The 288,358-nt window shown below is 38.5% G+C and overlaps 8 protein-coding genes across 31 annotated transcripts in view; 3 read left to right on the plus strand and 5 right to left on the minus strand.

Moving 5' to 3' along the window:
* Positions 1–15,707: 15,707 nt before the first annotated feature.
* On the minus strand, positions 15,708–117,336 carry gcgrb (glucagon receptor b). Of its 7 annotated transcripts, XM_057843738.1 has the most exons (17): positions 116,701–117,336; positions 45,819–45,922; positions 45,426–45,734; positions 43,640–43,793; positions 43,431–43,572; positions 43,266–43,362; positions 43,068–43,175; positions 37,962–38,050; positions 37,630–37,736; positions 37,019–37,175; positions 32,219–32,378; positions 31,978–32,038; positions 28,439–28,508; positions 26,057–26,145; positions 25,691–25,835; positions 20,743–20,784; positions 15,708–20,450 (listed from the first exon to the last, which is right to left on the minus strand). In XM_057843738.1, the coding sequence occupies exons 5-17, from the start codon at positions 43,482–43,484 to the stop codon at positions 20,031–20,033; spliced, it is 1,599 nt and encodes a 532-aa protein (XP_057699721.1). In that variant the 5' UTR covers positions 43,485–43,572; positions 43,640–43,793; positions 45,426–45,734; positions 45,819–45,922; positions 116,701–117,336; the 3' UTR covers positions 15,708–20,030. The 7 variants fall into 7 exon arrangements, with proteins under 7 accessions (XP_057699721.1, XP_057699723.1, XP_057699724.1 ...); XM_057843740.1 differs by lacking the exons at positions 43,640–43,793; positions 45,426–45,734; positions 45,819–45,922 and having other exon boundaries at positions 116,701–116,743; positions 117,003–117,336; XM_057843741.1 differs by lacking the exons at positions 43,640–43,793; positions 45,426–45,734; positions 45,819–45,922 and having other exon boundaries at positions 37,630–37,733.
* Positions 117,337–117,465: 129 nt separating this feature from the next.
* slc25a10b (solute carrier family 25 member 10b) lies at positions 117,466–162,106 on the minus strand. 2 transcript variants are annotated; one of them, XR_009064269.1, is made up of 11 exons: positions 161,712–162,106; positions 151,634–151,753; positions 148,044–148,158; positions 147,933–147,981; positions 147,812–147,853; positions 147,692–147,735; positions 147,544–147,614; positions 146,158–146,250; positions 145,988–146,065; positions 120,374–120,465; positions 117,466–117,518 (listed from the first exon to the last, which is right to left on the minus strand). XR_009064269.1 is itself a non-coding variant. In XM_057844567.1 (11 exons), exons 1-11 carry the CDS (start codon positions 161,829–161,831, stop codon positions 139,519–139,521), a joined length of 891 nt encoding a protein of 296 aa, XP_057700550.1. In that variant the 5' UTR covers positions 161,832–162,105; the 3' UTR covers positions 135,754–139,518. The 2 variants fall into 2 exon arrangements, 1 of the variants encoding a protein (XP_057700550.1); XM_057844567.1 differs by lacking the exons at positions 117,466–117,518; positions 120,374–120,465 and adding exons at positions 135,754–139,620; positions 139,706–139,762 and having other exon boundaries at positions 161,712–162,105.
* A 6,268-nt stretch (positions 162,107–168,374) lies between these two features.
* On the minus strand, positions 168,375–171,975 carry LOC130920330 (claudin-4-like). The gene is made up of 2 exons (XM_057843450.1): positions 171,241–171,975; positions 168,375–169,812 (listed from the first exon to the last, which is right to left on the minus strand). Exon 2 carries the CDS (start codon positions 169,703–169,705, stop codon positions 169,040–169,042), a length of 666 nt encoding a protein of 221 aa, XP_057699433.1. The 5' UTR covers positions 169,706–169,812; positions 171,241–171,975; the 3' UTR covers positions 168,375–169,039.
* Positions 171,976–177,541: 5,566 nt separating this feature from the next.
* Positions 177,542–185,650, minus strand: LOC130920500 (GTPase IMAP family member 7-like). Its single transcript, XM_057843786.1, has 3 exons — positions 185,367–185,650; positions 185,121–185,192; positions 177,542–179,823 (listed from the first exon to the last, which is right to left on the minus strand). Exons 1-3 carry the CDS (start codon positions 185,374–185,376, stop codon positions 178,892–178,894), a joined length of 1,014 nt encoding a protein of 337 aa, XP_057699769.1. The 5' UTR covers positions 185,377–185,650; the 3' UTR covers positions 177,542–178,891.
* A 3,488-nt stretch (positions 185,651–189,138) lies between these two features.
* rasd2b (RASD family member 2b) lies at positions 189,139–193,144 on the minus strand. The gene is made up of 2 exons (XM_057844146.1): positions 192,511–193,144; positions 189,139–189,747 (listed from the first exon to the last, which is right to left on the minus strand). Exons 1-2 carry the CDS (start codon positions 193,118–193,120, stop codon positions 189,218–189,220), a joined length of 1,140 nt encoding a protein of 379 aa, XP_057700129.1. The 5' UTR covers positions 193,121–193,144; the 3' UTR covers positions 189,139–189,217.
* A 1,320-nt stretch (positions 193,145–194,464) lies between these two features.
* Positions 194,465–229,290, plus strand: mycbpap (mycbp associated protein). Of its 8 annotated transcripts, none has more exons than XR_009064238.1 (16): positions 194,465–194,549; positions 200,778–201,020; positions 201,105–201,235; positions 201,318–201,436; positions 201,585–201,768; positions 203,442–203,557; positions 203,695–203,845; positions 204,243–204,355; positions 212,349–212,470; positions 214,965–215,073; positions 215,154–215,346; positions 215,426–215,476; positions 215,572–215,649; positions 218,628–218,738; positions 221,031–221,126; positions 228,216–229,290. XR_009064238.1 is itself a non-coding variant. In XM_057844401.1 (15 exons), exons 3-15 carry the CDS (start codon positions 201,142–201,144, stop codon positions 228,327–228,329), a joined length of 1,746 nt encoding a protein of 581 aa, XP_057700384.1. In that variant the 5' UTR covers positions 194,465–194,549; positions 200,778–201,020; positions 201,105–201,141; the 3' UTR covers positions 228,330–229,290. The 8 variants fall into 8 exon arrangements, 6 of the variants coding, with proteins under 6 accessions (XP_057700384.1, XP_057700389.1, XP_057700386.1 ...); XR_009064239.1 differs by having other exon boundaries at positions 215,462–215,476; XM_057844401.1 differs by having other exon boundaries at positions 215,426–215,649.
* A 3,218-nt stretch (positions 229,291–232,508) lies between these two features.
* Positions 232,509–264,767, plus strand: epn3b (epsin 3b). Of its 7 annotated transcripts, none has more exons than XM_057844745.1 (12): positions 232,511–232,761; positions 244,452–244,583; positions 244,670–244,828; positions 245,099–245,182; positions 248,924–249,227; positions 249,297–249,418; positions 251,837–251,923; positions 254,343–254,463; positions 254,587–254,709; positions 254,795–254,884; positions 260,763–261,044; positions 261,123–264,766. In XM_057844745.1, exons 1-12 carry the CDS (start codon positions 232,753–232,755, stop codon positions 261,419–261,421), a joined length of 1,812 nt encoding a protein of 603 aa, XP_057700728.1. In that variant the 5' UTR covers positions 232,511–232,752; the 3' UTR covers positions 261,422–264,766. The 7 variants fall into 7 exon arrangements, with proteins under 7 accessions (XP_057700722.1, XP_057700723.1, XP_057700726.1 ...); XM_057844746.1 differs by having other exon boundaries at positions 249,300–249,418; XM_057844739.1 differs by having other exon boundaries at positions 232,509–232,761; positions 249,300–249,418; positions 260,763–264,767.
* An 8,250-nt stretch (positions 264,768–273,017) lies between these two features.
* b3gntl1 (UDP-GlcNAc:betaGal beta-1,3-N-acetylglucosaminyltransferase-like 1) overlaps positions 273,018–288,358 on the plus strand; it is a 25,272-nt gene continuing 9,931 nt past the window's right edge. Inside the window, exons 1-6 of one of the 4 annotated variants that reach the window (XM_057844425.1) lie at positions 273,018–273,329; positions 279,817–279,933; positions 280,147–280,246; positions 283,305–283,369; positions 283,962–284,027; positions 287,817–287,912. In XM_057844425.1, the coding sequence (XP_057700408.1) occupies positions 273,204–273,329; positions 279,817–279,933; positions 280,147–280,246; positions 283,305–283,369; positions 283,962–284,027; positions 287,817–287,912 (570 nt within the window). In that variant the 5' untranslated portion in view covers positions 273,018–273,203. Of the gene's footprint in view, positions 273,330–277,910; positions 278,506–279,816; positions 279,934–280,146; positions 280,247–283,304; positions 283,370–283,961; positions 284,028–287,816; positions 287,913–288,358 lie in introns of those variants that run through there. The other 3 variants (XM_057844428.1, XM_057844426.1, XM_057844427.1) reach the window with 3 other exon arrangements.

A 288,358-nucleotide genomic window follows, 5' to 3' on the forward strand; every position in this document is an offset into this window, starting at 1 on the left:
AAAACCTGTTGGTATCTGCACAAGACCTGAGACTGGGACGGAGATTTATCTTCCAACAGGACAATGATCCAAAACATAAAGCCAAATCTACAATGGAATGGTTCAAAAATAAACGTATCCAGGTGTTAGAATGGCCAAGTCAAAGTCCAGACCTGAATCCAATGGAGAATCTGTGGAAAGAGCTGAAGACTGCTGTTCACAAACACTCTCCATCCAACCTCACTGAGCTCGAGCTGTTTTGCAAGGAAGAATGGGCAAGAATGTCAGTCTCTCGATGTGCAAAACTGATAGAAACACACCCCAAGCGACTTGCAGCTGTAATTGGAGCAAAAGGTGGCGTTACAAAGTATTAACGCAAGGGGGCCGAATAATATTGCCGCCCCACTTTTCAGTTTTTTATTTTTTAAAAAAAAGTTTAAATCATCCAATAAATTTTGTTCCACTTTACGATTGTGTCCCACTTGTTGTTGATTCTTGACAAAAAATTAAAATTTTATATCTTTATGTTTGAAGCCTGAAATGTGGCGAAAGGTTGCAAGGTTCAAGGGGGCCGAATACTTTTGCAAGGCACTGTATATACATTATTGGCCAAAAGTTTGGAGACACCTCAAAGGTGGATACTTTGAAGAATGTAGAACACAAAACCTGTTTTCAGTTATTTCACTTTTTTTTGCCATTCCACATGTGTTCATAGTTTTGATGTCTTCAGTGAGAATATACAATAGTAGTAAAAATATATAAAACGCAAAAATCATGAAGTGTGTCCAAACGTTTGACTTTTGTTTCAGTCTTCAACATGCTTTTCCCCCAGTCCCAGAAATGTAAAACTTCGCCGATGATTACAAACTCTAAGTATAAAATGTACATAATTACACATATTATAAAGGCTGGTTACAAACTGTAGAAGTGCTGGCTGTCTCGTTACCTGCCGGCTTTGATTCGAGTTTTTTCGCGTTGTGCTGTAATTCCAAGTGCTTCCTTGTTGAATTGGATGTCGAGTTTTTAGCGGTCGACAGTCTTTCTGAGCCTAAGCAGAGTTTACAACGCACGGAGATATTTTTATCATCTTTACTGGACAGATATGTGAAGTAATGGCTGTATCTCCAGTGAGCAAATGCAGCCATTTGTTGTACCTCTCCGGCTCCTTTACTGTTACTATCCTGATAGGTAGCCACTAGCCAGGCTATTTTGTTGACTGCTGTGGCAGACGGCGCGCGCACAGGCAGGATGGTAATACACGTGACCCGTTTTTTCCCCCCCGATTAGAAAACGTGAAATGTGATGTCATTCCCAAACGCAAGCGCAGTATTTTCTTTTCAAATGCTCTTCGTACATGACTACAATATTCTTCATTCTACATACAGTATGAGGCAACAACAAAATAGTAACGCACAGGCACCGAGGAAACTAACTTTAATCAGATTACTGGCTTGGAAAAATGAACGCGTTAGATTGCTCGTTACTGAAAGAAAGTAATCAGATTAACTGACAACACTGGTCGTCACATATGTAGTCCCGAGTTTGTTGAGAAAAGTAGTACACTAAACCATGCTCGCGAGTTTTGTGTGGTGTTTTTGTCTGTTTGAGCTGCATATGATAAGGCTCCACATTAACAAATATGTGACAAAGTAATTTCCTTTCATTTTTTGACTCGTTCACCGCATGACTGGAAAGCCAAGTTAGCAACAAGCTCGGTCATGAGCCGGAGGACCAAGTAAGTGAACGGTAAGTGACATAACTCAGTCTTGCCCCCTGCGTGCACGCTGGCTGCTTATTGGCCACACGTGGAAGTGAGTGACAGACGCCCTGATTCTGTTTCCGCTCCCTCCTCTACCTGCAATGAGGCTGGCGTCTGATTGGTCGTGTGCGATGTCAGAAGACGCTGCCGCTTGCTCAACGCCCTCCCACGCAGCTAACAAGCCCCAACTTCAACGAATCAGTGCAGAAGGTGATTAGTTCGGTCTCGTTCACCCAAACAATTCGTTCAAAAAGAACAAATCGTTCACGACAGATACAACACTAATTGTAATAACAATTGTAATTTACAGTGCCTTGCAAAAGTATTCGGCCCCCTTGAACCTTGCAACCTTTCGCCACATTTCAGGCTTCAAACATAAAGATATAAAATTTTAATTTTTTGTCAAGAATCAACAACAAGTGGGACACAATCGTGAAGTGGAACAAAATTTATTGGATAATTTAAACTTTTATAACAAATAAAAAACTGAAAAGTGGGGCGTGCAATATTATTCGGCCCCCTAGCGTTAATACTTTGTAGCGCCACCTTTTGCTCCAATTACAGCTGCAAGTCGCTTGGGGTATGTTTCTATCAGTTTTGCACATCGAGAGACTGACATTTTTGCCCATTCTTCCTTGCAAAACAGCTCGAGCTCAGTGAGGTTGGATGAGAGTGTTTGTGAACAGCAGTCTTCAGCTCTTTCCACAGATTCTCCATTGGATTCAGGTCTGGACTTTGACTTGGCCATTCTAACACCTGGATACGTTTATTTTTGAACCATTCCATTGTAGATTTGGCTTTATGTTTTGGATCATTGTCCTGTTGGAAGATAAATCTCCGTCCCAGTCTCAGGTCTTGTGCAGATACCAACAGGTTTTCTTCCAGAATGTTCCTGTATTTGGCTGCATCCATCTTCCCGTCAATTTTAACCATCTTCCCTGTCCCTGCTGAAGAAAAGCAGGCCCAAACCATGATGCTGCCACCACCATGTTTGACAGTGGGGATGGTGTGTTCAGGGTGATGAGCTGTGTTGCTTTTATGCCAAACATATCGTTTTGCATTGTGGCCAAAAAGTTCAATTTTGGTTTCATCTGACCAGAGCACCTTCTTCCACATGTTTGGTGTGTCTCCCAGGTGGCTTGTGGCAAACTTTAAACGAGACTTTTTATGGATATCTTTGAGAAATGGCTTTCTTCTTGCCACTCTTCCATAAAGGCCAGATTTGTGCAGTGTATGACTGATTGTTGTCCTATGGACAGACTCTCCCACCTCAGCTGTAGATCTCTGCAGTTCATCCAGAGTGATCATGGGCCTCTTGGCTGCATCTCTGATCAGTTTTCTCCTTGTTTGAGAAGAAAGTTTGGAAGGACGGCCGGGTCTTGGTAGATTTGCAAGGGTCTGATGCTCCTTCCATTTCAATATGATGGCTTGCACAGTGCTCCTTGAGATGTTTAAAGCTTGGGAAATCTTTTTGTATCCAAATCCGACTTTAAACTTCTCCACAACAGTATCCCGGACCTGCCTGGTCTGTTCCTTGGTTTTCATAATGCTCTCTGCACTTTAAACAGAACCCTGAGACTATCACAGAGCAGGTGCATTTATACGGAGACTTGATTGCACCCAGGTGGATTCTATTTATCATCATCGGTCATTTAGGACAACATTGGATCATTCAGAGATCCTCACTGAACTTCTGGAGTGAGTTTGCTGCACTGAAAGTAAAGGGGCCGAATAATATTGCACGCCCTACTTTTCAGTTTTTTATTTGTTAAAAAAGTTTAAATTATCCAATAAATGTTGTTCCACTTCACGATTGTGTCCCACTTGTTGTTGATTCTTGAAAAAAAATTAAATTTCATATCTTTATGTTTGAAGCCTGGAATGTGGCGAAAGGTTGCAAGATTCAAGGGGGCCGAATACTTTTGCAAGGCACTGTATTTAATGCATTTGTTTTTGAAGTGTTTTTTATTAGTGTTTTTGAATAGTTATGACAGCATTTTCTTTTAATTTATGCACTTGTTCTTTGTCTTTTTTATATAATAAATTACAAAGAGATAATGTGCTTTTTCAGTGTGAGTGTTTAAATATATGTGGTGAAAAGGGGGGGGGGGGGGGGGGCAACAAATGTGTTGCCTACGGCACCAATTGGTCAGGAATGGCCCTGCATTCATTAGTAACAATGAAGATGTTTACCAGACCATCACCAGGATGAATGATACATACCACCCACTGAATAGCACATTAACGGCATGCTTGAAAATATAGGCAAAAGGCGCTTGTGCAATCTGGCTTGCACCATGCAATTTATAAACGTGGGCTTTTAATCAAGACCTGCTGAATCTATAATAAGCTTGCCTCCTCCCCTTTCCCTTGGAGACCTGAGAAAAAAAAGAGAATAAATTAAAAAATATATATATTTAATGGCCCTTTAATCTGTCAGGAAAAGAAATGTAAGTGGATGTTGTTTGTTCCTACGGTCTTTGTAGCATGGTAGCGGTCCCGAAGATCTCGTCACAGTTACCCGCTAAAATATGTACTATTTTTTTTTTTTCTTGCCTGCATTTTCCTTCCAAGCTGTTCCCATTATTTTTAGTGATGGCACCCCTTCCAGCCTGCAGGAAGAAGCATTTAGTAATTTAAAATAATCATTGTGAAATGTTATTGTGTAGTCAAATCTCCATTCTTCACAACTAGAGTGTTTTCACAATCACTTACAGCAAAAAAAAAGAAACTAAAAATCAGGGGTGAAAAGAAAAGAAAAAGTCATGGTAAGAAGTTACCTTCTTTTCAACAACTTCGTAGCAATGAACTACTTGGCCTTGGTTTGCCATTCGCCAACACGTCAAACAGTTGTAGAATCCTTTCACACATCAAAACAAAAGAACTGATTTTTTGAAAAGTTTTTCATTGTTTGACATAGCTAACCTTGGTTCCATCAAGCCATATTCTGTGGTTTAATGGCACATTCTGCATGTATTATTATTTTTTTGTGAGATTCACTGATTGTGCCATCCTACTTTCAGCAGCCTTTTGTTAAGGCATTGGTTGGAATATGAACAGTATTTTGTGCTTTTATAACCACTGAGAACACGGGTGGGCTGCCATTCTCTTTTTTTGTGTGAGGAAAAGAATGAAGTAAAGGCATATCTTTGAGTCAACAGCTCTAAATGAGTATTATTTAGTTCTAATTTTGACATAAAGTGGGCAATTCTGCTTAGCTGCCAGTGCATCTTCATGTTAATATGACTGAACTTTAATTATCATTGCTTCAGACTATTACACCAAATCTTTAATGGTAGCCATTAGGCTTAAAGTCCTTTTTTCACATCAGGAGGTACATTACTGAATTTGATGGATTGTACTTCACTGGGCCACAACCCAAAGTCCTATTGTTTGTAAAATGAACCCCCCCCCCCAAAAAAAAAGCACGAAACACAATTTTAATCCCATTTAGATGCTGGCCAAGAAGCCAGCGTCAGTAAAAGGAAGAGATGCCATTAAAGGCAGGATTTTTCGTTCGTTGCAGGGGCGTCACTAGACCTAATACAATACTGGGGACATGGGTGCGGGGCCGGATCATAGGCGGCATATCTCCATCAAAGCTGACCGGGTGGAAACAAAGACAAAGAGCTTTTTCCGTTGAAAGTTCTTGTGAATAAATGCTTAAATCCATGAATTCTTGATAGATATGGACGTAAAACAGTCACGATTCTTAATTAAAAGCAAAAAAAAAAAAAAAAAAAATGTGCAGGTAGTATTTATTTTACGTAAATATTGGGAGCTATGAGGCTAGTCAGTAAGGAAATTAGCAGCCGCCATATGTAAACAAAGAGCTTTTTTTGTTGAAAAATTTTGTGAATAAATGCTTACATCTCTGAATTCTTTATAGTTATGGACGTAAAACAGTCTCGATCCTTGGTTAAAAGCAAACAAACAAAAAAAATTGTGCAGGTAGTATTTATTTTACGTAAATATTGCAAACTATGAGGCAGCCAGTAAGGAAATTAGTGGCTGCCATATGTAAACAAAGAGCTTTTTCTGTTGAAAATTCTTGTGAATAAATGCTTAAATCCCTGAGTTCTTTATATATAAGGATGTAAAACATTCTCGATTCTTGGTTAAAAGCAAATTAAAAAAAAAACCTGCAGGTAGCATTTATTTTACATAAATATTGCGAACTATGAGGCTAATCAGTAAGGAAATTAGCAGCCGCCATATGCTATATATGTAATATATAGCATATATATACATAATAAATGCTTACATCCCTGAATTCTTTATAGATATGGACGTAAAACAGTCTCGATCCTTGGTTAAAAGCAAACAAACAAACAAAAATTGTGCAGGTAGTATTTATTTTACGTAAATATTGTGAACTATGAGGCAGCCAGTAAGGAAATTAGTGGCTGCCATATGTAAACAAAGAGCTTTTTCTGTTGAAAATTTTTGTGAATAAATGCTTACATCCCTGAATTCTTTATATATATGGACGTAAAACAGTCTCGATCCTTGGTTAAAAGCAAACAACAACAACAACAAAAAACGTGCAGGTAGTATTTATTTCTCGTTTCTTTTTTTCCATCTTTTTCAGCCCTTGGCACTCAAGTCATCACTTTAACTGAACATTTGTATGTTCTTCTACATCTTTACCAGTGAATTTGGCACCAGGGACATAATTTTTGAACAGAATTGATAGGTTTAGCTCTGTAATCATCTCCTTCGTACACAATTTCCATTCATTTACTATTGGGGCCAAACGGGAACTTGTCCCCTACTTAGCAACAGTAGCTAACGTCATGAATATTAATGAGCGGAAGTGACGTTTAACCTGCGGTACACCATTGCCTTGTGTTGAATTGTGCTATACAAATAAATTTGCCTTGCCTTGCCTTATTTCCTCCTCTGTCCCACTTTCAATTTCGTATTTCGACCTGTTGCAAGATAAAGTCAACGAGTCTCAACTACCATTTAACATCGAGTCCAATGGCATCTGCCGGAATCCTTGCCTTTGTCATCGGTTTCAGCAGTGCAATGGCAAACCGTTACAAAAATTGTTTTTATCGCACAATTTCTATAGTTATGCATCTGTGTGAGTTTTGATAATTGATTTTTGAATATTAATATTGGAAAGTTTAAACTGAAAATAAATCAGAATTTAAATTCAACACATTACAGAGAGGAATATTGTTAAAAAACTTGCCAAATCCGAATGATTAAAAAAATGTATTGTATACATTGTAAGTAGAAAAAAATTAGGTTTATCGATCAAGCTATTTTGTTTTCAACTGCTGTGGTCATGGCCACGAAATGTGTTGAAACGACACCCTACTCAGCTGAAATAAACAAGTTTGTTGGCATTCTTTGAAACGGCAAATTTCAAAGAATGTAGAAGATTCACATAATTATGGTTAAGAGTGCAAATGCACTGAAGATTTATAGTTTGTGGGTGGGATGTATAGGCAGCCAAGATTTATGGAACGACCAGGTCGTATATCAGTTCCTTGTTTGTGTTAAAAATCTAGCTGCTATATTTCGGATAACTTGAAACGATGCAATTGTTTAGGGAAAGAGCATGAAAATGTGTTGAAGAGGATCAAAGTTTTGCACCTGTAGTTCACTACTTATCTATTACATACTGAAGGAAAAGAGTCAATTATTCCTTGTTACAGGTTGTTTTATTCTTATAACGAACAGGAGATGATGACACAGAATTCAGGAATAAAAAGAACAAAGAATTTACACTTAAAAGACAGACAAACAGAAAATACATGACATCCGGTACCGGGACACAAAAAGTGTGTCGCCTCCCAGTGCATAGCCTTTTTACTCCCTTCCAACTCGGGGGAACGGTTTTGCCTGGCACGGCCAGACTGTTCTCCCTGTGTTTTTCAAACACTGAGAGGATAGTCTGGGACCCAGCCCATTAACGGCCTCTCGAGCAAGTACAAAATCAATCGACAAATCAGATTTGTTTATTTGCGTGACGTGTTCTTAACGAGCAACGTCACTCTTCCGCGTCGGAAGTCGTCTCTGCAACAACACTGATGGCGAACAGGAGAGCCGAGAATATGTTCCAATCCACGGTAAAATCAGTTTTAAATTACCAAAAACACATCGACACAAGTCATTGACAACAGTCTGTCTCGCGCTAGCCATGTTGACTAAACTCCGCTCTCCTCGTATGTTTACTTCCGCGCGCAAGTCCCTCGTCCCGCCCGTCGCTGATTGGTCCACTCAGCTGTCTGTTTGCTGTGGCTTGCTCCGCCCTGGAAATTTTATCCACTTAATGGTGGCCAGACTCAATAGCTGGAACAGCGGTGAGTCTGGAGTAGCCAGGCTAGGAACGGTTGACTTCCTCTGTAGAATTGCTTGGAATGTGCAACCCCCAGCCCTGATCAGATTACATACACTAGTAAGAGAACAAAGGGCCTGTGTGAATTTAGTAGAAAGAAATGTTGCATCTTTCACATATGATTATGTGAATAAATGGAAATATAATTCTACAATACGCAACACTCATCCCTTTTGTATTCAGGCAGATGGGGTTTGCAAGCCATGCCATTTCTGCTAAACTCCTCTTGACTTTAGATTCAGACTACCGTAATTTCCGGACGACAAGCCGCTACTTTTTTCCCTCATTTTGGGTCCTGCGGCGTGTGCAGTGATGCGGCAAATTTGTGTATTTTTCTGACGGCCGCCAGGGGCGCTCGAGCATGGAATATGGGAGTGAGACACGTGGAATATATGTGTGGAGGAAGACGCTAGTTTGCACTATTACCAGTAGTTTAACTTTGTGCGTTGTGCATCCGCCTTTGTGCATGAGTAGAATTTGCATACCTGCATCATGGAAAATGCTCGAAGAAATTAAATTGGCCGTCCGAGTTGTATGGGAAGCTTTGATGACGAGCGGCGAGAGATTGTTTGCCTAGACTCGCTGCATGCAAAGAGCAGCTTTTGCACAGGTTTGCCGGGGGAGCCTGGCATGGTGAAGCGCCGTGAAAGAGTCCGCCATCACAAACGGGTTTCGAAGGGGCCATTCTGCTGCGTGACGAGGAGGACAGCACGGGCTAGGAGTGAATATGCCTCAATATGGGAGACATTGAAGGCAACGGCGAGGGAGAGACAGAGTAGGTGCGTGGCGAAGTGCATTTGAGCATCTTCATATCCGACACTGAGGGTGAAGACTTCCATGGTTTGAATGCACAGGAAGAAGATGAAGATTGCTAACAAAGACTTTTATGTTTTTATTAACCAGCACAATTAGTGCTGCACCGCCATGCTGATGCTGTGTAACTGCCGTGTTTGCCGGCGCTGTCTGGAACGAAAAGTTAAGGTGTGTTATTAAAATTTTGAAAACTGTGTATTTCTTTCTCAATGCCTCTTGTTACTAAGTGGGCACACGCGGCTTATAGGCAGGAGAGGCTTATGTATGTACAAAATGTTTTTTCCTTTAAAAATGTACTTGGTGAGGCTTGTAATCAGGGGCGCCCAATAGTCCAGAAATTACGGTACATTAACTGTACAGTATTTTATTTTGTACGTTCACACTATTTTACCATTAACATATGATGGTACTTCATTCATAGTTCTAAATTACTAGAGAATGATTAATACCTCCTAATCACTCCTGGACAACACTCTAAAGTAATTTTATAAAGTAAATCTTTAATATCACAACCAAGTAAAGAAACAAGATGATATACTTAAAATTAATGGTCCCTCTGGGTGCCAGCAAAGTAGTTTAAGTCAGACAAAATTTTGTGCTTAATAGTTTGGATTACAGCTATTGAAAATCCACTTCACATTGAATGTAAATAGGGCTTTGCATATTAACGAGTGGAATTTCCTCTGTGCTCAGTCAGAAATGTGTTGTGTTGATGAGCTCTGTTTCACACGCATGCAAGCACACACACACACCCCACATGCTCGTATACACGCGAACACACTTATTTATGTGTGTATTTGCTTTCCCTCAACTGAACTGTGACCACCATGTCTCAGTTTCAACTCCCCAAAAATGCATCATAATGATAAAAAGGTGAATGGACGCCACAAACTGTTCATTTAATCCTTAAACAAACACAATGCTGAATCTGTTTACACAGTCCCCAACATGAGAGAAGAGATTACAGCAGTGATTTCTCCATAAAGCAATGAGCATGAAAGAAAAGTACATTGGCATTCAATTTTTATGTTCCCAATAATTTTTTATGGATCACCGACACATTCAAGTCGTTTTAGCAATGTCTACTTTTAAAAAATTGGGTATGGTTATTTGATAAATCACAGCACACAGATACAGACTTCGTTAGAATATAGATTAGTTGACTTGAATATTAGCAGTAGCTATATTTGCTCACAAACAAACACTTGAGCTGAAAACTGATGACAGTAATAAGGCTCAAGCAATACTGATAGTAGTTGTGATAATATTATCACTGAGTCTTGGGGGTAGGGATGTACCGAAAGCAAAATTCTTGGCCAAAACCATAAATCAAAATTTTATTATTGGAAACAAAAACGAAACCGAAAGACCAAAAAATGCACATGCATGTAATTCATTCATTTCTTTATTCTTTTCTTTTTTAAATTATTTTTTTCCATTATTTTTCCGATTAATGCCTTTTGCCTTGGCATTGGTTCTGCAACCCCAGAGCTCATCCTGACTTTGTGCTGCGCGTCTACATGGTTCCTTTTTTAACTTTGCTCAAAAGATGTCAACCAGTGCACACAAAAAAGATGGAAAGGGCAATCACATTAAACCAAAAGTTCTGCAGTTTTGAATTGCAGAGATAAATTTTGTTGAAGGAGCCTCGTGAGGATCGAACACCCACCAGTGGAATTGCAGTTCAAATCACACTATTAGCAACACCAGATACAGCAATTACAGACAGTGCACAACAAAAATGACTATATTACTTGCAATAGTTCTAAATGCAGTTGCTTTAATGCATGAATTATGATTAAAAAACATTTTTTAAAAAATGTTTTTTAATTTAAATTCATATAGGACATGGATCAGAAACCTGCAGCCCACGGGTCAATTGCGGCCCACGGGACAATATTTTGTGGCCCCCATTCAGAGGTGGGTAGAGCAGCCAAATATTTTGCTCATGTAAGAAGAGCATTACTGCAAAATAATATTACTCAAGTATAAGTCGTCATCCCAAAAATATACTCAAGTACAAGTAAAAAAATATTTGGTGAAAAAAAAAAAACTCAAGTAATGAGTAACATTGTGAGTAATTGCTTACAATGTTTTAATTTTTTAATTATTTTTTTTAACAAAGGTATTTTTTTTTCTCAGCACAAAGTTTTCTATATGAACTGTTGTTATTATTCTGTACTATAACCTATAACATAACCACATTGAGCCAAAGAAATACAACTACAACAAAAAAATCATTGAATTCTGGCAAGAGAAAAAAATATATCCAGAATTAAAGCATCAATCGTCCAAAGAGTTTGAATGCCCTCTAGTGGAGAAAACATATTTCCTATTATGACATTAAAAGGATCATATTTCAGGACTTACTTGGTCATTCGGTGCCAAATACAAACTGGGAGAAAGGTTAAAATAGGCGCTTTCGAGTCATGTTGACGACAGTGCTCTATGTCAAATACTTGATTTGTCCGGTGTTGTAAAGACGCCACATCATTGAAAAAGCAAGTGTGATAATAGAGTTGCAAGCTTGAGTCTGATTGGTGTAATGGAGTCATATGATTATTGTTGCGAAAAAAAAAAGTAAAATCTAAAATGTAGAATAAAGAGGAAAAATGTAATTACTGTAGCCCGAAGTAGCTGACTAAGAGTAGCATTTCTTCTTCACAAATCTACTCAAGTAAAAGTAAAGTACGGCTAAGTAAAACTACTCTTAAGGCTGAGTTATGCTTCTGCGGCAGACCTACGCCGTCAAGGCAGACCCGATTTACGGCCCTTAGCCGTAGCCTGACATGCAGCTAAACAAAATTCTGACTACGTGTCGCGTCAACGTGTAGTGACGTTACGCAAATTGACTGTAATCGGTCCACTCAGACTGTTGTTTCCGTTTCGGCGCGAAATCACTGCCATTTACAAACATTCTTGCCCTAATGACCACATCCGCAACCGTCTTTTGCGTCGCCCGAGCCTCAACATTTGTATGATCAACATTTGTTGTTCAATGTTGATGAGCTGAAGATCCGCATTCAAGCCTTCCATCTCCGACGACATTATTGTGTAACCGGAAGAAAACTAGAGGAAGTCGGCAAGAGTCCCCCAAACAGTAAAAACACAAGGCCACACCCCTCTAGTGGCTTGGCGGTGAATTACAGAGCACAGATTACAGAGTTCCCTTGCTGCAGAACTATCGAATGCTCATTGATGCCGGAGTAGAAGCATAACTCAGGCTTTAGAAGTACATTTTTCTCAAAATGTTACCCAACTAAATTTAATAGAGTAAATGTAACTCGTTACTACCCACCTCTGCCCCCTAGGGGTGAAAGTGCCTAGAATTTCTTGCCGGAACTCCCTGACGTGAAGGTTTTTTTTTTGTCTTTGTTCTTTTTTTTGGAGGGGGGTGGTCAAACCTTTTAAACTACTGAAATGCAGAGAAAACTGTTTTAGCACAGTTATTTCTATAACATACAAAAACTAATTTTCGTTCAAAATTGTATTTTTTTCAATGAATTGCAAAATAAAAGTTAACAAAAACGGTAATAACCCCAACCTCCATCTCCTAATTTTTTCCCCCTTCATTTCCTCAAATACTAAATGCCAAATCTCAATTTTAACTACTTAAGAACATCATAGGATGTATAGTAAAATTGAAGTTGATGTAAACATTTACTTTTTTTTTTTTTTTTTTTATAATAAAGACATAAGTAACATACGTTCAAAAAAATAAGTACAAATGCTTTACAGTGTATATTATGCAGAGTGAAATGGAAAATATTTTGAAGATCGCGCAAACATTTACTTTTTTAAATCATAAGGAAATGAATAAATAGCCTGACATAAATGAACAAATACTAATATAAGTCCAAAGTGCACATTGAGCGCTAAGACCTCCCCATCAGAGCAAATAAAACTAAATATGATAAATAAGTCTCCTCAACTCTTTCGTTGCTCTGAAAGATTTGATCCATTTTATGTTGCATTGCCCTTTTTTTGTCACATCAATTCAACAACCTTTTTTTTTACTGTTCCAGAAAACATGCACATTTGAACCAATCAGAGCTAATCATCTCTGCTGATCACACATCAGTATGTCAGCCAATTGAACGGATAATGACTCCAGGCGTTTTGCTTTGCTGCGTGCATTCGCACATTGACGTGACTCATCATCGTCAGACTCAGATAACTGCAGCAGCTGGGGAAACCTCCATGCCGTCCGTGGAATAAAATCAATAATGAATATTGGTGGAAACGGATCACGCTACACAAGCCCATTATTATGCTTGTTGTTAACACTTGTGTATGTAAATCTGATGTTGGTAGATTGTTTTCTTCTTGGAGATGAAATGCATGTGTGGCGGCTTAGCATTTTCTTTTACATAGCGTTTTTGACAGTTGCTGTCATATTTTTGGAATCAAAGCATCGTGTACCGGAACAGCATTCCGGCCCTGAATCTTATACCGGGACAGCAGTCCAGCCCTGAATCTTATACCGGAACTGCGTTCTGGCCCTGAATCTTATACCGGAACTGCGTTCCTGACCGTTCTGGCCCACTTTCACCCCTGCTGCCCCCATTTGAGATTTAAATGTAGTATTAGTGTTGCTTGCATGTATTTTGTGATGGGTAATAAAACAATAGATTAGTAACATAAATTAATAACAAGGAAATCTAATTTGAAATACAAATAATTAATTGAATAAACCAGTTTGGAAATAAAATTTTTAAATAGTGATGAATACGGTATATATAATTTAATAAATAACAACATTTTAGAAAAAAATAAATCATTGGAAATAAAAATAAAATTGATAAAACTATTTTTTCTTTTTTTTTTAAATATAGAAATTATTATATGATGTTACAAGCCGCCTTTCCATAGCCTTTTTTATTTTGGTAGGTTACTTTGGTTCACTTAAGTCAGCTTTGTCTTCCTCCCCTAATCACCTGAGTGCCTACACCTGTTCCCCATTAGCTGTACTCCTTAAATACTCCTCTTGTTTGTTGTCCTTTGCCAGTGCGTCTTCAATGTTTTGGAAATCAGTAGGCATCAACTTCACCACCATCCTTCAAGATTTTGCCATTGCCTGTTTTGTGTTGTACTTTGAATCCTGTTTTTACATTTCCTTTTGTGAATTAAATACTTTTTGGACATTGCAATCCTCTCTTCTCGTGCATTTGAGTTCAGCTGTGTGTACCCCGCCGTGACAATATAATACATTTAAAAAACAAATTAAATTACAATTTTTAATAAATTGAGGAGTGGAGGAGGGGAAATAAAGACATAAATTCAAATATGACTCGTGACCTCACATAGCATAACTCTTTTCTTACTCATTTATTTCAACTGGAAGGGACTGGAACCGATCAAATGAAGTTGAAATGGATTGGACGTCTATTGCAGTCAAAGAGTGTTTTCAATATCACTTGCCCTCTTTTACTAACTACCGCAACATGGTTTTTGCACTCAGCATTTCTTTTGGTCATGAATTAAAACGTCGAGTTAGTTTACAGCTAGGGTTGTTCCAATCATGTTTTTTTGCTCCCGATCCGATCCCGATCGTTTTAGTTTGAGTATCTGCCGATCCCGATATTTCCCAATCCGATTGCTTTTTCTTGCTCCCGATTCAATTCCAATCAATCCCGATAATTTTTCCCGATCATATACATTTGGCAATGCATTAATATGCATTGATATAATATATACATTCAAAATAAAGTACATAAGTACTGTATTTGTTTATTATGACAATAAATCCTCATGATGGCATTTACATTATTAACATTCTTTCTGTGAGAAGGATCCACGGATAGAAAGACTTGTGACTTTGTATATTGTGACTAAATATTGCCATCTAGTGTATTTGTTGAGCTTTCAGTAAATGATACTGCAGCCATGCCCAAATGCATGATGGGAAGTGGAACCATGACTGTGCGTAGTGCTACCAATTGATATATCTTCTCTGCGTTGGGAAATAACATAAGGTGTTAAGAAAAAGATCAATTGCTACCTTGCTTCCTCACATTGCTTCCCATGATATTTCTAATTGTAGGGAGAGGGATTGTAAGGCTTTAGCCAATTAAAAAAAGATTCCAAAGGCTGCCAAAATTCACTGTACTCATTTTACGCTGCCTTTTATCTCTCTATAAAGGTAAAACGACGCCATTACAGATTGAGCGCGACAATGCGTGAATGGGTCGTGCAGTGCATGCATTAATTGTGTTAAATATGTTAACGTGATACATTTTTTAAAAACTTAATTACCGCCATTATCGGGATAAATTTGATAACCCTACCTTAAGCCTAAACTAAAAACTCTGGATGAGTGTAACATATTATGTCTGTAACGTTAAATACAATTAGAAAACGATTTAATTAAAAAATATATATATATATTAAAAAAAGGCATGGCCGATATTTTTTTTTGCCGATTCCGATACTTTGAAAATGACGTGATCGGACCCGATCGATCGGCATCTCTATTTACACCTGCAACCCTATCTTGTCTCCCCATATTACTACATTTGGGTCCACATAAACATTTCCCAAAATTTAAACTAAAAAGGGAAACTTCTTTTATGTCGTCATTCGGGAAAGGAAGGACCACTGGTTTAAAAGGGGTGTATAAGAAGCCATCCTAGGTAAAAGCTGTCTCCAAAGAACATTTTGAGACATCACCTTATATCTGCCAAAATCCCAAAATCGCCTTTTTTGACGGGAAGATTACCTCTAATGTGTAGTCTTATGAATACAAATGTTATAACTTGCCGATTCAGAAAAGAGAATACACTAGTTTTATGGACCACAACTCTTTTAATTTAAAAGCTCAGAGACACAATGCAGCACAAAAATTGCCTTCCATGTACTACTTGCCTCCTACTTTTGACATCTGAAGAAAAATAAATACAAACAAAAATACAAGATATCTATATTTACACTTTGTGACCAGCTAAGTGTGGCACTTGTGCGTCAGTGGAAGGAGAAAATATACAAATACACTTATGTAAATATGTGTGTATATGTATAACTGTGCTACTCTTTCAAAATAACTGCTAATGCAGCAACATGATGCATCGCCTCCCCTTACAATAAAGTCATTGTGTAAAGACCTTTGAGGCCATACATGCAATTATGTACATGCATGCTCTCTTTGTATTGACTGTTGAGCTGAAAACGTGAATGATGACGAAATAACGTGATGACAGTTAGCTAAAAATGCGTCGTTGTACAGCAACACAACAATGGGTTACATTGCTTTTCAGCGCTTACAACGGCAGCACATTATCATGCATTTGAGTGAAAATAATATTCTTGCAACTAGAGTTGTCCGATATTATCGGGTAGCCAATAATATTGGCTGATAAAAACATTTTAAAATGATATCGGATATTGTCGACATTGGTTTTGGGCAAATATGCAAACAGTAGTGCTGTCATGTCCACTCATTGTGTTTTTGGTTTCTTTGCCCTCTGCTGGCGCTTAGGTGTAATTAGTTTTGATAGGTTCCAGCTCTTTCTGCTGATGCATTCATATGTCAGTGCAATCTCTTTATAAATAGAGAGAGTTACTTGGACGAGCTAACGTCAGCAGCCAGTGTATCATCGCGGTTCTTGCCATCTCACCACCTTGTTTGTGCCTTATACAAGTATTGCTTGTAAGTTACAGTTTTTATTTGCTTTATACTCAAGAGTGTTGTGTAGTATATTAAAGATGTGTATATTTCGCTTTGTTTGCATTTGCGGTAAAATGTGGTTATATTAATTAATTGGTTGCAAGCTGGACTACCAGTTGCTTTTCAAATTGACACATAATGTTTATACTTAATATTATTTTTGTGACTTTATTTCATATTATTGACACAATGTTTTGTTTTTTACAGTTTTACAAAAAAAATATCAGTGCTCTTGTCAAGAGAAAGATGGCCACAGTAAAGCCAATTCAACTTTACTTCAGAGTCTGACTTTTCAGAGCCTGATTTGTTCGCTGTCTGTCAATTTGTGTACCCACACACACATAGAACAGAATACGTGCCTTATGGACATGTTGAACGATTACGATTCCACCTTTCGATTCCGGTTCCAAACGATTCTCGATTCTGATTCTTTTAATAGGCTGGGTAAACAATAAAATTGCAGTTTATATCAATTTCTTAACGTCTTGATTATTTTTTAAGTTCGCTTTCAATTAACTTTGGTCTTAATTTCTGGCAGGACTATTTTTAACTTGTACAGTATATTAATATCAGTCTTTAAACTTGAATATGATGAAGTTTCTTTCCACAGGAGTGCACTTTCACAAAGATGTTTATTTTTCAAAAGCTCATTTTGCCTATGTTTAGAGTGTCTTATGTTGCAGGCATTTATCGTATTACATTGTTTGTTTTAGGTGGTATTTCTACAAGTTAGGTAAGGGCTGATCATTTCTGTTTGTTTATTCTGTTACTTTGTTGTCATTTATAGGAAGCAACACGTTTTTTTGTGCTAAGCTAAATTAACCACTTCATTTGATTTGCTCATAATGGAGCTAGTCTTCATGTGGCTTGTTCTTCGTGGTGTTCAGCAGCTATTTTTTCCGGTCAGGGCATCAAAATTTGGAATCGAAATTTTAAAAACTCGAATGGTTCCGGGAGATCCGTAGTGTTACTCCCGAATCAAATCGATGCTCGATGCCCAACCCTACACTTGATCCATATAGCTGATGTTTGCACTATTTTGATTTCAACAATAAATATAGTAGTGCAATAAAGGCACATTTTACATAACTTTAGTTGAAATTGTTCTCTTATTTTTCACGGAATGTGTATTTGGAAAACCTTGATGTTGTTACATTTATCATTATGAAAGCATCCAGTGGGGCATAACAATACAATCAGTCATAATATGTTATGTCCATTACCGCATATATCGATTTTATATCAGTATCGGATTTTTTGGAGTTGGGCAATATCGTGATATGAAATAAAAAGTCATTATCGGACAACTCTACTCACAACACATCTAGATGCTGTAGCCTCCAAACACCTTTCATTACATTTCAAACACATTACAACCATATTTCACCACTGTACATTCACCGAAATAGAAATAAAACATGGAAACTCTAATAAGACTCTAGGATATTCATTTGGCTTTGGTCACTTGACAATAAAATCTATTAAACAACATAAACGCCATTATACTTTTGCGAACCAACAAGGAGAAGATGCTTTCAAGTGTTGCATGCTGTAGTTCACATTCAAAAGGCATTGATACTGCAAATGTCATGTATAAAATGTATGGTCCTTCTAAAAAAATTGCATATTGTGATAAAGTTCATTATTTTCTGTAATGTACTGATAACTTTCAGATATTTTAGATGCATTACACACAACTGAAATAGTTTAAGACTTTTACAGTTTTAATAATAATAATAATAATACAGTTTACAGTTTTAATGTTAATGATTTTGGCAAAAAAGAAAAACCAAAAATCCCTATCTCAAAATATTAGCATATCATGAAAAGGTACTCTAAAGAAGCTGCTAACTTCATGATCTGAATCAACAAATGAACTCAAAACCCCTGCGAAAGATTCCTGAGGCTTTTAAAACTCCCAGGCTGGTTCATTACTCAAAACCGCAATCATGTGCAAGACTGCCGACCTGACTGCTGTCCAGAAGGCCATTATTGACACCCTCAAGCAAGAGGCTAAGACACAGAAAGAAATTTCCGAGCGAATAGGCTTTTCCCAGAGTGCTGTATCAAGGCACCTCAGCAGGAAGTCTGTGGGAAGGAAAAAGTGTGGCAGGAAACGCTGCACAACCAGAAGAGGTGACCGCACCCTGAGAAAGATTGTGGAGAAGGGCCGATTCCAGACCTTGGGGGACCTGCAGAAACAGTGGACTGGGTCTGGAGTAGAAACATACAGAGCCACCGTGCACAGGCGTGTGCTGGAAATAGGCTACAGAACCGCATTCCCCAGGTCAAGCAACTTTTGAACCTGAAACAGAGGCAGAAGCGCGTGACCTGGGCTACAGACAAGCAGCACTGGACTGTTGCTCAGTGGTCCAAAGTACTTTTTTCAGATGAAAGCAAATTTAGCATGTCATTCGGAAATCAAGGAGCCAGAGTTTGGAAGACGACTGGGGAGAAAGAAATACCAAAATGCCTGAAGTCCAGTGTCAAGTACCCATAGTCAGTGATGGTCTGGGGTGCCATGTCAGCTGTTGGTGGTGGTCTACTGTGTTTTATCAAGGGCAGGGTCAATGCAACTAGCTATCAGGAGATTTTGGAGCACTTCATGCTTCCATCTGCTGAAAATCTTTATGGAGATGAAGATTTCATTTTTCAGCACGGCCTGGCACTTGCTCACAGTGCCAAAAACACTGGTAAACAGTTTACTGACCAAGGTATTACTGTGCTCAATTGGCCTGCCAACTCTTCTGACCTGAACCCCATAGAGAATCTGTGGGATATTGTGAAAAGGAAGTTGAGAGACACCAGACCCAACACTGTGGATGAGCTTAAGGCTGCTATCGAAGCATCCTGGGCCTCCGTAACACCTCAGCAGTGCCACAGGCTGATTGCCTCCATGCTACGCCGCATTGAAGCAGTCATTTCAGCAAAAGGATTCCCGACCAAGTATTGAGCGCATAGCTGATATAATTAATTGATGGTTGAATTTTTTTGTATTAAAAAACACTTTTTTTGTATTGGTCGGATGAAATATGCTGATTTTTTGGGGGGATAGGGATTTTTGTTTTTTCATTACATTTTTGCCAAAATCATCTTCATTAAAACAATAAAAGGGTTGAACTACTTCAGTTGTGTGTAATGAATCTTAACTATATGAAAGTCTAATGTTTTTCAGTACATTACAGAAAATAATAAACTTTATCACGATATACTAATTTTTTTTACAAGGACTAGTACATCAATTGCAACTAGAAGTCACACAACAGAAGCAGAATATCAACATTAAAAGTACACATCACACGCAAAAATATAGTCAAACATTGCACAGTACATTATTTTTGTTGGATTCGGCTGCCGATTGTAAATCCCGAGTGTATAATATCCCTAAGTTTTGCTTATATGTTTAAATTTGTTCAGTGCTTAAAAGCATCATTCTTGCTTATCTCTTAACATTGGCGCAGGACTTAGACATCAGTTTCTTCCCCTTCCGTCAGGTAAGCGTGGCAATGTATTCTTTCCTCTCGACATGTGTCCTTCAAGCTAGTGCTGCCATAGTTGGAGTCACCTTGTTGTGACACAAAGGAGAGGTGAAAGGCTTGTTTGTTGACATTCCCCATCTCGTTACTGTAGGACACCACCAATTGGCGGTTTTCGTCAGGAGGGGCGTGACTGGAGGAGCTGTTGTCAGCTTTTCTGAGTTGAGGCGTACCCAGTGACCCCCCACTTGGGTCAGTGGTGTTGTTGTCATGGAGATCAGGCAGGTTTCCTGTGGCAATGCTGCCACTTTTGATATGTGGCGTCTGGCTGTGGGTGTTGCGGTACTCCTCGTCAATGTCCTTACCCAGCTTCCACCGCTTCCACTTTTTCAGCATCTCTGACTGCACCTGCGGGGATAATGGGATTGCGGATAGCCGCCGGCAAAGAGCCATGTAAAGATGATGAGGGAGATTAAATAAGACACTCAAGTGGATGGATGTCTCTAGCCAAAGGATACATTTTGAATGTTTAGCCATCAGTAGAATGCCAATATGCTTGTTCATTTTAGTAGAGAAAGAGAAAGCAGAACAAAGCTTTTAGAGATAGAAAAAAACCCCCCAAAAAAAACAAGGACGCTGAAATAACACTGATGTCAATCATATGTACCTCAGGCCCCTGCTTTTGTATCAAACTCCTCACCTCTTTGTTGACAAAGCAGTACAAGATGGCAACAAGCAGTCCCTGTGGAGAAAAGTGGAGTTGATTGTTTAGAGTTGATTTCCCTTTGAATTGTAACAAATTCAACAATGGAAATGGTACATTCTACACTGTACATTCTCTTAACTCAAAGCTGTACTTGCATGTAAACATTTTCTTCCCATCTTTACCAGCTCAACTATAACTAGTGTTGCACCGATATCATTTTTTGGGCCGGATACCGATACAGATACCTGGCTGTGCAGTATAGGCCGATACCGATACCATTCCGATACTACTCTGTTAGCAAAAAAAAAAAAAAAAAAAAAAAATATATATATATATATATATATATATATATATATATATATATATATATATATATATATATATATATGCAACGATACAGTTAAGTCACGGTTCGGTACGATTTTTGATACAATTCAATACATTTAATGCTCTGAAACAGAAAATACAACTGTTATTATTATGTATTTTTTTTATTTGCTAACAAGCAAAAAATAACAGTGCCATCATATAAACAAGCATTTTAGTGCATAATATTTATGTGCTTACTTCTTACTGATTTGAAGAAATGTTGTATATAAGTGCTGAGAACAATCTTTACTGTTTGTAAAGTGGGGCACACTGTTGATTGCTGCAGCTCTCGTAGCAGCTATAGACCCTACCCACCGACGTCACAAAACCACATGCTCGCTGTATGATTCCGCCCACTTGTCCGTCATTTTGTCTCTGTATTAGCATTGGTTTCAATTGATCGAGGAATTTAAAATGCATTTCATGGAAGACCCGGTGCTTTCTGATGCCGTAAACTCACTGGATGTGTTGCATAAAAGGCGTTATGTGGAAAAGCTTCGTTCTATACAGTCGCCAGATCCATATTTGATGCCCAAATCGATGTTTTTCGACCCACTGTCTTCGCCCTGTCTGCCTGACATCTGCTACGCTGATATTTACAATTATCTTGTCCACACAAAATCAGCCTATTCTCACGAAAGTTTGAAAAACTTTAAGAGTTTGGAGGCTTATAAATACTTCGTTGCTGGTTGGGTGAAACAGGTCCTCGTCCACGAAAATTCGGCAGGAATCTATCTTGTGCTTGGAAAGGTGAGTTACGAAATTTTCAATTCAAAATCTTTTGTTCTTGCTAACATCCACTGTCAAGTCTAATGTATTTCATGTCATTTGTCAATGGAGCTAGGGCTTTTAATGTTTATATTGTTTAGCGATAGCACTCTCACTACATACATACGTGTATGTTGTCGGCGATTAGCCTAGCAATGATCTTAATTGTGGTTGTCAGCCCAAAACCCTCTAAATATATATTAAATGCATCTTACCAGATATAAAATGACTTCTACATAATCTGTGGTAATCGTTTGGAGCCCAGTTTTCTCGTCGAATTGCAGCAGCCCATCTCGCTCTCTCCTCTCCGTGTCTCTCGGAATCCGATTGAACTTCAAGTCTCTCCGTCTATCTTCTCTGTTATTGCAACCGACCGCCACACACGCCTTCACCATTTTGATTATTAATGTTAACGAGCAGAAAAACACGCCGTAAATAGGAGGAATGTACGTAGCCGTAACAGGTCAACACGATGTGTTGACGGACAATTGGGCAGCACCAGTCAGGAGAGCGGAGTTTTGACGTCACGTGGGTAGGGTCTATATTTACCATATAAGCAAAACATCCTATTTCTGGTCCGAGTCCATCTGTAACATGTACTGAATTAACAGTATTTGCAGCATTATCTATAGTCACTGGTATGGATTGATTTGGCCTGCTAAACTTCCATTCAGTCATGGCGCTTTCTATTTCATCAATGTAGTATATGGACTACGCGTCGCTCTGGGCTCACGCAACTAATGGCATGGGATCTAATGTAGCACATATAGGTTGCTATTTGATGATATCTAGTGTGTGCGCGCGAGAGTTGGCATGGGATCTAACATAAGACATCTTCGTTGCTATTTGATGATATCTAGTGTGCGCGGTGCGCCGCTCGAGTGTTTTCTGGTCACAGAAGTGACTTCTGCTCATTACTGCACAACACCATCATATGATAGTCGACTTTCATAAACAGGACGAGTTTGAAGTACGGCGCTCTTAATTTGCCACTCATTGTTCATCATGAAACCATGAGTTTGCTTAGTCTCCCACGATCTTAACCTTTCTAATCCTATCGGCGCAACAACAGTTAGCGTTAGCTAACGCATGCTAATCGTTTGTGAATGCCATGTTAGATGAGCAGTGTAACATCGCATACATCCGTAGTATTGAAGATGAAGGTGTAAATTTCGTTTGGTAATTTCGGGACAAAGACATACATATGTCATGAGTTGGGAAGTTAGCTCACATGGGGAGGACAGTATATTTACGTTCAAGTGATGCCAGTAGATGGTATCGGCGCCCTAAATGTTGGTACTCGTCGATACCGATACCACCAATTTGGGCCGGATCGGCGCCCCCTACCGATATTGGTATCGGTATCGGTGCAACTTTAACTATATCATTTCATTATCCAATCCTATGCTGTATATCACAGGTGGAAACTCAAGGCCCGGGGGCCAGATCTGGTCTGCCACATCATTTTGTGAGCCTGCAATGGCAATTCATATGTATCGACTGCGTGTTTCATGCTAAAACACAGTAGCTATTAGGAGTGGGAACCTCTTGGTACCTCACGATACAATACGATTTGCGATACAAAGCTCACGATAACGATGATCTGACGATATAGCGATATAACGATTTTTGATACATTGGCCGGGAAATCATTCTAGGATATTCTACAAAAACTAATAAACAAAAAAACAAGCTCTTGCTGTGAATTGGAATGAGTTTATCACTATTAGACGTCCAATCCATTTGAACTGGGAGGGTGGCAGCGAATGAACGAATGTTCATTTGCTGCCATCCCTCCCACTTCAAACGGATTGAACGTCGATGGCTGTCAGTGGTAGCCAATGCCAGGCAATGAATAATTTTGGGCCATTTAAGGTCATTTACCTGTTGATTTTCAGTTACTTCCTGTTGATTTTGGGGTATTTTGGGTCACTTGCTGTTTATTTTGCGTTACAGAACAGGAAGTGACCTGGGAATCACCCAAATGACTAGGCACTGACTCAAACTCAACAGGAAATTACCTGTAAATGCCCTAAAATGAAAAGCAAGTGACCTGTAAATGCCCCGAAAATCGGACCGAATGACTGTGAATGCTCTGGTTTTGAATGAACCAGAGCATTTTTTTTTTTTTTTTTTTTTTTTTTAAATTGACACCTTTTTAAAACGATATTTCGATTCTTGACAGGAGCATATCAATAACCTTTTGGGGTACAAATCATCACAATATATCACCATTTCGATATTTTGTCACACCCCCAAGTAGCAATATTTAAAATTGCTGTGACTTTTTTTTTTTTTTAAATGGGAATGGTGCATAACCATAATTACGATGGGGCCACAACAAAGAGTTGGACAGGACACCTCTGCTACAGTACGTACTTTTGTTGCACGATCATACATTTTTTAACCAATATCAATAATTTCCTCCCCATTCCAGCCAATAACCGGTAATCGATAGCCGATAATCATGTCAAGCTGATAATTCTATTAAAAGATATATATACAATTTTAAAGTATACACAAGAATAAATGTTATTGTGCAAAAATTGAATTCATCGCTACTTTTTCTACATAAAATGTGAACAAGTAGTAAATTCCAACATCTAAACAATGACAGATTGTATGACAACGTTTAATGGCAAGCTTTTGACAACAATAACTTAGAGTAAATACATAAGGTACACAAAAATGCCTTTAAAAATAGGCCATTGTTAACACATACAATATAATATTACTATGCTGCAAAAACAAACTTCCTTAAAACTAGTTAAATTCCCTTGTTTTCGGTGTAAATCTATTGGAAATGAGTGAAATCATCTGCCAGTGCTTCAAGTAAATTTCACTCGGACTTTTTGAAATAAGAAAAATAGCTAAGTGAAAATAAGCTTAACAACCTTATTTTAAGCAATAAATTATTGCATTTAATCTTAAAAACAGATTTTTTTTTTGTCACAAATGTTCTTTATTCAAGAATAGATATGGTTTAAAATATTATTTGAAAGCAATTTTTTCTTGGTTTAGTTGAAAAATGACCAATTTTTAAATGTATCGGACACATCCGAAAACTAGCGGCAATCGAGATGAGGTAGCGGGGCTCCAATGCGGTAAAATCAGCCGAAACCCCATGTTCTCAACGGCGGTGAACGGCTAGTCAGGCTATAAACTGCATTATGTTTTCATCCAGGTCTTTGGCTCCCTGATCACTTCAGTAAAAACGTCTCTGCTTGTCAAAAGCGTCCCTGATGGTCACAGGCCCCGCATCTTTGCATTTGTTTATTTATTAGGTTTAGCCTTCGTGCTAGCGGAAGCCTCGTATTTGTTCCACAAATCTTTGTGATGCAGCTTTATATGGCTAATCAGGTTAGTGGTGTTGAAAGAGGACACTTTCTTTCCGCTTTGTGGAACTTCTGCTCTGCATATTTTGCAGAAGACGAGCGCGTCATTTGTTGCACACACGGAAACATTAACCAACGCTGGTGACACAGCCGCCATGATATCCAAATTCTTCAACCATGTCGTGTGATGCGTCACTCATGCGACAGAGGCTTTAGAGGGAGGAGGGGTTGAGGCGGCGGTGCAGAACTGGACAAAACTGCGTCGATTGCGCACATTTGGAGGCTATATCAAATATATAATTATCGGATTGCATTATCGGTTAATTTTTTTTATCTGGATTATCTGTGTGAAGTTATAATTGCCATTATTGGCCGATAATCATCGGTAACCGATATTATCCTGCATTTTTAGTACATACTCTGGCATCTGCCTAAGAGACAAGTCAGGGAGCATTTTAATGACTTCTGACCTGAAAGGAGTTGAACAGAAGGTCAACGAAGAGCCGAATCAGGCGCAACATGGAACCTTTTGGGACGGCTTCATCAATGACAAAGGTGAAGAGAATTGCGTGAATCCCCAGCAGAGGGATAAGAGTTAGAGTTGATTTTGCCAATCTGGACCAAAATACAAACATAGACATTGGCAAATGGATTACTACAAGTACTCCAGTGAAAATGATAGTATCAATTGCCGTAGTGACTGCAGTAATATGGTATAGCGTGATAACTTAATACTACCACTTGGTTAAAAACAACAACAACAACAAAAAATCAGCAATATATATAGTCTATTATTGCATGCATGATACAAATAAACTAAAAGAAATAGGTGTAACCTGAACTTGTAGTCAGTGTATCTCATCTGATGAGCTCTGAGTTTAGACATCAAGATTTTGATGATTCGTATGAAAATGAAAAAATTGATCTGTAATGGGAGGAGACATTAATTATAACTAGTTTACATTCCCTTGATTTTATAGTACTTAGTCAAAGCACTCCCTGCCAGATATGGTCAAGTCTCACACACAAGTAAGAACACAAACAAACATTCAAACACACACCCACTAGCACACACAGTGGTGATCAAGTGCAGACCCCTCTCTAATTACAGAGTACATCATATAATACCACGCTCATGATATTACTGTTGTGTTCCACTTGTCTCAAGTGTGTACGTCTGTTGGGGTGTGTAGAGCTGTTTGTATGAATCTAAGCGTGTGAACAATAAATGTTTATCAGTTGTGTTTTTGCATGAATTTGAACTAATAAAAACTACAACATTTTTCCAAAGTATAAACCAAAAAAAATCTCTGTTACAGCCATAGGGTGAGTGTGAGTGCATGTGTTTATACACTCATGCACTCACACTCAAAAATGCACATAAATTTGTTTTTATGTATCACAACCTTATGCAGTACTGTTAAGCATTTGTGGTTTTGCTCGAGAACACAAATTGATCTTAATGAGCATACGATCAATATGTTCAGTATGTTTTTTTTATGCCATTATTTGTCTCAATGAAAACTGTGTATGGGTGAATCTACCCCCCCACACCATTTCTATAGGTAAATTACATTTAAGTAAAAAAAATTATAATCCTGTTCAATAAGTTATTATCTGCATTAGAGCTGAAACGAATACTCGAGCAACTCAAGTAACTCGAGTTTAAAAACTGATCCGAGTAATTTTATTCATCTCCAGTAATCGTTTATTTTGACAGCTCTAAGCATCACGTTTTGCTCGGACTACTTTTAATGCGGGACAACGCGCTGATGTCACGTGCGTAGAGGAAGACAAAAAAAAAAACTTACTGCAGCCGACAGCCGCTACAAACGACGCCGACGTTGCTAAACACTAGCCCGCACGATGCTACGTTGGTAGCAGGTAGCGTCTGATGAGTCTCATAGAGATCACATGTATGTTGAACTAGATGCGAAAGACAGACTCGGCCGCATCTTGGCAGGCTTAGCAAACAGCCGCCATCTTAAAGCAGTAGAGCGCTAAGCGCTAATAAAGAGCGCTAAGCGCTAATAAATAAGATTATCGTTACTGTCACTAGCTCAAGTAACGTTAGCCCTGCGGAGGGTTAAGTTTCTATTAATTATGACCACTTTCGATCCGTGGCTAACGTGTCTTACATACAGGCTTTGACATAACATAGCGTTGTGGAGTGATGAGGGTGTAAAATAAAAACTCAATAATGCTAACTATCAATTTTAGCTCAGTAGTCATTGCTGGATAAAACACCAAGTAGCACTGGTCCCTAATGTGCTCCAATACAGCCTGTATCATACATTTATTTTGAACAATGCAAAAACTCAAAATCCTATCAAGGGCTTACAGTTTAGACTAACTTAAAACTTAACTAGAACTTAAAAATGGCTTGACACAAATAGAAATTCAATTGAAACACGTGGGAAAAAATCCTAACTTTTAAGTAATGTGTTATCAAGTGTAACGGCATTTTTAGGTATATACAGTGGGGAGAACAAGTATTTGACACACTGCCAATGGGAAAACCCTACATATATATATTTTTTAATAAGATCTAAAGGTTTTTTCGAGTGAAAGCAGTGAATTAGTCTTTTTTTATTCTAGTTACATCTGAGATGCAATTGTTGGCTGTTTTCAACAATATACAGTACATCGAAAATAAAGACATTGATTGACTGAAAATGGTTCAAGATTAGATGAAATATCTTGTTTTCTCATGTATATTTATAATTGCTCCCACCTAAAAATATATTTGTTTTATCTGATTACTCGATTAATCAATAGAATTTTCAGTCGATTACTCGATTACTAAAATATTCGATAGCTGCAGCCCTAATCTGCATGCATATTTGATATCATTTGCAAGGTGGCGTCATTTGTGCAAATCTTCAGCTATCCTATATTGACACATGGCTGCAACATCGTAAAAATACAGTTTATTCCTGCACTTGAATGCATAAATTAACTAATAATAAAAATTAATAATTAATAAATCAACTCATATACAGTCATTAGTTTAGAAACTACATCACATGATAATTATAGTAATTGCATTGTAATTTTTTAGAGTAGTTGTGTTCTCTGAAGGCCATTTGCTGGTCCAAACAATTCAATGACATGAATTTAAAAACATATTTACAGTGTTTACTTGCCACATATACTGGATTCACATTTAGAAAAATCACCACACATACACAGACATACAAAGAGGACAATAGACTTACCAAGTAAGAAACAAGTATTGGGCAACGGATTATCCACCAGTATCCCATATTAGTATTTCTCTCCCAGCATCTACACAAACATACAAGCAGTGTTTTAATCTTACTTTAAAAGGGTAATTAGTTAAAGTTACAAAATACTTCTCTCAAAAATTAATTGAGGATACTCAGTTACCTCATTGTAAGAGTAATTAGTCACTAAGCAAAGTAAATGACGTTACTTTTCATGTTCTACACCTTATCTCATTATACGTTCTACAACATCTTTCATATAAAATGTTTATATTAACTGATTGAATTAAACTGATTTTTTTTCATTCCCTCAAAAAATAAAAAACTTAGTTCACACTTTAATTTTTTAAAATTTCACCGATATAAGAGTGTAAGGGTATACAAACTTTAACTTTTAAAAGCCTTTTTGTTTTTGCTGCTGTACTGAATCCGCACCAAACCCTGATCTCCGTACTGAAGGGAAAAGGTACCGTTCTCGCACACACCATATAATTGTTTGCATTAGTATAACAAATTCATTTAACTATAGTTTAGGCAGACTCCACTCAGTGGCCTTGAACACAGTAAAATGAATCACCTTATCGGCGCTCATGAGGGGGAAAAGGAAAAATGGTACCGTTTCTCGTAGGCACCGTCTAACTGTTTGCATTACTCAAACACACATAATATAATCAATCAGGGAATTGTATCATTTCACATATTCACTGTAGGACTGCACCACTCTAACACACGTAATGTAAAATAATTAGCACACCATAGTTTAAAGAAAAAGAATAGATACACAACACCATCTTATTACAGAAGCCTAAAACGTGTGCGCCATGAGCAAGATTGACGCACCAAACTCTGGCAATCAGTCCTCCCGACAAACGAACAAGGACAAAGACCAGCGCGTTTTGTCCTAAAACAAGTAGTGCCAGCCCGGATAATAAAGTTGATAGCAGGCGCTTGTGACGTCAAGACCAGTCGGTCGCTGAGGCAACCACATCCCATCCACGCACGAACCTAAACAGCCCGAAACCAGCCAGAGAGGGATGATCCCAAAGCAACGCCTGGACACACCTCCAGCTGGCCCACGGACTTAAAAAACACTGGACAATGAGATAAGACAGATTTTGCTGCTCAGAAACATGTAGCCTTGTTTTGGATCCAGAATTGTCCCTCCGTCGTCTGTTTTTGCCTTGTTTTTGACCATTGTCGACGAATAAATTGTCAACCTGCTTTCGGCGAGTCTTTTTCAAACTTTTGGAACATGGGTACAAAGGGTTAATATCAGAGATGAACGCGCGAAGTTCCGCCTTCCCGGTTGGCGCACGCGAGGCAGCATCGGCCGAGTGGCACTTGTTTTGGCTGTCGCTGTTTCCGTGCGGCTTGACTGGGGAGGCGAATTTCAACAGTACCGAGGTACGTACCGAACCATGACTTGCGTGTATCGTCACACCCCTAATATACATTCATTCATTCATTCATTTTCCATGCCGCTTTTCCTCACGAGTGTCGCGGAGGTGCTGGAGCCTATCCCAGCTAACTCGGGGCAGTAGGCAGGGGAGACCCTGAACTGGTTGCCAGCCAATTGCAGGGCACAAGGAGACATACAACCATTCACACACACACTCATACCTACGGGCAATTTTAGAGTGTTCAATCAGCCTACCATGCATGTTTTTGGGATTTGGGAGGAAACTGGAGTTCCCGGAGGAAACCCACGCAGGCACGGGGAGAACATGCAAACTCCACACAGGAAGGCCGAAGCCCGGGATTGAACCCTTGATCTTAGAACTGTGAGGCAGACGTGCTAACCACTCAGCCACCGTGCCGCCCCCTAATATACAGTATATAGATAATATTTTTCAATACGCAGGTGAGCCTCTGAATCTCCTGCCTCTTTTGTCTTTGTCCTCATTGTTTTGATTAAATAATATCACACAAAGTTCATGGCTACATCATTCAAGAAAGATTTAGGAAAGGTGACTATTTTTGGTACCATAAAAAAAAACATACAGTTTATAATATTGTACTGTAGCGTCTACAAGGACAATGCCAACTTGTTGATGATAATGCACATTCAGCGGGAAAACAGTACATTATTTTCAATTAATTGCACCCACCTGGACGCCACAAACTGTCTATAAAAAGTTTCCCGAGAGTTTAAATGCCGCTCGCCACGCTAAATGCTAATGCTAACGAGAATGCAAATGCAATGCTAATGCTCCGGGCCACCTAGCCAATCATTGTTGCGTTTGCAACAGCGTCACCACCCCCTTCTACTCTTCCCCCCTCCCGCTCTGCTCTCTCCCAGGCAGCTGTGACAAAATCAGACAACACGCGCTTCCTTTAACCAAATTGTAGTAACGCGCCCCTTAAAATCCTCAGTAACGGTAACAGTGTTGGAAAGATGGGAAAGTTATTGATTAGATTACTCACTACTGAAAAAAAAATAAAAAAAACGCTGTTCGAAACGCCATTATTAACTAGAAACTGCAATTTCAGGAGAAAATTGATGGGGCTTTGCTGTGGTAGATACAGATCTATCAGGTCACTTCCTGTTGATTTGGGAACATTTGGGGGACAATTCCTGTTGATAGCAGGTCACTTCCTATTGATTTTGGGACCTTTCGGGGAACATGTCCTGTTCATATCATAGTTTTTGTTTATTTGGGGACATTTCAGGGACACGTCCTGTTGCATGGCTCTAAATGACATGGACTTACTCTCTATGGCTGTCAGTTGAATGTCAATGGGTTGTAATGGCAGGTTTTTGGTCAAAAATCACAACCACATAGGTTTTTCTGCCATTGAAAATGAATGGCAAATTTGGACATACATGGCCATCAATGGAATGGACGTGCATGGCTGTCAATGGCATCAACTTACTTGGGAACCAGTTGAATCTCAATGGGCTGTCATGCTCCATGGTCACAAATCACAAGGACTTATGTTTACCTTCCATTGAAAATGAATGGAAAATTTGGACTTGCAGTACATGGCTGTCAACGGTTTCCAATTAGAAATGAATGGGACAGTATTTGGCAAATTTTGTGGAACGTTTTTTTCCAAATTCTCTATAAAAAGTTTTATGCCTCTTACTGCCCTGGCATTTTTCATGTCTAAATTATGTGGTCAAAAATTGTAGGAAAGGTAACGTTGAAAAATTTTGAAAAATATTTTTTTTAAAAACCCGTGTTTATGGGCAAAAGTAAACATTTTTAGGGGTCATTCGAAAAACAGCCCGCGACGCATGAAAATTCCGGTCATTTCGATGTTTGAACGGTATCGATCAGCCGAACGGTGTCGATCGGCCAAACGGTTTGGGCTGTGCGGTGTGCCGAAAAAACACGGAGAACATTTTGATCAAATAAAGTTGTAGAATTTTACTATCTGGGCCTTTGCAACGCAAAGCCCCATATAACAACATTGCATACCGGTGTTTCAGTATGACAAGTTCTGCCAAAGTACGCATATGACATTAACGTTCCACCTTAAAGGATATCAATAAAAATTGGTACATCACAGTGAAAATGATCACGTACTCTTCATTCTCAAAGAGGTATTTGACTGCAATCCAGGGAGAAACAAATACGAGCGGTGCACCTGAAAAAGACGAAATGTGATGACTTGAGTGTCAGATTATACGAAAAAAGATAATCATATAGGCAAAATAAGGTAAGACATTATCATTTTGTCCCAAGTGACAAAATGAGTTTTACTACATTATAATACATGATGATGACCTAAGCAGGAGTGCTCATCATTTGAGAAACTCATATTTACCCCAACCGATCGCCAAGTAGATGTAAAAATACTTCTTCTCACTGAACACAGTGATGACGAGCAGGCTGTGCAGGTAGATGCCCTCCACCAACAGCCAGTAGTTGTTGGCCATCACTGTATACTGCATCATCACCATAGCGCCCCGACACCACATGATAGCCTGCATGGCAGTGGACGACAATTACGTAAGCGCTGTGCAGAAATTCATGAATGCAAAGTTTGCAGTGATCCCTAGCTATATCGTGCTTCAAACTTCGCGCCCTCATTCCATGGCAGATTTTTTCAAAAAAAAAAAAATAAATAATAATAATAAATATAGTATTTCATTTAAAAATTTAAGATATATGCATGCATACACGTGCAAATCATTGTTTTACCATATAATAATTTTTACATTTGCAGTGCTTAAAAACTATTTATTAAGGCATACAGATGGCGGAAAACATACACAAGGCTGAAAAAGCAGTTTCTGCTCTTGCACCCCATTTAAAATAAACTGCTGTATTTTTGGCCAAACGAATTGTTGTGTTTGATAGAAAAATATGTCTATATACTGCCATAACAGTTTCATGACGCATTATGCCCCCGGACTACTTTTAATGTGTCCGTTTTACCCTGGAGACCCTCATTTCAGACACTGCGCAACCGCTTTGGTTTCAACTCAGCCATAAAAAGAAGGTAAGTAATTAAATTTGTTATTCGAAAGGTCTATCATATTTAGCTTAGAATCATCAATTGATGTCCAATATTTAGCTTAAAAGAAAGAACGACAAAAAAAAAAAAAAAAAAAAATTCATTCGCATATTTTAAACTTTTAAAGAAATTACGTCAGAATGAAAAAAACAGGTCACGGATATCTACCTCATTCTATTGCTTGATTGTATATATATTTGGGCTGTCAAAATTATCGCGTTAACGGGCGTTAATTAAATTTTTAAATTAATCACGTTAAAATATTTGACGCAATTAACGCAGATGCCCCGCTCAGAGAGATTTAAATGACAGTACAGTGAAACGCTCACTTGTGTTTTATGGAGTTTTGTCGCCCTCTGCTGGCGCTTGGGTGCGACTGATTTTATAGGCTTCAGCACCCATGAGCATTGTGTAAGTAATTATTGACATCAACAATGGCGGGCTACTAGTTTTTTTTTTTGATTGAAAATTTTACAAATTTTATTAAAACGAAAACATTAAGAGGGGTTTTAATATAAAATTTCTATAACTTGTACTAAAAAGTCTGCAAAAGTCTTTCTATCCATGGATCACTTTAACAGAATGTTAATAATGTTAATGCTATCTTGTTGATTTATTGTTATAATAAACAAATACAGTCCTTATGTACCGTATGTTGAATGTATATATCCATCTTGTGTCTTATCTTTCAATTCCAACAATGATTTACAGAAAATTATGGCATATTTTATAGATGGTTTGAATTGCGATTAATGGCGATTAATTACGATTAATTAATTTTTAAGCTGTAATTAACTTGATTAAAAATTTTAATCGTTTGACAGCCCTAATATATATATATATATATATATATATATATTTTAGTAACTGTCACATTTTCCCCAATATTTTTGATGATATTTAATCAATCCAAACAAAGAAAAAAAAATGAAAAAAAAAGTTTAAAAGGATAAATATTTGAAAAAGAAAACCATAACCACTCCTTATTGTCCATGACTTCTGCGTCATGCCCCTTGTTATATTACCGTGTTTCACCCTTAAAATCCCCACAAAGTCCGACTGCGGCCATTTACAGCTGTGTCTTTACACTCGGTGATACATGCTACACGGCGTGTCTTTATTGTTGCTCGCTCATGCTTGCACCTCAAGTTACTGGAAAGCCACAAAAAGACGTACATTGCAGTCAAACGCTAGCGCGAGAATTATGGACACAGCAGGCTAACTGACCAGCTTGCTATCAATTATCTTTTCGACCCTTGTTTACTTTTGGATTACATACTATGGGATGATATTGATGTACAGTGGGGCAAAATAAGTATTTAGTCAACCACCAAGTGTGCAAGTTCTCCTACCTGAAAAGATTAAAGAGGCCTGTCATTGTCAACATGGGTAAATCTCAACCATGAGAGACAGAATGTGGGGAAAAAAAAAAATCACATTGTTTGATTTTTAAAGAATTTATTTCCAAATTAGAGTGGAAAATAAGTATTTGGTCACCTACAAACAAGCAAGATTTCTGGCTGTCAAAGAGGTCTAACTTCTTCTAACGAGGCTCCACTCGTTACCTGTATTAATGACACCCGTTTTAACTCATTATCGGTATAAAAGACACCTGTCCACAAACTCCGTCAGTCACACTCCAAACTCCAATATGGCCAAGACCAAAGAGCTGTCGAAGGACACCAGAGACAAAATTGTAGACCTGCACCAGGCTGGGAAGACTGAATCTGCAATAGGTAAAACGCTTGTTGTAAAGAAATCAACTGTGGAAGCAATTATTAGAAAATGGAAGACATACAAGACCACTGATAATCTCCCTCCATCTGGGGCTCTATGCAAGCGCTCACCCTGTGGCATCAAAATGATAACAAGAACGGTGAGCAAAAATCCCAGAACCACACGGGGGGACCTAGTGAATGACCTACAGAGAGCTGGGACCACAGTAACAAAGGCTACTATCAGTAACACAATGCGCCGCCAGGGACTCAAATTCTGCACTGCCAGACGTGTCCCCCTGCTGAAGCCAGTACACGTCCAGGCCCGTCTGCGTTTTGCTAGAGAGCATTTGGATGATCCAGAAGAGGACTGGGAGAATGTGTTATGGTCAGCTGAAACCAAAATAGAACTTTTTGGTAGAAACACAGGTTCTCGTGTTTGGAGGAGAAAGAATACTGAATTGTATCCAAAGAACACCATACCCACCGTGAAGCATTGGGTTGGAAACATCATGCTTTGGGGATGTTTTTCTGCAAAGGGACCAGGACACCTGATATGTGTAAAGGAAAGAATGAATGGGCCATATATCGAGAGAGTTTGAGTGAAAATCTCCTTCCATCAGCAAGGGCATTTAAGATGAGACATGGCTGGGTCTTTCAGCATGACAATGATCCCAAACACACAGCCAGGGCAACAAAGGACTAGCTTCGTAAAAAGCATTTCAAGGTGCTGAAGTGGCCTAGCCAGTCTCCAGATCTCAACCCCATAGAAAATCTGTGGAGGGAGTTGAAAGTCCGTGTTGCCCAACGACAGCCCCAAAACATCACTGCTCTAGAGGAGATCTGCATGGAGAAATGGGCCAAAATACCAGCAACAGTGTGTGAAAAGCTTGTGAAGAGTTGCAGAAAACGTTTGGCCTCAGTTATTGCCAACAAAGGGTACATAACAAAGTATTGAGATGAACTTTTGGTATTTACTAAATACTCATTTTCCACCATGATTTGCAAATAAATTCTTTAAAAATCAAACAATGTGATTTTCTGTTTTTTTTCCCACATTCTGTCTCTCCCTGTTGAGGTTTACCCATGTTGACAATTACAGGCCTCTCTAATATTTTCAAATGGGAGAACAATTAGTGGTTGACTAAATACTTATTTGCCCCACTGCATTAGATACATTAGATCATGGGTGTCCAAACGTTTTGCAAAGGGGGCCAGATTTGGTGTGATAAAAATGTGGGTGGGCCGACCTTGGCTGACGTCCTTTACATAGAACAATATATTTAAGCAAATTTTAGCAAGCCATTCTGTGTGTCACATTTGCTTTATTATGATTTTTTAATTAATAATTTCAACAATCTTGCAACTAGCCTTTGTGGCGTACTCTTTCGAGTCTCTGGCTCTTGCGAAATGCTACTGCTGTGAAATTAAACTAGTTTCAAGTTGCTTCAGTTTATCGCTACGTATATTCCCTGTAATCTTGTCGTACATGTCAGCATGTCTTGTTTGGTAATATCGCCTCACATTGAACTCTTTAAAACTGTCTCTTTGCAAATGAGGCAGACACAGTTGTTGCGTATTTTAGAGAAGAAATAGTCCAATTTCCACCTATCCTTGAAGCGTCAGCGGTTGCAGTCAAATTTCTTTTTTTTTGTTGATTGTTGCCATTTTAGAAAATTAAGAGTAAAGGGTCACACGGGGTAATGTTGCTTAGAGTGCTGCTGCCTTTTGGTGGGTAAATGAGGAGCAGCATTTAGTGTGTAAGCTACTTCATATGCAGGTAGCAGTGCTGCTGACCAATTTATCAAGTCTGTGTGTAGGCCAGACGTTATTGATTTTATCACAGAGGCAGGGGGCCTAATGAAATTTGTCCACGGGCCGCATTTGGCCCCCGGGCCTGACTTTGGACACGTCTGCATTAGATGTTTAAATCATAAAGCCTACGTCTTAGGCTTCAATGCTATAGGTCTTAGGCTTCAATGCTAAATACAATAAATAGATAGTGATATGTACTCACATTTATATGTTCCCTTTAAGCATATGGAACCTTTTATTCTAGCAGTCGTTAAAGCAGTCGTGCATTCACATTCTTTAATCATAATTAAAAAAAATATTTTAAAAGCTCACTGCAAAAATTAAAATATTTTATAGTATCAGAATTCGGTTCGGGGGCTCCCTATTAACTGGGAAAAACAAGGGATCACGTTACTGCATTACAGAATGACAAAACTTCTTTGTTTTCATATTTTATATCATAAATTCATGTTTCTTTTTACATTCACCACAGTTACTTTCATAAGTGACCTTCTGTGCAATTTTGTTCAATCAAATGTCCATGTATGACAATGCACCAAACTCTTGAAAAAAATAATCATGTTGTGTGTTCTCTAACCGGTATGTTGATCCAGGTTTGAGCCCGAGTTCCACCACTGCTCCTGGGGTCCAGTGTTAGGGTCAACAGGGCATCTTTGACCAGAATGGATACGGCTCTCAGGATAAAGGAGGCAAACAAGTTCATGTGGATGTTGTTCCTCATACAGTGCAGCTTCCTGGTGATGAGGTAACAGGGTCTAATTCAGACTACTAGTATTTACAACCGCAAGGCGTGATGTGCAATTTTAAAAATTTTTGTTGTTTTTGATCATTCAGATTTTCGTGAAGCTGTTCATATTGCTAATAGACTGCTATAAGTCACTTATGACAGAACTGGATCCCCCCAAATATTTATATATATAAAACAGTGTTGTTGTTTTTTTTTTTACTAATATGGATTTTTTTCCTGTTCCCTAACCAACCTCATTCCATCCGACTGAATTTTCTCAAAAATATCAATATCTCCATATAAATAACCCCAGAGTGTATCAAGTTCTGATGTCACAAAGAAAAACACTCAAAATCAGTATGCTGCATTGTGATATTTTCTTGCTTCCAAACTACAATATTGAAGCCTTATTCACAGTGTGATAACATCTCCCTTTGTTTGCCTTTATGATTTATGTTTACCTGAAACTGATGAGGATTCCCAGAGCAAGAAGCAAAGCTCCCAGGGACAGTGAGTATCCCACCGTATACACAATCCGAAATTGACTGAGGATGCGGCCATACTGCTGCTGCACACATAGTAGATGTGGTCTTTTTATCTTCATAAAAGGTTTTTTACACATACACAGACATACAAGATGGAAACAAGCTGTAAGAACAGATGGGGTGATGTTTCAGGAACTGAATATACTGTATATGTAAATATGTCGAGCCATTTCCACATTAGCCACCCATCTGCTGCTTAAGGTGTCCTAAACATGAAAAAGATCAAGAAGTCACACATTAGCACACACCTGGCTAGAGTCATGCTCACATTCACTAGTATTTTTCTGGGCCCATCGACCGTCTTCACCGCAGAATCTGTAGACCAACCCATCTTGGACTGTTAAAATAGGCATACAGTTCAAATAATACAGGTCAAACAAAACCATTCAGTTCAAGATAGCCAAAACTTGCCCTGGTAAAGTAGTTGACTCATTAGAGAGGATATCGATAAACACAGAAATGCAATCCGTGGAACTTTTACTATGATTATTACTGTTTAGAAGTGTTGTTAATAAGCTCTCTGTACAATTACATTAAACAGAGAAAGTGCGAAAAACGGCATGAATTCAAATAGATCGAGTTGGGACTGGATCATTTAAAGCAACACTTGGTAACTTTTCAGTTTTAGTCGATTTTAGCAATGCTGGTGGACATAAGCAGTAGTGTTTTGCCTTAAGGAAGACTGCGTTTCCCATGAGGACCAGTGTCGTTAAATCAGGATGGTCGCCTGCAGATGGATTAAACAACATTTCTGTTTCCAGCGGCTGTACGAAGGATGAAAAGTGTCACACCAGCGAGTGAAAGCCGGGTCAATATTTATTCTGTATATCATGGTAGCCGCTCTTTCTTTTTACTCCTCGGACAAAACTTTTTGTCTCTGTTGCTCTGCCGTCTTTGCGGATTTCGCGCGAAAGCGTTCGCATCGACTTCCATCTTTATAATGAATGGGGAAAGGGGGAGGTGACGTATCTGGAAAGCAGCCGGCACATTTGTAGTTTTTTTGTGTGGAAGGGTTCCTGCCACCCTCCTCAAAGTTAATGAGTGCCGATGAAAGTGATACAGACCCCCTCAAGATATAAAAGAGGTGTCATTCAATGAAAATTATGAAAATATTTTATAAGGTTAAAAAGTTACCCAGTGTTCTTTAAAACAATATGATTAAACTAACTTGACCATGAGGAAATTGACATATAGACATTAGGCTTGTTTTTTGACTAAGTGTATCATTCTTACAATTCACATAAAGTAGAAAAAAAATGCAAAAGTCCATTTTGGATCTTGAAAATTTGAAATCAAACCGCGAATCCAACTTGCCTTGAAACAAGAAATAATAAATATCATTGTGTGAATGAGGGAGAACAATTTGCCCCTAAGAATATGTCTTACATGTAAGGGGTAACATATGTTTGGGTTTCACTAGTTTTGTGTGAGAATGGTTAGAATCCATTACTGTAAAGCAGTCAGTGTTGTTTTTGTCAACAATAACGATAACGAAAATATTTCGTCTATGAACACTTTTTTCATGACGATGATGAAACGATAACGAGCTAAAAACGGGTTTTGGGAGACTAAAACCTAACAAGACATACAGCAGTTTTTGTCTGATGAGACGAGAACAAGACTTCGCAGTAGTTTCCGTCACGTTTACAATGTGTGACATTTTATGTGTAGTTAGCCTACATCATAGCAGTGTCTGGTTGTGTTATTTGTGACCAGTGTTGTTAATAACGGCACTAGAGTATAACAGCGTTACTAACGGCGTTAATTTTTTCAGTAGTGAGGAATCTAATTAATTACTTTTCTCATCTAGGCATCGCCGTTACCGTTACTGAGGATGTAAAGGCGTGCGTTTCTATGCGTTACTACGTTGGTTGAATGACGCGAGAAAAGTCTTTGAGAGACATGGACTCACGGAGACGAGAGAGCTGAGCGGGAGTGGGGAGGAGGCAAAGGTGTTGTGAGGCCGTTGCAAACACTTTACTAGGTGGCTCCAATAATACCTGACTGTAGCCGATAGCCTACAAACTACGCCCAAATGATGCTAAGGTAGATATCATACTGTATGTATATATAACTAGATGCGAATGAGAAACACGGCGGCGTTAGCACATGTATGGAAAACTAGATGCGAAATGATCAACTCACCGGCGTTAGTGAACAGCCGCCATTTTAAAGCAGTAGACTTCTCAGGAAGGCTCTGTTGTAGCGAACTTTCCTAGCGAACCTAAGTAACTTTTAATCTAAAATACTCCTAAATACGCAAAATCTTTGAATGATGAAACAGCTTTAAAACTTTCACATATCGAAAGTAGACAGAAGGGAACTAATGCAATAACGGGAGCAATTGTAACAACTTTATCGGTTCATTCACAGCATTAAATGACTTCCAAACATAGCAAAGGTTACTATGTTTTTTTGGGGGGGGTGAGGGGGTAAAAAAAAAAAAACATGAAAGATAATACCAGATACTTTGACGAGTAACTAATTACTCTTACATTCAGGTAACTGGGTTACTAACTCAATTGCTTTTTGGGAGAATTAATGTGTAACTGTAACTAATTATTTTTTTTAAAGTAAGATTAACAACACTGCTCGTGACGTGCTGCTCCCCGCCCCCTTCCCGACTCACCAGATTTGTTTTCTTGGCCAGAGAAAATATGCAATGTTGCTTGACTTTTAAAGGTAGGTACTAAGTGATAATTACACATTAATGTAACTCGTAGCATTAACATAGCATTCGCGTGAGCATTAGGCTAATGCTAACAGCAAGCGTCCTCTTAAACTCTCACCCAACTTTTTTTTACTTACAGTTTGTGGCATTCAGGCGGGTATAATTAATTGAAAGTAATGTACTGTTTTCCTGCTGAGTGTGTATTATCACCAAGTTGGCGTTGTCCTTGTAGACCAGTGGTTCCTAACCTTGCCAAAGGTACAGAATCCCACAAGTATCACATGTGGATTCACCGAACCCTTCGGAATTAGATAATAAAACTTTTTTTTTTTTTTTTTAATTCAAAACCAATATATCTAAGCTAGCAAGCAAATAATTGAGCAAATTCCCGTTCAAAATTATTCTCCTTTTGACAGCATCTTTTATAAAGAAGACATTTTAAATGCGAGTCAACCTTCCACTGAGCAAACCAGTTCCTCCTTCCATTAGATCAGTACTTCTCAAATAGTGGGGCGCACCCCCCCAGGGGGGCGCAGAGCGATGCCAGGGGTGGCGCGTGTGACCTCGGGGAACAAGTTTTTTTTTTTTTTTTTGCCGTACTAGAATTAAGTGTACTTGCACATCCACTTAGTTGGTGGCAGTGGCGCTCTCATTTTCAAAGTGCGCACAGTATTTTTGAAGTAAGCAAGAGCACACGGAAGAGACTCATGAAGAGCTGGAGAGCTGTGCGCCGTTTTCGAAAGTCGTTTTCCGGCCGGACTCACGCAGCGACCCACTGTCTTCTCGGTGTAGGCGCACTATCCTATTCCCCTCACTATCCACTCGCGGGGGCCTGCGCTTGTCAGTGACGTTCCTTATTCTCGCTATATGATTATACAACTTTAGCATTTGTTAATAATACGCTCTGTGTGTAGTATCATCCATCGCTTTTCCTTTTTAAATGGGCACTTTTAAGCGAACGCAAGAAGTAACAACGGGAACATTTTTAAACAGGCATTTCACGGGAGAGCATTTCGACTCTTCGGCCAATTATATAGCGAGAGCAAGTGGATAGTGAGGGGAAGGGGATAGTGAACCTACACCAGTTCTCACGTGACCGCCGAGAAGTGCCATTTTCGGCTTGGGATCGTCACGACGACCGCCCTCACCTACGGTTCTCCCTCGGCCGCCGAGAATGCGCTTTTTTCGGGCCGTTTGCCTTTTGGCTTCGACATTTAATACAGTGGTAGACGAGGAAAGACCACTGTTTACTGTGTCTAGAAATGATTATAGCGGACAGCCGGAAGCCAAATCAAGAAAGACGCCACTTAAAGACATTAGACCCCAATCTCATTGATAAGCCGCTTGGATGTTTTTCAGCGAAAACGTGCCGAATATTGCCAACAATCGTCCCGCTTTGTCAGTGTTATATCAGTAAACCAGTGAGCACTGTTAGCATGCTCGGTGCAATATAACCCCACATCATTGCAAACTGGAGGTGACACTGGGAGCAGCGAAAATAAAAACTGTTCTTCTGTCCAATGACACTTTATTTTAAATGCCTTCTTCTATTCAGTTTTGTTTTTTCGGTCAAATTTTTTGGCATATTGTCCTCATGAGTTAATGTTTCTAATCAATTTGAATTTGTTATTATTTACTGATTTTATTTTTCAGTATCAAATGGCCAAAAATGTACCTTGAGTGTATTTTTACAGTTTGGATGTGACTTTTTTTTTTTTTTTTTAAATTCAGGCAAATTGATGCGCGTTGTCTTTTCTGTTACAAACAAAACATCGTTAATAAAGTTATACTTTATAAGTTGATCTGTTATTTTCCCTAATAGAAAAAAAGGATACAATGTGAGGCAGAGGCGTACTTATAATAGTAATATTATAGACAAATGATACTATTTACAGTGACGGCAGAGTTTGGGGGGGCGCGAAACATTTACGTCTTCCTGGGGGGGCGTAACAGAAAATAAGTGAGAAGCACTGCATTAGATCGAGGACTAGCAGTTAAAAGAAATGGATTAAGCCTGTAAATTGGGAGCAAACCAGTCCAAAACCTGGTCTAAAAAGCCACTACGCCTAGATTTAATCAGCGTATGAAAATAGGGCTGCGTTGTTTTACATTCGCCGAACCCCTTAGACTTACTCACCGATCAAACCCAGGTTAAGAACCACTGTTGTAGACACTTTCATATGTGCTCGTCCGTCAATGTTCATTTGAAATAGTTGGAAACATTTCTTTTTTTATTTATTTTTGGAGGAAAATGTTTAAATTTTAAAGACGAAAACATTTTTAGAAAACGTCGACTGCAACTAGACAAAATCAGTCTCGTAATTTCGTCTCGAAAAACTAGACGAAGACAAACACATTTTGAGATGACTAAAATGTGACTAAGATTATAAGTATTATCGTCCAAAAGACTAAGACTAAAATGAAAATTAAAAGGGCTATCAAAAAAAACACTGAAAGCAGTCTGAAAGCCAAGCGGTGTGTCAATGCTTCTGTTGATGTTGACAGTTCACTATGTCAAATCCACAAACGCAGGGATTTTGACAACTCAGACAAAGGAGAGCTGGACTCTACAGCTAGTAGAGCTAGCGACTGCTCTAACTCTCTTCATTATTCACCAGCTTAACCTCCTGGCATTTTCTTGCAAATTTCTATGGTTGCCATGCAGGAAGTCATTCAAGCTAACCTTCATAATACCATGGTAGGAACTTAGGGCAAGAGACATTGACCGTGGTTCCAAGGAGTCCATCAGGCCAGCAGGCATACTGGTCAAAGGTCCTGTTACACACCGGCCCTGCATGGGTGGATTGCATATTGGATTTGCAGTATGCACTTGTTATATTTGTTTGCATACTTCCTAAAACTATGTGAAGAACAGTCCAACCTGCTGTGGGGGGAGCGCGGTTCAAAGAGTCTAAACACTCGTTTTTGTAATTTCTCCACTGCTCCTCAACTCGCTGCCAGGCTGTGGTAGAAGAGACCTGTAGTAAGAGCGCATATATTAAGGCTTGCTACCGTAGGAAAGTGGATATTAGAATGGCAGTCTTACCTTTGTGCAGCTGCAGAGCACAAGCAATGCTAAGAGTGGACACACCTGGAACATCCCACTGAAGCTGGGAGGAAGAGGGGAGGTGGGGAAGAGAACACAGCGGAGGAAGCCCCACACATGAGGGGCTCCTGGCCAGATGACACTGTGGGAAACCAGGAATGGAGGGGTAATAACAGTATAACCAAAAAAATGAGTTGTTATATCTGCACCTGCACGTTTTTCTTTTACTTTCACTTCTGTCACTTCAAATATATGTTCTACTCCAACTTTGTCCCCCGATCACTTGAGATCTTGATTAAAGGAGGTCCTGGCAAGGGCGTACGTTTGGTCTCAACATTGGTAGGGACGATATAGCAGGATAAACTGCATGTACACATTAATAAAACCAAATTAATGAGACCAAACAGATTATTGAACCAGGGTCAGGGCTGCATTTCTCACAAATATGAGATAAGAGATGATGATCCATGCAAAATAAATCTGTATTGACTTATATTAACTTTCATGCGTATTGGTTCAGGTGAAACAATGTTCAATTCAACCTTTGTTTTCAAAAACTACTAAAGAACCATTTGAAGTGCAAGTCCCTTTATTGAAAAAACGGGGAACTTTCCAAGAATGGGTCCACTTTTGGGGGCACTGGAGCACCCCAAGACTCAAACTAAAATATTGCAACATAAAAGTGATTTGGGAAAAAAAAAAAATCAATGAAAAAAAATATGAGCTGTCCAATGAACGGTCTACATCTGAGCCATACTAGACTACCCCAAGACTTTAAATAAAGGGACTCACACTCTGAAGCCACCGTCATGCATTACCGTGATGCACATAATGCAAATAATGATCCAAATGAGGGATGGCAAGCTTGACGGCAGTCGTTTTGCAGGTTAGCAAGTTCACACAGTTTAATGTTATGCCAACTCTGATGCAGGTCTGACTTTCAGTACCAGAATTAGTGTTGTGTTCCCCATCTCCACAAGATTGACGTCTTTTGACATTACTTACAGTGGCTGCTGCTGGCTGAAAAAACTTCTAATATCACTCCTCTTTTAAGGGGGCGGAGGAGGCGGCATGTTGTCATTATGAATCTGTCGGGGTTGTGTCGGTGTGCGTGTGTCTGTGAGGCGGGAGGGTGTGTGTGTGTTTGGAGGCGGGGGTCAAGTCATCAGCCAATCAAACGTGCGTTTGAAGGGGGGAAAAATGAACCGGCACATTCAGCAAGTGAAAAGGGATAAAGTTTGAACATAATAATAATTCATTAAATAATGCTAGGGTGTATTCTATCCTTACAACATATGTGAAGATAATCTAAATTTCTATCATATTATATAAATATAATAATTATTATCATACAACTGAATTCATTATGACATGCAAATAAGGTTGCTTAAAAGTTGGTGGGGACAATTTGGACATCCTGAAAAGTTGGTAGTGTTCTGTCCCCACCGTCCCTATTCAAACCTACGCCCTTGGGTCCTGGCGTCAGAGAACATAAACTTTTTCACTGCAATTGACTAATTTCAATTCACAGCAGAAGGATATCAAGAGTCACGTGTGGCTCCGGAGGTGCAGCTTTTAACCCTCTATCATCGTGAATGGCACTGAAAGAATTAACAACATTGACGCACCAGATTTGAAAAGGCCAGATTAAAGCGGTAGTTCAGAATCTTCGAGTTAGCGGGGGTTTAATTAGTTGGTGGAGTTGATTTCAACAAATTACGTGCAGTTATTTGTGAGTTTCAGGGCTCCTGAATTGCTAAGCTAGCGTGAGGAAATGGCGCCTTCCTAGCATGCTAATAAATAAACGATACAGAGCCACGAACAGATCCAACATAGTCAAATAAATTCAAAACACAGATCATTGTTCCAAAACACCCATGCAGCCAAAACAATGTCACACCACACTGACGTAATTCGTTTCATTCTGCAGCACAATTTTTCTGGATGAGTAATACGACCACAATAGTGAGGAGTGCTTCGGCCACTCGTACTCACACTGAGAAAGGTGGGAAGTCGGACTTTTTCCAATCGGAGAGTACCAGTTGCGACCTAAAAGCGTTCCAAGCAAATATAAACAGCAAACACGGCTGATCATGACAAGTTGTTTTTTATTTTGGCCATCATAAGACATTTTGACCTCCAGCACACCTGTCTTCTCGTAAGTGATCAAATAGTGGGGGCATTCCAATGATATTTTACCATATGGGAGGTTGGAAACTCTTGACTTCCCATCTTTCTCGAATGCAGCACCAGTCTGCTGAGTTAACTGACGGCCGGCAACGTGGCGAAATGTGCATTTAGAGGCTGCGGAAAAAGACAGAAGAAATGGGCAAACGAAAGTTTCCACAAATTCTCTATGACGAACGAGGAACAATATAAATTGGTTACTTGCTGCTGGCTACGACGTAGAAAATCAGCGGAGGGGGACGATGTGATCTCACTCCGCCCTGCTCCTCTGCGGAGCTTCTGGATTACAAATGTTGCAGTTCATACTGCAATTATTGACATGCAATGGTAAGTTTTAATAACTTTATCCTGAAAACATAGCCAACACTATTGATTGCGTGGGTCATCGATGATTTACATGTGTGCATACAGTGGGGCAAATAGGTATTTAGTCAACCACCAATTGTGCAAGTTCTCCCACTTGAAAATATTAGAGAGGCCTGTAATTGTCAACATAGGTAAATATCAACCATGAGAGACAGAATGTGGAGAACCCCCCCCCCCCAGAAAATTACATTGTTTGATTTTTAAAGAATTTATTTGCAAATCATAATGGAAAATAACTATATGGTCAATACCAAAAGTTCATCTCAATACTTAGTTATGTACCCTTTGTTGGCAATAACGGAGGCCAAACGTTTTCTGTAACTCTTCACAAGCTTTTCACACACTGTTGCTGGTATTTTGGCCCATTCCTCCATACAGATCTCCTCTAGAGCACTGATGTTTTGGGGCTGTCGTTGGGCAACACGGACTTTCAACTCCCTCCACATATTTTCCATGGGGTTAAGATCTGGAGACTGGCTAGGCCACTCCAAGACCTTAAAATGCTCCTTAAGAAGCCACTCCTTTGTTGCCCTGGCTGTGTGTTTGGGATCATTGTCATGCTGAAGGATGCAGCCACGTCTCATCTTCACTGCCCTTGCTGATGGAAGGAGATTTTCACTCAAAATCTCTTGATACATGGCCCTATTCATTCTTTACTTTACACAGATCAGTCGTCCTGGTCCCTTTGGAGAAAAACAGCCCCAAAGCATGATGTTTCCACCCCCATGCTTCACAGTGGGTATGGTGCAATTCAGTATTCTTTTTCCTCCAAACATGAGAACCTGTGTTTCAACCAAAAAGTTCTATTTTGGTTTCATCTGACCATAACACATTCTCCCAGTCCTCTTCTGGATAATCCAAATGCTCTCTTGCGAACTGCAGACGGGCCTGGACTTGTACTTTCTTCAACAGGGGGACACGTCTGACAGTGCAGGATTTGAGTCCCTGGCGGCGCATTGTATTACTGGATTACTGTATTACCTTTGTTACTGTGGTCCCAGCTCTCTGTAGGTCATTCACTAGGTTCCCCCGTGTGGTTCTGGGATTTTTGCTCACCTTTCTCGTTATCATTTTGATGCCACGAGGTGAGAAGGGAGTTGAAAGTCCGTGTCGCCCAACGACAGCCTCAAAACATCGCTGCTCTAGAGGAGATCTGCATGGAGGAATGGGCCAAAATACCAGCAACAGTGTGTGAAAAGCTTGTGAAGAGTTACAGAAAACGTTATTGCCAACAAAGGGTACATAACAAAGTATTGAGATGAACTTTTGGTGTTGACCAAATACTTATTTTCCACCATGATTTGCAAATAAATTCTTTAAAAATCAAACAATGTGAATTTCTGTTTTTTTTTTTCTCCACATTCTGTCTCTCATAGTTGAGGTTTACCCATGTTGACAATTACAGGCCTCTCTAATATTTTCAAGTGGGAGAACTTGCACAATTAGTGGTTGACTAAATACTTATTTGCCTCACTGTATTTTGTTTTTTATTGGCATGCTAAGATGGCCCAATTGACTCGCGCTAGCTTAGCCACTCCGGAGCCCTGAAACTAACAAATAACTAGCAAACTACACAGAATTTGTCAACTCAACTCCACCTACTAATTAAACCCTGGCTAACTCGAAGATTAAGCCAGATGTAAAAAATCCTGAACTTCCCCTTTAAGAAAGCTTTAAATATCAATTTATACACTCTTGTGGTCACCCAAACCACACCAAGCATGCAAATTTCCTCTGGTTTCTGCAAATTTTCCTCTTTTTTTATTTGGCCAAGCCCAAATGAAAAAAGTTGGCTTGAGTCATTAAGGGCCTGTCACAAATAAACTGCAAACCAAACCACACTCTTTAATAAATGACTTTAATCAGAACTTCTAATAACACTATTTTTTAATGCAAATTCTGCCACGTAAGTGTGTGACTAAATTTGCCACCTCTGTGAGACACTGTGTGTGTAGGTGTTTTTTTTTTTTTTTAACAGTAAACATACACTAAACACCATATCAATCATTATTTAAAATGCCCATAATGTAATTTTCTAGCTATTTGTTGGTCCTTTTTACTTGCCTCTACAAACACTTCAGATTGACGTGTCGGATTAGGTGAATTTGAATATTTAATGTTTAACTATAAACTCGTCGCGCTGAATGAATGTTGGCACGTGGGTGTGTTGTTGTGGGCAAGTGTTTATATTAAGACCTTGTTATTGGAGGTAATAGCGAGTCTGTTTCTGACAACAAAATTCAGAGTAACTATTATTAAAATGTATATCCTCAGATTTCCAAGCAATAACTTGCTGAATGAATAGAAAACACATTTTTGTTCTTTTAATACAGACTCGATTTTCAAAAGGGATTGTCCATTTTGGTATGCTACTGGCAAAGGTTATTGTTGAGTTGTTACATTCCTTCACAAGACCCACTCAGTCAACATTCTCCATCTCCTTGTTCCCTAAAGTACAATTAAGTTAAAGTTTTACAATTACGCAGTAAATCATTTCAGCCGTCAGCCATCCTCCCATACGTAAAAACATGACTTTTTGGTTAACTAAAAACTATGAGTGTGAATGCTTTACGACTAGGAGTGGGAACCTCTTGGTACCTCACGATTTGATTCAATTTGCAATTCAAAGCTCACGATAACAATGATCTTGTGATATGCCGATACAACGATTATTGATACAATGGTCAGGAAATCATCCTAAAATATTGTACAAAACAACTAATCAGGACTGAACTGGAATGGGTTTATCACTAGTAGACGTCATTTGCTGCCACGCTCCCAGTTCAAATGGATTGGATGTCTATGATCGTCGGTAGCAGCCTATGCCAGGATACGAGGTAATTTTGGGGCATTTCTGGGTCATTTCTTGTTGATTTTAGGGCATTTTATGGGTCACTTCTGCTTATTTTGGGTTACAGAACAGGAAGTGACTCAGGAATCTCCAAACTGAATAGGCAGTGACTCAAACTCAACCTGTAAATGTACTAAAATGAACTTAAACCGACCTGTAAATGGCCTGAAAATCAGAAAGAGTGACTGTGAATGCTCATTCGCCCTTCCCAGTCTTAAAGGATTGGGCGTCGAGCGCCGTAAATGGCAGCCATAGAGTTAACTGAGACACTTTTATGGTGGAAGACTTTGGTAGCAACTGGTTGGTTGCCTTTTTTTTTTTTTTTTTAACAGTGACACCTTTTTAAAACGATGCTTCAGTTCTTGGCATGAGCATATCGATAACCTTTCGGGATACAAAGTATCACGATATATCACCATTTCGATATTTTGTCACACCCCTATTTATGACAGTCACTGAAGTCTTGAAACTTGGCATTTTTTTAAGGCATCGGTTGAGAATCTTCACATATGAAGTTGGAGAACAAAACGGAATCTGAAACGTTTCTGCAAAAAACACCTTATGTGTGGAAACATTTTTGGCTAAAACGTTTCAAATTCCATTCAGTTCCAGTCTCTTTGTCTTCAGCTTTGTTTGCCTGTTCTTGACTTTGAAAAACACATTAATACCGTGATTTGTTTGTTGTTGTGTCCCAAGAAAATGAATACTACTAAAACTATAGCAGAGTTGAAGGATTATTTTTGGGGGAATGTTTTTGTTGATTTTGTTTGTCTTCTGTGTTTTCTTTTGATGATTATGTGTGTGTGTGTGTGTGTGTGGGGGGGGGGGGTACATACTGTATTTGGTAGGGGTGTAACGGTACACAAAAATCTTGCTTCAGTACGTATATCGGTTTTGAGGTCACGGTTTGGTTCATTTTCGGTGCAGTAAGAAAACAAAATGCAAAATATAAATGTGCTCGTTGTTTAAAGATAATAATCCAACAACAATTTGCCTTTCAGACCCCGCGTATTGGTCAGCTTTCTTTCTGAAAGAAAGAAGAAAAAAGAAGTCCTGTGCTAAAGAGAAAAGCAATCCCAATGACAGACATTTTAACATGTATTATACAAATGAAATGTCTCAATCATTTTTTTTTCTTATGAACTGTTTTCAAAAGCTTTATTGGTGGATTTTCTCAAGTTAAAGCTCCACACAGAAATTAATAAATTTAATTGTGTAAGCAGGATCTGTGTATAATTATGTATTATTTAATTACAGGTGTTTTGGCTCATTTCAACTTATTTTATTTAATTGGGCTATTATTTATTTTATTATGTGTTTATGTTTTACAAAAGTGATGTAGTATTCATTTATATTGTATATTTTATGTTGTATAACTTTAGTTCCTATGGGAATATTAGTTCCTACTTGTTTTGTTGTGGTAGGAGGGTTTTGTATTGAACACGGGTCCGTGTTGGTTATTATTATAGCAGAGAAGACTGCAGTAAATCAACAAAGACAAGTCAACTGTGCCCCGATCTACCACTCAAGAGATCTGATGGACTCAAAAAGTGGGTTACGATTAGAGCTGGGAATCTTTGGGCACCTAACGATTCGATTACGATTACGATTCAGAGGCTCCGATTCGATTATAAAACGAGTATTGATGCACCCCACTCCTTTTTTTGTTTTTTTTTGTTTAATTTGTTTTGTACATTAGTTCCAAAATTGTTCAAAAATCCTCTCAGGCTAAACCAAACTACTATTTCAGTATCAAGTTAACATATAGCAGTAAACAAATATACAAAAATAACAGTAAATAAAAAACTCCAGTCCCCATTCTATATCAGCAGCTTTAAACTACTTTCAATTAATTTAATGTTGTGAATCAACCGTTAAAGTTGTTAAAATTGCTCCTGTTATTCCATAATTTGTCTTTTGTCTACTTTCAACATGTAAAAGTTTTAAAACTATTTTAAAGATAGATTCAAGTCAATATTTTACCGATTTAGGAGTATTTTAGATAAAAAGTTAATTAGGTTCGCTTGGAAGGTTCGCAACAACAGCCTTGCAGGGAAGTGTACTGCTTTAAGATGGCAGCCGTTACTAACGCCCGCATCTAGTTTTTTGTAGATGTGCTGGTAACGATACCGAAGCTATAATGCATCTAGTCCTATATAAATGATATCTACCGTAACATAATGTGGCTTGTAGCAGCTTTTCGGCAGCAGTCAGGTATGTTGTTGTTTTTTTTTTTTTATCTCGTGGCATGAGTTGAGCTAGAGCCGTGAGTTGAGCATTGGCGTTACCCGAGGGGCCGGGTAATGAGAAGCATGATGTTTAGCTACTCTCGCTCCGTCCCTAACTGCGTACCGAAGACCGCGCGGCGCGCTGAGTGTGTCGTACTTCTGCTTTACTTGGCATATTTCAATAATCGGAATTTGGATGTTTGTGAATCGTTCTCGAATCTTCCACGGCCGAATCGCGAATAATCTAAGAATCGGAAATTTTGCACACCTCTAGTTACGATTGAATATTAGTTTGAAAATCGACCGGAGCCACCGTATTTTTACACGAGTGACTTCCGGTCTGCCCGATCCTAGCTTGTACTATTGACGCAGGAGGGCCGCGTCTCGCGTCAAATAATAAACTCTGCCGTTGTTTTCGCGCGCGTCGCGTTGAGCCCCTTCTGGGACGCGTCTAACACGCGGCCGCACTGTGACTGGTGTGCATTGACTGATTGACTTTAACGCCCACATTTCACTGCGTTCTCGCGGCGGCCACGTTGTCGCGCCGTTGACGATTCTGGGTTATACTTGTCTACCGTGTTGGTCCTCATCATAGTAGAGAAGACTGAGTAAATATAATCTACACAAAGAAACCGTAACCCAATCGACTCACAGCCTCGAAAAGTAAGGGTTACATTACGTCAGAAACTTGTTCGGTATGCCTCCGTTCCGAACCGAGCACCCCATACCGAAATGGTTCAATACAAATACATGTACTGTTACACACTTTGTATTTGGGGTAAAATTCAGAAGCAGAAAATCATAAGGAGCATATCTGTGAAATAGTCATCAAATGTCACGTAGAACTGTGCGCAACAGTAAGCTCTCTGTGTGTCATTGTTTGCAGATCATGCCTTTGTCTTTGAATCATTTCAAGTGCAGCAAATCTGGCACCTGTCACATTTCCTACCCATGGTTAGTACCATTGTAGACGTTGGGCTGTTTGTCCTTGTCTGCATGTCTCTCATGTCACCCTCACGTCTCAATATGCGGGAGTGTCAAACTCATTTTTTTCTCATGGGCCATATCATTGTTATTTTTTTCGTCAGAGGGCCATTATGACTGTTAAGCTACCGTATTTTTCGGACTATAAGTCGCACAAGCCATAAAATGCCCAACAAAGAGGGAAAAAACTTATACAGTGGGGGAAATAAGTATTTAGTCAACCACTAATTGTGCAAGTTCTCCCACTTGAAAATATTAGAGAGGCCTGTAATTGTCAACATGGGTATATCTCAACCATGAGAGACAGAATGTGGAAAAAAAAAACAAAACAAAAAAACAGAAAATCACATTGTTTGATTTTTGAAGAATTTATTTGCAAATCATGGTGGAAAATAAGTATTTGGTCAATACCAAAAGCTCATCTCATTACTTTGTTATGTACCCTTTGTTAGGGATAACGGAGGCCAAACGTTTTCTGTTACTCTTCACAAGCTTTTCACACACTGTTGCTGGTATTTTGACCCAATCCTCCATGCAGATCTCCTCTAGAGCAGTGATGTTTTGAGGCTGTCGTTGGGTAACACGGACTTTCAACTCCTTCCACAGATTTTCTATGGGGTTGAGATCTGGAGACTGGCTAGGCCACTCCAGGACCTGGAAATGCTTCTTACGAAGCCACTCCTTTGTTGCCCTGGCTGTGTGTTTGGGATCATTGTCATCCTGAGAGACCCAGCCACGTCTCATCTTCAATGCCCTTGCTGATGGAAGGAGATTTTCACTCAAAATCTCTCGGTACATGGCCCCATTCATTCTTTCCTTTACACAGATCAGTTGTCCTGGTCCCTTTGCAGAAAAACTGCCCCAAAGTATAATGTTTCCACCCCATGCTACACAGTGGGTATGGTGTTCTTCGGATGCAATTCAGTATTCTTTCTTCTCCAAACATGAGAACCTGTGTTTCTACCAAGAAGTTCTATTTTGGTTTCATCTGATCATAACACATTCTCCCAGTCCTCTTCTGGATCATCCAAACGCTCTCTAGCGAACCGCAGACAGGCCTGGCTTCAGCAGGGGGACACGTCTGGCAGTGCAGGATTTGAGTCCCTGGCGGCGGATGTTACTGATGGAAGCCTTTGTTACTGTGGTCCCAGCTCTCTGTAGGTCATTCACTAGGTCCCCCCGTGTGGTTCTGGGATTTTTGCTCACCGTTCTTATTATCAGATTGACACCACGGGGTGAGATCTTGCATGGAGCCCCAGATCGAGGGAGATTATCAGTGGTCTTGTATGTCTTCCATTTTCTAATCATTGCTCCCACAGTTGATTTATTTACACCAAGCGTTTTACCTATTGCAGATTCAGTCTTCCCAGCCTGGTGCAGGTCTACAATTTTGTCTCTGGTGTCCTTCGACAGCTCTTTGGTCTTGGCCATAGTGGAGTTTGGAGTGTGACTGACTGAGATTGCGGACAAGTGTCTTTTATACCGATAAAGAGTTAAAACAGGTGCCAATAATACAGGTAACGAGTGGAGCCTCGTTATACCTCATTAGAAGAAGTTAGACCTCTTTGACAGCCAGAAATCTTGCTTGTTTGTAGGTGACCAAATACTTATTTTCCACTGTAATCTGGAAATAAATTCTTTAAAAATCAAACAATGTGATTTTCCTTTTTTTCCACATTCTGTCTCTCATGGTTGGGGTTTACCCATGTTGACAAATACAGGCCTCTCTAATCTTTTCAAGTAGGAGAACTTGCACAATTGGTGGTTGACTAAATACTTATTTGCCCCACTGTATAAGTCCCACCAGAGTTTAAGTCGCATTTTTTGGGGACATTTTCTTGACATATCTGTTCTATGTGTTGGATTTAATTATCGTGAAAGGCAATTTAATATAAAAAATACAATAGAGAACAACATGCTGAATAAGTGAACAGTATGATAATGTTACATATAATTTGCTGACTTTATTTTGGCCGTCGTTATGACACCATCATTTGAAGAGTGAAACTAAAAATAGAAAGAATACAAATTAATTTCGTTCTCGATACCAAACAGGTTCGCATCAACGTAAATAAATGATAATTAGCTGCTATTACAGCAATGACACAAACTGTTAGCATGCGTTCGCTAGCATTAGCACATCGTTCAAACAACCACACAACTGGCTCTAAGTGTCCGATCGCGGGTGGAAAACACACAACAACAACAGAAAAGATGATACACACAGGCGTTGCCTCTGTAGATATATTTTACAAGCATAAACAATGAATGTACGTTCGCAGCCTTGTTTCTCTCTCTCGCCCACTCGCTCAGACGCTGTGTAGCTGTCCTCCTTCTTCTGGAGTGTGAGCGCTCTTCTTCACATAAGCAAGTGCGAGCGCGCCCCCACTTGGCCGTGAAAGCGCCACAAACTAAAAGCATGCATTTCAATATAAAAAAGTCAATAATACAGTTGAACACACATTGCCAAAGGCAGAACGCAAACGTGGCCATAGCTATTAAGAGTTATTCAGATAACTATAGCATAAAGAACATGATAACAAGTTTACCAAACCATCAGTGTCACTCCAAAACACCAAAATAACATGTGAAATGATGTCATAATGTGTTAATAATTTCACACATAAGTCATTCCTGAGTATAAGTCACACCCCCAGCCAAACTATGAAAAAAAATGCGACTTATAGTCCGAAAAATACGGTAGATGTTTATTATCATTTTTATCTACTTGAAATGGTGGATCGTTAACAAAAACAAAAATCCCAATTATGCTGACCCTTTGTGATTTTGTTATTTTAGCTAGAAATTTGAAGTAAGTGCACATAACTTGCTTTTGCAGGCCACAGCAACTGCGGTGGTGGGCCGAAACTGTCCCCCAGACCTTAAGTTTGACACCCATGCACGAGAGCATCACCAAAATGCTTTAGGAAAATTCTCCAGCTGTAGATTTACCCATTAAATTATAAAAAATCATGAAATATGAAGCCCCATTCAATACGTTTTTTTTTTATTTTTTATTTTTTATGATAGACATTAAATGTGGTTAAACTGACCCAAAAGGTTAGATCGTCTCCCTTTCAAAATAGCACTGACAGAAAATATGTACATTTTCCAGCAAACAGCAGAATATTTTCATTCCAGACTGAAAAGCACCACAGAAGCATAAATTAAAAGATGAAGCCATAAGGTAGTTATGGAAAAAAGGTAACATTTTATTCGTGTTGCTATGGCCACAAATGGCCTTGTCATTTCTATCAAAAATAATGGCATTTAAGTGAAATCTTTACCCAAGTGAGCTCTTTCCAAATAGCAGACGATAGTGTAATATCATTTTTCCTTCTATCCCAAAAGTGATTTAAGAAAAGTCAACATATTCATTGAGGTTATTGCTTCTTTTATAACCTGGGGCATGTGGCATCTTTTTGAAAACAGTGGAAAATTGCACAATAGATGAAATCTTAAAACAGACACTTAACGTCCGCCAAGTGCAAAAAAAACAATATATTTGAGTGAAGTGGAAAACAAGGTATTTCCACTTGTCATTTCTCCAAATGTTTTATTTTGCTCTTGACATTAACTTCCCAGCCTCTGCATGTCTGTTTTTATTTATTCTTTTTGTGCACCACAATCATTCAAAAAATATACATCATATGGATGCACACACACATACTGCTACAGTTTCGAATGTAACATGAATACAATATGTCCTATACTGTCAAGGAAGTGAAGACGGCTTTACATCACAAGTCATAGGCATACATTTAAATATACTGTATTCCTTGATTAGCATGAGTAAATCCAGATGATTTCCAGTCCTCTGTAGGCATGTGCCGGGATGAGATTCTGACGGTATTATAACCTTGAGCCAAAATATTACGGTATAACGGTATTGCAATTACAGCTCTAAAATTTGTTACTTTTAGATATATGGGTTTAAAAAAAAAAAATTTTCCAATGAACAGGATTTTTATTTTTTTCAAAACATATGAGCAAATTGGAACATAAGTATGTTAAGTTAAAAAAAAAAATATATATATATATATATTAGGGCTGTCAAAATTATCGCGTTAACGGGCGTTAATTAATTTTTTAAATTAATCCCGTTAAAAAATTTGACGCAATTAACGCACTTGGCCCAGCTCAGACAGATTTAAATGACAGAGGAGTGAAAGGCCCACTTGTTAATTGTGTTTTGCGGAGTTTTGCTGCCCTCTGCTGGCGCTTGGGTGCGACTGATTTTATAGTGTAAGTAATTATTGCCATCAACAATGGCGGGCTACAAGTTTATTTTTTGATTGAAAATTTTACAAATTTTATTAAAACGAAAACATTAAGAGGGGTTTTAATATAAAATTTCTATAACTTGTACTAACATTTTTCATAAAGAACTACAAGTCTTTCTATCCATGGATCACTTTAACAGAATGTTAATGATGTTAATGCCATCTTGTTGATTTATTGTTATAATAAACAAATACAGTCCTTAAGTACCGCATGCTGAATATATATATATCCATCTTGCGTCTTATCTTTCCATTCCAACAATAATTTACAGAAAAATATGGCATACTATATAGATGGTTTGAATTGCGATTAAATGTGATTAATTATGATTAATTAATTTTTAAGCTGTAATTAACTCGATTAAAATTTTTAATCGTTTGACAGCCCTAATATATATACAGGGGTGCACATAATTTTTTTGCCCAGGTTCTCAGAGGAGGACCTGGAGATGTGACTTGGTCCTCATTGAGCTTGAGAGCCGACCCGCCTGATGTGATAAATTTATGACAAGCTTTACTTAGAGCCAATTAACTTTAATTAATTATATTAACAATTAATGCTTGCTTAACATCAACTGGCACAACAAAACTGCCATTACTTTGAAGTGTATATATATATATATATATATATATAATATATATATATACACTAATATCGAAATGGTGATATATCGTGATACTTTGTATCCCAAAAGGTTATCGATATGCTCCTGTCAAGAATCGAGATATCGTTTTAAAAAGGTGTCAATTACAAATTTATTTTTTTTTAAAAGGCTGCCATTGACGGTGCTTGACGCCCGATCCATTTACACTGGGAATGTTCGTTTTTTTCAAAACTAAAGCATTCAGTCATTCAGTCCGATTTTCGGGGCATTTACAGGTCACTTGCTTTTCATTTTAGGGCATTTACAGGTCATTTCCTGTTACGTTTGAGTCACTGCCGATACATTTGGGTGATTCCCAGGTCACTTCCTGTTCTGTAATGAAAAATAAACAGCAAGTGACCCATAAAATACCCCAAAATCAACAGAAAGTAACTGAAAATCAACAGGTAAATGACTTTAAATAGCCCCAAATTACTCATTGCCTGGCATTGGCTGCCACTGACGGCCATAGACGTTCAATCCGTTTGAAGTGGGAGGGATGGCAGCGAATCCCAGTTCAAATGGATTGGACGTCTACTAGTGATAAACTCATTCCAATTCACAGCAGACATTTGTTTTCCTGTTTATTAGTTTTTTGTAGAATATCCTTGAATGATTTCCTGACCAATGTATCGAAAATCATTGTATTGCTATATCGTCAGAATATCGTTATCGTGAGCTTTGTATCGCAAATCGTATCGTATCGTGAGGTACAAAGAGGTTCCCACTCCTAATATATATATATATGTGTGTGTGTGTATATATATATATATATGTGTGTATATATATATATATATATATATATATATATATATGTGTGTGTGTGTGTATATATATATATATATGTGTGTATATATGTATATATAATATACAGTGCCTTGCAAAAGTATTCGGCCCCCTTGAATCTTGCAACCTTTCGCCACATTTCAGGCTTCAAACATAAAGATATGAAATTTAATTTTTTTGTCAAGAATCAACAACAAGTGGGACACAATCATGAAGTGGAACAACATTTATTGGATAATTTTAACTTTTTTAACAAATAAAAAACTGAAAAGTGGGGCGTGCAATATTATTCGGCCCCTTTACTCTCAGTGCAGCAAACTCACTCCAGAAGTTCAGTGAGGATCTCTGAATGATCCAATGTTGTCCTAAATGACCGATGATGATAAATAGAATCCACCTGTGTGTAATCAAGTCTCCGTATAAATGCACCTACTCTGTGATAGTCTCAGGGTTCTGTTTAAAGTGCAGAGAGCATTATGAAAACCAAGGAACACACCAGGCAGGTCCGAGATACTGTTGTGGAGAAGTTTAAAGCCGGATTTGGATACAAAAAGATTTCCCAAGCTTTAAACATCTCAAGGAGCACTGTGCAAGCCATCATACTGAAATGGAAGGAGCATCAGACCACTGCAAATCTACCAAGACCCGGCTGTCCTTCCAAACTTTCTTCTCAAACAAGGAGAAAACTGATCAGAGATGCAGCCAAGAGGCCCATGATCACTCTGGATGAACTGCAGAGATCTACAGCTGAGGTGGGAGAGTCTGTCAATAGGACAACAATCAGTCGTACACTGCACAAATCTGGCCTTTATGGAAGAGTGGCAAGAAGAAAGCCATTTCTCAAAGATATCCATAAAAAGTCTCGTTTAAAGTTTGCCACAAGCCACCTGGGAGACACACCAAACATGTGGAAGAAGGTGCTCTGGTCAGATGAAACCAAAATTGAACTTTTTGGCCACAGTGCAAAACGATATGTTTGGCGTAAAAGCAACACAGCTCATCACCCTGAACACACCATCCCCACTGTCAAACATGGTAATGGCAGCATCATGGTTTGGGCCTGCTTTTCTTCAGCAGGGACAGGGAAGATGGTTAAAATTGACGGGAAGATGGATGCAGCCAAATACAGGAACATTCTGGAAGAAAACCTGTTGGTATCTGCACAAGACCTGAGACTGGGACGGAGATTTATCTTCCAACAGGACAATGATCCAAAACATAAAGCCAAATCTACAATGGAATGGTTCAAAAATAAACGTATCCAGGTGTTAGAATGGCCAAGTCAAAGTCCAGACCTGAATCCAATTGAGAATCTGTGGAAAGAGCTGAAGATTGCTGTTCACAAACACTCTCTCTCCAACCTCACTGAGCTCGAGCTGTTTTGCAAGGAAGAATGGGCAAGAATGTCAGTCTCACGATGTGCAAAACTGATAGAAACATACCCCAAGCGACTTGCAGCTGTAATTGGAGCAAAAGGTGGCACTACAAAGTATTAACGCAAGAGGCCGAATAATATTGCACGCCCCACTTTTCAGTTTTTTATTTGTTAAAAAAGTTTAAATTATCCAATAAATTTTGTTCCACTTCACGATTGTGTCCCACTTATTGTTGATTCTTGACAAAAAATTAAAATTTTATATCTTTATGTTTGAAGCCTGAAATGTGGCGAAAGGTTGCAAGGTTCAAGGGGGCCGAATACTTTTGCAAGGCACTGTGTATATATATATATATATATATATATATATATTCTAAATAAAATAAAAATAAATACAGTCCTTTTAGGTGAACCCACAGCTTAACATTATTACCATCAGAACAAAAATAATTGAATTATTTTCCATAAAGAGCACGAGTGTATGACTCGTATCAAGTTTACATTATAAACACACTCTCTTCCTCAACACTAACGATTCGATTACGATTCAGCGGCTACGATTCGATTATAAATCGATTATTGATGCATCCCCCAGCTATTGGCTGCTTTTAATATTTCGTACATTAGTTACAAAAATTGTACAAAAATCCTTTTAGGCTTAAATAAATGACTATTTCAGTATCAACAGTTCCAAGCAGTATATAAAATGCTCAAGTCCACATTCTGTATCGGCAGCTTTAAACTACATTTGATTAATTTAATGTTGTGAATCAACCGTTAAAGTTGATAAAATTGCTCCTGTTATTCCATAATTTCCCTTCTGTCTACTTTCATTCAACTTACATGTGAAAGTTTTAAAGCTGTTTTAAAGATAGATTCAAGTCAAGATTTTGTCCATTTAGGAGTATTTTTAGATAAAAAGTTCATTAGCTTTGCTTGATAGGTTCGTTACAACAGCCTTCCGGAGAAGTCTACTGCTCTACTGCATCTAGTTTTCTACTGTATACATGTGCTGCTAACGCCGCCGAGTCTGTCATTTCGCATCTAGTTCTTTATACATGTGATATCTACCGTAGCATTATGTGGACGTAGTTTGAAGCAGTGGTCGGCAGCAGTCAGGTATTATTGATTTTTTAAAATTTATTTATTTATTTTTTTTTATCTAGCAGCATGAGTTGAGTCAGAGCTGTGAGTTGAGCATTGTCATTACCCGGGTAATGACAAGCATGATGTTTACTCTCGGTCCTTTCCTCATTGCGTCCCGAAGACCGCGGTGACTGTGTTTTAGTTCCGCTTTACTTGACATATTTCAATAATCGGAATTTGGATGTTTGTGAATTGTTCTCGAATCATCCACGGCCAAATCACGAATAATCAAAGAATCAGAAATTTCTCACACCTCTAGTGTTTACTTAAATTTACCTTTAATTTCGTATAAATGCGAAATCATATTAGAGGTACTGCCTCCTCGGCAGCCACCTTCCGCAAACATGTTTTACATGTTGGTTGGCTCTCCTCCTCTAAGCCAGGGCGGTCTGTAACTTTTCTGTAGCTGAAGTATTCCCGTACCAGTGATTTTGTTTTCTTCGATGGGGGAAAAAGTTCAGAAGTTTCACCTTTTCCAGCCATCGTGTAGTAAAGCTGATTCACTGACACTAAGCAACAACCGGTGGGGGAGGGTTGAGCCTTGCAGCTGCAAGCGAGTGATTTCTCCCTGCATTTTTGGGACATTAAAAATAGCTAATAACTTCGGGACAGTATGACGGAAACATTTTGCGGTATTGAAACTGTGACGTTTTAATACCACTGTATACCTTGAAACCGGTAAACGGCACATGTCTAGTCCTATGCATAGTCAGTCACATTCATACTACACTTTAGCATTGTCCTTTGAAGTATCATCAGTAATTATTTGGTTAACTAATTGATAGAGCTGTTCATACTAAGTAGAGTTGTCCGACAATGACGTTTTAACTGATATTCCGATATTGTCCAACTTCAAGAATCTGAAACCGATATCAAACTGATATTGATATACAGTATGTGGTCGTGGACTTAACATATTATGGCTCATTATATTGTGATGCTTGTGATGCCACTGGATGCTTTCATAATGATAAATGTAACAACTTCCAGGTTTTCCAAATAAACATTTTGTGAAAAATAAGAACAACTTCAACTGAGGTTACGGAAAATGTGCCTATATAGCATCACTTAATTTATTGTTAAAATTAAAATAGTGCAAATGTCAGTTTTTTCTGGATCAAGTGCAAGTGCAAAGTGACAATAAAGCACTTATTTTGTCCTTGATGTGTGTGCGGGTATACAAATCGACAGATAGCAAACAAATCAGGCTCTAAAGAGAAATCAGACACTAGACAAAGGTTGAGGTCATCTTTCTCTTGACAACAGCACTGATACTTTTTTATAAAACTGAAAACAACAAAATATTGCGTCAATAATATAAAATATTCTCAACAAATAAAAGTGAAGTATACACCATTTGTCAATTTCAGTAGCAACAGGTAACACAGCTTGCAAGCAATTAAATAATGTAATGGCTTTTTATCACAAATGCAAACAAAACGAAATGTACATCTCCAATATACTACACAACGCTCATGAATATAAAAGGAAGAATAAAACTTACAAGCGATTCTTGTTTAAGGCACAAACAACGTGGTAAGATGGCAAGAACTGCTATGGTACATTAGCTGCAGACGTTAGCTCGCCCATTTAGCTCTCTCTCCATTCACAATCAGCTCACTTCGGCATATGAATACGTCAGCAGAAAGTGCTGGAACTTATTAAAACCAATTACACCCCTAAGCGCCAGCGGAGGGGCAACAAAACTCCAGAAACACAGACAGGCAATAAGTGGACATGTCAGCACTGCCATATGCATATTGGCCCAAAACCGACAATGAAAAACCAATGTCAATATTATCAGATATAATTTTAAAATGCTTTTATTGACTGATTATATCGGCTACCTGATAATATTGGACAACTGTAATAGTAAGGATGTTCAAACTACAGTATGTACAATGCAATGGGGTAGTTGGAAAAATTAAGACCATAAACAGACATACTGTATAATCATAAACTGATGTCTTAATGTTTCTGTTCATGTTGAATTGTCAGGTTACATGATGTCATGTTGTTATGATGTCACACACTTCGACTCGGCTATTATCTTTCTATTTATAAAGCCCACTATGAAAATATCACACAGATCAAGGTATACTGTTACGAACAATGCTATTGTTTTGCCCAACTCAAATGTATTTGTAACCAGAAGCATGTAAGCATTTTTTTTTTTTTTTTTCAGTTTTCCTGCGTGACACAACACATGAGGCAAGCATTAAATTAATAGTGGTGTATATATATAAAGTGGTGAGCATCTTAAAGCTGCAGGCTGCTGCTTCTGTAGCCCCCAAATTTTTCATTTGCAATTCAGTACCTCTCAACCTACGTGAAGAAATGTCATAAAAACGTGTGTCCTCTTTGTTATGCTTTGCTGAATGCACGGTCACACATGTGACACCTGCAAACATGAGGGACGCAACAGCATTTGTCGTTACCCTGTATATTACTTCTCTGTGTGTGTGTGTGTATGTGTGCGTGTGTGTGTGTGTGTGTGTTATTGCTACATACATGACAGCACATGAGTTGTTTCATAAGACAATCGTGGTACCCATATGAAAACGCACGCAAATATTTAGACACATATCCAAAACAGTACGAGTGACATTGCAAAGGTACATTATAACAAGGTGGGTTTTGTCCTCATTTTCAGTTTCATTGTTTCAGTCTGCATTTTGATGGGAAATAATTTAGATTAGACATAAAGAGATAGAAAAAATAAAAACAATCAGGTTGATCTCAAGCAACAGCCAGCCTGAATGAACAGCCGCTTTTTTATGACACAATTTTTCGAAAATGGCGTCTCGTGGCGCCGGGTGATCATTTTTACCTTGGTGCTAGATTATACATATACATGGTGTATCATAAAAAAGTGACAGAAACAGAAAAAAAATTCAGGACTGGTGCCAGAAGATATATTTAAAGCACAAATGATGCAAAAAGTATAGTACGTACTTTTTTCCCTTCCATCAAATTTCTCTGCAGTATATAACGGTACTGTATAGAAATAGCACCTAATATGCAATAGCCTAAGAATGCATAGCCTAAGACAGCAAAACACTGGAAATTAATGTCTTAGTCAAGCTGATTGATGCTCATTGTGAGACGTGCGAGATTTCCGATTCTTAGATTATTAGCGATTCAGTTGTGGAAGATTCGAGAACGATTCACAAACATCCAAATTCCCATTATTGAAATAGGCCAAATAAAGCGGAACTAAAACACAGTCAGCGCGGTCTTCAGGACGCAATGAGGAAGGGACCGACAACTTATGCCACTGGATAAAAAAAAATAACAATTCTAGTTGTTGTTCAAGTTCTAATAATAGAACTAGATGCGCATAGATATGCATCAATAATAAAATCAATAATAAAAATATAATCGAATCATAGCCTCTGAATCATAATCATAATTGAATTGTTAGGTGCCCAAAGATTCCCACCTCTATTGTATATGGTAACATAATGGTAGCTATGGTTACCAGAATTTTACCATGGCACAAAAAAAAAAAAGAAAGAAAAAAAACCGTGAAATACAGTGATCCCTCCCTACTTCGCACTTCTAACGCGCCCTCAGTCTATCACGTTTTTGTTTTCTTTTTCCAATTTAAAAAAATAAATAAATACAGTATTTTATAGAACTGTCTCATTCGCCCTCCTACTGCTTTTCTTGGTCAGGCAGTGCACTAAAGTTGAATGTTAAATTTAACGATGATTGACAGGCGTTAAGATTTGATCTTGCAGAGAAGCTTGAAAGTAGGCATGTGCCGGTATGATATTCTGACGGTATGATAACCTTAAGCCAAAATATCACTGTTTTACGGTATCATGGTATTGCAATTACAGCTTTAAAATGTGTTACTTTGAGATATCTGGGTTTAAAAAAAAAAAAAAAATATATATATATATATATATATATATATATACAGGGGCGGACTGGGACTAAAAAGCAGCCCTGGACTTTGACTCAGCCCAGCCCACAAGAATCGCTATACAAAGGGAAACACAGACCCCCTAGGGGGTCCGGGGGCATGCCCCCCCCCCCCCCCCCCCCCCCCGGGAGACTTATTTATTTATTTATTTATTTTTTTTACATTTCATTGTAAAATGCGGCAATTTCGTTCACTTTGAGAGAAAATGAAGAAAATGTGTCTAGACTGTGACTGTCTGACTTGGGGCGCTCAAAGTATTGCAAGGCTGAACTGGAGTTGGGTTCATTTTCTGTACTAGCTCTATGATCAACCTGAAAAAACAAATGAAAGAATGTATTTTTCAAAGCAAATTTTATGTATCCAATCGATTACAATATATCTCTATATATCTCTGTCTATAAAATGATTTCATTTCATTGTTTATGCCATAATTCAGTGGTCTCCAAACTATTCCACATAGGGCCGCAGCGGGCGCAGGATTTCATTCCAACAAAACAAGACAACACCTATGCACCAATCTGAACTCTTACAAGTGTAATCAGTTGATTGCAGTCAGGTGCTGCTTGTTTTAGCGGAAACTTCATTGGTTAAACTGTCGGTACTCGATCAGTTGAAACAAAAACCAGGCCCCACAGCGGCCCTTGAGGACCGGTTTGGAGACCCCTGCCATAATTAATCTTGCCATACAAATAATAAATTTCAATGAAAATACAATAAAATTTTCAAGACAAATCCTGGATACATAACCTTCATTGGAAAGTACTAACCAGGAAACAAAACGATATATACATGATTAAAAATATATATCATATCAATTTAACGAACTAATCTTTAAAGTAAAACCATTCATTTTATTAATATTTTGTTATGTTTCTTCTGAATTAATATTGCTGCTGCGTGTGCATATGTTGTTTTACAGCTAAAATATTTTTCCTTAGGAGAGTGATAGTAGGACTAGCATACTGTAACTTGACACGATTGCAAACGGAGTAGCCGGCACTAACCCTTTAATTGTCATTTATTTCATTTAAAATGTACCTACCTGGTGGATAACAATTGCAAGTATTCCGAGCAAGTGACCCTCTTCGTCCCTTTTTACTTGCCCTGCGCTTGTCTGGAGAACTTCCTCCAGCTAATCGTTACACCCTCCCTCTTCTTTTCTCTCTCCCTGCACCGGCGGCGGCTGCACGTCAGAGCGGCTCCCCCTCTCACCATCGCCGGGGTTGGGGGCTGGGCTGTTGACTTGTTACCCGACGCGGCCGTTGCAGCCAGACTGCTGCTTGCGAAAATATTTGTCAACATATGACATTTTAATGCTTCGCTCTCCAGTTTTTTAAATTTTTTTCTCCCTAACCTTCTCCGCGCCACCCTTCTCTTTTCTTTTTTTGCCACCACCATCCATATTGCGCATTGACGCTCGTCGCTAGTTTGCTTCCACAAAGAACCAATGAAGGCTACTTTGTGCTTTCTTCGTTCGGACCGGCGATGAACAGCAAGGCGCATTGCTGCCACCTGTCAGATTGGATACGAACTGTAGATAATCAGAGGCTAGGGGGGATAAAAACAGTGATGTATAATGAATGGCGGCCGCCGGCCGTCCAGGGCACCGGCCGTTCTGTGATCCTCCAGAACCCACAGATTACCAGTCCGCCCCTGTATATATATATATATATATATATATATATATATATATATATGTATATACTGTATATTTATATATATATATGTATAGGGTGTGACAAAATATCGAAAGGGTGATATATCATGATACTTTGTATCCCAAAAGGTTATCGATATGCTCCTGTCAAGAATCGAGATATCGTTTTATCAAGGTGTCAATGTTTTTAAAAAAAAAAAAAAAAAAAGAACCATCAAGTTGCTACCAAAATCTTCCACCATAATAGTGTCTCAGTTAACTCTAAGGCTGCCAGTGACTGTGCTCGATGCCTAATCCATTAGACTGGGAACGTTCGTTCATTCAAAACCAGAGCATTCACAGTCATTCGGTCCAATTTTCGGGGCATTAACAGGTCACTTGCTGTTTATTTTAGGGCATTTAAAGGTCATTTCCCGTTGAGTTTGAGTCACTGCCTATTCATTTGGCTGATTTCCAGGTCACTTCCTGTTCATTAACTCAAAATAAACAGGAAGTGACCCATAAAATACCCCAAAATCAACTGGAAGTTACTGGAAATCAACAGGTAAATGACCTTAATTGGCCCAAAATTACCTCATTGCCTGGCATTGGGTGCCACTGACGTCCATAGACGTTCAATCCGTTTGAAGTGGGAGGGATGGCAATGAATGAACATTCGTTCATTCACCTCCACCCTCCCAGTTCAAAGGGATTGGGCGTCTACTATTGATAAACTCATTCCAGTTCACAGCAAAAGCTTGTTTTTCTGTTTATTAGTTCAATCATCTTTGTAAATATCACTGGAACGGCATCAAACAAAAGTTCCAGCATCATCACCTTGTCAAGAGTCAAGAACCTGCATTGGACAAGGTGTCAAGAGTCAAAAATCTGCATTGGACAAGGTGATGATGCTGGAACTTTTGTTTGGTGCTGTTCCAGTGAGACCCAAAATGGCCCAAAATTACCTAATTGCCTGGCCATTGACTGCCACTGACAGCCATAGACGTTCAATTCATTTGAAGTGGGAGGGCTGGCAGCGAATGAACGAATGTTCATTCGCTGCCACCCTCCCAGTTCAAATGGATTGGACGTCTATTAGTGATAAACTCATTCCAATTTACAGCAGAAGCGTGTTTTTCTGTTTATTAGTTCTTTGTAGAATATCCTAGAATGATTCACTGACCAATGTATCGATAATCGTTGTATCACCATACCGTCAGATCATCATTATCGTGAGCTTTGTATTGCAAATCGTATCGTATCGTGAGGTACCAAAAGGTTCCCACTCCTATATATATAAATATATGTATATATATATATATGTATATATATATATGTATATATATATATATTTATCTGTTTCTGTTGAATTATGAAATAAAACTATTGAGTTTCATTTTTTTCTGTTGAATGTTTATCCTAACCAATATATATATAATATATAATATATATATAAAACAATATAACGGCGTTACTAACGGCGTTATTTTTTTCAGTAGTGGGTAATCTAATTAATTACTTTTCTCATCTTGGCAACACCGTTATCGTTACTGAGGACAGAAAGGCATGTGTTACCATGCGTTACTATATTGGTCGAAAAGTCTGAGGGAGACGGACTCACCGAGACGACAGAGCAGAGCAGATGTGGGGAGGAGGCAAGAAAGTTGTGACGCCGAGCAAACGCGATGCTAGGTAGCTCCAATAATACATGTTGTAGCCGATAGCCTACAAACTACGCCCGCATGGATATGGTAAACATGGTAGATATCACATGTACTGTATATAGATATAACTAGATGCAAAATGACAGACATGGCACTAAATGCGTTAGTAGACAGCCGCCATCTTAAAGCAGTAGACTTTTTAGGACGGCTCTGTTGTAGAGAACCTTCCTAGCGAACATAAGTAACTTTTTATCTAAAATACTTCTAAATTGGCAAAATCTTGACTTGAATCTATCTTTAAATGATGAAACAGTTTTAAAACTTTCATATGTCGAAAGTAGAGAGAAGGAAACTAATGCAATAATGGGAGCAAATTTAACAACTTTTAACAGTTGATTCAGGGTACAGGGTAAATTAGGGTAAAGAATTGGGCTCGGGCCAATTGTACCAAAAACCTTCACAAAAAACTTCACATAGTGTGGCCAATGTTTTTTTTGTTTGTTTGTTTGTTTCTTTTTTTGAGGAAAAAAAAAAAGTAATTATCACCAATTACTTTGCCAAGTAACTAATTACTCTTACATTCAGGTAATTGAGTTACTAACGCAATTACTTTTTGGGAGAAGTAATTTGTAACTATAATTAATTACTTTTTTTCAGTAAGATTAACCACACTGATCCTAACAAGTTCAATAAAATATTATCAAGCATCAAAACATTTCGTATGCATGTTGGATTGTCAATGGGACTTCAATATTATAAATCGACAAAAAATTGTCACTTTTTTTTTTTTTTTTTTTTTTGTCTTTTAGGGTCCATAATAATTATACAACCGCTAGCAAAAAGTATAAAATCACCTGTCTCGGAGGAGCACTCACTCAGACATTTTATCAAGAGTCAAGAATCTGCATTGAACAAGGTGTCAAGAGTTAGGAACCTGCATTGGACAAGGTGATGATGCTGGAACTTTTGTTTGGTGCTGTTTAGAGAGATTTAAAAAGACGACTGCCCGAAAAAACATCTAAATTTCCTCAGTCCTCGATGATATGGGGCTGAATATCAGGCAAAGGCACCGGGGAGATGGCTGTGGTTAAATCTTCAATAAATGCACAAGTTTGCATTGAAATTTTAGACAGCTTTCTTATCCCTTCAATTGAAAATATGTTTGTCATTTTCCAAGATAACAATGCATCATGCCACAGAGCTAAAACTGTTAAAGCATTCCTTGGAGAAATACTCATCCAATCAATGTCATGGCCTGCAAATAGCCCAGATCTCAACCCTATTGAAAACCTGTGGTGGAAATTGAAAAAAATAGTCCACAGCAAGGCTCCAACCTGCAAGGAAGATCTGGCAACTACAATCAAAGAGAGTTGGCATTGGTGAAGAATACTAATCAAGTGCATGCCACAGAGACTGCAAGTTGTCATAAAAGCCAGAGGTGGTGCTACTAAATACTAAAATTGTGTTTTGATTGTTATTTCTTTGTTTGTTTCTCATGATTCCTTATTTTTTCCCTCAGAATGGAGTGATTCCATATATATTTCCCTACACTTGCTCTATCAAAGTAATATTCACTGACCACCACAATGTTTTTATTCATTTCTTTTAGCGTTTCTGAGTGCTGAAGAGTTGCACTTTTGAACTAATTCATTATTTTTTCAAGCTTTTTATCTGAGTTTGTTCTACATGATAAAATGTCTAAGTGAGTGCTCGTCCGAGAATGGTGATTCCATACTTTTTGCTAGGGATTGTAATTGATCATTGAAGAAAACAACATTTTGGACATGAAGGTTATGGTGTCCTGAAAAAACGGACTCAGCCAGGCCACTGTGAATATTTCATTTTCTTCTTTGAAATAGAAAGGCAACAGGAAAGACATGCAAATTCAGACAAAATAAGCCCAGGCGTTAAAGGGTTAATGTCTATTAAAATATCAGGACCATTTAATGAATATTTTGAAGTGGAATGTCTTACATACGGCTCCTTTAAATTAGAAATGCACTACAGAGGATGAAGAATGGAAAGGCAGTTGATCGTGATGTCACTACCCAAAGAGGTGCAGTGAATGCAAGAAACAGGTGGAGGAAAAATAATCAAAATATGGACAGGCAGTGCAAAGGAGAAAGAATGACGAAAACCAATATACAGTGGGGAGAACAGGTATTTGATACACTGCCGATTTTGCTGGTTTTCCCACTTGCAAGCCATGTAGAGGTCTGTAATTTGTATCATAAGTTCTCTTCAACTGTGAGGGACGAATCTAATACAAAAATCCAGGAAATCACATTGTATAATTTTTGAATAATAAATTTGTATTTAACTGCATGAAGTAAGTATTTGATACATTACCAACTAGTAAATATTTTGGCTCTCAGTTCTTTTTTAAGAACCCCTCCTGTTTTCCACTCATTACCGGAAGTAACTGCACCTGTTTGAACGTGTTACCTGTATAAAAGACACCTGTTCACATGCTCAAACAAACAAACTCCAACCTCTCCACAATGGCCAAGACCAAAGAGCTGTGTAAGGACATCAGGGATAAAATAATAGACCTGCACAAGGCTGGGATGGGCTACAGGAAAATAATCAAGCAGCTTGGTGAGAAGGTAACAACTGTTGGAGCGATTATTAGAAAATTGAAAAAGTTCAAGTTGACGGTCAATCTGCCTCGTTCTGGGGCTCCATGCAAGATCTCACCTCGTGGGGCATCACTGATCATGAGGAAGGTGAGGGATCAGCCCAGAACTACACGGCAGGACCTGGTCAATGACCTGAAGAGAGCTGGAACCACAGTCTTGAAGAAAACCATCGGAAACACATTACGCCATCATGGATTAAAATCCTACAGCGCACGCAAGGTCCCACTGCTGAAGCCAGTGCATGTCCAGACACGTCTGAAGTTTGCCACTGACCATCTGGATGATCCAGGGAGAAGGTCATGTGGTCGTATGAGACCAAAATTGAACTTTTTGTTCTAAACTCGGCTGGTCGTGTTTGGAGGAAAAAGAAGGATGAGTACAACCCCAAGAACACCATCCCAACCGTGAAACATGGAGGAGGAAACATCATTTTTTGGGGCTGCTTCTCTGGCAAGGGTACAGGACGACTGCACCGTATTGAGGGTAGGATGGATGGGGCTATGTATCGCCAGATCTTGGCTGACAACCGCCTTCCTTCAGTGAGAGCCCTGAAGATGGGTCTTGGCTGGGTCTTCCAGCATGACAAAGACCCAAAGCACACAGCCAAGGCAACTAAAGAGTGGCTCCGTAAGAAGCATCTTAAGGTCCTGGAGTGGCCTAGCCAGTCACCAGATCTGAACCCAATAGAAAATCTATGGAGGGAGCTGAAAGTCCGTGTTGCCCGGCAGCAGCTCCGAAACCTGAAGGCTCTGGAGAAGATCTGCATGGAGGAGTGGCCCAAAATCCCTGCTGCAAACCTTGTCAGGGACTACAGGAAATGTTTGGTATCTGTAATAGTAAACAAAGGTTTCTGTACCCAGGCATGAAAATCTCTCACCTTTCGGCGAAATTCGCCGTTTTGAAGTAAAAAAGGATGACCTACGTGAATCGTGTAGATCCGAGGAGAAAATTTTTAAGGGGGGGGGGGGGGGGTCGGGTGTAGGCATGTGCCGGTTACCTTCACGGTTTATCATGCTATTAAAACGTCGAGGTTACAAAACCACTAAAATTTTTCGTCATACAGTAGTACGTAATCGGTATTTTTCATATGTCAAAAATGCAGCCAGAAGTGGCTTGGCGCGGCAGCGCTTACCCTTTCCCCTGTTTGATGCTGCGTGTGCCTGTGACGCTATTCCAGCAAACCCAAAAACAAGCACTCTAAACGCAAGGCGTACTTCTCTGCAATTTATTGATCTCTCACATCGTGGCAACTGAAATATACCAAATGAATACATTTAAAACGTTGTACAATCGTATTTTTCCAAGTGTGAGTAGCTTCAACAGTTTAGCTTCATGAAAAAGTTCGCCAAAAAACCCCCCACACATTTTCCTTTCAAATTCAATACACAAAGTTACTAAAAACTTACAAAGCAGAATGATAGGCAAGGCTTAGCAAGGAGAGCAACTTCATTGAGGTTAATCACAGCCGCTGAGAGAGAAACAAGTTTGAATGCAGGGGGGGAGAAAAGAGCGTCAAAGATCGTTAATTGCGACAGATGATCTTGTTCTAAGTACAAAATCACGTTCGCTGGAAGAGGAGAGGTCTCACTCCCAATTTTTTTTAGATGAATGCATTTGCCAGCATATTGAATTTGGTGAGTAATGGTTTCAATCGTTTTCATATTTTGCATTATGACAAGTTACTGCCGTTCGTTCCAGCTTGCATTGAATACTGCCAGAGCTAGCCAAATCTCTGGTGAAAAAAATAGCTCCCGTTAAGTTAGCGTCAAGCTTGTGTATTTAATGGTAATATAAAAGCAGTGTTGTCAGTAACGCGTTATGTGAGTAATGCGTAACAGTAATCTGATTACTTTCTTTCAGTAAAGAGCAATCTAACGCGTTCATTTTTCTAAATCCGTAATCTGATTAAAGTTACTTTCCTTGATGCCTGTGCGTTACTATTTTGTTATTGCCCCATAATGTATGTATAATGAAGAATACTGTAGTCATGGGAGTGACAGCACGTGTCACATTTTCTAATCGGGTATGGAAAAAAAACAGGTGACGTGTTTTACCATGATGCGTGAGCCGTGAGCGCTGGGAATTTGCGGTCAAAACAACATAGCCTTGCAATCTCGCCAGGATGCAATTAAATAGGCAGGAGATATACTACAAACGGCTGCATTTGCACACTGGAAACACAGCCATTACTTCACATTTTTGTCCAGTAAAGATGACAAAAATATCTCCTTGCGCTGGCTCTAAAAGACTGTTGACTGCTAAAGCATCCAATTCAAGCACCACCTGGAATTACAGCACAACAGGTAACAAGACAGCCAGGACTTTTTGATACTGCTCGTGCTCAATCCTCTGTTCAAGCTCAGTTGTTGTTGAGGGTTTTGAAAGCTTAGGTTTAAAGAAATTCTAAATATCCATCTTGCCTCCTCAGCTGTAGTTTTGGCTAAGCAAAGCAAACGGCTGTCTCTCAGGTGCTATAGTCACAGGATCTGTTCGAAAAATAATTTGGACCCATTATGAAATACTTTGAAGGATTCTTATTCATTTCATTCATTTTTGTTGTTTTATTGCTCTAAAACTTTTATAGACAACATTTTAATGGTCATATTCAATGGTCTATACTTTAAAGGGGAAGTTCAGAATTTTTTACATTAGGCTTAATCTTTGAGTTAGCCTGGGTTCAATTAGTCGCTGGAGTTGATTTGAACAAATTCTGTGCAGTTTGCCAGTTATTTGATAGTTTCAGGGCTTCGGAGTGAGAGCGCGAGTCAATGGTGGTTGAAATCAACTCCTTCAACTAATTAAACCCCTGCTAATTTGAATATTAAGCCTTATGTGAAAAATTAAAATTGTCAAATTCGCCTCATGTTTCGCCAACGGAGGACATTTTGGCAGAACGCCGGAACATATTTCCTCCACACCCTTCTCACCTTTTTAACCCCTGACCCATTTTCATGCCTGTGTACCAAATATTAAGTTCGATTTTTGAGATGTATCAAATTCTTATTTCATGCAATTAAATGCATATTTATTATTTAAAAATCATACAACGTGATTTTCTGTTTTTTTGTATTAGATTCCGTCCCTCACAGTTGAAGAGAACTTATGATACAAATTACAGACCTCTACATGCTTTGCAAGTGGGAAAACCAGCAAAATCGGCAGTGTATCAAATACTTGTTCTCCCCACTGTATGTGGAGCTGAAAGAGTAAGGCTACAGCAAAGCGATAGCAAGGGTCAAGGACTTGAAATACTTCAGTCCAGAGAAATGGTGAAGAAGCACATCCAAGGTTTTAATGCAAGAGTCTGTAAGGATGGATGAAGCGTAAAGTTTATAAAACAGTACATGCTGACCATGATGTATAGCTTAGAGACAGCAGGATAGAAGACAAAACAGACTGCAAAAGCTGGACAAAATAAAAATGTTAAGGTTGTCTTTCGAGCTGACCAGTTTGCATTTGATTTAGAAAAAAGCCTATCGGAGGGATAGCCAAGGTTAGATGTTTTGGAGGCAAAGCAAGAGTGAGCACACATTCAGCCAATAAAATCTCAATGCTCACTGCTCAGTGGTTAAAAATATTGAACTGTGTGTTTTATTACCTTTTGAAATTGTCAAATGTTATCAAGGGTTCATTTCAAGTCATTTTCTGGCCCAAGTGTTTTTTTTTTTCCGCGTGTGTCATTTTATGAGTTCATTAACTTTTTAATGAGTTTTCTTCACTTGCAAATGGTTCTTTGCTTTATGATTCTTTTCTTTATTTTGTGAGAATTGAGAACAAAAATTCAGCGCTGTTTATCTTTCCTTTTATATCTCACATTAATTTCATCATTAACTTGAATGTATACTTTCATTTGCAATCTTGAATCTTGCTGGACTTAAAATATATGAGTGTGAGAGTCAAAGCGTCAGAGCATAACTTTTTAATGAATCTTTGTTGTAAAACAAAATGTGTGCTTTCTTCTCCTGTCAGATATTTTCAAGTTAGTGTACATTTACACCTGCAGACAATTTAATCTTCATTTGACCTGACATGCGGGTCATTATAGAATAGGAGGGCAGTTTATGCTACGCCCTTCAAATTTTATATAATCCTCATACTATAACATGCAGTTTCTGAGTCAATTTACTTGTCCTGAGTCCAAATTTGGAAACTAAAGAAACAAGCATGCTTGGAAAATATTTTTAAAAGTACCGCCTAAGTACCGTATTTTCCACACTGTAAGGTGCACCTAAAAGCCTTAAATTATCTCAAAAGCCGACAGTGTGCCTTATAATCCGTTATTTTTTTTTTTGTTTGTTTGTTTTTTTGACAGATTTATACAAATTAGCAAAAAAAAAAAAAAAAAAAAAACGGGCTTACAAAATTGCACCCTTATAATAAGCAAACCACAAATAACACTCTCTGGCCTGGTTTGGTTCCTTTTTTCAGGACACCTTGAGCTTCATGTCCAAACTGTTGTTTTCTTCACTGACCAATTATAAATCAATAGTTTGGGACCAAAAAGACAAAAAATTCCCTCCCAAATTTGAATAAATAGTTTTATATTTGATAATTCAACATAAGCAGCAGGTATAGTCATAGGCGGTTTTGGCCTTTATACATGCTCTGGTCAAATACAGTGCATACATTGCAAAACAGTGGAAAAATTATAACCCATCTAACACAAAAAGGGTGATTGTGGAAAAGAAAAAGGTTCCCCTCCACCATGTGATATAAATGTTGCACTACATGTTTTACCTTGCTATTTTGTTGATGTTTGTTGACATTCCCTTTAGCGCAGCACCGTCTAATGGATGCATAAAATAACCCCAGCCTCTACTGTAGCGTTTATTCTATGCGCCTTATAATGTGGTCCGCCCTATATATGGAACATTTTTTAAATATGTCATTCATTGAAGGTGCAATCTATAATCCGGTGCGCCTTATAGTGCGGAAAATACGGTACTCATGGACATGCATTGCAGCACTTCATGAATTTAATTTTTCTGTCAAACTCACCCATCAAAGTCATTGTCCGGGACTAACACCTGACCCCCTTCCCCCTTCTCTTGTCCCACCAGTGCAAAGTTAAATTTAAATTTTTATGTATTATTTATTTCATTGGTGTCGTTTGTAACAGCGGGAACATTTGTTTTAAAAACCATTATATTTCAAATATGAATTCTTATTCAAGGAATGTGTGTTCCACAACATGCACACAATCCTGTTAAAGTAACCTGACTATGATGGCAGTAGAAGCTGAAAGCAGTTAATCATATTATACATTTTTACATTATACAACGAGATTTAAAGCTCGTCATAACGTGCACCACATAAAACAAAAGTGCAATAAGGCTAATATGAAAACACTGGCTACAGGGTACACCAATTCGGAATAAAATGAATGTAACTAGCAGCAAGTGGTATGGTAGTGGTAATAAAACAGTGGGTTTATGACAATTTATAATACTCAGACTAGGAGGCAGATGGCTGACTTGATATGACAGTTGTCACATTCTGCTGCTGGTCAGATTTTGTTTTGTTACAGAGCCAGCTGTGGGGGCATTCGCGACGTCGCACCTGCAGCTAACTCCAGCACATCAAGTCGTCTATAAACACGGGCCATCCAAGAGAAGGGTGCCTAGATAATAACTTGCCGGTCGCTATTCGACACCTAGTACTTTTGAGTTGCATTGTATTTGCTAGCTTGTTCGTCAGCTGCCTTTGTTTTGTGATCCTCTACCTTGTGCAGGTCCATCCATTATGAACCGCTTAAACCGGGGACGGGTCGCGACGGCAGCAGCTTTAGCAGGGAAGCCCAGACTTCCCTCTCCCCAAGCTATTTCAACCAGGCCAGCCGAGAGACATAGTCTCTCCAGCGTGTCCTGGGCCGTCCCTGGACATGCCTGGAACACCTCACCTGGGAGGCGTCCAGGAGGCATCCGAACCAGATGCCCGAGCCACCTCAGTTGGCTCCTCTCAACGCAGAGGAGTAGCGGCTCGACACGAGTCCCTCCCGGATGACCGGATTTCTCACCCTATCTCTAAAGGAGAGCCCGGACACCCTGTGGAGGAAACGAATTTTGGCCGCTTGTATCCGGGATCTTGTTCTTAAGTCACGACCCACAGCTCGTGACCATAGGTGAAGGTAGGAACGTAGACCGACCCGTAAATCGAGAGCTTCGCCTTTTGGCTCAGCTCCTTCTTCAACAGTGCAGAGTCTGCATCACTGCAGATGCTGCACCGATCTGCCTGTCAATCTCCCGATCCCTCCTACCCTCACTCGTGAACATGACCCCAAGATACTTGAAATCCTCCACGTGGGGCAGGATCTCATCCCCGACCCGGAGAGGGCACGCCACCCTTTTCCGGCTGAGGACCATGGTCTCGGATTTGGAGGTGCTGATCTTCATCCCAACCGCTTCACATTTGGCTGCGAACCGCTCCAGTAAGAGTTGGAGGTCGCGGCTTGAAGAAGCCAACAGCACCACATCATCTGCAAAAAGCAGAGATGCAATGCTGAGGCCACCACACCAGACACCCTCAACGCTTCGGCTGCGCCTAGAAATTCTGTCCATAGAAATTATGAAGAGAATCTGTGACAAAGGGCAGCCTTAGCGGAGTCCAACCCTCACTGGGAACGAATTTGAGTTACTGCCGGCAATGCGGACCAGACTCTGACACCGGTCGTACAGGGACCGGACAGCCCTTACCAAGGGGGTCGGTACCTCATACTCCCGGAGCACCTTCCACAGGACTCCCCTAGGCACACGGTCGAACGCCTTCTCCAAATCCACAAAACACATGTAGACTGGTTGAGCGAACTCCCATGCACCCTCGAGGATCCTGCCAACGGTGTAGAGCTGGTCCACTGTTCCAGGGCCGGGACGAAAACCACACTGCTCCTCCTGAATCCGAGATTCGACTTCCCGACGCACCGTCCTCTCCAGTATCCCTTAATAGACTTTACCAGGGAGGCTGAGGAGTGTGATTCCTCTATAATTGGAACAGACCCTCCGGTCCCACTTCATAAAAAGGGGACCACCACCCCGGTCTACCAATCCAGAGGCACTGTCCCCGATGTCCACGCGATGTTGTAGAGGCGTGTCAGCCACGACAGCCCCACAACATCCAGAGCCTTTAGGAACTCCAAGCGGATCTCATCTACCCTCGGGGTCTTGCCACTGAGGAGCTTTCCAACCACCTCAGTGACTTCGACCCTAGAGATTGGAGAGCCCAGCCCAGAGTCCCCAGACTCTGCTTCCTCAAATGTCGGTGGAATTGAGGAAGTCTTCAAAGTATTCTCCCCACCGACTCACGACGTCCCGAGTCGAGGTCGATTGTACCCCACCTCCACTATATACAGTGTTGATGGTGCGCTTCTTTCCTCTCTGCAGACGCCGGATGGTGGACCAGAATTTCCTCGAAGCCGTCCGGAAGTCGTTTTCCATTGCCTCGCCAAACTCCTCCCATGCCCGAGTTTTTACCTCGGTGACCGCCGTAGCTGCAATCCGCTTGACCAGCCGGTACCTGTCAGCTGCCTCTGGAATCCCACAGGCCAGAAAGGCCCAGTAGGCCTCCCTTCTTCAGCTTGACGGCATCCCTTACCACTGGTGTCCACCAGCGGGTTTGGGGATTGCCGCCACGGCAGGCACCAACCACCTTAAGGCCACAGCTCCGATCGGCTGCCTCAACAATGGAGGTGCAGAACATGGTCCACTCGGACTCAATGTCCCCCCCACCTCCCCTAGGACAAGGGAGAAGTTCTGCCGGAGGTGGGTGTTGAAGCTCTTTCTGACAGGGGATTCTGCCAGACATTCCCAGCAGAACCTATCAATATGTTTGGGCCTGCCAGGTCTGTCCAGCATCTTCCCCCGCCATCAGAGCCAACACACCACCAGGTGGTGATCAGTTGACAGCTCCACCCCTCTCTCCACCCGAGTGTCCAAAACATACGGCCGCAAGTCCGATGACACGATTACAAAGTCGATCGTCGAACTGCGGCCTAGGGTGTCCTGGTGCCAAGTGCACATATGGACACCCCTATGTTTGAACATGGTGTTCGTTATTGACAATCCGTGACGAGCACAGAAGTCCAATAACAGAACACTACTCGGGTTCTAATCAGGGGGGCCGTTCCTCCCAATCACGCCCCTCCAGGTCTCACTGTTATTACCCACATGAGCGTTGAAGTCCCCCAGCAGAACGAGGGAGTCCCCAGAGGGGGCGCTTTCGAGCACACCCTCCAAGGACTCCAAAAAGGGTGGCTACTCTAAATTGCTGTTTGGTGCGTAAGCACAAACAACAGTCAGGACCCGTCCCCCCACCCGAAGGCGGAGGGAGGCTACCCTCTCGTCTACTGGGGTAAACCCCAGCGTACAGACGCCAAGCTGAGGGGCAATAAGTATGCCCACACCTGCTCGGCGCCTCTCACTGTGGGCAACTCCAGAGTGGAAGAGAGTCCAACCCCTCTCGAGAGGACTGGTACCAGAACCCAAACTCTGTGTGGAGGCGAGTCCAACTATATCTAGTCGGAACTTCTCTGCCTCACAGCTCGGGCTCCTTCCCCGCCAGAGAGGTGACATTCCATGTCCCAAGAGTTATCTTCTGTAGCCGAGGGTCGTTCCGCCAAGGCCCCCACCTTTGGCTGCCGCCCAAATCACTATGCACCCGACCCCTTTGGCCCTTCCCACAGGTGGTGAGCCCATGGGAAGGCGGACCCATGTTGCCTTTTTGGGCTGTACCCGGCTGGGCCCCATGGGAACAGGTCCGGCCACCAGACGCTCGCCTTCAAGCCCCACTCCCAGGCCTGGCTCCAGAGGGGGGCCCCGGTAACCCGAGTCTGAGGAAGGGAAACCTGAATCCATTAATGTTCTTCATCATAAGGGGTCTTTTGAGCCATGCTTTGTCTGGCTAATCTGAGCTAGTCATGCCTTTGGTAGCTTAGTACCTATTGTTGATAAAGATGTAGTTAAAAATCAGAAAACTGAAGGCTCATTTTTTTCCCAAGAAATTTAAAGCCCAAACGTCCTCCAATACTGGGCTGAACCATGTACAGGAAGTCCCCGGGTTACAGCATACTCGATTTACGTGATTTTGACTTTATGACGCAGGAGTCTCAACTAACATTTTGTCTCCAGTCGAGTAAACAGTACCTTATTGTACTTCACAGTTTGACTTAGACAGTTGACTTTTGTTTTGTGATGCATTCCTTGCACACACCATTAAAAGCACACAGAGTAGGGAAAGATTACAACATAGCTCGCTGTCTAGCAAGAATTTAGCTCCAACATCTTGGTGAGGACAGTACATTTATGTCTAATACATGTTTTTGGATGGTTATTTTGAGATTTAGGGCGTATTCATGAACAAGCCCGTCGACAAGGGGGGGCAACCGGGTATGCTGTCCTGGGCCTCAGGAACCATAGGGGCCCCTGAATGACCCTTGATTTACTTTACTTTAAATTCACATATTTCGTTTTTATTTAAATCATTGTCTGATTAAATATTATGTTCTATTCGATAAGTACCTAAAAACCTTTAACATATTAAATATTTAAATATATGTATATATTATTTTTTGCACAACACACACCCCCACCCCCTCTGTCTTAGCAGAGAATGGTTTGACCCCGCTCTGGCGCACTCAAGGCTAAACTACATACGAGCCCTGAAGCAGGAAATTAAAATCTGTCATTGTTATAAACTCAGATCATGGCAAGTCGTCATAAATCGGTTGCACAGAAAAGAAAAGAAAAAAAGGAAAAGAGATGAAGATCATAGAGGTGAACGAGAAAAAATTATGACATTTTTAAAAGGGGGACGAGAAGCCAGAGAATTAGGGCTAGCGTTGGCTGTGGACGGTGATGTCGGTCAGTGAACAGCAGTTGCTAACACTGAACGTTTACATTCGCGATCACCGTGACCAAAGCCCGATTTGAGTCTGTCACCGGCCATTTGTAGCCTATTGAGCTGCGACATACTGCTCGCGTTGAGCTGAGGAGAGAGAAGGTGATGGAAGATCAGGGATATACAGTATGTTCGTCTGTGGGGAGCAGGTGCGCGAGGCTGAACATACTCGGGTCTGGCGGCTGGATTTATCTTGGGTTTACAATCCACTGTGTATTATAGCAAACACTAATACGAATCCAGGTTGATTTTTGCACATGCATGCTATGCATTTTCTTGTCTTTGCCAGTGACTGTAGCTGGAGGAGAGCGAGCCTTCAGTAAAATGAAAATAATAAAAAAACTACCTACGCTCCACCATATCAGAGGGCAGGCTTAACAACCTAGCCATGCTCTCCATTGAGTGTGAGCTTGCTCAAAAACTGGATTTCACTAATGTTATAAATGACTTTGCTGTCAAAAAATCTAGGCGCATCACTGTTAGAGGGCTTGCTTTTCCCAGGGAAGTGGAGGGGGCAGGCACAGGATGTTTAGTCATACTGTTTTGTTGCTTAGCTGGCAGGCATAGCACTCTCAGTTATATTGTACTGTAGCCAACATGGGACAATAGATGGAAATTGTTTGTTTATATTGCGTCACATCACATTATGGTCAGTTAAACTTAACTGTCCTTCTCAAATTAAATAATTTGACAATATACCTGTCGTTGCTTTCAAAGCGTTAAAAGTACTGCTTGTGTTGTCGTAACAAGCCGGTGGCAGGGGTTTGGTGGGGTGGGGTGGGTTTAATGGTCTCTTGTCCCCGGGCTTCTGCAAGTCTGTTGACAGCCCTGTTCATGAATATTTAAAGTGTTAATTCCGATTTACGCGGAAATTCGGGTCACATCGCCAGTGTAGTAATGGAACTCGTTCGTAACCCGGGGACTATGTGTACTTTTCTGGAGTGTGTAAGGAAACCAGATGCTTAAGAGAAAACTGTAAGCCATTTCACCCCCAAACCCAAGTACTACCTGATGCTGCATTATTAACGGCACATTTACAACACTGTATATTTTTTGCGGGCCCACAAGTTATAGCTGGCAAACCCCTAGGGATCCAGCAACCCACTGGATCCTGAGGTTTAATTGTAACTTCCACTGTGGATCATGAAAACACAGTGACGTCGGGGGAGCAGTGGCATTGACGTAGGTATGTGTTCCTGTCAAAGACGAAATTCTAATGTGGTTTGGAGTGCCCTGCAGCTAATGTATCTTTCTGATCACTGGCAGAAGAGAAGCTTTATTTGAAGCAACTCAGTCAATCATTCCTTTTGGTTCACAAGCATCATCATTATGAATAATCATTTGACTGAAATCTTTTTTTTTTTTCTCTAAAGTGAGTCATCTGAGCGCAATCATTGGAATACAATTGTATTCATTCAGAGAACTCTCTCGCCATGGGAACAGTCAGGGAGAATCCATGCTCACTAAGCAGTAGTTAAAAATCTTTAACTGAAAATTATATGACTATTTGTAATTGTCCAATGCTAATAGGAATTCATTCAAAGTCGTTTTCTGCCTCGTGTGCTTTCTCCGCAGGTCTAGTTTTATGAGTTTGTTAACTTTTAAGTGGTTTTATTCAGTTTTTAATGATTCTTGTCTTTTTAATACTTTGCTTCATTTTCTTATATAAAGAAATCATGCTGACTTTCTTCCCCCCAACCTACTGTATTCGTTTCAAATTATTTATTTGTCATCATCATTTTGGCATTCATATACTAGTATATCTAGAGAGGTTTGTTTTTTCTAAACCTGTTCAGGTCTTATTCTGTTCCACCTGTGTGCCTTCCTGAATAGATTAAACATTACTTTAAGGTACTACTCATACAGTATGAAGCTTTATTTGACTTTCCACTGCCTCCAAAGATAATCAGAGGGCACGCGTTTGGGTCATAGTTAATGAAGGCTTAATTTCCACCTAATTTAGCATTAATAAACTGGGCGCCTGCTACCCACAGACCCTCCTAACCCCGCTGCACACATGCTCACACTTATCTGCACCTACAGTATCTACTGTGTGTCTTGTACACAAATACATGCCGGGGGGAATTCACATAATTTTCAAATAAATACATAGCCATAGTTCTAATGCATAAATTAACAATCTTTCATGCATAAGTACTCAAACACAAAACCCATCATATCTCATTTAAAATATACGACACAATGCATTTCGCATGGAGTAGACCATACGATGCTGAATACCTCCAAACAACTATTTGCAAGATGCCGCTGGCAAAATTTCATCGTACAGCTCCATCTGGTCTTTATAATGAAATAGATTACATTTGCTGTCACTGTTGGGCTCTTCTCTAAATGAATACAAACACACTTGATGACAATCTAAATTTGTCTGCAAGCACTTGTGCATGGTGAGGAGGATAGATACGTACATTACTGTATATTAGATAGATGTCATACATAGACTCTGAGGCGTCTGCAAATACATTGAACAGACTCTCTGTGATCAATGCATATCGTATTCCACTTGGTATTGGCGGAGGTGAAAATTTATCCATTTTGGTTTGCAGTACATGCATTAAATGAAGCCTCAATGCCAGGGAATAATAAATGAACTTTCCAACATTCTTTTAGTCCATATTGATTTTTTGTGTGCTGCAGACTGTATTATCACTCTTAGTTAAGTTGGTGGCAGCATGGTGGATGAGTGTGTAGCACGTCCGCCTTACAGTTCTGAGATCATGGGTTCAATCCTGAGCTCCAGCCTTCATGTGTGGAGTTTGCATGTTCTCCTTATTAGGATTGGGCATTGATGGGATCTGGGACGAAGACTCCGTTGCTCCCACAACCGTTCCAATTTTTAAATTTCGATTCCATGTTTCATTGCCCTGACCGCCGGAAAAAAACAGCTGCCGAAAACCACAAAAAAGAAGCCACATGAAGCGTGTGTTTGTGCATTGCGACTTGATTTCAACCATGGACACAGTGCGGCGGCACTCAAAAGTTTGGCTCAACAACTTTAAAAAGAAAAATGAACAGTCTGCTCAGTGCAACATTTTTCAACACAGCTATATGATGCATATAATATACATTATATCATATAATATAAAAAAGTAATTGAGAAGTTAAGAAATTATTATAAGCAATGCAATTGTTTTTACCCTGCCTATTAAAAGAATCGGAATCGAGAATGGATTGGAAGCGGAATCGAAACGTGGAATTGGAACCAGAACCGTTCAAATTCAAACGATGCCCAACCCTACTCCTCATGCCTGCGCGTGTTTTATCCGGGGACTCCCATATCCTAAAAGGCTGATTGAACACTCCAAATTTTCCATAGGTATGAGTGTGTGAACAAATGGCTGTTTGTCTCATTGTGCCCTGCAATCCTAACACACCACCTTGGATGACAAACGGAGTTCAACAGCTCATCCAAGCTAGGAATAGTGCTTTTAGGTCTGGAAATCAGGAGGCGTACAGCAGAGCCAGGGTTGCCCTCAGGAAATGGATCAACATCGCCAACGCAGCACCATAGGAGGCACATCGAAGCCAGGTTTGCTGACACAGCGAATCCCAGGCAGGTCTGGGAAGGCATCCGGGCTAATGGGCAATAAAAAGAAGACACCACCTCTCCCAGCTAGTCCACCTTGGCTGAGGACTTAAATGCTTTTTATGCCCGCTTTCATAAGGAAAATAACGACCTGGTTCTGGACCAGATGGAATGCCGGGCCGGGTGCTCAAAGAGTGTGCTGCAGAGCTCACTGACGTCTTCACCTCCATCTACAACACCTCGCTGTCCACTTCCTGGGTCCCAGCCTGCTTCAAAGCTGCTGCAATTGTCCCGCTCCCCAAGCAGTCCCAGGTCACAGGCTTGAACGACTACAGGCCCGTGGCTCTCACCCCCATTCTGCCAAATGCATGGAAAGACTGGTCATCAGCTACATCAAGGCCGCTATACCCAGGGGTGAAAGTGGGCCAGAACGGTCAGGAACGCAGTTCCGGTATAAGATTCAGGGCCAGAACGCAGTTCCGGTATAACAGGGTACCAGCGGGTTATTTAAAAGTATTTTAAAAAAGCATTGAATTTAGTTTTCCATTATTAAAGGTATTAAAAGTATTAAATTAGCTGTCGTAAGTCTAGAATTTTTTCACCGTGGTTTTAATTTTGAAGAACATCTCAGTGCAACCTAAATTATATCCGTGACAAAGTTTTTTTTTTTTTTAAATTCATAACGAAGATGACGCGTAGAATTTTTACGATGCACTGCACTATAAATCATAATGCACCTCGTGCGTGCGAGCTTTAGCATTATTAGCATCAACATCACAACAGCAGGCAATCGCACAGTACTGTGTGCTAACAATAAGGAACTGCTCAGATGCCTTAGTTGTTATGTTCGACGAAAGCCTAAACAAGACAACCAAGTCCAAACAGTTGGACCAGCATGTGAGGTATTTGATCGGCGACCAAGTCGCATCCAGATACTTTGGGTCGCACTTTATGGGTCATGCGAAGGCAGTGGACCTGCTTAACATTTCAAAGTAAGTTGCCAGTTTCTCCAATTAAAATGTGTTAGATGCAATAATGTATTTCTGCACGGTTTGCCTTTCGAATGAATGTGAATTTCGTAGTTTTCACTCAAGAGTTAGCCATGTTCAATGGGGTATTGGCAGGTGCACTAGCCTTAGCATGGATAAACCGGAGTCTTAGATCAACCATCACCCTCAGATACACAACACGATTGACACTATTATTGGAACGAGTGCGGGGTAACGTTGATATGAATAACATGGCATGGTGATAGGCAAATTATAATGTAGGTGATAGTAAAACACCTCCTGGTATATTTAAATGTTTATCTTGATTGAATAAGAGTATGGATTTTCTCTATCTGAAATGAAGAAATGTCTTCAATAGAGAAGGATTAACATGTGTTTTGTATACTTCTTGTAATGTGATTAGAAAAAAACAATTACCAAGGGAAATGGTCATGTGTAGATTTTTTATTTTGTGGTAATTAATGGTAAACTACTGCTATTTAGTGGCTGTTTTTTAAACTTTCACTGCCAATTGCAAGATTTTCCCAAGCACTTTACAGTTAAGGTGACCAACTTGACAATCACCAACCTACCACCATGACTAGGTCCTCTTAAAAGGTAAACCTGTTGAACTGCAAATGTAATTTCTGAAGTTGCTTTACAAAAATAGTGTAAAATCCATTTTATCCTGGGGGGAAAAAATCTGAAAGACCTTATATTTAAATGTGTTTTAATTGTATCTTCAGTAAATGTGCATTCTTTTGTCAAACACACTTAGTGATTGAGGTTAAATTTGATGTTCAGTGCTTTATTTTTTTAATATGATTCAATATTATCTAAATAATGGGTGCGAGAAAAGTATTAATTTTCAGTTGAAATGGCATTAAAAAAGGTCTTGAATTTAGATTTATCAATCCTGGGGGGACCCTGTATAAGATTCAGGGCCGGAATGCTGTTCAGGTACACGATGCTTTGATTCCGAAACTATCACAGCAACTGACAAAACGCTATGTAAAAAAAATAAATAAATAAAAATGCTAAGCTGCCACACACACATTTCAGCTCCAAGAAGAAAACAATGTACCAACATCAGATTTAAATACACAAGTGTTAACAACAAGCATAATAAAGTGCTTGTGTAGCATAATCCGTTTCCACCAATATTAAAATTGAGATTTGGCCTTTAGTATGTGAGGAAATGGGGGGAAATAAAAAAATAGGAGGTGGAGGTTGGGATTATTGCTGTTTTTGTTAACTTTTATTTGCAAATCATTGAAAAAATACAATTTTGAAACAAAAATCAAATAAATAAAATTTCTGGCTCTGTGGCGACCTTCACGTCGAGGAGTTCCGGCAAGAAATTCTAGCCACTTTCACCCCTGGCTATACCACCATCACACGATCCATACCAGTTTGCTTACAAGGAAAATCGCTCAACAGAGGACGCCATCACTACAGTGCTCCACGCACTACTGGAGCATCTGGAACTTAAAAACACCTACGCTCGCCTCCTGTTTGTGATTTACAGTTCAGCCTTCAACACCATCCGGCCATACAGCCTACGCCCCAAAGTCAAACAGCTGGGACTTAACACCACCCTGTGCAACTGGATTGTGGACTTCCTCACAAACTGCACACAGAGTGTCAGAGTGGTTAATAACACCTCCTCCACCCTTGCCATCAACACCAGGGCTCCCCAGGGTTGTGTGTAAAGCCCTGTGCTCGACACTTTGTTCACCTATTACTGCTCTGCCTCCTCCAACGTCATCGTCAAGTTCGCGGACGACACCACTGTCCTTGGACTTATCTCCAACAACAATGAGACGAAATACAGGAAAGAGGTGCAACATCTGGCGTCATGATGTAAGAACAACAACCTGGTTCTAAACATTAAATAAAGGGTTGTTTCGATCATGTTTTTTTGCTCCCGATCCGATCCCGATCGTTTTAGTTTGAGTATCTGCCGATCCCAATATTTCCCGATCCAATTGCTTTTTTTTTTGCTCCCGATTCAATTCCAATCATTCCCGATAATTTTTCCCGATCATATACATTTTGGCAATGCATTAAGACAAAAATGAATAAAACTCGGACGAATATATACATTCAACATACAGTACATAAGTACTGTATTTGTTTATTATGACAATCAATCCTCAAGATGGCATTTACATTATTAACATTTTTTCTGTGAGAGGGATCCACGGATAGAAAGACTTGTAATTCTTAAAGGACACATGTGACTTTGTATATTGTGACTAAATATTGCCATCTAGTGGACTTTTATGAGCTTTCAGTAAATGATAATTCAGCCATTTAACTTCTGCCCAAATGCATGATGGGAAGTGCAACCATGACTCCGTGTAATGGTACCAATTGATATATCTTCTCAGCGTTGGGAAATAAATTAGGGTGTTAAGACAAAGATCAACTATTACCTTTCTTCCCCACATTGCTTTCCACGATAATTCTCATGGGATAGTTGAGAGAGGGATTGTAAGGCTTTAGCCAATAAAAGAAGGCCTCAAAGGCTGCCAAAATTCTCTACACATTTTATGTTGCCCTTTAGTTCAATGAACAGGTAATACATTGCCATTATAGATTGAACGTGACATTGCGTGAGTGGGTAGTGCAGCGCATGCAGTAATTGCGTTAAATATTTTAATATTAATCCCGCCGTTGGCGCGATAAACTTGACAGCTCCACTTTAAACCAAAACTAAAGACTCTGGATGTGTGTAAGACATTTTGTCTGCAACGTTAAAAACAATTAGAAAACGATTTAATTAAAAGAAGGAAAAAACACACACACACACACACACATATATATATATATATATATATATATATACATATATATACATATATTAGGGCTGTCAAACTATTAAAATTTTTAATCGAGTTAATTACAGCTTAAAAATTAATTAATCGCAATTAATCGCAATTCAAAACATCTCTAAAATATGCCATATTTTTCTGTAAATTATTGTTGGAATGGAAAGATAAGACACACAACAGATAAATACATACAACATACTGTACATAAATACTGTATTTGTTTATTGTAACAATAAATCCATAAATGGCATTATTAACATTCTTTCTGTTAAAGTGATCCACGGATAGAAAGACTTGTAGTTCTTAAAAGATAATTGTTATAGTTACAAGTTATAGTAATTTTATATTAAAACCCCTCTTCATGTTTTAGTTTTAATAAAATTTGTAGGGCTGTCAAAATTATCGCGTTAACTCGCGGTAATTAATTTTTTTAATTAATCACGTTAAAATATTTGACGCAATTAACGCACATGTCCCGCTCAGAAAGTATTCTGCCTTTTGGTAAGTTTTACAGCAAGGGTTTTTGTGCTGTCCAACAGCGAACTCTTGTGGTCGCTTTGTGACATGGTTTATTGTTTTCTTGCCAGTTCATTATGGCTGCACGACGTCTCGGGCTGATAATGTTGTGCTTATATGACCCTTGGACAAGATTTGTCCGTAAGTATGGTTGTTGTAAAGAATGTACATATTATGTTAGTAGGCGAAATGTTATATTTTTTGTATAAGACGCTTTTTGTTTATGTTTAGTGAACCTGTATAGCGTGCTAAGCTAACGTTGTTGCTAATGCAATGCTTGTGTACTTTTTGTAGTTTTACGACGGTCTAAAGAGGACAATGGTTTGAGGCCATTTTATTAATAAAGCAGATGAAAAAGGAAGAAGTCTAATTATTAAGGCGTCGTTCACTAGCTGTCTAGCTTTGGAAAAAGTAGACGCTTCGGAGTGAGGACAGCATAGACAGATTTAAATGACAGTAGAGTGAAATGCCCACTGCAGTCTTTATACCGTATGTTGAATGTATATATCCATCTTGTGTCTTATCTTTCCATTCCAACAATTTATTTTACAGAATATATATATAATTTACAGAAAAATATGGCATATTTTATAGATGGTTTGAATTGCTATTAATTGCGATTAATTACGATTAATTAATTTTTAAGCTGTAATTAACTCGATTAAAAATTGTAATCGTTTGACAGCCCTCAAAATTTGTAAAAATTTTAATAAAAAGTAGAGTTAATATAATAATAATAAGAATAAAAATAACAATAATAAAAACAGTGACCAAAGTCTAAGTTTTACATGTATTTTGCATAGCTATTTTGATATGGAATGCCAGTTGATTTTGCATTGTTGTTTAACTGTGTGTCAGAATAGGGCCTCATTACTATAGACTGAAGTGCTTTTCTTTTTGTGAACATTATTTTTTTTGGTGAGATAGGAATATTTTTTTTGTTGTGCTTGTCTTACCCAAAATACAACAAGACACATAATTGCCACTAAAAGAAAGAAAACTTACCAAAATATGTGTGGAGCACAAATAGCAATTTGAATTGCTTTGTGAATACAGCATGAACGTCTCACAACTACTGATTTTCCCACGTTTAGAAGAAATAACATGAGTATGGAACGGCGCTGCCCCCAAGCGGCCGGTGGCGTTCTCTTCACTCTTAATGTCCATAAACGGCCTCATTGTAATCTGTTTGAGGCAATGTGCAAGCGGGTCATTTAGTGCATGCGTTAATTGCGTCAAATATGTTAACTTGATTAATTAAAAAAATTAATTAACGCCCGTTAACGCGATAATTTTGACAGCCTAATTTATATATATATATATATTAAAAAAGGCATGTCCGATATTTTTATGCCGATTCCGATACTTTGAAAATGACATGACTAATTAATCTCTAATTAAATAGACATAGATTAAAAGAAATCATTGTGCACTTCCATATACGCAAGCCAAAACACCACAGCCCTCTCACCATTGGCTCTGAGGTGGTGGAGAGGGTCAGCGGTTTTAAGTTCCTGGCGGTAACCATGGCAGAGGACCTATCCTGGAACAATCACATTGCTTCAGGAGTTGGTAAGGCCCAACAGTGCCTCTTCTACCTGAGGAAGCTGAGGAGCCACAACATCCCCAGACCACTGCTGGTGAACTTTTACAGCTGTGCCATCAGCAGCGTTCTGACGTATGCATTTCTGGCTCGGTACTCAGGCTCCACCAAAGCAGACCAGCAGGCACTCCAGCGTGTGGAAAAAACAGCTGAGAAAATCACTTGGACCCCACTCACTGAGAAAAGTACCATCTAGAACACACGCAGTCTTAACAGAGTGCAGAACATCCTGCAGGACCAATACCACCCTGCCTATCACCTCTTCCACCATCTACCCTCATTATCATCATAAGGGGGAGCAGGGGGGGTGCATGGATGGCTATGTAAATTTATCGATATTAATTATTTATTTATGGTGGGGATTGTGGGGGGCACTGGGGACACTTTACCTTTATCCTGCTCTGCACCAAGCACTTTTAATGGGTACTGACAAGGTATAGTTGTTGGAACTCCAATATGAATTTCGTATTATATATCCTGACAATAACAAATAAACTCTGAATCTGATTGGCTGGCAACCAATTCAGGGTGCACCTCGCCTACTGCCCCTAGTTAACTGAGATAGGCTCCAGCACCTCCACGACCCTTGTGAGGTTAAGCGGCATGGAAAGTGAATATTAGTTAAGTCTTTAACTGATACAAAATTACAATAGAAGAAGAATCAGTAACTTTATATAAATAGAACTCACACTAAATTGTGTTTAACGATCGCCTAGCATCTCCTGGCTCTTCTATATGCTGATGATATTGTTTTGTGCTTGACAGCTTCAGGGATTGTCAAAGAGAACAATTACAGAAAAATACTGTTTTGCCAATAGCTATTTTAAAGGGGACATATTATGGAAATGTGGGGTTTTAATTACTTTATTTTTAATTAGTGGAGTTTCCTTGATACAAACACACCAAGAGTGAAATTAAATGAAATCTATTAAGGGGTATTTTTGCTTGCTGTCAAGGTGGTGGCACGTAACCTGGAAATGCCACAAATCAACATGAGGTGACCTCACATCACCAAAATTGACATGAAATTATTTGAAATCAACAGAAAATGATCCTGACTTGCCCCAAATTTGACAGGAACTGACCCGAAAGTGGCCCGCTAATCAACAGGAAGTGGTCCCACTTCCCCAACATGTAAGCATAGTGTTCCAAAATCCACAGGAGTTTAACGACTAACCTGGAAATATTCCCTGACAATTTCTCCAGAAATTGCATTTACTGTTTAACATATTTTTAATAGGGCTGTCAAACGATTAAAAATTTTAATCGAGTTAATCCCAGCGTAAAAATGAATTAATCATAATTAAATTTAATTCAAACCATCTCTAAAATATGCCATATTTTTCTGTAAATTATTGTTGGAATGGAAAGATAAGACACAAGACGGATATACTGTATACATTCAACATACTGTACATAAGTACTGTATTTGTTTATTATAACAATAAATCCACAAGATGGCATTAACATTATTAACATTCTTTCTGTTAAAGGGATCCGCGGATAGAAAGAATTGTAGTTCTTAGAAGATAAATGTTAGTACAAGTTATAGTAATTTTATATTAAAACACCTCTTAATGTTTTTGTTTTAATAAAATTTGTAAAATTTTCAATCAAAAAATAAACTAATAGCTCGCCATTGTTTACGTCCCCGAGCGCTGACGTCACACGGGCTCCCTGCCGTTCTTCCACAGTGTCTTTAACGACGTAAGGTAGTGGTTAAAATACAACACAAGGTGCCAATGGTGAGTTTTAATTAGAAATCAAGCCAATGTGTAGAAATCAAGCCAATGAGTGTGTTTTGTCCCTCGACTGACGCAGTAGTTCCCTGTTTACGGGTCCATCCACCTCATTTGTGTGCTGGCTTCACTACGTACGAGACCTCTGATAGTTTGTATATTGTGACTAAATATTGCCATCCAGTGTATTTGTTGAGCTAAACGAAATGTTTGAATAGAGTTTGGCCAAAGTCTGAGAAAGTTTTATGTGTATTTCACATAGCTATTTTGATTGGGAATGCCAGTTCTCTTTGCATAGAGTGTTTTTCTTTTTGTGAACATTATTTTTTTGAGAGATAAGAATATTATTTTTGTTGTGCTTTCACTAAATGATACTTATGTTTGTTGTGAAGGAGTTGCCGAAGCTAATGCTAATAAACGGCGCGGTCCAATGAATGCCTGTGTCCACTCGCCTTTCTCTGCCTCTTAGCTCTCAATGTGCGGCGTCATTGTAATGTTTGAGGCAATGCATGAGCGGGTCATTCCACGTATGCGTTAAATGCGTCAAATATTTTAACTAGGGCTGTCAAACGATTAAAATTTTTAATAGAGTTAATTACAGCTTAAAAATTAATTAATCGCAATTAATCACAATTCAAACCATCTATAAAATATGCCATATTTTTCTGTAAATTATTGTTGGAATGGAAAGAAGACACAAGATGGAAATATAAATTCAACATACGGTACATAAGGACTGTATTTGTATATTATAACAATAAATCAACAAGATGGCATTAACATTATTAACATTCTGTTAAAGCGATCCATGGATAGAAAGACTTGTAGTTCTTAAAAGATAAATGTTAGTACAAGTTATAGAAATTTTATATTAAAACCCCCTGTTCATGTTTTCATTTTAATAAAATTTGTAAAATTTTAAATAAAAAAATAAACTAGTTGCCCGCCATTGTTGATGTCAATAATTACTTACACAATGCTCATGGGTGCTGAAGCCTATAAAATCAGTCGCACCCAAGTGCCAGCAGAGGGCAGAAAAACTCCATAAAACACAACAAGTGAGCGTTTCACTGTACTGTCATTTAAATCTGTCTGAGCGGTTCATCTGCGTTAATTGCGTCAAATATTTTAACGTGATTAATTTTTAAAAATTAATTAACGCCCGTTAACGCGATAATTTTGACAGCCCTAATTTTAACGTGATTAATTTAAAAAAATAATTACCACCTGTTCACGCGATAAATTTGATAGCACTAATTTTTAATATTCACCTATGCATTTTAAATTAGGTAAAAATGTTGCTATAAATATGTACTAAATACCTGCAAATTAAATATACCAACCGATCAAACAAACGTTATCTTCATTGTGCAGCTAGCTGGTTGTTGTGTGTATATGAATCAATAATATTATTGTGTTGTGTTCAATTATTTGCAAGCGCCAGAAAATTTGAAATATTTACAACACCACCCAAAAAAATGTGTAACATATTATTCCATATATACATCCAAAAGGAAATGTTTTGGCCTGATTTTTTGTCTTAGTTGTTGTAGGTTCTAAATGAATAGAGAGGAATGTCACTGAGCTTTGTGAATTCACGCTTGACCCAGCATGGCCTGAAATATGTTCATTCTTTTTCTCAATGATCTGAAATTAGTCACATTATCATAAGTGTCCTCTGTGGGATATCTTACATAATGGTTGCCAGAACAACAGGAGCCATGACAACAGACTGGCATCATGACTAAACCATGGGAGTAATTGAAATACATGAAGAGGTAAGTGATATCCTAGAAGGTATCATGCTTACCTGTCAAATCCTATACTTTACTTGCGGTGTGGTACAGCAAGTAGACACAATAAGATGACGCATTCCCTAATCTGATAATTGTGAGTCAGTCGGTGAGAGAATGATTCAGTCGAAAGAGAAAGGAACACTTTCGATAATGGATATATGTTGATCGTATCAAAATGTCTTCCATGGCTGATGCCAACAGACTGTATTAACCACTTGAATCTATTCATCCTCGCTCTTATTCACCTGCCTAGCATCTGTGCAGGTGTTGTCCCTTTTGGGTTCCAGCATCAAAGCTAAGTCTTGTAATATACAGTGGGGCAAATAAGTATTTAGTCAAGAGAGGCCTGTAATTGTCAACATGAGTAAACCTCAACCATGACAGACAGAAAGTGCCCCCCCCCCACCCACCCCGAAAATCACATTGTTTGATTTTTAAAGAATTTCTTTGCAAATCATGGTGGAAAGTAAGTATTTGGGCAATACCAAAATTTCATCTCAATACTTTATTATGTACCCTTTGGTGGCAATAACTGAGGCCAAACGTTTTCTGTAACTCGTCACAAGCTTTTCACACACTGTTGCTGGTATTTTGGCCCATTCCTCCATGCAGATCTCCTCTAGAGCAGTGATGTTTTGGGGCTGTCGTTGGGCAACAAGGACTTTCAACTCCCTTTGCAGATTTTCTATGGGGTTGAGATCTGGAGACTGGCTAGGCCACTTCAGGACCTTGAAATGCTTTTTACGAAGCTAGTCCTTTGTTGCCCTGGCTGTGTGTTTGGGATCATTGTCATGCTGAAAGACCCAGCCACGTCTCATCTTCAATGCCCTTGCTGATGGAAGGGGATTTTCATTCAAAATCTATCGATAGATGGCCCCATTCATTCTTTCCTTGATACAAACCATTCGTCCTGGTCCCTTTGCAGAAAAACAGAACCAAAGCATGATGTTTCCACCCCCATGCTTCACAGTGGGTATGGTGTTCTTCGGATGCAATTTAGTATTCTTTCTCCTCCAAACACTAGAACTTGTGTTTCTACCAAAAAGTTAAATTTTGGTTTCATTTGATCATAACACATTCTTCCAGTCCTCTTCTGGATCATCCAAATGCTCTCTAGTGAACCGCAGATGGGCCTGAACGTGTACTTTCTTCAGCAGGGAGACACGTCTGGCAGTGCAGAGTTTGAGTCCCTGGCGGCGCATTGTGTTACTGATAGTAGCCTTTGTTACTGTGGTCCCAGCTCTCTGTACGTCATTCACTAGGTCCCCCCGTGAGGTTCTTGGATTTTTGCTCACTGTTCTTGTTATCATTTTGACGCCACGGGGTGAGATCTTGCATGGAGTCCCAGATTGAGGGAGATTATCAGTGGTTTTGTATGTCTTCCATTTTCTAATAATTGCTCCCACAGTTGATTTCTTTACACCAGTGGTGTCCAAACTATTCCACATAAGGCCGCAGTGGTTGCTGGATTTCATTCCTACAAAACAAGACATCTTTTCACCAATCTGGTGTCTCACAAGTGTAATGAGTTGATTGCAGTCAGGTGCTGCTTGTTTTAGCACAAACTTCATTGGTTAAACTGTCTGTGCTTGATTGGTAGGAACAAAAACCAGGACCCACAGCGGCCCTTGAGGACAGGTTTGGATACCCATGCTTTACACCAAGCGTTTTACCTATTCCAGATTCAGTCTTCCCACCCGGGTGCAGGTCTATAATTTTGTCTCTGGTGTCCTTCGACAGCTCTTTGGTCTTGGCCAGAGTGGAGTTTGGAGTGTGATTGAGGTTGTGGACAGGTGTCTTTTATACCGATAATGAGTTAAAACAGGTGTCATTAATACAGGTAACGAGCGGAGCCTCGTTAGACCTCGTTAGAAGAAGTTAGCCCTATTTGACAGCCAGAAATCTTGCTTGTCTGTAGGTGACCAAACACTTATTTTCCACTCTAATTTGGAAATAAAATCTTTAAAAATCAAACAATGTGATTTTCTGTTTTTTTTTCCACATTATGTCTCTCATGGTTGAGGTTTACCGATGTTGACAATTATAGGCGTCTCTAATCTTTTCAAGTAGAACTTGCACAATTGGTGGCTGACTAAATACTTATTTGCTCCACTGTATATATATATATTGATACATATATAATTTGATATAGAGCGCTGCCCTCAACATGACTCGAAAGTGCGGATTTTAACCCCTCTCCCAGTTTTTAACTGGCACCATTTCGATTGACCACCGAAAACCGGAGGTATGATTCTTTTAATTTCAAAATAGTAATTATGAAGGAACTCTTCACTATTCAAGCTAGGAACTACGTTCTCCACCAGAGGGTCCTCATGCTCTTTGGACGAATAATGCTTCATTTATATAATTTTTTTTCTCGTCGGAATTCAATGATTTTTTTTTTTTTTTCCTTTGGCTTAATGTGGTCATGTATTGGGTTGCTGTACAGTATCATCATAACAACAGTTCACATTAGAGATGTCCGATCACGTCCGATCCCGTCATTAAAGTATCGGAATCGGCAAAAAATATCGGCCACGCCTTTTTTAAATATATACGTATATATATTTTTTAATTAAATCGTTTTCTAATTGTATTTAACGTTACAGACATAATATGTTACACTCATCCAGAGTCTTTAGTTTAGGCTTAAGGTAGGGTTATCAAATTTATCCCGAAAACGGCGGTAATTAATTTTTTTTTAAAATGTATCACGATAAAATATTTAACGCAATTAATGCATGCGCTGCACGACCCACTCACGCATTGTCGCGCTCAATCTGTAATGGTGCCGTTTTACCTATATAGAGAGATAAAAGGCAGCGTAAAATGAGTAGCATGAATTTTGGCAGCCTTTGGAGCCTTTTTTTAATTGGCTAAAGCCTTACAATCCCTCTCCCTACGACTAGAAATATCATGGGAAGCAATGTGTGGAAGCAAGGTAGCAATTGATCTTTTTCTTAACACCTTATGTTATTTCCCAACGCAGAGAAGATATATGAATGGGTAGCACTACGCACAGTCATGGTTCCACTTCCCATCATGCCTTTGGGCATGGCTACAGTATCATTTACTGAAAGCTCAACAAATACACTAGATGGCAATATTCAGTCACAATATACAAAGTCACAAGTCTTTCTATCTGTGGCTCCCTATCACAGAATGTTAATAATGTAAATGCCATCTTGAGGATTTATTGTCATAATAAACAAATACAGTACTTATGTACTGTATGTTGAATGTACTGTATATATTCGTCCGAGTTTTATTCATTTTTTTCTTAATGCATTGCCAAAATGTATATGATCGGGAAAAATTATCGGGAATGATTGGAATTGAATCGGGAGCAAAAAAAAGCAATTGGATCGGGAAATATGGGGATCGGCAGATACTCAAACTAAAACGATCGGGATCGGATCGGGAGCAAAAAAACATGATCGGAACAACCCTAGTTCATATAGATTACTTTTTGCTCAGAAAAAAAAAACTATTGTTTAAAAAAACAAATCCCAACAAAAATATAAGCAGTCACTTACAATTTTACTCATTACTTGAGTATTCCTTTCACCAAATAGTTTTTTTACTTGAACTTGAGAACATTTTTTTGGACGACTACATTTACTTTTACCTGAGTAATACCATTTTTAATGAACGTTACTCTTACTTGAGTAAAATTTTTGGCTACTCTACCCACCTCTCTACCTTCCCACCTGCTTTACAGGTTAGTGCCAGTTAAACTGCCCATCCTTGTTGGTTGTTTTTACGTTTGTGCTGATAAAACCCTGGATTTAGTCATTTTGAGCAGTGCAAATGCCCGAGGCAATTTAAAGCTACCGTGAACCTGCAAATTGTGAAATTATCTGAAGGGCATCAAGGGGGAAGAATGGAAAGCCATTCACTACATACAAAGCGCAGGCAGGACTGCCAGAGGTAAAGCTTCACTTCAATTGTTTAAGTGTGTGAGAGCATGTTGAGGGATAAAAAATTTGGTGATTTGAGGTGCAACCGAGAGAGAAATGACAGGAGCTAAGATAAGTAGTAAAAAGATGGTTCACTGAGGGCAGAGTGAAAATTTGATTCATGCCATTTCTCCTCAAAGTGAGGATTATCATCATTTTAGAGTTTGCAACTGTGAAAGATGAGAGATTTGGATGCAGGAAAAGGTGAAGTGGCTGATGACGCAGGTACGTAATGAACATGATAGAGCTATTCCAGTTTTTCATTTCATTGGCAGTCAGAGACATTGGCTCGCAGTGCGAAGATTAGATTTGTCTAGATTAGTGACAAACAAAAGCACGACACACATGCCCGAACAAAAATAAATAAATAAAACGTGCAGCGTTGCAATATTATAAAAGAAAGTGTCTTAATAGGTTATTTCTATATTAGGGGACTGCATTACCTTGCATTTTGTAGAGGGCAAGCAGAGCAGTAGTTGTGCGCATTGAATACAAAACAAAGAATAATGTGAGTTATTTTGTCATGTTTAAAAGAATTTGCAACTAAAATGATTCTCAAAAAAACAAGTTGACTACCACAATAGTCATTTGTAAACTTTACAAATTTTCTTTTAGGCGCATGATAATTAGGAGTGTTAATTGATGAATGAAATATTAATAAATGAAAAAAGGAAAATAAAATACATCATAAACAACAACAAAAATAAGGCTTTCTCTTTGCTTCATGGCAACATGCATTCAGTATATAACTTCCACTCCTGTGGTCATTTACAGCTTTATTTAGCCTCATTGGGGAAAGCCGCCTTGTTCATCTCTGTGCATGCATGTACAAGACAGCTCCAACTAATGTGGCGCCGAAAGCAAAATTTTATTCGGCTTCCTTCTTTGTTTATGATTTAAATATGCATACAAAAGACATTGAGTAGTACTGTTTATTATTTTGTTTTAGTTATGAAAAAACTAAATAAAAAAAGAATCAGTAAATAATTTTCGGTTACGTGTAAAATTTCCAAGCCTAGCCAAGCTAAGCAAATTATGGACAAAATTTAAATCTTAAACCTTTAAAGCAGGGGTTCCCAAACTACGGCCCGCGGGCCGAATACCCCCCACCTCCACATTTGGTCTGGCCCCCTGAACATTTTTTTTTTGTTCAGTAGTGTTATTTATTTCCTGGCTTTTTTTTTTTTGTGAAGAACCCAGAGAGGGTTATTTGGTTATTAACTTTTTAATTAATAGTGTTATTATATTATATTATATTATATTAAAATTTTTAATCGAGTTAATCACAGCTTAAAAATTAATTAATCATAATTAATAGCAATTCACACCATCTATAAAATATGCCATATTTTTCTGTAAATTATTGTTGGAATGGAAAGATAAGACACAAGACAGATATATACATTCAACATACTGTACATAAGTAATGTATTTGTTTATTATAACAATAAATCAACAAGATGGCTTTAACATTATTAACATTCTGTTAAAGTGATCCATGGATAGAAAGAGTAAGTAGTTCTTAAAAGATAAATGTAAGTTATAGTAATTTTATATTAAAACCCCTCTTAATGTTTTTGTTTTAATAAAATTAAAATACATTTTTTGGGTAAAATTTTCAAACAAAAAATAAACTAGTAGCTCGCCATTGTTGATGTCAATAATTACACAATGCTCATGGTGCTGAAACCCATGAAATCAGTCGCATCCAAGTGCCAGCAGAGGGTGACAAAACACCAAAAAACACAAGTAACAAATGGACATGACACTGTGCTGTCATTTTATGTGCGTTAAATGCATCAAATGTTTTAACGTGATTAATTTTAAAAAATAATTACCGCCGTTATTGTAATAATTTTGTCAGCCCTATATATTATATCATATTATATTGTATTATATTATATTTTGGATTGTCAAACGATTAACATTTTTAATCGAGTTAATCACAGTTTAAAAATTAATTAATCGGAATTAATCGCAATTCACACCATCTATAAAATATGCCATATCTTTCTGTAAATTATTGTAGGAATGGAAAGATAAGACACGAGACGGATATATACATTCAACATACTGTACATAAATACTGTATTTGTTTATTATAACAATACATCAACAAGATGGCTTTAACATTATTAACATTCTGTTAAAGTGATCCATGGATAGAAAGACTTGTAGTTCTTAAAAGATAAATGTTAGTACAAGTTATAGAAATTTTATATTAAAACCCCTCTTAATGTTTTTGTTTTAATAAAATTAAAATACATTTTTTGGGGTAAAATTTTCAAACAAAAAATAAACTAGTAGCTCGCCATTGTTGATGTCAATAATTACACAATGCTCATGGTGCTGAAACCCATGAAATCAGTCGCATCCAAGTGCCAGCAGAGGGTGACAAAACACCAAAAAACACAAGTAACAAATGGAAATGATACTGTGCTGTCATTTTATGTGCGTTAAATGCATCAAATGTTTTAACGTGATTAATTTTAAAAAATAATTACCGCCCGTTAACGTGATAATTTTGTCAGCCCTATATATTATATTATATTATATTATATTATATTATATTATATTATATTATATTATATTATATTATATTATATTATATTATATTATATTATATTATACTATTTTTATTTTATTTTATTTACTTTTGTTCCGTGAAGAATTCAGAAAGGGTTATTTGATTGTGGCTTTCTGAAAAACAATACATTTTTACATTTAGGCACTCCTGCAATCGTCACACTTTTTCTGTTACAAACTGACATGGCCCCTCATCAGAGAAGGAAAAAGTTATGTGGCCCTCACAAGAAAAAGTTTGGGGACCCCTGCTTTAAAGGAATTATAGAGTCGCTTTTTTACTCAAGACTGCTACCTCTGGCTTAAAGCATGACTGCAGCTTGTGAATGGCGCGCATGCTTGTACGAGCCCGAACATAAGCATCAAGCGTTTGGCCCTTGAAATCAGCACTAGAAGTGTAAAAACTAGGGATGTACCTAAAGCAAAAATTCTTGCCTGAAACCAAAAACCAAATATTGGAAACACTTGGACGAAAACCAAAAAGCCCAAAAATATGCATGTATACAATATATTTTTTATTTCATTTTTATTTTTTATTATTGTTACAGTGATCTCTCGTTTTTCACGGGTAATGGGGAACGGCCCACCCCCTGCGATAATCGAAATCTGCAAAGTAGAGGCGGAGCTTAATTACATAAAAGAAATGAGTTGCCACATGTTCAAGAAGCTAAACGAGTTAAATTAACACTTAAAATCCCATATAGAAACGTTTCCTGAGCGAAATATGGGCAGTAGGGGTGTGACAAAATATCGAAATGGTGATATATTGTGATACTTTGTATCCCAAAAGGTTATCGATATGCTCCTGCCAAGAATCGAGATATCGTTTCAGAAAGGTGTCAATGTTTTATAATTTTTTTATTTTAATTAAAAAAAAGAAACCAACAAGTTGCTATCAAAATCTTCCACCGTAATAGTGTCTCAGTTAACTCTAAGGCTGCCATTGACGGTGCTCGATGCTAAATCCATTTAGGCTGGGAACGTTCGCTCATTCGAAACCAGAGCATTCGCAGACATTCTGTCCGATTTTCGGGGCATTTACAAGTCACTTGCTGCTCATTTACAGGTCATTTCCTGTTGAGTTTGAGTCCCTGCCTATTCATTTGGGTGATTACCAAGTCACTACCTGTTCTGTAATTCCAAATATACAGGAAGTGACCCATAAAATACCCCAAAATCAACAGGAAGTAACTGAAAATCAACAGGTAAATGACCTTAAATGGCCCAAAATTACCCCATTTCCTGACATTGGCTGCCACTGACAGCCTTAGACGTTCAATCCATTTGAAGTGGGAGGGATGGCAGCGAATGATTCATTCATTTGAAGTGGGAGGGATGGCAGTGAATGATTCATTCATTCGCTGCCACCCTCCCACTTCAAATGGATTGGATGTCTACTAGTGAAAAAATAATTCCAATTCACAGCAGAAGCTTGTTTTTCTCTTTATTAGTTGTTTGTAGAATGTCGTAGAATGATTTCCTGACCAATGTACTGAAAATCGTATCACTATATCGTCAGATCATCGCTATCGTGAGCTTGTATCGCAAATCGTATCGTATCGTGAGGTACCAAGAGGTTCCCACTCCTAATGGGCAGCGCCATCTTGCAAAATGTCTGTTCTGAACTTCCGGTTTAGAAAGAACAATATGAATTGCGGTTCAAGTAAACAGTGTGTTGACAAAGTTAAAACTGCAAAATCGAGCCAGAGGAACTCACGGAATCTCCCAAAATAGATTCAGCATGAAGTAGATGAGACGTAGATGAGTATGTATGATTGTTTTTATAACTTTGTTGATCATTTGTGGACAAAATTATAACAACCTGCCAGCCTGTGCTGACGTGAGGTATAGATTGATAAGACAAAATGAGGTGAAATTACAAATTATATTACATTTGCCAAATGCAGAAGGGCTGAGACGGATTTTGTTGTTACAAGGAAATACTACAAGGTATGTACATCTACACAAAAATACAGTATTGGCCCGAATATAAGATGATGTTTTTTGCATTGAAATAAGACTGAAAAAGAGGGGGTCGGGCTTCAATTTTTTTGAGTTCCTGATAACCACGTGACTTAATACGTAAGCACACTGACTGCTTTCTTAAAGGGGAATGAACATAGCCGAACAACACAGTCAAAGCGGGATGAAAAGACTATTTTCTTGTTTTATCAAATTACCAAATTTACCGACATGGTCAAAATTACGTCGGTCATCGTGAAGAATTTCGGTAACTGTAAATTTTCGGTATACCGCCCGGCTCTAGCGTATATATATATATATATATATATATATATATATTTTTTTTTTAACGGCTTCACTTATTATGGCCTAATGTGCAGGCACATGCTAGTGAAAGAACCACTGAATGCTTCGGAGACTTGTTCTGTGTTGCTTAAACAAACAATTGTGTTTGTAGCACTGACCTCTCACCATGCATGCATAGCTATTACACACAAGCATGGCACACCTCTTTACGTTACAACTTTGCTATTGAGCGTCACTATTTGTTTTCACTTTAAAGTATTTTTTCTAACAGTAAATAATGGGGGGAAGAAATTAAACTTATAAAATGACAAAAGGGAGGAAATTAATTAAATTTAAAAAAAAAAAAAAGAAAAACTGCATTAACCTGCATTAACATTTTGCACTTGGTAATGACATACTCGATTGCATAAGAGAGGCGTGACAAGAGGCCCTATGCATGGTCAGCCAACCGTAACCAGAACTCTCCAATGAATAAAGAACAGAGACTGATCAAATGGAAGATCATACAAAGAAAAGAGATATAAAATATTCAGGAGAAGCTTTCACATAAGTCGACTTTAGATTCCAAACATGTCAGCTAGACTTTGAAGCAGCCACAACCAAATCAGCATTCAATCAGCAAGAATTCCTATGCAACATGGTGGACATAATGTGTTTTGTTTTTTATTCAATGATAGATTAAACGAATACAGTATTGGGATAGGCTATATTGTGTGGACTGACCATTGACCTGCATCTACTCAGGCATTTATCGTCAGACATCCTCTGCATGATGATATGCTGATGAGAGCATTCACTAGTGCATGTCATAAACTAACATATCACATCCCATGTCAGTGTTTTCACACTGGGATTATAAAAACCACAGAAGGGGTGATTATCGACTACTCAGCTGTGTAAATTAACATCATAATTCACAGTTTGCACATTCTGTGGTGTCAAGCATGAATAAACAAGAGTAATAGTAATTACAATAAAATATCTAATGACGGTATAATCGAGTTGAACATTAAAAATAAGATGCCATAACTCTATTGGATAGTCATCTACTGTGTTACATTACTTAAGTAGTACATTCAGTTCAACATCATTGATACCTGTTTTCAGTGAGACCTTGACTCATAATCTTGACTCATATATTAAAGGAACAGATAACCCAGTGGAACGGATCTTGTTTAATAAATTTTAAAAACCCAGAATTTCAGAATAGAGGAGAAAAATTAAAGCCGGTATTTCCAAAAAGTGTTTAAAGCATTATTTTCTCCACTATCATAGATCTAAAAAAATTTGAAATGTGCATACTTAAATACGTTGAGCAAGTGACTATTACATGAATGTCATTTATATTAGGTGTTGTCTTTCCCTTTAAATCAATACTACTAATTAAAATTAATTAATACAGTATTATTGTAGGAGGAACATGTCGACTGACACTGTGCTAAATGTCGGGGTGGGAACCTCTACATACCTCATGATACGATACGATTTGCGATACAAGGCTCATGACAGCGATGATCTCACGAGATGGAGATACAACAATTATCAATACATGGGTCAGGATTAGACATGTGCAGATTACAGGTTTCAAGGTATACCGTCGTATGAAAACGTCACGGTTTCAAAACCGCAAAAAATTTTCCGTCCCTACGGTATTGGCCATTTGTTATGTCCCAAAAATGCATTGCGATATCCCTCGCTTGCAGCTTCAAGGCTCAACCCTCCCTCACCGGTTGTTGCTCAGTGTCAGTGTTACACAATGGCTGGAGGAGGTGAAAGTCCTGAACTTTTCCCCCCATCAAAGAAAACGAAATCGCTGGTATGGGAATACTTCTGCTACGGAAAAGTTACAGACAGCCGCGGCTTAGAGGAGCAGGGCCAACCGACACGCAAAGCATGTTTGCAGAGGGTGGCTGCCGAGGAGGCAATGCCTCCAATATGATTTCGCATTTATATAAAATGAAAGGTTAGTAAACACTGTCATGACCGTTTCCCACCAGCTATGAGTTAACTCCAGTGTGTTTAGTGTGTCTAGCAGTGGTAAAAACATGTTTTTCCTCTCTGACAAGTGTCTGTGTTAAGAAAGACAGAAATTGTATAACGTAAACATGAGATGAGTCATACACACATTCTTTTTATGGGAAAAAAATCAATTATTTTTGTTTTTGTTGTGTTGTTCTGAACCTGTTGGCTCCTTTTATTCATTTTTTTCTTCAAGAGTGACACATTTCTAAAACGATTTATCGTTTCTTGGTGTGAGCATATCGATAACATTTTGGCCTACAAAGTATCGCGGTATATCAACTTTTCGATACAATGTCACACGCACTAATTAAATGTTTTTTTTTCCACTTCATTCGAGCGGCAGCATATGTAACACTCATTACTCAAATTTTGGCAATCAATCAATCAATCAATCAATCAATCAATCAATCAATCAATCAATCAATCAATCAATCAATCAATCAAGCATGCGACGACTCATAGTTTGACATCATGCTGTAAATGACAGCAGAATTTGAGCTGATTGTAAAGTGACACGTACTTTATGTCACACAGTCAAGGTGACGTCACTCTCTGTCATAAAGCTTAGGTAAAAAATATCTCATACGATCATGTCACATCGAATAAAGCTGGGAGGTGCTAGATGGTCCTTTCTAAAAACTTGCCACGAGAATACAAAAGTCCTGATTCCCATGACAATGTACAAGGCAGATCAAAGGTAAGCAGTCTCCACGTTCATCTCCTGTATGCAAGGTAATGTGTTCACGTTTCACTGGCTACAGAAGAAATGTCTTAAATCTTAACTCATTAGCTGCCATTGACGGAGATAGACCTCCAATACATTTTGACTAGGACCCCGATAGATTGGACATACCAATGACAGTGAACAGGTTAAAAGTCCTTTAAAAAAAAAAAAAAAAAACTTTCATCTCATATACTGCTTCACAGACCTGCTATAAAAACAATGTGGTATTGAGGATCCACCACCAACAATAGTTGAATTGATCGATGTTACGATGCTGTACTGTGCAAAGGGTAGATATACACTCTCCGGCCACTTTATTAGGTACACCATGCTAATAACAGGTTGGATCCCCTTTTGCTTTCAGAACTGCCTCAATTCTTCATGGCATAGATTGAACAAGGTGCTGGAAGCATTCCTCAGAGAGTTTGGTCCATATTGACATGGTGGCAACACACAGTTGGTGCAGATTTGTCGGCTGCACATCCATGTTGCAAATCTCCCGTTCCACCACATCCCAAAGATGCTCTATTGGATTGAGATCTGGTGACTGTGGAGGCCATTTGAGTACAGTGAACTCATTCTCATGTTCAAGAAACCAGTCTGAGACGATTCCAGCTTTATGACATGGCGCATTATCCTGCTGACAGTAGCCATCAGAAGTTAGGTATATTGTGGTCATAAAGGGATTGACATGGTCAACAACAATACTCAGGTAGGCTGTGGCGTTCCAACGATGCTCAATTGGTGCCAAGGGGCCCAAAGAGTGCCAAGAAAATATTCCCCACACCATTACACCACCACAACCAGCCTGAACCGTTGATACAAGGCAGGATGGATCCATGCTTTCATGTTGCTGACGCCAAATTCTGACCCTACCATGCGAATGTCGCAGCAGAAATCGAGACTCATCAGACCAGGCAACATTTTCCAATCTTCTATTGTCCAATTTCGATGAGCTTGTGCAAATTGTAGCCTCAGTTTCCTGTTCTTAGCTGAAAGGAGTGGCACCCGGCGTGGTCTTCTGCTGCTGTAGCCCATCTGCCTCAAAGTTCGACGTACTGTGCGTTCAGAGATGCTCTTCTGCCTACCTTGATTGTAACGGGTGGTTATTTGAGTCACTGTTGCCTTTCTATCAGCTCGAACCAGTCTGGCCATTCTCCCCTGACCTCTGGCATCCACAAGGCATTTCCGCCCACAGAACTGCCGCTCACTGGATATTTTTTCATTTTCGGACCATTCTCTGTAAACCGTTGAGATGGTTGTGCTTGAAAATCCCAGGAGATAGCAGTTTCTGAAATACTCAGACCAGCCCTTCTGGCACCAACAACCATGCCACGTTCAAAGTCACTCAACTCACCTTTCTTCCCCATACTGATGCTCGGTTTGAACTGCAGGAGATTGTCTTAAACCATGTCTACATGCCTAAATGCATTGAGTTGCCACCATGTGACTGGCTGATTAGAAATTAAGTGTTGGAGCAGTTGGACAGGTGTACCTAATAAAGTGGCCGGTGAGTGTATATAGAGGTTCGTATGTAAGTGCCATAAGCAATGGGTATGTATGAAGGGCGTAGGTTTGCATAGGGACGGTGGGGACATAACACTACCAACTTTTCAGTATGCTGAAATTATCCCTACCAACTTTTAAGCAACCTTATTTGCAGTATCACTTCAGTTATATAGGTCATTTAGATTGTCTTCCTATATGTTGTGAGGATAGAATTGATCCTACCATTATTAAGTGAATTACAGTACTTTCATTTTGTTCAGACTTACATTGACCCCTTTTCACTCGCTGAATGTGCCAGTCCATTTTTTTCCCTCACGCACGTTTGATTGGCTCATGACTTCAACCCCCCCCACACACACACACACACACGCATTCACAGCCCGACAGAAATAAAACATGCCACCCCACCCACCGCCTTCAAAGACGAAGGATATTAGAATGTAGAAGTAATGTAAAAAGACGTCAAGATTGTGGAGGTAGGGAACACACCACTAATTTTGCATCTGCTACAGTGCTTCAAATCAATTTTACTCACTTAGATTTCTTGATATAAGAAAAACAGCTAGCTGAAAATAAGATTAACAGACTTTATTTAAGCAAAAAGTTTGTACATTTAATCTTAAAAGAAAAACTTGTTTGTCAGAAATGTTCTTAATGCAAGAATATTGTTCAAAACATTATTTGAAAGCAATTTTTTCTTGATTTAGGTGAAAAATGACCAACTGTTAGATGTATGGGCTCAATACAAATAAACAGTAATATTTACTTAGAGTAAGTAGAAGAATCTGACGCAGTAATCCGTTTACTAGCCTTTAACACTCAAAACAAGATTGGAAAAAATATTTGACTAGATTTAACTAAAAAATATCAGATTAAGACGTTATAAATTTGCAGTGTGAAAGTTAATATAGGTCAATACAGATTTATTTTGTATTAATCATTTAGCCTATCAATTAATTAGGTTCATATTGGTGAGAAGTGTAGCCCTGACCGCCGTTCACTAAATATGTTTGGTCTTATTAATGTCCAGTCCCCAGCAAAAAGTGTACATGCAGGTTATGCTGTTATATCGTCCTTACCAATATTGAGACCAAACCTACGGCCTTGGTATGTATACATAACATATGTGCAATGCAAATTTCATGGATGGAGGAGTGTCGCGTACTGCCCATGTGAGTGACACACCAAGTTTAAATAATGTGACACTTCTGGACTTCTGGATATCTTATTTTACATTAACAGTGCTTTATTTTTAGTGATATTCATCCCATTCACAGCTGCTACCAGGAAGATATATGCTACAAGAGATGATTCATTTAACAGATGGAAATCAAAATTCAGAGGCACAATCAGGGGGATTGCTAATAAAGTTTCCAATAAAACTTTGAAATGCAGCAATCATTGCATTCAAGATATTAATGGACATCAAGGAATTGTACTTCATATGACTATATTAAGACAGAAAAAAGGTCAATATTATCTCACTGTGTGCATTGCCTTGCAGAGAAACTTGAGTGGAGTTTTTACATAATCCTGCTGACTGGCAGAAAGGCCGGTTATTGAGATGTGGGTAATAACAAAACCTCTTTGGACAAGGTTATTTGAGGGTTTTTCATCTGATGTGTATTTACACAGAAGTAATGCTACAATAGCTAAAATAACTTGACAACCATGCCACTTGAAAGGGATTGCATCCATTGCCACCCATATTGTGAATGGTGGTCACAGAATTCTGGGCATTAAATAAAGGGGGCTTCATTTGCCATCTTTCTGCTGTAACAGTCAGGCAGTAACCTTCCCAATATGAACTTGAACTGAGGAACACATTTAAGTAAGACATAGACTTCATAATATATTAATGGGACATGGGGCGCGGGGCCGATTTATACGGGGCCTATCTTCGTCAAAGCTGACCGAGTGGAAACACAAAGGGCTTTTTCCGTTAAATATTCTTGTGAATAAATGCTAAAATGAATTATTTCTGGTTATGGACGTGAAAAAAAAAATCTCGATTCTTGGTTAAAAGCAAAACAAAAACAAAAACAAACAAACAAAAAAAACGTGCAGTTTACGTAAATATTGCAAACTATAATGCTAGTCAGTAAGCAAATTAGCGGCCGCCATATCACAGACAAAGAGCTTTTTCCGTTGAAAATTCTAGTGAATAAATGCTTAAATCCCTGTATTCTTTATAGGATATGGACATAAAACAGTCTTGATTCTTGGTTAAAAGCTAAATAAAAACATGCAGTTAGCATTTATTTTACGAATACATTGCGAACTATGATGCTAGTCAGTAAGCAAATGTAAACGAACAGCTCTTTCCGTTGAAATTTCTTATGAATAAATGCTTCAATCCCTGAATTCTTTATAGATATGGATGTAAAACTGTCGATTCATGGTAAAAAGCTAAATAAAAACATGCAGTTAGCATTTATTTTACGAATACATTGCGAACTATGATGCTAGTCAGTAAGCAAATTAGCGGCCGCCATATGTAAACAAAGAGCTTTTTCCGTTGAAAATTCTTGTGAATAAATGCTTAAATCCCTGAATTCTTTATAGATGTGGACGTAAAACAGTTTTGATTCTTCGTTAAAAGCAAAAAAAAAAAACGTGCAGTTAACATTTATTTTACGTAAATATTGCAAACTATGATGCTAGTCAGTAAGCAAATGTAAACAAAGAGCTTTTTCCGTTGAAAATTCTTGTGAATAAATGCTTAAATCCCTGAGTTCTTTATAGATATGGATGTAAAAAAGTTTTAATTCTTGGTTAAAAGCAAAAAAAAAAAAAAAAAATCATGCAGTTAACATTTATTTTACGTAAATATTGCGAACTATGATGCTAGTCAGTAAGCAAATGTAAACGAAGAGCTCTTTCCGTTGAAAATTCTTGTGAATAAATGCTTAAATCCCTGAATTCTTTATAGATATGGATGTAAAACTGTCGATTCATGGTAAAAACCAAAATAAAAACATGCAGTTAGCATTTATTTTATGAATACATTGCGAACTATGATGCTCGTCAGTAAGCAAATTAGCGGCCGCCATATGTAAACAAAGAGCTTTTTCCGTTGAAAATTCTTGTGAATAAATGCTTAAATCCCTGTATTCTTTATAGATGTGGACGTAAAACAGTTTTGATTCTTCGTTAAAAGCACAAAAAAAAAAAAAACGTGCAGTTAGCAGTTATTTTACGTAAATATTGCGAACTTTGATGCTAGTCAGTAAGCAAATGTAAACAATGAGCTTTTTCCGTTGAAAATTCTTGTGAATAAATGCTTATATCCCTGAATTCTTGATAGACATAGATGTAAAACAGTGTCGATTCTTGTTAAAAAACAAAAAACAAAAAAAACATGCAGTTAGCATTTATTTTGTGAATACATTGCGAACTATGATGCTAGTCAGTAAGCAAATTAGCAGCCGCCGTATGTAAACAAAGAGCTTTTTCCGTTGAAAATTCTTGTAAATAAATGCTTAAATCCCTGAATTCTTTCTAAATATGGACGTAAAACAGTTTTGATTCTTGGTTAAAAGCAATAAAAAAAACGTGCAGTTAGCAGTTATTTTTACGTAAATATTGCGGAAGTATAATGCCAATGCTGTAGCAGCTAATTTCATTATATTAATTGATTTTTTTCACGTTTCACAATGCATGCTTGGTACGAAAAATATAATTCCTTGAATCCTCGAACAAACCACTCCTGAGATAATCTTTCCTGTTTGTATGCGGTGTAGCTTTCGTACTTTTTCAACCTAAATCTGGCGTTAGATCGCTGCATGTGACCGACTGCTAATAAATGAAGCGGAGTGAAGCCTTCGAGAAGACGTGATGCAGTGAATGGGGAATGTGTCACGTCAATATTTGATGAAGTCTAGGACTAAGACCATATAAATTCATATCGGGGCCAATTTGAAACAAAAATTCTGTCATGTTAGATTTTTATGCTGTTTACAAAAGTTTACCATGCTAATTCCAAAATTTCAATCAGTTTTACTCAGGCAAATAATGCTTTTCCTCCTTAGCTTACCTAGTTATGTTGTCACGACATGCGCACAATAAAAAATACAATCGATACAGCCTTTGTTGACACAATTGTGTTAAATCAACATTGCAGTCGTGCCTGTTTCTTTCATTTTTAATTATAAGCCAATATTGTATATATATTTTATAAAACAAGCACATATTATTTTTCATATTTGTTTTTCATTTTGCACCAAAAAACAAGCAAAAAATGCTCTCAGGCCTTTACAACCCCCCCCCAAAAAGTAAAGTGTTCCCACTGTTATCTATCCACATTATCCAAACGGAGATTACACAGCTACTTTTCCTTCAACCCTTTATTATTTATAACACTTAGACTGGGGCAGTGTTTTTCAACCAGTGTGCTGCGGCACACTAGTGTGCCGTGGGAGATCGTCAGGTGTGCCGCGAGAATGTATTATTTTTTTTACGTCATCGGGCGAAGCTGCAGTAGAAAGGAAGGAGTAGGTAGAAGTTTTCGATGGTGTGCAGCTGAGCATGTTCAAGAGGTGCTCGAATTTCTATCCATGAGCCATCTTGCTGTCCGCGACAATGTGGACCCCAGCACGTCTACTGTACATTAGTGACGGGATCTGTCGTTCACTTGAGTAAACGAATCCATTCCGGTTCGTTCAGTAGAAAGATTCGTTCAAACAAATCGTTCAACGAATCGTTCGCCCCCCTCATCTCCCTCCCCGCCCAAATGAAAGTGACGTTGCCGAACGAATCACCAAAGACCGCTTCGCAGTATAACTGAACGGGAAGTGACATTGCTTGGTCCCTCCCTCTCTTGCACACAGGCTCCTCATTGACCGCTCGTCGTAGTTTCAGAAATGAGTGACAGGCGATATCATTCTGCTTTCACAGAAAGCCTCGTCTCCCTCCCGCTGCTGCAAAAGCGAGGGAGAACTTCTGCGTCGTCTGTCCTAGTTCTATGGGCTCAAAGTTATGGCTCATGATTGCATTTCGATTTAGGACACGATTAAACATTTTCCTTTCGTGGGGGGAGTGGGGGTTTGGGGTCGGGGGCGCACTGACTTTCTTTAGCATGTTCTTGATCACATATACAATGCTGCTGCTACCAGCCAACGCAGCATGCTTGCTGTCACGAAAATAAAAATAAATCGAAAGTTTAATTTCTAAATATGGAACGACCAACACATCATATTTACCTCTCGCTCTGTTCTATTTTTGTTTTTATGCTCATCACTATTATTTTTGGTCACTACTGTTAAAAATATAAGTGTAAATAGCTAGTTGTCAAATGTGCTGCTCTGAAATAAAAACAATACTACATTTGGATATTTGACAGTTTAATTGCACATCAGTATTAAGATGATCGTATTGAATTTTTGCACTGGTATTAATAAATAAAATAATCCGGTCATCTCCCCTGTTGTCCCCGCATCTCAGATCGTCAAATGCTGACGAGAAATAATTGTTTGCTCTTTACGATGTCGCCTTTCTACTCTCATTAGTCTGTTGGGAAAAATGTAGACATATTGCGACATGTCCCGTGTCCTCGTGCGTTGTTTTTGGGCGCTTGAGTAGCACATGATGGACGGATTGACATAATTTGTCAAACAAACCAACACCCGACATGCTCTGACACGAAAAAAAATAAAACACTCGGAAAAAATTAGCATGTATATACAGTTTCATTGCAAATCAGTATTATGGTTATCGTATTGAATTTTTGCACTGGTATTAATAAATAAAATAATCCGGTCAGCTCCCCTGTCGTCCCCGCATCTCAGATCGTCAAATGCTGACGAGAAATAATTGCTCTTTACGATGTCGCCTATCTACTCTCATTAGTCTGTTAAGAAAAAGGTAGACATATTGCGATATCTCCCGTGTCCGTTGTTTTTGGGCGCTTGAGTAGCACATGATGGACGGATTGACATAATTTGTCAAACCAACCAACACCCGACACGCTCTGACAGGAAAAAAAAATAAAACACTCGGAAAAAATTAACATGTATATACAGTTTCATTGCAAATCAGTATTATGATGATCATACTAAATATTATTTTTTTCTGTGCACATATGAGGTAAATATCGCTGCCATGAAGCCTCCACATAGTGACAGTTCTCTGCCCCCTTCACTGTTGTCACGCGACCGCAGCTCAGCTTTTGCTTGCCTCGTTGCTACCTGTGTTTTAAATTACTGTAATTTTGATAGTATGTCGTCATAGATAGTCCCGAGTCTGTTGAGAAAAGTAGTACACTAAACCATGCTCGCTAGATTTGTGTGGTGTTTTTGTCTGTTTGAGGAGCATTTGATAGGCTCCACGTTAACAAATATGTGACATATTTTTTAATTCGTTCACCGCATAGTCATTACTGGAACGTCAAGTTAGCAGCAAGCTAGGTCAGGAACCGGAGGACCGAATCACTGAACGGGAAGTGACAAAACTCAGTCTTGCCCCCCCTGCCTGCACGCTAGCTGCTTATTGGCCACACGTGGAAGTGAGTGACAGACGCCCTGATTCTGTTTCCGCTCCCTCCCCTGCCCGCGATGAGGCTGGCGTCTGATTGGTCGTGTGCGATGTCAGAAGACGCTGCCGCTTGCTCAACGCCCTCCCACGCAGCGAACAAGCACCAACTTCATAGAACGAATCAGTGCAGATGGTGATTAGTTCGGTCTCGTTCACCCAAACAATTCGTTCAAAAAGAACAAATCGTTCGCGACGATACAACACTACTGTACATTTCATGAGTCTCGTCAAGTGTCGATATACACGAAAGTGTCTTTTTCATTTAATCCATATATGACGATCATCAATCCCCCTGTGTTTTATTCCAACACATTGTCGAGGATAGCAAGGTGGCCGATGGCTAGAAATCCGAGCAGCTCTTGAACATGACACGAGCAGCTATCGCTAGCGCCATTGTGCCAAGTAAGCTTAAATGTCATCTCCAAACGAAACACCCGTCGCTTCAAAACAAGTCGATGGATTATTTTGTTGGCCCTCGTGAAAACAGAGAAACAGGCAACTTTTTTTGAGAAAAACTACAATGCCTTGTTGCCGAACTTGGGGCTAAATCCAAAAAGTTCTACACTGTGGCAGAGGCATCAATACTACCTCCCTGCAAAGTCATTGTCAGCGAGTTGCTCGGCCTGATGATGTTAAAGACATTGCTACTGTCCCTGTCTGATAATTCTAATTCTAAACTTTTCAAGCCTAACTGCTATAAAAATTAAAAACAGACTGAGAGGTGTTGAAGAAGAGCTGTGTGTGTGTCTTCAATTCCTGACCTGAAATCGGTTTTGTGTTCATCTAAACAGGCACAGGTTTCACACTGAGTAAGTGTAACTATTGGAAAGTTCTTTTATAATTATATCTACTGTACAAAAAGTTATTTATGGAACATTTTTGGTTTGTGGTGTGCTGCAAGATTTTTTCCAATGTGAAAATGTGTTGTGACTCAGAAAAGATTTAAAAACACTGGACTAGGGCACTCATTTAATTCATTGGCTGCAATTGACATCCAATCCATTTTGACCGGAAGGGATGAATCATTCGCCCCTCCCAATCAAAGTGGATTGGTGCCATCAATGGCACTGAAGCATGAGCATTCATAGCCAGTTTTTCTAGCTTTATATGAGTTGGACGTCTATCGCCATTAATGGCATATAATGAGTTAAATACTATGACAAAAAAAAAATCAACTTTAGAGCCTTACATGGGGCTGCTATCAGTGTGTGTTTTGGTTTTATTCATAGTAATTCAGTTACTTTAGTTTTTATTAACATTGTATTAATATAAAAATTTACTTATAATAGAAAAAATACAATCATGGTTAACGATATAAAAAACTTCATAATTGCTAATAATTTTTCTTTTTTTTTTTTATTTTTTTTTTTTTTATAATGACCAAAATGTTCATCTGCCCCATAAGGGGTAATGATCTTAAGTGTCAAAAATCTTTAAAAATAATATATATATGGCGGAAAACACAAACAATACTGAAAAAGCAGTTTCTGCTCTTGCACTCCTCTTTAAAAGAAACTGCTGTATATTAAGCCAAAACAACTGTTGTGTTTGATAGAACAATATGTCTATATGCTGCCATAGCAGATTAATGGCGCATTAAGCCCTCATCTATTTTCAATTTGTCCATTTTACCCTAAAAACCCCCGTTTACAGATGTCGCGCAACAGCTTTTGTTTCAACCCAGCCATAAAACGAAGGTAATTAATTATATTTATTATTCAAAATGTGTGTCGTTTTTAGCTTAGAATCATTAATTGATGTCTCATATTTCATTTAAAAAAAAAAAACGATTTACGAAAAATTATTCACTCACATATTTTAAACTTTTTTTTAAAAATTATGTCACAATGAAAAAAATGGCGTCCGTAAAAAAGTCACGGATATCTACCTCATAACTATCACTTAATTGTTTGGTTTTTTTTTTTGGTTACTGTCACATTTTCTCTGATATGTTAGATGATAAATAATCGATCCAAACAAAAACAACAAAAAAAACTTTTAAAAGGGTAAATATATGAAAAAGAAAATCTCGACCACTCCTTGATGTCTGCGATTTCTGCATCGCGACCCTTGTTATATTACCATGTTTCACCCATAAAATCTCCCAAAAATCCAGCTGGTAAGTACGCGATAATATCTCGTTAGTCATGGCGTCTATAATTCTGCCCTCGCGTGCTCTCACCTCCATGGGTTTTGCTGTTTAAAAAACTTTTTTTTACCAAATATGTATGTACGTTTATTCATTCATTCATTTTCCATGCCGCTTTTCCTCATGAGGGTCGCGGAGGTGCTGGAGCCTATCCCAGCTAACTACGGGCAGTAGGCAGGGGACACCCTGAACTGGTTGCCAGCCAATCGCAGGGCACAAGGAGACATATAACCATTCACGCACACACTCATACCTACGGACAATTTAGAGTGTTCAATCAGCCTACCATGCATGTTTTTGGGATGTGGGAGGAAACAGGGAGTTCCCGGGGGAAACCCACGCAGGCACGGGGAGAACATGCAAACTCCACACAGGAAGGCCGAAGCCCGGGATTGAACCCCTGATCTCAGAACTGTGAGACAGACGTGCTAACCACTCAGCCACCGTGCCGCCATATATATAATATATACACACACACACACACACACACACACACACACACACATATACAGTGGGGAGAACAAGTATTTGATACACTCACAATGGGAAAACCCATTGGCAGTGTATCAAATACTTGTTCTCCCCACTGTATATAGATACACACACATATATATGTATATATATATATATATATGGCGGAAAACTCAATTTTCTGGGGGAAGAAAAATTTTGAACAGGAGGGCATTTTTCAAAAAAAATGTTTTTTGTTAACAGCAAAACCCTATCTGGAGGTGAGAGCACGCGAGAGCAGAATTACAGACGCCATGACTTAAACGAATTATTATCTTGTACTTACCTTGTTTCGATCCAAAAACTCAATGTAGCATGTATCACTGAGTGTCAAGACACAGCTGTGAATGGCCACAGCTGGATTTTTTTTTTAGAATTTTATGGGTGAACTATGGTAATATAACAAGGGTCGCGATGCAGAAATCGCAGACATCAAGGAGTGGTCGAGATGTTCTTTTTCATATTTTACCCTTTTAAACGTTTTTTAAAAAAATTTCTGTGTTTGGATCGATTATTTACCATCTAACATATCGGGGCAAATGCAAAAGTAACAAACAAAAAAATACAATTAAGCGATAGTTATGAGGCAGATATCCGTGACTTTTTTACAGACACCAAATTTTTCATCCTGATGTAATTTGTTTAAAAGTTTAAAATGCGAGTGAATAATTTAATTTTTTTTTAAACAATATATTGGACATCGAATAATGACTGTAAGCGAAAAATAACAGACATTTTGAATAATAAATATGATTACTTACCTTCTTTTTATGGCTGGGTTGCAACAACAGCGGTTGCGCGACATCTGTAAACGGGTGTTTCCAGGGTAAAACGGAGAAATTAAAAATAGTTCGGGGCTTAACGCACCATGAATCTGCTATGGCAGCATATAGACATATTGTTCTATCAAACACAACAGTTCTTTTGGCTTATAATACAGCAGATTATTTTAAAAAGGGGGGGAAAGGGTAGAAACTGCTTTGTCAGTCTTATCAATGTTTTCCGCCAATATAAATATATTTTATTTTATTTTATTTTTTTCCATTTACTAGAAATACAGTAGTCTGCAAGTGACCAAGCTATCACTAAAGTGTTCATTGGTGGTAACTGTCCCTGAAAGTGTTAATTAGATTACAACATGCAAACATAAAAATCGCATTTGCAGGCATAAAGACATTGCAGTTGCCGTTATTTGTACAGGATATGAAGCATATATGCAGAAATGTTGGTTTTCCAGTCATATAATGCTTGAATACAGGAGAAAAGAAGGTAACAAGTAAAATAAATAAATAAATAAAAACGTGCTTTGGCATGCGTTTTCTCAAAATTCACATTGATCTGAGTGAATAATACATATATTTTTTGCTTTTTTTTTTTTACCTAAGCTTGCAGATGTCCTCTCGCTCTCCGGGGACGCACACACCTCCGGAGGTCCATCACAATCCAAGCGCAGTCCAAGGCGCGCAACCAGGACGCATCGTCGAGTCCAGCGAAAAAGAGAAGAAAAAAGAAAGGAAGGAAGAACGCAGAAGAAGAAAAGAACAGAAAAGAGAGAAAAAGAGAGAAAGAAAGCGGGAACGGGAAAAGGAGCGTGAAAGAAATCGAGAGCGAAAGAAATCCAAAAAGAAAATGAGAAAGAGGGAAGGAAAGGATGAAAAACAGGAAAGTGTGAACTGACTGACCTGTGTCGTAAATAAATGAACTCTTCGACTGATCTTAATTAGTGTCAACAATTACTTTTTCTGTTCATAAACTCAGTATTGTTGCAGAGCGAATGAAAAGTGACTTGGCGCTTTGCGCTCGAATACGATATGTGTCAATTAAAGAAGATATGACAAGGTGATTACCGGTGAAAAATAATTTCAAAATAAAAGTTGCAATGGAATCTGTCAAATCAGCCATAACATGAATAGGATTTCTGGTTGGAGCTTTCAAAATAAAAGGTTCAAACTGCCACAGGAATAAAAATATCAACTATTGTTTACTCCAGGGCCGTTCCCGACCAATTTGGCACCCAAGGCAACATTTGCATATTTAAACACTCACACTGTACGCCTTTTTCCACTAGCAGTTTGTGTTTGTGTGTAGGAAGGTACTGGACTTGGTAGGCTTGGATTTGGTGCTGATGTGGATAAGGTGGCTGTAAAAGATGGCCAGAGATGTACAGAGGTGGAAGGCAAAATATTTCAGAAGAGCATCTACAAAGAAGAAAGTGGGATGTTACATTTAATTAGTCAAATAGCTGTTGATTGTGAAACCAGCATGACATAACCATAATAGCACCTAACTTTAGAAGTCTACGGTACCGGGCTCAATCGGGTGTTTGGATAAAGCCACTAAATTTGACGGGCGAGGGCGAAAAATAAATTCATGAATCACTGCAAGTACACAGGATCGTCCATAATAATGATTTAAATAATATATGATGAAAAAAATGAAATTAAATATTTTTTATATGAACTGAATTGCCATTTTAATGAATTAATGACACATTTAATAATACATGTTGGCATTTACATCCATGACACTTTTAGTCCGCCATACCGCAGAACTATGAAATTATTACAGTGGTATGAAAAAGTATCTGAATCTCTCTCGCATTTGTATGATAATATTAACCCCGTAGAGGCCAGCGTTGTGGAAGTACAGCATTTATAACTTTTGTAAAAAAGGGTTGAAATGTTTTTTTCTTGTTTTTTTTTTTTTTACATTAATGTAGTCATTGGGTCCTACTGTTCAGTCTCACAATAGGTGTGGATAGGAAATTTGTATATAAGCCCTGCTCACAGTTCCAGGACTTTCAGAATCTGCAGAACTTTGGCTATGCAACAACACTTTGATTCCTTGGACTGGATTTATCAGATTTAAGTAAGTAAAATGCCTTTAATATTTTTTTTTTGTTATCATTACACTTACTAGACCATGTACATATGCAATTATTGTGAAATACATTCATCAAATGTAAATTTGAGCATTTTGTATATATGTTGTAATTTTACAACTCTGGCCCTTGGGTAGTGAAAATGGCCATGGTGTAGGTTTAGAAATTACCTGGCTAAGTGTAGCCTAAATAGACATTTTGACATAGACCTTCTATTTTTCACAATATATTTTAAAATTATACACATCTAGTACACTTTCCAGATACTGTACTGTATTATATAGGCTTTATATTTATTTTGAATTTCCAAACCAGTGCTATTTGGAACCCACTTTACAAGAAGCTGTATTACCGAAATATATTGCAATAGCATACCACTTTCTACTGCTTATAATTGTAATCACCAACAATAGTTCAGTTTCTCATTCTGTTTGTATATATGTGCCTAGTATGTTGGCTCAATTCATCGCCCAAGCAGTTAGATCTGGGGGGATGCCGAAGGGTGTCTGTTGCATTGTTCCAGAAAAGGTGACAACTTTCGGAAATGCATTCCCATTGCAGACATTATCATCTTTGTAGAAATGCAACATGCCTTCCTTTTGGGATGGTGGTTTCACATTCTTGAACCTTCTCACCTAATAATCAGAGCACAATAAGTTGGCCAGACAGTATTGTTTGACTAGTGAGATGTGTAAATAGTTTACTTTGCACCCCACCCATGTACTAATGTTATTTCCATTTAGTTTTTGTCATTTCAGAATGTCTTCAGCAAGGAGAAAGACCTTCTACACTGTGCAGGAGGTCATCGATGCTGTCCAAAATGAAGACTGATGTGGACATAGACTTTGATGAAACTCATGAAGAAGTGGACAAAGAAAACCATCCACCCACTGACTGCCCAGCCAATGAGGACACTGATCCCCGACCAGCCAAACATGTCATGCCTCGTGACAGATATCGATGGCAGAAAAAAATTTTCATCATCCCTGATTTGGATATTTCTGGCCCACCTCTCACAAAAGATGGTAATTCCCTGCACACACCATTGGAACGCTTCCGACAATTTGTGTCTGAAGACATGATTGAGTCACTCACAATAAACACAAATGAGTATAGCCTTCAAACACATGGAAGATCCATAAACACCAACAAAGAAGAAAAAGAACGAATGATGGGCATGTATCTGAAGATGGGCCTGGTTCAAATGGCTGGAGTGCGAATGTACTGGGAGACAGACACACGGCATGCACCTGTTGCTGATGTGATGTTTGTAAATAAATATGCTATTCGTAAAAATATGGCTACTGTTGAAATTATCATTCATATTATGTACTGTTCTGGGGCTATGTAACAAGCAACCAACCAGTGTAAATTAACCCATAGTGTTTTTTTTTTTTTTTTTTTTTTTTTACTGAGATATAAACATTTGTACCTTTCTGAGTTGACAATGAGTACAACTAGGGTTAGAGTCAGGAAATCCTGCTACCCCATTTAGCCAGCGTTGTAAGATCACAACGTTCTCATAAAACTTTACAAAAACATTTTTTTTTTTTTGCAAACACTTGATTTTCATCTTCAAAGGCCTCCTACAGCACCATATAAGTGGTTGAATTTTTTTTCTTTTATTTTTTTTCTATGTCTGGCCACTACAGGGTTAAAATATGAAAATCTATAAATGGTTGGTTTTAGTTAAGCAGACACCGTTTTTCCATCAGTGTGATTTTGACAAAGGTCAGGTCACATTTGATTTTATGCAGAAAATGTGAGAAATTCCAAATGGTTCAGATAGTTTTTTTTACACCTCTGTAATTGCATATTTAATGGTGTATTTATTTAATTAACCTTAATACTTTTAGGCAAGACAAATTTATTAGAATACCACAATTTAACATAATGTAAATGTGCTACACATGACATCAAAATAAGAAAGACACAATTTTAGCCCCCAATATACTTTGTCCAACTTTCTCTAAAATGGGAAAGGAAGTAAATTTAACTAATCCACAGCTGGCCGAATCCTGAAAATATTTCTAAAACAACATGCCTGGCTCGTGATACAGTATAATTTAGCTTTAGCTGTATATCATTTAACTCTTTGTAAATAACCGCTAGCTTGCAATTGCGCTAAGTACCTGTTTATGCAATTAAATATTTTTTTTCATCACAACAAACCTGTCTTTTTGACGTTTATGCTCCACTTCTATCTAAGGTGCGACCCGGTGGGCTTTTGTCTTCTCATGAAGTTTTCACCGTGGATTCAGAGACTGTGTTGAAATTACCGCATCACAGGAAACAGTGAAATGGGCAGAAGGTGCATTAAAAAATGATTCCATTATTATTCAAAGACTTATTACAATATGTTTGTTATTTTGTTTTATTGCCTTGTGCGTTTTTTTTCCGGACTATAAGTCTTTTTTTTTTTCATAATTTGGCTGGGGGTGCGACTTATACTCAGAAGCGACTTATGTGTAAAATTATTAACACATTATGATATCATTTCACATGTTATTTTGGTGTTTTGGAGTGACACTGATGGTTTGGTAAACTTGTTCTGCCTTTGGCAATGTGTGTTCAATTTTATTGACTTTTTACATTCAAATGCATGCTTTTAGTTTGTGGCACTTTCACGCCCAAGTGGGGGCGCACTCGCACTTGTTTACGCGAAGAAGAGCGCTCACACGCCAGAAGAAGATGGACAGCTACGCAGCGTCTGTGCGATTGGGCGAGAGAGCGAGAGAGAGAAACACGGCTTCGAACCTATGTTCATCGTTTAACGTCTGTGTGTATCATCTTTTCTGTTGTTGTAGTGTTTTCCACCCACGATCGGACACTTAAAGCCAGTTGTGTGGCTGTTTGAAAGATGTGCTAATGCTAGTGAATGCATGCTAACTGTTTGTGTCATTGCTGTAATAGCAGCTAATCAATATTTATTTACGTTGATGCGATCCAGTTTGGTATAAACGACGAAATTGATTTGTATTTCTATTTTTATCACTCTTCAAATGATGGTGTCATAACGACGGCCAAAATAAAGCGAAATTATACGGACGTCCAGCATCGTCATTTGGGAGTTTAGCTCGCTGTATAGGCAGGACCAAACCGTAGGACAGTATATTCGCATTTCGTTGTTCATGCATCATGTAACATTATCATACTGTACACTTATTCAGCATATTGTTCTCTATTGTATTTTTATTTTAAATTGCCTTTCAAGATGGCATACAGTATGTATTCTATGTGTTGGATTTTATGAAGTAAATTTCCCCCAAAAATGCGACTTATACTCCGGTGCGACTTTTATGTTTTTTTTTTCCTCTTCGTTGGGCATTTTATGGCTGGTGTGAGTTATACCCAGGTGCAACTTAGTCCGAAAAATACAATATGTATGTTTTGAATACTGCTATCAAATATTATTTGAACATTTTTTTATGGCCTTTTGGACACTGAGACACCCCTACCATTTGCCTAGCTCGCCTTATGGACTCCAGTGAGTTCTATTCAGTTAATTTCAGTTCTATTCTAGTTGACTTTCTAAATTTAAATTGATATGCATGAATACAATCAAATTTGTTCAGCGAGTACAGCTTTAATGTACTGGCTAATATGATGGAAATAACAGCTTTAAGTGGTTAGCACATCTTCCTTAAAATAATATAGAGCTTACACTTGATCTGTGTTTAAATAAAAAGTAACAATGCAAGTCAGGTTGACTGACTAATTAAAAGAAAAATACATTGATTAGCATTATGGTCCCATGACGTGATACTGTGAGTACGAAGGATTTTCATTCATACAGGATATACAGTACCTTCCAGCTCCATAGAATGGAAGTGGTATAGAAAAGATGGATCAGAAGATGAATTTCATCGCTCAACAAATGACCTTCACATAGGTGCAGGGACGAATGCACAACACATAAACCATAAACTACATTGTCTGTGGCTTTTTTATTATCTTTAAACAAGCCTAGCCATACAAGCACAATTAGTGCATCTGTATTTCAGTCTGTTGAAACCACCACCAACTTTTAGGGATTGTCCCCACCAACCTTTAAGCAATCTTATTTGCATTATATAATGAGTTCAGTTACAGTATATTGGTAATTTTGATACTTACGTTTACAACCTTTCACTTGCTGAATGTGCTGGTCCATTTTTTCCCCTTCAAACGCACATTTGATTGGCTGATGACTAGATTCACACAATCCCAAAAGAAATACATGTTGACATGCCGCACCCTCCGACCCCGTTGAAGAGGAGGGATATTAGAAGGTTTCGGCCAGCAGCAGCCACTTTAAGTACTGTAAAAATACGTCAATGTTGTGAAGGTGGGGAACACACCACTAATTTTGCAACTGAAAGTCCGACCTGCATCAGAATTAGCATAACATTAAACAGCGTGAACTTGCTAAAACTTGAGTAGAAAGCTGTTTAGTGACGTGTCTTCCTGTACTTTTTCTACTGTTAACGTTAATCCAACTGTGCATTTTGTGCATTAATTCCCTAATTAAAATGTTAAAATGTATGTATTTTCTCTCTTATCATTAAAAAAATAATAATATTTGCAGCCGATGCACATTTTTTTACCCTCCCCCCAAAAAACAAAAAAAAAACAAAACCACTGTAAAATTCCTTCGTATGAAGCAAGCATTTTTGAAAAATGACTTTCTCCCATGAAAATAATTTTATTGAAACCTTTTTTCATTTTTACGTAGAAACCAGCTATATTTGAGAAATTTACCCAATCTGTTTGATCTTATTAATGTCCCGTCCACAGCAAAAAGTGTACATGCAGGTTATGCTGCTATAGCGTCCCTACCAATGTTGAGACCAAACCTACGCCATTGGTGTATGATATTATTCTCCTTGAACTGAATCAAGAGATTACTTTCCAGCATCATAAACCACATACTGTACACCTATTTTCCTTAATTTTGCACCAATCAGATGTGCACTATTCACTATGGTTGTGCAAAAGCACTGACATCCTGCAACATGTGCCATAAAAATGGACTGTGTTCTATTATACTGTAGAAAAAGCTTAAAGACTCTGTACACATTTTAATAGTTTTGAATGTCCATTGGTCTAGTTTGTATGAAAATTTAGTGTGTAAAAGATCATTTTCAAGTCACTCTAGTCGACTCAAAATATTGGCTGGACGTGACGATTGGCTTATTCATATTTTATACGTAAATAAGCTTTGCATTGAATGGGTCCTGCGTTCCTTAGATTGAATATGGAAATCAGCTTTGCTCGCATATCTCAGTGTCAACAGTAAATGGAGAGCGCGTACCTGTATATAATGCACCAATAATCAAAGCAAGGATGAATAGTGAGCACTCATGGTGAGGTTGCTTGCTGAACCTAATGTGTGGCTGTATTTTGGTGGTCACAGACTGTAAGCCTCAATATTTAATCCACATGTGCATATTGCAAATATGGTTAAGTCTTAAGTTTATTATACTTCATATCCTGTGTTTGTATGAAATACATTTGTGTGATTACATTGTCTACAGTATGAAATGATTAAGTCTTAATCATTTTTACCGATTAAGAATCCTTTAAATCCTGGTAATAATTTTAACCGATTCTGACGCCATTTGTTGAAAATTTGCCCCCCAAAAATATAAACTCACCAGAAGTTATGTGCGAGTCAGTCTTAAAATATAGACAAAGACAGACAGACAGACAGACAAATACAGTATCACAAAAGTGAGTACACCCCTTGCATAATTTATTTTCCCCTCAAAATAACTCAAAATATAGCCACTAATATCTAAACCATGGGTCCCCAACTGCTGGGCCGCGGACCGGTACCAAATTAACTTTGGCGTGTGCCCCTTAACACGCCAATATCCCTGTCTACTCTATATAAAATACTACAGGATAAAATGTCGTCATAGAAATCCATTGATTGAACTGCTAGCAGTACATCTTGTTTTGTATATCTATGTGCGCTTGTCCTCGATAATGATGTATGACGTAGGGCGGGCACATCACACTTGTTCCCGGGTTAATAATTAGCCCCCACACTACAATGACTGAAAAACACGTCATTGGACAGATTTTTTCGGGGAAAAGGGAACCTGACGAGCCAGAAGATGAGCCTACAACCTCGAAGAAAACAAAATCCATGCTAATTCCCAATCACTAAAGACCCACGAACTGCGAAGGAGTAGATTTGTGACCCGTATGTGAATAAATCGAGTGATTCGAGCATGTCTGTACAACAGGAATATCCGCTTGTAGGTATCGCAAATCACAGCGACCATAAACGTACGAAACCTACAAGCGTGCGACAACAACTATACCGAGATTCTGACCATGGTAAAGTCATTTCGGAATATCTTAACATCGATAGGAGAGCACATAGAAACTGCTACAATTTCCAACATCGTATCTTTGTGAAGCGGGCTTCTCTCACTCTCCCCTCTCGGGACCATCTCGTCTCAACGAAACAAGCTCGGACCTCCCACTGATTCAGCGGGTGAGTTGTATTTTCCCTGCACTTAACACAACGAGGCTAAAACAAATGTTATTTGATATTTGCTGTATTTTTCTGCAGCACATTGCCGGTTTTTTGACAAATTTGGCATGCACCTAACAACAACAATAATAATAATAATAATAATAATACATTTTATTTCTAGAGCGCTTTTCAAAACGCACAAAGACGCTTCACAAGAAACATGGAATCACAGTCCGATAAAAAGGTATTAAAAGGATAAAAAATTAAAAGCACAATAAAAAGTAAAAATATAACAGCTAGGGGTTATGATGGGTAAGAAAGAGTGAACAGGTGTGTTTTCAGTCTGGATTTGAAAAGTGATAGGGTAGATATGCTGCGAAGATCAGGGGGTAGGGAGTTCAAGAGCTGGGGGGCGCAATGACTAAAAGCTCTGGAACCAAAGTTGGAGAGGCGGACACGGGGGACGGAGAGGGGAAGAATAGTGGTAGAGCGAAGTGAACGGGTTGGCTTGTTTAGACGGAGAAGATCGCAAAGGTAGGGAGGGGCCAGGGCATGGAGTATTTTAAAGGTGATGATGAGGATCTTGTCGTTGATTCTTTGTTTGACGGGAAGCCAGTGACGTTGACGGAGGATGGGGGTGATGTGGTGTGTTGCGGGGGTTCGAGTGATGAGGCATAACGTTAAAAATGACCGCAAATGCAACGATTCCAAAGTACTACAAACTTTAAAGAAAGGAATATTAACTTACGTTTGCCATGTTAGCTGTACGCAACAACTGCATGCAGCTCTCTCACTTAACGACTTCGCAGTGTCGTTAAGCATTAATTTACGCCATTTTCGTGTCGCACATGTATGTTTATGATGTAAATCGTTTTTTAGCACCATTGGATAACATTGAGAGTCCAACTGAATATAAAAGAGGGCCACAAAAGCTTTGGGAGCAAAATTTTATAAGGGTGCAAAATTTGACAGAACACCGGTCCGTGAAAAAAAAGACCCAAATCACACCGGTCCGTGGAGCAAAAAAGGTTGGGTCCCCCTGATCTAAACCCCTGGCAACAAAAGTGAGTAAACCCCTTAGAAACTACGTACATCCCTAAATGTCCAAATTGAGTACTGCTTGTCATTTTCCCTCCAAAATGTCATGTGACTCGTTACAGGAGTGTTGTCTGCATTGCTGCAGAGATTGAAGAGGTGGGGGGGTCAGTCTGTTCGTGCTCAGATCATACGCCGCACTCTACATCAAATTGGTGTGCATGGCTGTCACCCCAGGAGAAAGCCTCTTCCAAAGACTGTACACAAGAAAGCCTGCAAACAGTTTGCTGAAGATATGTCAACAAAGCACATGGATTACTGGAACCATGTCCTATATGGTCTGATGCGGCCGGCGGGATTTATTGTGCACTGTAGATGGATTCTTATGATTTCCAGTGTGAAGACAAAGCTGATGGAAGCCCAACATTTTTTTCATGGGTAGAATCTCTCTTGATTGCAAAAGTGTGCCAAATGTTTTGCCCAGAAAACAAGCAATCTTCAGCCTTAATTACATTCATAGGAGCTTCCCTGAATTATTTTTGTTTGTCGATTTCTTCAATACAGGACAGATTTAAATTTTTATTCTGAGCCACCCGCTTCCACGTGTAAATCAACCTCAGACACTGGGTGATGAAGTACCTCACGCTAAATAACGTGAGGGGGAAAACAAAACTATAAAATTGTATTTGATTTTTAAATGTTACATAATTTCATATCCTGTACTGCAACTTTTTATTTCTTCATTTCCTTTTGGCTTTTCCCTTCAGGGGTCGCCTCAGCGAATCAGTTGTCTCTATCTAACCATGTCCTCTGCATCTACTGCTCTCACACCAACTACCTTCATGTCCTCATTAACTACATCCATAAACATGTTTGCATTGAACTATAAAATACAATGCAAATTTATTGTAGGAAGAAGATGCCCACAGAGAAGAAGTAAATTTTCTTTTTTTTCTTTTAGTCACAGAGCTCTGGTATAGATAAAATTCTATGAATTTCCAGTATTTAAGCAGTATTGCAAAAACACTAAAGCGTTTAAAGAGTGTAAGATTGGCAACTGAAATGTTTTTGTCACTGCTTGAATGGTCATATTTGTATTGTATAGAAAAGTTTCCTGAGCGAAATATGGGCGGCGCCATCTTGGAAAATTTCTGCTTCGAACTTCCGGTTCAGAAAAAAACTCATTAGTTGCGGTTGAAGTCAGCAGGGTGTTGACGAAGTTAAAACAGCAAAATCAAGCCAGAGAACCCTCGGAATCTCTAAAAATCGATTCAGCACGACGTAGATGAGACGTAGATTAGATTGTATGATTGTTTCTATCACTTCGTTGATCATTCGTGGACAAAATTATAATAACCTGTCAGCCTATGTTGACGTGAAGTATAGATTGATACTCCGGCCACTTTAGTGACCAAAATGATATGAAACATTACAGGTCCTTCTCAAAAAATTAGCATATTGTGATAAAGTTCATTATTTTCTGTAATGTACTGATAAACATTAGACTTTCATATATTTTAGATTCATTACACACAACTGTAGTTCAACCTAATATTGATGATTTTGCCCCCCCCCCCCCCCAAAAAAAAATCCCTATCTAAAAAAATTTGCATATCATGAAAAGGTACTCTAAAGAAGCTACTAACCTAATCATCCGAATCAACGAATTAACTAAAACCCCCTGCGAAAGATTCCTGAGGCTTTTAAAAACTCCCAGCCTGGTTCATTACTCAAAACTGCAATCATGGGCAAGACTGCCGACCTAACTGCTGTCCAGAAGGCCATCATTGACACTCTCAAGCAAGAGGCTAAGACACAGAAAGACATTTCTGAGCGAATAGGCTGTTCCCAGAGTGCTGTATCAAGGCACCTCAGTGGGAAATCTGTGGGAAGGAAGAAGTGTGGCAGGAAACGCTGCACAACCAGAAGAGGTGACCGCACCCTGAGAAAGATTGTGAAGAAGGGCCGATTCCAGACGTTGGGGGACCTGCAGAAACAGTGGACTGAGTCTGGAGTAGAAACATCCAGAGCCACCGTGCACAGGTGTGTGCTGAAAATGGGATACAGGTGCCGCATTCCCCAGGTCAAGCCACTTTTGAACCTGAAACAGCAGCAGAAGCGCCTGACGTGGGCTACAGAGAAGCAGCTCTGGACTGTTGCTCAGTGGTCCAAAGTACTTTTTTCAGGTGAAAGCAAATTTTGCATGTTATTCTGAAATCTAGGTGACAGAGTTTGGAGGAAGACTGGGACGAACGAAATGCCAAAATGGTCTACTGTGTTTTATCAAGGGCAGGGTTAATGCTGCTAGCTATCAGATTTTGGAGCACTTCATGCTTCCATCTGCTGAAAAGCTTTATGGAGATGAAGATTTCGTTTTTCAGCACGACCTGGCACCTGCTCACAGTGCCAAAACCACTGGTAAATGGTTTACTGATCATTGCCTTACTGCACTCAATTGGCCTGCCATCGCTCCTGACTTGAACCCCATAGAGAATCTGTAGGATATTGTGAAGAGGAAGTTGAGAGATACCAGACGCAACACTGTGGATGAGCTTAAGGCTGCTATCGAAGCATCCTGGGCCTCCATAACACCTGTGCCACAGGCTGATTGCCTCCATGCCACGCTGCATTAAAGCAGTCATTTCTGCAAAAGGATTCCCGACAAAGTATTGAGTGCACAGCTGGTATAATTAATTGAAGGTTGACTTTTTTTGTATTAAACACTTTTTTGTATTGGTCGGATGAAATATGCAAATTTTTTTAGATAGTCCAGAAAAACAAAAAATCCCTTTTTTGCAAAAATCATCAATATTAAAACAATAAAAGGCTTGAAGTACTTCAGTTGTGTGAAATGAATCTAAAATAAATGAAATTCTATTGTTTATCAGTACATTACAGAAAATAATTAACTTTAGCACAATATGCTAATTTTTTCGAAGGACTAGTGTATTACATTTGCCGATTGCAGAAGGGCTGACACGGATTTTGTTGTTACAATAAAATACTAAAAGGTATGGCCATATAAACAAAACTAGTATGTCATTCTTTTTTATTGCAGATATTGATCGCAATAAAAAACATTTGGACAGCATACAAAAACACTGTTTTTGTGGTGGCACGAGCTTGGTTCCATATCTGCCTTCATTAAAATGCGGTCCTCCCCTGTCGTGATGATGGCAGATGGACGCGGTATTTCCAAATTGTCTTTTTTAAGGGATTTTGATGTGTAATGTTACTCCAGGCGTTTTTATTGAAATTTTGTACTACTTAAACTCCCACAACACATACTTTAGCTACTTTATGAATACACATACAGGGGACTATGAATAATATACTAGTCGTTCCTGGGCTGACAATGAAGAAGTTCAATATAGTATACCGTAATTTTCGGACTATAACTCGCAGTTTTTTTTCCATAGTTTGGCTAGGGGTGCGACTTATACTCTGGAGCGACTTATGTGTGAAATTATTAACACATTATGATATCATTTCACATATTATTTTGGTGTTTTGGGGTGACGCTGATGGTTGGGTAAACTGGTTAGCATGTTCTTTATGCTAAAGTTATCTGAATAACTTTTAATAGCTATGTTACGTTAACATACCTGCCACGTTCGCATTTCGTTGTTAATGCATCATGTAACATTATCATACTGTACACTTACTCAGCACATTGTATTATTTTCAATTGCTTTTTAAGATGACATATCTGTTCTATGTGTTGGATTTTATCAAGTAAAATTCCCCCAAAAATGCGACTTATACTCAGGTGCGACTTATAGTCCGAAAATACGGTAGTTAGCAATTGGCATGTGCCGGTTACCAGTTTCAAAGGTTACCTTAAAAACATCAGTTTTAAAACCACTAAAATTTTCCTGTCATACTGTAGTTACGGTATTAGCCATTTTTGAGGTCCCAAAAATGTAGCGAGAAATCCGTGCCTTTGAGCGGCAGTGCTCACCCATCCCCTTCCAGTTGTTGTTCTGTCCTGTGTCTGTCGTTGTGTTGTAGAATAGACATAATGGCTGAAGGTGTTGAAACTACACCTGCGCTTTACCCCCTCGAAAATAGACAAAGTCGCTAGTCAGGGAGTACTTTGGCTACCAAAAAGAAGATGGCTGCGGCTTAGAAGAGGCAGGACAGCCGACGTGCAGGCAACACCTCTAACATGATTTCACATTTACGTGAAAATCATCCGTCACTTTTCACATAATTTAAGGTAAGTCAATGCTGTCATGAACGTTTCCCACCAGCTACGAGAGTTCACTGAAACTGGTGTAGCGTGTCTAGTGAAGGAATTCCCGGCCAAGCCGCACCGAAACAGCTACAGCCGAACGGAAACGGTGCTCCGCTGCTGCCGCTTCCGTGAGTCAACCGGGACGGGCTGATTTTCCCGTTCCCTTTCTGTGTTAACCGTTTGTACTGACTCCATGTTCCAAAAGTTTGAAGAAGGCTCACCCAAAAAAGGTTGACAATTTATTCGTCGACGATGGTCAAAAAACAAGGCAAAAATAGACGACGGAGGGACAATTCTGGATCCAGGGTCATCAAAACAAAGGCTACATAGCAATGATCCCAAGCAGCGAACCGTTTGTTATCTCAGTGTCCAGTCTTTTTTATAGCTGCGGTGAAGTGGGCCGGGCCGAAGGTGTGGCTGGGTGTTGTCTTGGGATAATCCCTCTGTGGCCGGTTTTGGGCGGTTGGGTTCGTGCGTGGTTGCCACAGGGACCGACGCTGGTCTTGACGTCCCAAGCGCCCGCTATCAACTTTGTTGTCCTGGCTGGCCGAGACGTTACTTGTTTTAGGACAGAGCGCCCTGCTCTTTGTCCTTGGAGTGGCCGGGACAACTGATTGCAAGAGTTGGTGTGTCAATCTTGCTCTTGACGCACACGTTGGGCTTCTGTGATAAGATGCCGTTGTGTATTTATTCTTCTTTTCATTAAACTATGGTGTGCTATTTATTTTATATTAGGTGTGTTAGAGTAGTACAAACAATCCTACAGCACATATGAGAAACGGTACTATTCCCTGATTGATTATATTAAGTGTGTTAGAGTAAAACCATCGAAATGCTAAAACTGCTTTTGGCACAGTTACAAATATAACACACAATAAAACAACAGGTTTCACAGTGGTTTGCACGTTCCCTTCACAGTTCTGAGATCAACAAGTGTTCAATCACGGGCTCCAATCTTCCAGTGTGGAGTTTGCATGTTCTCACCACGCCTGCGTTGGTTTTCTCCTGGTGTGCGTGAAAGCAGGGCTAAACTAAACAGGAAACAGGGCAAGCTGGAAATAGTTAAATTAAACTGAAAATATAACAAAATTATACGTTCGTTTCGGGCCAGGGTTCTCGCTAACTTTTTAAAATAAATATATATTTATATATGTATACTAAAACGATGTATGAATGTTAACTAAGGAATACTTGTTACCAAATAATTTGGAAAAAAGAGAAGGCGCTGCATGGTCATTGCAGAGCCAGAGCGTGCCATGCGCCCTCTTTTTAATATTCACCTCTGCAGGACGGCAAAACTGCGTCTCTTTATTTATATTTAGCCAACTTTTCCAGCGTTATTTCCTTGTGTAAATGTATTTATTATGATCTTAAAAATATGTAGACTATTTCAACATTAAGAAAAGTTGCGTTTTTTCTCTGCCGACTGAGAAGTCGTTACAAAAGACAGGCGTTTATGCATAGGCATTGTCACCAAATGCACAAAATGCAACCAGTCCGTTTTTCCAAGCAGCAAGCAGTGCTTTGTCCATGTCTGACTGGCGCATCTCTTCCCTCTCCTTCTCCTCCTGAGTCATCACAAATAATACATAGAATTTTGAGTTTTTTATCGGGCTCGGGCCTACAAATAAAATATAACATTTGTTTTTTTTTCCGGGGTCAGGCCTACAAATAAAACATAACATTTGGGGGGGGTTTTCGGGCTCGGGCCGGGTCGGGCTACAATACCCGCGGACCCGGGTCGGGTCGGGCTGGATTTTTCAGCCCCGATCTTTCCTCTTGATGACCTTAAACTGGTTGCAGTTACATGTCAGGAACGGTCCCTCCGGAACAAAACACGACACGATTTGACCAACATTGTGACAACCAATGCTGACCAAAAATGACGTAATGTCCAGGTTATAAAATTGCGCCAGCAGCCCTCCACGCACAGAGAGCGCCAGTAGGCAACACGGTACAAGTCCGTGAAAGCATCCAACCTGCTTCATTCTCAAGACATCTTTTCATGTGAAATAATAAAAATCAGTTAAAACGGACGACGCTAAACAAGCTCTTTATTAGGCTTGTTGTTAACATTTTTGATTGTAAATCTGACGTTAGTAGATTGTTCTTATTGGTGATGCGTGTGTGGCAACGTGGCAGTTTTTTTTATTTTTTATTTTTTATGGGTTTTGACAGTTGCCGTCATATTTTCGGGATCAAAGCACCGTATGCCGGATCAGCGTTCCGCCATCGTATTTCTTGGCGGAACGACGATCCAGTGCGTTCCGGCTCACTTTCATCCCTGAGTACATCCGAGACAAATGATTATAACAATATATTTGAGATAAAAAGCATGTTATTTTGCCTCATTCAAATCTTAATATCTGAACATTTAAATATGTAAACTATAGTGCAATCACATTCGTGAATGAATGGCTTCTGGTTGTTGAAATGTAAGTAAACCAATCTATTGTGATAAAACAACAAAATTGCAATAAGTGCATTAACCATCAAAGTGAAATCTAACTAGCTAGTCTTGAAACAAATCTGAATAAGGAAAAACATTGCAATAAAATAATGCAAACTGGTTAAACTAAAAAGAGTAGCTGAGATCTGTCATGACAGAACATTGCTTCAATGATATCTGGCGCCATCTAGCGTCGTCAATGGGGAGAGTAGCTGAGCGCTATCATGACAGAACGTCGCTTCAATGATATCTGGCGCCATCTAGCGTCATGAATGGGTATAATGTCTAGACCGCAAATATAAGATGACCCCCTCTTTTTCAGTGTTATTTCAATGCAAAAAACACGGTATGCGGCAAACAACCAATTCTGACGTGGGCTGAGCACCCACTAACAGCTTACTAAAATAGGCAATGTACTTATTCCACTAACCAATAATTCAAAGCCTTTAAAGTTGTATCACTTTTTGTTGATTACTTGTCTCAGTTTAAAATGCTGTTCAGTGGGTGTATACAATTTCAAATGATGGGCATCAATTCATATTGATTTGTGGGGCTTATATTGATTGTCCTTTGCAGATAAATATATTAAATATTAAATATTGCTGTATCATTTTTTTGTGATGAGGTTATCCATTGTACTGCTCTGCTGGATTTCTGCCCAGACTTCTTTTGAATCATCCGTTATTCAAACTTGGTTTCTAAAAGTGATAGAAGGCCACACAGGAAAGGCAGTTAAAAGATTTGCAAATGTAGAGTGATGTCTGAAAACGTCTCCGGTATGTAAAGTGGAGCCATTATAGTACATCATCAAACACTAGAACATGAGTCCTTTTGGGACATAAAAGAGACAGTAAGTATAGAGACCCATTTAGGCATGTAAGTATAAAAGAAGTGGAGTGGTCTGTCCATTACATCTATTTAAATTCAATAGTGTCCTTCATTTAAAAAAAAAAAAAAAAATTTGCTTAAATCCTGTTCAAATACGCAACTGAAATGGGATGTTTACCCTTTGTACAATGTTTCAGTGAAGTTGGAGCATTGTATGAATTGTAAGTTAAATAAATAAAATAAAAAAATGATATCCTTTACGCTCATAAGCTTGCACGCTCAGTAAAACCAATGGCAATTTAAAATTTACTCAAATTCTCTTGGGATGCCCAGTGTCCTTAATTTCCCAGTCGCTACAATTTTGAAACGGCACTACCCAGAATGCCCAGTGGTTAAGAACAGCGTATTTATCGGTAATTCCGTTTAGCTGTTAATTGTTTATTATTGTTGTTGTTCTAGCATCCTGAGTAAAGTTAGTATTCTGTTCAGTGACATTACATTGGAAGAACAAAAGGAATTATATTTGTTAATGAATAAATTCACTGTAAACTGAAAAACAGTAAGCATCATACTATAGTGATAATGCCACTGTGAACCAGAATGGGTTTGGGATCTAAACAATCTCACATTATGTGTCCTCACGTCAGCTTTGCAAGATGTGACATAGAACAACTTAAAGCAATGTTACATTCTTATGTACTCCTCATAAATACCACCTCTCAAACACAAGACCAGAAAACACCGACATTTTTCCTTTTTATGCATCTGTCAAGAGGATTTTTTTGTTGAAATTTTTAAAAACTGTTATATCTATAATTTAAAGTGCCTATGATGGCAAAAAGCATTTTTATTTCATATTTCACGCCGTATTTTATGCTCCTGAATGAAATAGACCGCTTGGATGTGTGTGGAAGCGATCGATTTATATTTTGAATTTTTTAAATCCCGCGCCATGAAAATGAGTTCCTGGATTGAGGAGGAATGCGACGTCACCGGGGTCAGCATCTCATAATACAGCATTGATTTATAGCATGCAGATGGACTGCGGATTCATCTTATTTTGTGAATTAATTCATTTATTTTTCACATCACGCCAGCTAAATGTGCTGCAGGGTTTTGTTGCTGCACCAGGGAGAGGCATGTGAGCCTTTTTGGGTTTCAAAAAGTTCCCGTTCACCGCGGACTGAATAAATGTATTTGGAATATTTCATATTCCATTTAGCACATAACTGTTATTTGTCATGACTAGTCAATTTATTTAGCAATTGGGGAAAAATACTTAGAATATCCTGTAAAAAAAAAATTTGGGTAGAGAGCTTGAAACAATGACATTTTGCTGCTCTCTTCGTTCCATTTTCCTCGTTCTGAATAATTCCCCCTCAAAGGGCTGAAATCTAAATCAGATGAAATTGTGGCCGTCCGATGTCATTCTCCAGCTGGGGACGCTAGAGCGCTATAATGACTTGCGGGGCTAAACGGCAGATTATAATACTAATTTCTCGTCATCTGCGCTTTGCCAAATTGTTGTATATAGTCGAATCGTCTCGAATATAATTCTAATTCACATAATACTGTTATTTAAGAATTTTTTTAAAATGCTGTCGCAGGCACTTTAATTAAGGCACTAGAGCGAGTGATAATCCCATATCTGTTCATCAAAAAATACTGTACCGGAAAGTCTTCTAAATCAAGAACAAATCTAAGTTATCTAGATAAAATATTAATAATGCCTATTCTGATAGTTACTCCTTCCAAAAGCGTTAACTTGTATAACATACGATCAGGGCAAAACAAGAAAAACAACGTCTTGAGCCACAGTGACCAACTCCTCATAAGATGAAATGCAGCTCTTCTAAGCTATTCATCTTTTGTTTATTTTTTTAAATCGTGACATAATTTCAGTGTTGTGTGTCTTGCTCCCACACAATGTCCTTGCAAATGTATGAATGGTTCGGGTATTAACCAAATGATGATTTGAACATAATTCAACTACTGCACAAACAAAAGAAACTGAGGACGTGAAGTTGTATTAAAATCGGTCTCTGAAAGAGGAAAAACTGTGTTGGATGCAATGATAAAGAAAAAAATTGCCCCTCTATTGGTTGAGATTAAAAAATAAAAAAACGAAAAAAAACACAACCGTATTTTGAGGTAAAATGAGAGTAGAAAGGAATCGCTGTAGTAGAAATCTCTCGAGGAACTTAATTTAAATAAAGAATAAGAAAAGAATAATTCCTTTATACACAACTGAAGGTAGATTTTTAATCGGCATTAACAGTATACCCTAATATGTTTGTGTGACCTCGGGAACACAGCCATTCACTTTTATATATACAGCCGCTGGTGTCAATGAGGATAAATCCCTGAGGGTGCAGATATGCATCATCAAACTGTTGTGCATCAACGGATTTTGTCGGATCAGCATCTGATTCAGATGATAAATAGGACATTGTTGTCATTTAGGTCACGTAAATACATTTGAACAGCCTAATTCATTAAAAAAAACACTGAATCATACATGTATTTTCATTAGTGTTTAATTAAAAAGCTATTCATTTGCATTAAAAATGTAAAAGCAACACACAGCAACAGGTGTGTGTTCATACAGTTAGTTAATAAGGCTGTTCATTAAGTCATATTACAGAGGACATGAAGTACAAGTAAAGCTGGTGGTTCTCTAAAAATGAATGCTGGGATGAAGGTGCAAGTCTAGAGGGATGTCCACAAGAGGAGAGTTCCAAGCTGATGGTATTGCTATACTGCCCCCAGGAGGACACATTTTGTAAGGCAACAGGAAAATGATTCTCATCAATGAGGACAAATGGGCAAATCTTTACGGTGGATCATTGTTAATGGCTAATACTGTACAACTACTGCTCTCTTTTAAGCAGTAACATTTGGAAATTCCAAAACAGGTTTACGAGGTAAGTTTAGTTAATAAGATTCCAGGGTTTCAATAAAGTGCCGCTCTTCAAAATAGCAGAATCCCCAGTCATTAAATTGACATGCATTTAGACAGTAAACACTACTGCCCAACTTTTGCATTCATAAGTTCTTCTTAAGTTATTCTATTCTAAAGCTAACTTGAAATTTTGGGATAGGGTTGTGTGGGGTGGGGCTGCCAAGTGTACCATGATGATTAGAATGATAGCTGATGTTAAAATGAGACAAGTTGGTCCACTCTTCAAAGATTAGACTGAGCAGATGGATGGAATGAGGCCACAAAGCTTAATAGACTTCTGCTTGATTTTCAGTTCTAAAATAAGTACAACACCAACTAGAGGATTGTAGGCCATTTGGTCAGTACTGTTGGGAATGAATATGAAATTACATTTGAGTACACATATTTAGTCTAACTGTATTTGTTTACAACAATGCATGTCATATTTGGCAAATGTGCTGGCCTAATATGGCACTTGTTTAATTTCCTGCCATTTATTATTTCAACTGCAGTCTATTTGACCCCTGCCCCAACCCCACCTCCTAAAAAAAAGGTTTACAGTGCACTAATGGATCAATGTAGTTAATCAACGAAATAGATCAGTGGATCTCGAAAGATTTTCAGCAAGTACCAGCCCAAAGTAGTACTGGGCTCTCCGAGTACCACTGTCATGGGGGACGTTAAAATACAGGAGTGTAGTGGGCTGAAATGTTTAGGAGGGACAAAAAAAAAGAAAAGGTATTTTTATTGGTTAAAAATTTTAACAATTAATACTGCGTTTAGATTTCCCGGATGGGAAAAAAAATGGTATTACATTGGTACCTCAACATACAATTTTTCAGAGTGGCTTTCGTGTATGATTTTTTTTTTCCATAAAGAATCACGTTTTACATGTAAATCCCTTACAGTGATCGCTAGTTTTTCGCGATTAATACGGACCAGAACCCGCCGCGATAAGTGAAAAACTGCTAAGTAGCTCTTCAACAAAAAACAAAAACAAAAAAAAAACCACTTGTTTTGTGTGTGTTCAATGTATTTATTAGATTTAGCATTGCAAATGTATATATATAAGACGTAATTTTTCATTTTTTCCCCCAAATTTGTTGCAAAATGTCAAAATGTTTGACCCCATTTCATGGGCCAATAATTTTGATAATTTTCGTTGGAATGACCTAAAATTTTCACAGCTTGTGTAGAAATGTTTCAAGCTTTTGTGTGTAACATTTGGCATTTCTATCTTTTCAGGTTAAGAAATGCCATTTCAGTTCAAAAGAAAAGGCATTTTGTGTGTTAAGAGTATGCATGGACTCAGTCACCGTAGAGAGTGTAGCATTCCTTCACAAATTTTGCAAAGAAGGCACCAACAATAAACAAAATAACAGAGAATTACAGCTGCAGCGGAAACTGTTACCAAAGACATGCTACAGCAAGTTTGGCACGAGCTTGAATACAGACTCGACGTGTGCACACGAGTCACACACGGCACTCATATTGAACATTTATGAAAATCTGTCATAGAACCTACAAATAATTGTACTTTTCTTTGTAAATTTAACCAATAAAACCTATGACCTTCAACATAAAGTGTATTTAGTTTCATTAAGATCCATCAAGTAGTTTCCAAAATATGGACATTTAGAATGGAGTCAACCATTTTGGAACACCCTGTATATATTTTAATAAATGGTTTTTAAGCACTTCAAATGTAATAATTATGGTAAGTTTTAAACATGTTACTGTCCCACCGAATTATTGTTAAACAAGAATAAAGCAGAAAAATGCTTGGCTTCATAAAATGTTTCATTGAGTGAGTCCACTCAAATCCGCTCAATTACACACAATGAGTTGCCACAGCAACTGTTTAATAAGTTAAACAACGACTGACGCATGCGGCCCTTCGAAGTTCACTTCTCTGGCAAGTTCAAACATTAAACGCTGTCAATCATCGTGAACTTTAATAAGCAACTCCAGTGCACTCACTGCCTGACCAGGGAGGGAGGGATCGAGAGTGAGACTATGCGATGGGCTCAGGACAACTTATCTGTATCTTTGTTGTATTTTTTAAATTTTAATTCGGGAAAAAAAATTCAGTGATGGACTGAGGGCACGAAGTTTGAAGCGCCAAGTAGCGAGGATCACTGTAATTCTTTCTAAGCGCTTTTAAAACACCACACTAAATTTGTTGTCATGTCCTGCGATTGCTTGTCTGGCCCTAGTGGCGCTAAAGTGTAAGTAGTTTGTTATGTTCCATCTTATTTTACAGACATTATCACATGACTACTCAACCTCATAGCAAACACTGAGTGTTAAAATAAGAGCAAACTTCAGCAGTCATTGTTTCCTATTTCATCTCACTGTTTGTACCTTGATAACGCATCGCTTCTAGTATATGAGCATTGTGTACCAAACACATTGTGGTATGTAAATTTCATTTGTTTACATTTATAGTCAAACAAAGTTACAGTGTTGCATGGCTGCGAGGGGGAATTATCTATTACACTACATATAATCTTTCATATGATCAATAATTTTTCATTATATGAAGTGAAATAGCATTTTGAGGTACCAATTTTCGAAATTGTTCATAAATAGTATTTGAAAGGAACCCATTTTAAAACATGAAATGTGAATCTTTTTACTTAGGTTAAATAAAATTGAACTGTACTCGAAAAATGCACTGTACTGGATTCATCCTCCTGTTTTGTTCACTTCAGGAAAAACAAGCTAGCAAACAAAATGAGCATAAAAACAAAACATTTTTTCTTAGTCATTAAGCACCAATTTTTTTTTTCTTCTCGGTTGTTCGGTTGAGATTGTGTGTAGAAGGTTTCGCTCATTTGCCAGGAACAGCAATGTTGTACACTAAACAGGACAAAATTGAACCATAAATAACCAGGATTAAAAAAAATCATAAATTTTGAAGTTAAACTCAGCCAATTTGCCATAGGCCTACCACTAGAGGGAGGCCGTGTACTACTTTGAGAACCACTGATCTAGATTTAAAAATAATGGGATTGAGAATTAGTATAATTCACAATAAAGTTAGTTATTTTCATTAAAATGTACAGACAGACGCTTAATCTAAAACATAAGATTGCGAACCTGAAATCTTTTCCTACGCTAGCAAGCTATTCCAAAGATCTTGATACCACAGGTTTAAATTTGCATTTTCAAATAGTTTGTTCCAGTATTTATCCCTCTTACTGTGCAAACACTCAGCTTCATGCCATGAGATAAGGTCGAGGTAGAGCAAAAGGGAGCAACACGCCCAAGCCGTCCTTCGTACGAGGCTTCCCCTCTTCCTTTTTTCTGATGATTACAGCAGAGTGGTTGACTAATGGCCAGTCGCATTCTGCCATCAGGAAATGATGCGAATCCCAAAGTTCTTTTTCAGCTGCTCCAGGAAGATGAATGTGAGCACTGTATGAGGAATCAAGCGAATCCCTGCAGGAACAAGGCCCTGCGACACAATGTAGAACATCTCATTACTGAATAGGAAAAAGTTGTATATTAAGTATACATTTGAGTTGAATGCGTGTTACTACCTTATAAAATGCCAGAGGACCCAACTTGGCGGTTTCTTGCAAGCAATGTCGTACCCCCTGAAAGTAAACTGACACTAGTTAGCGCAAGTAACTTTATTACCCCTGACTACAAGTCATTCTTTCTAGTAAAGGCGGTAGAGCTAAGCTAAGCTAACGGGAACGTTGAGTTGGATACAGGGTTCTCAACTCTCACTTATTGTTTGTTACTAAGGCTAAGTTCACAATGCAGGTCTTAATGCACTGGGGCTGCAGCCATAGGCGGAGTATGACTTTTGGGGCAGGGGGGGCACAAGATGTTGTTGACCCCAAAACGCAGTGTCAGCGATAAAATTAACTTACAGGAATATTTATAATAATAAGTTGACACTGAAAGTTTTTTGTTTCCCATCATTCTTGAGGGGAATTCTAAATCAGGCTGCTTAGGCAATACTTTTCGCCAAGATCGCATCCATTGATTTTGGTACACCCGCTGGTGTCGTGCCAATATAGTTACCCCAGTCAAAAATGGTATCCCCTGTGCGGAGCCATATGGAGGTAGATTTGTGTCTCCATTATTCAATCAAAAAAAGTTGCTTCAATTAAAAAAAAAAAAAAAATGCTTCAATCAAAATATTTTCAACCCACAAAAAAGTCGCTTCAATTAAAAAAAATGTGTTTGAATGCAAAAATAAATTTAAAAACTTAAAAATCTCCGAAAACTGCATGTGAAATCTATTTTTCTTTGAATAATTTTTATTTATATACACATATATATATATATATATATATATACACATATATATATATATATATATATATTTATTTATTTTTTTTTTTTTTTTAAGTCAAGTTTTTTTTTTAATGAAGCAACTTTTTGATTGGACTAATGCTGATTTGTGTTTGGGCCACATTTTGGCTAGGACAGGTTTGTCTTCGTTAATCAAAAAATAAGTTGCATGAAAAAAAAAAAAAAATCTAGACTTTCAAAAAGAAAAATCAATCAAAACAAGAAAAAATTCAATCATAGAAAGAAGTTTTTGAATGCAAAAAAATATTTGAGATGGAAAAAAATTGCACTTAATGTTTTATTGAAAAAGTTTTCTTTGATTGAAGCAATCCTTTTTGTGTGGGCCATATTATGATTAGGACATTCGTGTCTAAATCATTCAATCCCCAAAAAGTTGCTTCAATCAAAAAAAATATTTTCAAAGAAAATAATCATTAAAAAAACAACAACATTCTAATACATATATATATATACATAATTATATGCGAAACAAATGACCGTATAAGGTGCTCGAAAAAATAATTTCGACCCATTAAAAAAAAATTTTTTTTTGTCCTTTTCATTCATTTTTGTTGCAGTTGTACAACTTTTATATATATAGGAAAGTCAATTACATGCAATGACACTTTTCGGCCACCAGGCGGGGCCAGGCCCCCTCTTAAAATCCGCTTATGGCTGCAGCTATCAATTATTTCAGTAGTCGATTAATCGATGAAGTAGTTAGGTCGAATAACCGAGTAATCAGATAAGGAACATAAAAAATAAAATAGCTGTGCCTCAAACGGTATTAAAAATAAATAAATAAGGATCTAAGTACAACAAAAGAATTGGCGTACTTACATAGCAAAAGTCCGCTAGCCTAAATGCTATAAAACACAAACGTTTTTTATTTATTTATTTTTACAATGCTCATAACAAATGGTTCAGAAACATTCCCACAAAAAACTGCTTAATATAGTTATAAACTAAATTACGAATGCATTAAAAAAAAACATTAGTTAATACAAAAACATGGCTGATGTTGGTTTTAACATGGAGCAACTGGATTCTGCCATGTGAAATGAAGCAGACTAGAAGGCAGTGTTTGAGGACTTACAAGTATTACACATGCGCACTAATTTGCAGTCTGACAAGCGATGAGCAAACTGACCCGCATGCGCAAAAGCATCAAAACAAATAACTATGGCGCACAGTGGAAACCGAGCATTATCAGGCTTATCCTTTTATTCATTGTATTTTTTATGACTGTGGTCAAGCCGGCCTCCTGCATAGTAAAAGCAGAGTTCAAGCTAGGCGCTTGTGAACCGCTACATCGCTGCCGCCTTGCGTGCTGCTCTTGCTCTTTGCTGACGTAATTGCTGCTTGATTTGGGAGACTTGACAGTTCAGACCGCCGCCACATTCTGGAAAAAATGTGGCCCAAATCGGATTTAAACCACATACGAAAGTGACCCGGATCAGATTTGAAATGGTCCACTTCTATGAGACTTGTGGGCGTGGCATGGCTCAGCGGTAGAGTAGTTGTCCCCGAACCCAGAGGTTGTGGGTTTGATTCTCCGCCCTGATGAACTTGTCTAAGTATCCTTAAGCAAGATACTGAACCTCATGTTGCTCCTGGTGCTGTGTCACCAGTAGGTGGATGGGGAAGTAGTGTAAAGCTCTTTGAGGGCCTTCAAAGTGGAAAGACGCACACAAGTATAACTCTAGTTACCATTTGTCAAATTCAGACCATCAAGTTAATGCCTCACTCGAGTCGGGAAAAACACGAAAAAAATCAGGATTTGTGCATTAAGACCTGCGGTCTGAACCTAGCCTAAGTGATCATTTCAGTTTTGTTATGATATCATGACTGTGCATGACACTTAACTAATTCAGACCAAGAAAGTCCATAGTTTGCGTTCTTTTGTCCACACGAGAATACATTTGGTCGAGACTTTTTGGGCGCAGTTTATTTTCATATTGCAATTTCAGCAGGCGACCCAGGATTTGACAACAAGCCTATGCATGAGCAAACATTGTTCAATCACTGGGGGGAAAAAAAAAAAAGTCTGGGCGGGGTAACATGCTAAAATGCAGAAGTAAACAATCATGGAGCTCCGGCTTGCAACACTGGTGCTCATAATGATTTGTTTGAGCCAAGTAAAAGCATTTGCCCATATGTCTTAGAAGACATTCAGTCTCCTCATTACTCCACGTGAAACCTCGACTCATGTTAGCCAACGTACTGCTAACCACAGAATGTGATGCTAACCCAACAATCCCATAAAGCCTGTTACGTGCCAACAGGTGTGTGATCTTAGTTTTGGTCCGAACCACGGTGCGTTCACATTTACACATAAAGCGAACCGCACCGCAGTCCGCATGGAAGCGAACTGAGGCCACCTCTACGGCAAGGTCTCCGATCGGCTGTTTGGTCCGGACCAGTTCGCCGTTGTTCTGTCAGATTATGCACCCTGATCAGATTTTGCTACTGAAGGTTCAGTGGCGGTGAATGAGGACTCTTTTATATTCAGCTGGACTCTCAATATTATCCAGAGGTGCTAAATAAACAAGTTACATCATAAACATGCATGTGCAATATAAAGGCAGTGTAAATAATTGCTAAAGGGCACGGGGAAGACATTACCAGTGAGAGATCGGCGTGCAGTCGAGTTGAGCGTAGCCACATGGTAGGATATGTGTGTGTGGAGAACTTTCCTTTCTATGCGTCCATAACCAAATGTAAGTAGATATTTCTTTCTTTATAGAAAGTTTGTGGTGTTTGGTTTGGACCAGATACATGCCTTCGCGGCCATTTGTAAAATCACACACAAGCACAACCACAAAATCGCCATTTCTAATGGGGTGAAAGATCTGACAGAACGGTTTGTATTCACACCAGCCCAAAAGGTGCACACCACCAACTTTTTGAGTTTGGGTCGGTGTTCGGCCATTCCTTACTACGTGGCGAAACCTCCTACACAATGCTCAGCGTGCTTGCACAAGCATCCGCACGCATGCGCACATCGGTTAGAAGTGGCGAGTACTCACTATTTCTGTTTTTATTTTATTTTTTAGCCCTTTTCATTGCCTCAAAAATACTTTTTGCAAAAATACTTTTTGCATGTATTACCCTCTCATATTTTTAACCATTGTGTTTTTTTGTGTTAGCTTTGAAGCAGTTGACCGCATTAGTCACGTAGCGTATTTAAACCGTCCTTATTTGAGATACACTGGGGCATATAAGTATTTAGTCAACCACTAATTGTGCAAGTTTTCCCACTTGAAAATATTAGAGGTCTGTAATTGTCAACATGGGTAAACCTCAACCATGAGAGACAGAATGTGGAAAAAAATAAATAATAATAACATTGTTTGATTTTGAAAGAATTTATTTGCAAATCATGGTGGAAAATAAGTGGTCAATACCAAAAGTTCATCTCAATACTTTGTTATGTACCCTTTGCTGGCAATAACGGAGGCCAAACGTTTTGTATAACTCTTTACAAGCTTTTCACACACTGTTGCTGGTATTTTGGCCCATTCCTCCATGCAGATCTCCTCTAGAGCAGTGATGTTTTTGGGCTGTCGTTGGGCAACACGGACTTTCGACTCCCTCCGCAGATTTTCTATGGGGTTGAGATCTGGAGACTGGCTAGGTCACTCCAGGACCTTGAAATGCTTCTTACAAAGCCTGGCAGTGTGTATGGGATCATTGTCATGCTGAAAGACCCAGCCACGTCTCTTCTTCAATGCCCTTGCTGATGGAAGGAGATTTTACCTCAAAATCTCTCGATACATGGCCCCATTCATTCTTTCCTTTACACAGATCAGTCGTCCTGGTCCCTTTGCACAAAAACAGCCCCAAAGCACGATGTTTCCACCCCCATGCTCCAGAGTGGGTATGGTGTTCTTCGGATGCAATTCAGTATTCTTTCTCTTCCAAACACGAGAACCTGTGTTTCTACCAGAGTTTGATTTTGGTTTCATCTGACCATAACACATTCTCCCAGTCCTCTTCCGGATCATCCAAATGCTCTCTAGCGAACCGCAGACGGGCCTGGACGTGTACTGGCTTTAGCAGGGGCACAAGTCTGGCAGTCCTGGTGGCGCATTGTGTTACTGATAGTAGCCTTTGTTACTGTGGTCCCAGCTCTCTGTAGGTCATTCACTAGGTCCTCCCGTGTGGTTCTGGGATTTTTGCTCACCGTTTTTGTTATCATTTTGACGCCACGGGGTGAGATCTTGCATGGAGTCCCAGATTGAGGGAGATTATCAGTGCTCTTGTATGTCTTCCATTTTCTAATAATTGTTCCCACTGTTTTACCTATTGCAGATTCAGTCTTCCCAGCCTGGTGCAGGTCTACAATTTTGTCTCTGGTGTCCTTCTACAGCTCTTTGGTCTTGGAGTTTGACTGACTGAGGTTTTGGACAGGTGTCTTTTATGTAATAATGAGTTAAAACAGGTGCCATTAATACAGGTAATGAGTGGAGCCTCATTAGACCTCGTTAGTATTTGTAGATGACCAAATACTTATTTTCCACTCTAATTTGGAAATAAATTCTTTAAAAATCAAACAATGTGATTTTGGGTTTTTTTTCCCCACATTCTGTCTCTCATGGTTGAGGGTTACACATGCTGACAATTACAGGCCTCTCTAATCCTTTCAAGTAACTTGCACCATTGGTGGTTGACTAAATACTTATTTGCCCCACTCTAACTACATTTAAGTATTTTCTTAAGGCATTTTTTCAGTACGTTCTGCTTGTGTGCATCTAAACAAAACAAGTTTAGAGCGTACGGTAGTACTTTGGGTGTCAAATTCAACTAATGTAGGACGTTTCGCTGATGTAGCAGATGTTGGCAGAACACCGGACCAAACAGAGCAGGTTTGAATAGGCCCTTAATGACATGCCATTATTTGTCATTGTTTGTAGAAGAGAATGTAATCCTGTTTTTCTGCTTACAAAACTAAGGTGCAATTATCCCTCATTGTCTCCTGAGAGCCATAATATAGAACGAACATGCCATTTTGGTCAGGTCATCACTTTAGCATTTTGCATATAAGTTGCTCTCTGGAGTATAAAATAGCACAGTGTGTGGGGGTGTGATTGTGTGTGGGGGGCTGTGTGTCATACTCTAAACAATGTTCATAAATTGAGAATGCTGTGAATAATATCTAAAACAGTAAAACACTGTACAATTAAAATTAAAGAAAGCTCACAAAGTAAGTGTTGTTGAGTAGAAGTGATATTATGTGTAGCTCGCTAAATTATTGTAAAATTACATTAGAACTAGTACTGCATGATTTGTGACTGTACAGCACGGCCGGCGATGAAGGTGGTTTTGACATTTTCGCAACAATTCCATTCAAGTAGTGACTGTTTTTAGCTAATAGGTGAGGATAAAAGGGTGGACAACATGCATCCGGTATTCCATCAAAAATTCGACATGCTTTGTTTTCATCGTCTTGATGCATTTTCTGACTAGTGTGACCCAAATAAAAAGATCACAATAAGTACAGAAGAGGCACTTACCGTGTACTCTCCCTTTGAGTTCATGAGTCTTGTCTTTAGAACATCAAGTGGCTGACAAAGGAACGTTGCACAACCTCCCTGCACAAGGTACATTGAAACACTTGTTAATTCAATAATAATAAAACAGGACTTGTTCTGTGATCAAATGAGTTGATTAACCGGATACTTACAGCAATGAAGCTCGAGAGGAAGTGTGTGATCATATTATCTCCCAGCATTCCTGTTCCCAACACAAGCTGCTTTGCCTGGTCATAACAGGCCAACTGAAAGGGAAGGTGAATTATAGTGAGAAGAATAACACATCAAGAAACATCAGTAGTATTTGTATTAGCCCACATGAACTCTAGTAAACCACCACTTTATACAAGGTTGGAAACTTTCCAAATTTCGCTATTTATCTAGTCTTTTATACCAGCTGCTTCCCAAGCATACTGGAATTGCTTTATAAATTCCAGTATCAATGTTGAGAGATGTGACTGAAATGCAATGATCTTGAATTAAGCTCATGATCTTGTTTCTGGTATTTGGTATCCAAGGTCAACTTGTTGGAAGAATCAAGTAAAGTTAAGTGCACAGTCGCAGTGAAGAACATGTTTTGAACTCTTTAAGATGTTTTAATCTGCTGAGAAATACCATTAGCATTTAGTTGAACGCCTGATTCCCTCGTCAATAAAATAAAATCTATTAATTCGAGAAAAGCTAGTTGCCGTAATGTACTAAAAGCAGGTACAAATAATGCATGCAAGTCAGGCAAATTGGTTTTTAGGGACTCTTACACAGTTGTGTGTTTCTTAAGTAAACATTAGGGCATTGGGCATCGAGCATCGATGGGAACCGGTTCTAACACTCCGATGCTCCCGGAATCGTTCAAATTTTTAAATTTTTATTACTTATTTCGATGCCCTGACCACCGAGCGGAAAAAAATTGCTTGCGTTTAAAGACTGATATTTATTTATATACAAGTTATAATTAGCCCTGTGAGATGTTCATTTAATTAAAAAAAAAAAAAAAAAAAAAAACGTTGAGAAGTTAAGAATTTAATATAAACTATGCAATTTTTTGGGACCCTGCATTTTTTGGGAGGGACCTTGCCTCTTAAACGAATCAGAATCGGCAATCATTCGGAACCGGAACAGAAACGTGGAATCGGAATCTGAACCGGAATCGTTCAATTTCAAACGATGCCCAACCCTAGTAAACATGCACAACCTCCACACAAAGTAATTATGACAACAATGCTTATACACAAAATGTTTTCCCCCAGCAATAATTTTGCTAAATCAAGCACCCTAAGCACCCACACCCTTTAAAATTCAAGTCATTGTATATTTAAAGTCTTCGGTTCTTCATTCATGTACACTATAACGCACACAAACCTGCATAAAGTTCATTCATAAATCATTCATATTTAAATGTAACCACTTATACTACTTCCCAATTCGTTCCAAATATTGATTTAACAATAATGCATTAACTTGACTTTAAATTACATTTTAATTGTGTTATTGTATTACAGATGAGTACTGATTTATGCACAGTAAGTAACTCAACTTGCCTGTCCCACAGTGACCAAGGCTCCCCTGCTGGACGCCATGGTGGCTCCTGAAAACAGCTTCCTCACACCCTCTATGGGACATTTCAGAGGTCTCAAATGACAGTGCTTTATTTTCAAGTCAGTGTCTGCGTACAGTAGTTGATGCTACCTTCTCTGAAGACTCTGAAGAGCCCATCAATGGCATGTTTGTAGCTGAAGAAAACATTTAGGTTAGCATTTTCCATAAAAGTTCAACATTTGTGATTTGCTGATATTCTGCATCACTTACTTTCTCCTCAGTTCTGCTGGTAGTTTCATGTCATTTTGCATCCTGGAGTCAATAATGCATCATTTGAAGATCATAATCATTTGAATAAATGACAGAACGTTACTCATTCATGACACATTACCTGACATTCACCATGTCTGCTGGCGTGCCAACAAAGCCCCCAGTAAAACCTATTAAGGTTGAAAGCTGTTAATTTATTGAAATGTTTCCATGTGGATGAGCAAGCACAAACCTCCAAACGCTCCCAACGCAACTTTTTGATAGAAAGGCATGGGCCCCTGGCTTTTGTTTCCAATCACGTCCCTGACCGTCTCATAGATGGCAAATCTGGTCAGGGAATAGGACATCTGAAAGAGAAAGGATTAAAAATATAAATAAAAAGAGAGACAGAGACCTTTGAGCAACAATAAGCCTTTTGTACATTTTTGAAATATGAGTTAGAGGGAAAAAAATATGTATACAGGGGATACAATGTGAATTGATGTATTTATCCAATTGCTTTTCTTGTACAGCACGTTCTACAAAAACACAATCTGGAGTACTGTAAAGACTTAAATGAATTTTGAGTTAATTGGAAAGCAAAAGTTCTAATATTGAAAATTTTAAAGGAAGAGTTTTTTAAATGCGATTTTATCTAATTGGTCATAAAATCAGTTATTTGCTAAAAAAAAATATATATATATATATTGCTTTTCATCCATGCTAACATCATTAGAGAAGTGACAGGCAGAAGTTATATATTTTTCCGCTAGATGGCGCAATATTCTGTCCTTGCTCAACAAAGGTTAGGAACTTTGGCATCTCAAATTCCATTAAAATGAAAAACATTCGTTGCAGATGTACTGTCTTGTGACTATGATTCATTTTTTAAATTGTTTTTAGACACTTATGGCAATGCCACATCTAAAAATGTCATTTTAGCTCAGAATTTGGCAACGTTGTGAATAACTTGGTTGTAAAAATTTAAATACCATCATTTCAAATAAGATTTTTTTTTTTAACATGAATCAAAGTAACAAGGAACTTAATATTTAATCGCTACTTCTGCCTAAATACAGGTGACATAAGTATTCACATTTGAGGCCGCAGTGTCCATGTGTCATGAGTACTAGTAAGCAGTGGCGTCATTAGGCCTAAAATAGTCAAAAGCCCCCCTAAATAATTTGGTGTTGTTTTATTTTAAAAAAATATATAAATGTTTATATACAAAAAAAACTGACAGACTTACCATGAAGTTGCCAGAGTATTAGTTGAAATCAATCATATAACCTGTCATTATTATTTATATATTATATTATATTATATATTATTATATGTAATTATTTTTTTGTTTTGTTGGTAATAACATTTAGTTAGCTGCAGCCCCCAGCGAACAGCAGAAAGTCCCATGTAATTAAGCAAATACTCCGTGTTTGCGGTCAAAACTTACATTCCAGCTCTAAAATAACGCTGTTACTTAACTGCTGCTAGCTAGTTAGTCTGAAATGCATTGTGAAGGTCCAGGTTGTTTATAGAGTTAAGTCTTTTTACCGCTATCTTTGAGGTGACTTCCTTCTGGAGCATCAGCTGTGTTTCTCTCTTTACGCATAGATGAGAACAGGAGCTGAGCTCATTCAAGTACAGTACAGGCCAAAATTTTGGACACACCTCATTCAATGCGACACAAATGATGGTCTCAACCCCAAATGGCAAAAGTGTGCAAAAAAAGTAATCAGAGGAAAGGGGGGCTACTTTGAAGGTAATAGAATACTATACAGGTTTTTCAGTATTTCACCTTTTTTTTTGGGGGGGGGGGGGGGGGTAAGTACACAATCCCACACATGTTCATTTATAGTTTTATTACCATCAGTGAGAATTCACAGTGTAAAAAAACTCATGAAAATAAAGAAAACCCATGGATGAGAACATTTCCAAACTTTATCCTGACCCAGATATTACCTAATTTCAAGTTAGTAGTTGTAGTTTTAGGGTTTGGAATTACAGCCATTTTTGTTACATATGTGCCCAAAATGTAATCTGTACAACTTACAAATATTTTTGCTTGTATGCTAGGTTCACTTACATCCTCTGCAACTCCTGGGGGCTAAAACCCAGTGACGCCCCAGCTGGTAGGTAATATTTGATAACAAAACTGAGGGTCAAGCAGTGGAGCTACTGAAGTAGCCGCTGATGTAAGTGAAAGGTCATGTATACAATTTAGCATGATTCTACATAGGGATGGGAATTGATAGGATTTTTACGATTCCGATTCCATTATCGATATTGCTTAACGATTCAATTCTTTATCGATTCTCTTATCGATTCTAATTTGGGGAAAAAGAAGAACAAACGTTTTGATTGGCATCGAGTTTGTTTAATCAGAACTCACAACCTTACAAACTCACAACGAAATCAAAAGAGGCCCAAAGCCTCAATGTTAACTATGGCAATAAGTGGCAAATACACAAGAATGTGTAACATTTTACTGAAACATTTATCTAATAGAAATAAAAAAATATTGGTATATATTGGCAGATAGGTTGTTGTTCTGCCTTTGGCAATATGTGTTAAAACAGGGGTCCCCAAACTTTTTCCTGTGAGGACCACATAACTTTTCCCTTCTCTGATGAGGGGCCGGGGTCAGTTTGTAACAGAAAAAGTGTGACGATTGCAGAAGTGCATAAATGTAAAAAATTATTGTTTTTCAGAAAGCCACAATCAAATAACCCTTTCTGGATTCTTCACGGAATGAAAGTAAATAAAATAAAAATAATGATATAATAATAATAACTAATAATAAAAACACTATTAATTAAATACATAATAACCAAATAACCCTCTCTGAATTCTTCAAGGAAAAAGGCCAGGAAATAAATAACACGATTGAGAAAAAAAAAAAAATTCAAAATGGTCGGACCAAATGTGGAGGCGGGCCGTATTTGGGCCGCAGGCCGCAGTTTCGCCACCCGAAGAAATGCCGCATCCAAGCGAGTGAGCGAGCGAAGTGAGAGAGGGAAACACTTCTACGAGCCTACGTTCTTTGTTAATGTTAATATCTACAGAGGCAACGCCTGTATGTATCATCTTTTGTGTTTGTTGTTGTGTTTCCACTCGCGATCGGACACTTAAATCCAGTTGTGTAGTGGTTTGAACGATGTGCTAATGCTAGCGAACGAATGCTAACCATACTGTTATTAGCAGCTAATCATCGCTGATTTACGTTGATGCAAACCTGTTTGTTATTGGGGACGAAATTGATTTGTTTCATTTCTATTCTTAGTTTCACTCTTCAAGTGATGATTGAATAAAGTCAGCAACTTATACCAACGTCTTCTACATCGTCATTTGGGAGTTTAGCTAGCTGTATAGCTAGAACTGAGCCTTAGCCTCTCTGTGAGGACAGCGCAGTCGTATTCCCTCCCGATGCAGTAATCTCCACCTTGCAATGACTGCAAGTCGCTTTGTTGTAATTTTTCCTCGTGAAGTGAAGACACACTTTCGAGCGTTTGAACCTACGTGCTGTCATTGTTATGTTTATGGCTGCAATGCTCATGCTTACCCGTCGTAACCTTTCATTTTCACACTCTTTCCTGGTGAAGTGTAGTCAAACTTTGGACCGAGTGGTTCTTGGCGCCATGCTAGTTTGATGCGTCTGGACAACAAGACACGTCACGACGCAATACGCGTCTTTAGGAATCGTTAAAGGGATCGTTAAAGCTTTTTCATTGTGATGTCGAGGCCTCGAAACAGTCGGAACCGGTTCCGAATTGGAATCGGATTTCGATTCCCATCCCTAATTCTACATCACAACAGGAAAACGGTTACAAAAAAACCTACACATACCTGTCTGCAAAGGGAAGCAGATAGGCCATTGTAAAGAGCAAGAACTCCATCGTTCTTTACCACTTGCACGGCCATGCCAAACATCCTCTTCTTTACCTCCTGTTGTGTTTGCAGGTGCACCTGCAAACAAGAAATTCTAGCATTATTGATAAATCATAGACAGCAGCTTGTGCTTTTATGTGAGCTGTTATCACCGCTATCACAACTTCCATAATTTTAAAACAATTATAAAACTGTTTCATTTTGATACAAAACTATCAATATGGAAAACGCACATTCCATAGTATGTATATCGTATTTGACATCCAAACATTTTAAATCGATTATCTCTCCACCTTTAGCATTAATTTTCTATTTTTACACATATTTAAAAGAAAAACATGAAAACAAATGTATATATTGTATTTTTAGACTGTGAAGAGCACTTAAAATCCTTTATTTTTGTTGACAGTGTGCCGTATGAATTCTGTTTGTGCTTAATGACCTTGGACCTATTTTGTGTGAGCAAATCTGTAGTACACCGCTCCAGTAAAGTGCTCAAGACATACTGTACATTCATCATTCATCCAAACATTACATAAGACAGTAAAAAATGAAATGTATGAACAATAATTACTATCGTAAAAGATAAAGAACAAATTTCAAGTAGGGCTGAACAATTTTGCAAAAAACTGATATTGCGATTTTTGGGGGGCTTTGCGATATATATTTCAATATTGAAACCAGAAGAATTTTTACCAGACTTGAATAACTCTGTTTGAGAAGACTTTGACTCAATATGACCACATTGTTTTCATCAGAGATATCCCGATCCGATCTCATGATCGGAAATCGGGCTGGTCGCGTCGTTTTTCAGAGGATCGGAATCAGGTGAAAGAATCAGATTTTGTAATTTAAAAAAATATATTTCTGGTTTTCCACTTCATGTTTGTCCAGCCTCTCACCCTCCCTCCTGAAATGTAGTGCGACCTAACTCCTTTTCTTCGTCATCAGTGCAGCTGGAATTTGCTACTTAAGTTCATGATGATTGACAGGTTTGTAGCTTTGATCTGGCCAGAGACACTTCGGTAGCTCTACAATCAAAGGCAAAAATAATGTTAATCATCATTAAGCTTGGTAAACAGTCTGAAGTGTGCTGTGGCAACTCATTACTTGTGTAAGTGAGAGGCTGTTCTCGACAGCATGAGTCAAAGCAAAAAAACTTTTTTTCGGTATCAGATCGGGACACGGTATCGGCAGACTCGCAAAATTAGGTGACTTGGACTGGGACTAGGTTGCAAAAATGTGCGATCTGGACACCCCTAGTTTTCATATAATACCGTTTAATCCAGGCTAAAGGGTTTCTCTGTGAATGATAAGAGATTGGTGCACATAAAAGTGATACAGGAACCCATGTATCTCCGAAATTGCAGCTTTTATGAAGTAGAAAACAAAATTTTACATTAAAAAAAAAAAAAAAAAAAAAATCGTACGTCCTGCGTTGGGACAATTGCGCACGTGCACAATGGCGATGTTCAAACTAGAGCTGAAATGAATACTCGAGGAACTTGAGTAACTCGAGTTTAAAAACTGATCCGAGTAATTTTATTTGCCTCAAGGAATCGTTTAATTGTGCCAGTTCTAAGCATCACGTTTTTCCCGGACTACTTTTAATATGGGACAATGCGCAGACGTAGCGTTAGCCCTGCAGAGGGCTAGGTTTTTCTCAATTATGAATACTGTCGTTGCGTGGCCAACGAGTCTTACATACAGGCTTTACTTAATCTGTAAAAACATAGCTCTGTGGAGTGATGAGGGTGTAAAATAAAAACATAATAAAGCCAACTGTTAATCATAGCTCAGTAGTCATTTCTGGATAAAACACCAAGTTGTACTGGTCCCTATTGTGCTACAATACAGCAGGTATTATACATTTATATTGAACACTGAAAAAACTCAAAATCCTGTCAGGACTTACAGTTTAGACTAACTTAAAACTTAACTAGGACTTATAAATAGCTTGACACAAATGGAATTTCAACTGAAACACGTGGGAAAAACACCTAACTTTCATGTGATGTGTGTTATCAGGCATTTTTTTTTTTTTATAAGATCTAGAATCTTTTGAGTGAAAGCAATGAATTTTTTTTTCCCTAGTCACATCTGATATGCAATTGTTGGCAGTTTTCATAAATATACATTGAAAATAAAGACATTGATTGACTGTAAATGGTTCAACATTAGATGAAATGTCTTGTTTTCTCATGTTTATTTATAATTGCTCTTTACCTAAAAAAATATGTTTTACCCGGTTACTCGATTAATCGATAAAATTTTGTAGTGCTGCAACAATTAATCGATTAACTCGAGTATTCGATTAGAAAAAAATATTCGAATTAATTTTTGTTGCTTCGAGTATTCGTTTAATTAAAGTGGCGTTGTAATGGTTTATTTTGAAAGTGTTTGCATTTAGTTTTATTAATTAGGGTGAACACTGCCCTCTGGTCTGGCTCTTTTCACATGGCTGAATCCAACTGCTCCCTGTTTAGACCAACGTAAGCTAAGTTTTTGTTTGAGCTAATGTTTTTTAACGCATACTTATAAACTAAATTATGAATATTTAGCAGTTGTTGCTTTTTTTTTTTTTTTGAGGGAATATGTGTCTGAACCATTTGTTAAAAGCATTGTAAAAAAACTTTAGCATTTTATAGCATTTAAGCTAGTGGACTTTTTCTATGTAAGGTAGCCAATTGTTCTTTTGTTGAACTTAGGTCCTCATTTTTTTAAAAAATATATATTTATATATATACCGTTTGAGGCTCAGCTCAGGTATTTTCATTTTTCATGTTCCTTATCCGATTACTCGATTATTCGAACTAAGTAGTCCATCGATTAATGGACTACTAAAATATTCGATAGCTGCAGCCCTAGAATTTTCAGTCGAATACTCGATTAATAAAATATTCAATAGCTGTAGCCCTAGTTCGAACGATATATTGTGCAGGCCTAATTTCAAGTTTAGTACATTTATGCACTGCAGCACCTTATGTACAGATGAAAATAAACATGCTCATTGGTGGTGCGCGTTATAATCTGATGCGCTTTATAGTCCCACAAAAAATATGGTGAAATGTACCCCAGTGATGAAGTAACACAGCTTTTGTTGCTACCCAACAAGTTTTTGTTTTGTTTCACAATGTCACTTGAGATTGCCCTAATTTCCCCCTTCCTGCCTGGTGAATGTTATCACTAATCTTGTAAAAAGGTTTTTTCTATCACAGAGATATTAATTTTTTTAGGCCATGAACACCATGACATCATGAATAAAGCAGGTTCATAACAGTATTAATAACGCATAATAAATATTATCACTGTAACATAAGCAAATTTTTTAAACAAGGAATGTCCTGGGGTGGTCAGACTCAGTATTTTCACAATGTGGCCTTTACCCTCTGTTCTAATAATATTTTTTTATTGTATGGCCTTCAAGTCTTAAAAGCAGTATTTTATGAATCCGTACTTAACTAAAACAGGGCCATGATTCTTTTCACCTATCTTTTTACCAATTGGTCTACCGCAGTATTTCTAAACCCTTAAGACTTTTTTATTTTATTTCATAATACAACTTGTTTTGAAACGACAAACCGTTTTAAATCTAACACTAGGATAGTGTACTGTTTTGCACTTGTGGAGGGATGACAAATCACACGTAAAATAGACTGGAAACGTTGGAGAAACGACACAACACAGCATGTGGCTGTGTTTTCCTCTTAAGATAATGGGCTTGATAAGCACACCTCCAGAGAAGTGTATATTTACTTTGACCAGCTGAGACACATTACTCCCATGGGCTATAACTCAAATTGTCAACCCAAATATATACCAAATGCCTTTCAGTCCCTTAACGGCGCTTTATTGGGTCACAAATTTGAAAACAGGAACACTTGCAAGACTGTGAAACAAGAGGGAAATTTCCTGTTACTTTTACCCTGCAGCAACTAATCTTACAAGGATGAACTTTTTGTGCCATTGTAAGCATTTGTCCCTTTAAAGCCCCCCTCCCAGCTAGTAGCCCACTGTCCTCTGATTGGTTTTCAGAAGTTGGCAAAGTGAAAAGAAACCTCTCTGTCCTCTGGAGGAAAAGCAGAAAATGGTGGCCTGCAGGGACTTTAAAAGCTGAGTAATGACTGACAAAGCAGAATTTTTGTCATGCTTGTTAAACTGTTTTCCTGTCTTCCAATCAGAATGTGCAATGTTGCTGAATTAAGAGGTTAATAGATGCAGCGAGAGGGGGAAAACATGACTAGCACAAAGCTGTGTAATAAAAAATAACCAAGTTATAAAGGAGCATTCATAATCTCTCATTATTGTGTTCCATATTCAAAATTAACATAATAAAGAAAAAGCCAGTGAAAATTGGGAACACACGCTTTACTAAACATTTGTAATCAATGGCCTCCAGTCAATAATTACACACCACATGATTCCAGTGGGTCAGGTCATGTGATGCAGTTTTTGCCATTGTCATGTCATTCAAGTGCAAGTATGTGTCTGGTATGGTATGCAGCAGTTTGGTCAGATGCAATATATAGAAGCAACATATATAAAATCGGTAACCTGAAGCAAACCTTTAAGCACTAATGAAAAAAACACTATCTTGGGTTCTTTCTATATTTGCTGGACACTTGGGAATGTGTACCCAACTTGTAAATGATCTCATTGAATCAGACTTTGACTCGTCTAGCTGACAAAGTCCAGTTCCAGGCATTTTTGGTGATTTATTATTGCCTAAAACTTCTGTTTGTTTACCTTATGAAAAGACACAAGAAAAACACATGTGGGATTTGGGTGCAATTAAAAATGTACGAGTACGGACTCAAATAGCTACTTATTCCATTCCGTGACAATAACCCAAGACTGCAACAGGTTTGTCGTAGTGGGAAAGAGCACCAAAACCCAAACTAAGCACTTTCTATTATGTTGCTCGTGTCTTGTAACAATAGAGAATCCAAACATTAGAAACCAGTTGGTATTACGTTATGCTTTTTTAAACACTGAAAACACAAATAAATTTAAAATAAAAAGTCAATACCAAAATGACTGTTCCTATATGGTCTCTCTCATGTTCCATTTGGCTCACAATCAGTGGCGCCTCCAGAAATTTTTCATAGGGGTGGCCAGATGGGGCAACATAAAATCTTGGGGTGGCCAAAACTAAAAGCCATAATTTCAGGTTTTCATTATATTATTGCAGTAAAAAGGTCAGGGGGAAACTATCAGAAAGACTTAAGGACAAGGCTACTGATGTACTTTGGTGTATTGTGTAATATTTGATGTTACTAATGATTTAATGTGAACGATTAAAATTTTTAATCGAGTTAATCACAGCTTAAAAATGCATTAATCGTAATTAATCGCAATTCAAACCATCTCTAAAATATGCCATATTTTTCTGTAAATTATTGTTGGAATGGAAAGATAAGACGGATATATACATTCAACATACTGTACATAAATACTGTATTTGTTTATTATAACAATAAACCCACACGATGGCATTAACATTATTAACAGTCTTTCTGTCAAAGGGATCCACGGATAGAAAGACTTGAAAATCTTAAAGGATAAATGTGAGTTTGTATGTTGTGACTAAATATTGCCATCTAGTGTATTTGTTGGGTTTTCAGTAAATGATACTGTAGCGACTAAACTGTTCTGTCCAAATGCATGATGGGAAGTGGTGCAACCATGACTGTGTGTGGTGGCTGCAAATGCTATATCTTCTCTGCGTTGGATACACTACAGGGTGTTAAGAAAAAGATCAACTCCTGTCATTCTTCCCAACGTCGCTACCCACAATATTAATAGTATCTGTGGGGGAGATGACAAAGCTTTTGCCAATTAAAAGCACGGCCCCAATGAATGCTTTTATCTACTCCACTCACTTGACACTGCCTCTTATCTCTGTATAGAACGGCGCCATTGTAGGCTGTTTGCGGCAATGCGTGAATGAGTCGTAATGCGAATGCGTTAATTGCGATAAATATTTTCACATGATTAATTTTAAAAAATTAATTACCGCCCGTTAACGCAATAAATTTGACAGCCCTACATTTAACAAAACAAAATCAATGCATTCATTTGGGATGAAATGCATAACTGATGCTACAACAATCTAACAATATACTGGCAAGCGGGGTGGCCAGTGGGGTGGCCAACCAATTTATAGGGGTGGCTGTGGCCACCCCTGGCCACCCAACTGGTGGTGCCACTGCTCACAATTAAATTGGGGTCATGTGTCACTCAGAAGCCCTAATTAAATGGACGGATTACTTCTTCATCCTCCATTTCAAATATGTACCATCGACACCAGTTTTGTGTTATTATTGTTTAGGCGGTTTAGTTTGTTTGACCTCACACTTCAAACAAGCAATCAAATACACACCTTTCTTCCAATACTCATACAACAGGGGCATTAAACTCAAATCATCCAGGGTGTTGTTGGTGTGTGGGCTGCATAAATTATTCAACAAAAATGTCCAAGTATATCAAAAAAGTGCAAGTACCATAATCTGATCTTCTCAATCTTTGTGGATAAAAAATGAGAACATTCACATTTCAGAACAGATAAATTGGTGAGCATTGCAACATTCTCTGCGTATACAGTCGGCCTGCACAATATATCGTTTCAACATCGCCATCGCAATGTGCACATGCTCAATAGTCCCATCGCAGGACGTACAATTGTTTTTTGGTTGTTCTTTTTTTTTTTTTTTTTTTTATGTGAACTTTATTTTTTCCATAAAAGCATTAAGTGTACAGACATGGCTTCCAGGAAACCTTTTATATACACCAATCTTCATCATTCACAGATAAACCCCAAAAGCCTGGATTTAAACTGTGTTATATAAATCAGGGTTCACCAAATCCGGACCTCGGTGCCACTTTTCCTGTCGTGTTTTCCATGTCTCCCTCCTCTAACACACCTAAATCAAAAATAATCAGGATCCGTTGTCCCGCGCCTCATGACCATAGGGGCCCCTGAATGACCCTTAATTTATTTTACTTTACATATTTCTTTTTTATCTAAATCATTGTCTGATTAAATAGTATGTTGTACTCGATATATACTTAAAAACTTTAACATATTAAATATTTCAAATATATATTTTTTCCTTTTTTTTGCACAACGCCACCCCCCCCACCCCCTCTGTCTTAGCAGAGAATGGTTTGACCCCGCTCTGGCGCACTCAAGGCTACACTACGTACGTGCCCTGAAGCGTGAAATTCAACTCTGTCATTGTTATAAACTCTAAACATGGCGAGTCGTCATAAATCGGGTGCGCAAAAAAGAAAAGAAAAAAGAAAAAGAGATGAAGATCAGAGAGGTGAACGAGAAAAAATGATGACGTTTTTAAAAGGGGGACAAGAAGCCAGAGAATTAAGGCTAGAGTTGGCTGTGAACGATGATGTCGGTAAGTGAACAACAGCCGCTAACACTGAACGTTTACATTCGCGATCACCGTGACCAAAGCCCGATTTGAGTCTGTCACCAGCCGCTTGTAGTCTATTGAGCTGCGGTATGACAAGACATGCTGTTCGCGTTGAGCCGAGGAGAGAAGGTGATGGGAGATCTGGGATATATGTTAGTCTGTGGGGAGCAGGTATTGGAGGCTGAACAGAAAATGCGTAGCCTACGCATTTTCTTGTCTTTGCCAGTGACTGTAGCTGGAGGAGAGCGAGCCTTCAGTAAAATGAAAATAAGAAAAAACTACCTACACTCCACCATACCACAGGGCAGGCCTAACAACCTAGCCCTGCTCTCCATTGAGCGTGAGTTTTTGCTCAAAAACTGGATTTCACTGATGTTATAAATGACTTTGCTGTCAAAAAATCTAGGCGCGTCACTGTTTGAGGGCTTGATAACCACAGGGACGTGGAGGGGACAGGCACAGGATGTTTAGTATACTGTTTTGCTGCTTTGCAGGCAGGCATAGCACTCTCAGTTGTATTGTATTGTAGCCTACATGGGACAATAAATGGAAATTGTTTATATTGTGTCACATCACATTACGGTTTAACTGTCCATCTCAAATTAAATTATTTGAAAATTTACACGGTCTTTGCTTGCTAAGCGTTAAAAGTAGAGATCGATCGGGGTGCCAATCGATCGGGTCCGATCACGTCATTTTCAAAGTATTGGAATCGGCAAAAAAATATCGTCCATGCCTTTTTTAAATATATATCTATATTTATTTAATTAAATAATTTTCTAATTGTATTTAACTTTACAGACATAATATGTTTCACTCTTCCAGGGTCTTTAGTTTAGGCTTAAGGTAGGGTTATCAAATTTATCCTAATATCGGCGGTAATTAATTTTTTTAAAAAATGTATCACGCTAAAATATTTGACGCAATTAATGCATGCGCTGCACGACACACTCTCACATTGTCGCTCTCAATCTGTAATGGCACCGTTTTACCTATATAGAGAGGTAAAAGGCAGCGTAAAATGAGTAGAGTGAATTTTGGCAGCCTTTGGAGCCTTTTTTTAAATTGGCTAAAACCTTACAATCCCTCTCCCTACGATTAGAAATATCATGGGAAGCAATGTGAGGAAGCAAGGTAGCAATTGATCTTTATCTTAACACCTTATGTTATTTGCCAACGCAGAGAAGATATATCAATTGATAGCACTATGCACAGTCATGGTTCCACTTCCCATCCTGCATTTGGGCATGACTACAGTATCATTTACTGAAAGCTCAACAAATACACTAGATGGCAATATTTAGTCACAATATACAAAGTCACAAGTCTTTCTATCTGTGGATCCCTCTCACAGAAAGAATGTTAATAATGTAAATGCCATCTTGAGGATTTATTGTCATAATAAACAAATACAGTACTTATGTACTGTATGTTGATTGTATATATTCGTCCGAGTTGTATTCATTTTTTTCTTTATGCATTGCCAAAATGTATATGATCGGGAAAAATTATCGGGAATGATTGGAATTGAATCGGGAGCAAAAAAAAGCAATCGGATCAGGAAATATCGGGATCGGCAGATACTCAAACTAAAACGATCGGGAGCAAAAAAACATGATCGGAACAACCCGAGTTAAAAGTACTGCGTATGTTGTCATGACAAGCCGAGGGCAGGGGTGGGGGGGCCTTATAATGATGTCTTGCCCACGAGCCCCTGCAAGTCTGTTGACAGCCCTGCTGACGCCGATAGATGTCCAATCCGTTATGACTGGGAGGCATGGCAGCGATCGTTGGCAGTGAAACATCGCTAGTGAATGAGTTAAGGGCTATAAGCAACAAAGTGTGGCTCATTTTTATCACATTGGCTGACTAATTACATTTATCTTTTTTTTTTTTTTTTTTTAACAAACTATTTCAACATCATGTTTGGCAGATCCTCAAAATCAGGTGACTCGAACTCGCATGCAAAATCAGGCAACCAAGTGATTGCCGCTTAATTTCCCTTGGGCTAACCCTTTTGACAAACACTGTTGCCATGACCCTGAGATATGGGGCTGTTAGTGATTCTTGCTCAGGGCAAAGACTTCTGGCCTGCACCAACACCAAATGTATGTCAAGGACGGGGCCACAAAATACTGTCACGCGGGCCTTAGTTGGCCCCGGGGCTGAAAATTTAAGACCCGTCCTGAATAATCAGACGCCGGTTGTCATTATTTGTAGGTTTGAGAGGTTCATCAAATATTGACAACAAGACCACAATTATTTACCCAATCACCACAAGACAAATACAATGACTATATGACTAATTAATGTTTCTTTCACTGTGCCTTTTCAAATAAAAATGAACATCTGCAATTAGTGTTATTTATTACTCCTATCCTCTGCACAAGACCAGAGCACAAAATATCTAGCCATGTGTACCCTCGTACATACTCTATCTCCAGCAACCGATTGTATTTGACTATGAAATCAGTTAATGTACTGATTAGAGAGTGATTGCCTGTAACTACTTGTTGGTGAACACAGCTGCAGCCTGCGTTTAGGCCTGCTTTCCTCGACACCCCACCGGGAAGAAGAGGGGGTCACCCCGCGCCATAACCCCTCACCTTGAGGAGATCTAGAGGATGCGTGCAGCAAGCGGCTCCACAGGACGCCAAACCACCGAAATACCACCGCGACATTCTTTTCTCGGCCATGGCTCCGTCCCGTAACGTTGCGCGGTGCATCTACAGCGGTGGCCGCCTTCGTTGCTTCCCAGTCCGGCCGTTTGTACGGGCTCTGCAGCGCTACTGGACGTACTTGTAGTAGTAGAAGCTACTCGCCGATAACCTTGTTAATCTTCAAACATACCGATAAGAGGCGTGCACTTTGGCTCCACACGCACTTGGCACACTCCCGTCACATATTTATGGGACGAAACGCGAGTGTGCGTGCGTGTATGCACGGTGCTCGCTCACAATGTGCAACGATTCAGGAAGCAGCTGAAAAGCGAGAGGAAGAACAGCCAATTGACAGCGTTGATGCCGGAGCTGCCTACCCGCCCCTTCACAGTTGGCCACAATAATACACACGCGCTCACGCCACTTTTCTCACGATCCTGCCTTGTGGCTCTTGAATGCGCTATCTAATGCTGCAAATATACAACCCCACTTTAATTCTAGACCAAAAAGCATTTCCCTGCAGAAAAAAATCCCCACAAAAGACAGTCAGTAGTAATTTTAGGTTTGTTTTTGATGGCAGAATTACATATCAGTCAGATCGTGGCCCGCCCACACAGGGGCGTCACTAGATTTTATGAACGGGGAAATTTAACCCCCCAAGAGATGTGAAGGATTAGAAAGAACGTAGCAACCGGACATTCATTATTCGAAAATTCTTCAAATATATATGTTATTAGTTTTAGTAGTTTAAGTAAGTATTAGTTTAAGTACGGTGGTACCTCTGCTTAAGAAAATAATTGGTTCTCGAAGTCATTTCTTCAATCGATCAAAACAAATGTCTGCGATTTCTGCATTGCGAGCCTTGTTATATTACCGTGTTTCACCCAATAAACCCCCAAAAAGTCCAGCTGCGCCCCTTCACAGCTGTGTCTTGACACTCAGTGAGACATGCTACACAGAGTTTTTGGATCAAAACAAGGTAAGTACGCGATAATATCTCGTTAAAATTATGGTGTCTTTAATTATGCTCTCTCATGCTTTCACCTCGACTTAGTGTTTAGGGCTCGGGTCCTCAAACTTTTTCCTGTGAGGGCCACATAACTTTTCCGTTCTCTGATGAGGGGCTGGGGGTCAGTTTATAACAGAAAAAGTGTGACGATTGCAGGAGTGCCTAAAAAAAATTCATTGTTTTTCAGAAAGCCACAATCAAATAACCCTTTCTGGATTCTTCACGGAACAAAAGTAAATAAAATTTAAAAAAATAATAATATAATATAATATAATATAATATAATATAATATAATATAATATAATATAATATAATATAATATAATATAATATAATATAATATAATTAGGGCTGTCAAAATTATCGCGTTAACGGGCGTTAATTAATTTTTTAAATTAATCACGTTAAAATATTTGACGCAATTAACGCACCCTCTGGCATATTGCCTCAAACATTACAATGAGGCCGTTTATGGACTTTAAGAGTGAAGAGAATGCCACCGGCCGCTTGGGGGCAGCGCCGTTCCATACTCATGTTATGTCTTCTAAAAGTGGGAGAATTAGTAGCTGTGAGACGTTTATGCTAGTGACGAGATTTGTCGTTCACTTGAGCAAACGAATCCATTCCGGTTCGTTCAGTAAAAAGATTCGTTCAAACAAATCGTTCAACGAATCGTTCGCCCCCCTCATCTCCCTCCCCGCCCAAACGAATCGTTCGGTTACTGAACGGGAAGTGACGTTGCCGAACGAATCACCAAAGACCGCTTCGCAGTATAACTGAACGGGAAGTGACATTGCTTGGTCCCTCCCTCTCTTCCACATTGACCACTCGTCGTAGTTTCAGAAATGAGTGACAGGCGGTATCATTCTGCTTTCACAGACAGCCTCGTCTCCCTCCTGCTGCTGCAAAAGCGAGGGAGAACTTCCGCGTCGTCTGTCCTAGTTCTATGGGCTCAAAGTCATGGCTCGTGCTTGCATTTCGATTTAGGACACGGTTAAACATTTTCCTTTTGTGAGGGGAGTAGGGGGCGGGGGCGCACGGACTTTCTTTAGCAGGTTCTTGATCACACATACAATCACATATACAGCATGTTTGCTGTCACGAAAATAAAAATACATCGAAAGTTTAATTTCTGAATATGGAACGACCAACACATCATATTTACATCTCGCTCTGTTGTATTTTTGTTTTTTAGTATTAAGATGATCGTGTTGAATTTTTGCACTGGTATTAATAAATAAAATAATCCGGTCAGCTCCCCTGTCGTCCCCGCATCTCAGATCGTCAAATGCTGACGAGAAATAATTGTTTGCTCTTTACGATGTCGCCTTTCTACTCTCATTAGTCTGTTAAGAAAAATGTAGACATATTGCGACATCTCCCGTGTCCGCGTGCTTTGTTTTTTGGGCGCTTGAGTAGCACATGATGGACGGATTGACATAATTTGTCAAACCAACCAACACCTGACACGAAGAAAAAAAAAAAAAACACTCGGAAAAAAATTACATGTATATACAGTTTCATTGCAAATCAGTATTATGGTGATCATATTGTTTTTTTGCACTGGTATTAATAAATAAAATAATCCGGTCAGCTCCCCTGTCGTCCCCGCATCTCAGATCGTCAAATGCTGACGAGAAATAATTGTCAGCTCTTTACGATGTCGCCTTTCTACTCTCATTAGTCTGTTAAGAAAAATGTAGACATATTGCGACATCTCCCGTGTCTGCGTGCGTTGTTTTGGGCGCTTGAGTAGCACATGATGGACGGATTGACATAATTTGTCAAACCAACCAACACCCGACACGCTGACACGAAAAAAAATAAATAAAACACTCGGGAAAAAATTGACATGTATAAACAGTTTCATTGCAAATCAGTATTATGGTGATCATACTAAATATTTTTTTCTGTGCACATATGAGGTAAATATCGCTGCCATGAAGCCTCCATATAGTGACAGTTCTCTGCCCGCTTCACTGCCGTCACGCGACCGCAGCTCAGCTTTTGCTTGCCTCGTAGCTACCCGTGTTTTAAATTACTGTAAATTTGATAGTATGTCGTCATAGGCAGTCACGAGTTTGTTGAGAAAAGTACTACTCTAAACAATGCTCGCTAGATTTGTGTGGTGTTTTTGTCTGTTTGAGCAGCATTTGATAGGCTCCACGTTAACAAATATGTGACAAAGTCATTTCCTTTCATTTTCTGATTCATTCACCGCATAGTCATTACTGGAAAATCAAGTTAGCAGCAAGCTAGGTCAGGAACCGGAGGACCGAGTCACTGAACGGGAAGTGACAAAACTCAGTCTTGCCCCCCTGCCTGCACGCTGGCTGCTTATTGGCCACACGTGGACGTGAGTGACAAACGCCCTGATTCTGTTTCCGGTCCCTCCCCTGCCCGCGATGAGGCTGGCGTCTGATTGGTCGTGTGCGATGTCAGAAGACGCTGCCGCTTGCTCAACGCCCTCCCACGCAGCGAACAAGCACCACCTTCATAGAACGAATCAGTGCAGATGATGATTAGTTCGGTCTCGTTCACCAAAACAATTCGTTCAAAAAGAACGAATCGTTCGCGACCGATACAACACTAGTTTATGCTGTATTCACAATGCAATGCAAATTGCTATTTGTGCTCCACAGATATTTCGGTAAGTTTTCTTTCTTTTAGTGGCAATTATGTGTCTCTTCTTTTATTTTGGGTAAGATATGTACAGGTACAGTGGGGAGAAGAAGTATTTGATACACTGCCAATGGGTTTTGGCAGTGTATCAAATACTTCTTCTCCCCACTGTATATGCTATACAGTAAGGGCGAGTGGACACAGGCGCGCCGTTTATTGGCATAAGCTTCTCCTTCACAACAAACATAAGTATCGTTTAGTGAAAGCGCAACAAAAATAATATTCCTATCTCTCAACAAAAAAAAATAATGTTCTCAAAAAGAAAAGCACTTCAGTCTATAGTAGTGAGGCCCTATTCTGACATACAGTTAAACAACAATGCTAAATAAACTGGCATTCATATCAATTTAGCTATGCAAAATACACATAAAACTTTTCACTCTATTTTTATTATTGTTATTTTTATTCTTCTTATTATATTAACTCTACTTTTGATTGAAAATTTTACAAATTTTATTAAAACGAAAACATGAAGAGGGGTTTTAATATAAAATTACTATAATTTGTAACTATAACATTTATCGTTTAAGAACTACAAGTCTTTCTATCCGTGGATCACTTTAACAGAAAGAATGTTAATAATGCCATTTGTGGATTTATTGTTACAATAAACAAATACAGTACTGATGTACAGTATGTTGTATGTATATATCCGTCGTGTGTCTTATCTTTCCATTCCAACAATAATTTGCATAAAAATATGGCATATTTTAGAGATGGTTTGAAATGCGATTAATTGCGATTAATTACGATTAATTAATTTTTAAGCTGTAATTAACTCGATTAAAAATTTTAATCGTTTGACAGCCCTAAATATAATATAACAATACTATTAATTAAATAGATAATAACCAAATAACCTTCTCTGGGTTCTTCACAGATAAAGCCAGGAAATAAATAACAAGTAAAAAAAATAATAATAATTTTTTTTTTTTTTTTAATGTTCAGGGGGCTGGACCAAATGTGGGGGCGGGCCGTATCCGTATTTAGGGGTTTAATTTAATTATTTTTTTTTTTATAAAGATTTTTTTTTTTTTTTTTTTTTTTAAGAAAGCTTAAAATCTAAATTTTCTGGGGGAAGAAAAATTCTGAACCAGAAGGCAAAGGATTTTGGGGGCATTTTATGGGTGAAACATGGTCATACAACTAGGGTCGCGATGCAGAAATCGCAGACAACAAGGAGTGGTTGAGATTTTCTTTTTCATATAGTTACCCTTTTAAACGTTATTTTTCTTTTTTTTTTTTTTTAATGTTTAGATCGATTATTTATCATCTAACATATCGGGGAAAATGCGACAGTAACAAAAAAATATATAGTTATGAGGTAAATAGCCGTGACTTTTTTACAGACGCCAAATTTTTCATTGTGACGTAATATGTTTAAAATATGCGAGTGAATAATTTTTTTAAGTGTTTTGTTTTTTTAACTAAATATTAGACATTAATTATGATTCTGAGCCAAAAATGACAGACATTTTGAATAATAAATATATTTACTTGCCTTCTTTTTATGGCTAGGTTCAAACAAAAGCAGTTGCGCGACGTCTGTAAACAGGGGTTTTCAGGGTAAAACGGACTAATTAAAAATAGTTCAGGGACTTCATGCGCCATGAATCTGCTATGGCAGCATGTAGACATATTGTTCCATCAAACGCAACAGTTCTTTTGGCTTAAAATACAGCAGTTCATTTTAAGGAGGGGTGCAAGAGCAGAAACTGCTTTTTCAGCCTTGTCTGTGTTTTCCAGCATATCCATCTTGCCTCTTCGTTCCTCAGGTGGTTTTGGCTCAGCAAAGCAAATGACCAGAGTTACTTTGTATTTGTGGGTTTCTTGATTAAGATAACCTACTGAAAGGGCTGACTGACAGATCTTTAGTTAGAAAACAGAAGAGAAGCATCATCAACATTAACTGTCCACTGGCGGGCTTTTTATCAGCTGTCTCAAGCTCGCTGCTTATCTGACTTCTGTGTTCTGTGACCAGCAGACATTACTACCTGAACATGCAGATACGATTTGCTCATATCATTACAATAGTCACATGATCTGTTCGAAAAATAATTTTGACGCATTATGACTTTTTTTGTTTATTTCATTCATTTTTGTTGTTTTTTTTAATTGCTTCACAACTTTTATAGACAATATTTTACTGGAAAATTCTTACTTTTAAAATCATATATAGGAAAGTCAATTACATGCAATGACACTTTTCGGCCACCAGGGGTGGGCTGGCCCCCCCTGCCCCCTCCTTAAAATCCGCTTATGGCCAAACTGTGGGTCTCAGACCGGAACTTTAAGTCACCTAAAGTCACCTGAGTGTTTTCCGCAATATATAAACCGTATATACATACATGTTTTTCCTAATACAAAATATGTTCTTTGGCTCATTGGATGTTTGGAAACACAGTATGACAAGCTAGAAGCCTCTCTTTGAACAGAAGAAAGTAGAAAACACAATGTATCAACAACTTTTACCAACATCTTAACATTTCTGTCACATCCAGATAGTTTATTTTATACACTTCAATGAATGATACTTTATTTTATATACTGTAATGACCAACAAAATTATATTAATGAATATAGAAGGCTCACAAATGTGGAAGAAAATATGCCTCATCAAACATTGAATCAATTTTTGCGTTTTGTTTACAGCCCTAATAGAAGTGTTCAGTGCATTATTTGTGCACAGATTGTTAACCTTTGAATAAAAAGCTCAACTTTAGTGTCTGCTGCCCCCACGTGGCTACTATCACTAATTACAATCATTCATAATTTGCCTTTATTGCTGCACTGATGTGGCATGGCACGTTTCTAACCTGTCAATTCAACCTAATTCAAAAGACTGTATTTTTACAGTCCTTTGAGAACCAATAAGGACCAACTCAAATGTGCTTTGTAGACATTTTATTAGGTGCTGTTATTTATGTAATATGATATAAATAGGAACGCAAATTGGAGAACACACAGTAAGTATAAAAAAAAAAAAACAACAACAAAAAAGTACAAATAACACTCCAGTTGTACTTGAATACTTTGTACTTGATAACTTTAAACGCCCTGAAAATAATCAGAATAAATTTCATTGAATTAATCTTAACTGTTATTGACACATGTGAAACACTGGCCAAAGAAGACATTTCCAACATTTTAAAAATAAAAGGAGTAAAAAAGAAGTGTAAAAAATAATCAGAAATATTCTTGAAAATTCAACTCATTCAAAATTCCAACAAAACAGACAGAACAGATCTTTGTCACTCTTCCACATTCTCTTGCTCTGCCTCACATGCACACACACACGCACACACACACATTGACAATGTACACTAGTCCTCTGTATGTTTTACCACCCACTCTAGTCACCAGCTCACGCAGGGCTGAGTGAAATTTGACAAATATACGCACATTAGTAAACATCACAGCATTTAAATACCCACTGAATCACATACAAGCATCCATTTAAATACAAAGTTTTTTCTTCATTAATGATTTGATTTATTAGTTTTTAATGTAAAACAACACGTGTTGAAATAAAACACATGACTCGGAAATTTCATTCAGCTGATAGATCAACCAAAATCCATGTTTTATACAAAAGATTTTTCCTGTGGCTTTGCCTCTCCTGCTGCCCCTGAATGTGGGTTGTCTTTTGCTGCTCTCCCAACAGGCAGTGTTCCTCCTCCTTTTGGAGACGAACCAATATGCAGGAGAACGCCACCAAGCACAAGCAGCACACTGGCGCCCCAACCCAAATACAGTGCCGGTCCTAACTCTCTCTTCAGAGGTGCTGCAACGTTCACATCATAAAAGTCTCTAATGGTGGAATAAGCCGTCCAACAGATGGGTATCAAGAAGGCCAAACCGGCCACGATAAAAAGTGCTCCTCCAAGCCTGGAGAGCCGAGCCTTGGTGACTTGGTTGGTGTCACCCAGGCAGTGGGTGCACTTGGCCCCCATCACCCCAAGTAGGAGGGCCAGAATGCAGAGCATCAGAGAGAGAACAGTGATACTCCGCGCGGCTTGAGTGGACGTGGGCAGGGCTAGTGTTGAGTCGTACGTCTTACACTGGATCTGACCTGTGCTCTGAGACAGGCAGTTCATCCACAGTCCTTCCCACATAACCTGGGCAATCACCAGCTCCCCACCCACGAAGGCCGACACACGCCACAGAGGAGCCGCGCACACCAGTATCCCACCCACCCAGCCTACCAGCGCCAGCACTAAACCCAGCAGCTGAAGACCCGTCGATGCCATGTTTGCACTTCAGAAGAACTTTCATATAATATTGCCCAAGGAGCCTTAGTTTGAAGAAGTCCTCGAGATATGTCTCCTGGATGAGTCAACTTCTTAAACACGATGATCTGCATAGATGACATGTTTGGCATGTAATAATTAAAGATGTCCCGATCGATCGGCATCCCGATCGATTGGGTCCGATCACGTCATTTCCAAAGTATCGGAATCGGCAAAAAAATATCGGACATGCCTTTTTTTAATATATATATATATATATATATATATATATATATATATCTTAATTAAATTGTTTTCTAATTGTATTTAACGTTACAGACAAAATGTCTTACAGTCATCCAGAGTTTTTAGTTTTGGCTTAAAGTAGGGCTATCAAATTTATCGCGTTAACGGCGGTAATTAATTTTTTTAACTCATCACGTTAAAATATATAGCGCAATTAATGCATGCGCTGCACGACTCACTCACACATTGTCGCGTTCACTCTATAATGGTGCCGTTTTACCTGTATTTAGAGCTAAAAGGCAGCGTGTGATGAGTAGAGAGAATTTTGGCAGCCTATGGAGTCTTTTTTTTAATTAGCTAAAGCCTTACAATCCCTTTCTCATCAATTAGAAATATCGTGGGAAGCAATGTGGGGAAGCAGTGTAGTAGTTGATCTTTTTCTTAACACCCTATGTTATTTCCCAACGCAGATAAGATATATCAATTGGTGCCACTACGCACAGTCATGGTTGCACTTCCCATCATGCATTTGGGCAGAACAGTTAAATGGCTACAGTATCATTTACTGAAAGCTCAACAAATACACTAGATGGCAATATTTAGTCACAATATACAAAGTCATTTATCCTTTAAGAATTACAAGTCTTTCTATCCGTGGATCCCTCTCACAGAAAGAATGTTAATAATGTAAATGCCATCTTGAGGATTTATTGTCATAATAAACAAATACAGTACTTATGTACTGTATGTTGAATGTATGTGTTCATCCGAGTTTTATCCATTTTTTTCTTAATGCATTGCCAAAATGTATATGATCAGGAAAAATTATCGGGAATGATTGGAATTGAATCGGGAGCACAAAAAAAAAAGCAATCGGATCGGGAAATATCGGGATCGGCAGATACTCAAACTAAATTGATGGGATCGGATCGGGAGTAAAAAAACATGATCGGAACAACCCTAGTAATAATACATTCCATCCTTAAAATCCACTTTTTTCAATAATTACATGTGGGTAAGAGCTTACATTGCCATGTTTTTAAAATACCATAATTTTGAAGTACATACATTACAGTCTTGCCATGTGATTGTTTTACTATCTTCAGTCAATATTTGGTTACGTTTAAAAGACCGGTATCTTGGAAAGAAAAAATTAAATAAAAAGAATGGCTCCTCCAATACAATTGACACCTGTATGATGCATGATTGCATGGAGCCAGTCAATCAATATTGTTTTGCAAAACTTTCCATAATAATGATAACAATAACAATGACTATATGTAGTAAACACAAGAGAAAAAGCCTCTCACCAGTTTAATAGCATCCAACTACAGTGTCCACACAAAGTCTTACACTCTTGTGACTGGCCAGCTTGTTTTTCCATCGCTGGTATAGAGGAGTGTAGGAGGGCTGCAGTGTGTCATACTGCATACTTAATACTCACACGCAGATAGTTATGCCACAAATGACAACACAGAAACACTTTGTTAGGAAAGCATGTTCCAGAAGAACATTCTAATGATCACTGCCCATGATGTCATTTCTTCTAGTTCAAGTGTCCAAATTAAGCGAATGTTGATGATTCTTTAAATCATTTCCTTTAACAGCCTTTTTTGTGTCCTCTCGTAAAAGTGTTCAATATGGCACCCCAGGCAATTTGAATTTGGTTAGATAATTCCACCGCATATCGTGATCCACTGAATTGATAATATTCACTGTAATTTGATGTTTAAGGACGTAGCGGAACATAAAACATTTTTTTACGTTTCCACTAAAGAAAAGACCCACACTTGACGAGTGCAGGGAGGAGGTCTTAGTCCCCTTTCGACATGACTACGGCACCCCTGTGACAGCCATTAAAAAAGTATTTCATATGATAACTCTGACTCATTTCATGACAATGCATAGACTTCATAATGTACTGACATGACACATTCCCCAATATCTGCGTCACGCCTTCTCGAAGGGGGCCGTGCAATACTCAGCTTCATTTATTAGCAGTCTGTCATATGCAGCTACAGTGGGGAGAACAAGTATTTGATACACTGCCGATTTTGCTGGGTTTCCCACTTGCAAGCCATGTAGAGGTCTGTAATTTGTATCATAAGTTCTCTTCAACTGTGAGGGACGGAATCTAATACATAAATCCAGAAAATCACATTGTATAATTTTTAAATAATAAATTTGTATTTAACTGCATGAAATAAGTATTTCATACATTACCAACAAGTAAATATTTCGGCTCTTAGTTCTTTTTCAAGAACCCCTCCTGTTCTCCACTCATTACCGGAAGTAACTGCACCTGTTTGAACTTGTTACCTGTATAAAAGACACCTGTTCACATGCTCAAACAAACAAACTCCAACCTCTCCACAATGGCCAAGACCAAAGAGCTGTGTAAGGACATCAGGGATAAAATAATAGACCTGCACAAGGCTGGGATGGGCTACAGGAAAATAAGGAAGCAGCTTGGTGAGAAGGTAACAACTGTTGGAGTGATTATGTTGACGGTCAATCTGCCTCGTTCTGGGGCTCCATGCAAGATCTCACCTCGTGGGGCATCACTGAGCATGAGGAAGGTGAGGGATCAGCCCAGAACTACACAGCAGGACCTCGTCAATGACCTGAAGAGAGCTGGAACCACAGTCTCGAAGAAAACCATCGGAAACACATTACGCCGTCATGGATTAAAATCCTACAGCGCACGCAAGGTCCCGCTGCTGTAGCCAGTGCATGTCCAGACACGTCTGAAGTTTGCCACTCACCATCTGGATGATCCAGAGGAGCAATGGGAGAAGGTCATGTGGTCAGATGAGACGAAAATTAAACTTTTTGGTCTAAACTCAGCTCGTGGTGTTTGGAGGAAAAAGAAGGATGAGTACAACCCCAAGAACACCATCCCAAACGTGAAACATGGAGGAGGAAACATCGTTTTTTGGGGCTGCTTCTCTGCCAAGGGTACAGGACGACTGCACCGTATTGAGGGGAGGATGGATGGGGCTATGTATGGCCAGATCTTGGCCTACAACCTCCTTCCTTCAGTGAGAGCCCTGAAGATGGGTCGTGGCTGGGTCTTCCAGCATGACAACGACCCAAAGCACGCAGCCAAGGCAACTAAAGAGTGGCTCTGTAAGAAGCATCCTGGTCCTGGAGTGGCCTAACCAGTCACCAGATCTGAACCCGATAGAAAATCTATGGAGGGAGCTGAAAGTCCGTGTTGCACGGCAGCAGCCCCGAAACCTGAAGGCTCTGGAGAAGATCTGCATGGAGGAGTGGGCCAAAATCCCTGCTGCAGTGTGTGCAAACCTTGTCAAGGACTACAGGAAACGTTTGGTATCTGTAATAGCAAACAAAGGTTTCTGTACCAGATATTAAGTTCGATTTTTGTGATGTATCAAATACTTATTTCATGCAATTAAATGCAAATTTATTATATAAAAATCATACGTGATTTTCTGTTTTTTTGTATTAGATTCCGTCCCTCACAGTTGAAGAGAACTTATGATACAAATTACAGACCTCTACATGCTTTGCAAGTGGGAAAACCAGCAAAATCGGCAGTGTATCAAATACTTGTTCTCCCCACTGTATCTAACACCAGATTTAGGTTGAAAAAGTAAGAAAGCTGTACTGCATACAAACAGGAAGGATTGTCTCAGGAGTGATATGTTCAAGGATTCAATCAAATTATTATATTTTTCCTACCATGCATGCATTTTGATATGTTGTGAAAAAAATAAATGGGAGAAATTAGCCGCTACAGCATTAGCATTATACTTCGCAATATTTACGTAAAATAAATACTACCTTCACAGTATTTTTGCTTTTAACCAAGAATTGAGACTAGTTTACGTCCATATCGATGAAGAATTCAGGGATTTAAGCATTTATTCACAAGAATATTGAACGGAAAAAGCTCTTTCTTTACATATGGCAGCCGCTAATTTCCTTACTGACTAGCCTCATTGTTCACAATATTTACGTAAAATAAATGCTACCTGCACGTTTTTTTTTTTTTTTTTTTTGCTTTTAACCAAGAATCAAGACTGTTTTACGTCCATATTTGTAAAGAATTCAGGGATTTAAGCATCTATTCACAAGAACTTTAAACAGAAAAAGCTATTTGTTTACATATGGCGGCAGCTAATTTCCTTACTGACTAGCCTCATACTTCGCAATATTTACGTAAAATAAAGGCTACCTGCCTGGTTTTTTTGTTGTTGTTGTTGTTTTTTTTACTTTTAACCAAGAATCGAGACAGTTTTACGTCCATACCTATAAAGAATTTAGGGATTTAAGCATATATTCACAAGAATCTTTAATGGATTAATGGAAAAAGCTCTCTGTTTACATAGGGTGCCAGCTAATTTCCTTAATGACTAGCCTCATAGTTCGCAATATTTACATAAAATAAATGCTACCTGCACGTTTTTTTTTTTTTTTTTTTTTTTTTGCTTTTAACCAAGAATCGAGACTGTTTTACATCCACATCTATAAAGAATTCAGGGATTTAAGCATTTATTCACAAGAATTTTCAACGGAAAAAGCTCTTTGTCTGTGTTTTCACTAGGTCAGCTTTGACGGAGATAGGCCCCCTATGTATCCCAAAACATTATGAAGTCTATGGACAATGCTTGAGAACTAAGGCAGTGGATTAAGTAGGTTACTTTTTTTATGATTAACCCGGTATTAATAACAGTGATAGTAAACACTTCCTGGCTGATGTGCAACTTGTGGATGTTCATCTCTACAACAGGAAGAGAGGGTCAAAATGTGGGAATTGCCCAGCAAGATGTTAATGTAACTACACCACTGTAAAATACAGCTACAAAAAAATAATAAAACATTTTTGATATTAGCTTTATGAATGTCAATATCTAATTACTGCATATTCTGGACTAGAAATTGCACAAGTTGTTAATTTGCGTTGTTTAAGCTATAGTTATCTAGATTGTTGTGATCCTGCCTTGCATTCCGCTTGGAACTGATGCCTTTCTCCCTCTGTCTGCAGGCTGCATGGGTACAAGAGGGACCGGTCTCCTCAGGAGTGAGGCTAACCAGGAACACATCTGGCTCATTAATAGAGCCTCTTTTAAGCCCTGGCAAACCATACACCAGTTACCAGATGATTCCATCACTAGCACTGTTGGTAGCCTCATTTCTTAGAAGACCAAGCTTTCCTGTGTACTGGATTCGTAGCTGTTCCAGTGGTCACATTTTTGTTTTTTGGGAAAGTATTTTTTCCCCTTTTTGGTGATTTTGTGTTTGAGAGTTTATTTTGAAAATAAATTCTTGTCCACCTCTGCAACTGGGTCCTTGGCATTTCCTGACCATCCCTTAACATAAATAACTGTTTATACTTGTATGCTACATTAAAAGATGCCAAATTAGCCTTATAACTAGAGATGATGCCGATCGATCAGGTCCGATCACGTCATTTTCAAAGTATCGGAATCGGCAAAAAAATATCGGCCATGCCTTTTTTAAATATATATTTTTAAATTAAATCGTTTTCTAATTGTATTTAACATGACAGACATAATATGTTACACTCATCCAGAGTCTTTAGTTCAGTTTTAAGGTAGAGTTATCAAATTTATCTCGATGACAGCGGTAATTAATTTTTTTAAAAATGTATCACGTTAAATATTTAACGCAATTAATGCATGCGTTGCACGACCTACTCATGCATCGTCGCGCTCAATCTGTAACGGTGCCATTTTACTCATTTGGAGAGATAAAATGCAGCGTAAAATGAGTAATGTGAATTTTGGCAGCCTTTGGAGCTTTATTTTAATAGGCTAAAGCCTTACAATCCCTCTCCTTATGATTAGAAATATCATGGGAAGCAATGTGGGGAAGCAAGGTAGCAATTGATCTTTTTCTTAATACCTTATGTTATTTCCCAATGCAGAGAAGATATATCAATTCGTAGCACTACGCACAGTCATGGTTCCACTTCCCATCATGCATTTGGGTTGAATGGCTGCAGTATCATTTACTGAAAGCTCAACAAATACACTAGATGGCAATATTTAGTCACAATATACACAGTCACAAGTCTTTCAATCCGTGGATCCTTCTCACAGAAAGAATGTTAATAATGTAAATGCCATCTTGAGGATTTATTGTCATAATAAACAAATACAGTACTTATGTACTGTATGTTGAATGTATATATTCATCCGAGTTTTATTCATTTTTTTCTTAACGCATTGCCAAAATGTATATGATTGGGAAAAATTTTCGGGTATGATTGGAATTGAATCGGGAGCACAAAAAAAAGCAATCGGATTGGGAAGTATCGGGATCGGTAGATACTCAAACTAAAACGATCAGGATCGGATCGGGAGCAAAAAAACAAGATCAGAACAACCCTACTTATAACCATGAACCCTAAACCCTGGCCCATTTTATTGTTAATGTTTGTTCTTGGTGTCAGATAAAATAAAATCACCGTCAAAATTAAGATTTGTAGTGCGACATGTTATTTTTTCCTGTAGATTATTTATTTTTGGGTGAAAGTGTGACTTTTATAGTTCCGAAATATAAGGTGCAGTATCTTAGTGAGGCAGAATTCTTCTCTTTCTACATTCCCCAGGTTATTTGTAATTTTTCTCCCAGGAAAATACTTTCCTCCCTATATTCCTGACATCTCTTTAGGGGAACTGTCGTTTCTGTGAGCTCGATGACACAATGTACCAAAAATGTGAGTTTACATCTGTGGATGTTTCCTCTCTTTAATAGAAATGTTGGCATACAGGCATTTCCCATTGTCTTTCATTTCCTTAAGGGAAGTGAGCTTGCAATGCTTCTAACTAGTATATACATGACTGTTTAAATAAAGGATACAACCAAAATGATTCCTCAAATTGGACTGCAGCAATTTTCATCTATTATCTCTTTCAGTGCCGATCATGATAACAGATGTCCAAGCAGAGTTTGTGAGCTGTGGCTCTTTTAAACTTCTGCTCTGAATTCAAATTAGCTCGACAGGAGATAGATATCCAATCCATATGAGCTAGGAGGGGCAGTGATCGTTCGATCACTCCCAGTTGGAATGGATTGGACGTGTATCACTGTCATTAGCAGATAGTAAGTTTAAAGATTCACAGTTAAATTCTTAGTATAATAAGTATAATATTGTTTTGGTAGGCAAATCATTCTGTTTACCGTACAATTTCAAATGTTACCTCATATTCATGGAGTTACTACATATAGTTGTTCTAGTTCTTTAAATAGTTTAATTCTGTTATAGAAGTTGCCATAAAGAGCAATGATTTCCAGTCAAACAGACTCATGCACCGAAGACTAAAAAAAAAAAAAAAGTCCACAGAACTTGAAATTTCAAGTCAACCAATATTCCTTGAATGTTCAAGTTTTGATAGAAAACTTTAAAAATCCAGTTATCAGTTAAACCTAAAAATTGTAAGTAGAGATGTCCCGATCGATTGGCATCGATCGAGTCCGATCACGTCATTTTCAAAGTATCGGAATCGGCAAAAAAATATCGGCCATGCCTTTTTTTAATATATACAGTGGGGAGAACAAGTATTTGATACACTGCCAATGGGTTTTCCCATTGGCAGTGTATCAAATACTTGTTCTCCCCACTGGATATATTTTTTGATTAAATCGTTTTCTAATTGTATTTAATGTTACAGACATAATATGTTACACTTATCCAGAGTCTTTAGCTTAGGCTTAAGGTAGGGTTATCAAATTTATCCCAATAATGGTGGCAATTAATTTTTTTTAAAAATGTATCACGTCGAAAAATTTAACGCAATTCATGCATGCGCTGCACGACCCACTCACGCATTGTCGCGCTCCATCTGCAATGGCACCGTTTTACCCATTTAGAGAGATAAAAGGCAACGTTAAATGAGTAGAGAGAACTTTTGGCAGCCTTTAGAGCCTTATATTAATTGGCTAAAGCCTTAAAATCCCTCTCCCTACGTCTAGAAATATGGCAATGTGAGGAAGCACGGTAACAGTTGATCTTTTTCTTAGCACCTTGAATTGTATCCCATCGCAGAGAAGATATATGAATTGGTAGCACTACGCACAGTCGTGGTTTCACTTGTCATGGTTCCACTTCCCATCATGCATTGGGCATGGGCTTCAGTATCATTTACTGAAAGCTCAACAAATACACTAGATGGCAATATTTAGTCACTATCCGTCTTTCTATCCGTGGATCCCTCTCACAGAAAAAAATGTAAATGCCATCTTGAGGATTTATTGTCATAATAAACAAATACAGTACTTATGTACTGTATGTTGAATGTATATATTCGTCCGAGTTTTATTCATTTTTTTCTTAATGCATTGCCAAAATGTACTGTATACGATCGGGAAAAATTATCGGGAATGATTGGAATTGAATCGGGAGAAGAAAAAAAAAAGCAATCGGATCGGGAAATATCGGGATCGGCAGATACTCAAGCTAAAACGATCGGGATAGGATCGGGAGCAAAAAAACATGATCGGAACAACCCTAATTGTAAGTAAAGTGGACTTAGTTCTAAGTAAATATATAATACATTGTTTGAACTGGGGCTCGAACGTAGGACACCACCTGGGTAGTCGAGCGCAAAGACAAGTGAGCTAAACAACCTGACTTAACACTAAATTGTCAACATCCCGTTTTGAAGCCATTGTGAGTGAGGCGAGGGTTACTGTAAGTTCACATAAGATATTATTTCAAGTTCAGTTTTCCCAGAAATTTAAGTGTTGCTCACAAACTTGATAATAAAAGTGAATTCAAATCCTGCGAGCAAGTTTACAATATTAACTTGCAAAAAAATGAGATAGAAATGCTCAAAATAACTTACTTATGAGACCTTAAGAATTTGATGTATGTCTGCTTAAAAGCTTAAGTTGGCACGACCAACGGGATGTTTTCTTTTTTACAGTGTGTACTGAGGATGGTGCTACATGTTCGTGGTCCTGACCTCCTTATACTGGATGATCAGATTTAGCTTTGCATCTAATTCCTTTCCAAAACCAAAGAGCAGTTAAGCCACATAAGACCCCCAAGAGCAAAGTAGGTGCACCAAGAGCCAGCGCCACGGTGGTGTCGGCCCCCACTGCGATAACCATGCCAGCTAACACCAGCACCACAGCAGCCGCCGACGCCACACCAATGTTCTTCCTTTTTGTTTTTTTCTTCTTTTCCCGCACTTTTTCTTCCTTCTCTCGCTCTGCGTCCCACATTTTTCTCTCCTCCTCTTTCTTCTCTTCCTCCTCTTGTTTCTTCCGTTCCTCCTCCTCTTTTAGTTTTCTCTGGGCTTTCTCATACATTTCATTTGTGTAGTGTTTCCCGCCGTTGTCTTGGATCATTTCCTTGATCATTGTAACTAGCTCTTTCACCTGGACTCGATCTTCTGCGTCGTTGTTGTTGAATGCATGATATCTGCGCCCGAACGTGATGGAGAGTCTACGTAGCTCCTTGCACTCCTTTAGAGCATTGTCAGCTTTAGCCTGGTCTTTGCATGTAAATAGCATGATGGTGTACATAGATGCATCATCGCCAAAGTTTTCCTGGATCCACTTCACAGCATTTCTCTCCTCCTCAGTGAACCTCACTCCAAGCCTGATCACTAGTAGGAAGGCGTGAGGGCCAGGCACAGACATTTTGACACATTCCTCTATTCTTGACTTTAATTCATCTTCTGTGATGGCAGTGTCAAACAGGCCTGGTGTGTCTATGACCTGTACCGTGGTTCCATCCACTTCCCCGCTCTGCGTCTCGCAGTGTTTGGTCACCGACACCGGACTGGGATCCTCTTTAAAGGCCGCTCTGCCAAGTATAGTGTTTCCTGATGCGCTCTTTCCTGAGCCAGTCTTCCCTACTAGGACTATTCTCAGGCCTCCAGAAAGATCAAGAGCTGTAAAAAAAAGATGTATTAGTCATTAAGTCCGATGATAGTGTATCTTTTATTAGTCACACCTATGTGTACTGTAAGTTGCACAAGTCAAAGAATGCACAATGACGGGGGAAAGAAAATGTGTATGACTCTCACTGGCGTAGTATTAAACAGTATTTTGAGATGAGTTTTAGTTGGCGAGACAGCTCCTACAGACACTGTGCCACTACTTTCTGTAGCGGGCAGGGCCGGGCCAGGCAGATGTCGTGGCAGCTTTCACCGCGATAAACTCAAACACACACTGCGTCCTAACGCCGGATTTAAGTGGAAACAGGAAGAAAGTTTTAGTGCATAAAAGCAGGCAGGAGTGTCTCAAAAGTGATTAGGTCAAGGATTCAAGGTAATTGTTATATAGAATGGCACCATGCATGCTCTTTGAAACGTGAAAAAAATGAAATGAATGGAAAAAAATTGCGTAACTTTAGCTTGAAATATTTACATAAAATGAATGTAACTCGTTTTTTTTTTTTTTTTTTTTTTTTTTTAACCAAGAATCTAGACTTTTTGATGTTCATATCTACAGAAATTCCAGGATTTACGTTTTTTTTTTTTTTTGCGTTTAACCCTTGAGAGTCGAAGGACGCGCCGGCGCGTCCTCAGCGCACGTCGTCTTTGAAGCGCCCTCGCGTTTTAATTACGTCACCCACATGCCGTTTGTTGGTCTCGTTTTAAAGTGCGGAAGTTGCGGTTTACTCTCGTTGTTATTTGAAGTCAATCGACCAACTAAAACGTGAGATATTGTCATTTAAGTTTTATAGTTTTATTGTCCTCTCAAAAAAACATTAAAACTCTGCATGGATAATTTGTTTATGTCTATATTTCCATCATTTCTTGTCCTTTTTCAAAACGGAAGCTCCATGAAAAAAACACAAATCAAACGAACCCTTTCGAAGTCACAGTGGAAGCACAACATGCATTTTTTTTTTTTTTTTTTTTAAATAAATATAACTGCCGTGCGAGGTTCCACCGAACGAGAGGGAGGAGTGTTCTGAAGCAGCGAGGTGGCGACCGACAGCCGTTTGAATCGAGCGAGCGAGCGAGCGACTTTGTGTGACTTTGAGAATGTACGGATAACTAAATTTATGTTGAATTGTCAAATATAAGACTATTTATTATTATTATTATTATTACTATTTGTTTTTTTGGTTGAATGTTCATCCTAACATGTTGAATAAATATTACAAAGTTTCAAAACGGTTCGTTACGCATGTTTGGTTGTCAATTGGACATCAATATTAAAAATTTTGACAAAACGATTTTGGAATTTTTGGTCTTTTTGGGCCCAAAATGATGATTTATAATTGGTCAGTGAAGGAAACAACAGTTTGGACATGATATTCGAGGTGTCACAAAAAAAGGGACCAAACCAGGCCATCGTAAACAATTCTTTCTTTGAAATATAAAGGCAACTTCAAAGGCATGCAAAATAAGACAAAATAGGCCCAGACCTTAAAGGGTTAACTAGGGCTGTCAAACGATTAAAATTTTTAATCGAGTTAATTACAGCTTAAAAATTAGTTAATCGTAATTAATTGCAATTAATCGCAATTCAAACCATCTATAAAATATGCCATATTTTTCTGTAAATTATTGTTGGAATGGAAAGATAAGACACAAGATGGATATATACATTCAACATATGGTACATAAGGACTGTATTTGTTTATTATAACAATAAATCAACAAGATGGGATTAACATTATTAACATTCTGTTAAAGCTATCCATGGATAGAAAGACTTGTAGTTCTTAAAAGAAAAATGTTAGTACAAGTTATAGAAATTTTATATTAAAACCCCTCTTAATGTTTTCGTTTCAATAAAATTTGTAAAATTTTCAATCAAAAAATAAACTAGTAGCCCGCCATTGTTGATGTCAATAATTACTTACAGAATGCTCATGGGTGCTGAAGCCTATAAAATCAGTCGCACCCAAGTGCCAGTAGAGGGTGGCAAAACTCCATAGAACACGACAAGCGAGCGTTTCACTGTACTGTCATTTTAAATCTGTCTGAGCTGGACATCTGCATTAATTGCGTCAAATATTTTAACGTGGTTAATTTGAAAAATTAATTAACGCCCGTTAATGCAATAATTTTGACAGCCCTACTTTTAACCAAGAATCTAGACTTTTTGATGTTCATATTTACAGAAATTCCAGGATTTACGTATTTACGAGGGGCATTCAAAAAGTAATGCACTCAAGTGCATTGCTCGTACAGCATTTTACCAATCTTGTTTGTATTTAGCACAAACATGATAGGACACACCTTTTTGCAATTGTTATATGTGTTTTTCTTATTTTCAGATTTTTAAAGCTTTAACTAGCTTCCAAAATGGCTGCCCCTCTTGAAACTCGTCAGAAACAAAGAGCTGTAATCGAATTCCTTGTTGCCGAGGGAGAAACCCCTCTGAGGATTCACAACCGGCTGGAAAATGTCCACAAGGATGATACCATAGACTATAGTACTGTAAAAAGATGGCTGCAGCGGTTTAAAAACAATACTGAAGACCATGAAGACAGTGAATGAGAGAATTCACCAAGGACCAAAAAGTTCAAGGCCCAAAAGTCAGCTGGCAAAATTATGGCCACCATGTTTTGTGATTCTCAAGGTGTAATCCTTGTGGATTTTTTGCCGAAGGGGGAAACCATTAACTTTGAGGTATACAGTGAGACTCTTCGGAAACTCAAAGCAAGAATTCGACGTGTTAGGCCCAACTTGGACATAGCAAATGTGCTCCTCCAGCATGACAATGCACGTCCTCAAACAAGCATCAGGACCATGGAGGTCATCACTTCATTTGGATGGACTGTGATACCACATCCGCCATATTCTCCTGATTTGGCACCATCAGACTACCACCTCTTTGTTCCAATGAAAAAAGGACTCCGGGGCAAATGTTACAGCAATGACGATGAAGTGAAAACTGCTGTCAAGAATTGGCTTAGAGATCAACCGGCTGAGTTCTACAACACTGGTATACATGCCCTCGTTCATAGGTGGACTGTAGCTCTTGAGAGAGGTGGAGAAGTAAAAATGTAATCTTCACACTTGTACCTTTCTTTTGATGTATAATACATGTTGCTATATCAATTTGTTTGTACATAATAAAGTTGGGTGCATTACTTTTTGAATACCCCTCGTATATACAAGAATTTTCTATTAAAAAGCGCATTGTTTTGTGAGGGCCGCCATCTTGGATTTTGTATCCATACACAATAGCGTAACTTTACATTCAAATAATCAGGTAATTTTCGGCCAACTGCCTGTTTTTTGGCTAAAAAAATAAAAATAAAAATGTAATTAAGATATTATTTTGTCCACACAAAATAAAAATCGGCTTTTACGTGTTTTATGTAATGCAACATTTCAATCTAAAAATGACAAGGGCCAGATAGACGGCAAGACATGCTGAAGAAATGGTGACATCTGAATTTAACCTAAATAAGTTGTTGTTGTATATAGACAAATGCAAAACTTGGCTTTCTTGGGTAAAATTAAGATTATTCTGCATGCTTTCCTCAAGTATTAAGTTTCTGATGTGAAAATTGAGTGATTTATTAGCTGTTGAAAACTCAAAATTGCACTAAATAAAAATCATTTAAGTCACTGTTTTGGGCAAAAACTCATAAGATATGTTAAATATTGCTCTTGATCCTAAAAATATAGGGGAATATTTGATTTTGTGCATCTATTTTAAAATCTGAGAATTTTATGGTCATTTTAAGTTTTGTTATACTTACATAAAAACTAATTAATGAGGACTTTATTGGGGAACGTCTTTGAATTTTTTGATGCCACTGCTCGAGGAGACTCATATACAGTGGGGAGAACAAGTATTTGATACACTGCCAATGGGTTTTCCCATTGACTGCGTATCAAATAGTTGTTCTCCCCACTGTATGTCAAATGGAGGTGCCTGTTATTGTTTTAGGCCGCTAGCGACTTTGGTTTTAAAAATATTTGCATTTTAAGTTTTTGAAAATAGGCTCCCTACGGAGCGGCCCTATGCCCTGTGTCCCGTGAACTGATAGTGAAGTCTAGGTTTTACTTTATCATCATTGTGCTGGATTTGTTTGAGCCCTATGAAGCACCTAGATCTCTAAGGTAGTCTGGGACTGGTAACTTTTCAACCTTTATAAAATATTAACATAACATTTGTGTTAATATGCTGGCTGACAGCTAGCTGAATGACACATCTTTTATATCTTGAGGGGGTCTGTATTGTTTTCACCGGCACTAATTAACTTTGAGGAGCGTGGCAGGAACCTTGCCACATTATTAAAAAAAAAAAAAAAAAACTACTGTGCTTTACGCCTTACGTCACTTCCCCTTTTCCCCATTCATTATAAAGATGGAAGTCGATGCGAACGCTTTCGCGCGAATCCTGCAAAGATGGCAGAGCAACAGAGACAAAAAGTTTTGTCTGAGGAGGAAATAGAAAGGGCAGCTACCAAGATATACAGAATAAACATGGGCCCTGCTTTCACTCACTGGCGTGGGGGGGCTAGCCACACAAAGCCACACAGTTGCTAACCATCATATGCTATTGTTTAACCACAACTGAATTCATTATCTTATTACTATTCATCCTTCACACAACCGCTGGAAACAGAAATGTTGTTTAATCCATCCGCAGGCGACTGGGAGATTGATTTTTGATCGATTGATTATTTTACGACACTGTACGGGTGTGCGCTTCTCCTCATGGGAAGTGCAGCGCCGGTCCTCATAGGAAACGCAGTCTTCCTTTAGGCAAAAAACTACCGCGTTTGTCCACCGGCGTCGCTAAAATATACCAAAACTGAAAAGCTACCAAATGTTGCTTTAAATCTAATCAAAAACAAATCATGGCAGACTTTGTAATATCGGCATATAACGTGTCCAAAGAATCTATATTGTATCATTATGAAAACGGTGATTAACAACTTAGCATCTATTGAGAACCAATAAAAGAGTGACACAATCAAAGTTAAGCTTTTTGCAAAGATGATAACACTTAGTTTTATACTGTGAACTGTTTCCAATACTCTACAAATGACAAATTAGTACATTAACATATCTCTATTTGTATCATTCACGTTGACAGTATCATGTTGTGAAAGCAGGATATTTCACAAGCTTATGTGTTGGCTTATATTAGAGCAAGTGGCCATAATCTTGTAGCTGGTTAATGTAGTTTTCTTATATCAACATTCTAATGTCAGAAAAGATTGTAGATATTAACTGAAGAGGAATATAAGTAGAGAAGAGTGTACCATCAAAGTTATTCAGACCACACCCATCAGATCGAGGTAGACTTTTCAGCTTCTTTTCTCGCAGTGGTATTGCTGGAAGGTCAAATAATCAAGAGGAACCACAAAGACAAAAACATTATTAATCATGAACATTAGCACTACCAAAAAGAACATATTGCCTGTTTCTCATGTCTTCCATGTCCCATTAAAAGCATCTTTACTCAATCATCACACAATCAGTTATTTATGATCAAATCTTTCTCTTACCTTCAGCCATTACTTTATGTCCAATTTTTAGTGTTTCTTCAGGTTCGAATTGAGAATATATTTCGCCTCTCAGCTCAGCTTTCCCGTTTGACTCGGAAACTTCTGGAAGCCAGGGATCGGGACAGGGAGCTTCCTATTTCCTTGTATTGTCTTAAAATTGAATTTGAGACTGAATATGCACTTTGGCATTCCAATGCGCTCTGTAAAAACTAAGGGCATTGGAGTATCAACCTAAGTGCCATGTTTTAGGGAAAGTCAAGTAAACCAATGAGCAGCAGGTCCGTTGTTCCACTGAATAATTTGTCGATTTGACTGGTACTTTTGCTAGTCCACCTTGCTTAAAGGGGAGGGAGAAGACATCATATCCTTCCTTTGGTGACTTCATCTTCCCTCAAAGGCAAGACACAATAGCTACAGTAGACCCAATTGTATGAGTGGATTTTTTTCAGGTTTTACTCAGATGTGTTTAGTTTATTTTATTACTTAGTGTATTTCAATATAAGTTTTTTGTTGGTGTTGTAGTTTTGAAAGCAAAACAAAAGTATTTGACGATACAATGGGTTGTATACAGTACATTGGCAATATCATCATTAGACTCTGAATGATTTGACTTCAGAGTCTTGTATAAATTTAGATGTGTCGTACACAGTAAGAAATTTTTTTTTGTTTGTTTTAGTGACTTATTTATCTAGGTAAATATCAATAATTACACTTCCACTGTTAGGTTTTGTGTTGGTTTCCTCCTAGTGTGTACCTGTGATTGCCCATTGATTTCACCTGTTGTACCTACTCCTAGTGTATCCTACAACCTGCATCTTCCTGTGTCATCCAGCTGTTCCTCGTTGTCTCGTTACCCCTTGTAGTTTCTTTTCACTCCTTGTTGCTTCATTGTCAAAGTCTATGTCAGTGTCCATGTGCACGTCCGAACCTGTTCTCGTCAGTTTTTTCCAAGCCCTCGTGTTCCCCTCAGTAAGTTTTTGATACCCAGGCTTTTTTTAGTAACCTGAGTTTTTTTTGCTTAGACTTTTTGGATTCCCCGGTCATTTTGTTGGTGCTTTGTTTTTTTGTTGGCATTAATTAAGATATTATTGCACCGCCTTTTTTGCCTCGCTTCCCTTTTCCTGCGTTTGGGTCCACACACCACCTGCATTTCTTGACATCCACAAAATAGCAGATCCCCAAGATTGAACAAAAACTTTTTTTTTTTTTTCGGTGTTTTCTTCTTTGTTTTTGTACCTTGGTGCCACTACAGCACTACAAGTTTACCATAGAAGCTTGAAAACAGTATTTGCAGTACAATCATACAGTACTGCAAATACACATCACACTGTGACCACAAACGGTAAATAATAGGATAACACAAACGCTTTGGAAACTGGCAGGTGGCAGGCTTGTATGTTTGCGAATGTACTTGTTCTCTGCTTCTCATTTCGCTGCTCTTTCATATCCTTGTGTGACAAGCTGTCCACAGCTCTCTGTTGAATGTTATCTTGCAGCCGTCGTAAATTAGTGACTGAATGGACTGTTGACAAACACAACGGCTCTCACAATGATGTCACATGCAAACATTTCCACCAGATGTCTGGTGCCAAACAGAGACCCAAACTATAGCATGACTTGGTTAATAACAAGATGTATCTGCAGTCATTACGGGTTAATGCAAAAGTTGTTGCAAAGATAATTACCGTGATTTCCGGACTATAAACTATATATATATATATATATATATATATATATATATATATATATATATATATATATATATATATATATATATATATATATATATATATATATATATATATATATATATAAATAACTATATATAAACTTTTTCCCCTCTATTTGAATACTGCAGCTTATAGTTCAGTGCGGCTTATTTGTTGCTTTCTTGGGTTAATAGGTAACACTTTATTTGACAGTGGCGTCATAAGACTGCCATAAGACCGTCATAGTAATGACATGACACTATCATGGGCATTAATGAATGCATATGACGAATGTCATTTAAGTGTCATCCGGCAAATTATGTCACTAACTTCATTCATGTCCAGCGTGGATCTTTTACATCCATTTAAAAGTAAGACGGTTTGCCAGATGACACAAAAATGATATCCGTCATAAGCATTTATTAATGTTCATGATAGTGTCATGTCATAATTATGATGATTTTATGACAGTCTTATGGCACTAGTGTGAAATAAGCTGTTATCAAATACCATAAATAGCAATAAATGAAACAATTGGAACAGTAACTGAAGAAATAATAAGGACAGAACATGAATTTTGATTGTTATTTGCATCTGTAGTGCGGCAATGCATGCTAGGAGGAATGTTGGACGACAACAGTGTTGACAGCAGGTGGCAGCAGAGGTTGACTGTCTCCCTCAAGGGAGCGGTGATGGCCAAATGAAGCTTCTTGAAGCAATGAAGCTTTGCAGCCAATTGGTTCAAAGCTTCATGGTGGTTCATTTGGACTTATGATAGTCTTATGATGCCCCTGTCAAATGAAGTGTTGCCGGTTAATATTTTTTGGTGTAAATATCCTATGATACAGTAAGGACAGCTATAGTCTAGTGCAGCTTATCGATGAACAAATTCCGTTTTTGTGTCAAATTTGGTGGGTGGAGGCTTATAGTCAGGTGTGCCTTGTAGTCCGAAAATTAAAGTATGTATTTAAATATTTACGATTATTGTACACAATAGTTGTTTGCACGGAAAAATGTTTATCTTTTAAGTTTTTACGCCTTAGGAAACAAAAGGGGTAAGGACTAACCCTAATCCTGCAGCTATAGTCAGAGTCTTCAAAATAGAAAAAACTAAATAGTCTATTAAAGTTCTGCTGAATGACTGTGTCTTTCACGGTCTAGCATGTTGAACATAGTGTTTGGCTTTAATTAACAAACAAGTACAATATAGGATGTAAAGTTGAATGAGAGACAAGTGAATTGATTCAAAGACATACCAGTATATGTAAACTGGACTAAACTTGTGTGGGATGATGCATGCAAGTGATTGGTGGCAATTAGTGTCAATTACCACTCCGGTGGCTACCAAACACACAAACACAAAAACACACAGGAAGTGCAAAAAAAGTGTGGCTGATGCAGAGTTGCTATATAAAAGACTTCTGCCTGTTATGCAATTTTGATATCATAACAAAGCTGACTCAACATCATCCCACATTTCTGATACACACACAAACACACAATAGAGGATGCACTTCAGACTTAAGATTCTTTTTGAATTGAGTCGACGTCAACTTGTCATTAATGATGTCAGTGATTGCCTTTTTTTTTCTTTGAAACAGTTTGATGATAAATTTCTATATTCACCTACAATGAGCAGCTCATATGCCAAATGAACATAGAACAGACACAAAAGAAAGCAAGAGCATTGACGTGGGCTGGAAGGCTCAGCTGCCAAGTGATGGTATTTCCAGCCAATGACCAAAAAAAAAGTCCAACTGCTTGTTACGCTTGTCATTGGGACAGCCAAGTAAAATTGGAACAACTTAACAAAATGGAAAAACCTGTCCTTGTTCTTGGCCAAAAGTTAAAAAAAAAAAAAAAAAAAAAAAGTGGTTATAGTCATGGAAAAAAATACTTAGGGTTGACAAAAACACATTTTCAAAACATGCATGTGATGAATTGGAAACCAATAAAATACTTCAGAACTGTGAAAAACAGGTTTATTCTAATAACGCATAATGTCAAACAGAATACAAACACTGCTGAATTTTGTTTCCAATTTTAACAACTTTTCGGTTTAGAAATAAGGTATGCTACTGCATGTTTTTAGACAATGTAGTACTGTAATGTGATATATTGTAGTGTTTTGTGTTATTTAGTCTACTGAATCTGACATCTTTCTTTTGTTTTGCCTGCCTTGGGTGCATTTTGTGGTCCAATGACTTGTCGCAGATCAGCGCTGAAGCTTGGCCTACGAGCCAATGGGTACAGCACCCCACAAGCATCATCATGTCCCATTGAATGAACTCCAACCCGACCGGCGCGCATGGCCTGATATGAATGGAATGACACTTTGCGGTGTTGAGACGGTCCAGTTTCAGCCGGGAGCCCACCACGCTTTGCCAAAGCCTCAAATACCTTCTCCAGATTAGTACTGTCCTTTGCAGAAGTTTCAAAGTAAGCGCAGTTATCACCGAGAGCCTGGAGCACCTCTGCTTGGGAGACATCCCTCTCAGATTCTGTGAGGTCAACTTTATTTGCACAGACCACTAAGGCGAGTTCCTGCTGTGCGGAATGATGCGACGATTTAGTCAGTTTGGACTTGGCTGCCAGGATCTCCTGTCTTAGAGCACACACCTCTTCGAAAGAGCTTCTGTCATCCAGACTGAAGACGAGCAAGAAAATATCACCTGCAGAAATAACAAGATCTATTTAAATATCACCTTCAATGAGCCCTTTTAAGCTTGATTTTATAAGAGTCAGCCTTTATTATTATGTTGTCTGCAAGTGCTTAAGCACAAATTTTTCTTTGACTTCTGTTAAAAACTATGTTGAACTATTACAATGGGGGGGGGGGATGTTAGATTTGAATAAAACTAAATTGGCATAGAGATTCCCAAATTGCAGTTAATATTTTTCTACTACAGCAATATTGAGTTTTGCAAGAGCTCAAGACAACATGCCATCTGATAAGTACAGTATACATATTTCCTAAATTTCAGGAAAACTGTAGTTTAAAAACTTGACATGATCGAGAAAAACTGAGATCCGTTTTTCATTGTTATACCTTACATAAATTGTGTTCTCCAGTAATATTCAATATGCTGTATCGCTAAATACAGTATGATACAATCAAATAGGGAAAATACAGTATATGATTATTATACCTATAGCTAGTGATCCCTCGCTACTTCGTGCTTCAAACTTCGCGCCCTCAGTCCATTGCGTTTTTTTTTCCGATAAAAAAAAAAAAAAGAAAATAAATACAGATGAGCTCTCCCAAGCCGATCGTGTAGTTGTCTTTTGTTCAGGCAATGCACTGAAGTTGCTTATCAAAGTTAACGATGATTAATAGACGTCTTATTTTTTATCTTGCCACAGATCCCTGCAAGCCTCAGCATCAAACCGCCGCATGTGTCAATCATGGTTTAACTTGTTAAACAATTGCTGTGGCAACTCATTGTGTGTAAGTGAGGAAATGGAGCGGAGTTGAGTGGACTCACTAAATGAAGCATTTAATAAAAACAAGCATTTTTATACTTTATGTTTGTTTAAAAATAATTCGGTGGGACAGTAACATGTTTAAAATGTATAATTATTACATTTGAAGTGCTTAAAAACCATTTATTGAAATATACCTATACATATATTTTTTTTTTAATTCACTTTGGGGAAAAAAGTGAAAAAACATGTCCTATACTTGTATGTACCTCTTTCCAATGCTAAATCTGAACAAATACATTGAACATACACATTTTTTTTGTTGTTGGTTTTTTTGTGCGGGGCACGCTACTTCACGGTCTTTCAATTATAGCAGCGGGTTCTGGTCCCCATTAACCGCGAAAAACGAGGGATCACTGTATATACATACTGCATATGTATGTACAGTGGGGCAAATAAGTATTTTGTCAACCACTAATTGTGCAAGTTCTCCCACTTGAAAATATTAGAGAGGCCTGTAATTGTCAATATGTGTAAACCTAAACCATGAGAGACAGAATGTGGAAAAACCAAACCAGAAAATCACATTGTTTGATTTTTAAAGAGGTCAATACCAAAAGTTCATCTCAATACTTTGTTATGTACCCTTTGTTGGCAATAACGGAGGCCAAACGTTTTCTGTAACTCCTCACAAGCTTTCCACACACTGTTGCTGGTATTTTGGCCTGATTCTGTTGTTGTTGTGTTGTTGGGCAACACGGACTTTCAACTAACTCCCTCCACAGATTTTCTATGGGGTTGAGATCTGGAGACTGGCTAGGCCACTCTAAGACTTTGAAATGCTTCTTACGAAGCCACTCCTTTGTTGCCCTCGCTGTGTGTTTCGGATCATTGTCATGCTGAAAGACCCAGCCATGTCTCATCTTCAATGCCCTTGCTGATGGAATGAGATTTTCACTCAAAATTTCTTGATACATGGCCCCATAAATTCTTTCCTTTACACAGATCAGTCGTCCTGGTCCCTTTGCAGAAAAACAGCCCCAAAGCATGATGTTTCCACCCTCATGCTTCACAGTGGGTATGGTGCAATTCAGTATTCTTTCTCCTCCAAACAGGAGAACCTGTGTTTCTACCAAAAAGTTCAATTTTGGTTTCATCTGACCATAACACATTCTCCCAGTCCTCTTCTGGATCATCCAAATGCTCTCTAGCGAACCGCAGACGGGCCTGGACGTGTACTTTCTTCAGCAGTGGGACACGTCTGGCAGTGCAGGATTTGAGTCCCTGTCGGCGCATTGTGTTACTGATAGTATTTTGGTATTGACCAAATACTTATTTTCCACCATGATTTGCAAATAAATTCTTTAAAAATCAAACATTGTGATTTTCTGGGTTTTTTTCACATTCTGTCTCTCATGGTTGAGGTTTACACATGTTGACAATTAAAGGCCTCTCTAATATTTTCAAGTGGGAGAACTTGCACAATTAGTGGTTGACTAAATACTTATTTGCCCCACTGTATATACATGAATACACACATAATTAATATATACAGTATATGTTGTATATATGATTATTAAGGTGGGAAGTGCAACTGCTTTGTGCCTATAGCGACATTGCAGTATGCTGTATGCATTTCACAATTCCACAAAAGACAAACGATTGATGCTGTAATTTCCTAAAAAGAAATGATCTAGGAAGGTAATGTTTTTTTTAATGCCATTATATCTTAATATCTTTACACAAGTTTATTTTGCATTCATTAGAGGTTGATGGCCTGTCAAGTCGTCACTCTTGTTGTTGTTGTAGGAGTGTAAATTATTATTTTGCCCAATTCCTCCGTTATCAGTGGATATACTATCACAAGTTTTTTTTTTTTTTTTTCCAGGTGCTGATTGATTAATTAATTGCTGTAAAATTTAGGTAATATTTTTGGCGAATATCTAAGATTTTTTTTGCCTTGAGTGGTTCAATAATATACAGTACAATAATGATAAATTTACCATACGCACCAGTAAGGATGGACAATCGCCGCTTGGCTGGGAAGTCCCTCTCCCTTGAAGCATCTAATACGTCAATTTGGTATGTTTCCCCGCGTATACGAAACAATTTTCGGACAAAATCCTCGGACGTGGGCTGGTACTCTTCCACGAAGCCATCGCGCAGGTACCGTCTCAGGATGGAGGTCTTGCCAACCCGCGGCGCGCCGAGAACCACAATGCGCTTACAGTTCTTTGGCTTGGTGGAGAACAACATCTCTTGACGGGGTTCTTGGCCTATTTGTCGTCGCCGCGCTTGGCAATGGAGAACCAGGGCTGCAAGCTGGTCCAGGGGAGTGCGTTTGCACTCGTTATCACAGTTAGTCGGCTGCTTTGTGGCTGCACTTGCGTGCGTCGTCTTGTCATGCCTCCACTGAGACGTGGCCACTTTAAGTATCCCCAAACCTATTTTGATCCCCGACGAGTTGAGGTTCTGCGATGCGTTTTTGTACGCCAGTACGACTTTAGAGCTGTGCACCTCTCTGCTCGTGCGCTGGTGACCATCCGATGAAGAGCAGCAGCTGCTATACTCATATGGGATAGTGGACGACTGCGCACCCGTGAATAGGCTCCCAAATTCCATCTTTTGCAAAAGTTTAGATGTTGAAAAGAGTGTGCTGAATGTTTGGTGCGGTGCGCTGTCCTGCGCTTATATAGACTACCCTTAACCACGTGATCCAGCTCTTTTGCGTCACAATGATCGCTGGATTGTGTTGTATGGACATCAAGACCTTTTCAATTTATGTTCCGAAACTTGATTGCTATCAGACTGATGGAATCATTCAGGTACAAGATAGCACTGTATTCACTTGTTTACATGTTATTTGCATCAGTAGAATTGTAAACAAAACTAAAATCCAGTGTGTTTGCGCAGATATGTATACATTTTGCTGGACACCCCCCCCCCCCCCCAAAAAAAAAAGCAAAATGAACATTAAGTATAATACCAAGTGGAATTGAAAACTTAAACCTATTATTATTATTATTATTTTAATTATGTTGTTTATATGTTTGCTGTACCTAATCGGATTTTTGGCTAAATATTTTCAATATGTTTGTGTATAGTTTATGTATTTTTGGGATGTTTATATATATATATTAATTATTATTATTATTATTTTATTTTTATTTTTGGGGGGGGGGGGGGGGGGATTTTGCAAAACATTTTCCAAGAAAACAAGCAGAACATTAGACATAATACCAAGTGGAATTATACGTAATATTATCATTATTATTATTTTAATTTTGCTGTTTCTATGTTTGCTGATTGGATTTTTAGTTAAATATTTTCAACATATTTGTGTATACTTTTGTATTGTTTTATACAGGGTGATGTGGACAGGGAATGTGCCAAAGCCATTGCGGTATATTTAATAAATAAATAAATAAATGAACAAACAAACAAACAAAAAAATAAAAAATAAATAAATATAACTAGTTGGGTACAAGTATTGTATGTAACTTCAAGTTTATATTTCATGCTTTACAGGTGCTCAATGTGACCACCACCAATGCGCTGACAAAATATCAAGCCGATATGACTTTTAATTTGTTAAAGTTACTTACTCGTTAAAAAGACTTTTAATTCTTATTTTAGTTCTTATTAATTAATTAATTTAATTGATTTAATTAATAATGCAGTCTATTTCAATGATTTCAAAATGGATAAATACGTGATGGTTTTGGCACATTCTTTTTTAATCATTCCATATATATATATATATATATATATATATATATATATATATATATATATATATATATATATATATATATATATATATATTTTTTTTTTTTTTTTTTTTTAAGTTTTGCGTCAAACTACCGTCGATTGCTCTCGTCACGTACGTTCTTGACATTTGTCAAATGTAGCTGTGCTCCAGCATGAAGCATTACGGTAAATACGTCTGTTTGGTTGCCTAGTACACTTGATGCCAGTGCGACGTGAACAACTCAGGGAAGACAGCAAGTTTCAGCCCGAAAGCTAAGAAGTAAAAAGGCACGTAGCCATTGTAAGAAGTGATTTTTTAAAAATCATTTTGTGCGGCTAAACACATCCTATTGACGGCAAATTGGGTTTGTTACCTTTACCTTTTATTACGGTGCTTTTTAACTTGGTTGGTCCAGGACATAACGCCGTACTGTATTTAAAGTGGACGTTTTCTTTAGGTATTTTAGCTTAATATGTGTTCGTTTAACGGACCTCTATAGTTCCACTGTAAAGTATACCGTAAATTTGTAAAACTATTAAAAACGGAAAAACCCGTTCATACAAAATAATCCGTGAACGCCGAAAATTCAGTTGTTTCTATACGTCAGCGCGTCCACCATATTGGATGTGGCGCAGCTGGATAATACAATAGGGAATGGGACGTACTACGTCATTGTTTGGACCCGCCTCCATGCTGGCAATATAATTCACTTCCGGGCCGGCAGAGTCAATGCGGATTGTAACGTGTGGTAGTGCTAAGCTAACTCTTTCGGTGTTTTAGAAAGAAAATATGGGTGCTTATTGTTGCGTTACCGGGTGCAACAGCGTCTCCTACGACAAAAAAAGGGGTTAGGAAAAATGGACTCACTTTTCACCGTTTTCCTGCATGGAGGACCAAATATCAGATCACGAAGGTACGACGGATGGCTGGATTGCAGCGGTTCGTCGGAAAAGCATTTCTTATGATCATATTTCTGCTGGAATGAGAGTGTATTCCCCTCATCTCTACTCTTGTAAGTTGAACGATTTATCCGTTTTGGTTTCAATACGTTTTTTGTTTTTGTTTTTTTCTTTACTGTTGTGTAAATCTGCCTCGGTAGCAATGCTAACCTACTCCTCCTCATCACCTACCTGTTGTGTTACTAGGAAAACCTGCATATGAAATGCTGACAACACATCCCGATTGGTCACCATATCTCTTCTTGGGTTATTCTGAGGTCAAGCGCACCACATCGGAGCGTTGAGAGGTTGGAAAGGCGAAGAGTGCACGCTGAAACTTCAGTTTGCTCTGCTCTTACAAACACGATCCCAAGTGTTATGAAAAGTCAATAAAATATGAATACCAAAACATGACTTGAACAACTTCTTGACAAACTGTAACTGCTTGTTGTTTACTTCAGGTCTTCATAATAAACAGGTGTAATAATTACAAAGTCAGGTGACTTAATTTTGTTATTCTATTTGGAATATGCATTGACAATTTTTGGACAGTGTTGTAGACAAGAACTGGGACTGATAAGTTGCAATAGATTTATTTCAAGTAATGCAATTTCTCCAATACGATATTTGAATTGACAGTTTAAAATCTTTAAATTAGTGCAAACAAGGCCCACCCTCTGACGGTGGCAGCAAATATTATGTAAGTAATACACAAATACAAGATCACAATAAACGTGTCTTTGTCAAAGCAGTTTAAAACACTATTTACTGGCCTTGGGTAAATTGCCAGACAGGATAAATATGTGCTTTAAAGTTCTTGCATTTCCATTTTAAGTATTGCAAGTACTAGTCTCCAACACAGTATTTGAACTGACAGTTTAAAATCATTTTAGTACAAAATGGCCCACACTCTGGCAGGGGGCAGCAAATATTATAATACATAATACATTATAAAAAGCTATATACTATATAAATACAAGATCACAACAAAACCTGTATTTTTCAAAGCAGTTAAAAAACATCCAGTGGCCTTAGGTAAATAAAGGTGTATAAATATGTACTTTACAGTTCTTGCATTTCTATTTTAGGTATTGCAACTTTTCCAACACTATTTGAATTGACAGTCTGAAGTCTACATAAGTGCAAATAAGAATATTATAATTTAAAAATAATAATAGAATATATAAATTCAACATTACAATGAAAGGTGTCTTTGTCAAAGTGGTTAAAAAAAAAACAAAAAACAAAAAAAAAAAACGTCACTGGCCATAGTTAAATAGCCAGGCAGAATAAATATGTGCATTAAAGTTCTTGCATTTTCACAAGTTAAAAGCCCGCAGTTCATCGACGAGAAAGGCAGACCCAGATGGCGTCTGCTGCGGGGGCTTGTTTGAGTCCGACACAGGACAAATGGAACCACTCCATTGAACAAATTTTCTTTGTCAAATGATCCAAGAAGAGAGATGGTGACCAATCGGGATGTGTTGTCAGCAGGTTTACCTAGGAACACAACAGGTAGGGGAGTCGTAGTAGGCGAGCATTGCTACCGAGGCAGATTTACACAACGGTGTAAAAAAACAAAAACGTATTGAAACCAAAAGTGGATAAATCGTTCAACTTACAAGAGTAGAGATGACAGGAACACACTCTCATTCCAGCAGAAATATGATCATAAGAAATGCTTTTCCGACGAACCGCTGCAATCCAGCCATCCGTCGTACCTTCGTGATCTGATATTTGGTCCTCCATGCAGGAAAACGGTGAAAAGTGAGTCCATTTTTCCTCACCCCTTTTTTTGTCGTAGGAGACGCTGTTGCACCCGGTAACGCAACAATAAAGCACCCATATTTTCTTTCTAAAACACCGAAAGAGTTAGCTTAGCACTATCACACGTTACAATCCGCATTGACTCTGCCGGCCCGGAAGTGAATTATATTGCCAGCATGGAGGCGGGTCCAAACAATGACGTAGTACGTCCCATTCCCTATTATGAGAACCAGAGCCAGCCAGCACATGGAAGTATGCAAGGAAGGATGAGAGTTCTGCATTAAACTTGGGGGTTAATACGTTGCCTTGCTTGAGGGCACTTAGACAGTAACCACCAGACAGCAACGAGTTTCCATTTTTAAATGTTTGTCCTCCGTGAGGCTTGACCTCGTCACCTTCTGGATGTAAACGTCCTTTTCGATGAGCTACTGGCACTGCTGTTTATTTCCTTAAAGTCTAAACAGGGTTTATGCAAGTCATTGAAAAGCATTAATAGGTTTTTGTCAAAATTTAGGCCTTAAAAAGCAAAAATTATGCAAACTTGATGGTTAAAAAACATTTACATTATTTATTCAAGTTGTCTGATTTTTATTGGGTAGGCAGGATAAGAGAACGTACCGGCCGATAAACGCATTTTGAAATGATATCGGTTAATATTGACATTGGTTTTTCATTATCAGTTTTCGACCAATATGCATGTTGCCTTCAAAGTGAATGTAGAAGCCTTCTGCCTTTGTATATGGGCTGGTCAAAGCTAGGCATGTGCTGGTATGATGTTCTGATGGTATGATAACCTTAAGCCAGTGCTTCTCAATTATTTTCTGTTACGCCCCCCCAAGGAAGACGTAAATGTTTCGCGCCCCCCCCCAACTCTCTGCCACCACTGTAAATAGTGTCATTTGTCTATAATATTACTATTATAAGTACGCCTCAGCCTAACATTGTGTCCTTTTTTTCTATTAAAAAAAGTAACATAGATCAACTTATAATAAAGTATAACTTTATTAACATTGTTTTGCTTGTAACAGAAAAGACTTAACTTTGCCTGAAGTTAAAAAAAAAAAAAAGTCACATCCAAACTGTAAAAATACACTCAAGGTACATTTTTGACCATTTGATACTGAAAAATAAAATGTAATAAAATCAGTAAATAATAACAAATTCAAATTGATTAGAAACATTTTCTCTTCAGGACAACATGCCACAAAAATTGACCGAAAAAAATAAAACTGAATAGAAGGGGGGGGGGGGGGGGGGGTTAGTGTCTTTGGACAGAAGGAAAGTTTTTATTTTCGCTGATTCACCACAGTGCTCACTGGTTTACTGATATAACACTGACAAAGCGGGACGATTGTGATATTTGGCAATATTCGGCACGTTTTCGCTGAAAAACAATCAAGCAGCTTATCGGTGAGATTGAGGTCTAATGTCTTTAAGTGGCGTCTTAACTGATTTGGCTTCAGACTCTCCGCTATAATCATTTTTAGACTCAGTAAACAGTGGTCTTTCCTCATTTCCCACTATATTAAAAGTCAAAGCCAAAAGGCAAACGGCCCGAAAAAAGCGCATTCTCGGCGGCCGAGGGAGAACCGTAGGTGAGGGCGGTGGTCGTGACGATCCCAAGCCGAAAACGGCACTTCTCGGCCGGACACGTGAGAACAGGAGAATACAGTGGGTCGCTGCGTGAGTCCAGCTCTGCATGAGTCTCTACTCTCTTCCGTGTGCTCTTGCTTACTTCAAAAATACTGCACGCACTTTGAAAATGAGAGCGCCACTGCCACCCACGGAGTGGATGTGCAAGTACACTTTATTCTAGTACGGCAAAAAAAAAAAAAAAAAGCATGTTCCCCGAGGTCACTCGCGCCACCCCTGGCATCGCTCTGCGCCCCCCTGGGGGGGCGCGCCCCACCATTTGAGAAGTACTGCCTTAAGCCAAGATATCACTGTTTCACGGTATCACGGTATTGCAATTCAGGTCTAAAATATTTTACTTTGAGATACAGTGGGGCAAATAAATATTTAGTCAACCACCAATTGTGCAAGTTCTCCTACTTGAAAGGCTTAGAAAGGCCTGTAATTGTCAACATGGGTAAACCTCAACCATGAGAGACGGAATGTGGAGAAAAAAAACAGAAAATCACATTGTTTGATTTTTAAAGAATTTATTTCTAAATTAGAGTGGAAATAAGTATTTGGTCACCTACAAACAAGCAAGATTTCTGGCTGTCAAAGAGGTCTAACTTCTTCTAACGAGGTCTAACGAGGGTCCACTCGTTACCTGTATTAATGGCACCTGTTTTAACTCATTATCGGTATAAAAGACACCTGTCCACAACCTCAGTCAGTCACACTCCAAACTCCACTATGGCCAAGACAAAAGAGCTGTCGAAGGACACCAGAGACAAAATTGTAGACCTGCACCAGGCTGGGAAGACTGAATCTGCAATAGGTAAAACGCTTGGTGTAAAGAAATCAACTGTGGGAGCAATTATTAGAAAATGGAAGACATACAAGACCACTGATAATCTCCATCGATCTGAGGCTCCATGCAAGATCTCACCCCGTGGCGTCAAAATGATAACAAAAACGGTGAGCAAAAATCCCAGAACCACACAGACCTAGTGAATGACCTACAGAGAGCTGGGACCACAGTAACAAAGGCTAGTATCAGTAACACAATGCGCCGCCAAGGACTGGACTGCCAGACGTGTCCCCCTGCTGAAGCCAGTACACGTCCAGGCCCTTTCGCTAGAGAACATTTGGATGATCCAGACGAGGCTGGGAGACTGGGAGAATGTGTAATGGTCAGATGAAACCAAAATGGAACTTTATGGTAGAAACACAGGTTCTAGTGTTTGGAGGAGAAAGAATACTCAATTGCATCCAAAGAACACCATACCCACTGTGAAGCATGGGGGTGGAAACATCATGCTTTGGGGCTGTTTTTCTGCAAAGGGACCAGGATGACTGATCCGTGTAAAGGAAAAAATGAATGGGGCCATGTATTAAGAGATTTTGAGTGAAAATCCCTTTCCATCAGCAAGGGCATTGAAGATGAGACATGGCTGGGTCTTTCAGCATGACCATGATCCCAAACACACAGCCAGGGCAACAAAAGAGTGGCTTCGTAAGAAGCATTTCAAGGTCCTGGAGTGGCCTAGCCAGTCTCCAGATATCAACCCCATAGAAAATCTGTGGAGGGAGTTGAAAGTCCGTGTTGCCCAACGACAGCCCCATAACATCACTGCTCTAGAGGAGATCGGCATGGAGGAATGGGCCAAAATACCAGCAACAGTGTGTGAAAAGCTTTTGAAGAGTTACAGAAAACGTTTGGCCTCCATTATTGCCAACAAAGGGTACATAACAAAGTATTGAGATGAACTTTTGGTATTGACAAAATACTTCTTTTCCACCATGATTTGCAAATAAATTCTTTAAAAATCAAACAATGTGATTTTCTGTTTTTTGTTTTTTTGTTTTTTTTTCACAGTCTGTCTCTCATGGCTGAGGTTTACCCATGTTGACTATTACAGGTCTCTCTAATATTTTCAAGTGGGAGAACTTATTTGCCCCACTGTATCTGGATTTAAATAAAACTAACTTTTTCCATTGAAGAGGATTTTTATTTTTCAAAACATATTAGCAAATTGAAACATAAGTAAATGAAATTCAAATGAATGCAGTCCTTTAGGTGAGCCTAAACCCACAGCCACAGCTCAACATTATTACTATCAGAACAAAAATAATTGAATTATTTTCCATAAAAAGCATGTGTGTATGACTCGTATCATGTTAACATTATACACACTCTTTCTCAACACAGACCGCTACCAGAGGGGAAAAAATACCATGTTTTACCACCGCTAGACACACTAAACACTCTCATAGCTGGTGGGAAACGTTCATGATAGTGTTTGTGGTGGAGACTTGACTTCTGGCGCTCTAGGTTCATTCTCTGCCGAGTAGCAGGTGCCGCTGAGCCCCTCCACTGTCACCAGGCGCTCACAGGCAGACACACTTTGAGCTTCCCCTCATTGAAAGATCAGCATCCGCCACTGTTTCCGAGGTTATGATTTTACAAATGTGGATGTATGTGAGTAAATGAACACAGCACCAACTTGCTCATTATTCTGTATGACTCTCCTTGCAGGCAAACAACAGCCAGTTAAAACTAACAACAGTGGAACATGGCTCATGAGGTCAGAACTAAATCAGCTGATATAAGCAAAAATACTCATCCAGCCACTCAACGCCATGGCTCTCAATCAGCGGCTCAATCAGGTGTGTTTATTGTGTTACATTGACACAAATTTCATTGGATATTGTATTTTAATTTTGAGAAATTGTGTCCATTCTGCCAAAGGTCCATCGTTAGGATCTGAAGGGTTTCATTTTGATGACAGAGGGATGCTTCTTCCACACAGCATCTTGGGTACCTTGGATGGCTTTAGAAAGTACCTGGAGATGAGAGGAGAGACGGAGGTGAAGTCTTACCAATGTTTTTGTATACTTGAATTTGTAAATTTAGACAAATTTGCTCTTCTTGACATGAAGCATTTTCAAATGATTAAATCATTTAAAATGTATAATGTTACCTGTATTAATTAAGAAGGCCTTTTCTTTCTTCCAGTTTGTTAACCAAATTCCAAATTCCAGAAGGGATCTTCACTCCCAGGTTCTTGGAAAGGTTCCTAAAGAGGGAGCACAGAACCAGCGAGATGTTCCATTTGGCCAGAGAAACTTACAAGCAAATGCCCTGCAGCATTGGGATCAATGCATCCGGCAGCGCAAACGGCAACAGAATGTTTTATCTGGTGAGCTTAAAGAGCATACGACAGGAGAAAAAAAGCCTTAAATAGCATTATTATGTGAATTAGAATCATATTTTGAGACGATTCGACTATATACAACAATTTAGCAAAGCGCAGATGACGAGAAATTAGTCTTTTAATCTGCCGGTTAGCCACGCCTACCATTATAGGGCTCTAGCGTCCCCAACAGGTGGATGACGTCAGCGGGAGACTGGGCTCATCGGTTTTACTATTCAGCCCATTGAGGGGGAATTATTCAGAACAAAGAAAACGTGACGAAGAGAGCCGCAAAATGTCATTGTTTCAGTCTCTCTACTCCAATATTTTTACAGGATATTCTTTTTATCCAAATATTTTTCCACAATAGCTAAATAAATGGCTTGAGAAAGACCAGTCAGCCCGTCAAGGGGGAGCTATTCACAATGAAGAAAACGCGACAAAGAGAGCTGCAAAATGTCAGTTTGTGTCTCTTTACTTCAATATTTTTACAGGATATTCTTTTTATCCAAGTTTTTTCCCCAATTGCTAAATAAATGGCATGGTCAGGACAAATAACAGTCTTGTGCTAAATGGAATATGAAATAATAAAAAATGCACTTATTCAGGACGACATGGCAAAATTACTCCATAATGGTCAAAACTGTCGACTTCACCTTTACTGTCGCACCCCCCGAACAATATTTTATGACACCTAAATCGGACATATGTCATTTCCCTTCCCCGGCTTCAGAGAATGTAAACAAACCAAGAGGCGTGACAGTTAGCTGACATGCTAACCCGAACCGAGTGATGTTTTAAAGTTTTCGAAGCGGAAAATCACACATAACTAGCCCGGATTATTTGACATGACGACTGGGTTGTCGATTGTCTTCGCAGATCGGCAAACCACCCGGCGGAGAGCAATTTACAGTTGGTTCCCCGGAGGAGGGCGGCTGCAGTTGTTGTGCAGCTAACGTGCAGCTAATGTGCATGAGTACAGCTTTTTATATGCCTATCAATGATCAAACGAAAGTAGTCCTTTATTTAAAGAGAGTTTGTAGTGTTTACTTTGTAATCGCCATATTCGTATTTGACATATACAAAACAAGATGTTTACTCACTTCCTCGTAAGTCCAATGGTCCCACAGTAGTAAGGGCTTGTTTTGGCCAATATCCACGGTGAATGGGAACCTTTTGAAACTCCAAAAAGGTGCACACGCCTCTCCCTCATAAAGCAAGATTTTTCTGCAGCCGTTTGGCTGGCATGATGCGAAAAATAAACGTATTAATCCGCAAAATCAGCTGAATCCTTAGTCCTGATACACAACAGTACGGCTGTTTAGTGAAGAGGACGCCTTCACCCGTACACGTCACAGCGCCCTCCTCCTCAATGCAAGACCGAAGCCGGAAGTGACTCATTTTTATGGCACGGGATTCAAAAAACGTATTAAATATAGCGATCGCCTCCACACACATCCAAGCGGTCCATATCATTCAGGAGCATAAAATACCGCGTGTATTATGAAATAAACATGCTTTCCGTGTCACATGCACTTTAATATGTAGAGCTAGAAAAACTACAGCAACAACTTATCCAAGAACACTAAACAAGAAATATATTGCTGTCATAGCATCCAGCTAACTTTTGTTTTCAACTTTTGTGTTTTTCTGCAATTTCTGGTTTCACTTGTGTCAAGAACGGCTCCACAGGCCAGTTGAGAACTTACTGATGAACCAAGATTACTGTTTCAAAGAACTACAGGAGCAAAGAGAAATTCTACGACGAGTCTTGCCACTCATACAGTCAGGCTATGTATGATCATTTTTCATGTTCTGTCAAATGAAACTGTTGGATCTCGCTTGCGTTTTTATTATTTATAATACGAAGCTTTGTTTCCACTGTCTTGATAGGATCTTAAACCTCCTGTGTTTTCCTTCAATGCCATATAGGGGCATCGTGTAGGAAGTGAATTTTGGAGTCTTCCCCAGCGGTATGGAAATGATTTAAGCGGAATCAGAGCAACTTTGACACAGACAGAGCAAGGCAAACGGAAACCTGTTACAATTATCGGACAACCACACAGCATACTCCAGGAATCTGGTATACTTTTTCTCACACATGCGCATCGTACACATAAACACTCTTCAACTGTGGTCAGATTGTGCTTTGCAACGTCACAAAGGCAAAACTACATCCTGTAAATTAACACAACAGGATAAAGTTGTATGTCTCAACATTATAAATATACTTTTAGTTAGAGAACTTGTAGATACTTGAGGCTTAAACATTACAGAAACAATTATTCTGGTAGCTGCTTCTTATAATTACTTGGGACCACTGGGCCATAAACCTACATTTGGTGGTGCTGTTATTCATAGTGGATCTTGGACCTGTTGCTTTTCATTTCATACACCGTACAGTACATATTGCAGAGCTTGAACATTGATACACCTGCCCAAAGGTTTATGTTTTGTAATCCTTTTTGGGCAATTCTTAGGAATCACTTGTGTTGAGATGCTGCGTCAAGCGTCTCAGATTTTGGACCCAAATATTGGCGTGCAGCAACGTGCACGCCAAGCGCTCATGCGGGGCTTGGAAGTCAGCAAGAAGGTAATGTATATGAATAAGGGCTGTCCCAAACGACAAATTTCCTCCCAATTAGTCAGTCGACTATTTTTACGATTAGTCGACGAGTAATTTTTTTTTTTTTTTTTTACTACTTCAATAATGAAATTTTCGTTGAAGTTTATGAATTCACAAAAACATTTTGGAACACTTAAATTCTTTATTAACGTAGAAATAAAAAACAAATATCGATAATAAATCACAAACAATGAGGTCAAAGGCTGCTGGCATTAACTAGTGCAAAAAAATGTAAATGGAAACACTGTGACTTCACCTCTTTAACAGGAGTCAAAACAATTCTTACTCTTTTTGTGATATGTCATTGACTAAATTCTAAATGTTAAAATGAATTGCAATGTCCCGGACAACCATTTTCAGAATACTTTGTGTGAGTTCAGATGCTTTTTGTGGTGTGCATTCCGCATTTTTGGGTGAGGGGAAAAACTGTTCAACTTTTGTTTGTTTTAACCTGAAAATGGATGAAGTAGAGGGCACACTGAAATATTACAATTATTATGAATGAAAGACAAACATACTCACAGTAACAAAAACTAAATATATATAGTATTATTTTATAGTATACTACTATATGTATATACAATAATACTTTATAATGTAAAGTAACTAAAATTAGTGCAATCATGGATTACAGTAAGCAGGCCTGTGCTGTTTCCACATATATTTTTATTATATTATGTATATACAGGATATATGTATATATTTTCCCCAAGTCGGAGCTTCCACGATCCTAATAGATTTAATAATAATTAGGGCTGTCAAAGTTATCGTGTTAACGCGCGGTAATTAATTTTTTTAATTAATCACGTTAAAATATTTGACGCAATTAACGCACATGTCCTGCTCAGACAGTATTCTGCCTTTTGGTAAGTTTTACAGCAGGCTTTTTGTGCTGTCTAACAGCGAACTCTTGTGGTCGCTTTGCGACATGATTTATTTTCTTGCCAGTTCAATATGGCTGCACGACGTCTCGGGCTGACGCCTACGTTGTAATGTTGTGCTTCTATGATCCTTGGACAAGATTTGTCCGTAAGTATGGTTGTTGTAAAGAATGTACATACAGTGCCTTGCAAAAGTATTCGGCCCCCTTGAATCTTGCAACCTTTCGCCACATTTCAGGCTTCAAACATAAAGATATGAAATTTAATTTTTTTTGTCAAGAATCAACAACAAGTGGGACACAATTGTGAAGTGGATAATTTAAACTTTTTTAACAAATAAAAAACTGAAAAGTGGGGCGTGCAATATTATTCGGCCCCTTTACTTTCAGTGCAGCAAACTCACTCCAGAAGTTCAGTGAGGATCTCTGAATGATCCAATGTTGTCCTAAATGACCGATGATGATAAATAGAATCCACCTGTGTGTAATCAAGTCTCCCTATGAATGCACCTGCTCTGTGATAGTTTCAGGGTTCTGTTTAAAGTGCAGAGAGCATTATGAAAACCAAGGAACACACCAGGCAGGTCCGAGATACTGTTGTGGAGAAGTTTAAAGCCGGATTTGGATACAAAAAGATTTCCCAAGCTTTAAACATCTCAAGGAGCACTGTGCAAGCCATCATTTTGAAATGGAAGGAGCATCAGACCACTGCAAATCTACCAAGACCCGGCCGTCCTTCCAAACTTTCTCCTCAAACAAGGAGAAAACTGATCAGAGATGCAGCCAAGAGGCCCATGATCACTCTGGATGAACTGCAGAGATCTACAGCTGAGGTGGGAGAGTCTGTCCATAGGACAACAATCAGTCGTACACTGCACAAATCTGGCCTTTATGGAAGAGTGGCAAGAAGAAAGCCATTTCTCAAAGATATCCATAAAATGTGTCGTTTAAAGTTTGCCACAAGCCACCTGGGAGACACACCAAACATGTGGAAGAAGGTGCTCTGGTCAGATGAAACCAAAATTGAACTTTTTGGCCACAATGCAAAACAATATGTTTGGCGTAAAAGCAACACAGCTCATCACCCTGAACACACCATCCCCACTGTCAAACATGGTGGTGGCAGCATCATGGTTTGGGCCTGCTTTTCTTCAGCAGGGACAGGGAAGATGGTTAAAATTGACGGGAAGATGGATGCAGCCAAATACAGGAACATTCTGGAAGAAAACCTGCTGGTATCTGCACAAGACCTGAGACTGGGACGGAGATTTATCTTCCAACAGGACAATGATCCAAAACATAAAGGCAAATCTACAATGGAATGGTTCAAAAATAAACGTATCCAGGTGTTAGAATGGCCAAGTCAAAGTCCAGACCTGAATCCAATCGAGAATCTGTGGAAAGAGCTGAAGACTGCTGTTCACAAACACTCTCCATCCAACCTCACTGAGCTCGAGCTGTTTTGCAAGGAAGAATGGGCAAGAATGTCAGTCTCTCGATGTGCAAAACTGATAGAAACATACCCCAAGCGACTTGCAGCTGTAATTGGAGCAAAAGGTGGCGCTACAAAGTATTAACGCAAGGGGGCCGAATAATATTGCACGCCCCACTTTTCAGTTTTTTATTTGTTAAAAAAGTTTAAATTATCCAATAAATTTTGTTCCACTTCACGATTGTGTCCCACTTGTTGTTGATTCTTGACAAAAAAATAAAATTTTATATCTTCATGTTTGAAGCCTGAAATGCGGCGAAAGGTTGCAAGGTTCAAGGGGGCCGAATACTTTTGCAAGGCACTGTATTATGTTAGTAAGCGAAATGTTATGTTTTTTGTATGAGACGCTTTTTTTTATGTTTAGTGAACCTGTATAGCGTGCTAAGCTAACGTTGTTGCTAATGTAATGCTTGTGTATTTTTTTTTGTAGTTATACGACGGTCTAAAGAGGACAATGGTTTGAGGCCATTTTATTAATAAATCGGATGAAAAAGGAAGAAGTCTGATTATTAAGGCGTCGTTCACTAGCTGTCTAGCTTTGGAAAAAGTAGACGCTTCGGAGTGAGGACAGCATAGACAGATTTAAATGACAGTAGAGTGAAATGCCCACTACAGTCCTTATGTACCGTATGTTGAATGTATATATCCATCTTGTGTCTTATCTTTCCATTCCAACAATTTATTTTACAGAATATATATATATAATTTACAGGAAAATATGGGATATTTTATAGATGGTTTGAATTGCGATTAATTGCGATTAATTACGATTAATTAATTTTTAAGCTGTAATTAACTCGATTAAAAATTTTAATCGTTTAACAGCCCTAATAATAATTTTTTAAAAATTAAGTAATTATATTATATATATATATATATATATATATATATATATATATATATGTATGTATTATTTTATTAAATAAAAATGCACGTTGATACGACGCACATAAAGGCAAATTCCATTTAAAAAATCGTTAGAAAGTTGTATGGACTTACAATCCGCTAGCTTGTGGTTTCTTGTCTTGGAAAATTACACTTGGGTGACGGCGGTTCAATTGTTCGTTCATAGCCGACGTGCTGCTACCGTGGTATGCGAGCTCAGCTTAGCAAAGAGTACACACAGTGGCACCCTCCATATTTTTCTTGAAATAATTCCAGGCTCTGGCTATTCTGGTCCGCTTTTTTGGCTTTATGCCGCTTTCACGTGTTACCAATTCTGCCCTTTTTGGTAATTGGCGGTGTTTTCAACTCCTCGCCATAGTGAGGAGTAAACCGGCCATTCACTTGGCTCGTTGTCATCGGTTCGTCCGATTTCCTCCTCCGGAAGGCGGCGGCGTGCATAAAAACACCGAAATGCGTCGGATGGCTCTTTATGGATACTTTTATTGACCAAAACAAAAATGTGGGGGATGCAGCCACTCAACTCTGTGCACTTTCCCAACTCACCGATCTCACTCCCTCTCTCTTGCTCGCCCACCTTCTTCCTCTTTGCTCAATCTGACAATGCCGGTCACATTGAAATAACAGCGGCCCCCTTGGGGGTGCCAGTAACAACCGCTTGCATCGCGAGCGCCTGCCATTCTAAACTTTATCCGCATGTAATTTTTTTTTTAACCCATCATTACCTGTCGACGGTATGTTTTGTCCGTCGACGCATTTACGTCATCGATAATGTCGACTAGTCGGGACAGCTCTAATATGAATTTATACATTTTATCTCTGAACAGCCAACAAAGTAGGACACTGCTGAATATTCTGTTTTTTTTTTGTTTTTTTTTTTGGCCAGATTTTCGCCATGTACAAGATACATGGTAAGTCAATCTGGTCTTCTGTAGTTCAATCTCACATCATGCAAAGGGTGACTGTGTGATGAAGAGTGCTGGGAGTTTTTACGGTGCCCCTGAAGGGACATCGACAGAAATAAAATAAATTTAAACCATCTGGTGCGCACAAGATAGTTTCTAGAGCGCACCACATACATACATCTGGGACTCGATGGCACTTTTTTAAGCGTCCTGCTATTGCTAATACAACATAAAGTCTCTTTTAAAGCGCTAGAGAACATCAAAACAAACTTTGCACCTTTCCTGGGAATAGCTGTCTGACCGAGCCAAAGAAAGACCTTATTCAGAGTATTAGCATTTGTTCTCCTTTTAAAAACAACCAAAACGAAATACCACACAAAAACTGCAGTTATCGTTCACTGGGGCGTTCGTTCGATTTGACTGCATGCCATGATTCTTTGTCTTCTACAAATTAACTGTAACGCGAGAGCGTGAGTCGAATTGTGTCTACTTTGGCATTGATTTTTAAATCCAGTCCAAACAGCGTTGCCAGATGGGGCATGTTTCTGCCCAAATGCGCTATTTTAAAAGGCTCAGGGTGGGAAAGAAATACAGGGTTGATAAAATGTGGGCTTCTGTAGACAATGTTGAGCGGTTTCGGAATTAACAGTTTTGATTTGTTTAAACCAGGGGTCGGCAACCCAAAATGTTGAAAGAGCAATATTGGACACGAAAAACAAATATGTCTGGAGCCGCAAAAAATTAAAAGCCTTACATAGGCCTTATAATGAAGGCAACACATGCTGTATGTATCGGTATTGGCGATATTAGCCTACTATCAAAGTTGGCTAAAATACCTAATGAGCCTTCATGATTTAATTTTTATTTTTCCTGCAGTGCATCCAACGCACCATGTGATTCATTACAATATCAATTAATTCATTGCTTTTTCGAAATTAAAGAAATGCAATAAAGAAATCCGATTTTTTATGTCATTTTTATTTTTAAGTTTCGAAAAACAACAAAATGAAACGTGCATAACATGCTCGTTATCTGGGCATGTATTTGATTTTCTGTATTATCTTGGTTTTGTTTTTGAAGTCTGCAAATAGGTGTTCTGATATGTTGACGAATGTTTCCTTCATGTACTCACCATCTGTGAACGGTTTCCCATGCTTTATTATCTCCCGGGTTGCAACAAAACCTGCAGCAGTAGTGGAGTTTGGCGATGCAATCCACTTCTTAAATCTATTTTTGCGCTCCTCTAAATTCTTCAGAAGTAATGCAATCGCACTTTTTCTGTCACTCCCACCAACAGGGTACTTGGCTGCAAATGTAGCATGCCTTCCATGGAAATGTCTTTTTTTTTTATTACTCTTTTTGTTATTTGACGACTTCTCGCCACAGAGTAAACGTTCAGGAAATCCTTCCGCATTGGCAATGAATGCAAAGGATTTAGTCCAAAAAACATTGAATCCTCTGTTCTCCTCAGTTATTTTTCTCTTTTCCCCTTTCAGATCCATGCCCTATCACACAGCCGCTGGTTTGTTTACAATAGCCACCTGCCTGGCATCCCGCCCTGCTAATAGAAACGTGTGTCGCAGGTTATGACGCAAAAATGTTTGTTCACAGAAATGTTGAAATTTAATATTTATTCTACACATTTTAACAGCGTTGGAAAGAATGTCTGTGTCATTTTTGTCCTCCTATAGAAACCATATCAAAACAAAATATATATTTCCCTCCCCCATCTTTTTCCATTTTTGAAAATGCTGCAGGGAGCCACTAGGGCAGTGCTAAAGAGCCGCATGCGGCTCTTAAAACACAGTTTGCCGACCCCCGGTTTAAACAGTTAAACTTGTATTTCTACATCTTAAAGTTCAGCTACGTTGCTACTAAACTGGCATTTTAGCGCCTCAAAAGTCACGAGCTGTGAACTGCATGTGATTTCAGATTTGTAGATGAACACATTTAAAAAAATTAATCTAAAAATGACATAACATTAAAATGCGTTAGAGACACACTGCAAATGTTTTAGTTTTGTTGCGAATTTGAATCATTTTCTCATGAGAATATTAATTAATAACTATTCCATTAATTTTTAATTATTGTGTTTATTGAAATAAGACATTTTTTTTAGGGCTGTCAAAATTATCGCGTTAACGGGCAGTAATTAATTTTTTAAATTAATCACGTTAAAATATTTGACGCAATTAACGCATATGCCCCGCTCAGACAGATTTAAATGACAGTATAGTGAAATGCCCACTTGTTAATTGTGATTTGTGGAGTTTTGCTGCCCTCTGCTGGTGCTTGAGTGCGACTGATTTTATAGGCTTCAGCACCCATGAGCATTGTGTAAGTAATTATTGACATCAAGAATGGCAGGCTACTAGTTTATTTTTTTGATTGAAAAATTTACAAATTTTATTAAAACGAAAACATTAAGAGGGGTTTTAATATAAAATTTCTATAACTTGTACTAACATTTATCTTTTAAGAAATACAAGTCTTTCTATCCATGGATCACTTTAACAGAATGTTAATGCCATCTTTTTGATTTATTGTTATAATAAACAAATACAGTCCTTATGTACCGCATGTTGAATATATATATCCATCTTGTGTCTTATCTTTCCATTCCAACAATAATTTACAGAAAAATATGGCATATTTTATAGATGGTTTGAATTGCGATTAATTGCGATTAATTACGATTAATTAATTTTTAAGCTGTAATTAACTCGATTAAAAATTTTAATCGTTTGACAGCCCTAATTTTTTCCCATCTTTTCTAAGAATAACTAAATGCCCCATGAGGCTTTTTGTCGAAACACCAATGACGCTACTTCAATGTGTCCCCCACTGTTGATTTTTTGTTGTTGTTTTTGTCCGATTATAATATCGTAATATAGATTAAGTTGGTTTTTAATTAACTGAGCGGGTATGGAATTGGGCTGGAGACTGTCGTTCCAAACTGGCAACCCTGATCCCAAACCACAGAAGAGCAGACTGTTTGGCAATGAATCTTGTACATGTCGAAAGTGTTTTATACCCAGTGCATGAATAGGGTTTAATGATTTAAGTGTTTTCGTATGGATGCTTGCTATAACGAAAACGCTTGTTGCAATCAACCTATACCAGAATTTTTGTTGACATCTTTTACTCTTCCCCACTTCAAGAAAGTATCACAAAGATTGACTCAATATTTTTAGACATTTTATGCTGAGCCCAGGTCATATTTAGACCAGAAAAACACATTGTATCATTAATTTAGTTAAGACAGAAGGCAATGTCCAAAACATAAGATGTTAAGCAGCCAGCAGCTGAGATTCATGAGTTATTGGAACATTAATGTTCTGCTTTGTAATTATTATATCAGCACAGGCAACCGGTTCTCAATTACTCAAAAGTGCCAGGTGCTTATTATAAGGCTGATTTATTCACACTTGGCCCTTTTCAATTATTTGTGTTCTTCACATGAGCGGGAAATTGTATCAAGGTGTTCTGTTGTGCTGTAAGCTACTAATGTGTGCGGGAAAGCTTATGAAAAAAAGACTTTAATGAAACATGGAGAGACCAGCGAGGAAATGAGACTTCACTCGACTAAATGGCTATATAAGTTTGGTGAAAGTAAACAAAAGAAAACATTGTAATATTGCATTGATTTAGAAAGCTAACACTTGACTCATGAGCATGAGGAAAAATAAGTAGGTCACATACTTTACAAAGGATGTTTGTGACGCGCTGAAGATGTTTTGTAACAACGTTCAATAACGAGAATGTGTCATTGAATTTTAGGATCTGAAAAAACTGGAGGTGATTGGCTCGAACAAGCCTGTTGTTAAAGAGAGTCAAAGTCTTTTCATGGAAGATGAAGAGTGTAGGAACAAGCAGTGTTCAGTGACAAAAAATGAGGATATGTGAGTAATTTGTTTCGTCTAGCTGATGTAATTGCTAGACAATCTTGATGTAGCAATGACACTTGAATGCAATAAGTTTAAATGTGTCCTTGGTCGCGACATTTATTTTGGCAGAAATGTTGTTAGTTTTTCATTGTTTGTTTTATCTAATGCTAAATCAGCTAAATTCGTGCAGCACACAATTCTGAAGAGTAGTGTTCAAACAGGCAACTCACAAAACATGAATAAATCCTGATTATACGCTACATCCCTAAAGTAGGGTATGCCTTAAGAGATCTATTTTTTAAAGCAACACTAGGTAACTTTTCAACCTTTATGAAATATTTTCATAACATTTGTGATTATACGTTGACTGACAACTAGTTCAATGACACCTGCTTTATGTCTTGAGTGGGTCCTTATCCATACGCGGAGTTTGGCGGGGGACGGGGGCGGGTTCTGGTGGCCGAAAAGTGTCATTGCATGTAATTGACTTTCCTACATATGATTTTAAAATTAAGAGTTTTCCGGTAAAATATTGTCTATAAAATTTGTTAAGCAATAAAACAACTAAAATGAACGAATGAATTTTTATAATGGGTGAAAATTATTTTTTGAACAGATAATGTGACTAGCACTATACAGGGTTATTTGCTTTGCTTAGCCAAAACCACCCGAGGACCGAAGAGGCAAGCTGGATATACGTACAGTGGGGAGAACAAGTATTTGATACACTGCCGATTTTGCTGGTTTTCCCACTTGCAAAGCATGTAGAAGTTTGTAATTTGTAATATCATAAGTTCTCTTCAACTGTGAGGTACGGAATCTTATACAAAAAAAAACAGAAAATCACGTTGTATGATTTTTAAATAATAAATTTGCATTTAATTGCATGAAATAAGTATTTGATACATCACAAAAATCGAACTTAATATTTGGTACAGAAACCTTTGTTTGCTATTACAGATACCAAACGTTTCCTGTAGTCCTTGACAAGGTTTGCACACACTGCAGCAGGGATTTTGGCCCACTCCTCCATGCAGATCTTCTCCAGAGCCTTCAGGTTTCGGGGCTGCTGCCGGGCAACATGGACTTTCACCTCCCTCCATAGATTTTCTATCGGGTTCAGATCTGGTGACTGGCTAGGCCACTCCATGACCTTAAGATGCTTCTTACGGAGCAACTCTTTAGTTGCCTTGGCTGTGTGCTTTGGGTCGTTGTCATGCTGGAAGACCCAGCCACGACCCATCTTCAGGGCTCTCACTGAAGGAAGGAGATTGTCTGCCAAGATCTGGCGATACATAGCCTCATCCATCCTCCGCTCAATATGGTGCAGTCGTACTGTACCCTTGGCAGAGAAGCAGCCCCAAAAAATGATGTTTCCTCCTCCATGTTTCGCGGTTGGGATGGTGTTCTTGGGGTTGTACTCATTCTTCTTTTTCCTCCAAACACGACGAGCAGAGTTTAGACCAAAAAGTTCCATTTTCGTCTCATCCGACAACATGACCTTCTCCCATTGCTCCTCTGGATCATCCAGATGGTCAGTGGCAGACTTCAGACGTGTCTGGACATGCACTGGCTTCAGCAGCTGGACCTTGCGTGCGCTGTAGGATTTTAATCCATGACGGCGTAATGTGTTTCCGATGGTTTTCTTTGAGACTGTGGTTCCAGCTCTCTTCAGGTCATTGACCAGGTCCTGCCGTGTAGTTCTGTGCTGATCCCTCACCTTCCTCATGATCAGTGATGCCCCACGAGGTGAGATCTTGCATGGAGCCCCAGAACGAGGCAAATTGACCGCCAGCTTGAACTTCTTCCATTTTCTAATAATCTCTCCAACAGTTGTTAGCTTCTCACCAAGCTGCTTGCTTTTTTTCCTGTAGCCCATCCCAGCCTTGTGCAGGTTTATTATTTTATCCCTGATGTCCTTACACAGCTCTTTGGTCTTGGCCATTGTGGAGAGGTTGGAGTTTGTTTGTTTGAGCATGTGATCAGGTGTCTTTTACACAGGTAACAAGTTTAAACAGGTGCAGTTACTTCCGGTAATGAATGGAGAACAGGAGGGGTTCTTAAAAAAGAACTAAGAGCCGAAATATTTACTAGTTGGTAATGTATCAAATACTTATTTCATGCAGTTAAATACACATTTATTATTTAAAAATTAAACAATGTGATTTTCTGGGGTTTTGTATTAGATTCCGTCCCTCACAGTTGAAGAAAACTTATGATACAAATTACAGACATGGCGTGCAAGTGGGAAAACCAGCAAAATCGGCAGTGTATCAAATACTTGTTCTCCCCACTGTACCTAGTGTTGCTTTAAATAGAGAAAATATTTATACAATCAAAAAACTTTCAGAAGCCAGTTTTGAAGGTTTTTTTATGTTGTTGTATGTCACACTGCATTTTTGTTAATTTGGCAATGTGACTTGTTATTTCCCATGCTGGAATTCATGTAACTGTCCAACTATTAGCTTCCGCTTATTTATAGAGTTTGTTGCCACATTTTATTCCATAGTGATCCACTGGCACATTATAATGATGGTCAGTCGAACATGCTCCTCATTCCTGCCATGAGGTTTGCTGGTCAGCTTGCTAGTTGGACTGGAAGTGCTCATTGTCAGCAGGTACAGAATGCCTTTGTTACATGTATTGATTTCTATCAAAAGTCTAATGTTTTTCCCCAAATATTTTATGAGTTTACCAGGAAACAGTAGGAATCAGCACAACAGTATTATTTGAGGCTTTTGTCGGTGAGCGAGTCACATCTCAACTGGAGATGAGCAACGTAGGCAGCACAGCCCTCCTCTTCAGCTGGCAGCAGCTTCCCCTGCCACAACATTTCTCAAACCTAGAATCCCAGTCAAACTGCCCACACTTCTATTTCAACACTTCCTCTGGTACAGATGCCAACACTAATTGCTGCCACTAACCTTGCACCATGTTATTTGTGATGGAAACTTCTTTGTCTGGCACTAGAGGGTGACAGACTGTCCATCATTCTCCTCCATCCAGGAACCATCTATCCAGGTGAAACCCAGCAAATCAATTTTATTTTTAAATCAGATAAGCCAGGCATCATAACGGAGCAGTGGCAGCTGAACACGCACCCTTTGCTGCTGCAGGGGGCGTCTATTCAGATCACGTTGAAGGGTCTGTCCCACTTGCAGGACACAACTGCAAGACAAAGGGAATTCATAAAGGTATGGTACGTTATATGTAGGGATGTAACGGTTACACATTAAAATGTAATTTGAGTTCGTTTTTTTTTTTTTTTTTTTTTTTACGTGCTCGGTTTGGTTAATTTTCAGTGTGAAATATGCAGGATTTTTTTTCTCAAAAACTCAATTTTTTCAAAATGTAAACAATAGAACTTGTGTACCATAATTTTCGGACTATAAGCCGCTACTTTTTTCCCTCATTTTGAATCCAGCAGCTTAAAGTGCATCAATGCTCATGACTAGAGGTGGGAATCTTTGGGCACCTAACGATTCGATTATGATTACGATTCAGTGGCCACGATTCGATTATAAATCGATTATTAATGCCCCCCCAACCCCCGGTTTTAATGTTTCGCACATTAGTTCCAAAATTGTTCAAAAATCCTCTCAGGCTAAACCAAACTACTATTTCATTATCAAGTTAACAGTTAAAAACAGTAAATAAACTACATTCAATTAATTTAATGTCGTTAATCAACGGTTAAAGTTGTTAAAATTGCTCCCATCATTCCATAGATTCCCTTCTGTCTAGTTAGGATATGTGAATGTTTTAAAACTGTGTCATCATTTAAAGCTAGATTCAAGTCAAGATTTTGCCGAATTAGGAGTATTTTAGATAAAAAGTTAATTAGGTTCACTACAACAGAGCCTTTCAATGAAGTCTACTGCTTTAAGATGGCAGCTATTTACTAACGCCGGCAAGTCTGTCATTTAGCATCTAGTTCTCTATACATTTTCTAACACAGTACTTCACAAATAGTTGGGCAGGCCCCCCCAGGGGGACGCAGAGCAATGCTGGGGGTGGCGCATGTGACCTTGGGGAACATACTTTTTTGCCATACTAGATTAAAGTGTAACTGCACATCCACTCAGTGGGTGGCAGTGCCGCTCTCATTTTCAGCGTGTGCGCAGTATTTTTTAACCAAACAAGAGCATACAGCAAAGAGCACCGGAGATATGAAAAGCTAAGACAAGGAAATATGACGACGCGTATGTAGCATTTGGCTTTGACTTTTAGTACAGTAGGGGACGGGGAAAGACCAGTCTGTTTACTTTGTCTAAAAATGTTCGCTGCGGACAGCAGGAATGATTTTTTTTTTCAACGAAAACACGCCGAATATTGCCAACAATCCTCCCGCTTAGTCAGTGTTACATAAGCAAACCAGCAAGCACTGTCAGCATCATATAGAGTGGCATACCTAGTTGTTCAGTGCAAAATAACCTCACACTATAGCGAAGGAGCTGATACTGCCTGCAGCAAAAGTCAAAATGGTCCCTCCGTCCAATGACACTCGTTTTTGTTCTATAAATTTTTTTTTCGTTCTAACTGTTTGGCATATTACCCTAATTAGTTAATGCTGCTGATCAATTTGAATTTACTATTATTATTTATTGATTTTATTAAATTTTAATTTTCAGTATCAAACGGTCAAAAAATGTATCGAGTGTATTTTTATAGTATGGATGTTTTTTTTTGTTTTTTTTACACCTTATTGTAAGTTGATCTATATTACGTTTTTCTTTTAATATTAAAAAGAACACAATGTTATGCAGAGGTGTACTTATAATCAATTTTATAGAATTTTATATACAAATAATACTACAGTATATTTATAGTGGCGGCAGAGAGGTGTGGGGGGGGCGCGAAACGTTGACGTCTTCCTGTCGGGGGCTTAACAAAATAATTGAGAAGCACTGTTCTATCACCGCTGTCGTCTATCATTTCGCATCTAGTTCTACATATATGTGATATCTACCGTAGTGTTTCGTGGCCGTGTGTTTGTAGCAACTAGCAACTGTGAGTTTTTTGTAGTGGCTGTCGGCCGCAGTCAGGTATTATTGTTGTTTTATCTAGCGGCATGAATTCAACAGGATATTTACTCTCGGTCCGTTTCTCATTGCGTCCCGAAGACCGCGCAGACTGTGTTTTAGTTCTGCTTTTCCTGGTATAATTCAATAATCGGAATTGGGATGTTTGTGAACTGTTCTCAAATCTTCCATGGCTGAATCGCGAATAATCTAAGAATCGGAAATATCGCACACCTCTACTCATGACAGTGTCTTATGGGGCCACTGTCAAAATCATAGCTAGCAATTAATGAAGCAACTGGAACACTAACTCAAAGAAATAATTAGCACAGAACATGAATTTTGATTGTTATTTACATCTGTAGCGCCACAATGCATGCTAGGAGGCATGTTTGATGACAACAGTGTTGACAGCAGGTGGCAGCACAGGTTGACTGGCTCCCCCAGGGGAGCAGTGATGGCCAAATGGAGCTTCTTGAAGCAATGAAGCTTTGCAGCCAATTGGTTCAAAACCTAATGGTGGTCCATTTGGTCTTATGACAGTCTTATACCACAGTCAAATGAAGTGTTACCGGTTAATATCTTTTGGTGCAAATATCCCATAATATAGTGAGGACAGCTGCGGCCTATAGTCCAGTGTGGCTTATTTAAGAACAAATGCCATTTCCATGTCAAATTTGGTCTGTGGCGGCTTAGTCAGGTGCGCCTTATAGTCTGAAAATTACGGTAAATGAATAAAAGTGACACTTTTGGGTGATACTTTAAATAAATTATATTTTGAGTTCATATTCCTACTAATTTATGTCATTGTAACGAGTATAAAATCTTGAAATCTAAAAATTCTGAATAAACAAGCAAAACTGTAAGCTTTGAATCCTCAGCAGCAACAACCTGAACATGATAAATTTAATCATCCAAGTTAAAAGTCTTTTGCTAAAGAGATGAAAATATACACATTTTCTTCAGAAAGGACATATCTTGTTGTAGTGACGACAGCTAGCTGAGTTGGCACCAAATTTCAAATTGACACCACTTGTCTCTGTCTTATGGTGTATTCTATTGTTTTTCAAGATTTGACCAAACACAGTTATCTGAGAAAGAACAAAAAATGATTTTTTTTTTTTTTCCCTGATTGCTTGACGGGTCCAAAGACAAAACTGGAAGAGACTACAAGACTGGAAATTTGCCGAATGATTGTGTATCAGGCGGTGCGGGGAATTCAGACTCCAGAGAGATCCACCTCTCCTGCAGAGCCATACACGGTAAACAATCTGACATCTCACAATAGTCATTCCATATTTTATCATATTATATAATTTATTAGCGCATATCTGATCATCCTGAAGTACTATTATCGCTACACTATAAAAGTAGTTATATTGCCATGTTACCTAACTAGGTCGATTTGAGAGGTTGATTAAATTGTTCAAAGGAATATAGGACATAGCCAAAAGACTTAAAACCGTCATGACCCAATTACTAACAGACAGGGGAAATTTGCATGGAAAGTGACATTTAAGTCGAGGTAATATAACTGGCAGCACATGAAGGTCATTAAGTGGTTAGCACGCCTGCCTCACAGTTTTGAGATCAAGAGTTCAATCCCAGATTCTAGCCTTCCTGTGTAGAGTTTGTATGTTCTCCCCGTGACTACATTGTTTTTCTCTATGTACTCCGGTTTCCTCCTACATCCCAAAAACAGGTATGCAAACTGATTGGCCACTTCAAATTGTCCCTAGGTATGTGTGTGTGCGCATTTGTTTTTCTCATTGTGCCCAGCGATTATCTGGATCTAATTTAGGATGTACCTCGGCTACTGCCCATATTACACTGGGATAGGCTCCAGCACCCCCGCGGTCCTCGTGAGGATATGCGGAACGGAAGATAAATGAATGAATAAGATAACTGTTTTAATTTGTTGAATATTTTTCTTCGTGTCGTTGTAATTCGGTGTGATCAGGTCACATGATTTGAAATATATATTTTTTATTTATTAATTCTAAATTAAACATATAGTTCCCTCCATAATTATTGACACCCCTGAAAATGATGTGTTTTTTAGCTTCTAATAATTTTTTTTATTCAAGTAATATGGGACCTTAATGGAAAAAAAAGAGAAAAATCCAACCTTCAATACAAGTGCATTCATTCAGTGGGGAAAAAATCCCACATAAAGAAAAACATTTTTGAAATCAAATAATGTGTGTTACAATTATTAGCACCCCTGGTGTTCATACTTTGTACAACCCCCGTTTGCCAACAAAACAAGGTCTGGGGACTGAGATGGCCATGGGAGGAGCTTGATTTTGTGTCTGGTGACCCATTTCTATGTAGATTTGGCCATATGTCATTGTCTTGCTGAAAGACCCAGTGACGACCCGGGGCAGAGGGCAACAGATTTTGATTTAAAATGTCCTGGTATTTCAAAGCATTCATGATGCCATGCACCCTAACAAGGTTCCCAGGGCCTTTGGAAGCAAAACAGCCCCACTGACCCACCCCCATACTTCACAGTGGGTATGAGGTGCTTTTCAGCATGCGCATCTTTCGTGGCATGCCAGACCCACTTAGAGTGTTTGGTAAATGGTGTTATACTTGTATAGCGCTTTTCCACCTTTCAATGGGCTCAAAGCGCTTTACACTACAGTGTCATCTACCTATTGGTGACCCAGCACCAGGAGAAATGTGGGGTTCAGTATCTTGCTCAAGGATACTTAGGCGAGTTCATCAGGGCAGAGAATCGAACCAACAACCCCTGGGTTGGGGGACAACTACTCTACCACTGAGCCACGCCATCCCAAGAAAGCTCAATCTTGGTCTCACACAAAAATACACACGGTCCCAGGCTTCAACTGGGACCGTGTGCTTTGGTCAGATAAGACCAAGATTGAGCTTTTCGGCAACAAACACTCTAAGCGGGTCTGGCGTGCCACGAAAGATACGCATGCTGAAAAGCACCTCATACTCACTGTGAAGTATGGGGGGGGGGGCAGTGATGCTGTGGGGCTGTTTCGCTTCCAAAGGCCCTGCGAACGTTGTTAGGGTGCATGGCATCATGAATGCTTTGAAATACCAGGACATTTTACATCAAAATCTGTTGCCCTCTGCCCAAAATCTGAAGATGGGTCGTCACTGGGTCTTTCAGCAAGACAATGACCCTAAACATATGGCCAAATCTACACAGAAATGGTTCACCAGACACAAAATCAAGCTCCTCCCATGGCCATCTCAGTCCCCAGACCTTGTTTTGTTGGCAAAAGGGGGTTGTACAAAGTATTAACACCGGGGTGCTAATAATTGTGACCCACATTATTTGATGTCAAATAATTATTTCTTTATGTGGGATTTTTTCCCCACTGAATGAATGCACTTGTATTGAAGGTTGGATTTTTCTCTTTTTTTCCATTAAGGTCCCATATTATTTGAATAAGAAAAAAAAATATTAGAACCTAAAAAACACATCTTTTTCAGGGGTGCCAATAATTATGGAGGGCACTGTAGGTTGGAATTTGGAAACACCGCTTAAATCAACACTTTTCCATCTATCTTTTTAGTTGCAGTACCTTGACCAAACAGAGGAGGAACTAAATAAGCTTCTGCAAGAAATGAATCCAGAACACATTTGGGACATCACTGACACATCTCAACAGGTAAAATCACAATTGGAAGGCTGAAATAACAAGTTTATCCTGTTTATAATGACTCTGTTTTCTCTGTGTATTTGCTGTTGTGTCACACAAGGTCATGCCATGTGCAGGAGTTCTGTGTGTAATTTGTTGCTTTAAAGTAGGGTGACCATATTTTGATTTCCGAAAAAGAGGACGCTCGGCCCGGCCTCGAGATACTTGAATTTTACTCGAAGTCCACTCAAAGATGCCGATATAACTTTAATGTATTTAAAGTGTGCCTCGTCCGTCTGGATAGAAAAATTCAATTTTATTAAAAAAAAAAACAAAAAAAAAACATAAGCATAAGCATATTGCCATATAGTATATATTATACACTATATGGAAATATTTTTTTACTCAACTGGTTACTCAACAGGCTTTATTCTTCCTAAAAAACAATAATCAAACCTTAAAAAAAAAAAAAAAAACCTAATAATAAAAGGAATATATATATATATATATATATATATATATATATATATATATATATATATATATATATATATATATATATATATATATATATATTAGGGCTGTCAAAATGTTCGCGTTAACGGGGGTAATTAATTTTTTAAATTAATCACTTTAAAATATTTGATGCAATTAACCCCGCTCAAAGAGATAAAAATGACAGCACAGTTAAATGTGTACCTGATGTGTTTTTGCGGAGTTTTGGCGCCCTCTGCTGGCGCTTGGGTGTGACTGATTTTATAGGCTTCAGCACCCATGAGCATTGTGTAAGTAATTATTGACATCAAGAATGGTGGGCTACTAGTTTATTTTTTGATTGAAAATTTTACAAATTTTATTAAAACGAAAACATTAAGAGGGGTTTTAATGTATAATTTCTATAACTTGTACTAACATTTATCTTTTAATGCCATCTTGTTGATTTATTGTTATAATAAACAAATACAGTACTTATGTACCGTATGTTGAATGTGTATATCCATCTTGCGTCTTATCTTTCCATTCCAACAATAATTTACAGAAAAATATGGCATATTTGATAGATGGTTTGAATTTCGATTAATTGCGATTAATTACGATTAATTAATTTTTAAGCTGTAATTAACACCATTAAAAATTTTAATCGTTTGACACCCCTAATATATATATATATATATATATATATATATATATATATATATATTTATAATGCAGACCCATGGAAATGTAGTCCAGTCAATACGCACACACAGTAGGGTATGTGCAGACTCAACATTTTTATAAATTACTATCATAACAATTGTCGTTGACAAATTGTTATTCCCACTCAATTTTTATTCTCATTCAGTGTTCTAGATTGTGCGCAAACAATAACCGAAATAAACTGACAAGCTATTCAACCAGCATGTTTCCAAATGCAGCAGTTCAAAACTACATTGCCCATAATGCCTAGCGCAAATGAGCGCACTGATAGCTATCCTGTTAGCAAGTACCGGGCGAGGCAAAATCAAACTGTGCTATAAAAGTTTACAATCATCGGCAGCGCAACGATGCGACACCAAACGGGATTTTACAGATTACGCCAGTACAAATCTCCGACAGAAGTCAACAGTTGCCATTATATACGTATTTATCATAAAAAACTCTTAACTGGGCAGGCGCTCCTACTTAAAATATGATACTAACATTCAACCAAATACACAAACGCAGAACAATTAATAGAAGACTAATACAAAATACTGCATCTCTGTGTACACATATAACCCAATATACAACAGAGGACACGTGATCGACATTATCAGGAGAGAAACCTACAGAAAGGTGTATGGAGCCACATCTTAAAACTCCTTACTGTAGTCTGATCTCTTGCCAAACTGTCAACCGTCGTTAGATGGTGGTAATTCCCCATGAAACAAAGGGTAAAACTGCCAACAAAAAACAAGAAGATCTACTCCTTCTCCCGCCCCTACTAGTCGGAGCCACATCAACGCAGGCAGGCGCTACCTCTTAGCGGCCGGAGGGATTCTTTTCAAATTGGTCCAGTGAAAAATCATAAAAACCGGACATTTTCATGAATTTAGGAAACCTGGCCGGACCCTCCAGAGAGCACGTAATAAGAGGACATGTCCGGGCAAAAGAGGACGTTTGGTCACCCTATTTAAAGTAATTGTAATTTGTTTTATGTATTGTATTCCAAGCGGAAAGAATCTTAAGAATTTGACAGAATTTCATTTTTCAGCTATTTAATAGTGGAGGAAAACATCACTTTAGGCCAATATTTTTTGGGAAACAGACAAAATTACAGTGAGGAGCCATTTTTCAGTGCCAGAAGTGCTTTAGCCATTCAAATGCGAATATTTCTGATAGTACGCCATGACGTAAAGTCAGATACACCCAGAATTTCCTAGGCTATTACAATGACAATTTAGTTTAAATGCAAGTCATCACTTCTATAGTCGAATATACAGTGATTTTACTCAAGCAAATGCTAAACTGCATTCCATTTCAACTGACCAAAGGCTTCGTCTATGTCCAAAATATAAAAGAAGAAAGAATATGATACCAAAAGAGGTATAGTAACTTTCATGAGTGTGCCTCTATTTTATCTTTATACCTGTGTTCAAGTCTATCGGAGTTTACGTGTTGTGCGCAAACAGTGCCTGCTAATGTTGTGCACAAACATTAGAATATGTTTCATTAGGGTTCATTTTGATTTCCAAAAAAATGGACACTCGGCCCGGCCTCGAGATTTTACTCGAAGTTCACTCAAAGATGCTTATATTACTTTAATATATGTGGAAGTGTGCCTCCTCCGTCTGGATAGAAAAATTCAGTTTTATAAAAAAAAATAATAATAAAAAATATTGATAAAAAAAGTAATAATATAATGCAGACCCGTGGAAATGTAGTCCAGTCAATACACACACACAGTAGGCTATGTGCCAACTAAACATTTTTATAAATTACTATCACGACAATTGTCGTTGACAAATTTTTATTATATCACTCAATTGTTATTCTCATTCAGTGTTCTAGATTGCATGCATACAATAACTGAAATAAACTGACAATCTATTCAACCTGCATGTTTCCGAACGCAGCCGTTCAAAACTACATTTCAAATAATGCTTAGCGCGGTTCAGCTCACTGATAGCTACGGGGAGCCGAGGCAAAATCAAACTTTGCTATAAAAGTTTACAATCATCGGCAGCGCAACGATGTGACACCAAACGGGATTTTACAGATCACGCCAGAACAAAGCGCCGACAGAAGTCAACAGTTGCCATGATATATGTATTTATCGTGAAAAAATTAACAACTGGTCAGGCGCTCTGGAAACACGTCACAGGCAGTAGTACCGTAGGATTCTGTGCAGTGTCAATTTCAACACAAGCTAATTGTGAAGAAATACTCCTCCGTGTCAATTCTGAATTATTTATTATTAACATGGATGACAGAACTCTGAGGCATAACAAACACAGCTACTTAGAATATAACACTAACATTCAACCGAGTACACAAACGCAGGCTAATACAATATACTGCATCCCTGTGTACACATATGACCCAATATACAACAGAAGACACATGATCGACATTAACAAGAGATAAACTTACAGAAAGGTGTATGGAGCCACGTCTCTTAGAAGTATTCCTTATTGTAGTTTGTAACTGCCTGATCTCTTGCCAAACCGTCAACCCAGTAGATGGCGGTAATGACCCATGATAAAAGGGGTAAACTGCCAACAAAAACAAGAAGAATAACTACTACTTCCTTACTTACTAGTAAGAGCCACGTCAATGCAGGCAGGCGCTGCCCCCCAGCGGCCGGAGGGTCTCTCATCAAATTGGTCCCGTGAAAAATCATAAAAAACAGACAAGACATTTTCATTAATTAATAAAACCCAGCCGGACACTATGGAGAAGATGTGAAACGAGGACTTGTCCGGGCAAAAGAGGACATTTGGTCATCATAATGCAACAATGTCTAATATAAGTACTGTAATTTCCCGAATATAACGTGCACTTTTTTCACCAAAATCAACTTGTAAAATCATGGTGCGCATTATAAACGGGTACATGGATGGAGACAGAAATATACAGTTTATATATTACATATATTAATATATTATACACGGGTGCGCCTTATATTCGGGAAATTACGGTATGTAACCATAAGAAACAATTTGTCCCCACATTGATTTTTGGTCGCTAACAGTGCCTGCTAACGTTGTGTACAAACGTAGAGCACATGAAGCATTTCCACTTTTCTGCAGGACTATAAGATGTTTGAGTGGGTTCATGTATGACTGGGTGCAATTAAACACCTCCAGATAGAGGAGCTGTTTACATGGTGGCTCTCCGAGAATATGAAAAATGTCAAATTTGTATTTATATGGGCCCGTCTCCATTCGAACAATGTCGAAATTCCGTATGAAAACGATGTAGTATTCATGCCAGGCCCTAGAGGGCAGTGCAGATTTACAAGGCGACAGTGAATAATGCACTTTGACCCCAACAAGCTCCTCAGCCCGGAAAAAAATATGCCCGCCCACTCAAAGCAATGGCATTTTTCTTTTGTTCAAAAAGGCACAAAAATGGAAACTTTCAACATATTTAATTTAAAAAATATTATTAGAACAGTAAATTAAAGCCGACATTCCGCCATATTTGCTGTTTTTAATGTTTAGTAGCACCGCTGCACCGCTTTGATTTCAATTATTATTAGTAGTAGTAGTTTTTGTTTTATTTTCATTTTATTTATTTATTTTTATTCTGTGATTGAATGCGATCTTTTGTCTTCGTTTCTACGTTGTGTTGATTTAAATGTGATTTTTATGATCTTCATGTGATGTAAAGCACTTTGAATTGCCTTGTGTTGAATTGTGCTATATAAATAAATTTGCCTTGCCTTGCCTTGCACACGCCCAATGTGACGTGTACTAGTGCTGACGTTATCGGCGCGATCTCGCGCCGCGGGAGCTTTTGATACATATGGAGCAAGCCCCCCTCAATCCCCCGCAATCGAATTCTTCCACTTTGGAGGCAGGATTCAGAATTTTTCGTCTTCGCCGACACCATATGGCGGAAAACACTCAGGTGACTTGAAGTTCCGCTCTGAGACCCCCAATTTAGCCAACTTTTAAAATTGTCCGATATGGATGTGTGGAAATCTTAAAATCTCAATTTTCTGGGGGCAGAAAATTTTTGAACAGGAGGGCATTTAAATTTTTTTTTTTTTTCTAAACAGCATAACCCTAACTGGAGGCGAGAGCACGCAAGAGCAGAATTAAAGACGCCACGATTTTAATGAGATATTATCGCGTACTTACCTTGTTTCGATCCAAGAACCCCATGTAGCAGGTATCACTGAGTGTCAAGACACAGCTGTGCTTGGTCACAGCTGGATTATTTTAGGATTTTATGGGTGAAACATGTCACTATAATAAGGGTCGCGATGCAGAAATCGCAGACATCAAGGAGTGGTCGAGATGTTTTTCATATATTTACACTTTTAAACTTTTTTTCTCAACTTTTTTTTGTTTGGATCGATTATTTATCTTCTAACATATCGGAGAAAATGCGACAGTAACAAAAAAATACAATTAAGCGATAGTTATGAGGTAGATATCTGTGACTTTTTTACAGACGACCTTTTTTTCCATTCTGACGTAATTTGTTTATAAGTTTAAAATATGCGTGTGAATAATTTTTTAAAGTCGTTTTCTTTCTTTAAACTAAATACTGGACATCAATTAATGATTCTAATTACAGACATTTTGAATAATAAATATAATTACTTCTTTTTATGGCTAGGTTGAAACAAAAGCGGTTGCGCGACGTCTGTAAACGGGGGTTTTCAGGGTAAAACGGACAAATTAAAAATAGTTCGGAGGCTTAGTGCGCCATGAGTCTGCTATGGCAGCATATAGACATATTGTTCTATCAAACACAACAGTTTATTTGGCTTAAAATACTGCAGTTTCTTTTAAAGAAGAGTGCAAGGGCAGAAACTGCTTTTTCAGTCTCCTCTGTATTTTCCGCCATATGCACGCGAGGCGATTCCGCTACTCTAGTCATTGCGTCTTTGTGTCGCAGAGTCGCCATGTAAACTGCCCCAGAGAGATTGACGGTGCCAGGAATTAGCGATCAGGTAGCATAGAATAAGATGTAAACATATCTACACTAGCATGTGATTGAATTAATTCTGGGTTCCTCACCTCACATAACTGAATTGTGCACACTCCACACCGCCTAATCACGTCTCATTTTGACTCAACTTCCCTCCTCAGTTATCAGGCCCCCCACATGATATCCAAAAGTAAATATAATTAGCTAACGATAGCACGACTACTTCCATAGGTAGCATAGGCATGCAAATCTAATAGGCTGCCCTCGCAGCCGCTCTTGCATCCTGTATATAATTCAAGAAAAGACTTATTGCTCAAACTAAGGAACTTCATCTGCCATTATAATTTGACTGACAGCCCAAAAGTTATAACCCTGCGGCTTTCTCTGGTGTTCTGACATCCTGGCTGACAGTCTGTAAATTTTCTTTCTGCACAAAAGAAAGAACCTGGGTATATCTCACTTCACATTCGTTCCAAGTGTCAGTGCCCAGGAGTGTGTCATTTTTGTGTCTAAACATTATTTCTCCATGTTCATAATTTTAAGGAATTCATGATTTGCATATTTAGATTCTTTGAGCAGCCATCTTTCACATGAAGGTCATTTGGACTATTACTATTATTACTACTATTGTTTTAAACCACGCTTAAGTGACTGACTCTGTAATGTCTGTAGGAAGATACATAGTCATGCTTCTGGGATATATACAGTATATATAACATGCTTAATGTTTTTCCTCCTCTTACAATTGAGTCACAGGTACAGGTACTGAGTCACATACAACCTACTACTCATTGGGCTACCATAGTAACGGAACAATGATTATTTATTTTCATTTTTATTTTACCTTACCACGATCAGTTATTTTTAACAATTGGTTTAATTTTAAACATTTTTTGTGTGTGGAAAAATGCTGCGAAGTATAGCATCTCTGCAGATTGAAATTGTTGTTTTGATCAGTCAGCCTTTACGAATATGACTATTTTTTGACAGAACGCTCCTCTAAATGACGAAATGGGCGGTCAGCCGGCTTCGACGGATAAGTTGGCTGATGATGAGCAAGTTGCCAACTGTGATGATGTACAAAATAGTACAGCAGAAGAATGACACTGGACACATTAGCTGTATCAAAACACTGTAAAGAGAAATTATTAAAATACATATAAAGATATTTTGCATCCCTGTTTAAATGCAAGGTTTTTGTGACATCCTGTATGACTTGGACAAGTGATATGAAAAACTAAATGAATTATTTGGAGGAGAGAAGTACCGTAATTTTTAGACTATAAGCCGCTACTTTTTCCCCTCATTTTGAATCCTGTGGCTTATAGACTAGTACGTTTTATTAGTTGATTTGTTTGGGTTAATAGGTAACACATTATTTCACAGCGGCGTCATAAGGCTGCCATAAGACCGTCATAATTATGACATGACACTATCATGGGCATTAATGAATGCAGATGTCATTAAGTGTCATCCAGCAAATTATGTCACTAACTCAATTTATGTCAAGCTTGGATCTTTTACATCCATTCAAAAGTGAGATAATTTCGCAGATGACACAAAATGATGTCCGTCATAAGCATTCCTTGTTGCTTATGAAAGTGGCATGTCATATTCAATGGTCTACTCTTATGACAGTCTTATGTTAACACTGTCAAATAAAGTGTGACCAAATTCCATAACTAGCAGTTAATGAAACAACTACAGCAGTAACCGAAGAATTAATTATAATATCTGGGATATAAATAGGGAGCAGTGATGGCCAAATGAAACTTCATGAAGCAATAATTCATGGTGGTTAATTTGGTCTTATGATAGTCATGTGATACCGCTGTCAAATAAAGTGTTACCGGTTAATATCTTTTGGTGTAAATATCCCATAATACAATGAGGACAGCTGTGGTTGATAGTCCATTGCGGCTTATCTATGAACAAATTTTCATGTCAAATTTGGTGGGTGGCGGCTTATAGTCAGGTGTGCCTTATAGTGCGAAAAATATGGTAAAACAAAAACAGGCATGTATTTGCATTCTTAATACAAGTCACTGAAAGATGGAATAAAGAACTAAACACACACATAAATCGTTTTTATTTGCAATGTCTTAAAATAATACGTCATAGTATTGGCCTACTGTACTCATAGGCGGAGTTTGACTTTTGGGGCAGGGAGGGCACAGCATGTTGATGACCCCGAAACGCAGTGTCAGCAATAAAATTAACTTACAAGAATATTTATAATAATAAGTTCACAATGAGCATTTTTTGTTTCCCATCATTCTTGTGGGGAATTCTAAATCAGGCTGCTTAGGCAATACTTTTCGCCAAGATTGTCATCCATCGAATATGGTACGCCCACTGGTGTCGTGCCAATGTAATTACCCCAGTCAAAAATTGTATCCCCTGGGCGGAGCCATATGGAGGTAGATTTGTGTCTTTATTATTCATTAAAAAAAGTTGCTTCAATTAAAAAAAAAAAAAAAAGTTGCTTCAACCAAAATATATATTTTCATCAAAAAACGTCTCTTCAATCAAAAAAAATGTCTGAATGCAAAAATAACTTTGAAACAAAAAAATGCATGTGAAAGCTTTTTTTCTTTGAATTTTTTTTTTTTTTTTTTTTTTTTTTTTTGTGTTGTGTTTGGGCCACATTTTGGCTAGGACGTTTTTGTCTTTATTATTCAATCAAAAAATAAGTTGCTTCAAAAAAATATATATTTTCAAAAAGAAAAATCACTTCAATCCAAAAAAGGAAAATTTCAATCATAGAAAACGTTTTTGAATGCGAAAAAATATTTGAGTTTGAAGAATTTGCATTTGAACACTGCATTTTTTCATTGAAAAAGCTTTCATTGATTGAAGCAATCCTTTTTTGTGTTTGGACCATATTATGGGTAGGACATTTGTGTCTTAATTATTCAATCCCCCCAAAAAGTTGGTTCAATCAAAAACAATATTTTCAATCAAAGAAAAAAATCATTTGAAAAATAAAATTGCCCTCTCCTAATTTTTTTTTTTTTTGTTGAAAATTATATGCAAAGCAAATGACAGTCTAAGGTGCTAGTCACATGATCTGTTCGGAAAAATAATTTTGACCCATTATAAAAATATATTTTTTTGTTCATTTCATTCATTTTGTGTTGCAGTTTTATTGCTTTACAACTTATTTATATATGGCAGAAAACACTCAGGTGACTTGAAGTTCCGCTCTGAGACCCCAAATTTAGCCAACTTTCAAAATTGTCCGATATGCATGCGTGATACATCATTGGAAAGCTTAAAAAAAAAAAAAAATTCTGGGGGAAGAAAATTTTTGAACAGGACGGCATTTTTTCTTTTTAAATTAATTTTTAAACTGCGAAACCCTATCTGGAGGTGAGAGCATGAAAGAGCTGAATTAAAGACGCCATGACTTTAACAAGATATTATCGCGTACTTACCTTGTTTCGATCCAAAAACTCCTTGTAGCATGTATCACTGAGTGTCAAGACACAGCTGTGAATAGCCACAGCTGGATTTTTGGGGGATTTTAGGGGTGAAACATGGTAATATAACAAGGGTCGCGATGCAGAAATCGCAGACATCAAGGAGTGATTGAAATTTTCATATAATTTACCCTTTTAAACTTTCTTTTTTTCAAATTTTCTTTGTTTTGATTGATTATTTATCATCCAACATATCGGAGAAAATGCGACAGTAACAAAAAAAATACAATTAAGCGATAGTTATGAGGTAGATATCCATGACTTTTTTACAGATGCCGTTTTTTTCATTGTGACATAATTTGTTTAAAAAATGCAAGTGAATAATTTTTCGAAGTCGTTTTGTTTTATTATTTTTTTTACTAAATATTAGGCATCAATTAATGATTCAAAGCTAAAAATGACAGACATTTCGCATAATAAATACGATTACTTACCTTCTTTTTATGGCTAGGTTGAAACAAAAGCGGTTGCGCGACATCTGTAAACAGGGGTTTCCAGGGTAAAGCGGAAAAATTAAAAATAGTTCGGGGGCTTAATGCGCCATGAATCTGCTATGGCAGCGTATAGACATGTTATTCTATCAAACACAACAGTTGTTTTGGCTTAAAATACAGCAGTTTCTTTTAAAGAGGAGTGCAAGAGCAGAAACTGCTTTTTCAGTCTTGTCTGTTTTCCGCCATATAGGAAAGTCAATTTTAAGAAATGACACTTTTCGGCCACGGGGGGGGGGGGGGCAGCCATGTAGCATGTATCACTGAGTGTCAAGACACAGCTGTGAATGGCCACAGCTGGATTTTTTGGGGATTTTAGGGGTGAAACATGGTAATATAACGAGGGTCGCGATGCAGAAATCGCAGACATCAAGGAGTGGTTGATATTTTCATATAATTTACCCTTTTAAACGTTATTGGTTTTTTTCAAATTTTCTTTGTTTGGACTGATTATTTATCATCTAAGATATCGGAGAAAATGCGACAGTAACAAAAAAATACAATTAAGCGATAGTTATGTGGTAGATATCCGTGACTTTTTTACAGATGTCAGTTTTTTCATTGTAACGTAATTTGTTTAAAAGTTTAAAATATGCGAGTGAATAATTTTTTAAAGTGTTTATTTTTATTTTATTTTTTTTTACTAAATATTGGACATCAATTAATGATTCTAAGCTAAAAATGACAGACATTTCGAATAATAAATACGATTACTTACCTTCTTTTTATGGCTGGGTTGAAACAAAAGCGGTTGCGCGACATCTGTAAACAGGGGTTTCCAGGGTAAAGCAGACAAATTAAAAATAGTTCGGGGGGCTTAATGCGCCATGAATCTGCTATGGCAGCGTATAGACATGTTTGTTCTATCAAACACAACAGTTGTTTTGGCTTAAAATACAGCAGTTTCTTTTAAAGAGGAGTGCAAGAGCAGAAACTGCTTTTTCAGTCTTGTCTGTTTTCCGCCATTTAGGAAAGTCCATTTTATGTAATGACACTTTTCGGCCACTAAAATCCGTTTATGACCGTTCTGTATTTACCAAGCAGAAACTGATTGCTCAGATGCCATCACTACTGTCCATTGTCGAGGGGCTGATGTGCATCGTCTAATTTATTGTGTTAAATTGTAAAGGTCTGCCAAATAATCTGACCGCAATGTAGTCATGCTGTGCATTAATAAAACTTTCAGTCTCCCGGTGGCAAGAAATGATCCTGGTGAATCCTGACTCATTCATTCCACGCACGCACGAGTCACGACTGTGGGTGCACCGCTGACGTTGCAAAAACGCCCCTTCGCACTCCCCTTACTCCACGCGTATGCCGTGTTGGTGTGTCGGTGAGTGAGGTAGGGGAGAGGAAAGTAGTGGGTGGGCTACATCACGTCCTATGCGGATTTCACGTTGGCTTCCTCGCACCAGAGCCACCTGGACTCTCCGCCGTCCTGTTCGGATCTTCTTCCACTGGGTCTCCATGATATCATCGCTGCGTGGTTCACTGCAGGTCCCGCGGCAGGGAGGACATCATTTGGACCTGCAAGGTGCGGCGAGGGGATGAGCAATGGGAAAGGTAACCGGAGTCAGATTGTAATTGTGTTTTGATTTAAATCTAATTCAGAATACATTTTAAGGTATAAATCATGCTATGTATACACTGCATGAGGGGGCGTGTGTGACGTGAACGTGTGGAGGTGGTGGGTGGGCGATCGTCATGAACATGCTCACGCAATGTTAAGACCCACTATGGACGCCCTCCTTTTCCACCTGAAACATGCAGTAAAAAGGATGCGTTCACGCGGCTCCATCGTTGTGCAACGTCGTGACGTGTGAGCGTGTGACTGGACCACACCACATCAGCTCGTGGACTACACTACAGTACGCTGGGCCGTGGTAAGGAGGTTTGTACGTGACGTAAAGGTCATTAGGATGAGTTCAAGTAGAAATTAGAAAAAATGATGCATTCCTGAACTGTGCGTGAGAGTATACGACTGGAAAATATACAACTAATTGATTGTTAAAACAGTTTTTATCGTTAATTAATCGTTTAGACATTGTTGACCTCAAGACTATCCGAATCCCTTTTTAGTGTATTAATCGTCAAATGTTTTCATTTTATTTATCACTATTATTTACATTAAAAAAAAAGACTACAGATGGGGGCCAATCCTGTATCGGTATCGGGTACCGATCAAGCGCGTAGATGTGCATAGAGGCAGACGGACATCCGGGCATTTAATGACGTCACCAGACACAACAAAGCGTTGCCATATTGACAATGGGGTAAACGACCAGTCAGTTAGAATAGAAACGCAGTGAACTTTTGTCTTATTTGCCGTCTTTTTTCCGTCGGAATGGCTAAAAGTTGCTGTGTTGTGGGTTGTCACACAAGGAAGAGTTCGGAGCTGCATTTGAAGTTCTTTATCTTCCACGTGAGCGCAATTAATCGAGGAACAGTAAAAGAAGACTGTTCCGTGGACTATTTTCGCCTGTGGGAACCTAAATCCAAGCACATTTACGTTTGCAGCCGACATTTTATTACTGGTGAGTTTAATCGATTATATTTTGCCCCAATTAGCTGCTTCGATTCAATAGACTAGGCAGTGGTTATTTTTACCTTAACCGGCAACTCACAAAGCGTTTTTTTTTCTTTTGCCGTGAACTGCTCTGATTAGTCAATCGGTATATTATTGGCCTGGAGGGAATTGTTTTTTTTGCCGTGACGTGTTGACGGCTAAATGAAGCTTGGAGGCGAATTACTGGTAACGGCAGAAATAATCACTTCGTATATAGCCTACTACCTATTTTCTCAGTTCCACACAGTGCATATTCCACGTAAATGATAAAGGTCAACTTACTGGGTGTTTATGAGGTAGTTGTAGATGTTTCCGAACTCCACTGTAGGCTATTCCTTTGTTTATCCAGCTATCAGCTGCGACTTTGTATCAGCAGCTTTGTACGCCAATAAACGCTAATTTTAAATTGCATCGCCTCCTCGTGTCTGTCGGCAGTGACTCGTGATAATAGTAAGCCACGTTTAAGACATTTTTAGGATAAAAGACGCAAAACACACCTGAAATATATCAATTTCAGACGTCTGTCTATGGAATGTTAAGCTGTGCGTACCCCCTTCACAAAATGGCGACACGTTGCTAAGCGAGGTGACGTCATCGTGACATCACGCTGACTTCCTCCATCGGGATGGTAGGGACATAACACTAGCAACTTTTCAGGATGCTCAAATTGTCCCTACAAAATTGTAAGCAACCTTATATGCATGATATAATGAGTTCAATTATACTATATAGGTCATTTAGATTGTCTTCCCGTATGTTGTAAGGATAGAATTGACCCAACCATTATTAAATTAACTATTGTCATTATGTTCAAACTTACATTTACCCCATTTCACTTGCTGAATGTGACGGTCCATTTCCACCCCCTCAAACGCGAATTTCATTGGCTGATGACTTGACCCACCCCCGACACATACACTCACACAACCCCAAAAGAAATACATGTAAAAAAAAACATGCCACCCCCCCCCCCCCCCCCCAAAGAGGAGGGATATTAGAAGTTTTTTTCAGTCAGCAGCAGCCACTGTAAGTAATTTAAAAAGACGCCAATGTTGTGGAGGTGGGGCACACTTGCCTGGCACGGCCAGACTGTTCTCCCTATATTTTTCAAACACTGTGAGAAGAGTCTGGGACCCTGCTCCACATTGTTTATTTGCGTGACGTGTTCTTAACGATCAATGTCACTCTTGCATGTCGGAAGTCGTCTCCACAACAACAAAGATGGCGAACGGGAGAGCCGAGAATATGTTCCAATCCGTAATTTCAGTTTTAAATGACCAAAAACACATCGAGTCGTTTAAACCCTAGCAACTGACAGCAGTGTAAGCATTTCTTTTAACTCATTCACTCCCAGCCATTTTCACCGGTGCAACCCCCTTCACTCCCGGACGTTTTACTGGATTTTGACTGATTTTGCAAGGCCCACAGAAAATTATATTCTATTGCTATATAAACATGGAACCCATCAAAAGAAAGATTAGGCTCTCTTTTAGCAGGAAAAAAAGTTAGTTTGGATCTTTTTCCATTCTTTAGAAATCAGCATTAGAAAATAGCTTAGTTTGAGCAATTTTCCAATTTCTGAGAGACAGAGAAATTGAGCTTTTTGTGAAAGCATACATTTCAGACATAACTTTGACTTTAACAAAGCTATTTTTTGCTTTGTGACATCCCAAACATCTGAATGTTTTCCTTTTACAAAATAATATAAACAACAAGACAAATAGAGCTTTTGATAGCAAAGTAAAAATTTATTTACACATAACTATACTATTGAACTGAGAGATGACGCTGTTGTGGCAGCGACAGCTTGGGTAAACTTACCTATAATCACCGCCTCTCATCAAGATAGATTTTTATTGAGTCTTTCTTTTGTGGTGACCATTGCCTCGTGACAGAGTTCGCCTGAAGAACTTGTGTTCCTGGGGGGTAACTGGGAAGCGTTTCTGTGCGGGACACTGGAGGGTACGGGGGACGCGAGCGGTTGCTCACGGCGGCGCGGGCTTTGCTCGGCGAGCAGCACTTACTAAACAGCATCGTCTGCTGCACTAGTGGTCCCGGTTGTTCTGCCCGGTCGTCCGCTGCCTGACATCCTGGACGTCCATGCGATCATCTTCCGCCGGCGCCCGGCAGTGCAGCCCGGCCGTTCGTTCCGTTGTCTTGGGTTGTGGGTCTTACCAAATACGCTACTGCCCTCCAGTGGCCAGTTTTATTGCTTTAAAATGGATTTTCAGCCTTGTGCTTTGGAGCTAAATTGCATCAGAGCCTAGAGCTGTCTCTTGTGAAAAAAAACATAAAAGACGTCTTTGGGACACTGAAACAATTAAAAATAGAACGTATTTATATGTTTTTGGGAGCAAATGAGTTAAAAGAAGATGTGCTTCCTCGCGCTTAAGTTTTTTTGTCGCTTTACCAATATCATGTCCGCCCGTCGCTGATTGGTCCACTCCGCTGTCTGTTTGCTGTGGCTTGCTCCGCCCTGGGAATTTGATCTGCGGAACGGTCACCACTCACCAGACTCTATCGCTGGAACAGCGGTAAGTCTGGAGTTTCAGGCAAGGGGAACACACCACTAATTTTACTGCTAAAAGTCCGACCTGCATCAGAGTTAGCATAACATTAAACTGTGTGAACTTGCTAACCTGCAAAGCTGGAGTAGGAAGCTGCTTAGAAGTGTCCTTCTGTTTGTGTTTTCTACAGTTAACGTAAACTAAAATGCGAGAAATGTAGTGAACTATGCTGGAAACTATAGAACTAGAAAAATGTGAGCAAGGAGCTGCTTAGAGAGAGAGGGGTGCTGCATAACCTCATATGTTGCTCACACAACACAGCATACACACAAAACGATCATGATTAACTACATACTTTTTTTTTTTTTTATGCCACGAGCTACCCACACTAGCGTTGCTATCGACTGGTCGATCGTGATTGACGTAATGAGCACCTCTGATTTAGCATATCAATTAGTTAGGTTCAGATTTGTTAGAAATGTAGCCCTGACACCGGTTCAACCAATCTGTTTGGTCTTATTAATGTCCCATCCCGAGCAAAAAGTGTACCTGCAGATTATGCTGTTATGGTGTCCCTACCAATGTTGAGACCAAACCTACATCCTTGGTACCGATACAAGCTCAATTCACGGATCGGATTGACCCAACCTGTTAAAATTTTCTATCCATGAGCCATATATCAGGTCTCGTCATTTAGGATGCACATGCACTGTTGTCAAGCTTCAAAATTTGTCCTAAAAGCTTTTGGGAGGCCCTTTACTGCTCTCCAGTTTCATTTCATTTAGTCAACAGATACAGCGATTGTTGTATTGAGTTCATTTTGCCGACACTTATAGATTAGTCAAAATTTTCTTTTATCCCAGACAATAGTAAGTGATTTAATTACCTGACATGTTTCGGCAAACACTTCCGCCTTCGTCAGAGGGCCACTGGTGTTGGCGTGACACGTCTTTATCAGCTGATGGATGAACGTGACTCACCTGTCACATGGACAGAAAGACGCGTCACACAAACACCAATGACCCTCTGACGAAGGCGGAAATGTTCGCAGAAACATGTCAAGTAATTCAATCACCTACTATTGTCCGGGATAAAAGAACATTTTGACTAAGATACAGCGATTGTGTTGCCTGTTAACAAATCTTAAGTCGGCAGTGTTCGCCACACGTAATCTAAATGGCTGTGGAGGAATTTAATATTTATTTAGTGCCATTCAATCTGCCACGAAGGACACCATTTTGGGCAGTTTTGGCTAAAAAATGAGTTTTACCTGAGAACCAGGATTTCAGGATTTGTCACAGAACCTAGAGTGAACCAAGCCTAAAACTGGTCTCCCTCTGCGGAGGTAAGATTGGTTTGTTCCAAAAATGACCAGGAACAATTCTAAAAGGTCGTGCCGAATGACCTGGCGGGCTTGCGCCTATTGAGACTAGACATTTGCCGATTACCGCTGTCAATGTATACCATGCCATGAAAACGTCACCGTTTCAAAACCGCAAAAATTTTCTGCGATACCGTCCCTACGGTATTAGCTATTTTATATTTCCAATAATACAGGGACAAATTCCTCGCTTGCAGCTGGGAATACTTCGGCTACAGAAAATTTACAGACGGCCACGGCTTAAAGAAGGAGGGCCAACCGACGTGTAAAACATGTTTGCGGAGGGTGACTGCCGAGTAGGCAATACCTCCAATATGATTTCGCATTTTTGCAAAATTAAAGGTTAGTAAACACTGTCATGAACGCTTCCCACCAGCTGCTAGAGTTTTAACTCCAGCGTGTTTAGTGTGTCTAGTGGTGGTAAAACGTGTTTTTTTTCTCTGTGTGTCTCTTTTTCGCAACTGTGTTGAGAAAGAGTATGTGTATAATGTAAACATGATACGAGTCATACACATGTGTTTTTTATGGAAAATAATTCCATTATTTTTGTTCTGATTGCTCATCTAAAGGACTGCATTTATTTTAATTTTATTTAGAGTATTTAAATGATTTTTTAAATTTTTATTTGTATTTATTTTGAGTTAACATTATACTTATGTTCCAATTTGCTCATATGTTTTGAAAAACAAAAAATCCTATTCAATGAAAAAAAGTTTGTTTAACCCCGATATATTGAAAGTAACCCATTTTAGTGCAGTAATAGTAATACTTGTAATATTTGGGCTTAAGGTTATCATACCATCAGAATCTCATACCGACACACGCCTAATTGTGACCATTGAGCAGGAGTAGCACTAGGCCTTATGGGGAGGAGGGCTAAACCCCCAGGTGATCCAAAGCCTACAGACATTTTCAAGTTCTCAATCAACCAAATCATAAATTGGCACAGTTAAATTAATTTTTACAGCATTAATACGAAAAAAAAAAAAAGTCTGCAAATGACTTTTTATGCGCAGCTTTATCTATGGTATACAGATTATCAAATGATCCCAAATAAATGAGTTTTGCCCGGGAAAAAAATGTTAATGTAAATGTTACCTTTCCCGTTTTGTTGATAAAGAACTCAGGGTACATCACACAGATGAGCAATGATGTCATGGTACAGTATTTGCCAAATTAGAAGAGTAAATTGATGTCCTAAACATATTCAGGACAATTGCAGATGGCTCTCCTGATGTTTCCAATGCCAAGGTTTAATTAAAAAATAGTACTTAACGGGGGGAGGGGGCAATGGGATCTGTTTTCGGAATGGTATTGGTATTGACACATATCCTGATCCTAGATATTGGATTGGAAGTGAAAAATGTAGATTGGTGCATCGCTATCGAAAACTAAAAATGCTGTTTTTTTTCTTCAAATAGATTTTTAATTAAAAACCGATGACCGTAATTAACATGATTTGCTGTGTATACGTATTGGCTGATTCCTCAACTAATCGCACAAGTCGGTGATTTTCCTTTAGGTTTTAATTTTTTTGTGGCGGTGATAAATGTATTTGACTTGACTTGATTAGTCATCTATCAAAATAATTGTTTGTGGCAGACGAGCTGCCAGCTAGCCATAGTTAATCTGAATTGGAATGAGAAAGGTGAATATGTGAATGCTTTGTAATGCATCTGATAAATTTTGCTGGTGAGTTTTCAGGGTGCACCTTGCCTCTTGCCTGAAGTCAGCATTGACAGGCCATGGTTGCTTATAGTCCTACTGAGGACAATTAGTAGAATGTCATGGATGAATGAATGCTTTTGTTGTTTGCTGTCATGTAAGACTGCCCTGCATCATGCATAGAGCTTTTTCTAAGAATTTTCTTACCTTGTGAGAAGGCAAAAAATTTAACATCATCGTCATCACTCTTTATGATGCAATGCAACTGCCATACAACACTTAAAAAGGGAAGCATTATTACAAGCATTTGTTTATTTTTGTCATTGTAGTGTAGAGGTTCACTTGCCTGACTTCTGCACAGGCAATTTGAGTTCAATTCCCACTCCCGAGTTTATGAGACTGAACCAGACAGGATAAGTGTGGATTGATAATGTCTGCTGTGTTCGTTTTTTTTTTTTTTTTCTTTTTATGTCACAGCACTCCGATATGTTTCTATGTAAAACTGTCCGCCCAAGAGGAACAAAATTTCTAATTGCTAAAACCATTGACTTCATAATGTATTGACATGACACATTCCCCATTCACGCCTTCCTGAAGATGACCGTCCAACACTTCCCTTCATTTATTAGCAGTCAGTGAAATGCAGCGATTTAACGCCGGATTTAGGTTGAAAAAAGTACGAAAGCTGTGTCGCATACAAACAGGAAGGGTTGTCTCAGGAGTGATTTGTTCGAGGATTCAAGGTAATGATTATATTTTTTGTACCATGCATGCATTTTGAAACGTGAAAAAAAAAACAATGGGAGAAATTAGCCGCTACAGCATTGGCATTATACTTTGCAATACTTACGTAAAATAAATGCTACCTGAATGTTTTTTTTTTTTTTTAACCACGACTCAAGACTGTTTCACATCCAAATCTATAAAGAATTCATGGATTTAAGCATTTATTCGCTAGAATTTTCAACGAAAAAAGTTCTTTGTTTACATATGGCGGCCGCTAATTTCCTTACTGACTAGCCTCATCGTTCGCAAAATTTACGTAAAATAAATACTACCTGCACTTTTTTTTTTTTTTGCTTTTAACCAAGACTCGAGACTGTTTCACATCCAAATCTATAAAGAATTCATGGATTTAAGCATTTATTCGCTATAGAATTTTCAACAAAAAAAGTTCTTTGTTTACATATGGTGGCCGCTAATTTCCTTACTGACTAGCCTCATCGTTCACAATATTTACGTAAAATAAATGCTACATGCACTTTTTTTTTTTTTTTGCTTTTAACGAAGACTCGAGACTGATTCACATCCAAATCTATAAAGAATTCATGGATTTAAGCATTTATTCGCTAGAATTTTCAACGAAAATGTTCTTTGTTTACATATGGCGGCCGCTAATTTCCTTACTGACTAGCCTCATCGTTCGCAACATTTACGTAAAATAAATACTACCTGCACTTTTTTTTTTTTTTTTTTTGCTTTTAACCAAGACTCAAGACTCTGTCACATCCAAATCTATAAAGAATTCATGGATTTAAGCATTTATTCGCTAGAATTTTCAACGGAAAAAGCTTTTTATTTACATATGGCGGCCACTAATTTCCTGACAGACTAGCCTCATAGTTCTTAGTACTATATACACAAAATAACTGGTAACTGCACGTTTTTTTTTTTTTTTTTGCTTTTACCAATAGTCGAAATTGTTTTACGTCTATATCCATAAAGATTTCATGGATTTAAGCATTTATTCACAAGAATCTTTAACAGGAAAAGCTCTTTGTTTACAGATGTCGACCGCTAATTCCCTGACTGACTAGCCTCATAGTTCGCAATATTTACGTAAAATAAATGCTACCTCCACGTTTGTTTGTTTTTTTGCTTTTAACCAAGAATTGAGACTGTTTTACAAGAAGAATAAAATAAAATGCTACCTGCATGTTTTTTTTGTTTTGTTTTGTTTCCTTTTAACCAAGAATTGAGACTGTTTTACGTCAATATCTACAGTGGGGCAAATGGGTATTTAGTCAACCACAAATTATGCAAGTTCTCCTACTTTAAAAGATTAGAGAGGCCTGTAATTGTCAACATGGGTAAACCTCAACCATGAGAGACAGAATGTGGGAAAAAACCCAGAAAATCACATTGTTTGATTTTTAAAGAATTTATTTCCAAATTAGAGTGGAAAATAAGTATTTGGTCACCTACAAACAAGCAAGATTTCTGGCTGTGAAAGAGGTCTAACTTCTTCTAATGAGGTCTTAGAAAATGGAAGACATACAAGACCACTGATAATCTCCCTCGACCTGGGGCTCCATGCAAGATCTCACCCCGTGGCGTCAAAATGATGACAAGAACGGTGAGCAAAAATCCCAGAACCACACGGGGGGACCTAGTGAATGACCTACAGAGAGCTGGGACCACAGTAACAAAGGCTACTATCAGTAACACAATGCGCCGCCAGGAACTCAAATCCTGCACTGCCAGACTTGTGCCCCTGCTAAAGCCAGTACACGTCCAGGCCCGTCTGCGGTTCGCTAGAGAGCATTTGGATGATCCAGAAGAGACTGGGAGAATGTGTCATGGTCAGATGAAACCAAAATAGAACTTTTTCGTAGAAACACAGGTCCTCGTGTTTAGAGGAGAAAGAATACTGAATTGCATTCGAAGAACACCATACCCACTGTGAAACGGGGGTGGAAACATCATGCTTTGGGGCTGTTTTTCTGAAAAGGAGTGGCTTCGTAAGACGCATTTCAAGGTCCTGGAGTGGCCTAGCCAGTCTCCAGATCTCAACCCCATAGAAAATCTGTGGAGGGAGTTGAAAGCCCGTGTTGCCCAAGGACAGCCCCAAAACATCACTGCTCTGGAGAAGATCTGCATTGAGGAATGGGCCGAAATACCAGCAACAGTGCGTGAAAAGCTTGTGAAGAGTTACAGAAAACGTTTGGCCTCCGTTGTTGCCAAGAAAGGGTACATAACAAAGTACAGAGATGAACTTCTTTTATTGGCCAAATACTTATTTTCCACCATGATTTGCAATAAATTCTTTAAAAATCAAACAATGTGATTTTCTGGGGTCTTTCCACATTCTGTCTCTCATGGTTGAGGTTTACCTAAGTTGACAATTACAGGCCTCTCTAATATTTTCAAGTGGTGGAACTTGCACAATTAGTGGTTGACTAAATACTTATTTTCCCACTGTATAAAGAATTCATCGATTCAGGCATTTATACACAAGAATTTTCAACGGAAAAGCTCTTTGTCCGTGTTTCTACTCGGTCAGCTTTGACGGAGATAGGCCCCCTATGAATCGGCCCCGTGTCCCGTCAATACATTATGAAGTCCATGCTAAAACCCATGAATGGGTGAGTGTGGCCTGTGGAAAACGGGCACCAGGTTTGGTTCCTTTTACTGTCAGATAGATTTTAGTATAATAGTTTAGTGCATAGAGTGCACTCCATTATTGGCACCCCTGGTTAAGATGTGTTTTTTAGCTTCTAGTCATTTTTTAAAATTCAAATAATATGGGACCTTAATGGAAAAAAAGAGAAAAATCCAACCTTCAATACAAGTGCATTTGTTCAATGGGGAAAAAATCCCACATAAAGAAATAATTATTTGACATCAAATAATGTGTGTCACAAATATTAGCACCCCTGGTGTTAATACTTTGTACAACCCCCTTTTGCCAACAAAACAAGGTCTGGGACTGAGATGGCCATGGGACGAGCTTGAGTTTGCGTCTGGTGAACCATTTCTGTGTAGATTGGCCATATGTTTAGGTCTGGCGTGCCACGAAAGATGCGCATGCTAAAAAGCACCTCATACCCACTGTGAAGTATGGGGGTGGGTCAGTGATGCTGTGGGGCTGTTTCGCTTCCAAAGGCCCTGGGAACCTTGTTAGGGTGCATGGCATCATCAATGCTTTGAAATATCAGGACATTTTAAGTCAAAATCTGTTGCCCTCTGCCCGAAAACTGAAGATGGGTCGTCACTGGGTCTTTCAGCAAGACAATGACCCTAAACATATGGCCAAATCTACACAGAAATGGTTCACCAGACACAAAATCAAGCTCCTCCCATTGCCATCTCAGTCCCCAGACCTTGTTTTGTTGGCAAAAGGGGGTTGTACAAAGTATTAACACCAGGCCCACTAATAATTGTGACACACATTATTTGATGTCAAATAATTATTTCTTTATGTGGGATTTTTTCCCCCCCACTGAATAAATGCACTTGTATTGAAGGTTGGATTTTGCTTTTTTTCCATTAAGGTCCCATATTGTTTGATTTTTTTTTTTTTTTTTTTTAATTATTAGAAGCTAAAAAACCCATCTTAACCAGGGGTGCCAATAATTATGGAGGGCACTGTATACTGTCAACTGTATAGAGATGTTTGTCAGTGATGCCAAAGATGATTTTGCAGAAAGTCAATCCTCGTGGGTGCCCTCCAATGGTTTCAGTTTATGCATAAACAATGAGACCATTGAGACACTCCTCCAAATGGGGACTTGACTTACTTGGGTTTAGGAGGTTAAGAATACTTTTTTTTTCCACAGGCACCCCTGATGGGCAGGCCCCTTGTGTCTGCCATGAACCATTTTAGTAGAAAAATATGTTGTGCATTGACCTCAATAAGCTTAGCTATGAAGAAGCGTCATCAGATACCTGATTGCCAGTGCTTCTGACCTACTTCCTGCTGAGTGTGCACCAAATGTGAGCCACTCATTCAGTTACTAGTATCAATCATTGTTTCCGATGCTTAATGGCAACAATTTTACAGGTCCGTACAAATTAGAATTTTGTGTAAAAAATATTTTTGCGTATACCCTATGCCAGTTAATATTCTCTTGCATTTAAAAACTCTTGTTTTCATTGTTGAAACTAAATTTTCTTCTATTTGTTGTTGGTCCCGAAAGCATTTTTTTTTTGTTTTGTTGCACTTTGTGACTGCAGTTTCTAACAATATATGCAGTGTGGAAACAGACTGGCATAGTTAAGTTCCATTGGCTTTTATTAGGTTTACATTTGGCTTTCATTTCTTTTTTTAACAGGAGTGTCTAGCATCTCCTGTCAGATGTGGAGCATTCATTGCCCTCGTTGCTTTTTGTTCAGTCCATGTTCTCCTTTTCAGCTTCACCTGTTGAAGGCCTGCTCTTCACTTACTATCACTCTGACTCCTCCATCACCCGTCAACATGACAACCTCAGCCCTGCGTAGGCAGGTGAAGAACATAGTGCACAACTATTCCGAAGCAGAGATTAAGGTACTAAGTGGTTTTCATGATGGTTGATGGAAAATTAATAAAAGATTTAATAATACACTTCATTGTTCTCTTGCTGTGGTCCGTAGGTTCGCGAGGCCACGTCAAATGATCCATGGGGGCCGTCATCATCTCTAATGTCAGAAATTGCCGATCTGACCTTCAATGTGGTGGCTTTTGCTGAAGTCATGGGCATGGTGTGGAAGCGTCTCAATGACAGTGGCAAGAACTGGAGGCATGTCTACAAGGTGAAAGACATATGACAAATCCATGTGTAGTTTAGAAATGCAATCAATTTTACTGAGTGGTGTTGCTAATATTTTTGTTAACTAGCTAAATAACCTAACTATCTTTCTGTACCTTTGTAAAAGAGGAATATTCAATTGAGCTCTTGTTTTGAATCCAGTTAGATTACGGTGGTGTAAGTGAGTGTAGCTTTCCCACTAATTTCATCTTTAGCTTCAATGGCAGTATATTGAAGGTTTAATGATTTTGACCAGTGTGCATTTTAACTTTAGTCCCTGACACTATTGGACTACCTGCTAAAGACAGGATCGGAGAGAGTGGCTCAACAGTGTCGAGAAAACGCCTTCAATATTCAGGTACTTCACAGAATCCGCAGAAATAGTTCACTAATACCAGAATTCACAATTTATTATCACTCACTTTTTAAACTGCTTACATACAAGGTTATGTCATTTAACTTGTATGTAATTTTCGATATTTTTTTTTACATGAAAAGATTATATTTGCGTGTCAGAAAGAATGTAGTCAGGTTAAGTAAAGTCTTATTGGTAAAGTTAGCTCCACATGTCTGGAAAGGGGGTTCATTATATAAAGTAGCAATAACAGTATGACCTATTTATTAGGGTAATTTTTTAGCTAATTTGATCATGAACACGAAGGAGATAAACCAGTGAATTTCACTTTGAATATCAATTTTAATACTCAGATGAGTATTTGATTTGCTGGCAGTTTTTATGATTTAAAAGGTATAAATCTGAAGAAAAAAAATTGCCTGAAGCAGTTTTGCAAGTTTCGTACTGAGTTGTATTTTTTAGCCACCAAACATTATTTGGTACAACAATTTTTAATTACCATTCTTTTGAAAGAAAAAAAAAAAAGTATATATATTATCTACTGTACGTTGTACACAGTGGCGGACTTGGCAATTTTGGGGCCTAAGGCGAACATATCCAGGGGCCCTCTTCATGGGTCAGGGGTTAAAAAGGTGAGAAGGGTGTGGAGGAAATATGTTCTGGTACACTAGGTCCTAAACGACAAATTTTCTCCTGATTATTCAGCCGACTAGTTTTACGATTAGTCGACTAATCTAATAATTTTCTCTTTTTTTTTTTTTTTTTACTACTTTAGCCATGAAATTTTTGTTGAGGCGTATTAATTCACAAAACCATTTTGGAACACTTAAATTCTTTATTAAAGTACAAATAATCATGTAAATAACAATAATTAATCACAAACACTGAGGTTAGCATTTACTAGTGCAAAAGAATGGAAAGTAAACAGATTCAGAACACTGGCTTTGCCTTTCCAACATTATTCAAAACAATTCTTAAAAAAAAATTCTAGCACTATTATTATAGTATACTACTATATATAATAGTAGTATAATAATTGTAAAAATTATTCATTGCCAATCATATTTGTCATAAAGAGCATCATTTGAAAGCTCTTCTTAGTGTGGAATCTGTATTCTGTAGTATCTACTCAACATATTATAATTAGGGCTGTCAAAATTATCGCGTTAACGCGCGGTAATTAATTTTTAAAATTAATCACATTAAAATATTTGACGCAATTAACGCACGTCTCGCCCTGACAGTATTCTGCCTTTTGGTAAGTTTTACAGCAAGGTTTTTTGCACTGTCAAACAGCGAACTCTTGTGGTCACTTTGCGACATGGTTTATTGCTTTCTTGCCAGTTCAATATGGCTGCACGACGTCTCGGGTTGACGCCTACGTTGTAATGTTGTGCTTATATGATCCTTGGACAAGATTTGTCCGTAAGTATGGTTGTTGTAAAGAATGTACATATTATGTTAGTAAGCGAAATGTTATATTTTTTGTATGAGACGCTTTTTGTTTATGTTTAGTGAACCTGTATAGCGTGCTAAGCTAAAGTTGTTGCTAATGCAATGCTTGTGTACTTTTTTTTGTAGTTTCACTACGGTCTAAAGAGGACAATGGTTTGAGGCCATTTTATTAATAAATCAGATGAAAAAGGAAGAAGTCTGATTATTAAGGCGTCGTTCACTAGCTGTCTAGCTTTGGAAAAAGTAGACGCTTCGGAGTGAGGACAGCATAGACAGATTTAAATGACAGTAGAGTGAAATGCCCACTACAGTCCTTATGTACCGTATGTTAAATGTATATATCCATCTTGTGTCTTATCTTTCCATTCCAACAAATTATTTTACAGAATATATATATAATTTACAGAAAAATATGGCATATTTTATAGACGGTTTGAATTGCGATTAATTGCGATTAATTAATTTTTAAGCTGTAATTAACTCGATTAAAATTTTTAATTGTTTGACAGCCCTAATTATAATATTAATTCTGAAGTATGTGGGATTAATTCCAGAAATCGTTTTGTATATGACGAATATGACGTGCTTTTTTTTTTTTTTTTTTTTTAAATGTTCACCGGAGGTAAGCTTTACACTCCGTAAAAAAACATTCTTCGTCATTGCTTGTGGTAAGAGATTTTTTTTTTTTTTCGTTAGCAAATGCTTCTTAACCAGCTGTTGAGTGTTACTGTATGACTGATTGGAACTGTCCTGCATTGTTTCGCCACAGGGTGTGCTGTCATGTATTTTATGTTCGGTGTGAAGAAGAAGAAAGTTTAAAGAAGCATTAGCGGCCTGTTCTCAACTTCCTCACTGCACTTTAGCTTTCATGGAGAGCACGTTCGCTCATGTATTCAAAATAAACGATAGCCGACGTGCAAAGCAGCAAGTGAGCTGTAAAAATAGCAAGCTTAGTGGCGTGAAAAAGGCGGGAGAGCTAAGTGAAGCTAACGAACAGCTAAGCGGAGCTGAGCGATGCTAAACGGAACTAAGCTAAACGACTGATACTCAGTCCGTTGTCATGGAACAGTCCATTGTAGTGTGTGTGTGGGGGGGAGATAAGAGATAATATAAATGCAGCATTCAAATGGCTTTCTTTTTTGTTTTGTTATTTGTTTGTTCAGTATGCTGACATAATTATACATGACGAATAGTTGGGGTGCTGCTGGTTCCGGTGGCCCAAGCCCTTGCTCGTTGGGGCAAGGGCAGCTGGTTGGGGGCCCCCTACTGGTTGGGGGCCTGAGGCAATCGTCCACTTCGCCTGAATAGTAGATCCGCCTATGGTTGTACATTACTCACCCAACTGACAGTAAAGCCCCTTTCTGACTTATATACTGGTAAATTCCTGTGTAAGGTGACGCGGGATTTGATCGTGTCATGGCTTTCAGACATTGGTAAATGGTAAATGGTGTTATGCTTATATTGCGCTTTTCCACCTTTCATTGGGAGATATCCCGGAAATAACATGGGTTGGACACATTGAGAGACTTGTCCCGTGTTGCCAACTCGGCGCTCTCTGTGCGGGGAGGGCGGCTGGTGTGATTTTATAACCCGGACATTACGTATTTTGGTCGGCATCGGCAACAAAATAAACCACACATTTCCAAAGATGGATGATGGACTCTCTTCCTCGGCTTTACGATCCAGTAGCAATTTAATTTTGTTATGTTTTCAGTTTAATTTTGCTATTTCTAGTTTGCCATGTTGATAATTGCAATATTTGTTTACAGCATTTCGTCTTACTGCGAAGAAAGACGAAATGACGATCGGCCCGTCATGATATTTTCGTAATCAGCCTTTGTGCTGAGACCCGGGTATTTATACTTAAGGGTATATATTATAAGGGTTTCACACTTTACCAACTTAGCTGTATGGATGCTCCAAACAAAGTTTCATTGTGCTTTTTGTAACAATGACAATAAATATTCTGAATCTGAATCTTAACGCCTGCTTTCACACATACCGCTTCCCGGGAAAGTCCCGGGCATCACACTAAGGCGCGACTCGGTAAAATTCTGCTTCATCGCTGTGTCAGTCGACCTGGGAAATTGCTTTCACACATAAGGGCTGCCTTTTTAATTCCTGGGATTTAAACAGTGTTCAGGTGTGTGTGAAAGGGGCTTAATATTGACACATTTAGGCAGCAGTCTGACAGATGTGGCTGGAAACGTCAACCTTTATTAGTGGAGTAAAATGGAAAATAATAATCAATGCACTATATGCCACAGCGCTGTCTTTTTCTTGTTTCAGACGCTTCGTGATTTTCAATATGTTGACCGTGATGGTAGAGATCAAGGGGCCAATGTCCGAGAAAAAGCGCGCCAACTAGTGTGTCTTCTCCGGGATGAAGACCGTCTTCGCCAAGAAAGAAGTCAAGCTTTGAAGACCAAGGAGCGAATGGCAGGGGGGAGTGGTGGAGGTGGAAGTAGTGGGGGCATGTATGGAGGAATACCTCCATCCTATCACCCAGGAAGGCGAACAAGCCAGCCCAGCATGGCTGTACTTTATGGGGAGGACTTAACCCGCTCCAGAGGTTCCCCATCCTCCTTTAACTGTGAGTTTGGAAATGAGTCTTTACTTAGGGTCTCCTTATCACTATTCCATCCTTCTTGTTATTACTCAGCAGCCTCATCTTCATCTCCTCGGGGTGCCTCAGACCTGGAACAGGCTCGACCTCAAACCACCGGGGAAGAAGAGCTTCAACTCCAGCTGGCTTTAGCCATGAGTAGAGAGGCGAATCAGAAGGTAAAACTGTTAATACTCAATACACATTATTCAGCATTAAAGATGTTTTATTGCCAGTGTTAGAGGCCAATTATTTCCTAGTGTAGTAGTAACTATGTGTGTTCACCCATTTTATAATGTATTTGAATTCATTGTTTTATCTATGCACCATGAGTTTGGGTTGTTTGGTGATTTATGGAGGATGTTTACTACCAGTTTCGCGACATAAAAATCAGTTTATAATCTAGCACTATCCGTTGGCATTTTATTCTTTTCAAGGAAGTTGGAAAGCAACCATTACACATTTTGTTTATTGTCTGAGGGAGATTTCACTGACTCTAAATTCAACAGTGCAGTATCAATTTACACAAAAAACAGCAAATAGGTTCAATTCGATTCAATTCAATTTTATTTGTATAACCCTAAATCACAACAAGGTTGTCTCAAAGGGCTTTGCAGAGGCAATATGATACACATTCAGAAACAGCAAATGAAGTAAACAAAGATTAATAAATAAAGTTCAAGTCCTGGCATCCCCCATCCTTGGACCCTCCATGTCAGCAAGGAAAAACTCCAAAAACTCCAAGCTCGTTGGGAGAAAATGAGAAACCTTGGGGAGTACCACAGTCAGGAGAGATCCACTCCCAGGACGGATAGACAGGATGCACCAGGACTGCTAATGGAAATTAGCATACGGGGTTACAGTCTGTAAAGGTGCAGTAGAGTAAAGGAACAAAAAGAGGTCCATCTAGCCAGATGAGACGGGGGTGGCAACGAGGACGTCCATCCAGACAGGGGTCAGGATAGTCAAGGAGGCTGCAGCTGAAAAGTAGCACCTCCCCAGAGGGGAGGGAGGAAATGGGACACCGGGTGACTAGTGATGAAGAGACTAGTTAACTAGATATTAACATTGGAAAATAGAAATAAAGTAAGACAAGTGGGAGGTAGAGTGAGAAAAAGGAGATAGAACTCAGTGGCTGTACTTCCCCTAGCATTATAGCTTCTAGTGCAGTTTAGACTGAACTGTGAGTCTAATCCGACTTCAACTAGCCTGACCATAAGCTTTGTCGAATAGGAACGTTTTTAATCTAATCTTAAATGTGCAGACTGTCTCGGCTTCTTTAATAGTAGCTGGAAGCCGATTCCATAAAACAGGCTTGGTGGCTAAAGGCTCTAGCTCCGACAGTACTTTTAGAAACCCTGGGAACTACTATAGGTGTCTACAATATGTTAATAATTCTAATAATAATTAATTAATAATTCAGCCTACGGTAAGAGGTGAAAGTGGCTAGACTTTCTTGCTGGAACTCCTTGACAAAGTTCGGCATGGAGCCCTTTTTTATTTTTATTATTATTATTATTTTTTATTTTTATTTTTTTTTTTTTGGGGGGGGGGTTGAAGAGGGGCATAAACCTCCTAAAACAACCGACATGCAAAAAACGGTTTTTGCACAGTTATAAATATAACGCTCAACTAGAAATTGCAATTCCTAGAGAAATTACGATGGGATCAATCAGGTCACTTCCTGTTGATTTGGGGACATTTGGCGGACATGTCTTGTTGATATCTATTTGGTGGACAGGTCCTGTTGATATCAGGTAACTTCCTGTTAATCTGAGGACATTTTGGGGTCACTTCCTGTTGATTTGGAGAAATTTTGGGGACAAGTTCTGTTGATATCAGGTCACAGAATGTCAAGGAGCTGTAATGGTAAATGGTAAAAAATCATAAAAACATGTTTTCTTGCCATTGAAAATGAATGGGAAATTTGGACGTACATGGCTGTCAATGGCGTCCCCTTAGAAATGAATGGGAGAGTTTTTGGTGAGTTTTGGGGGAACTATACATTTTTGCCAAATTCTGTATACAAAATGTATGCCCTGTTCCATTCCGGAATTTTAAAAATCTATTTTATCAAAAATTTTAGGACAAGTAGCATTTTGAAATTTTTATGTTTAAACAAAAAAATTTCACATTTACGGGCGAACATCAAATATTTGTGGGTTTTTTCGAAAAATTCCTTGCGTCGCGCGAAAATTTCGGTCATTTTGGTGATGGTCAGTCAAACGGTTTGGGCTGTGCGGTGCACCAAAAAACGCCATTCAAAAAAATATATAAAGCAATTTTACAAAACAGGCCTTTGCCTTGCAAAGCCCCACCTAATTCAACACAACAGGTTTCACACACAAGGTGTTAGCACGTTCCGCTCACAGTTTTCAGAGATCAACGGTTCAATCCTGGGCTCATATTTCGGGAACAAAGCACCGTTGCACCCAGTTCCGGCCCTAAATCTCTCACCGGAACTGCATTCCGGACCATTCTGGCCCACTTTCACCATTGCCTACAGTCCAGGAAATAATTGTCATCATCAGTAAAGTTTAAACGTTTTTCATAAAGCACTTTGCAGTATATTCTCACTGATTATTTCTCCCCCGCAGGAGCAGCGCTGTCGCCAAGGAGACGAGTCGCTCCTAAAAAAGGTCCTGAATGAGAGCAGGAGAGCCAGCCAGTCAGGGCCACCGGAGGTGAGTATGAAAACATTCGTGCAGCCTTGTGTGCTCGAAAGTGATATGAGGCAAAAAGACATAGATCAGCATAATGAGAGCGAAAGGTGGGAAAGGAGAAAGAGGTGCCTGCTGAATGATAACATGTTTGTCTAGTCTAACCTTGAGCCCAACGTGACATTTCCCTCAACATGATCTCCTTATCTGGTTGCACAGAAGCGCCTATTCCCATTGGCCTGTTGACAAGCCAATCAGGCTCATTTGATGTGCACATTGGTTACTTTAGTCCCTCTGCTTATAGCTGCTGCAAACATCTTTACTGCAGAGATTCATCTTGACCAAGAGTCCACTTTGCTCTAGCAATCAATTGTTGGGGCTCCCAGCCAAAAAGTCGCCACGTTGTGCTCAATTGCCTCATCACCATGTGCATAATTTGTAAGGTTACCGATGAAGTGCAGATGTGGACATTGATTTTCAGCAATAGACCTACATTGGGGCAAATAAGTATTTAGTCAACCATGAATTGAGCAAGTTCTCCCACTTGAAAATATTAGAGAGGCCTGTAATTGTCAACATGGGTAAACCTCAACCATGAGAGACAGAATGTGGAAAAAAAAAAAACAGAAAATCACATTGTTTGATTTGTAAAGAATTTATTTGCAAATCATGGTGGAAAATAAGTATTTGGTCTCTAGACCCCAATCACCAACGTCGCACAATCACGTGATCGCTGGATTGTCCGTCATTTTGTGTCCGTATTGTCAATGATCGTAGTTTCTAAAGGTGGATTCACTTGCAAATTATGGAAGCCCCGGTGCTTTCAGATGCTGTAAACTCATTGGATGATTTGCATAAAAGCCATTATTTGGAAAAGCTTCGGTCGATCCAGTCGCCAGATCCATATTTGATGCCCAAACCGATGTTCAATTAATTGTTTAAGTTGACATAACTCCTAACTAATTTGTGTGTGCGCGCTCCCACGGCCATGGGACACAATTTTTGACGGGGGTAACAACATTGGCAAGACACCGGTGATAGCTCTGTTGTACAATTAGCGCGTTAGTAGGACAAATTGAAACTCCGCTCACCATTTTGACGGTGGTCTCTAGCGATTCATGGTCCACATTTTCAATCCTTTACTCTTGCTCAATAGTTGTTGTCGCTTTGAAAGCTTAGGTTTGAAAAAAATACGTACATCTATCTCGCCTCTTTGGTTCAAAATATAATTTTGACGAATTATAAAAATATCTTTTTATTTATTTATTTTTTTTTCATTTTTGTTGTTTCTTTAATTGCTTTACAACTTTTATCGACAATATTTTACCGGTAGTAGATGTCAGGCAGAGACGGCGAAGACAGCGGGTCGAAAAATATCGATTTAGGCATCAAATATGGATCTGGCGAATGGATCGACCGAAGATTTTCCACATAACGCCTTTTATGCAATACATCCAATGAGTTTACAGCATCTGAAAGCACCGGGGCTTCCATGAATTGCACTATAAATTGCACGATAAATTGAGACCAGAATACGGACACACAATGACGGACAATATGGCGGTACAATAAAGCGACACGTCATTGTGTGACGTTGGTGAGTGGGGTCTATAGGAGAGTCAATTACATGCAATGACACTTTGCGGCCACCAGGGGAGGGCTTGGCCCCCAGGCCCCCTTTAAACTCCGCTTATGCCCTTGGTTATATTTATATTACCCCAAAAAGTTGACGGTTCCACCAAAAACTGACATATTTGGACAAAAAACCAACAACCTTCAATTACAATGGCACAGTCTACCTAACATTGCTCATTCAATCATCATTGGAACTGATTAGCACTCACAACTCTGCATTCACTACCATTGATTTTCAACTCGGACACAGAAAAAAACAATCAAATCTTCATCGGTGGACCCATTAAAAAGATCTCAACAGGACTATTTTTGACTAAAAATAACAGGAATTGACCCAGAAATGCCTCTAAATCAGAATGAAATGTTTCAGAATCTACTACAGTTGAACCACCGCCATGAAAGCGTTCCCACGTAATTTCTCTACAAATTACGTTCTCTAGCTTTCACTGGGATGAGGATTGTAATAATCATCATGATGGCAATGATGATACTGCTTCTCCCAGTTCGTTGTATGTCACTGTCCTTTTGTGTGATGCTCAGTATGCATGTTTCTCAAAAAAGCGTTAGTGCCATCCTTACCTGTTTGTCACATTTTTTGAAGTGGACAAAAAAAAAAACTACCACACTTTTAATTCACCATGTTATTTAGAGTAAATCCATAGCAGTGTAAAACAGTACAGAAACCCAATGTTGCATTTTGCATATGTTCTCTGTGGCATATATAACATTTTACGCGTGCATATTAACTACAAAACATTCTATTTGTTTTCCTAATATACAAAAAAATGCTTTGTTATTGCTCCTGTAGTCAACCATGGACCTAGTAGACTTATTTGGCACAACCTCTGAGAGGCCACCTCCACTTGAAGACCCTTGGGACTATGCTCCAGCTTCAGTTAATGCTACTTCTGACCCATGGAATTCTGTAGGTGAGCGTCTTACCAAAACCACTCATACTAAAGTGAGCGGTTAATTTAATCATGTTTCAAAAAGCACTTGCCGTATGTGCTGCAAAGCAAAACCTTTTTTGTTATCTGTGTTGACGACTTCAGCCCCATGCTCGGATGCTCCTAATCCTTGGGCTCCCTGTGCCAATTCACGCAGAGAGTTGTGGGAGGCGGCGCCTGCTTACAGCCCTGCAGTCAATCACAATTGGGACAGAACCTCTGAGCGCGGTATCTTCCAGAATAACCTGCTCATTTGTTAGCCACCTTTTAATTCTAACATGAAAGTATACGGGCTGTATTTCATAACATACAGATGGAGCATATCAAGTCAGTGCGCATGGAGAGGAGAGGCTTCAGCAGGAAGTTCATCAGCTGTGTTCTCCTCAGCCAGCTAGTCCTACAGGTAAAACAAATGACAAGCAAAATCTTGGGCTCTGGGATTTGAGTTTTATACACTTTATTACATTGTACCATTGTACACTTTTATTTTCATTACCCATTCTTAGTCTTTGTCCTTATTACAGTGAATAGCATGGGTTGAATATATACAGTATATAAAAATAATTTTAGTATTACGGTTCCGTTCAAAACATGAGACAATCTAAAGACTAAGGACATCACAAGCCAAATGTTACCTAATTTCTGTTGTACCGTATTTTTCGGACTACAAGTCGCACCTGAGTATAAGTCGCACCCGCCATAAAATGCCCAACGAAGAGAAAAAAAACATATATAAGTCGCACCGGAGGATAAGTCACATTTTTGGGGGAAATTTACTTGCTAAAATCCAACACATGAAACAGATATGTCATCTTGAAAGGCAATTTAATATAAAAAATTAGGGGTGTCAATCGATTAAAATTTTTAATCGAGTTAATTACAGCTTAAAAATTAATTAATCGTAATTAATCGCAATTAATCGCAATTTAAACCATCTATAAAATATGCCATATTTTTCTGTAAATTATTGTGGGAATGGAAAGATAAGACACAAGATGGATATACAGTATGTTGCTCCTGGTGCTGCGTCACCAGTAGGTGGATGGCGAGATAGTGTAAAGCGCTTTGAGCACCTTGAAAGGTGGAAAAGTGCTATATAAGTATATCACCATTTATACATTGAACATACGGTGCATAAGTACTGTATTTCTCTATTATAACAATAAATCAACAAGATGGCATTACCATTATTAAAATTCTGTTAAAGCGATCCATGGATAGAAAGACTTGGAGTTCTTAAAAGATAAATGTTAGTAGTTATAGAAAATTTATATTAAAACCCCTCTTCATGTTTTCGTTTTAATAAAATTTGTAAAATTTTCAATCAAAAAATAAACTAGTAGCCCGCCATTGTTGATGTCAATAATTACTTACACAATGCTCATGGGTGCTGCAGCCTATAAAATCATCGCACCCAAGCGCCAGCAGAGAGCGGCAAAACTCCGAAAAACACAAGTACACCTTTCACTGTGCTGTCATTTTAATCTGTTTGAGGGGGGCATTTGTGCGTTAATTGCGTCAAATATTTTAACGGGATTAATTTAAAAAATTAATTACCGCTCGGTAATGCGATAATTTTGACAGCCCTAATAAAAATACAATAGAGAACAACATGCTGAATAAGTGTATAGTGTACAGTGTATGAACAACGAAATGCAAATATATTGTCCTCACCAAGACGCTACGGCTCGGTCCTGGCTATACAGCGAGCTAAACTCCCAAATGATGATGCTGGACGTTCGTATAATTTTCTGAATCAATTTCGTCCTTGATACCAAACAGGTTCGCATCAATGTAAATAAATGAGAATTAGGTGCTATTACAGCAATGACACAAACGGTTAGCATGCGTTCGCTAGCATTAGCACATCGTTCAACAACACAACTGGCTATAAGTGTCCGATCGCGGGCGGAAAACACACAACAACAACAAAAAAGATGATGCACACAGAAGTTGCCTCTGTCGAAATATTTTACAAGCATAAACAATGAACGTAGGTCTCTCTCTCTCGCTCTTTCTCGCTCTCTCTCTCTCTCTCGCTCAGATACGCTGCGTAGCTGTCCGTCTTCTGGCATGTGAGCACTCTTTTTTGCGTAAACAAGTGCGAGTGCGCCCCAACGTTGGCGTGAAAGCGCTACAAACTAAAAGCATGCATTTCTATATAAAAAAGTCAATAACACAATTGAACACACATTGTCAAAGGCAGAACACAAATGTGGCCATAGCTATTGAGAGTTATTGCGATAACTACAGCATAAAGAACATGCTAACAAGTTTACCAAACCATCAGTGTCATTCCAAAACACCAAAATAACATGTGAAATGATATTATAATGTGTTAATATTTAACACATTAGTCGCTCCTGAGTATAAGTCGCACCCCCAGCCAAACTATGAAAAAAACTGCGATTTATAGTCCGAAAAATACGGTAGTAATTAGAGATGTTGATCGGGTCCGATCACGTCATGTTCAAAGAATCGGATTCAGCAAAAAAATATCGGCCATGGCTTTTTTTGATATATGTATTTTTTTAATTAAATCGTTTTCTAATTGTATTTAGCGCTACAAACATAATATGTTACACTCATCCAGAGTCTTTAGTTTAGGCTTAAGGTAGGGTTATCAAATTTATCCCGATAACTGCGGTAATTAATTTTTTAAAAAATGTATCACGTTAAAATATTTAACGCAATTAATGCATGCGCTGCACGACCCACCCACACATTGTCACGCTCAATCTGTAATGGCACCGTCTTACCTATATAGAGAGATAAAAGCCAGCGTAAAATGAATAGAGTGAATTTTGGCAGCCTTTGGAGCCTTTTTTTAATTGGATAAAGCCTTATAATCCCTCTACCTATCATTAGAAATATCAGGGGAAGCAATGTTGGGAAGCAAGGTAGCAATTGATCTTTTTCTTCACACTTTATGTTATTTCCCAACGAAGAGAAGATATATCAATTGGTAGCACAACGCACAGTCATGGTTCCATTTCCCATCATGAATTTGGGCATGGCTACAGTATCATTTACTGAAAGCTCAATAAATACACTAGATGGCAATATTTAGTCACAATATACAAAGTAACAAGTCTTTCTATCCGTGGATCCCTCTCACAGAAAGAATGTTAATAATGTAAATGCCATCTTGAGGATTTATTGTCATAATAAACAAATATAGTACTTATGTACTGTATGTTGAATGTACATATTCATCCGAGTTTTATTCATTTTTTTTCTTAATGCATTGCCAAAATGTATATGATCGGGAAAAATTATCGGGAATGATTGGAGTTGAATCGGGAGCAAAAAAAACAATCGGATCCGGAAATATCGGGATCGGCAGATACTCAAACTAAAACGATCGGGATCGGATCGGGAGCAAAAAAACAAGATCAGAACAATCCTAGTAGTAATCATTTAGATTAGAAGATTTCTTTATAGACCATCAAAATGAGTGGCAGATACTGGTCTTTCAATGAAGGGGAAGCTCAAAGTGTGTCCAACTCTGAATGCTTTTTGATGGTGAAGGGTAGGGTAGGGTAGGGAGAGAAACTAGAGTGCCAGAAGTCAAATCTCCAAACACAAGCAGCTACAATCGGAAAAATAAACACCAGAAATAAGCTCAATTTTTCGCTAGACGTTTTTAACAAAGCAATATTCGCTAGGATGATTATGAAAGTTTCCAGTTCAACTCAGAACAACGGAATGATGGATGTTCATTTGACAAGTTCAGTGATTCGCTCATTTTGCTGTCAATCAAAAAACGATTAAGCCTTAGACGGATAATCCAATCATCATTCACAGAAGCAGAGCGTCCGGGCCAGCTGAGCCCTGCCCACTGCCCTTAGACCCCAGAGACGCAGAGGGTCAGATAGGCGGGATAAACCTAGCCTTTAGCCAATGACTCGTCTCGTTTCGCTGTAGTGGAACAATGTTCTGTACTCTCAACTCTGGAGACGCACCACAGTACGCATTGTATAAATGACAAGCAAAACGCATCGTTAACAGTGATAAAAAGTTGAGCATATTGTAGCACATGTTTAGTCAATGACATGTACACACAACAGTATACAGTGTATCACAATAGTGAGAACACCCCTCGAATTTCTGCACATATTGAAGAGGTGGGGGGTCACCCTATTAGTGCTCAGAACATTCGCCGTAATCTACATCAAATTGGTGTGCATGGCTGTCACCCCAGGAGGAAACCTCTTCTGAAGACGGTACACAAGAAAGCCTGCCCGTCTCATCAGACCATAGGACATGGTTCCAGTAATCCATGTGCTTTGTTGACATGTCTTCAGCTAATTGTTTGCGGGCTTTCTTGTGTACCATCTTCAGAAGAGGCTTCCTCCCTGGGTGACAGTCATGCACACCAATTTGATGTAGATTGCGCCGTATGGTCTGAGCACTAACAGGCTGACCCCCCACCTCTTCAGACTCTGCAGCAATGCTGACAGCACTCCCTGTAACGAGTCACATGACATTTTGGAGGGAAAATAACAAGCAGTACTCAATTTGGACATTTGGGGATGTACGTAGTTTCTAAGGGGTGTACTCTTATTTTGTTGCCGGGGGGGTTAGATATTAATGGCTATATTTTGAGTTATTTTGAGGGGGAAATAAATTAACTGTATTATATAAGCTGCAACCAGACTATTTATTGTTTCAAAGTGTCATTTTGTCAGTGTTGTCCTATTATAAGTAAGCTTGAGAACGATAAACCGATACAATCGGATATCTGGTTTTACAGGCGAGAGATACAGTTGTATCGATAGTAAACTTACCATTCGACAGTAATTAGCCATTAAATATTCAATGAACCGATAGTAGAGATAGAATTCGGCTATCGCGAGCACAAGAATCGGCTTCTAATGCCTAGTTCAATCCATTGCTTAATATGATAATAATTTAGCTTTTACCTCACATGCTGCGCTTGTGTCATTCACCACACAGCGCACTTAGATTGTGACTGCCGTCGTGGTTGCCTCAACTTCCCATTCATTTCGGCAGAACCGCTAGTAAGGTAGTCGCCGTCATTACCCGATCGTCACGGGCGTGTCATAACAACGCGAGAGCTAACAAAACCACTGTAACGCACGCTCCGTAGCGTTTTCTTCACAGCCCAAAACGAAACTAGTAGTGGCAACCAAGCAACATGCTAAAACAATGGACAGTTTGCGCACCACGCCAGCGACGTGCAGCGATTGATTTTCAACGCACCCAGGAAAACAAAAGTCGGACTTTGAAGTGATGAAGGCAGCCAGATCTGTTCGCATGGGACAGAGCTAGTGTGAAGCGGTACAGAGATCGTGAGTTTTTAACCCTGAAAAATAACCCACTACAATGGTGGAAAGAGCAGCACGATCTGCAGGAGATATTGTTTCCACGAAACGCAGTCTATTTAAACATGAACATGTGGATCAGTTGAGCTTCCTATAAATAAAATTTTTAAAAAATGTGGAAGCACAGGCATAAGTGAATGACTTTACTGTGTATAAGGTTAAAGTAATGATTATAGACCTGTCTGTCTAAAATGCCATGTTTTTATTCCCCCAGTTATACCAGTGGTAAAGCATAATTTATTATTTATGATAACACTAAGAGGTTTAATTCTTTTTTTCAAGAGCTGCTGCATATAATATTTTTTGCTTGTAAGATGTTTACGTTGAAAGTTTGAACTTAAATTACTTACCTATTGTGTTCAAAACACCAGGAAATGCAGTAATTAAATTACTGCACTTTATTGTTGTCTGTCACTGGAGTTTTATTTTATTATCAATCCCATCAATCCCACCACCAAAAAATGTGGTCTTTTTTATATTTTTAAAATACTGTACGAACACACACAACAAATGTTTACTATCGTATCGTCTTCACTCTGTATCGAACCGTATCCTTCTTAAACTGTATCGAATCGTATCGAATCGCTCGGCCTTAAAAATATTGTTTTTTTTATCGAATTGTAACCTGTGTATCTAGATACATATCGAATCGGGTTCATGCCAGAGATTCCCAACCCTACTTAAAAGATTCTTAAATATCTGCAGAAATGAGAGGGGCGTACTCACTTTTGTGATATACTGTACATTTGATTAATTATATTTTGACATTTTGGGGAGAACTGAACTCCCCTTGCATTCTTAGAGCAATTGTCTCTGATCAAAATGTTTACAATTAACATATTTTACTGTGGTTTGTATTAAAAAAAATCTTTTTAGATAAGTTTTTTTTTTTTTTTTCTCTTCCATTTCTCTTCATAATGACACTCTTTGCAGATTCTGAGCTTCGTATGTCAGCAGACATGTTCTCTGGAGCAGATTTCACCATAGACCCATTCAGGAATGAAGCACCGGTCAGACCACAAGTAAATGGACGGGACTCTGCCAGTCCGGAAATGTTTGATCTATCGCGCCTCGCACCCGCTTTAAACACTGTGACACGTTCGTGTCGGACCCCGGAGGCCTTCCTCGGACCTACGGGTGCCTCATTGGTCAATTTGGATGCACTGATAACTCCAAACCCAGCAAGCAAGTTGCAGAGCAACCCCTTCCTCTCAGGTATAAGAGTCTATAGAACCTACAAGAATAGAAAACACAATGGAAATTGCATTCTAACCAGCAAATTGCCACCCATAGGTCTGAATGCTCCATCTCCCACCAATCCCTTCCACTGTGACCAGCCTCGCCTTACCCTCAACCAAATGCGTCCATCATCTACATCTCCACTCCCTCCGCACATGCTCCCCTACAGTCCGTCACTTCCACTCCCTCTCACCCACAGGGGGGCAGCCCTTCCCTCCTCACACACCCAACCAGCCTCCAGAATTACGGACATTCCCTCAGACCTCCCCCAACCTCTGGTCCCGCTCTCTCCTCGGCCGATTACTCGCATTCAACCCCAAGCACAGACACAAAACCACAACCCATTTCTCTGAGATTATATTTGCTTTTTCTATTTGCACACTCCTGACAACAACATGAGCCTGAAACAGAGTGAAGATCTTGATTAATGTTTTTGTGCACACATGAAATGACTCAAACTTGGACTGGATGTATTTGTGTCTGCCAAAAGACACATCAGCTGCTATTCTGTATGTCACCGCACCTGAACTCTTGAAGAAATGCATTCACACGGATCCGTAACAGTATTAATGTCGCCGAGAAGTTAAAACTTGCGAATGCAGCCCTGCAATAAATACCCTCATGAGGATCATCTCATCATCTAAGATGTACTGTCTGTCACTGACTCAAATTCACATGAGCGGATTGACGATTACAGGCAAATCAAGAGCACTGCTAATTAAAGACTTATCAGAATCCTGATGAAGGGAAAATTTATTGCTCGAGCGCTATGTTGAACAATACCAAATGAACAGAAGTTAACACTGCATTATGTACAGTTATGTATGTATTGTAACAGAGAGCACATTTTTCAGCAAGCATGTGTGAGTGTTCACATCTATACATAAAGGGTGTAACGGTACATGTATTTGTGTTGAACCGTTTCGGTATGTGGTGCACGGTTCGGAACGGAGGGGTACCGAACGAGTTTCTGACGTAATATAACCCTTACTTTTCGAGGGTGTGAGTCGATCGGGTTACAGTTTCTTTGTGTAGATTATATTTACTCCGTCTTCTCTACTACAATGAGGACCAACACTGTAGGACAGTATTAGGCTCGAGCGTATGACGTGGCACTCGCGATGTTTCCGCCCCTATCGCCATGTTGGAAGCAGGAAGTTCGGTGTCAGAACTCGGGAAACATAAACAGTGAGGCATTTCGACATAGGTCGCTCTTTAAAAATGGTTGGAAATTATTGTTCGGTAAAGAATTGCAACAACCAATCGAATAGAAAGGAGAATGTACAGCTCGACAGAACCCGACTGAGTTTCTTCTGGATCCCTACGTGGAGAAAAGGCGAGGAAAACGTCATATCTGAACTTAACACGTTGAAGAATGGCATGGGAACATTGAGCACTGTTTTCCAAAACACAGCATTGATTTGTCACTTAACGATCACAGCTTAGCACAGCACAAATTCAGATGTTCATGACAATGAAAATGTAAACACACATTGCCTACCTTTGCAAGAACATGGTGTTGCCGTTTGCTACGGTCATAATGTGCAGGTCCTGCACCCATCCGCAGCAAAACTGTTCGTAGCTTTGTAGCGATTTGTGGTTTCGGAATTGCTGATGAGTGTAGTAACTTACACTAAATACAGCATGATGTCCATTTCGCGTAGTGGTGGAAGCTTGTCGACATCTTTATTCCATTTGTGTTCGGCTTGCTCGTAAGGGTCAACATTGTTCACATCCTTAAGTTTGCTCACATATCTGTCCTTCGCTGTGGTAACAAGTTTGTCTCTGTATCGAACTGGCAAATTTTCCTAATTTTTTTCCATCTTTGGCACTCTTAGTTGAATTGTATTTGCCGTTTTAAGTGTAAATGTCCCGTGATACAGACGTGCTTCCAATATGGCTGTTGTCGCAAATCTCGCATGATCCCGTGATGCTGTGACGTGAAAGCTCGAGCCTAATATAACCCAGAAACGTCAAAGGCACGACAACGTGGCCGCCAATGTACACCAGTCGCAGTGCGGCCGCGTGTTCGACTCGTCCCAGAAGCGGCTCACGACGTACGTGAAAAGAATGGCAGAGTTTATTATTTGACGCGAGACGCGACGCTCCTGCGTCAATACTACTACTGGTAGCTAGGATCGGGCAGACCGGAAGTCACTCGTGTAAAAATATGGTGGATCCGGTCGATTTTCAAAGTAATATGCAATCGTAACCCACTTTTTGAGTCCATCAGATCTCTTGAGTGGTAGATCGGGGGACAGTTGACTTGTCTTTATTGATTTACTGCTGTCTTCTCTGCTATAATAATAACCAACACGGCCCCGTGTTCAGTACAAAACCCTCCTACCACAACAAAACAAGTAGGAACTAATATTCACATAGGAACTAAACTAAATTGAAATGAGCTAAAACACCTGTATTTTACAGTAAATAATAAGAATAATACACAGATCCTGCTTACACAATTTACCAATTTCTGTGTGGCGCTTTAACTTGAAAAAATCGACCAATAAAGCTTTTGAAAACCATTCATCAGAACAAAAAAATGATTCATTGAGGCATTTCATTTGTAAAATACATGTTAAAATCTTTGTCATTGGGATTGCTTTTCTCATTAGCACAGGACTTCTTTTTTGTTCTTTCTTTCAGAAAGAAAGCTGACCAATACGCGGGGTCTGAAAGGCAAATTGTTGTTGGATTATCTTAAAATACCCGCTACTTTTTGAGCAGAATTCTAGCTTTGTCTAGGCTAATGTTTCTATTGTTGAAAGCACAAAGGTGTGTAATAAACAATTAGCACATTTATATTTTGCATTTTGTTTTCTTACTATACCGAAAATGAACCGAACGGTGACCTCAAAACCGAGGTATGTACCGAACCGAGATTTTTGTGTACCGTTACACCCCTACTATACGTACCGTACATACATGATCTATGACACCATTTTCTCGATTGTTTATTTTGATGAAGTTGGGACTAAGTTAGTTGGACTTAGTTCTATATTTGCTGCTTCACCGACAAAAGAATGCACCCCCAACTACTCCGAGGAGACACCACTTGCTGAAACGCATTTTTCACATGTTATGTCGTGAACTTAATTGAACCATGTGCAACACCTGATTCCAACGCCTTCCCAGACAAAAAGCTCTGATTTCCCCAAAAGATCACAAATTCTGTATGTTGTCAATGGTGCACTTAACATTGAGCCTCTTAAATTTGAGGTATTCTGCTTAAAATGTTATTCAAAGTGACATAGATAAACAATCATGGAACTTAAAAGGTTTTGGACAAAATGTATACACCTCAATAAAATTTAACAGAAAATGTAATGTATTGCTGTAGTCAAGTGGTGTTACCAGGATACCAGGTGTGGGTGGGCATTAGTCTTACCCACAAATCTACAAAGCTCAAGTAGGTAGAAGTCCAGAGTAGGGCTACTTGCCTCAAAACAGCGTAGGGCTAACTGCCTTAAAACATCTCCTTGAGATAACTGTTGTTGTGAATTGGTCTAAAGAAATTAAATTTGATTTGATTTTATTTGACTTAGAACACATCCATAATTGAACAGTATGGACATGCAGGTGACAATGTTTTTTTAGGTAATCTTTTGTTGTTCCTCGGTTTTATCATTATTATTATTATAGTTATTCTTTGTATCACAGCCCCTTTTAGCTCAATTTGACCCCTTAGAATGCTTCAAAATGCACCAAAATCGGCAGGCAGGTCAAGACAGGTGCAATCTTTGAACAGTGTAAAGACAAATTCCAAATACACTATGTAGCGCCCCCTAGCAGTCATTCTTTTTCCCGCCGACGCTTTGAGCCCTACTTTGACCCCATCAGAATGCTTCAAAACTCACCAAACTCAACAGCCAGGTGAACACTGAAAAAAAATTGATAAAATGTGAAAAAATATTTAAAAAATTAAAAAATTCAAAATATGCGTAAATGTGTGTAGCGCCCCCTAGGAACAAAACCAACATTTTTTTTTGGGTGAAAGGTGAAAGAGGAGGTAACAGCGCAAAGGTTAAAAACTTAGAACACATCATTTACTATATGAATGGGATGCCATATGCGGTGCCCAGACTGCCGTTAGTACTACATCTAGTTTTCTTTGGGTGGGCAGAGCGTGTCCGTGGATGGGCACTGCCCCCCCCCCCACCCCACCCCCACCCCGTTAACGCCCCTGGCTCTAGTTATATTCAGAAATTGGAGCTAACGGACTCATTGAACGGGGGGGAATACTTTTCAGAAAGCCTACATAGTATCAGCAAAACAAAAAATATTAAATAAAATCATGAAATATTTAATGTTATATGGAGTGAATCAGGGTTTCTCTATAAGCAGTACACGGAATTGAAATTCTTTTTGGCTCATCTGTTATTTAATTATTTCTTGGATGGCGATCAGAGTAGAATAGCATCACTGTGCAGCAAGGGTGTAGGTTTGCATAGGGATGGTAGGGACATAACATTAGCAACTTTTCAGGATGCTCAAATTGTACCCACCAACTTTTAAGCAACCTTATTTGCGTTACATAATGAGTTCAGTTATATAGGTAATTTAGATTGTCTTCCTATATGTTGTTAGGATAGAATTGACCCTACCCAGTGTTGTTAATCTTACTTTAAAAAAGTAATTAATTACAGTCACAAATTACTTCTTCCAAAAAGTAATTGCGTTAGTAACTCAGTTACCTGAATGTAAGAGTAATTAGTTACTTGGCAAAGTAACTGGTGATAATTTTCATGTTTTCTTTCTAAAAAAAAATTAATTAATTTAAAAAAAAAAAAAAAACAATAAAAATAAAATAAATAAAAACAGGTCACACAATGTGAAGTTTAAAGGGTTTTTGGGACAATTGGCCCTAGCCCAATTCTTTACCCTAAACTTAACTAGACACAGGGGTATTGCGGATATTGCGATAACTATACAGTAACATTTGCTACGTGTGGAAGTCATTTAATGTTGTGAATCAACCGTTAAAGTTGTTAAAATTACTCGTGTTATTGTATTAGTTTCCTTCTGTATACTTTCGACATGTGCAAGTTTAAAAACTGTTTCATCATTTAAAGATAGATTTAAGCCAAAATTTTGCCGATTTAGGAGCATTTTAGATTTTTTAAAAAAGTTACTTAGGTTCTCTAGGAAGGTTCTCTACAACACAGCATTCCTGAGAAGTCTGCTGCTTTACGATGGCGGCTGTTTAGTAACACATGTAATTCTTTATACATGTTGCTAATGCCGCCGTGTCTAGTCATTTGCATCTAGTTAGTATTATATGTGATATCTACCGTAGCATCATGTGGGCGTAGTTTGTAGGCTATCGGCTACAGTCAGGGATTATTGGAGCTACCTTGCATCGCGTTTGCAACGGCGTCACAACGCCCTTGCCTCCTCCCCACTCCTGCTCTGCTCTCTCGTCTCCATGAGTCCGTCTCCCTTTTCTCGCGTCATTCTACCAACATAGTAACACATAGTAACGCACGCCTTTCCCGCCTAAGTAAGGGTTACGGCGTTGCCAAGATGAGAAAAGTAATTAATTAGATTACTCACTACTGAGAAAAACAATGCCATTAGTAACGTCATTGTATTCTAACGCCGTTATTAACAACACTGTCACTGACCCTACCGTTATTAAGTGAATCATTTTCATTATGTCCAGAATGACATTCACCCCTTTTGACTTGCTGAATGTGCCGGTCCAATTTTCCCCCTCAAATGCACGTTTGATTGGCTGATGACTTACATTTATTTAAAATGCATTTATTCTACTCTTTTTCTACATTATTTAAAATATTTTTATCTGCAGCCTATACAGACATTTTTTTCCTAGATAATCATTCATTAATCATAATCTAGGTAAAGAGTTTTCATTTTTTGTTGAGTTTGGCTGTGCTTGTGAATAAAAGCAGTTTTACCAGAAGGAAGGATTTTTATTTATTTTTGTTATACAATTACTCAGTTTTTTTTTTTTTTTTTTCAGTTATATTTAATTAATTTATCTAGACAGACAATGTCAAGTTGTCTTAAGACAAATGTTTATTTTTTTCATTCCTGGAGAATAAAAAGATTATAAACACATTTGTATTTATCGTGTATGTTAATATAATTTAAATTATGATGAAATATTGCAACTTAAAATTGCTTATGAAATCCATACATTAATTCTGGAAGTTTTCAAAATATTTTTTTTGTAGTTTTTTAAAACAAAGGATTGAATCACCTGAACCAATACCCATGAAAGTTAGTGTAAGTCAATAGATTTATTTTGCATTGATCATTTAGCCCAGGGGTCCCAAAACTACGGCAGCCACATTTGGTCCGGCCCCCTGAACAAAAAAAAAAAAAAATTGTAAAAAAAAAAAAAAAAATTTTTTTTTTTTTTTTTTTTTTTTTCCAATAGAGTTATTTATGTCCTGGCTTTTTTCTGTGAAGAACTGAGCAATGGTTATTTGGTTATTATCTATTTAATTAATACAGTATTATTATATTATATTATATTATATTATATTATATTATATTATATTATATTATATTATATTATATTCAGAGGTGCACATAAGTGGTCCGCACATGCGTACTGGACGTAGACAAACGCGCTGGCCCTCAACGGCTTCCATACGCTTTTGCGTACCGATGGCTGACCACTCTATTTGCGGCGAACACGAGAAAATAACTTCTCAAAATGTCGATGAGGCAGGCCACACTGAGTAATTACTTCCGTGTTCCCCCACCCCCGTCAAAAGACAGACAGACGACAGAGACGTCACCGGAGCTACCGAAAAAAAGGACTTTTGCTGAAAAGTGGCTACAGGAGGTACCATGGCTAGAAGCGAATGATGCTCGCACGGAAATGTGCCGTGAGAATCCCAATGTCGCCGATTAGAGCAACGCATTTTATGTAGGGTCAAAGAATTTCAGCCATCCAAATTTTGAAAAGTACAAAAAAAACAGAGAGCATGTGGCAATTAAGCAAACTATCGATGTCAAACAGGACCCCACTCGCCCTATGGACATGTGGCGGAATAGGGCGGAATAAAGGTAATGAACAGCGATATGCACTGACAAACGTGTTTTTGCTCGCATTTTACAAAGCTAAACATGCACGTTCAATGAGGTCTTATGAGGAGGACATCCCACTTTTAAAAAGGCTTGGAGTTAATGTGGGAGCCGCATAATGCCCTTTATTTTGAATTGGTGCTTTTATGTTTATTTCTTTACATTTCACTTCAAAGTAATGGCAATTTTGTTGTGCCAGTTGATGTTAATCAAGCATTAACTGTTAATATAATTAATCAAAGTTAATTGGCTCTAAGTAAAGCTTGTCATAAATTTATGGCATCAGGTGGGTCGGCTCTCAAGCTCAATGAGGACCAAGTCACATCTCCAGGTCCTCCTCTGAGAACCTGGGCAAAAAAAATATATGCACCCCTGATTATATTATATTATATTATATTATATTATATTATATTATATTATATTATATTATATTATATTATATTATATTATATTAAGGGCTGTCAAAGTTATCGCGTTAATGGGCGGTAATTAATTTTTTTCATTAATCACGTTAAAATATTTGACGCAATTAACGCATATGCCCCGTTCAAACAGATTAAAATGACAGCAGTGTCATGTCCACTTGTTACTTGTGTTTTTTGTCTCCCTCTGCTGGCGCTTGGGTGCGACTGATTTTATGCACCATGAGCATTGTGTAATTCTTGACATCAACAATGGTGAGCTACTAGTTAATTTTTTTGATTGAAAATTTTACCAATTTTATTAAAACGAAAACATTAAGAGGGGTTTTAACATAAAATTTCTATAATTTGTACTAAAATCTATCTTTTAAGAACTACAAGTCTTTCTACCCAGGGATTGCTTTGACAGAATATTAATGTTAATGCCATCTTGTTGATTTATTGTTATAATAAACAAATACAGTACTTATGTACAGTATGTTGAATGTATATATCCGTCTTGTGTCTTATCTTTCCATTCCAACAATAATTTACAGAAAAATAAGGCATATTTTAGAGATGTTTGAATTGCGATTAATTAGGATTAATTTTTAAGCTGTGATTAACTCGCTTAAAATTTTTAATCGTTTGACAGCCCTAATTATATTATATTATATTATACTATATTATATCATTTTTATTTTATTTACTTTGGTTCCGTGAAGAATCCAGAAAGGGTTATTTGATTGTGGCTTTCTGAAAAACAATACATTTTTACATTTAGGCACTCCTGCAATCGTCACACTTTTTCTGTTACAAACTGACCCCGGCCCCTCATCAGAGAAGAGAAGGGTTATGTGGCCCTCACAGGAAAAAGTTTGGGGACCCCTGATTTAGCCTATCAAATAAATAGCTTCATATTCGTGAGAAATGTAGCCCTGACCCCTGTTCACCCAATCTGTTTGGTTTTATTAATGTCCCGTCCTCAGCAAAGAGTACATTTAGATTATGCTCTTATATCGTCCGTACCAAAGTTGAGACCAAACCTACGCCCTTGCTGTGTGTGTACTACAGTGGATACGGCTGCAGTTTGAGAGCCATTAGCTGCTATGCATAAGGATCACCACTGGGTTGCAGGGTTGAGCCACTTAACTGATTTTAAATCTAGGCTGTTTATCATAAACTCATATCATCTATCTTTGAGATTGATACTTCTTCACGTGTGGACACACTCAGGAATTGGCAGAATTTCCAGTCTATGTATTTAAAATACGAATTGCAATCGCAAAAGTCTTTTCTGCATGAATAACAAATCCCATTTCTTCTTTTCAAGTCCAAGCTTGAAAAAGTCTATGCATGGAGACACGGCACTCATCCTCCATCTCCTGCAGAAAGAAAAGTGCTGTTCCAGGAAACACTTGAAGCCACCAAATGACATTTTCGCAACGGTAGTTTTTTTTTTTTTTTTTTTTTTTTTAATTATTATCATTGTTATTATTATCTTAACGATTTAATTCCTCATTTTTTTCTATTCCCTTTTTCAACACTATTCAATCAAATCCATTATAGTAACTAAAAATCCTACATTCTCAGATGAGACCACACAAAAAACTTCCCCTTTTCCCAATCCCCAGCATCTGTCTCTGTCAAAAATGGATGGAAGAATCAGGTGCAGTCGAAACCTAAACCGCAACAGCTGCAGCCTTAACTTTTAGATAACGAGATAGTACTATCATAGTGGTTTCATGTTAAGAATGACGTGAACAGACAGTAATGAAGGACTGTGAGAACACTTGCAAGAGATGATTACAAATATTGTGAAATACAGTATATGTAAAGTTACTAGCTACACACCATACATCGGCGAGCACAGTGCCACAACCGAAATTAGATTCACAACAAAAAATATTAACTCCTAACTAGGCATGTGCCGGTATGAGATTCTGACAGTATGATAACCTTACGCCAAAATATTACAGTTTCACGGTATCACTGTATTGCAATTACAGCTGGAAAAATGTGTTACTTTGAGATATCTGGGTTAAAAAAAAACAACTTTCTTTCGATTGAACAGGATTTGTATTTTTTTCAAAATTATTAGCAAATTGGAACATGAGTATAATGTTAAATTAAAATAATCTAATAATCTAAAATAAATAAATAAATCAATAACTGAAATATTCTAAATAAAATTTAAATAAATGCAATCCTTACGGTTAGCCTAAACCCACAGCCATAGCTCAACATTATTACCGTCAGAACAAAAATAATTGAATTATTTTCAATAAACAGCACGTGTGTATGACTCATATCATGGTTACATTATACACACGCTTTCTTTCTCAACACAGACAGTTGCCAGAGATTAAAAAAAAAAAGACACCACGTTTTACCACCGCTAAACACACTAAACACGCTGGAGTTAACTCTTGTAGCTGGTGGGAAACGTTCATGACAGTGTTTACTAACCTTTAATTTTGTATAAATACGAAATCATATTGGAGGTATTGCCTCGTCGGCAGCCACCCTCTGCAAACATGTTTTACATGTCGGTTGGCCCTCCTTCTGCCGTCTGTAACTTTTCTGAAGCTGAAGTATTCCCATACCAGCAATTAAGTTTTTTTCAATGGGGGAGAAAGTTCAGGTGTTTCACCTCCTGCAGCCATCGTGTAGCACAGCTGACTCGCTGACACTGAGCAACAACTGGTGGGGGAGGGTTGAGCCTTGCAGCTGCAAGCGAGAGATTTCTCCCTGCATTTTTGGGACATAAAAAAATAGCTAATACTGTGAGCACAGTATGACGGAACATTTTTGCGGTTTCAAAACCGTGACATTTTCATACCACGGTATACCTTGAAACCGGTCATGTCTACTCCAGTCCTAATACATACTAAAATATGAACAATACTATACTGATACAGTTATTTCATTCTATCTGCTTCTGTCCATCACAATTATTCAAAATTAGACATCTGGTTTGCTTCTTTTGTCGAGGGCCACATTGTAATGGTTTGTCTGGACTCTTGCTGTGTTTAAAAGGCCAAGCTATACTCTAACCGAGCCAAAATTTCTCATTATTACACTTGTCAGGCAGCAAGGCATGAGCGTATATTTCGCAAGTTTGCTTTGTCTTTTGTCCCCTGAAGCTGTTGTTCCTGGCTTGGCTGCAGTCAGAAGGCATATCAAGTTTAAAGGCGCATTCTTATAAGGGTCAGTTGGATCAAAATGAAAACAATTAGTTTGCATGCAAACTAATATGATACAATATATGGGGCTTCTTTAGTTAAGTCTACTTCAAAACTACATCCTGTGGTGCCCTGAGTGTTGATTTCGTGACTGTGTTTGTGGAGAAAATGTTGATTGAAACACACAATTTGAAGCAGTATAGCTATCCATTGTGTTTGTAAATCTTAACAATTATAAAAATATAAAACTAAATTAAAATATAAATATGATTATAAATTTAAAAAAAAAAAACTAATTAGATGACTTTCACTACATTCAATACAAGCACTTATAGGTATAATTACATTTTTTTTCAAAGAATTTAAAATGTAAAGCTTAAATTCCTTGCTAACGGCAATAAAACACGGCTTCCTTTTTATAAAAATACTTTTAGTTATTTTCTGACTTCCTATGGTCCATGCAAATAGATAATCACACAGACGTCACATTACTTCATGATTGACTACAATAGTAGCCAATCACCATTGTTTGAGAGGACTTCTTCAAAGGGAGATAGTTTCCAAACCTGCAGCGATTTATTATTGGAATAATTTATACGACGATATTGAATGGGAACATACTTGGCTTTTGCCTAGAAAATATTTATTAAGAAATAAAGTTAAAGAAGTCACACTCAAATTACTTCACAGGTGTTATCCTGTAAAGACAACAATGGTTAAATTTAAAATTAATATTGATATGTTATGTTCATTTTGTACAAATGCAGATGAAACTATTTCCCATTTGTTTTGGGAATGTTCTTACTCTCTCGGTTGACCTGAACAATTATATTAATTCTGAAGGTGAGCCATCATTGAAAATTGTTTTTAGACATATTTTGTTTGGCCTGTCCAACGTTGAAGAACGAGAAATGGATAAAAGATATATTATAAATGTTATTTTAATATTGGCAAAATTTCACATTCATTGTGGTAAATATGCTAATCAAAGACCAAATTTTCATGTTTAAGGATAATGTTTTCTTTATATTTGGCCGATTTAAGTTCCTGTTTGAACCCCAAGGCCATAAGGACCAAGAGACTTTGCAAACAGTACAGCTTGTGTTAAAATTAACCCCCACCTTTTTATTTATTATTTTTGTTGTTGTATATATGTTGATTGTATGTGAATTGTTCACTCTATGTTTGTATTTGTTTTAGTGTAAATAAAGTTTTTTGAAAAAAAAAAAGTAGCCAATCACGTTTCAAACAGTGCTTAACAGTGACCAATCGGAGAGCGAGGTTGATTGTTTGCGGAAACCAGTGCTCAGTCACTACACTTACATGTGATAGAGCTATTCTTGTTAAAATGCCCCGTTGACTACCATTATTTAAAATAAACACATCGAAGTCGTACGTTGAAGTTTTTAGTTTTACACTATAAGGTAATGACGCGTCTTACCTGTTCATTGTAACCTGTAACACTTCTTACTCCTTACTCGATAACCATGGACTGTCCAAACGGGGAGTTGGAGGTTAATATGAAGCCTCCAAAGCGACGCCGTACCGTGCATAATGGAGCCGAAACAGACCTTGAAGAACAAGAGGACCAGGAGAAGACTGCAGTGGACGTGGTGGGTGTGAAGACGCTCCTACTGACTGTTGCTCTGATTTTCCGAATACAACCTCCAAATTCCAAATAAATTGCATTTATTTTTTTAAGTAGGCTACACTAAAAGTGAGTTCATGAATAAGTCAGTGCCATATATACAGGTGGGTAGAGTAACCAAAGGTTTTACACAAGGAAGAGTAGCGTTACTTCAAAATAATATTACTCAAGTAAAAGTAAACGTAGTCATAAAAAAAAAAAAAAAAAAAAAAAAAAAAAATGCACTCAAGCACAAGTGAAGGAAGTATTATGTGAAAAGAATACTCAAGTAATGAGTAACATTGTGAGTAACTGCTTACAATGTTTGATTTTTTATAATAATAATAATAATACATTTTATTTATAACGCACTTTACATTTGAAAAACAAATCTCAAAGTGCACATTGCCCAAAAAAATAAATAAAAAGACGAAGAATAAAAGAGTAAAAGAGCAAATAGTAAAGTAAAAAGCAAAACGGACAGAAGCACAGGTAAAATCAGAAACCAATCACATAAAAATAAGACAGTCAAATAAAATTAGCTAGAATAAGCTTTTTTAAACAATGGTACAGTGGTACCGCTACATACAAAGTTAATTCGTTCCAGGACTTTGTAAATCAAAATGGTCGTATGTTGAGCAGGATTTTCCTATAAGAATACGTTATAATTCCATGAAGTCGTTCCACAGCCCAAAAACCTACACTAAAGTCTCAATAAACATTGATGGTACTAATGCATGTATCAATTACGAAGAGCAAAACAAATACATTATGAATAAAAATAGGAATAATGATGTAATAATAGCAATAATAATACCTGTAATAATGTAACAAACCGGGTTCTAATGTGGTGAATGTGTTTGCGAGGTGTACTTGAACGCATCGCGTGGCTGACTTGATTGAGCCATTTTAGTATCACTTTCACTTGAGACTAGTCACAAGTTGATGGAATAAATGATTAAAAACCTGACGAAGCTGGCGATTTCTTTGGCGATGTTACCACAATAATAATTGCCACCTTAACTTATAAAGACTGGCGAACGGAGGAGGACCATCATAGACCGTCTACAGTTGTATTCTTGAGAGAGCCATATCACGGATGCGCACCCCACGCTCATATTTTTCTATCATATTTATCTTTTTGTCAATGGTAACGTTAAGCATCACCTTTTTTCCTTTTTTTCACCACCTGCACTAGCATTGTTGGAATCCATGTTCAGTCCTCTCAAGGAAATCTGCCATGTATCCCTCTTGCGGGAAAAAATAAAGAAACTGCGATGCTATCATAGATCAGTGTATTTAGAGCGTGTCGTCGGATGTAGAAACAAATGGCGAGTCAAATTTTACGTCGGATGTCGAAAAGATTGTGCGTCAAAGCGATCGTATGTTGTGGTACCACTGTAATTTTTTTCTCAACACAAATTTATCTATATGAACTGTACCTATTGTACTGTACCTTTTGCATAACCACATTAAGCCAAAGAAATACAAACAAAAATCTCTGAATTCTGATGAGAGAACAAAATTACATAAATGAAGCATTATTCGTCCAAAGAGCATGAGTGCCCTCTAGTGGAGAAAACATTTCCTATTATGAAATTAAAAGGATAATATTTCTGGATTTCTGTGGTCAGTCGGTGTCAAATAAAAACTGAGCGAGTTTAAAATCCACACTTTCGAGTCATGTTGACGGTAGCGCTCTATGTCAAGTACTTAATTTTTTACGGTGCGTTAAAGACGCCACGTGATTGAACAGGTCGGCGTAATCATAGAATGACAAGCTTGAGTCTGATAGCTGTCATTGAGTCATGTGATTATTGTTGCGATGTCTTGGTGAAACTGGGAGAGCCATTGTTGGCATCATCTCTGGCAAAAAATTAAACTCTATTGCTCTATAAAGTAGAATAAAGGGGAAAAATGTAACGACTAGTGTAGCCCAAAGTAGCGGCGTAAGCGTAACGTTTCTTCTCCACAAATCCAATCAAGTAAAGGTAAAAAGTATGGCTTAGTAAAACTACTCTTGAAAGTACATTTTTCTTAAAAAGTTACGCAAGTAAATGTAACAGAGTAAATGTAACGTGTTACTATACACCTCTGCATATACAGTGCCCTCCATAATTATTGGCACCCCTGGTTAAGATGTGTTTTTTAGCTTCTAATATTTTTTTTTAATTCAAGTAATATGGGACCTTAATGAAAAAAAGAGAAAAATCCAACCTTCAATACAAGTGCATTTATTCAGTGGGGGAAAAAATCCCACATAAAGAAATAATTATTTGACATCAAATAATGTGTGTCACAATGATTAGCACCCCTGGTGTTAATACTACAACCCCCTTTTGCCAACAAAACAAGGTCTGGGGACTAAGATGGCCATGGGAGGAGCTTGATTTTGTGTCTGGTGAACCATTTCTGTTTCTGTCCCAGTTGAAGCCTGGGACCGTGTGCTTTGGTCAGATGAGACCAAGATTGCGCTTTTTGGCAACAAACACTCTAAGTGGGTCTGGCGTGCAACAAAAGATGCGCATGCTGAAAAGCACCTCATACCCACTGTGAAGTATGGGGGTGGGTCAGTGATGCTGTGGGGCTGTTTCGCTTATAATTATTTCTTTATGTGGGATTTTTTCCCCCACTGAATAAATGCACTTGTATTGAAGGTTGGATTTTTCTCATTTTTCCATTAAGGTCCCATATTATTTGAATAAAAAGAATTATTAGAAGCTAAAAAACACATCTTAACCAGGGGTTCCAATAATTATGGAGGGCACTGTACGTACAGTACAAGTTAGGTCATACCAACACGTGTTTCAACCTGGAAGTGGGCCGGAAACAGTTTATTGATAACACTTTTGGGAATTCTACATTCTACAATTTATTACAGTAATTCTTAGAGCTGGGAATCTCTGGGCACCTAACGATTCAATTACGATTACAATTCAGAGGCTCCGATTCGATTATAAAACGATTATTGATGCACCCCCCTCCTTTTTTTTTCTTTTTTTTTTTTTTTTTATATTTATTTTTTTAATTTTTTGTACATTAGTTCCAAAATGGTTCAAAAATACTCTCAGGCTAAACCACACTACTATTTCAGTAGTAGTATTTCAACATATAGCAGTAAACAAAAATAACATTAAATAAAAAACTCCAGTCCCCATTCTGTATCAGCAGCTTTAAACTACATTCAATTAATTTAATGTTGTGAATCAACCGTTAAATTTGTTAAAATTGCTCCCGTTATTCCATAATTTCCCTTTTGTCTACTTTCGACATGGGAAAGTTTTAAAACTATTTTAAAGATAGATTCAAGTCAATATTTTACCGATTTAGGAGTATTTTAGATAAAAAGTTAATTAGGTTTGCTTGGAAGGTTCGCTACAACAGCCTTGCAGGGAAGTGTACTACTTTAAGATGGCGGCCGTTTATAATGCCCGCATCTAGCTTTTTGTAGATGTGCTGCTAACACTACCAAATCTATATTGCATCTAGTCCTATATAAATGATATCCACCGTAACATTATATGGATGTACTTTGTAGCAGCTTTTCGGCAGCAGTCAGGTATGTTGTTGTGTTTTTTTATCTCGTTGCATGAGTTGAGCTAGAGCCGTGAGTTGAGCATTGGCATTACCCGAGGGGCCGGGTAATGGGAAGCATGATGTTTAGCTACTCTCGCTCCGTTCCGTCCCGAAGACCGCGCGGCGTGCTGAGTGTTGTGTACTTCCGCTTTACTTCGCATATTTCAATAATCGGAATTTGGATGTTTGTGAATCGTTCTCGAATCTTCCATGGCCGAATCGCGAATAATCTAAGAATCGGAAATTTTGCACACCTCTAGTAATTCTCATGTTCCCAAAATAAAATCGCACACTTCTTACATCAATACAATTGCATATTCACCTCAGTGGCTGCCACGCATGGTGATAGATGTTCAATTGATGCTAAATGGGAGGCGCTGCTAGCAAATAATCGCGATTAAATCTGACAAAATTAGAAGTACATTGTTATACATTTGGTGTATTGTTTTTTTCCATGGCGTCCTTACTGATTAGGCATGTGCCGGTATGAGATTTTGACGGTACGATAACCGTGAGCAAAAATACCGCGGTTTCACGGTATCACGGTATTGCAATTATAGCTCCAAAATTTTGAGATGTATGGGTTTAAAAAAAAAAAAAAAAAAAACTTTTTTCCATTGAACAGGTTTTTTTTTTCAGAACATATTTGCAGATTGGAACATGAATATAATGTGAAAATAAATTAATGTGAAAATAAATAAATTAACAAAAAATAACAAATATTTTATATAAAATTAAAATAAATAGAACCTAGACTATACCCACAGCCAGAGCTCAAGTTGCTCAATAATAGAGCAAGAACAAAATAATTGCTATAAAAAAGTAAGAACACTTCTAAATAAAATTTAAAATATATACTGTATGACTTTTTTTGAGGGGGAGAGCTGAAGTTTCGCCATTTTCAGCCACTGTGTCAACTCTCTTCTACATGATGTCATGCCTTTGTGTAAAAAGAACAAAGAATTCATAAGTTAATAAGTTAGGTAAAAATGTATAAGTTAGTTTTATAAGTTAGTTAAAATGTAAATATTGTTGAGGTTTCAAGGTTTCATCTAAAACAAAAAGTGAGGAGTGAGACCTCCTTTCGCAATTAGCGATCTTTGACGCGATCCTTTTTTTTCTCCCCCCTTCATTCAAGCTTGTTTCTCACTCAGCGGCTGTGAGACATAAAACGTCGACCAAGCTGCTCTCCCAGCTTAGCCTAGGCCAATACTTCTCAAATAGTGGGGCGCGCCCCCCTGGGGGGGCGCAGAGCGATGCCAGGGGGGGCGCATGTGACCTCGGGGAACATGTTTTTTTTTTTTTTTTTTTGCCGTACTGGAATAAAGTGTACTTGCACATCCACTCAGTAGGTGGCAGTGGCGCTCTCATTTTCAGAGTGCGCGCAGTATTTTTGAACTAAGGAAGAGCACTCAGCACACACAGACAACAGATATGAAGAGCAGTGTGCCACCGCCGTTTTCGAAAGCCGTTTTCCGACCGGACTCACTCACGCAGCGACCCACTGCCTTGTCCGGTTCTCACGTCGCCGCCCGAGAAGTGCCATTTTCGGCTTGGGATCGTCACGACGACCGCCCTCACCTACGGTTCTACCTCGGCCGCCGTGAATGCGCTTTTTTCGTGCCGTTTGCCTTTTAGCTTTGACTTTTAATACAGTGGGTGATGATGAAAGACCACTGTTTACTGTGTCTAAAAATAGTTATAGCAGACAGCCAGAAGCCAAATCAATTAAGACGCCACTTAAAGACATTAGACCCCAATCTCATTGTTAAGCCGCTTGATTTTTTCAGTGAAAACGTGCCGAATATTGCCAACAATCGTCCTGCTTTGTCAGTGTTATATCAGTAAACCAGTGAGCATTGTTAGCATGCTAATTGCAAAATAACTACATACCATTGCAAAGGAGGTAAATACTGTGAGTAGCAAAAATAAAAACTCTCCTGTCCAAGGACACTTTTTTTTTCTCTTTTATTCAGATTTGTTTTTTTCGGTCAAATTTTTTGGCACATTGTCCTCATGAGTGAATGTTTCTAATCAATTTTAATTTGTTATTATTTACTGATTTTATTACATTTTATTTTTCTGTATCAAATGGTCAAAAATGTACCTTGAGTGTATTTTTTAGTTGGATGTGATTTTTTTTTTAAATTCAGGCAAATTGATGCACGTCAAGTCTTCTCTGTTACAAACAAAACAATGTTAATAAAGTTATACTTTATTATAAGTTGATCTATGTTACTTTTTTTCTTTATTAGAAAAAAAGGACACAATGTTAGGCAGATGCGTATTTATAATAGTAATTTTATAGACAAATGATACTATTTACACTGGCGGCAGAGAGTTTGGGGGGGCGCGAAACATTTTTCTTCTTCCTTGGGGGGGCGTGACAGAAAATAATTGAGAAGCACTGGCCTAGGCTAACATTCGTCTTTGTAAGTTTTAGTTAGTTTGTATATTGAATTTGAAAGGAAAATGCATGTTTTGTTTTTGGCGACCTTTTCCATGGTGCTACTGCTATCCTGTTGAACCTACTCACATGTGGAAAAATACAATTGTATAACGTTTTAAATGTATTCATTTGTATATTTCACCACGATTTGAGAGCTCAATAAATTGAAGAAAAGTACGCCTTGTGTTTCGAGGGTTGGTTTTTGGGTTTGCTGGCTGTTTAGCAGAATAGCGTTACTGACACTCACGGCAACAAACGGGAAGGGTGAGCGCTGCCGCACCAAGCCACTTCGGCTGCATTTTGGCACATGAAAAATAGCGAATACCGTACTAAGGTATGACGGAAAATTTTAGTGGTTTTGAAACCGCGACGTTTTCACACCACGGTAAACCGTGAAACCGGTAACCGGCACATGTCTATTACTGATGCATTTTATCTTCTGCTGCAGAGTATCATTATGCCTGTGTACAACGCCTCCTGTTGGCTTGATGAGTGTCTGCAAGCAATATTAGACCAAGACTTCACTGGGAGCATGGAACTATCCGTTTTTGATGACGCAAGCACTGTAGGTTTCATTTGTTTACCTTTCTACATATTTGCTTTGACTTGAATTTTCTATAAAATTTCAGCATGCATTCACTCTCTTTAAAAGCTAAAAATGTTGTGTCCAAAAATGTTCCTCAATGCAATATGCATTAATATAATGTATTTTTTAAAATCCGTCAATGAATGTACAGTATCAATCTAGCCTAGATGTATCAATTTGTTTGACCTCAAGGATGACTCCAGAAAAGTGGTGGACGCCTGGAAGCAGAGGTTTGAGGGAAAGGGCATCTCGGTGGTGGTCAGTGGCCACAACTCGGACCAACCAAGAGGAGGTCTGTTGTGTTGTTCAATCCTCGTTAGAGGCAATTGTTTTCCAGAATGATGCGTGACCTAAAAGTTTAGTCTTTAAACACAAAAACACATTCACACACTGAGATTTGTACAAATGTTGTCTAAATTAATTCCACTTTGATATTTTAGCTACACACCATCTAATGTGCAACTTCATTGGCTGAGGCTAGAATTGTCTGATATTACCGGGTAACTGATAATATTGGCCGATAAAAGCATTTTTTAAATATCAAATAATGCTGTCATTGGTATTTCATTATTGGATTTCGATCGTGTCCGATCACGTCATTTTCAAAGTATCGGAATCGGTAAAAAAATATCGGACATGCCTTTCTTTAATATATATATATTTTTTATTTAAATCGTTTTCTAATTGTATTTAACGTTACAGACAAAATATCTTACAGTCATCCAGAGTAGTTTTGGCTTAAAGTAGGGCTATCAAATTTATTGCGTTAACGGCGGTAATTAATTTTTTTTAATTAATCACATTAAATAATTATCGCATGCGCTGCACGACCCACTCACGCATTGTCGCGTACAATCTATAAAGACGCCGTTTTACCTATAGATAGCGCTAAAAGCAGCGTATAATGAGTAGAGAGAATTTTGACAGCCTTTGGAGCCATTTTTTATGTGGCTAAAGCCTTACAATACCTCGCTCAGCAATTAAAAGTAACGTGGGAAGCAATGTGGGGAAGAATGGTAAAGGTAGTAGTTGATCATTTTCTTAACACCCTTAGTTCTTTCCCAACGCAGAGAAGATATATCAATTGGTGCCCCTACGCACAGTCATGGTTGCACTTCCCATCATGCATTTGGGCAGAGGTTAAATGGCTGCAGTATCATTTACTGAAAGCTCAACAAATACAATAGATGGCAATATTTAGTCACAATATACAAAGTCACATTTATCCTTTAAGAATTACAAGTCTTTCTATCCGTGGATCCCTCTCACAGAAAGAATGTTAATAATGTAAATGCCATCTTGAAGATTTATTGTCATAATAAACAAATACAGTACTTATGTACTGTATGTTGAATGTATATATTCGTCCGAGTTTTATTCATTTTTTTCTTAATGCATTGCCAAAATGTATATGATCGGGGAAATTATCGAGAATGATTGGAATTGAATCGGGAGCAAAAAAAAAAAAAAAAAAGCAATTGGATCGGGTAATATTGGGATCGGCAGATACTCAAACTAAAACGATCGGGATTGGATCGGGAGCAAATAAACATGATCGGGACAATCCTAATTTGGGCCACTATGTATGTTGTCTCCCATCTGATTAGAGAAGCCTTCTGCCTTTAAAAATGGCTGGCCATAGCTTAACACAGTAATTATGATTAATGACCACTCAGATGTCTCCAAATTAAGATGCTTGAGATTTGTTATGTTAGCAGACCCTTTAAATTCATGGTGCAAAAAATAAATGATCAATAAATGACTGAAAATAATGAATTATAAACTCATTACATATTACTACTGCCTTGCCAGAAAGAAATTCACTAAGAAAAGTAATGAAATACAAAAAAAAGTGCAAAAACACAACAAAATGCATTTTGGGAATGACTCATTGACAATTAATTGTCTGGACTTGTCGTTGTCTTTCGCTTGCCTGTATAGACCCTACCCACGTGACGTCACAACTCCTTCCTCCTGACTGGTGCCGCCCAATTGTCCGTCAACACATCATGTTTACCTGTTACGGCTACGTACATTCCTCCTATTTACGACGTGTTTTTCTGCTCGTTAATATTAATAATCAAAATGGTGAAGGCGTGTGTGGCGGTCGGTTGCAATAACAGAGAAGATAGACGGAGAAGACGGAGAGACTTGAAGTTCTACCGGATTCCGAGAGACCCGGAGAGAAGTGAGCGAGATGGGCTGCTGCAATTCGACGAGAAAACTGGGCTCCAAACGATTACCACAGATTATGTAGTAGTCATTTTATATCTGGTAAGATGAATTTAATATATATTTAGAGGGTTTTGGGCTGACAACCACAATTAAGATCATTGCTAGGCTAATCGCCGACAACATACACGTATGTATGTAGTGAGAGTGCTATCGCTAAACCATATAAACATTAAAAGCCCTAACTCCATTGACAAACGACATGAAATACATTAGACTTGACAGTGGATGTTAGCAATAACAAAAGATTTTGAATTGAAAATTTCGTAACTCACCTTTCCAAGCACAAGATAGATTCCTGCCGAATTTTCGTGGACGAGGACCTGTTTCACCCAACCAGCAACGAAGTATATATAAGCCTCCAAACTCTTAAAGTTTTTCAAACTTTCGTGAGAATAGGCTGATTTTGTGTGGACAAGATAGTTGTACATATCAGGCTAGCTAGCAGATGTCAGGCAAATACGGCGGAGACAGTGGGTCGAAAAACATAGATTTAGGCATCAAATATGGATCTGGCGAATGGATAAACTGAAGCTTTTCCACATAACGCCTTTTATGCAACGCATCAAGTGAGTTTACGGCATTTGAAAGCACCGGGTCTTCCATGAAATGCATTATAAATTGCTCGATCAATTGAGACCATTGATAATACAGACACAAAATGACGGACAAGGGGGCGGAACCATACAGCGAGCACGTGATTTTGTGACGTCGGTGGGTAGGGTCTATATGTAATGCTTTGTCGTCACCTTCCTTTTAATTAGGGACATTATGGCTCATTTACTTAAATTGTATGGAACATTAATACATTATACTAGAACCATAACATATTAAATCCACGACCGCATATCTGTAACGGTTTGATATCGGTATCTGATTTCTGGAGTTGTACTATATTGGAGTTGGACTATATTGGGATATCGGTTAAAAAGTCATTATCGGACAACACTAGCTAAGGAGGTATCAAGAATTTATGATGATTAATTATGCACGCTCACTTCTCTAGCTTTAAGCAGATTATATATTTTTTCATACCTAAAGTCATACTTAATGATTAATCCGTTTCAGAATTACATATTTTACATGGAAATCTAAAATATTGATCATTTTTCTTCTAGTGGGACATGCAAAGAATAAGGCCATTGCACAGAGCTCTGGAAAATACTTGTGTTTTCAGGATGCGGTAAGTGTGTGCAGGCTTATGTTCTTTCTATTAAAACGTCAGTTGTCTTCTGAGGTCCGACTTGGAAAAACTTAATGGAAAAGCGGTCTGGAGCGTTCGGTCACTAATCAATTTAGGTTGACCTCATCGCTTATTCTACTGTATGCATTTTAACTGCACGTAAAGGCTTTTCTTCCTTCCAGTGGAAGGTGACCATGAAAAAAAATAGTGCCTGATAGTCCAATAGAGTTCTAATAAAATAGTTAAACAATTTCTTAGATCAGCTTGCTTGTACTTGTCTCTTCTTGACACATTTCGAGTCGTAGAGACTTCAATGTTGTCAAGTAGAAGTTATTCTTTAAGACTTTATTTGACGACAGCCACATGTTAAATGTTGTTACAAGTGTGATCTTTTCCAGTCAATTTGCATGATCATGTCGAGAAGCTCAAATCCAGATGAGGATTAAAGAATGCTTTTTGTCCAATTATAGATAATTAATTTTAATACAGTCAAGGTTTTAAAATAGTAAATGAACATTGAGACACTATTTTTGTTTGCATCCTAACTCACGTTAGAAATTAAGTGTGAATTCTAATACTAAGTGTGTTGCAGGATGACGTTATGTTACCTCAAAGAGTTCGCCTGCAGTTTGAGGCATCTGTCCTTCATTCAAGCTCTGTGAGTTCTTCCAATAAGTGTTCGGTCATTGACTTCCCTCCTGTTTTGTTGTCCTTCCTTTTTAATCCTATACTTTCTGTTGTCTGGCCTCCACACTAATACCTCAGTCACAGGGCACTATCATGTGTTTGCATTCTGCTTTAATGTTTTTTTCATCGGAAGTTAACCAAATCCTAACCTTAGTAATATATTTGCACAATGAGAACAACTGTTTTGATGTGCCACAATATTGGCATGCAGAACAGTACCGGTTTCTGGTGTTGATGAGTTCTGTGGCCCTAAAGGTCAGGGGTTAGGGGTCATGTGTGTGAGGGAAGTGAAGGAGACAGCACAGAGACAGCAGGCCTGCCGCCCTGCGCAAACAGCCTGTCCCTTTCTGCTACGCCTGTCTTTTTTTTTTTTTTTTTCACTTGACAGCAATGAGTCTAAATGCAAAACAGCTTTCTGGTTTTATTCTATCAAGAATCACAGCTTCTCCCATCTGCTTTGGGTTGACTGTAGAGTTTGGGTCGGCATTGAGGCAAAAAAATATCAAAGTCTTAAGTAAAATGACTAAAGAGGTGATCTGATTATGAAACACCATTTCCATTAAAACATAACTGCTGAAAATGTTTATATTAGGGCTGTCAAAATTATCGCGTTAACGGGCGGTAATTAATTTTTTAAATTAATCACGTTAAAATAGTTGACGCAATTAACGCACAAATGCCCCGCTCAAACAGATTAAAACACAGTGAATGTGTACTTGTTGTGTTTTTCGGACTTTTGCCGCCCTCTGCTGGTGCTTGGGTGCGACTGATTTTATAGGCTTCAGCACCCATGAGCATTGTGTAAGTAATTATTGACATCAACAATATCGGGCTACTAGTTTATTTTTTGATTGAAAATTTTACAAATCTTATTAAAACGAAAACATGAAGAGGGGTTTTAATATAAAATTTCTATAACTTGTACTAACATTTATCTTTTTAGAACTACAAGTCTTTCTATCCATGTATCGCTTTAACAGAATGTTAATAATGGTAATGCCATCTTGTTGATTTATTGTTATAATAAACAAATACAGTACATATGTACCGTATGTTGAATGTATATATCCATCATGTGTCTTATCTTTCCATTCCAACAATAATTTACAGAAAAATATGGCATATTTTATAGATTGTTTGAATTGCGATTAATTGCGATTAATTACGATTAATTAATTTTTAAGCTATAATTAACTCGATTAAAAATTTTAATCGTTTGACACCCCTAGTTTTTATACATAAAAAAATTCAAGAAATGTTCATCTTTGAAGAATAATTGATCACATTATTAAGAAGAGATGGAACTTTGGAGGATTAAGGCCAAAGTATAATTTTACCACTTGTGCAGAGAGTTAAAAACAAAAGTGATGTAATTTTTACGTACCAAAGTTTTCGGACTAGAAGGCACACTGGATTATTCATGTGCCGTATCTTTTAACGGGTACCACGGATAGAAAGACATTTCTTAAATGATAAATGTTAGTGCAAGTTATAATAATTTGATATTAAAACCACTCTTAATGTTTTTGTTTTGATAAAATTTTTAAAATTTTAAATAAATAAATAAAGTAGTAGCTCGCCATTGTTGTTGACGTCACAGGGCGGTGACGTCACATGGCCACGCTGCCGTACTTCAAGGTGTCTATGTAAGGTAGTGATTTAAATGCACCACAAAGTGTCAATGGCAAGTTTTAAATTAATAAGAGATCGAACCAATGAGTGTGTTTTGTCCCTCGACTGACGCCGTAGTTTCCTGTTTAGTTTGGGTCCGTTGTGATTTTCGTTAATTTGAGTGTCGTCCTAACAACAAAACGACTCCCGATAATGGCTCCCAGCATCATAGTTTGTATATTGTGACTAAATATTGCCATTCAGTGTATTTGTTGAGCTAAACGAGCTGCTAAAAATTTTAAATTGAGTTTGACCAAAGTCTGAATGACTTTTATGTGTAATTTGAATGTCTATTTGGATTTTGAATTTGTGAACGCCAGTTCTCTTTGCACTGGTGTATAACTGTCACAATGGGCCTCATTAATACAGATTGAAGCACTTATTTTTTAACACTATTTTTTTAGAGATATGAATATTATTTTTGTTGTATTTTCACTATATGATACTTATGTTTGTTGTGAAGGAATTGCCAAAGCTTATGCCAATAAACGGCACGGTCCGAACTACGAATCTGACCGCCTATGTCCATTCTCCTTTCTCTCTCCCTTACACCCAGAGGTGAAAGTGGGTGGGAACGGTCAGGAACGCAGTTCCGGTATAAGATTCAGGGCCGTGCATGCACGTCAAACGTGCATGTTTTCTGAAACAGCAAAAAGAAAAAAAAAAGGGGCAATGCAACAGAAAATGGATCATTTATTCTTAGTCTTTTTATTTTTATTATCTTTTTTACATGGCAATGTGCACTTTGAGATTTGTTTTTCAAATGTAAAGTGCGTTATAAATAAAATGTATTATTATTATCTTTAATTTTAATATACACCCCATGTTCTTAAGTAGCTAAAATTGAGATTTGGCATTTAGTACGTGAGAAAATGAGAGAAAATAAAAATTAGGAGATGGCGGATGGGGTCATAACTGTTTTTGTTAACTTTTATTTTGCAAATCATTGAAAAAATACTGAATGAAAATCAGTTTTTGTATGTGTTATAGAATAACTGACCAAAACAGTTTCTTTGCATTTAAGTAGTTTTGCCCCCATCCAAAAGAAAAAATAAAAATAAATAAATAAAATTTCTGCCTCCGTGGCGACCTTTACGTTGGGGAGTTCCGGCAAGAAATTCTGACCACTTTCACCCCTGCTTACACCCCACTCTGGGTGAAAGGAAAACTACGGCGTCAGTCAAGGGACAAAACGCACTAATTGGTTTGATCCGTAATTAATTTAAAACACGTCATTGACACCTAGTGGCGTATTTAAATCACTACCTTATATAATCAAAGAGTGACAAGGTTTTTTGTGGCACGTGGAATTCCGGCAGCGTGCCCATGTGACGTCACCGCCTTGCAACTTTAACAACAATGGCGACCTGCTAGTTAAAATAGTTTTACAAATTTTATTGAAGAAAAAACAGTGAGAAGGGTTTTAAAATCAAATTATTATAACTCATAATAAGATGTGTCTTTTAAGACCTACATGTCCTTCTATCCGTGGTTCCCTTTAACATTGTTATTATTGTTTTATTTATTTATTTATTTGTTATTGTGCTATTATTTTATTTATTGGTTTGATGAATGATAAATATGTGACTTAAGCACATTGCTGAGGAAGTATAATACAGTAAGGCAGACCGAAATAACTCTGTGAACTGAAATAATATGTTTGTAATCATTAAACACTATCAGAATTTATACAGAAAGTGCACTAGATTATAAAATGCACTGTCAGTTTTTGGAAAAATTGAACATTTTAAATACTAGTCTGAAAAATACAGTAATCCTTCTCTAACAAGAAACTAACAAACACTGTAAGTTTTATGGCTAATACATTTATCACCATAAACAGTATTTTGAAATGTTAAAAAAAGGGGCACAAAATCATCACGACATCTGTTTTTGAGTATTTTTAGGTTTTTTTTAGTTTTTTTTGTGACCTTTTTCAAATCCCATGTCACAACAACATTTAGATGTTATATTGTACCCAATGTACCACTGAATGTAATTTCGTTTGATGTTTTTAAAAATATATTTACAAACTTTATTTGAAAAGAAACCATGTTGACCTTCTTATGAATGTGTGTTTTCATTACAGTTGATAGGCTGTAGAGTTCGACGCGATCCAGAAGGATCCACGGAACGTTACACACGCTGGATCAACACAATCACTCAAGATCAACTACTAACACAAGTAAACACTCTGAGTTCACTGCAATCTCTTTTGTGTGGGCCTTTCTAAGGGGTCATGTGGCAGGCTGCAAGCAGGTCAGTTTAAAACAGGATATTTACCTGCCCCTTGCCGTTTCCACGGATATTTGCAAATGGAATGGACGTGAGCTACAGGATCGCTGGCGACCTTTCTATAACTCAGAGGAAGTGGGTCACGTTGCCATCTGTCAGTAGTGGAAAGTGCTGGTAGTGGAATTGTGAAGTTTTGCAAACACAACTGTAATGTGAGTTTACGGAGCAGCTTCCATCTGCAGAGGACATCTGGGTATGCTTATACTGTAGTGCTGCAATAGTACGTGATGTCCACATTCACAGTGCCAAAATATTAACGTTTAATCCAGATGGTGTGTATTTCTTTTGACGAGTAGGGAGCAAACGAAGTGAGTCAATTAGAGCAGTGATCGCCAA

The sequence above is a fragment of the Corythoichthys intestinalis genome, chromosome 8 (assembly GCF_030265065.1).
Source record: "Corythoichthys intestinalis isolate RoL2023-P3 chromosome 8, ASM3026506v1, whole genome shotgun sequence".
Lineage (NCBI taxonomy): Eukaryota > Metazoa > Chordata > Actinopteri > Syngnathiformes > Syngnathidae > Corythoichthys > Corythoichthys intestinalis.

Coding starts and splice junctions, on each gene's coding strand:
- gcgrb (XM_057843740.1), bottom strand. CDS start 43,484: ATGTTCCAGGTGTGTCCACTCTTAGCATTGCTTGTGCTCTGCAGCTGC. Junction 43,363..43,430: donor TGCTCTGCAGCTGCACAAAG/GTAAGACTGCCA, acceptor CTCTTACTACAG/GTCTCTTCTACCACAGCCTG. Junction 32,039..32,218: donor CTACTTGGCGATCGGTTGGG/GTAAATATGAGT, acceptor CGTCTTTTTCAG/GTGCACCGCTCGTATTTGTT.
- LOC130920330 (XM_057843450.1), bottom strand. CDS start 169,705: ATGGCATCGACGGGTCTTCAGCTGCTGGGTTTAGTGCTGGCGCTGGTA.
- LOC130920500 (XM_057843786.1), bottom strand. Junction 179,824..185,120: donor TGGTCTGAATAACTTTGATG/GTACACTCTTCT, acceptor TTTTTTTTACAG/CTCTTGATCTTTCTGGAGGC.
- rasd2b (XM_057844146.1), bottom strand. CDS start 193,120: ATGGAATTTGGGAGCCTATTCACGGGTGCGCAGTCGTCCACTATCCCA. Junction 189,748..192,510: donor GCGATTGTCCATCCTTACTG/GTGCGTATGGTA, acceptor TTATTTCTGCAG/GTGATATTTTCTTGCTCGTC.
- mycbpap (XM_057844401.1), top strand. CDS start 201,142: ATGGCTCATGAGGTCAGAACTAAATCAGCTGATATAAGCAAAAATACT. Junction 215,074..215,153: donor GAAGTGCTCATTGTCAGCAG/GTACAGAATGCC, acceptor TGAGTTTACCAG/GAAACAGTAGGAATCAGCAC. Junction 218,739..221,030: donor CTCCTGCAGAGCCATACACG/GTAAACAATCTG, acceptor CTATCTTTTTAG/TTGCAGTACCTTGACCAAAC.
- epn3b (XM_057844738.1), top strand. Junction 249,419..251,836: donor GTAGAGAGGCGAATCAGAAG/GTAAAACTGTTA, acceptor TCTCCCCCGCAG/GAGCAGCGCTGTCGCCAAGG. Junction 254,710..254,794: donor GGACAGAACCTCTGAGCGCG/GTATCTTCCAGA, acceptor CATAACATACAG/ATGGAGCATATCAAGTCAGT.
- slc25a10b (XM_057844567.1), bottom strand. CDS start 161,831: ATGCACCGCGCAACGTTACGGGACGGAGCCATGGCCGAGAAAAGAATG. Junction 147,854..147,932: donor GCAGACATGGTGAATGTCAG/GTAATGTGTCAT, acceptor TATTGACTCCAG/GATGCAAAATGACATGAAAC. Junction 147,736..147,811: donor CCAGCAGAACTGAGGAGAAA/GTAAGTGATGCA, acceptor TGTTTTCTTCAG/CTACAAACATGCCATTGATG.